Source organism: Mya arenaria, chromosome 13 (assembly GCF_026914265.1).
Source record: "Mya arenaria isolate MELC-2E11 chromosome 13, ASM2691426v1".
NCBI lineage: Eukaryota > Metazoa > Mollusca > Bivalvia > Myida > Myidae > Mya > Mya arenaria.
In genome coordinates this window covers 67,848,835-68,119,865 of record NC_069134.1, presented here as the reverse complement: position 1 = coordinate 68,119,865, position 271,031 = coordinate 67,848,835, and the positions used below count along the sequence as shown (strand labels likewise).

General features: G+C 36.0%; 8 protein-coding genes across 14 annotated transcripts in view; 6 read left to right on the top strand and 2 right to left on the bottom strand.

Annotated features, from left to right (window-relative positions):
* Positions 1 to 12,181: 12,181 nt before the first annotated feature.
* On the top strand, positions 12,182 to 13,545 carry LOC128215501 (uncharacterized). The gene is made up of 3 exons (XM_052922184.1): positions 12,182 to 12,604; positions 12,796 to 12,958; positions 13,277 to 13,545. The coding sequence occupies exons 1-3, from the start codon at positions 12,182 to 12,184 to the stop codon at positions 13,543 to 13,545; spliced, it is 855 nt and encodes a 284-aa protein (XP_052778144.1).
* A 1,447-nt stretch (positions 13,546 to 14,992) lies between these two features.
* Positions 14,993 to 38,369, top strand: LOC128214107 (protein FAM110B-like). 3 transcript variants are annotated; one of them, XM_052920372.1, is made up of 5 exons: positions 14,993 to 15,123; positions 19,459 to 19,748; positions 29,105 to 29,228; positions 34,587 to 35,050; positions 36,116 to 38,369. In XM_052920372.1, exons 2-5 carry the CDS (start codon positions 19,616 to 19,618, stop codon positions 36,901 to 36,903), a joined length of 1,509 nt encoding a protein of 502 aa, XP_052776332.1. In that variant the 5' UTR covers positions 14,993 to 15,123; positions 19,459 to 19,615; the 3' UTR covers positions 36,904 to 38,369. The 3 variants fall into 3 exon arrangements, with proteins under 3 accessions (XP_052776332.1, XP_052776331.1, XP_052776333.1); XM_052920371.1 differs by lacking the exon at positions 14,993 to 15,123 and adding an exon at positions 18,973 to 19,126; XM_052920373.1 differs by lacking the exon at positions 14,993 to 15,123 and adding an exon at positions 19,138 to 19,210.
* A 24,237-nt stretch (positions 38,370 to 62,606) lies between these two features.
* LOC128213528 (CYFIP-related Rac1 interactor B-like) lies at positions 62,607 to 90,719 on the top strand. 3 transcript variants are annotated; one of them, XM_052919311.1, is made up of 12 exons: positions 62,607 to 62,747; positions 70,842 to 70,963; positions 73,299 to 73,420; positions 73,861 to 73,966; positions 76,348 to 76,484; positions 77,666 to 77,740; positions 79,071 to 79,193; positions 80,563 to 80,642; positions 81,892 to 82,018; positions 82,456 to 82,532; positions 83,545 to 84,925; positions 85,014 to 90,719. In XM_052919311.1, the coding sequence occupies exons 2-11, from the start codon at positions 70,885 to 70,887 to the stop codon at positions 83,606 to 83,608; spliced, it is 990 nt and encodes a 329-aa protein (XP_052775271.1). In that variant the 5' UTR covers positions 62,607 to 62,747; positions 70,842 to 70,884; the 3' UTR covers positions 83,609 to 84,925; positions 85,014 to 90,719. The 3 variants fall into 3 exon arrangements, with proteins under 3 accessions (XP_052775271.1, XP_052775272.1, XP_052775270.1); XM_052919312.1 differs by lacking the exon at positions 62,607 to 62,747 and adding an exon at positions 67,632 to 67,742; XM_052919310.1 differs by lacking the exon at positions 62,607 to 62,747 and adding an exon at positions 67,867 to 68,281.
* A 3,280-nt stretch (positions 90,720 to 93,999) lies between these two features.
* Positions 94,000 to 155,935, bottom strand: LOC128212774 (sucrase-isomaltase, intestinal-like). 3 transcript variants are annotated; one of them, XM_052918079.1, is made up of 67 exons: positions 155,815 to 155,935; positions 154,519 to 155,261; positions 145,522 to 145,670; positions 144,344 to 144,518; positions 143,828 to 143,924; positions 143,391 to 143,503; positions 141,576 to 141,701; positions 141,115 to 141,246; positions 140,067 to 140,210; positions 138,508 to 138,624; positions 137,623 to 137,752; positions 136,309 to 136,462; positions 134,974 to 135,107; positions 134,590 to 134,624; positions 134,207 to 134,323; positions 133,568 to 133,716; positions 132,286 to 132,370; positions 131,867 to 132,051; positions 131,489 to 131,627; positions 130,893 to 131,039; positions 130,377 to 130,435; positions 129,778 to 130,096; positions 129,334 to 129,482; positions 128,471 to 128,645; positions 128,080 to 128,185; positions 127,754 to 127,866; positions 127,130 to 127,255; positions 126,719 to 126,850; positions 124,179 to 124,316; positions 123,466 to 123,585; positions 122,904 to 123,036; positions 121,663 to 121,813; positions 121,008 to 121,141; positions 120,821 to 120,855; positions 119,491 to 119,607; positions 119,122 to 119,273; positions 118,481 to 118,565; positions 118,050 to 118,106; positions 117,746 to 117,870; positions 117,337 to 117,443; positions 116,310 to 116,359; positions 115,918 to 116,073; positions 115,120 to 115,178; positions 114,136 to 114,291; positions 113,179 to 113,193; positions 111,895 to 112,042; positions 111,329 to 111,495; positions 110,257 to 110,431; positions 110,049 to 110,148; positions 109,389 to 109,501; positions 108,092 to 108,217; positions 106,371 to 106,502; positions 105,887 to 106,027; positions 105,465 to 105,581; positions 104,261 to 104,393; positions 103,082 to 103,214; positions 100,266 to 100,399; positions 99,896 to 99,930; positions 98,740 to 98,856; positions 98,058 to 98,206; positions 97,504 to 97,588; positions 97,346 to 97,402; positions 96,915 to 97,039; positions 96,502 to 96,590; positions 95,967 to 96,016; positions 95,006 to 95,158; positions 94,000 to 94,718 (listed from the first exon to the last, which is right to left on the bottom strand). In XM_052918079.1, exons 2-67 carry the CDS (start codon positions 155,134 to 155,136, stop codon positions 94,656 to 94,658), a joined length of 8,457 nt encoding a protein of 2,818 aa, XP_052774039.1. In that variant the 5' UTR covers positions 155,137 to 155,261; positions 155,815 to 155,935; the 3' UTR covers positions 94,000 to 94,655. The 3 variants fall into 3 exon arrangements, with proteins under 3 accessions (XP_052774039.1, XP_052774038.1, XP_052774040.1); XM_052918078.1 differs by lacking the exon at positions 155,815 to 155,935 and having other exon boundaries at positions 154,519 to 155,564; XM_052918080.1 differs by lacking the exons at positions 113,179 to 113,193; positions 155,815 to 155,935 and having other exon boundaries at positions 154,519 to 155,564.
* A 1,448-nt stretch (positions 155,936 to 157,383) lies between these two features.
* LOC128212775 (cell cycle checkpoint protein RAD17-like) lies at positions 157,384 to 188,783 on the bottom strand. Its single transcript, XM_052918082.1, has 17 exons — positions 188,705 to 188,783; positions 186,016 to 186,159; positions 185,048 to 185,308; positions 183,682 to 183,756; positions 182,771 to 182,930; positions 182,207 to 182,343; positions 178,287 to 178,339; positions 177,579 to 177,704; positions 176,711 to 176,892; positions 175,734 to 175,937; positions 175,334 to 175,416; positions 174,407 to 174,553; positions 173,002 to 173,154; positions 172,294 to 172,333; positions 170,701 to 170,781; positions 170,042 to 170,090; positions 157,384 to 158,332 (listed from the first exon to the last, which is right to left on the bottom strand). The coding sequence occupies exons 1-17, from the start codon at positions 188,705 to 188,707 to the stop codon at positions 158,134 to 158,136; spliced, it is 2,097 nt and encodes a 698-aa protein (XP_052774042.1). The 5' UTR covers positions 188,708 to 188,783; the 3' UTR covers positions 157,384 to 158,133.
* A 643-nt stretch (positions 188,784 to 189,426) lies between these two features.
* On the top strand, positions 189,427 to 237,278 carry LOC128214093 (general transcription factor 3C polypeptide 3-like). Its single transcript, XM_052920345.1, has 26 exons — positions 189,427 to 189,602; positions 191,709 to 192,027; positions 192,790 to 192,942; positions 193,385 to 193,413; positions 193,691 to 193,823; positions 194,521 to 194,597; positions 194,897 to 195,011; positions 196,618 to 196,787; positions 197,259 to 197,346; positions 197,622 to 197,680; positions 199,193 to 199,299; positions 211,527 to 211,614; positions 211,895 to 212,041; positions 217,462 to 217,642; positions 217,853 to 217,884; positions 218,956 to 219,076; positions 219,729 to 219,821; positions 220,474 to 220,550; positions 221,914 to 222,024; positions 222,863 to 222,949; positions 224,639 to 224,737; positions 225,231 to 225,306; positions 225,636 to 225,760; positions 228,725 to 228,812; positions 234,065 to 234,135; positions 234,294 to 237,278. Exons 1-26 carry the CDS (start codon positions 189,525 to 189,527, stop codon positions 234,402 to 234,404), a joined length of 2,835 nt encoding a protein of 944 aa, XP_052776305.1. The 5' UTR covers positions 189,427 to 189,524; the 3' UTR covers positions 234,405 to 237,278.
* Positions 237,279 to 245,769: 8,491 nt separating this feature from the next.
* Positions 245,770 to 247,981, top strand: LOC128215500 (lens fiber membrane intrinsic protein-like). The gene is made up of 3 exons (XM_052922183.1): positions 245,770 to 246,012; positions 247,250 to 247,396; positions 247,744 to 247,981. The coding sequence occupies exons 1-3, from the start codon at positions 245,841 to 245,843 to the stop codon at positions 247,905 to 247,907; spliced, it is 483 nt and encodes a 160-aa protein (XP_052778143.1). The 5' UTR covers positions 245,770 to 245,840; the 3' UTR covers positions 247,908 to 247,981.
* Positions 247,982 to 267,407: 19,426 nt separating this feature from the next.
* LOC128215499 (uncharacterized) overlaps positions 267,408 to 271,031 on the top strand; it is a 6,238-nt gene continuing 2,614 nt past the window's right edge. The window contains exon 1 of the mRNA XM_052922181.1: positions 267,408 to 267,437. Within this exon, the coding sequence (XP_052778141.1) occupies positions 267,408 to 267,437 (30 nt within the window). The remainder of the gene's footprint in view (positions 267,438 to 271,031) is intronic.

The window sequence follows — 271,031 nt, the reverse complement described above, 5'->3', positions numbered from 1 at the left end:
AGCTAACGTGATAAATTATTTGAGGAAAATGGTATAAAGATTCATAACTGTCATTAAATCGACACTGACCAGCTGAGACAGTCAACAGGTGAACAGCTTTTCTGTTTTCACCACTACTGTATCTACAGGATCTGTAGTTTTCAAAAAAATAGTTTTGCAAAGGTTTACTTGGATTTAAACTAAATCCATACTTTTTCTGAAAGTGAACTGGTTAAAGAAAGGAGACATGAAAATCGCACGAATAAACATTTAGCGATTTTCAACACTTCCAAAAAAAGGTGAAATATGTATTGCTTACAGTGGTTAATTCCTGTACTTCTCATTCCTAAGCCAGTGAACCCAGCATTACTCTACAACCATGCCATGTTCATCATGTTATACCTGGCAGGGTTCTTCTTGGAGAGGAAACCATGCTCAATCTGCAGCATATTATTCCTTACAGCAATGTGCCTTCTCTGCTACAACTGTCTGGGAAACTGTGTTCTGTGGTTCTGTGATGAGGAACAGTGTCAACAGTCAAATAGCTGAAGAAATGACATGAAGATCCATTGCCTGTTATCTAATATACACCGATCTTGGATAAATGTCATCATGATGATTTTCTGTAATTAATTGACTTTAATTGTGCCTGTTGATGAAGTTCTAAAAAGATATTGTGTAAATATACATTTACATGTAGATCTGCACTATGGTTCTTGAAAACATTACCTGTCTCTTATTTATTGACCTGTTGGGAGACACCTTCACACTGATATGTTTAATATTTGTTTGCTGACCGCTATCCTTTCATAGGTGAAACTCATAAAGATAGCTGCAATAGTTTTGCCTTAAATTTTAAATGACTTAAATAAGCATACTTTTTAGAATGAAACTAGTTATTTTAATTTGTATGAAGAGTTACAAAATCAATCATGTGCAATAATTTGATCATTTTTTGTTACGTTTTTTATTTGATGAAAAAAAAATATATATACACATGTAAGGTATGATATAGAGCTTATATGTATTACATCTTAATATTAAACACCAAATTAATGTTGCGTGTACATGGATTTGTGTAGTTTAAAAGTATGTTAAATAGATATTATACTGTCACCAGATTTAAAAAACAACAACTATGTTTCACATTATTTGACAGATACATGTACATTGTAATGAAAATGATTATCTTACTGCTCGATTATAGTTTGATAACAGACTCTCTTAAAGTTGAAGTAGATCATTCATTCAATGCTGTCACAGAAAGATGTGTACAATTCAGGACATGATTAAACCTTAATAATCTGAATAATGTCTAAAAATGTTTCCATTTTTTATAATTTAGAAAAGACAACAAAACACAAAAATATCAGGATCTGATTTTCAAATGAATTTGGGTGTTCCTTTGAGATTTGTGTGTCTTATTCTTAAAAAATGTACATGTATAATGGCATTAAATTTTGGTTTATAAATATGAAGTCGTCCTTTCTGAAGATGAGACATTTGGTATCTTTACCATTTCACTAGCTGGGCACTAAGAATTGATTTGAATGTGTGCACTAGTCTGATGAGTGGCTGACAACACCCATGACTTTTTTTTGCATTTTTAAACATCTCTTTTGAAATAAGTCATACTTTCTCTGGTTACTGTATTGTTAAATGAAAATGTATTATATTCTTATTATTTTCTTTGTTAATAAAACATGAAACATTCAGACACAGTTCAGTTTTGCTTGATGTAAGACAAGGATTGAAGTTCATCAAACGTTCTAACAGCCATTTTATACCTGCACAGGAGTACTGCCCTGTTTAAAATCCTTCCTAGGTTCAAAACTTCTAAGATTCTTGGTGAAAAGGCCCCCATGTTACAAGTTTAAATCTGATCAGTTCGGACAGATCCCTATACAAGCATACATGTACATGTACAGTCAGGTTTTAAAAAGGACAGTGCGCTGCTTAAAAAGGACAGTCTATTAGAGGTAAAAAGAGCATGTTGTATTGAGCTGTGGAAATTTTTAGTATAATGAATTTCGGATTGTGTTTAATTGAAGAAATTTGAGGTTTAAATTGCCTACCATGTAAAGTTTGTATGTACATGTATTTATATATTCAATTATAAGTTTTAATCAAATCAGAAGTATTATTTGACAGTCTCAAGCATTTAATTCTATTAAGGCAGGATGGTGATCATGCTGGTTTTCGGGACAGAAGAGTGCTATCTAAAAAGGACAGGGGATAGCACGGTGCTATATAAAAAGGACAGGGGGTAGCACCTTTCCATAACTCTTAAGCTATTCATGTGACCATATTGTAATTAATGCCCACAACATTTTTTAAACAGGGGAATTAAGATAGATTGGTTGCTAACATAAATGGTTAAAATGTTTATTACAAATTTTATTTAATGTCCCTCCTGGCAAGACGCCGAAGTGCGTTAAACCTTTACATAAGACATTGAAGTGTTATCTATGCTGCATCTTAGGAAGTAATGGTTTATGGGGAAATGGTTCAGTGCCAATTATGAAACGTTTAGAACACACTACTTGGCTTGTACGTGGACATCGGACGTACGAAACGGATGGACGCCGTGCCTTAGCCATTTAGGTGGGTAGTTTTTAAAAGGCTTGTTAGCCTTAAGCTTTTCAAAAAAAATCCTTATCAAACACGAGAACTCTTTAAAACCTATAATCATACACGTGCAGACGACAAACAAGTAGCGTTCTCCTGAAGTTCGACCAAAAAAAAAATCGAAGCCGTTTTCCCAGCATGGTTAAAACCATACCTTTAAATTGAATTACTTAAATAGCATACATTTCCTGAAACATTTTTTTATTGTATTCATCAATAAAACAGGGCCACGTTCCAATAACGAGCGTAAGGCTTGAGATCGTGACGTTCTACGCGTATCTCCGTTTTTGGCGTTAACTGGGTTTCAATAAAAGTATCGTAAGGATGTTTATCGCAGATTATGCCCGTAACTTTACCGGTAAACCTGAGCACTCTCAAGCAGCGTTAGTTTTACGAAAAAGATACCTTCTTGAAACGGGGTTCAGGTAGCATTGAATAACACTCATTCAAATGACGTCAAACATTTTCTATACAAATATATAAATAACAGAGTACGTTGGAAATACATGTTTTATTGTGCAATTACTTGTACTATATTACTTATGGGGAATTAACAGTGATGCAACAACAAGATAGTGATGATGGCTGTGCTGCTGCTGCTCACTCTAATGATGATGATGATGATGATGATGACGACGCGGATCGATACGAAAAACGCCGTCCCAGAATGCCGCGCTGTGACGTCATAGTTCATTAACGTAGCAACGCTCTTATGTAGCTGCACCACGTCAATACTCACGACTAAAGGTTTGTAAAAATGTTCACCAACAGCTTAAAAATATCACTTTTCTATGTCTAAAGACTACAAAAAATGACGAGTACATTAAATAATATCATTTGTGGACAGTTAATGTATCTAACGAAACTGTTTTACCCGTTATACAGGAAAGCTACAGGTCTTGGGTGTGGAGTTGGTAGAGTGGTTTCGCTCATACCTAACCGACAGAAAACAGTCTGTTCATGTTAACAATACCAAATCAGACTTTTTAATCAAGTTGTGTGTGGTGTACATCAAGGAAGTATATTAGGTCCTCTGCTGTTTTATGCTACATTAATGACATGAATACAAGCATCAGTTCTAATTGCAAACTTATACTTTATGCTGATGACAGCGCTATCTTATTTTCTCATAAAGACCCTGATATTATTAGACAAGTTCTTGGTCAAGAATTGCAAAACTGCAGCATGTGGTTAACTGATAACAAATAACCCTTCATTTAGGAAAGACCGAATGTATTATTTTTGGCTCCAAACGTAAACTTGGCAAAATAGGGGATTTCAGCATGCAATGTAATGGCCATGAAATCAAGTCTCAGGATTCAGTCAAATATCTTGGGTCAATTTTGGACTCTGATTTGTCAGGTACATCTACTGTGAACAATATTGTTAAGAAGGTTAACTCTAGAATCAAAATTTTTATATAGACAACGTGAATTTTTAAACAAATCTCTTAGGAAAACTCTTTGTAATGCATTAGTTCAATGTCATCTTGACTATGCTTCATCATCTTGGTACTGTGGCCTTACCATGAAGTCTAAAAATAGACTCCAGGTGGCACAAAATAAAATTGTTCGTTTTATTAATAATTTTCATTGTAGAACCTCGCTTTCAGTGGCAAGTTTTGCTGATCTTGGTTTTTTAAATGTCGAACAAAGATGTAGACAACTTAGGCTGAATCATGTACACAAACTATTTTATGACAAGTGTCCAAGTTATATGAAGGATAATTTTGCCAAATGTAACGAAGTTCACTCATATGGCAGTAGATCCAACTTAAAATTTTATGTCCCACATAATGGTGGTTTTACAGCAGCTTCTTTTTATTTTAATGGTATACGGGATTGGAACATGCTTCCAAATAACATCAAAGACATAGAATCAAAGTAAGTGTTTTTAAGAAATTAGTCAAAACTCACCTCTTAAATGAGATGGAGAAGTTTGAAAAGTCTGTCTTTTTGTATTCATAATTTTTATGTACTAGTATTAGATAAACATAAGTGCGCTTTCTAAGAATACGCACATTTTTATATAGTTGCTTTTGGTAATTTTTAAATATTCCTTAACTATTTGTATAATTGTGTGGTATATTATATAATTATGTGATACTGATAGTAGTTTATTTGTGATGAATGTCATATATTAATTTAATTCATCTGAGTATATGATATTATATTATATAATACTGTTCACTAAATCATTTAATGCCACTTTTAATACCTTAGACATGGACCCCGTTGGAAATAAGCTTTTGTGCTTGTGCAAATCTTTACGGGTTATCCTGTGCAATGTCATTTATTATGTTAAACTTTATTTGGTAATAAATTAGATAGCTTTATCATTAACACCAGAAGTAATACTTGTTTTAGTAGATCTTGTATTTTTTTGTATCTCATGTTAAACTTTCTGTGATATAACTTATTAGGACTCTAAATATCATGCAAATATAATATGTGATATATCTGATATTGATGTGAAATGTACTGTTATTGACATAATGCACGAATAAAACTACTACTACTACTACTACTACTACTACTACTACTACTACTACTACTACTACTACTACTGCTACTGCTGCTGCTGCTGCTGCTGCTGTTCCTGCTGCTGCTACTACTACCACTACCACTACCACTACCACTACTACTACTACTACTACTACTACTACTACCACTACCACTACCACTACCACTACTACTACTACTACTACTACTACTACTACTACTACTATATCGAACCGTTACCCCTTAGGTACGGGCCAGAGCTTAAAGTATTCTTAATTTAAAAGTATGTCATTACACAATAGTTCACCATATGTGCATTTTTCAGGATGTACAACAAGCCTTTGCCTCCAATCAAGCAATCTGCGCGTCAAAGTAACCGCGCCGCAATGGGTAGCCAGGTCACCGCACGGACAGACGGGCGGACAGGAGCCAAACTGTCCCCGCTTACCCGGAACCCACTGCCACCTCCACATGGTCCACTACCACCTATCAGTAAATCTCTTCTTTTTCTCAATCTTATTTCCCTTTCTCTGTTTCTTCTTGTTGCTTTTCTGATCGTGTTCATATACTGTTTTGTAAGAACTTCATGCAAGTCTATTTTATCGTAAGGAGTGCGCATGGAAGGGGAAATGGTGTGTTTAAGAAGTTAAGGGTACACGAGAGGGCGATTATGATGGTCTATAAAGCAGGGCGATTCTGAAAGACGATTCGGGAGGGCGATATTGAGAGGGTTTGTGGAGGGGGGGGGATACTGAAAGGCAGTACGGTAGGGCGAGAATGAAAGGCAATATAGGAGGGCGATACTGAAAGGTAATACGGGAGGGCGGGAATGAAAGGCAATACGGGAGGGCGATACAGGAAGGCATTACGGGAGGGGGATACTGTAAGGCAACACGTGAGGGCGATACAGAAAGGCAGTACGGGAGGGCGATACTGTAAGGCAATACGGGAGGGCGATAGTGAAAGGCAATAAGGGAGGGCGGGAATGAAAGGCAATACGGGAGGGCGATACTGAAAGGCAATACGGGAGGTTGTGAATGAAAGGCAATACGGGGGGGTGGGGCGATACTGAAAGGCATTACGGGAGGGGCTTACTGTAAGGCAACACGGGAGGGCGATACAGAAAGGTAGTACGGGAGGGCGATACTGTAAGGCAATACGGGAGGGCGATAGTGAAAGACAATATGGGAGGGCAATAGTGAAAGGCGATACGGGAGGGCGATACTGAATAGCAATACGGAAGGGCGATACTATAAGGCAATACGGGAGGGCGATAATGAATAGCAATACGGAAGGACGATACTGAAAGGCAACACGGGAGGGCGATAATGAAAGGCAATACGGGAGGGCAATACTGAAAGGCGATACGGGAGGCGATAATGAAAGGCAATACGGGAGGGCGATACAGAAAGGCAATACGGGAGGGCGATAGTGAAAGGCAAAACAGAAGGGCGATATTAAAAGGCAATACGGGAGGGCGATACTGAAAGGCGATACGAGAGGGCGATACTGAAATGCGATACGGGAGGGCGATAGTGAAAGGCGATACGGGAGGGCGATACTGAAATGTGATACGGGAAAGGGATACTGAAAGGCAATACGGGAGGGCGATACTGAAAGCCGATACGGGAGGGGGATAGTGAAAGGCAATACGGAAGGGGGGTACTGAAAGGCGATAGGGGAGGGCGATAGTGAAAGGCAATACGGGAGGGCGATACTGAAATGCGATAGGGGAGGGGGATACTGAAAGGCGATACGGGAGGGCGATAGTGAAAGGCAATACGGGAGGGCGATACTGAAAGGGGTTGGGTAAGGGCGGGAATGAAAGGCCAATACGGGAGGGCGATATTGTAAGGCAATACGGGAGGGCGATACTGAAAAGCAATACGGGAGGGCGATACTGAAAGGGGATACGGGAGGACGATACTGTAAGGCAATACGGGAGGGTGATACTGTAAGGCTATTCGGGAGGGCGATACTGTAAGGGGTTGGAGGTGGGCGGGAATGAAAGGCAATATGGAAGGGCGTTGGTGAAAGGGGTTGGAGAGGGCGGGAAGAAAGGCAATATGGAAGGGCGGTAGTGAAAGGTGTTGGGGCAGGGCGGGAATGAGAGGCAATACGGGAGGGCGACACTGAAAGGCAATACGGGAGGGCGATACTGAAAGGCAATACGGTAGGGCGATAATGAAAGGCAATATGGAATGGCGATACTGAAAGGGGTTGGGGGAGGGGGATACTGAAAGACAACACGGTAGGGCGAGAATGAAAGGGGTTGGGGGAAGGGCGAGAATGAAATGGGTTGGGGGAGAGCGATACTGAAAGGCAATAGGGGAGGGCGTTAGTGAAAGGGGGAGGGTGGGAATGAAAGGCAATACGGGAGGGCGATACTGAAAGGGGATGGGGGAGGGCGATACTGAAAGGGGTTGGGGGAGGGCGATACTGAAAGGGGTTTGGGGAGGGCGATGCTGAATGGCTATACGGGAAGCCGGGAATGAAAGGGGCTGGGGGAGGGCGATGCTCAAAGGTAATACTGAAGAGCGGGAATGAAAGGGGTTTGGGGAGGTGCCGCAATGGGTAGCCAGGTCACCGCACGGACAGACGGGCGGACAGGAGCCAAACTGTCCCCGCTTACCCGGAACCCACTGCCACCTCCACATGGTCCACTACCACCTATCAGTAAATCTCTTCTTTATCTCAATCTTATTTCCCTTTCTCTGTTTATTCTTGTTGCTTTTCTGATCGTGTTCATATACTGTTTTGTAAGAACTTCATGCAAGGCTATTTCATCGTAAGGAGCGCGCATGAAAGGGGAAATGGTGTGTTTAAGAAGTTAAGGGTACACGAGATATTGAGAGGGTTTGGGGAGGGGGGGGGCGATACTGAAAGGCAGTACGGTAGGGCGAGAATGAAAGGCAATGTAGGAGGGCGATACTGAAAGGCAATACGGGAGGGCGGGAATGAAAGGCAATACGGGAGGGCGATACAGGAAGGCATTACGGGAGGGGGATACTGTAAGGCAACACGTGAGGGCGATACAGAAAGGCAGTACGGGAGGGCGATACTGTAAGGCAATACCGGAGGGCGATAGTGAAAGGCAATACGGGAGGGCGGGAATGAAAGGCAATACGGGAGGGCGATACAGAAAGGCATTACGGGAGGGGCTTGCTGTAAGGAAACACGGGAGGGCGATACAGAAAGGTAGTACGGGAGGGCGATACTGTAAGGCAATACGGGAGGGCGATAGTGAAAGACAATACGGGAGGGCAATAGTGAAAGGCGATACGGGAGGGTGATACTGAATAGCAATACGGAAGGGCGATACTATAAGGCAATACGGGAGGGCGATAATGAATAGCAATACGGAAGGACGATACTGAAAGGTTAATACGGGAGGGCGATAATGAAAGGCAATACGGGAGGGCAATACTGAATGGCGATACGGGAGGCGATAATGAAAGGCAATACGGGAGGGCGATACAGAAAGGCAATACGGGAGGGCGATAGTGAAAGGCAATACGGGAGGGCGATATTGAAAGGCAATACGGGAGGGCGATACTGAGAGGCGATACGGGAGGGTGATAGTGAAAGGCGATACGGGAGGGCGATACTGAAAGGCGATACGGAAGGGCGATAGTGAAAGGCGATACGGGAGGGCGATACTGAAATGTGATAAGGGAGGGCGATACTGAAAGGCAATACGGGAGGGCGATACTGAAAGCCGATACGGGATGGGGATACTGAAAGGCAATACGGAAGGGCGATACTATAAGGCAATACGGGAGGGCGATAATGAATAGCAATACGGAAGGACGATACTGAAAGGCAATACGGGAGGGCGATAATGAAAGGCAATACGGGAGGGCAATACTGAAAGGCAATACGGGAGGCGATAATGAAAGGCAATACGGGAGGGCGATACAGAAAGGCAATACGGGAGGGCGATAGTGAAAGGCGATACGGGAGGGTGATATTGAAAGGCAATACGGGAGGGCGATAGGGAAAGGCGATACGGGAGGGTGATAGTGAAAGGCGATACGGGAGGGCGATAATGAAAGGCAATACGGGAGGGCAATACTGAAAGGCGATACGGGAGGCTATAATGAAAGGCAATACGGGAGGGCGATACAGAAAGGCAATACGGGAGGGCGATACTGAAAGCCGATACGGGATGGGGATACTGAAAGGCAATACGGAAGGGGGGTACTGAAGGGCGATAGTGAAAGGCAATACGGGAGGGCGATACTGAAAGGCGATAGGGGAGGGTATACTGAAAGGCGATACGGGAGGGCGATAGTGAAAGGCAATACGGGAGGGCGATACTGAAAGGGGTTGGGTAAGGGCGGGAATGAAAGGCAATACGGGAGGGCGACACTGAAAGGCAATACGGGAGGCGATAATGAAAGGCAATACGGGAGGGCGATACTGTAAGGCAATACGGGAGGGCGATACTGTAAGGCAATACGGGAGGGCGATACTGAAAGGCAATACGGGAGGGCGATACTGTAAGGCAATACGGGAGGGCGATACTGTAAGGCAATACGGGAGGGCGATACTGAAAGGCAATACGGGAGGGTGATACTGTAAGGCAATACGGGAGGGCGATACTGAAAGGCAATACGGGAGGGCGATACTGAAAGGGGATACGGGAGGGCGATACTGTAAGGCAATACGGGAGGGCGATACTGTAAGGCAATTCGGGAGGGCGATACTATAACGGGTTGGAGGTGGGCGGGAATGAAAGGCGATACGGGTGGGCGATAGTGAAAGGCGATACGGGAGGGCGATACTGAAATGTGATACGGGAGGGCGATACTGAAAGGCAATACGGGAGGGCGATACTGAAAGCCGATACGGGAGGGGGATACTGAAAGGCAATACGGAAGGGGGGTACTGAAAGGCGATACGGGAGGGCGATAGTGAAAGGCAATACGGGAGGGCGATACTGAAAGGCAATACGGAAGGGGGGTACTGAAAGGCGATACGGGAGGGCGATAGTGAAAGGCAATACGGGAGGGCGATACTGAAAGGCGATAGGGGAGGGGGATACTGAAAGGCGACACGGGAGGGCGATAGTGAAAGACAATACGGGAGGGCGATACTGAAATGCGATAGGGGAGGGGGATACTGAAAGGCGATACGGGAGGGCGATAGTGAAAGGCAATACGGGAGGGCGATACTGAAAAGGGTTGGGTAAGGGCGGGAATGAAAGGCGATACGGGAGGGCGATACTGAAAGGCAATACGGGAGGGCGATAATGAAAGGCAATATGGAATGGCGATACTGAAAACAAAGATAATAAAATAAAAATTTACCAAATTTTTTTTGCCAATTATCACAAATTACAGTTACCACATCATATTCTTACTGGAAAATGATAAAAAAAAATTGATAAAAAAAAAACAACAAAAAAACGGACAGGGCCGTGGTGTGTCAAAAAACGCAACCTGCCCCTGTGGATGAAAGGATTATTGTGAGGCAAGACAATAATGGAGTATGGAAAGTGATAAGGAAATGGGTGAGATCAAAACGGACAAGGGGGAGAGAGGTCTGGAGATAAGGGGAAGTTAACTATAAAGGGATACTAGAGGACGAAAAAAGAATATGTCTGGAATATTTTGATGGATTGAACCGATTTTAAGACATGTCGATGGTAAACACTTTGCATCGAAATTACCACCAACGCAAAACCTGCTACCGTTGTCTGTTGAAGCGTCCACTCCGAATAGGGAACAACTAACAATGACATCACACTCGCCTTCATCTTAAACGTTGTCAATCCATAACGTGAAAAGATTGACAATTTTAATTTTGTAAAAAAACAACATTTTTTTAGATATCTATTTACACGATGTACAAGCACAATAATGATAAAAACAATACGCGAGTTCTTTTTTCTAAAGCCCGTATGCTGCCCCCTTCCATTCGCTTTCATGCTCTATGTTGCCACTATTGAAAGGTTGCCACGCCCATTCGTTGTACATGTAGGTAAGTCTTCAAACTTACGACCGGTTGTCATACTGGTTAAAGGCGCTCCATGTAGTTTTACTGAAAATTCAAAAGTATTCAAACTATTTGCTTTTGCAAAAATACTTGTGCTGTGTGATCACTGTTTACTGTGAACTAAAGTATTTTAGGTGTGACTATGACGGACACTTATGGTGAGTCCTCTACTCCTCATTTTTTGCACACCGGACATGTGGTTCCGGTCCGGAGTTGAAAAATCCGACCGATTTGACATAATCTGAATCACTGCGCGCATATCTATGACAAACATGAATCATCACATATCCAGACGCAGTTATTTTCATTACGCACAAAAGAGTTGTAGCAAAAAATCATTTTTACTTTATTTTGTATAACTGAGGTGGTTCATCCCGACCCTCGCGCAGGGTGTTTTGTGGAAACTCGGTAAACCTCGTTTCCGCAAAACACCCTACGCTCGGGTCGGGAGGAACCTATTGTACACTCTTGCCCATGAAAGATACTTATAATCTCGAAGCTTGCCGGGATGACCGAGTTGTTACGATTGGAATTAGCAGTGCTAGAAAATTCAGTCTGGTACCACGGCCCCTATGCCAGCTGAGTTACTAGAGCCGATGTGTCACTTCTTATTTCTGTTACCGTATGGTTTATGGGTAAATACATTGCCATTTCAATATTGGGCAATTAAACATATCATAATATATTTCGATTGAAAAATAAAAGTAAAAACTCGCAAAATCGCGATTTTTAGAATAACTATATGACGTCAACATTGATAAACAAAAATGCGCGTCATGACGTCAGTAAACAACGTCGCATGCTCTTTTTATTGAAATGTACAAGTGCGCGTCCTATGTGTTCTTCGTGGAGAAGTTCAGGTGTACAAGCCTCTTTACTGGCTTATGCGCATGCCCTTCTGTTGGACCTGTCTATCCATTCGCCTACGATAACGATATTTCAGGGGAAGGAATTATGCAGTGACGAGCAACTCGTTCACTAGGAGTTGCGGTTCAAGTTTGCTTAACTTCACGAAGTAGACGTAATTTTCAGGGTTGGGACCTCCTCCTTTTCTGGCTTCACACCCCTCACGCATGCCGCCGCATGGGTCACAGCTGCCACCACACGACCCTCTCCTGCCTCCGGGCGGAGCACAGTTGCCACAACGTGAATTCCAGCAGCCGCCAACCGGCCCTCAGCTGCCCTCACACCGCGTATGCATGCCGCCAAGACATGTACCACATCCGCCGCGCGGTCCTAAGCCACCACAACGCTCTCAGGCCCTGCCGACGCGCGGTCCCAAGTTGCCGACACGTGGAATCCAGATCCCGCCACCAGGACCTCAGCTGCCATCGAACCGGGAATGCATGCTGCCGCACGTCCCTCGCCCGCCGTGCTACCCAAAGCCGCCACCACGCGGTCCATGCTTACCGCCGTTGGACCGTGAAGGCCGAACTCGCCTTCCTCCCATTGAGCGCCATGTTCTTGATAATGGAACCACGCGGGAGTTTGAACAGGTATTGCCATTATTTCCATAGATCAACGCAGTGAATTGCATGTAGTGTTAACTAGTCGGCACACTAATTATTGCAAATAGCTATGTGATAAAATACTTAACGGAAGCTTTGCTTTTATATTTCTGAATATTTAGCCAAATAACGGCACTGCAAAAATGTCGTTCACCCGTCGGAATTTGACTGTGCCCCAGATCTACGCCCAGATTCAGCAGGAGGCGTCCCCTAGGCGCATTGCCGCCTCCGCTAGCACCCCGGAGACGGGGAGGCACACGCCGGGGCCGGTTCCGCGCCTCGATCTCACCGCCATCACCGGGGAGCACCCCGGATATCCGCTATCATACAGACCCCTCTCTAGTAAGCATATATCAGGCATTTCATAATGATAGTGCTATACGCTTGGTATCATCGCTCTCAATGTAGGAGAAAATAATAAAGGTATATGTTTACAAATGCAAAAAATGACGTCACAGTTCTTACGTTATCAGTGTCTAATTAATCATCAGTCATATAAGCAAAGAAACCGCAAATTTCCAGATCTGCGTATTCCACGCAGAAAGTATTTTTGAAGTTATGTATTTTAAGTCTTAGGCGCTGTGGTCTCCATTGTTGACTTTCAACAGAAAAAAAACTTGGAAATACATGTCCACTTGTATATTGTAAGACACATTTTAGTGTGTTCTTCGGATTCCTCCGACATTGCCGACGCTAACGGCATCCACAGCGGATCCTCCTCATCGGACCTCACATTCACGGAGACAGATTCGCGGAACGCCACCTCGGACGACGAGACGACTGTCAGTACCCCCGACGAGTGGTTTACCATGGTGGAGGACGAGGAGGCGGCCCGCGACCCTGAAGTGGTCCAGCAGTCCACCCTCCAGGCACTTATGCCTCAGACTCCAGCCTTCATGCCTCGACCCCCGTCCACCAGATGCCCGTGAGTAGTACTAAACTATATTGCAAGACATCAATGCATTCAATTTTGAGTATTGTGGATACATTTAAGTTATTTTTGTTTTAGCAACATGCTGGCGTAATGCATATTACAAACTCGTAATGATAATTTTTAAATGAACAGTTATGTGTCAAGCTTCATTATCATTGAACGGCACGCAAAAAACATTAATACATTTAATAGTAATGAGTGTCGCATGTATTTATAAATTATATTCACACATATAGTCTGAAAAGATTATGTTTTTAAATATTTGCTTATTTATTTTGAGTTTTGATTTTTCAGAGACAGCCACTTTCAGCGACGGGTTTTCCGTCACCTTTAAATCTGTCTCACAGCTTTGGTCCGCGGTCACTTCAAATTAATTTCTTTCCCGAACATTTTTTGTCAACCATTTTCTTTTGGCCGCGGACCGACCCTTTCAACTTAGCCAGGAAAGACTCATTTTGCAACATAAAATTCACCTGTCTTTTTTAAAAATCTATAGTGAAAATATGGGTTTATAACTGAGAAATTAGCGTCAACTGCGCTATCTGCTAGACCGGTAAGTTACCGAGGATGCCGGGGGGGGGGGGGGGTTGATGGACGATATCCCGCAGGGAAACCCATCCCCGGACAAAACTCGAAAGAGTCACAGTCAGGGATAGTGGTATGTATCATAAATGTGCACGTGCGCAACGTTCCCATTTCCGGGTTCATTTCACATGGTGTTAATTTAATTATATTGTAACTTTAATAAATCGCACTACTAATTTAACTTTTTCTAAAGAAATTTCTTGAGGATTTTGCCTTTTTACTTTTTTTTTCGTTTCACAGTTTTAAAAGTAAACCCCGTTGTCATGGTTGACCAGGGAATTATTCTAAAACGGTGACGTGACCGAGAACTATTTTCATGACGTGAACCGGTAAGCATTGCTTGGTAAACATCCCCAAAAATCTTGTCTTTTACAATTTCAAGTAACAGGTAAAATGCTTATCATTGTCAGTAAACTGTTTATCTAGTTTAGGTTCTAAAATCTTGGAGCAGGATAATTGGTCCCAGCTAAAATGTATTATCTTTTTAGATCATTACTTGAAAAATAAAAATAAAACATATATGCGTTCAATCGGAACTCTTCGGCCATTTTCCATCGAAACCAACCTCGGATGAATGCCGGTATATCATTAGAAGTTGTTCGTTAAAATTTAAATGAGATAATTAGTTCTAGTGTTTTAACGTGTTTTCTGTATTATTTAGTTTAAATTGGTTGCCAGTGAAGTGTATTATTGCAGTAATAATTAAATTTCAAAAGAGTAAAGTCATTAAGTTTAACTGCTGAATTTAAATGACTACGCGATCTACTTGCAGCGTAGTTAAAAGATTTATGACATTGTAAACCGTCCTATTCAGTTTGTTTTCGCTGGAAATATCCGAGGAGTATCGAATGAGATGCGTTTAATAAGGGGCGCAACTCTTCAAAATGAATAGCCTTCTATTTCAGATGATAAGAGTGACTGCCCTTGACAATGGGGACACTTCCGTCAATGTGACAGTTTGTTTTGAAATTTACACAGGTATTTTCAGGTAGGATATTTTAATATGTTTAATTTCAGAAATATAATCGTATTTGTTTCTATAATTAACTTGTTGTTTTAAATTGGTTTTGTAGTATGTCTGTATGAAATTCGGTGTATCTAAAACTTATTTTTTAAACTTTTGTTGAGCTGTTTATTTTTTAATTTTAGCAATTTAGGCCTGTACAAGAAACCTAGCCTCAAAAATGCGCGTTAAGGGAGCCTTTTTAACCTTTAGACATTCATTATGTTCTTTTTACCATAGAGTAGCCATAACAAAGAGTCTGAAGTGGCTGTTTATTTTGACCAAAGAACCCCACTGTACTTTCAGGAGTCTTTTTAATATCTGATATTTGGAAATTTGCAGACTAGTGGAGTCCATATCCCTAGCTGACTTTACCTTAGTGGTGAATACATGGCAATGATTATAAGCATCAATTGTAGTCATGAATTATAGTAATATTTATAATGGTCACAATTTTTACAACGTAGAACAAGAATCTTTAATAAAGACTAATTTATTTAGCCATAATTTATATAATCAATTATAAGTTCTTAATTAAAGTTTGTTTTCGTTGTTAAAGTTTATAAAGGTCTGCCTGCAGCCATTGGCTAAATGGCCAGACGGTCATGAAGCCATCACAAATTTAAGTGTTTAGAATATTATATTATAAAGTGACGTAAAATTAATAAGAATGGAATACATCCAAGTCGCATCTAGGTATAGAGTTAAAGCAACAGCTACATGTATATAGAGTGAAATACAAGGAACTTCGGGTGCAATACCTTAAATCTTTTCCAAGAGAACTCTCTTTCTTTAACAAGGTCAATGTAAAGTACCAATACAGCTGAGTATAACACTTTAAACTTGAAAAGGAGGCATTTTGTCATATGGTCACACAGTATATTCTGGCTTGATGGGAAACTTATTTATTATGTATGTACAGAGGCCATATACCTTGAAGGTCATGGCAACACCCAGGTCAGTTTACTGTGAGATGTCAAAAGATAATGCATATTTTGTATCCATAACTCTAAAGCATGAAAGGATTTTGAAATAAGGACACGAATGCTATCCACAGGAAATGGTATGCACAGGAAATGGTATGCACAGGAAATGGTATGCACAGACATGGCTTCAGCATTTTCAACAAAGTTCAAGGTTACAGCCGCACTTACTTTAATAAGGTCAAAGACCATATTACCATTTTTACATGTATCCTAACTTTAATTCACTACTATTTAGGTTATAAGGTTTGCAGCCTATCAGCACCTGGAGTTGCATATCCTCTTTTTTGTTTACTTTTTAGTAACCAAAGGTACATTTATCTGACTCGAACTTAGTGGATTTTTTTATTAGAATGGACTTAGTGTTACTTGAGCTTTCATGATAAATTATAAGGAAGTAATTGTTCATGTATCAAAGAACTTAATTATTGCAGTCGTAATAACTTGTTAGTTTCAAGTGTAGTTTTCTTGTCTAGTATTGAACCCAATGTTTGCCAGACATGTACAGATATCAAGACCACTTAATTATCCTAGTCTGGTTATTCTGCGACTGGGTCTGTGTAGTATACAATAATACCATGGCTATTTACTTGGTTGGTAGGTAAAAAAAAAGTTCTGTTTTGTTCTGTTCTGATAACAATGCTTGCAGTAGATGAAAAACATGTTGATCTTTTGAATATCATGCAGATATATTGCTTTCTGAAGTTGTGTAAAAATTGACAATGTGGTAAAAGTTGTTCCAAACATTTTTTTTTAATGATATATGGCTTACCTTGAGTACATTTCTTGGACTTGTTATAACCCATCTTGTATGTATAACTTATATTATGTTTACATATTATATTTATATCAGATTGTACATTTTGTTTGAATTTTGAACAAAAATGATGTTTGCATGGTGTGATTTTAGTTTTAATATTCAGAATTATTAAAAAAATGGTTTATGTGAGAGGTAAAATGTGCCTATAGATAGATGAGTAAAACAGGCGTATGTTAAAGGAAAGTATATAAACTTCATTAATGTTAGTCATGTCCTCATTGTCAGACGTGATAAATATTGAATTATTGATATATATTGCTACGCTGAGTTGAGTTTTTCTGTTTTTTATTCAGTATGTTGTAAATGTTGGGATCGTAATTTGCTGTAATTTATGTTCACTGTTGTAAAAATGTAGTGATGACAAGATTATTCTTCAACATGTTAATATTTCTTTCAAGTCTTAAATTTACACTATACATTGAACACAAGAAAAATACAGGTTGTGTATGACCTTCCTTTAACAATATTTTCAATGTCGTTTTGTATTACTGTGGGAAAGATAACATCAAAAACACTGTCAAAACCTTGTAAATAATATTGTCAAAGTGTGGGCTAATCTTGATAGATCCTTTCATGTATTTTGTTTGTCACGTTCAAGACCTTTTTGATGGATTTCAATTAATTGTGGTTTAATTAACCGTTTTATGAAGGATTAACACACTTAAAAAAAGCTCGGGTTCAAATTTCAATTTTTTGTTGTTCATATATTTGACACTAGACATATTTAATATATATCATTAGGGTTTAAGCTGAACAGTTATGGAAAGGTGCTTAACCCTGTTCTTTTTTAGTAGCACCATTCTTCCCTCATGGAGACCAGCATGTGCACCTTTCTGCCTTCATAAAATTTAATGCCAAGATAATCAAATGTTTCTTTTGTTTTGATTATAACTTAAACATGACTATAAATAAATACAAACTTGACATATTTGGCAGTTGAAACATAATATTACAAACTTCATTTAAACACAATTCCTACCATTTTCTGTCAAATTCAAAATTTACTTATGACTCATGGAGTGATATAATGCTCTCTTTTCTCCCTTAGCACTATGTCAACTGTTTACAGCACCTTGTCCATTCTAAACTTGGCTAATTTTATGTCCAGTTACTGTTGGAAAAAGGAAACCTGCCACGTCCCATGTCCTGTACCTATATATAAGTGTTCAGAATCATGTCTCCACCAATCAGATCGCAGAACAGATTCACATTTAATCATTTAGAAGAGCTCTGAAAATCAAAAATCGATGACGCAGATTACAACTGCCGCGATTTCCATTTAGTAACAAAACCAACTACCTAATTTCCAAATGTTCAGTCATTAATTGCTTTCATTCAGTGAGTTCTTTTGAACATCATGCATGCACACTGGTAGTAAATTAGAGGCACTGGGGAAGCATTTGACCTTAAACAGTCTAAAAACGTTAATATTTGACCTTGAACAGTCTAAAAACGTTAGTATTTGACCTTGAACAGTCTAAAAACGTTAGCATTTGACCTTAAACAGTCTAAAAACGTTAGCATTTGACCTTGAACAGTCTAAAAACGTTAGCATTTGACCTTAAACAGTCTAAAAACGTTAGTATTTATTTTTTATCTTCTAAATGATTTGTCCAGCCGGCCTTAATCAAGCCTGCCGACTTAATTGAAAAGAAGACCCAAAATAAACACTAACTATTACTTAGTCTGGTCAATTGTTGGTTTTATCAATGGCATGAGATATAAACGGCAGTGAATTAACTATAGATCTAAATTAATAATTACAGTCATTAGATTGTGATTTAAGTTACCACAAATATTTGGGTTTAGGTTTCTATAATCTATACACACAAACATTGCAAAATAACTATTTATGGAATTTATGTTTTTATTGAAACATGACTATTAATTGAATCCATATTTCGTTTAAATTCTTCATTCATTCATTCATTCTGTATCAACTACAGAGAGATTTAGTAAATGGTATTACTCATTTTTTGAATGACTATTGGGGTAGATAGCAGCCTTTCTGTGACAGGACTATAATGTGACTATTGCCCGCCTACCTGATAAGCTGTTTAACTGTTTAATGGACGAGTTGATTATCGGGAAATGAGTCAGTCGCCACAAGATAATTAAGCTTTGAAGTGTGCCAACTTGGCTTACAATGTTGTGACCAGTTTGATACTTTAGGACATATCTTTAAGTTAGTTGATGTTTGTTTAAATGATTAACATGTTCGACTTTAGATTGATCAAAGGCACTTAACACATGTAAACTTAAGAACTTTGTAAGAACATGTTTTTTTAGTATAGTATTATTAATTATTTTATGGAAAAAAGGTTACTCAATACAAAGAGCTTTTCGTAAAAATGGACATTAGACATATCTTGTATCTTTAGTTTATTGAGTGTTATAGATTGAGGAAGTAAATCATTGGTATCAGCAAATCTGCGGATATTTTCCATTCCTTTCAGCTTGAATGCGCCATAAATTGACAAAAAAGGAAATCTTGTTATCTTTTTCTATTCTTTTCAGATGAGCGCTCAGGGAATAACATCCATCTCAAAATAGACTAACACATAATTGAGAAATGCGTGCCTAAAACTTCACGGAAATTAATACCTGAAATGAAGCGCTACACTATACTACATGTAGATCCATTTTGAATACCTGATGTCATACGCCTTCATCTATGAAACTCCACCCAGAAGAGTCTGTTGATGTTGCCATGGCAACAAAGTGTTCTAGCAGTGTCTCCATGGTAACAGAACACATGGCACACAAGCGGACACATAGGACCCACAAGGAGCATAGACATGATTATAGTAAGTGATTCTTTTAGTGTCTTAGAAATATAGTCTAGTAATTGCCATAGCCTTCGTGTAGTAGTGTTGTTATTGTTGTTGTTGTTGTTGACATTGTCACAAATTATTGTTTATGTTGGTCATAACTTTGAAACAGTTAAAGATATAAACATGAAACTTAGAACGAAGGTTCAGAAGACATTTGTTATTCTCCTTGGTCTGCTAAAAATGGATTAACATTGCAGGCATCCGCTTGTGGTACTCGTGTTTCAGCTCTTATAAAGAAAATTCACTCATTCATTTGCATCTTTGTGTTACGATTTGGCTTTCGAAAATATCAGATTTTTTATTCATGAAGTATTGCGATTTTGAGAACAAGAATAAAAGCAACCTGACTTTAGAATTCTGTTTAAGAAATATGATTTAATCAATAGCCTTCAACTTTGTTTGTTTGTATTTAAGATAAAACTGTATTGCATGTAAAGAATGAAACCAATACTCCAAAAGAAAACATATTTACTTCATATTTAGACAGGGTATTTGTGTTTTCATATAGCAAACTGAAGTCAATTGATGTAATTGTATTCATTATATAGATGATTTTATTGCCAGTAATATAATTGAAGTGCACAATAAAAGTCAGGATAATGGTTGAAAATTGGCACAATTTTGACAATGATTTAGATGAAATCCAAAGGGCAGACATAATACCAGATCATATTGAAGTCATTTAACATGGCTTTATGGCTGAATGGAGGCCATTTAAAATACAAAAGGCATGTTATTAGTTTGCAGGGGCCATATTTATAAAGTATCTTAAGTCATTTCGTAACTTAAGTTGATTTCTAATACTTTCATTGTCAAATGAAAATAAATGTATTTAAGTGTTCTTAACATAACAGTATGTTTGTTTCTTTTCAATAAGGTCAATGGAAATAATGAATTTTGTAAATTCTTAAGTTTCTATATCATATGACTAAAGAGATACTAAATAAAGTGACTTATGTTAATAAATGACTAGAAGTTTAATAAATACCGCCCCTGATCTATGAATAGCAACACTTTTACGTATTTAGTCTCTTCCATGCTTTGTGCATGTCTTTGTATTTAAAATATGGAGAGCATGATGGATATGCTTTTAGCTCAACTATTCGAAGAATAAGAAGAGCTATACTACTCACCCTAGTGTCGGTGTCGACGTCAAACCTTGGTTAAGGTTTTGCATGTAAGCACCTTTAAGTCATTATCTCAGTAAATACATCATGTATTGCATTGAAACTTTGGATATGTATCCCCAACTATCTAACCTACTAAATTAATCAAATTAGATAACAATTATTTGAATGTAATGCAAATAATTGTCCTTTATTATTCGACTTAGAAATTCTGGTTAAGGTTTTGCATGTAAGCACATTTAGGTTAATATCTCAGCAACTACTTGATGTATTGCATTGAGACTTTATACAAAGGTACTCAACCATCCAACCTACTTAATTAACCAAGTGAGATAACTCCAGATGCACTTAATGCAAAATAATTGCCTTTTATTTTTCGATTTAGAAATTCTGGTTAAGGTTTTGCGTGCAAGCACATTTAAGTCAATATCTCAGCAAATACATCATGTATTGCATTGAAACTTTAGATATGTATTCCCAACTATCTAACCTACTTAATTAATGAAGTTAGATAACACTTTTTTGAATATAATGCAAATTATGGGCCTTTATTATTTGACTTAGAAAATCTGGTTAAGGTTTTGCATGTAAGCACACATAGGTTAGTATCTCAGCAACTACTTGATGTATTGCATTGAGGCTTTTAATTATACAATGGTATTCAACCACCCAACCTACTTGAATAACCAAGTTATATCACTGTATTTTGCAAATAATTGCCCTTTATTATTGGACTTAGAATATTATTGTATACAACATATAATCATTTAATGTATTCCATGCTATTTCCATCAAGTCTGTATTTCATTAAAGGCTGAATGTTTTTTTTAATTTTACACAAATCTTCGCAGGCATCATATAATCTAACAGTGATCCATGCATGTTTGGCCAAAACTTTTCAATCCTTACACTGAAAAGTCGCGGAATAGTCGAGCGCGCTGTCTCTGTGACAGCTCTTGTTAAACATTAGATTTCTTTTAGCTTGATTTTGACAAAAGCTATTGTAATCACTCACAACGCAGTTTTCTGAGCAGAGTCCAGTGCTGGTGTTTATCTATAGAGGCCATGAAAAGGTACCCATTGTGGGGATCGAACCCATTTATAACCTCTAAGGTTGAGCGGTTGGCACCTTATACCACTAGGCCACTCTCAGCCTCTCAAACATGTTGTCATTGTATTATTTATATTCTGTTGTACACAATTCATGTATGTTTACCTCAGACTTGCAAGTATTGATATTTTATATGTTTTGTTGTGACTTGTGCATGCCACACTGTGAATATCATTTTGTTTGTTTTAAACATTTGGCAGAACACATGCATAAACATTTAGATAAGCTCTCATCTGTAATTCGTTGGTTAAGACAGTGTATCTTTAGATCTTTTTCCGTTCAAAACTAAAGGTCAGAATATACACTATGCCTGCAGCCAGCCTATCTGGTTGACATGTTTGGGTTGCTATTTAGAAACAAGATAATTACTGTATTAAACCATCTTCCACTAATGGATTTCATATTGTCAGTATCAACTAGTTCAGTTGCCAAGGGATTTCAAATTTTTTATTTCATTTTAAGCAATTTTTTATATTTCTACAGTCGAAACCCAATGGCTTGATATCACTTGGCTCAATCTTGATTTAAGGAACAATTTTTCTATGTAAGCTTTGCTGCTTAGCTTGGTATACACACGGTACTAAGTATTATTGCAGGTCCCTAAAATATCCAGCCAGCGGGTTTCGACTGTATATAATTTTCATAAGAGGAGCAGTAGTAGCACCTAAGATCGCCGCCCCCCCCCCCCCCCCCCCCCCGCGGGAAAATTATATCCTAGAATGTGTGTTAGATTGTTTTTTGGCATCATTCAAATATGAGTAAAAAGAGTGCAGTCCTAGTATCTGTTTACATCACCAGCATCAAATAACGAAACCTAAATATCTGAAGAAATTTAATATGTAAACTAATTACCAGCTGTATTGTAACCCATGTTATTGATTTGTATGATAATGAGCAAGTGGAACAACTTGGTCAACATATCAGGTTTCGGTAATCGTCTATGGGGGCCAGGAAAACATTAAAAAAAATAGCGTATACAATGTGAACATTTATTTTGATAAAATAATCTACATGTTCTGTATATATTAAAAACATATTGATTAGAATCTATCAAATGTTGATTATGAACAATGTAAGACCTTTAAGGAGTTAGTAAATTTACAATTTTTAAAAACATCTCAATTTTTTGCTTATTCTGTTAAACTGCAAAAAGATTCTTAAATATGATTTATAAATTTTGATCCAAGATTTAGATAACAAGAAAATCTGTTTCATTATTTAGTTGTTATTCTTTATCATAAAGTACTGCAAAGTAAGGGGAGTAATTGATATGCATTTTGCAAGAACCAGTCACAGTTGTCTCCCTTGAGTTTGCTGTGAACAAGGGAAAAATGTTTAATTTTTTTAAAAACAATCAAGAGGTGACTTATCTTGAAGTATATTTATGTCCTTATTTCAATGCTGTGAAAGTTCATATGCCTGTGATATTACTGAAGCTCCTTTTCATGTGTCAGTTGTGAAGTCTAAACACAACACAGTCGCCAATAAATACAATTTTTATTAATTGCACCTTTTGCAAAAAATGAGAATATTCCAGCTTATTGTTCTAGTAAAAATGAAGAGATTATCCAAAACTTTCCACCTGCAGCTTTCCATTATTTTTCAGACTGGTTCTGAAATCTCAGTTACAGCATTTTAATATCTTTTGGAATATTTTACCTTGGGAATGGTATGTGATGTATGTTTAAATCGTTCCGCTGAATTTGCTTACATTTGGTCTGGGGTTGATGTTTGTTCTAGTGCATGGGTTAGTTTAAAGACAGCTGCATCTTAGAAAGTCTGAATCAAAATAAACAACAGAAGTTGATTACAACCAGTTAATTTGAAAACATACCTCTTTTAGTGGATATTTAGCTGTAATGTGATTATATTGATATTTTAATGAATCTCTATGTTGGATGTATAGTGTTTGTTGTTGTTTCTAAGAGTACATTTAAAACTGTTGAAGCTATGAAACTCTTTTTTTTTATGAATTCTGTATTGTGAGGCAACTATAAATCAATTGCTAGATTTTCATCACACCAGTCTCCTTTTTTTTCTTCTGCCTCTTAAATTTTATTAACTTAAAATTTTGAGCTAGGGTTTGTTTTTGCGTATTGTTACAGTACTGTACGGGAACAGTGCTTATTCATACCTATGGTGTTGATTTTCACATGTTTAAAAGGAGAATAGTTACAATTATTTTTATGGTTCGTACACATGTATAAGGTCTCTAAAGCAATAAGAGAAAGCATAAATACATATCAAACAGTAAAACAGTCAACTAAGAAAAATAAAATGTCACCACCACCCCCCCCCCCCCCCCACCCACCCCATTTAAAAAATTTGGATGAAAATCTAGCAATTATTTTATATTGGCCTTAGCTTATAACTGTATTGGAAGTTCTTGTTGAGGTCACCAGAGGTTGGGGAACGATGTGTGCTTGCTGTCTGTTATAAGAATAATGATTGGTATCATCTTTTCAATAGATATTGAAATGAGCCATACTGCCAAGCAATATGAAAAGAAGTCTTTTTTAAGACATCTAGTTAATGAAAAGTTATACTCCTTTTTCAAATCAATACATACACATCAGGGCTTCTCAAAACCGGCAATTTGCCGGTCTGGACCGATTTTGACCAAGCCAGACTGATTTCAGTTTCAAAAAGTGTAAAAAAAATCGGTCCGATATTTTCTTCTTTTTTTTATAATTTCGGTCAAAAACGACTAGGCTAGTAAAAGTTGCAGAAATTGTAATACACAAATATGCATGGGTCATTAACACATTCAAAACTACCCCCAATAGGTCATAAAAGTGTCTTAGTTACCATGTGAATAATGCGACCAGCTGCTTTTTCCGCTACACTGATCACTCTATATAGTCTATCTGTTAATTAGCAGACGCTTGCAATTGGTCCAATCACGTGTATTGGTAGGTCGCCGAAGACACAATTAAACAAACTATGTGTTAATTATGTGTTTGCAGCTATCCTGATTGAGTGTTAAAATCGGTCCATATTTTCACATGGCAATATGAATATGCTATGTCGTCGTCGATCATTACATGATATATCCGTTTGTTGATTACCAAACTGTTAAATTTAAATTGTTCTTTTAAATTGCATTTGTCATTGTTAATCCGTACCTAGTCATATATAGGATATCAACAGCGACAAGCTTGATTAACAACATAGTCTGGAAGCTTACGTCATTTTAATTCCCAGTAATGAAAAAGTCGTTGTCGATATCAAACGTATAGCTTGAAGCCCCGATTATAAATCTAGATATATATTATTATTCAAGAGTATCAGTTGAATGTTAACCCACTGTAGATGCATTAAGCAAATAAATCATAACACTGTTTCACTCATTGTCGTCTTATATGAGTTGTCGCCGGGTCCGGACCGATTGAGGTTCCAAAATTTTAGAACCCCTGATACACATGTATAACATACATAAATTCTAAGTGATAAACATATAAACATTTAACTTCTTACTAAATAATGCATTTATGGAAAATATTAATTACTGTTATCAAGATTGTAATCATGTTTTTAATAGCTGAACACACAAATATTAAATGACTGGTGAGTGCTAAATGATTTACAGTGATCAACTCATAAGGTAGAAATACTGTGTTTTCTGCACCTTTCTTTCAAATTAAACAGGAGATCCTTCATAAGATTCAATGTTTGGATATTTATTTATCCTTTTCAATCAATTAAAACCATATCTTAGTTGTGGTACACCTTATTTGGGAGTAAGAGTGCATCTTTAATATATTATAATGTTTAAGTTAAACTCATTTTACCCTCAGATATAAACAATAATTAGTAATTGATTAGATGTGCACAGTATACAGATGAGAAGATACAAGTGTTAATTTGATGATTTTTTTAACTGGGGAATTTATAGCCACATATGTAATTATTGAAAACCTCATTTATAAAGGCTAATATGTCTGGTATATCATATGATCACTTTTCTTTGAATTATACAGGGAACAGTTCACTAGGCTGCTCAGATTTATAGATTTTCCTAATGTTCGGAGCACACGAGCTGTCGGTTTTAAAAAAGAAAGATAGGGGCAAAGTGATAAGAACCATCTTGTGATGGCCTCAGCTTTGTGAAATTATTTGAAAAAGAGTTCTGATAAAGGATATTCTGAACTGTTTTCAATTAAGGTAAGTGTTTTGTTCATCTGTGTGAGAATTAAGGTACTGCTAGCATGCAAAAGAGCCTCTTCAATTGTGGAAATTGTAAGAATCGATTAACTGCGAATTCTTTGTTTAATTTCAAAGGGTTCATTAATTCAAAGTATGAGTCATATACTTGTACTCCATTTGGATTTAGCCATAAACTGTTAATTAATTTTGCTTTAAGTTTATTTGTTGTACAATATATAAGGTTCCTATGTAAGAGCTAAGAGATTATATGAAGTAAAATGTCCAAGTTATCTGTTGTACAACTTGCAATATCGCCTTCTTATAAGTTTTCTTTAGAAATAACTTAGAAATAAATTGTTTTCTTTTCTCTCATTTAATTGCCTTCAGATTTTAAATAGATAAATTGTAAAACTCAAATCAATTAAATTGCGGTCTGAATTCAAACTTAACTGATATAAAGAAGAAAGATTTCGTTATGTATAACAGTTTTACAAACTTAAAAGAGACAGGCTGTTGTAAACATCGGTGATACATTGTTAAGTTTCTAAAGCTTGCCGTCATTAAAGTTAACCACTTTCTCGGTTTCAGTATTGCTAAGGTGTATGTAAGATTGAATGTTCGTTGTGATGCACGACAGTGAAATTTAAAAAAATAAAAAAAACAAATTTTGGATCATACGAGTATTTTCTAAATTCTTACAGTGTTGGATCACAGTAAGCTGACTTATTGCACTCTAAGATTTTATGTAAGGAGAGGAATATTATTCTGAAGAGGTAATAAATCTCTGTCTATAGAGTGGAATGAATATTTTTCTAAGTCTATCTGTTTCATGGTTTACATAAGTGATCTTTTTTTTTCGCTTCTCATGAACATACTTTTTGTATGGTTAATAAAAATTTCAAAATTGGATTTCATGAAATGATATCAATATAATAAATGCTGCACAATAATATACTTAGTTGCAGACACAGGGATAACTTGGGATCAAGGGCTGTTGTCTGGGTCATCCATGTAAGCTACACACTTTGGTTACAATCAATAACTTTTGAATGACTTCATTCATCACAAACCTTGCATTCTTTTTAGAATTCTCAAACTTATTTATGTAAGTGTCAAGCATGGTTCTCAATTAGAACCGACTGGCAGCCAAAATTGGCAGCTCAAATTGGTTTTGAGCCAGTTAGAATATACCATTTTTAAAGATATTGTCAAAACGTAAGTAAACTGGTCCATTACATTACTTTTCGGGGCATAATTTCGACCAAAATTTATTGAGAACCTTGGTGAAGGTAATAGTGACCTTTATTCAAAAATCTTTGTTCAAATTATATGTAAATGACTGTGGAGTTCATAAACTTCGCATGCATATTGGTCATAGCCTGTTTGATCATACAATTCTGTTGTAGAAGGATTATTCATCATGACCAGTAAATTACCTCTATGTATTTTGAGGTCACTAGGTCATATGTAAAGGTCATAGTGACCTCAACTCAAAAATAGTTTTTTGTCAATATATCCAGAGCTTTTGATCCCACAGTCCTGAATAATTAAAGGAGGATTGGTAATAACCAGTTAGATGAACCCTATTGATTTGAGTTCAGTCAAAGGTCAAGGACATAGTTAACTTCGATTGAAAACAAATGTTTTCCTCTCAATAATACCCGAAAGGCTTGATCTTACAGTCCTCAAAATTAGAAGGAGCAATAATTATCCATCATGAACAGGAAATGACTCAAAATGATGTATGTAGGTTGAAGGTCATAGTTACTTGGTTAACATGAACATTTGGTTTGACAATAGGTGCTGCCAAAATTTCAATTTGTTGAACTGTTGTTTACAAGGAAAGATACAGACCAACTTTTTGTAGTAAGGATGAATGCTTTCAGTCTACGTAAAAACCTCAGTTCCATTCTATATATGAAAATATAGAAAATAATACAGAAACTTATGATTTGAACAAGGAAGTTTGAAAACATAAATTTAAAATCATACCATTCATGTCATTTTATGGGCATGTTTCCAGTGCTAAAACAAGTCAACTTAAATTAGGGTTTTTAAAAAGTATACATATATTTTTAAATAATCTCATATGGTTTTATGGATGATACTTTAATCGATGTCTGTAAAACATCAGACAATAAGCATGGTAGGTCTTACTTACCGATCTGACAAAAGGTCATGACAAATTGTTTGGAAGTTCTTAAAGCAATCATCCAGCTATTAAAAGTATGTCAGTCTTTAGAAAGGCATGATCATAGTTATGGAATCATGTTTCTATGGCGATGTGCCCTTGTGCCCAATATTCACCATTCTCCCAGGGGAAATTTGTACAGATCGGGCAATGAATGATAGATAGCTGGTTATGAATTACCAAGAATTGTTTGTAGCCATGACTGCAATGTTACAACTAACAAATGTTCAGTTTTGTCTCTTTCCTATGGATGGCTTTCCAGTGGGAGTGGATATAGGAAATTAAAATTGTTGGCTTGCAGAGTTGTTGTCAGAATTGAGAGGATAAAATGAAAGTTCAAAGAATTGGAATTTCCAGTGATTTGTGAATTTCTGTAAGTTGATTCAACACCATTTGCTGATATGGAAATGGCCTGATTGAAAGACTAACTTTTAATTGTAAACATTACATTTAAATTTCAAAATATTTGTGATTTCATTTTAAGTGGTGTAAAATGTAATAGGAACTAAAAAACTTCATTTCAACAAAAAAGGTTTGTAAGTGCTTTGTTGTAAATGCATCATTACATCTGACCAATGTGCTGCTGGTTTTTTATCTGCACCTTCATTCAAGGAGGTCATGGTCAATTTTTCAGTGGCACTCTCTTGGGCATCAGTATCAGGTTAAACCTGAAATACGGAAGCTAGTTAAGACAAATTAGCTTTAACAGTATTAAAAAATGATGACAGCTGAGATATTTCTCTCTAATTTGCAGGCCACCATCGTAAAAGTGCGGTTGAGCTGTTGGAGGCATCGAAGGGAGAGTATGTAAAGAGTCGTCAGGTGCTGCGTAACAGACAGGAACTCAAACATCCGGAAAACCTCTCTGTTGGTACCAGGTAGGGTCACCATCATGGGATATATAAACAGACCCAATTCCTCAAACATTCTCAAGCCCCTTATAATAGGATCAAGCTCAGCATACTAATTTCGTTTCATTATAAATTAGTGTATTTGATTTTTTTTAATAATATTTAGAATAATGATGGTAAACTTCTTTGTTTTGTAAAATAAAGTTGAAGTAAAAACAAAATAAAGTTGAAGTAATTTTGCAAAATGATAGAAGTTGACTTGTTGAGCTTGAGAATTCCGTAGATATTCCGCCAGTTAATTGAGATTTTCAGATTAATTACCACATCCGTTTTTAGAAAAAAAGAAGAAAAGAGGTTAAAGTCATGACATAGTCTTGGTTCTGGAAGTCATGACATAGTCTTGGTTCTGGAAGTCATGACATAGTCTTGGTTCTGGAAGTCATGACATAGTCCTGGTTCTGGAAGTCATCACATAGTATTGGTTCTGGAAGTCATCACATAATCTTGGTTCTTTGGTTCTGGTAGTGTCAGTGGCAATGGGTTGCAAAGACTTTCATGTTAGTTTATGCCAAATTGTTTTAGCTTGATTATGAAAACATTGATTGTGAAAGTTGATTTTTTTCTGAAAGCTTATATGAATTACTCTGGAGTCTGTCTCTGCCAGTAGAACCAATATTGGTTTTATTTTTAAGAGGCCATGAGAAAGTACCCCTGGTGGGGATCGAACCAATAACCTCTTGGGTGAAAGATTGACACCTTTACCACTCTCACCCTATGATACCTTCATTTGTCCCTTAACTTTCTTAGATATCATAAAAAACCTGACTTTAAGGTGTAAATTATCTGTTTAAATCCACTGATAGTTTTGACATAATATTGTTTTTATTGTTTTTAAGGAATGATTATCACTTTCATTAATTTCATTTCCTGGATTTTTTTTGTAATTGAAATAATTGTTCTAAATGTAAATAAAATTAATTTTGTATAAAGGCTTAAAAACTTTTCAAATTGCCAACTCCCCAAATGTTTGTGGAAAAAAAGTTGTTACATACTTGAGTTATTTATACATATGAATGTGTTAGAGATGAAGAATTCATCATAGATCGTAGTTGTCAAGAATGTAAGATTTATGATCAATTGTTAAAAATCACATGCTCACAAACATAGTGCATGCAGCATGATAAAATATTTCTTGATTTGATAACAGATGCTTTGTTTCTCACTTTGTTCATTTAAGGATGAATCGATAGCATTATGTAAATATGTTTTGTATTTGTTCTGGGGAACATGTTATGGCCTTTTACTCTGGTCTGCCAGCCTGTCAGGTTATCAGGGGCTGTTCTACAGTTTAATCTCCTCATATTTGTTTTGGTCTACAACTGGAAAGATATTAATGAGTTTTCAATATGTCTGTATTCTGCAGGGGTGGAACTAGACAGACTCCAGTGTGCCCCAGGCGCACATTTCAATTTTAGTTCCCCTGAAATGGCTGGAGCTTGGACCTCAAAATCACAACTTTAAGGGTGTATATACATCTAACATTTTACTAAATGATGTTTGTTGTAATTTCCTCAAATGTTTGCATTCAGACTGCTGAAAATGACTTTCATTACTGTATTTTTTCATATTTTCCCCCAGAAGGGAGACAACTCTCTCACTCCCATGCCCCAAGAGTTGGCATTCAGACTGCTGAAAATAACTTTCATTACTGTATTCTTCAGTATTTCCCCCCAGAAGGGAGACAACTCTCTCACTCCCATGCCCCAAGTGTTGACATTCAGACTGCTGAAAATGTCTTTCATTACTGTATTCTTAAAATTATTTCCTCCAGAAGGAGACAACCCACTCACTCTTACACCATATAAAATACACCGTCCTAGAACTAATGAAACACCATCATATGACATAAAGTCAATTGCTCACTCAAGTATACGGGCATATCGATAATTAAAAATGCTCCAGGTACGCTCCTGATCTATGTTCAATGCCAAGGACTTGAGCATTGTTAGACGTGGGTCTAGGTTTGTTAGAGATATATAATATTACATTTTCAATTAATTCAGCAGGTGAAGGCAGATAATGAGAAAATAATGAATAGTTATGATACTGATTAAATAATGATGTGATAGTGAATGGTTTATTTGTTTCATATTGATGCACTTATTGTAAAACCTTAGTTAAGAATGCATTCTGATATTTATTGAAAAAATACCATTATCTTTTTAAAGATAAATTAACTGTAGATTGAAAAAGTCCCTGTACTTTTGAAGTTTTGTTAGGTGTTACGCTTGAGGAACGAAAAATACATACAAAAAGCTGGCTAGTGCAGTATTATTGAACATCTAGCATGCTGGAAATGCTACAGCTTTGACGTAATCCTGAGACAGTCAGTTTCAGAGCTCTTCCATTAACTTCTAATCCCAGTCAAGGTCATAAGAGTCAGTCCTTTCACGATCTTATCAAGTTATGAACATGATAGTCAGGCCATGATAGTCAGTATTTCCGAGACTGTGAATGTTACAGACATATGTCGAGGGGGTTTCAGTTGAATATTGATTCGGGTTTAATTGTTATTCATTGAAAATCAATGATAATGCTCAAGCATACCGCCTACATGACATCAGCGAAAAATACATCTAGGATGTAATGACCGCAGTTATCTTAGCTAGCATTACGTAATGGATGGTTCGCATGACAGTTTTAATTGCCATTGTGTTCAGGCTCATCATTAAAGTGATTATTTGTAGAAGGTTTTATTGGACTGTAATGTAATAGTGGTGGTAAGTAAACCTTTGGGAAAGTGAATCTTTATGTGAGCTGTATACATGTTGTAATGGAGACTGGAAAAAAGACATTCTGGAAAATTCATTCGTAAAACTGAAAACCATTTTTTGTTATGCAGTATCAGAGGGTGGTATGCATTATGCAGAGACACAAAATTTGACGTAATTTATGTAAGTACACAGACTCACAAAATGGTTGAATGTTATTATACACAGGTTGAGGCTACTCCCTGACTGAGTCATTGCATCATTGTAATTGCTTACTGTTATGTATTATAGGAAAACTTGTTCATTATGTCTCCCCACATAAATGATATTTTGTTTTTGCTCGAGTTGTCTGTCTGTCCGTCACAAATCGTGTCCAGTCCATAATTCTTGAATGGGTTGATGGAAATTAAATTAGCTCGCCACAATTAATCACCATATTGAGATGATGTGCAGAGCACATGTTTCAGCCAGCTTAATTCAAGGTCAAAGTCACACTTAGAGGTCAAAGGTCACATGACAAATATGAATTTATTTCGTGTCGGATCTCTTGAAGGATTTTAAAATGTCTGGCCACAAATATTCACCATATTGTGACAATGTGCAGAGCGCATGTTACAGCCAGCTCAGTTCAAGGTCAAAGCCACACTAAGAGGTCAAAGGTCATATGACTATAATATGACTATATTTCATGTCGGATCCTCACCATATTAAGACGTTGAGCAGAGAGCATGTTACAACCAGTTTAAGTTCAGGGTCAAGTTCACACTTAGAGATAAAAGGTCATATGATTATATTTTTTGTCTGCTCAATATCTCTTAAACCGCTTGAAGGATTTTAAAATAATCGCCACAAATGTTAACCCTATTGAGATGATGTGCAGAGCTCATGTTAGACCAAGCTTTGTTTATGGTCAAAGTAACACTTAGAGGTCAAAGGTCATATGACTACAAATTTGTTCACTCCATATGTCTTGAATGGCTTGAAGGATTTTGAAATAACTGGCCACAAATATTTACCGTATTGAGACAATGTGCAGAGAGCAAGGTTCAAGGTCAAGGTCACTCTTAGAGGTCAAAGGTCATATGAATACATTTTGTGTCTGCTACATATCTCCTGAACCTCTTGAAGGATTGGAAATAACTTACCACAAATGTTCACCATATTGAGATGTCGTCATGTGCAGAGAGCTAGCTAGGGGAGACAACATTTTTTTGTTACTAAAACAACCATCTAGTTTCGATCTGAATTTGAAATATTTAGTTCTGGCACATTGCTTTGCAATAACAACTACTTTGAGAGAAAAAAGGCATAATATTTTACTGTTATTCAGACATTATATTCTATATTTTTGATGTCAAAAACTGTCCTCTTGTTCATGATTTAGTTAAAGTGATTATGGTAATAATTTTGTTGGTAATAAGATTCAGTGTACGTATATACTAATAAATGTGAATTTTTTTATTTATATTATAAATAATAATGTAAAATATGAACTTTACTAAATACATAAAACATTTCTATTTATAACATGCACGATTTACAACGTTATTCATTTATGATGTGTTATCAATGGTAATAAAACTAAGTCTAGTTTTATCTTGAAGATATATAGTCATCATTATTTTGTGATGATGGTGTCATTTATGATATCAGAATCAATCGACCCAATAATCAGATTGTATGGTCTCACTGCCTACACTGAATCATTTGCCATGCTTCTGCTTGCCGATGATTGAGTCATACTTCTACATTGTAATTTCACCAGTGTAAAAAGAATTTTCTACAAACATTTTACCATTACTGCTCATCTGCCTTTTCATAGAAAAAGTTCAGGTATTGACATAACTAATATTCAATTCAGTGTCTGGACAATAACTCATGAAGGGGTTGATGGTAGATGTTTAACACAATAAAATACAAGTTTGACTTTGATTAAAAACTACCAATTTGTGATAGAGTTATTGCCCCGAGTTATTGCCCCTTTTCAACTTAAAATTTGCCCAAATATGGTGTCTGGACGAAAATTTATGACTGATACAATTGATTTAAATAATTTTAGGTACACATGTTAAAATTTAAAAAAATACATGTCAAGGTTGACATTGGTTGATATTCACCAAAGTTTGACAGAGTTTCTGCCCCTTTTCAAAGAATAAGTTTACAGTTCCTGTGTCCAGGTGGCATGTGTGGGGGTGGCATGTGTGGGTATTTGCCCCTCTTGTAACAGGTCTAATTAAATTGTCTTGCCAGAACTTTATTGTTGGCTGTTTTAATATACCAGCTTAATGCCTGTTTGGCTCCATTGTAGATGATCATGCAGGCTGCTTAGTGCACCAGTTACGTTATGAAAAAAATCATTGTTGCCAAAAAAATGACAAAATCGAAAAAATGTCTTCACTTTTGCAATTTTATCTCAAATTGTGGTTGCCAATGAAAACCCTGCATTAATAAAGTAAAAAAAACAACCTACCCATTCCTCAAAATATGAGTCTTTTAAAGCCGGACAAAGTATCTTTTTAATAGTGGCCTGATACTATTTTTCATTCCAAATATCTATACCAGTCATTATATAGACAAAAGTAATAATAGAGACCGTGTAATTATTTATTTCCAGAGAGTTGATAACAGTCCCTGCTGGAGCTACTCCACCAGACGAATCTGACGCCAGACAACCCACTGTGGACAGCCACATTAGCAATTCCCCTCCCTTGATCCGCCAGTCCCCGCCTACTGCTGACCAAGATTCTGGTACCAGTAGAAACTCTCCACCACTGTCAACGAAATCCCCATCATCAAGCCGAAAGTCTTCGGCTGCTAGTATCTCCGGATCACCTTCTCAATCCAGCATTGCAGTCGCTGGTTTATCTCAACATGAGGGTACTAATGCAATAGCGGGTAGCTTCATTAAACCAAAGAGTCCGCCTCAGAAACCACCTCGTCGTCACCTTGTGGACAAGGAAGACGAGAAGCCCGCTGTTCCTGCCAAGCCTGTTGTACCGCCCAAGCCTGGGGCTGCTGTGAGACAGACCACACCCCCGAAACCCGGCCCCAAACCTACTGTGACACAGTGTCAGTTTGGTAAGATCATTAATTGGGATATACTTTTCAAGCTCTGACAGCAACGTGATTCGTCCATTGTAATATATATTTTAGCGAATACAATTTATTGATTTTTTATTTGAATGTTCTAATAAATGTTAATTGAAAGCCTGTAATCATCTGTTAAAAGTTATTTTTGGCTTAATTAAGAAATGTTTGCGTGTCATCAAACAAATTAAAACTGTAAAAATACAAAGAAAACTTCCAAAAATTCATGCAAATAATATTATTTATGAGATAAAAAGCTTTACTAATCTGTATGCAAACTAATTGCTATTCAAAGAACAGTATTGAACCTTGATGCTTTCAATTCGGGAAAAGGTCTTGGAGAAACGGTTTGCATGTTGAACCATTAATTGGGTAGGGAGAAATGTAAAAAAATGGTCATTAAAAGGTTAAAGGTTGCCCCTCTAGTCTTGATTATGTCTAACAGTCCAGTAGCATGTGATATTTCCAAATATAGCAGAAGGCAGATGCTTTATATTGATTCTGGTTAAGGTAAAGTTTGCTTAGTTTCATTGATTACAGATATATATGCGTCTTGGAATGTAATGAGGGAGACCATAGAAATAGTGTTATGAAGTATGGTAACTAATGAGTTTCTTATAATGAATTATCTGGAACTTTTAATACTGATTGAACAAGATGAGAAAACAGTATTTGTCTGAAAATTTAAATGCCAGAGTTTAATTGCAACATTAAATGTGCTGAAATCGTGGGAAGTGTTGATTACTGAAGTGTCAAAGAGAAAACTTGTGGTAATGGGGTTTTGCTGAATACATTGAGTGCGATGTCTCGTAATTAGACGGCTCATAGAACTACAATTATCAAACTTCCTAATAGATCTTAAGTAAGGTTTAAAGGTTAAAATTTAAGATGAAAACATTTAAATTTAAGGTTGGAAGTTTAATAACTGGAAAGGAATACTGAAGTGTTAAATCAGAAAAAACGATTACTATATTTTCATATTCAACCAAAACTGCTGTAACAATCCTTTTACCAACTGTGTGTTTTTTTGTGTAATTAGTATCATTTTGTTTCCAGGTAAGCCGTGTCCACCTCCTAGAGCAGGTCGTCAGATAAGCAACTCTTCCTCTGTGCCTTCTGACAACTCGGACCACACAAGCAGCATGGCGTCCAGTCAAGCTCCTAGTGACACAGATCATCGGAGATTCTCATCCATGTCAGTTGGTGGTGCTACTGCTAATTCTGAAACCAGCGGAGGGAGCCATGTTCGCGAGTCTCGGCACAGTGTCAGTTCACACAATGACTTGTTTTTAAAGCCTTTTAGTGTAAATAACTTGAGCGCCTCAGTCGGGGTGCTGGTGGAGAGGCACAAATCTCCACTTCCAAAGCCGCGGAAACTGGATAAACAAATTAATGAAGTAGAGTTGCCACCGAGGCGACAACTTCACAGGTCCCAGTCGGACCTTAGTAGCTGTCGACATTCCCGGACAAGTTCTGACTTTTCCGATCTGAGCTCGCGTGTTTCACGGACTAGCACAGAGGTTGAAAGATTCTTTAACGAGATGGGAATAGATAGAACAGTGCTGGAACCTATGAGACGCCTTTCAGACACTAAACAGAAGGATTGTCTCGACAGTCTTAGTTCCCTGGACTCCCTCGATGGACACAGTATGTCTAGTCAAATGTCCACTGATCGTCTGCCAATGGAGAGCGAGCAGGACTTGAGTGAACGAGACGTGGGATCAACGTCCGTGGTCGAGAGGAACGCAAGGATTATAAAATGGTTGTGCAATGTTAAAAAGGCTAAAAATGTTCACACTAAACCTGTAAAAAAGGTTGAAAAGCCAATAGAACCTGCAAGTTGATTGGAATGCATTTTACCGTGTAATAAATTGTTATAAATAATGTGCTTCTAATTATGCTTTTTAATCTGCAACTGTACATTTAGTTTGTTAATCAGTACTTCTGTAAAGCCTTGTTATATTTCAAACTGCAAATTTATGTTATTGAAATATAGTTCTTGCAAATGTTTAAGCAAAAAAATCAAGTTAACAATAGCCCTGATTGTGATATTTATTTTATACTTTATTTTAGCTTGATTGTGATATAATCTGATAGCTTATTGAAACACTCTTGAGTCCGTTTTCTGGGCAGATACCAGTACTATGTCCTTTTTGAAAGGCAATGAGAAAGTACCCCTGTTAGGGATCTGATCGAACCCACAACCTCTTGGATGAGATATTTGAAGTATAAAATGTAGTTAAAAGAACTGTGATAATGTTGTTTATCTTTGTGAGGCTGATTTAATGAGCAATCCATTTTCCTAGGGAATGCAGTAATCAAATCAAACGATGAAATTACAAGTGCCTTCAAGTTACCAGTGACAATGCGATCATGTCTAGTAAGGGCCATAACTCTTGATAATATAATTATTGAATTATACCCCTTGATTGACTGAAGAAAACAACAGCCAAGCATTATCAACCACTTGTGGTGCTCTTGTTAGGCCTAAAGGGATTTACTCACAGGTTTTACGTTGGCAATGAGTTTTTAAAACTATTGAAATTGAGTTATTTTACCTACTTTGATGCACAAACACGAATCAGCAAATGGCAGTTATTCATTTGGACAAACTTTTGTAAATCCAAGCCTGAAAGGACTCGATTTTTATTAGAGTTACAAACTCTTTTTGGCAAAATAGAGCATACTCTGTCACATTTGTAATGGAGCTGTTATTTGAGCTGGCTTATGCTGATATTTTATCATTGCAAAAAGTTTTTTTTCATATTTGACCTGAAATTTGTTTTTAATTTCCAACCCTGTAAAACATGAACTAGTCCTATTAATATAAAGGTCTGTTATTGCATAGTTTGTAGAATTACATTTCTGGGCCATATACTTCCTGAAATTCCAACTTAAAAAGTATTATTACATGTACGGTAATTCGCTATTGATGTTTGTGTTGGATGTGATATGCTTTGCCTTTGAATTATACCGTTACATGTTACATCATATATAATTGTTTATAGTTTGCCTTAGGGGTGCAAGCTATTGAATGTTGACATTGAAAGTAAAAAAAATATATTGTATATCAACATTGCTTTCGATATTACATGTTTTTGAGGACATAGATTGTCGAATAATTCTTCATTTTGTTTTACAAATAAACAGACAATTTGCTAGCAATATAAGTGTAAAAATAGCTGTGTTATCTTTTGTATATGTACATAATGAGTTTATTGTTAATGAGTAAATTTTACTAATACTTATGCAATAATCAAAATATCAAATGGTTTCTTGCAATAAACTGGATTATGTAGAAAGTGTCAATTATATAACTGCTGGGTCCATATTAAATCATACTTCGTCACGAGTCTTTAGGACTCTGTTTCAATAAGATACGATATCTTTGTTGTAAACCGCACGCTGCGTAAGAGTGTTCAGGTACACTCATAATGTTACTAGCAGACGTAATAATAAATGTCCTTACCATGCGAGCCTCATCGCGCGAATTTGGGCCTTCGGACATAATTATGACCCCACAAACGAAGTTTGTGGGGGTATATAGGAGTGAGCTTGTCGGTCGGTCGGTCGGTCTGTCGGTTTTCATGGTTTCTGGACGATAACTCATGAAAGGCTAGACAGATTTGAAAATTTTTTGGTACACAGGTGTAACATCAGAAGATACAGGTCAAGTTCGATATTGGGGCTGGTTGGGCCAAGGTCAAGGTCACTGTTACTAAAAATACAAAAACGGTTTCCGGACGATAACTCATGAAAGGCTTGACAGATTTGAAATTTTTTTGGTACACAGGTGTTACATCAGAAGATACAGGTCAAGTTCGATATTGGGGCTGGTTGGGCCAAGGTCACTGTTACTAAAAATAGAAAAACGGTTTCCGGACGATAACTCATGAAAGGCTTGACAGATTTGAACAATTTTTGGTACACAGGTGTAACATCAGAAGATACAGGTCAAGTTCGATATTGGGGCTGGTGGGGCCAAGGTCAAGGTCACTGTTACTAAAAATAGAAAAACGGTTTCCGGATGATAACTCACGAAAGGCTTGACAGATATGGACAATTTTTGGTTCACAGGTGTAACATCAGAAGATACAGGTCAAGTTCAATATTGGGGCTGGTGGGGCCAAGGTCAAGGTCACTGTAACTAAAAATAGAAAAACAGTTTCCGGACGATAACTCATGAAAGGCTAGACAGATTTGAACACTTTTTGGTACACAGGTGTAACATCAGAAGATACAGTTTGGTACACAGGTGTAACATCAGAAGATATAGGTCAAGTTCGATATTGGGGCTGGTGGGGCCAAGGTCAAGGTTACTGTTACTAATAATAGAAAAACGGTTTACGGACGATAACTCATGAAAGGCTTGACAGATTTGAACAATTTTTGGTACACAGGTGTAACATCAGAAGATACAGGTCAAGTTCGATATGGGGCTGGTGGGGCCAAGGTCAAGGTCACTGTAACTAAAAATAGAAAAACAGTTTCCGGACGATAACTCATGAAAGGCTAGACAGATTTGAACACTTTTTGGTACACAGGTGTAACATCAGAAGATACAGTTTGGTACACAGGTGTAACATCAGAAGATATAGGTCAAGTTCGATATTGGGGCTGGTGGGGCCAAGGTCAAGGTTACTGTTACTAATAATAGAAAAACGGTTTACGGACGATAACTCATGAAAGGCTTGACAGATTTGAACAATTTTTGGTACACAGGTGTAACATCAGAAGATACAGGTCAAGTTCGATATGGGGCTGGTGGGGCCAAGGTCAAGGTCACTGTTACTAAAAATAGAAAAAACGGTTTACGGACGATAACTCATGAAAGGCTAGACAGATTTGAACAATTTTTGGTACACAGGTGTAACATCAGAAGATACAGGTCAAGTTCGATATTGGGGCTGGTGGGGCCAAGGTCAAGGTCACTGTTACTAAAAATAGAAAAACGGTTTCCGGACGATAACTCATGAAAGGCTAGTTTTTCTTGTCAGCAGTGTAACTTCTAAATTACCCAACAGATTTAAATAAAACAATACATGCATGATAAAAGAAGATGCAGTGTGCAGTAACCTTGGAGTTATGGCCTCTTTTCAAAGGAATGGTTTGCCATTCCTGTGTCCAGGCGGCATTTGGGGGTATTCGTCACTCCTGTGACAGCTCTAGTTATTACAAATGAGATCATCATTAATAAAAAATGCCCCAAATAATGATTTTTTTCTATGTTTATCAATTTCTTCCAAACCTTTTTCTTTTAAAGGTTTGTCATTGGTGCATCATTTTCTCGACGATTCATGACCATAGGTTTACTCATGTTTCCATAGCAAACCTGAATTTCAGCCCCGACTAATTTTGAGTGCATTTATAGTGTGCGTTTAAATCGGCACAATGTATTAACATACAAAAATGAATCATAATGTTTTACTTAATTTATGTTCCTTAAAGAGTCTGTGTTAAGAAAATGATTAAAATTATAAGCTAGTTGTAATATTGATACGTTAATTTTGCACGTCATTTGAATAATGTGCTTTCGTAAAGACTTCATGTGAATTACGTCAAATTTAGTATTCAAAATGCACAATACATGGTCTCACATGACAACATGTATCTTACACAATTTAAGTGATATCATTATGAATTTTTCAGAATAACTTCCTGAAATTTCATTTAATTCAAATACCTTAAAACATAATAACAGCAAATATATGTCAGAAGGCCCAAAACGCGCGATGCTGCTCATACTTTTAATGAAACACAATTTATGCCAACGAGGTAACACCTGCAAATTTACAATTATAAACCTTATGATCTTTATTGAAACACAGTCGAGACCCAGAAAGTGAATTCTTAAATGTTTTCAAAATACCTTTTTATAAATATTCTCGATTAAAAATGTATGCCTGGTTGTAGACATATACAGCAAGTATTACCACTTCTTCTCTTATAAGAGCAATTGTTCAACAAAATGAGATTTGCAGTTTTGAGCCTTGAGTCTCAGATTCAGGATGCCATCATATAAGGTACCAGGCAGTATTTGGTTATAAATCCACCCCAAATTAATTGTTTCTGATATTTACCACACTCATTTTAAGGGAATGTGAAAAAGTATGAACATAACTGCTGCTCCTATTGTTTAGGACATGTTTAATAAAACATCCGTTTTTATGCAAATCTGCTACAAATGATGGAAGATGTAATTAAATTTTACTCAGGTAAACAGATCTTGTCTTTGTAGTTCAACACCATTGTGGTGGGCTGTATTTAAAACATGTGAGGAATAACATTGGATATCTTTGACACATGTGAGCTCAGCCAGAAATAACCCTGAGACACTTTGACACATGATAGCTAGGCCAGGAATAACCTTGGCACACTTTGACACATGCTAGCTAGGCCAGGAATAACACTGGGACACTTTGACACATGTTAGCTAGGCCAGGAATAACCTTGGGACACTTTGACTAATGTTAGCTAGACCAGGAATCACCTTGGGACACTGACACATGTTAGCTAGGCTAAGAAACAGCTTGGGACACTTTAACACATGTGAGTTGGGTCAGGAATAACCCAGGGACACTATGACACATGTATACTAGGCCAGAAATAACATTGGGACACTTTGACACATGTTAGCTAGGCCAGGAATAACCTTGAAACACTTAAACACATGTGAGCTAGGTCAAGAATCCCCTTGGGACACTTTAACACATGTGAGCTAGACCAGGAATAACCTTGGAACACTAAGACACATGTGAGCTAGGCCAGGAATAACCTTGGGCCACTGATACATGTGAGCTAGGCCAGGAATAACCTTGGGACACTGATACATGTGAGATAGGCCAGGAATAACCTTGGGACACTTTGATACATGTGAGCTAGGCCAGGAATAACCTTGGGACACTAACACATATGCTAGGCCTGGAATAACCTTGGAGCACTTAGACACATATGCGCGAGGCCAGGGATAACCTTGGGACACTTTGATACATGTTAGCTAGGCCAGGAATAACCTTGGGACACTTTGACCAATGTTAGCTAGACCAGGAATCACCTTGGGACACTTTGACACATGTGAGCTCGACCAGGAATATCCTTGGGACACTTTGACACTTGTTAGCTAGGCCAGGAATAACCCTGGGACACTTTGACAAATGTGAGCTCGGCCAGGAATCACCATGGAACACTTAAACACATGTGAGCTAGGCCAGGAATCACCTTGGGACACTTTAACACATGTGAGCTAGGCCAGGAATAAACTTGGAACAATCAGACACATGTGAGCTAGGCCAGGAATAACCTTGGGACACTTTGACATATGTAAGCTAGGCCAGGAATAACCTTGGGACATTTTGACACATGTTAGCTAGGCCAGGAATCACCTTTGGACACTTTGACACATGTGAGCTCGGCCAGGAATAACCCTGGGACACTTTGACACATGTTAGCTAGGCCAGGAATAACCCTGGGACACTTTGACACATGTGACCTAGGCCAGGAATAACCTTGGGACCCTTTGACACATGTTAGCTAGGCCACGAATAACCCTGGGAATTTTTGACACGTGAGCTAGGCCAGGAATAACCTTGGGACACTTTGACCAATGTTAGCTAGGCCAGGAATCAGCTTGGGACACTTTGACACATGTTAGCTAGGCCAGGAATCAGCTTGGGACACTTTAACACATGTGAGTTGGGTCAGGAATAACCCTGGGACACTATGACACATGTGAACTAGGCCAGAAATAACATTGGGACACTTTGACACATGTTAGCTAGGCCAGGAATAACTTTGGGACACTTTGACACATGTGAGTTAGGTCAGGACTAACCTTGGAACACTTAAACACATGTGAGCTAGGTCAAGAATCCCCTTGGGACACTTTAACACATGTGAGCTAGGCCAGGAATAACCTTGGAACACTTAGACACATGTGAGCTAGGTCAGGAATAACCTTGGGCCACTGATACATGTGAGCTAGACCAGGAATAACCTTGGGACACATGTGAGCTAGGCCAGGAATAACCTTGGAACACATGTGAGCTAGGCCAGGAACTACCTTGGGACACTTTGATACATGTGAGCTAGGCCAGGAATAACCTTTGGACACTTTGACACACTTGAGCAAGGCCAAGAATAACCTTGGGACACTTTGACACATGTTAGCTAGGCCAGGAATAACCTTTTGACACTTTGACACATGTGAGCAAGGCCAGGAATAACCTTTGGTCACATTGATTGAAGAGTTTGTTAAGCTAGCCAAGAATAACCTTGGATGCTCCATACGTTGGATGCTTAGACTAAGAATAACCTGAGATGCTTTACGTGGCTTAGATCAAGAATAACCCCAGATGCTTTAAGTGGCTTGGACCAAGAATAACATGAGATGCTTTATGAGGCGGGTGCCTAGACCAAGAATAACCTGAGATGCTTATAGTGGCTTAGACGAAGAATAACCTGAGATGCTTTACAAGGCAGATGCCTAGACCAAGAATAACCTAAGATGCTTTATAAGGCGGGTGCTTAGACCAAGAATAACCCAAGATGCTTTATAAGGCAGGTGCCTTAGACCAAGAATAACCTGATATGCTTATAAGGTGGTTGCCTCGACCAAGAATTACCTGGGATGCTTTGAGAGGCGGATGCGTTTAGTCTGGAATAATCTGGATGCTTTTGGAGGTGGTGGGTCAGGCCAGGAATAACCAGAGAGGCGGGTGTGTCAGACCAGAAATAATCTGGGATGCTTTGAGGAGGATTTGTTAAGCCAGAAATAACTTTGGCCACTTTGTGAGGGGATTCTACTTTAAAAAGGGTGCGTAAAGCCTGGACTAACATGGGATGCTTTGTAAGGAGTGTGTGTTAGGCCAGGAATAACCTGGGACACTTTGTGAGGAGGGGTGAATTGGGGCAGAAAGTGCACTAGGCTAGGAATAACCTGGGAAGCTTTGTGAGGAACATGCATAAGTGGGGAATAACCTGGTAAGCTTTGTGAGGAACGTGCATAAGTGAGGAATAACCTGGAATGCTTTGTGGAAGAGGTGCATAAGGTGAGGAATTGCCTGGTACACTTTGTGAGGAAGGTGCATTAGGTGAGGAATTGCCTGGTACACTTTGTGAGGAAGGTGCATTAGGTGAGGAATAATCTGGTAGACTTTGTGAGAAAGGTGCATAAGGTGAGGAATAACCTGGTACACTTTGTTATGAAGGTGCATTAGGTGAGGAATAACCTGGGAAACTTTATAAGGAAGGTGCATTAGGTGAGGAATAACCTGGGAAACTTTATAAGGAAGGTGCATTAGGTGAGGAATAACCTGTGACACTTTGTAAAGAAAGTGCATTAGGTGAGAAATAACCTGGGATGTTTTATAAGGAAGGTGCATTAGGTGAGGAATAACCTGAAATGCTCTGTAAGAAAGGTACATTAGGTGAGGAATAACCTGGGATGCTGTGTGAGGAAGGTGCATCAGGTGAGGAAATTCCTAGGATGATTTTTGAGTAAGGTGCATCAGGTGAGGAAATTCCTAGGATGATTTTTGAGGAAGGTGAATGGGGTGAGGAATAACCTTGGATACTTTCTGAAGGAGGTGCATTAGGTGAGGAATAACCTGGCACTCTGTGTGAAGAAGGTGTATAAGGTGAGGAATTACCTGGGATGCTGTGTGAAGAAGGTGCATTAGGCGAGGAGTAACCTGGGACACTTTGTGAAGAAGGTGCATTAGGTGAGGAATAACCTGGGACACTTCATAAGGAAGGTGCATAAGGTGAGGAAATTCCTAGGATGCTTTATGAAGAAGGTGCATAAGGTGTGGAATAACCTTGGACACTTTGTAAGGAAGGTGCATCAGGTGAGGAAATTCCCCTAGGACGATTTGTGAGGATAGTGAATGGGGTGAGGAATAACCTGGGACACTCTGAAGGAGGTGTATTAGGTGAGGAATAACCTGGGACACTGTGTGAAGAAGGTACATTAGGTGAGGAATAACCTGGGACACTGTGTGAAGAAGGTGAGGAATAACATGGGATGCTTTGTGAGGAAGGTGCATTAGGTGAGGAATAACCTGGGATGCTTTGTGAGAAAGGTGCATTAGGTGAGGAATAACTTGGGACATTGTGTGAAAAAGGTGCATTGGGTGTGGAATAACCTGGGACACTTCATATGGTGAGGAAATTCCTAGGATGCTTTGTTAAGAAGGTGCATAAAGGTGAGGAATAAGCGGGGACTCTGTGTGAAGAGGGGTTTTAGGTGAGGAATAACTTGGGATGCTTTGTGAGTATGGTGCATTCGCCCAGGAACAGCCTGGGACGTTTTGTGAAGAAGGTGCTTTAGGTGAGGAATAACTTGGGACCCTCTTTTGAGTAAGGTGCATTAGATGAGGAAAAAGCCAAGATTCTATGTAAGGTACGTGCATTCGGTGAGTAATAACCTGGGATGCTTTGTGAGGTGGATGAGTTAGGCTAATCGTCAACATTCTAAACACTCTCCATATCTTTCAATTGAAAACAAATGAATAATTTTCGAAATTTTATTAACAAGGTAGAACATATAACAGCTGTATCACAGTCTCACTATCACATTATGCAAACACACTATTTCAGGAACAGGTAATTAGTACAACCATTGGAAAGAAATAGTCAACAAGTGCATAACTCTTACAAAGTTTAAAACACATCAATGTATTCAGCTTTCTGTTTGCAGAAACAAAATCAACAATCCAGTTTTATAACATAAATGGATAATGATTATTATTATTTGAAAATGAAATTAAATAAGGAAGTGCATGTAAGTGTATGATCTCCAGTTGATAAAACTTTCAGCTATCTGTTACAAGTACTTACAACACTTACTGTTTTATTTTATGTTGATAATTAATTGCTTCTTTACGTTTCAAGTTAATTTGAACGTTCCCACCAACAGTTTAAGATAATAATTAAGTCAGTACATAAACCGTTGTATGATTATTCCTTCAATACAGAATATCTTTTAAAACCCTAGCTTTCAAATAAACAAACGATTACCTACAAATAGGTCACAATGCAAGACTTCTTGTCTTTGGTTAAAAATATTTTTTATACCAATTTTGAATTTAAATACATATTTATGTTTTCAGTTTTTATTTCAAAAAATCATTCCTTAAAATGTCAAGCCAATATCATTACATTTAGAAATATTATGAGCAAAAAGGCATGATAGGCAGACTTAACAACTGAAAACATATTTTGATGTCATGAACTGGTCGCTGTACGTGTAGCTGCATTTATATTCCTTGAGATCAGCGTTTAATGCTGCTGTAGTGTGCCATAGCGTTTAATGCTGCTGTAGTGTGCCATAGCGTTTAATGCTGCTGTAGTGTGCCATAGCGTTTAATGCTGCTGTAGTGTGCCATAGCGTTTAATGCTGCTGTAGTGTGCCATGAAGATGATTATTTCAATGCCTTGAGATCATAGCGTTTAATGCTGCTGTAGTGTGCCATGAAGATGATTATTTCAATGCCTTGAAATCATATCATGTTTAATTTGTTTTCTCAAACTTGATCTTTAAGATGCGCCTTCATAAAACACACAAATGAGAAATTCGTCAATATGGTTTAGTTTTATATATGGAATACCAACAGCATGAGCAGTGATTCATGTTGCTGCCCATCCAAAGTCCAATACTTTTCCTGTGGATTCACTGTTTCCCATGATGCCTATTTTTAAAGTAATCTGTGCACAAAACTCAGCATAGGACCCATTAATTTGAAGTTAGTGAATCCAAGAGAGCCTTCAAGCAGATTTCAAAATGAATCACTACTTGTGTACGTATGTTTGTTTGTAAACTCAAAAAGAATAAATTAGTACCATTGAAGGCCTAGTTGCTAACGTAACACATTTAATCATTATGCATTAAATTATGTGAAGAATTGTATTTTATTCATAATTTGAGAATAATAGTTCTAATAACTGGTTGCTATGGGAACTCATTTATAATGATGCATTAAATTATGCAAAGAATTGTGTTTTATTCATAATACAAGTGGTTTAGCATCAAGATGCATGATTACAAAACATATCATTTTCTTTAAGTTTGATCATTTTTCAATTTAACTTTTTTAATTAAAAAGTAAAAACTTTGTCCAAAGACAGATTATAATGTCAAATTGTAATGTTCATTTGATGGAAGTCAATGAGGAATTGTATTCATAAGTAGGAAATAACTATTCTTCCATGACTTTACCCAATTATGATCTTATGAATTAGAACCACCTCCATAATCATAAATTCTGAAAATATTTTCACATATAAATTGGGAGGAAGTTTTCATTTAGAATGAAATTAGATGTTTCATTTCAAAGTAACAACAACCTCAGGCTTGCAGAAGAAAGTCTAATGTTCCTGTATTAATTGTTAATGTTTCAATAGTAACTGATATCACCAAACACAACAATTATCTTCTATGGGTAGACCCTCTTGATGTTAAGTTTATGTAGACTGTTGACAGGTTGTCGTCGTGAGAGCCCCACACGTAGAGGTTTGGCGCAGGTCTTAAAGGGCGGCACTTGCAGCATGTTGTCCTCGTTTGGGAGGGGAGGCACGGGCGCAGTGTCTGGGCTCATGTCACATGACAGTGTGTATTTCCAGTTGAAACAGCCTTCTTGTGTCTTTGGTGGTTTCACTGAGGAGTAAATACATTTGAAGCACCATGATTGAATTTATTTTCAGGTATTTTATGCTATATATTAAGTATTCACTAATAAGCATAAACTGGACATATCAATTCAATAGATTACACAAAATTATATTAATTCCTTCATTTCTATATCTTAGTATGGATGATTTAGAAGTATAAACTTTTCTTCATTTGTAATATTATAAGATAACAAGAACAGTATATACTATTGGTACAGATGTTGAATGTATATCATTAGACAAACAGCTGTTAATTTCTCCAGATTTCTTATTTTTTTAATTACCAGTCTGTTCTAGAGGAGAGCACAATGGCTGGTCAGCGTCATCGCAGATATCTGCATCACACGCATACACCTTCACTTTCTTCTCGACTAATCAAGTACAACATGATCATAGTGTTTGCAAGAATAACCAAATTCACAAATACTGACAGTTATTGTAAAATATATAACCTTAAGTTTGCAAGTTTCCTTTCATTTTCTTTCCAGACTGATCCCATTGACAATCTTTAATTTGTATTAAAATAACATTCAGAATGTTCAAGAACCAAGTAGTTATAAACAATTAAACTATATGGCAATGCAGAAAATAAACACAAAGGTATTTTGGATACATGACTGTTTAATCAAAATAAATTTAATTTTGTGTCTATACTGCTGTCTTCTTTAATCATCACCTACCACAAGAGCTGGAATAAATGGAGTGTTCTTCATCGATATCTGTACCAACAGCTTCAGGCGTCACATGGTCATCTGGAACCAGCTGGTCCACTGCCTGATCTATGTAATGGTCAAGTTGGCCTGAAATATGTTCAATACAATTTATTTCAACCAAGGACAACCAAAATATTTGTAAATAAAATTAAAAGATTTTCTTTTAATGCCACTGCAGGAAACAAACAGATATTATTGTTTTAAACTGTGCTTAATGTCAATTTTTGCAGGTTGCTGTCATGAAATCACCTACCAATATCATGGTCCTTTTCACCTTTCTCAGCACCATCACCAGGTTTAATAGTTTCTTCTCCTTCCTCTGCATCTTGTTTTCTGAATTCCCTCACTGGTGCTTCAATATAAACTCCTTCTACTGAAGACTCAATTAAACAGCCTTTAACAAGGCCATCCTCCTCTGAAGCTTTCTCTACTGCAACATACTCCAGTGATGATTGACTTGAATCATTCTGAGACAATCCTGAAGCATTCACAACAAATCCAGTACTTCCACTGTTCTCGCTGCTTTGAGACAATACTTGAGATGCAGATATGAAACCACATTCTAATAGCAGTATTGCTTCACCTTGGTTATCAGGGACTGGTACAATAACTTCATTAACATTGATTCTCTCCTCCTGGTTTTCACCTACTTGACTTATCACTTTGCACAAAATTGGCATTGTTTGTACTTCTGTAGCATTTTTAATACCAATAGGTTCACTTTCATCTGATGGATCAGTTTCAAATGTGCCTTTACTATTTCCATCTACTGAATAGGATTCTAAGCTTTGAGATATTCTAGTACTCTGCTTTGTACTTTGAACTTCAGTTTCAGCTGCTATTTCCATACTCACAATTGTAGTGGGAACAATCTGAGATAAATTTGACCTTTCTAACTTAACATCATCTAAGTCACAACTTTCAATAACTTCACATTGGCTATCTTCCTGTTGCAGGTTACTCTGTGTGATGTTTTCGTCTATTTCCAAACCAGACATATTTCCTGCTGTCTGTGTCAACTTTGCCATGCTGTACTTTTCAAAAAGTTCATACTCTGTATCATCTAAATTTGCAGATTCATCTTTCAAGACTATTTTGGTATCTGCTTCAGACCTGTCTTTTACACTCTTTCCAAGGCTCAAGTTCTCCACTGCTCCATCATTCAATTGTATACATGGAACATCATGACTCAATGAATCTGTGTTTTTGTAATTCTCAAACATAGGAACAGCTACTACTTCATTCAAGAGTTTACTGTCTTGTGCATTCCCTTCTTCAAGTTCCAAACATATTTCATGACAAGATTCAGTACATTGGTTTATTTCTTTCTTAACTTTTTCGGTATTTTCCTTGGTTGGTAAATATTCATCTGAAATGTTTTCATTGTCATCAGATAAATTCTCTTTACCTTGATATATGTCATCAGTACTTAAAGTATTATTGCCATTGGCTACCTTAATAGAATCAAATTTGTCACGAACATTATCACTTTTGTCCAAGGCAATATTTTCTTCTTTTGGTGTGTGTTTATCAATTGTGTCAGTGCCCCTTTCCGTGTTTTCATAAGTGTCAGGAACTTTCTGCCTTTTGTTAGTTCCTGAAGTAATGGCCAGATCATCCAACTGTTTTCTTTTCAAGGTAGAAAGCTCTTTTTCATTTGGTGAACTTGTTTCTTCACATTTTGATCTCTTACAAGTTTCCTTTTTCTGTGATGAAGCTGGACTTAAGCAATGCTTTTTGGAACTGTTAGAATCAGACAGTGCATTGTCAATATCATTCATGGCTAATCCTGTTTCATGGTGAACATTATCACTACCAACGCTATTGCAGTCATTGTAGCCTGTGTTATTGACAATATGTTTGGTGGTTAACATGGTTTTCTCAGAATTGTTGCCTTGTTCTTGTGTCTTTGTCTCATTTTTGATACATTTTGCTTCATGTTGCTCTACTGGGGGATTCATTTTTTCAATCTCAGTAACAACCACATCATAAGTGACTGCTTTTGATTCTTTATCAAACATACATCTATCTAGCAAACAATCATTTTTTTCATTTTGTTCACTTGGTTTATCATTTGGATACATATTTTCCTCTCTCAAAACTACTGACTCATTGTGTGTATGCTGCTCTACCATTCTGTTTACTTCTGCCTTTAATTCTCCAGTGCACAAATCTGGTGAAAAATGGTTTGTTTCATCTTGCCCAATTAAATGATCATTTTTATTCAGATTTTCAAGTTTTGTAAATTGAATGTCATTGGCATTAAGCTGCTTTTTGGCAATCTCTAGTTCCATCTTGGAATCTTTAACAAGCAATTCTTCTGAACAACAGTTTGTTTCATCTTGTTCACATGGATGTTTCATGTTAAGGTTTTCATGCTTTGTTATTTTCAAATCAATGGCAGTATGCTTCTTTTCCATAATCTTTAGATTTGTATCAGACACCTCTTCAAACAGATCTTCTGAACAATTATTTGTTTCATCTTGCTCACTTGGAGAATTCAAGACTACTGACTCATTGGGCGTATGCTGCTCTACCATACTGTTTAGTTCTGCCTTTGATTCTTCATCATACAAATCTGTTGACATATGGGTTGTTTCCTCTTTCCCACTTAAATTATTATTTTTAATCAAATTTTCGAGTTTTGTTATTTTCACATCAGTGGCAGTATGCTTCTTTTCCATAATCTTTAGTTTTGCATCAGATACTTCGTCAAACCGATCTTCTGAACAATTATTTGTGTCATCTTGTTCACAAGAAGAATTCAAGACAGGGTCTTTAAATCTTGTATGTACCATGTTACTGGTAGTATTCTCTTTTTCATTTCCATTTATAAGTTCTTTCTCGTACAGATCCTGTTGGTTTGTTTGCCCTTGTTCCCCTTGGTCATCCAAATGATCATGTTTTGTTATTGCTAAATCAAAAGCAGCAAGTTGTTTCTCAATTAACTTCAGGTCTACATCAGAGTCATTATCAAACAAATCTTGTGAATTTTTCACTTTTGCCAGGTTGCCAGAGACTTCACTATTTTCTGTTCTCAAATCTTCAACTTCATTCAACATACATGGCAAATCATTGATAGTTAAGCAAGGAATATTGAAGTGGCTGGAGCATTTCACATTGTTCTCTTTTGATGTTTCTTTTATAAACAAAACCATTCCAAGTGATTGATCTGCTGCACTCTTAATAGTGCTGTTTTCCTCTGTGACTTCACAGTTAGGTGTTTCTTCCCCTTCTCTTGTTATATGATCATTTGTCAATGGCTCGGTTGAAGTGAACTGGTCACTAAGATAAACGTCAACTGTTTGAAAGTCTTTTTGTGTCTCAAACAGATCCTGATCCGAAGCATTTTGTTTTTCATCACCTGTAGTCAAGCTATTTTCATCGTCACTGGTGTTGTCCAAGCTCTGAGTATCATCTTCTGTTAGTTGACTTGTAGCTGGATACTCATAAAGCACAGTTAATGGTGAATTAAACTGAACACTATATTTCTTTTCTTTCTGTTCCGGACTGCAAGGATAACAAGTTTTAACCATTTCAGTAAGATTTAGTGCATTTAACAGATCATTCTTTTGTCTTGTGTTAGTAATGTCATCTTGAATATTGCAGGAATTGTTCAAATTGCTTTCTTGATTTTTGGTATCTTCGCAACTTGTACTTTGATCTAAGCTTTTGATATTAATCTGTCTGATATTGATCATATCCCCTTTATGTCCTCTTATGTCCATTAGAAGGGCATCTAGTACAGCTGTCACCACAGATGAAGCATCATTGATTGATTCTTCCTCCATTACCTTACTTCTACCTGAAACAAGTCCAAGAAAACAGTCACTTAAAGCTGTGACAACCTTGTTTTTGTTTTGCTTATTCCTTTGTGTGTTCAATGTGCATATGTGATCTGATAAATACGAAACACAAGTGTGCTCTAACCCTTTATTATGAATTATGCTAAGCAATGTAAACCAACAGACTGACCAAGAATACACAATAGTGCAAGAAAATAAGGATATAAGGTATAGCCTGTTTCTAGAATCTGCAGCAAACTTAGTAGGTAGAGTAGGTATAGACCCTTACACAAATGTGTGCAGTTTTGAAAATGACTGGAGGCACCTTATGAGCAATGGAGATACCCTACTTTATTGTTTTCAGGTCTTATGTTGACTCGCTTGATGCTTTATTCACAATGCAAGTGTATTAGACAAAAAGTTCAAACAGGCTTAGAGAAATTTCCTAAAAAGATCACATCCAGCTAATGAACTGGCAGTTATTGTTTCAAGACAGGCATTTCAGGAAGCTATAGAAACGGAAAAAACTTCATACCTGGACCAACTGACACATGAGTTTGATCCTAAGAAACCAAAGAAGTTTTGAAAGATAATGAACAAACATAGAAGTGATGAATCTAAGTGTACAGTCCAGCTAATTGTTAAAGAAGACCAATCCTTAGCAGTATCTGATGTGGAGATATTTCAGGAAATGAAACAAAAATATGGCAAAGAGACACTTGAAGTGAAAGAGAAGTGCCTGGAGCATTACTTTCACATTGAAAACCAAATGGAAACCATGAACATGATGAAAGAACGTACCTGGTGCAAGATCCACTTACATTTGGAAAATTGAGACATAACACTGGATGAAGTAGAGCCTGTAGTAAAAGAATTCGACAAGAACAGTGCACCATATCCCAAAGAGAGAGTTTTGGGGGTAATGTTGAAAAACTGTGAAGAAATGCTTAGCAAGTGTCTGTTTTTCTTGTTCCAAAGATGATGCGAGAGAGGTGAACTGCCATACGGGTTCAAAACAGACCCAAAAATTATGCTGCCAAAGCCTGGAAAAGAAAACAGCAATACAGTGAAATCCTACAGACCTAAAACATTGGAAAGCATTGTTGGAAAATTATTTGAAAAAATATATCAAAAAGGGACTTACATGGAAACTTGAAACAGAACATGCAGTGTCAAAATATCAGAACAAATATTGGAAAAATAAGTCTTGCACGCAATCCCTAATACCCGGTACGTATTGTACAAAGCATGCAGGAAAGCAACAATAGGGTTGAAAAATCAGTGTTGGTTGTCATGGACTATGAATCTTGCTTTGGAAGAGTTTGGCGGGCTGGTCTTCTTCAAAAGACATTCAGCAGCAACATTCATGGAATACTTTGGATATACTTGAAGGAGTTCGTAACAAAGTATTACGTGAAGGTAAATGACAACAAATCTTAATCTTAATCTTATCAAAAGTAGGCATTCCACAGGGTCTGTCCTGAGCCCAACTCTCTGCAATCTCTACACAAGGGACAGCATGAAAGGACTGAATGGACATCATACAGAATTTGCAGATTATGCCAGTGTCTGGAATAGTGACAAGACAATTGAAAATGCCATTGAAAAGACTAATTCAGATCATGATAAAATTAATATACATGGTGTGATCATTGGAATATGAGCATAGCTCCCGAAAAAATTAAGGCAATCCTATTCAAAACTGACCTGAAACCTGATAAGAAGTTGGTCTACAATAATACGCCTAATGAGCTGGTTCAAAACAAAAAGTGGCTTGGGTAAACATAGACAACAACTTGTCCTTCACCACCCACATTCATGATAAGTCAATGGCTGGTTACAGGGCACAAAAGGTCTCAATTGTTTCACCAATAAATACAGTGGCTGCACACAGACAACATATATGAAGCTCCTAAAAGCCTTGATCTTGCCAATTTTGGACTTTGGTCTACCTGTACTGGTCACTCAAATTGCATACACGCGTTTGAACTGGTCCAACGCAGTGCTATGTTAAAAGCAAGTGGATGTTTACCAAGTACAAGCACAGAATCATTGGAAATATTAACAAATACTCTACCAATGAACATGCACATATTATTAAGGTTAAGACAAGCAGAGGAATTGGCTTGAATTGTAGCCGAAAGAGAAGAAGATCCACTGAAAGAAGACTTAAACATGTTGATGTCAAAAAAGTCAAATTTTGAGGGGGAAACTTACAACATTTGCCCTTCTCATGAGCTGCTACACAGAATTAAAAATAAAAATCAAGATAGAAAATAAAGAAAAGGAATTTGAGTATGACGTCAAGTACATTGGGCTTTCTAGGACACTTAAGAAGGTCAACACCAAAAAATTCAGTGTTGATAAAGAAAATCAGACCACAAACATAGCACACAAAATTGATGCTACATCTGGAGAAGACATCCTTGTGTTCACAGACGGCTCTTCACTGGGTAACCCAGGCCCTACCCGCGCAGGTGCTGCCATCTATCTTGAAGGCTACAAGACAAACCCAGTTTTGCTGAATAAGGGCATTTCAAAACAAAGCAATAACTTCTCTGGAGAAATGGCCGGTATAGAACTAGCACTAGACTTCCCAACAACTAGAAAACCACCAAGCAAATAAATTCACATATTCACGGACTGCCAGGGAGCAATATTAACAGCATTTTCCAGGGAGATTTTCAAGAATAAAATTGAAACCTTTATCAACACAAAAACATCTGTAACAACCCTAGAGGATAATGGCAATACAATTCATGTGCACTGGATACCTGGCCATAAAAAACATACTGAGAAATGAACTTGCCGACTAACAGGCCAAAGAAGGAGCTAAGAAGGCAGCAAAATTTGATGAAGAATGCCATGAGGAAAAAAAAGATGCCAGTAAAGTCCCAGAAATGATGAAAAGACATGAGCTGTCACAGTATGTGACGAATGCCCCTAAATGTGACATTGACCTATGAACGAGGTCAGTACATGAAAAGTTAATCTTGCCTTTATGTGTCAAATACATATGGCAAGTTATTTTAAATTGCCACTGAACATAAAAAATACCACCCATACTTGACAACCTATACTCTTATGTCCTTATATTCAGCATTCCATTGTGAATAAACACTAAGTGTATCTTTCACCTTAGAGGTAGAGACATGGGTCTTGCACGCTAAACGTCATCTTGGTATGTCAAACACATGTGGCAAAGTTATTTTAAAATCTGTACATACAAGAGAAAGTTACAGCCCGGACATGAGTTATTGAGCCGAACACACGGACTTACGGACAGAGCGATTTTAATATGCCCACCTTCGGGGGCATAAAAAGCTGTTGGTGCAGTCTGTACGAAAGTCATTATCACATTGTAGGACACGAGGTCCTGCAATACAGCCTACATTGCAGGACCGGACTAGTTTTTGCAGGACCAAACATTTTTTGTATATTTTATTGAAAGTCAGGGCTTTCAACATGGTCTAAAACCCAAGAGTAAATGACTCTTGAGATCTGATTTTCAAGAGTCAAAATCAGATCTTCAAGTGTCATTGTCCATGTTTTTCTAAATACTTGGTCTTTCTTCATAATTTATAGTTCTCATCTGTCATAAGATGGCATTGCAATGTACATGATTATCTATACTTTCAAAACTTAAATTAAAAAAAAAATCAATTCCAGTGTTTTATTAAGATCAGCTGTATTAATCCACTTTTTATTCAAGAAAAATTTCAAGAAAGATTTTTTTATCAATATAACTTAGTATATACCCATGCTCCAGTCAGTATTTGAAAAGGGTTGGGTGCTAGGCCATTAAAAGGCACTTTTGATGTGCATTGAATGACCCTTAATGGGGCATAATTGCAAGGGCCAATGATCAATTCTTATTGTGTATGTGTAGTAACTACTTTCAATTACAGTAATCATAAGTTTGCTATGAACACCTTAATTAGCTGTTATCTTTACTTTAATTAGTGTCAAAATTAGGTATATTGTTTATACTTTAATTTCTGAAATACTGCTATGTCAAACAAAAGGGCCCTGAAGGGTGTGGTAAAAAGGCAGCAGAAGGCTGGAAATTAAGGTCAACATGTAGCTGGAGCACAGGACTGTACCTTGTTGTCTTATTTCTTGCTCTTAGGTGGTTAAAAAAATCCTAGGGTCAAAACTTGGAAATTTATGTTTGGACTCTCATGATCGTATTATTTATTTACTGCATGTTCAGTGAAACAGGAATTATGCATGTACTATTCTTCATGTAACCCTATGCATCCTTGTCAGAATCCTACATGCAACAGCGATTGTTGAGTTGCACCGACATCTCTCATTTCTACTTTAAGTTTCACTTTCATGTTTTTCAATTTGTCCGGAAGTAAACAAAAACATTCAACGTTCCTATTGTCAATATTGCAACACCGTTTTTATTTTTTCATAAATGGCATAACAATAAAACTATTATATTATATAACTTGACTCTACACTGACAATGTTTTACGCAGTTCTCCTTTTACTTTCATTAAAATTGACAGAAGGTAAGCGCGCACCTGCTTCCCGCGCTTTTTACACCATGTGCTATTTTATTAAAATGTTTATTTTTATCTGTTACATATTAAAAACTAATACAAATATATTTTTAAATATAGACATGGTATAATAAACTAAAACAAAATATATTTAAGCATTGTTGTTTTTTAAACCATCGTACTATAAGCGAAAAAGTCGAAGGTATCCGTTAATTTTCATAATGGGCGGAGTTATCACGTCATTGAGTTCGAGTGCTGCTAATTAACATGGAAACCGTATAGATTCCAGATCGATAATCAGTTGTCACTTCGGGTGTTAATTGCTCTTGACTTTAATTGATTGAAAAGACATTTAGTGCATGCCTTGCGGCTCCTTTCAAATGATAATTATACAAATTTACAACAATATTACAAATTTATGATGCGTCATTTTCGAGTCATTTACGATTTCTGTGCGTGGATAAACGCTCTGATTAAGTTGGTTTGATTGAGTAAACATAGGTTAGTTAATAAAATTAACAAGTTACACGTTTGACACATATTTATTAAATCATTTTGCCCAAAAAATTATTGCCGGACACGCGGGACTACAATATAGCTGCGATTGTCGGATCTCGCCATTTATTATCGGCTGGAGCCGAGGTCCGGTGATCTTTCGTACAGACTGTTGGTGAAAAATGGTTAGCACAATACCATATTACTCTGAGAGATTTTCCGCCATACAAGACATCTTTGTGATACCCTGGGTCAGAAATTGCCTTGGTGAAAACAAAAGAAAAAGCTTCAGCCAAATCATCCAACTTCTTAGTGGTCACACCCGGCTAAAAGATCACTGGTCAAAACAGACACCAGACCAAACTGACAATTGCTGCAGTACCCGCCAAGTTCAGGAAACATTCGACTACTTCATATTCTACAGTAAGAAGCATGAAGAAGCTAGAAACAGACTGCAAGGAATAACACTACAGACAGGTACTTTACAGACAGTGCATATCTTATACAGCAATTTCGTTGGGGTTGCTAGCAGGCCAAAAAGAAGAAATAATGAAAATTGCAAAAGAAGAACTTATGGACTCAACGAGCATATATATCTGTCGGAAACACACAACTTTCCGAAATTCGTACGGCAGGTGTTGACACTAACGGGGTCCTGGGATACCAAGGATCAAAAATTCAAGGAGGGAGCCATATTTTATGCCAATTCAGTATTCCTGCGGGATCCTTGTTTTTGGGTCTAACTGTTACTTATAATTAATCAAAATACATGACGAAAAAAACAAAAAAACATTAAAAGTTTAAAAAACAAACGAAACATAATGTTCACTATTTTTGAACGCCAATAAACTGGTTACCCATCCGGGGAACAGGTATCCACTAATCGTATCGGCAAAATACACCGTGTGAATTCGACTGATGTGGAACTTTATAAGTGGTGTATCCAAGACTCCAGCCAAAAAGGCTGAAAGATTGAAAGGGAAGATTGTAAAGAGAGTTTATGAGAAGTCAATAAGAAAGAGTGTTCCAAGAATCGCAGGGCTCTCAATAATTTTTGAAGTAGGAGGGTGAGCATAGAAAGTAGAAGGGGGCCTCCCCCAGCGGGGTTTAAGGGGCAGAGCCCCTATCTAGCCGGGGGTACAGGGGGCCACAGGCCCCCGGCTGAGAATGATTTTAAGCATTATGAAATCTGTAAAGTTAGATCTCCTAAGAGCAAAATTACTGTTTTAAACAGCATTTAACATGTGTTTCGAGTGGAAATACTATTGATGCAAGTAAAAAACAAAATAATTTAGAAAACATACATATTCTTATTCAAAAAAGGAAATTTCAATCAAAATAGTCATCCTCCTGATCAGTCATCAGCACATGGCAGATCAAACGCCTTGCTGAAAAGATAAACTAGCTTACAGCAGTCATTGCAACAGAAAATTGGGTTTTTCAGAAGAATATCAACACAGTCGAAAATAATTGTATCCGAAATATGTGTAGTTCTTGCAATCACATTTTTCAATTACGCCTTTATTGAGTTGCCACTAATAAAACTGGAATAATATTCATATTACCTACCTAGAGACAAAGAATGATTCAAATTTTCTTTGTTTACCGTCGTCTTTTGGCAGTGTTCGAAATTCATGGTAGCCCGATAGCCCGAGGCTACCGAATTTCAGCTTGGGCTACAGATTATCTGCAGAAACTAGCCCGACCGGGCTACCGTTTTTTTCCTTATGCGATTTAAAAAAACACATGTAAACTCAATGACATCAATAACTCCGCCCATTATGTAAATTAATTTACGGATAGCTTCAGCAGTTTTCGCTTACTTACGACGGCTGTGAAAAACAACAATGCTAATATATTAATATCAAAATTGATATTTTATTTATTTTGTTTTAAATGTATTTGAATAAGCTAAATTTAAAAGATAGAAGTTTTTAGTGCATAAGATAAAATTAACATTTTACATCGTCTTAAATACGCGGGAAACAGGCATATTTAATCAAAGTTGAAGGAGAATTGTTGGATATAGTTAAATCATTGTCAGTTTACAGCACAGTAAATTAACAATGCTTTGCCATTCATTTTAAAGAACAATTATAGGAATATTGGCAAAAGAAAAATCGGGTATTTTTGTTTATACATCCGAAACTTGAAAGTGAAACTGAAAGAAGAGAGAGAAAAAAGGCATTGCACCATCGCAGTCGAACTTATTTAAAAATCAAATTGATCGTATTTTTTTGTTTCAATTCAAAACTTATTGAACGTATAGACATTGTATTATTTTTTGTATGATAAGGGACATTTTAAGAACAAAATCATGAAGTCTTACTAATTTAGAAGACAGCTGTTAACCTGAGAATAGCCGGTCATACAGCCATAATTGCCAGGGGATATCCCCGGCCCCCGGGTCTTATGGAGAGCCCTGAATCGTGGAAAAAAGAGTTTATGTGACTGGTATACCACGAATCTGATGAACGCATGACTTGCAGAATCTGTATCAAATATGAGCAAACAGAATCTTTTGTAACTAGGTGCTCCAATATGAAGGTTCAAGCCATAAAAAAACATGGTGAATCGGAGGGGCATAAAAAAATACCCTTCCTTTTAAGTGAGTTTAAGTCTGATACAATTCCACAAGAAAGTGAAGGGTCAAAATCAAGCATGATGTTAAACAAAGCTGTGATAAACAAACTGAAATTGCCCTTCAGTAATGCCCACTATGCTGCCAAATTTTGGGAAATCACGTAGACAACATTGGGAAAAATGTTCGTTACAGTACATCAAGACCATAGGCGACAACAACACCATAATATGATCATCAACAAGGACTTAAGAGCTGTAAAGTTGATCATTTATTGCTAATATTTGACATGAAGCTTGGTAGAAATTTGTCATAAACTGTTTTCGTAAGTGTATTGACATTTAGATCAATCAAATGGGATTAGTTTTCACGGTGAATTTGAGAAAAAAAGCGTTGTATTGACTAAAATTTGAATCAAATTTTAGCTAGAATTAGAAATTAACAATAATTAATTTAACAAATAGAAATAAAAGTTAAAATACAGTACGATAAACTTATAAAGATTGTTTCTTTAAGAAGACACAAAATGTTCCGTTCATTTTATCTTTATTGTTTATATATTATAAAATCAAAAAACAATTGTCACAAAAAAATCCTGTTTGAATGTCGCTGAAATCCACTTTAAAAATATCGATACAATTATTTTTAACTAAGTACATTAACATTAACGTATTGATGTTTAATTCAGTATAATCTTAATGAAACTTATTTGAATTTCAATGAAAGCGAACTTTTATTTAAATCTAAACACCCACAATCCGAATTTAGAGTCCGAATTTCTTTTCAGTATGTGCAGACGACATGTCGCAGGAGCAGTCAATTCGTAATGTACAGTTTTAGGGAAAACACAGCTCAGCAGTTACTTCCCTTGTATAAGAGGTGTGTTTCAATTACTATCCCGAATGAACATTCAATTTATTACTTTTAATGTTTTTGGCAAAAAATCACTGTGTCTCTATTCCACTTTTTGTATGTTATACTTTTGACGAACATTCTAGTAAATTCTTGAATGTAAGGAAATGATTAAATGCTTAAATAGTGAAATAAGAATTCATATAGTGTTACAGCATGCATGAGTGGGTATGCATGCACTGTCAGAGTTAATTTATACTGAATCAAAGTAACCTAAATGTTCATAGTCAAAATAATAAAATCCATTGAGAGGAAAGAATAAGCGTTTAAAAATTGGAAATGGATGTCTCATAATACCCGGTTTAGGTTTTTAACTGAACGGTAATATGGCCAGGATTGAGTTATGGACATTTGTTGTTTTCGTGTTTAAAGAGGCCTGTCCCTGCCTATTGGCTGCAGTATGGCTGGACCTTGGCTGCCGTGTGTGTTGATACGACTTAATATGTATTTGAATGCCAAAAGGGAAATATGAGTTATTAGTGATTGGAATTTCCAGTCACATTTAAAATACCCATAAATATATTTGGGCCTTTTAAATACTAATTTATCTTGTCATGATTAAAATATAATACAAATAAGCTTTTACTGCTAACTTTGTCCTTTTTGAAATCTCATTGCAGAATTACTTAGACCCTATCAGCCATGGGTGTGCGACGATGCTTATCCTAATTGGGCTGATTGAGTTAAAGACAAATCGTTGAACAAAAAGAGTGGCAAAGGGAAATGATAGATATGGCTAGTCGGTGCTCATAATGGAGTTTTTCATTTGCATCCTTTGAGAAAGGATAGAAGAAACTAGCATTATTTTTTTGAATGGCCATGTAAATATTATGTATGCATGTATGCACATAGCACTGCTATATATATATATATATAGCTGTTAAAGTAACAACACAGATTACAATAATATTATACTTATAATTACATACTACCATTATGACGAAAATGTTTGAGTAAGATAAACTATAATTATTAAATAAAATATATATCTTATTTGATCTTTGTCTGTATTTGTTTGTTTGTCTAATAGACTCTTGATGCGGCCCTGCAGTGTCCAATAGTTTTTTAACGAAATTTTAACATTCGAAAAATTAACATTTTTACAGACCATTTTTATAGTCCGTGACAATTAAATTAATTATAAACATTGTCAAACGTTGTGAAAGAATATCCTTCGGTATCAGAGTTAAATTGAAATCTTAAATAACTGAGAATTTCAGCGTTTTATCAGCGACCATCTTTTTAACATATGATTTTTGCATCAATCATACGGTGTCATTTGTCTGGTTGTATATGATAGTAGCGCTCTCTCAGAGATTTTACGTTTTGGGATTTTTTTATAATTTTTTTTTATCCTAGAACGAGCCAGTTTATGCAAAAATGCTTGGAAACCAGTGATATAAGTCTGCTGTTGTTCAAAAATTGATGTTTTATGCATTTTCTTGAACCGTTAGTAAGCCTTTAGTCATAAAACATTGATTTTCGAACGTAAATATGAAAATCTGCGATCTGATCTTTTGTCAGCAGTCTTATATCACTGGTTTGCTGATATTTACGCAAATATTGGCTCATTCCAAGACATAAAAAATAATAGAAAGTTGTCAAAACTGTAAATCTGAGAGTGCAGCTTTAAGCAATAATTAATTTAGCAAATTTTTCAGTACGCAGATATCCTCAAACAATAGTATCACTGTTATAACAATATATAAAAAATGTTACAAAATGGTCAAACTTAACGATGTGCTGTTGAGATGCTTTTAGATTTGCAAGGCGAGATAGCTCTGAATATAAGCTGAAAAATAAGTTGTTTGGTAATTTTAGTGTCTGGACGTTCATAAATATATTATTTCGTTGGGTCTTGTAGAGACTCATTCGGAAACGCTCGGTTGTTTTTGAAAAAAATGGCCGAGGAGCTCCGAATGGTAGAGACTAAATGAAAGTATTGACTGCTGCGCATTCATCAATTGACACTTGAAAGGCGAATATTTTGTAAAAATATTCAAATTTTCGATTATTTTTTTATTGGTGCGTATATTCATATTGTATCTTGCTTTATTTTCTGTCGGAATACTATTTAAGAAGCATACAACTTTGAAAGTTCTGCAGAAATTTAATGGCAATTGACCCGGAAGTGAGATGATATATCTCCGTTATCTGACATTACCAATATTCGAAGTTCAGTTATCTCATGTTGCTAAAGAACCTAAACGTCTTGAAACATAAGCAATCTAGAATGGCAACTATAAAGATCCATTTTCTTACATCAGCAATGTCAGCTGATCACTATCGGCTTTAATTCAAAAGTAATAAATTTCCTTATATGGGTCATACTTATCAAATTAGCTCATTTGAATCCATTTCATCTCAACAACAGTTTATATTGGTTCTGACCAAACCTGTTTGCTGTATGGAAAAGTCTAGATTAGTGTTGTTGCGCATTTTCCTTCCTTTTTCTTTGTAGCACTCCTCTTCCAGGTATACTCAATGTATCATCTATCGGTGTATACCGTCTATCGATGTAATCCGAAACATGCCGAATAACGATCACCTGAACGGGTACCTGCACTTCGGATTGTTTATATTCATTCGAGAGAACTGTCAGCTACAAACATTTTAAGACCATGTCGTTTCTACGCGTAAGAATTCCCCAGAAATTAAAACATATACGTAATTACATTTTTTTTCTTTATTCTAATTCAACTTTCTAAATGTAAGCCATTGCTATTGCTAGAATCTCGCAAAACCCAGATCAGATTTTCCCGATTTCATCTATTTATATAGCTGATGACGTCACTGACAGGTGCTTCTTAACAATCAGGGTTCGAATTTAGACTCGCATACTCGCAAAATGCGAGCGACATTTGGAAATTGCGAGTGACTTTTATTCAAGCTCGCAAAATTCTGCGAGTGGCTTTTTCTAGACCACAAAATGTTAAAAGGAAAGTAGAATAAACATGAACTTAATTCCGCTATGTAGTCGAGTGTAAACAGCCTATAAGTGGCATGTTTACACTACCGGTATAAAGAAGACAGTACGGAGTCACGCTCTAGTAGGTTTTCAAAAATAGAACAAATACGGAAAAGGCCGAGTCTATCTCGAATCTTTCCGGGATGCTCCGAGGCGTGCATAATACAAAGTAAATACGAATGACGTAATCACCTAGCTCAGTCATTGGCTAAATTTAGCGCTTTTGCGCACTATATGAAAACCCCATCATCCTTTGAATATATTTCCGCCCAACTGTCAAAGTAAACAATGTCAAATTATTGGACAGCTTTGTTATCAAAAAGCTGCCAGCATCAGACAGTCTTTCCATACCCCCCCCCCCCCCCCCCCAAATAGAATAAGCCATCAACAAGTTCTAGTAGTCGAGTCACTCAAGATTGATACTTTTTAATATTCATAATATGTCTTAGGTGCTAATTTCTACTTTAATTAGACAATATTATAAGGGAATAAAGCAAATAAAAAAATTGCAAGTTGATTTGTCATTTTGCGAGTTGCCTCAAAATGCACTCGCAAAATTTTGCGAGTGCTCCTCAAAGTTAAATTCGAACCCTGACAATGTGCATATTCGCGGTCACGTTACCTCCATGTTTGGTATTGTTATCTACTGAAAGTATCATATACACCGATTGATTGTACATACGTCACAAAACAAAATGGCCGACACCTATGTCAACAAATAGGTCAGGTGTCGGACATATACTATAGAAATACTCTTTATGGCCACATAATTTGAAAGATAATTAAATCCTCAACATATATGTATTAAAAATTATACATTTATATGAACTTCGATTTAACAGTAAGCAACGGAAGTCTTAGTACACCGATAGATGATACACACAGGCTAAAGCTATTAAATCACTATCTTCTCTGTATATTCATAGTTCCTTCAGTTCATATAGATATGAGTTCAGCCATTAAATGAGTGGTTTGTGTAGTTATTATTTTAAGGACCTTAACAAAAGTCAACAAAGCACATAGACCATTATCGATCAACATTAGGCAAAATTTTTAAGGTTCTTTACACAGTTCTTCAAATAATCTACATTTGTTTCAACAAGAGACAAAATTTACTGCAGCAAATCGACACATAGAAATGGCTGACATTCTAATAGCTGTTGACAGGTTCCCTGTATAAGTGTTATAGAAAACCCCCCATCAATATCAAGATTTAGATTTTATAAACATGGAAGCCAGAACAAGGTTACTTTTAAGATTTGCAGAGCAGTTTTACAATAGAACACCGGAACAGTCTGTGTTTTCTTGGCTGCACTGTATAACAATTTAGTTTTCAGCACTAACCTTTTGTGGCTAAGTACCGTTAAATCTCCACAGCTTTTCATTTAAATCTGCATTTTCAAGACCAGTATACCACAGGATAATGGAGAAGCAGCTTGTATGCTTTTGCTGCCTCATAGAGGTTTCAGACAATGGATTTGCAGATGCTGATTAAAAAAGATAGGAACATATCACTTTTTCATCAACAGGACTCATAATCGTCAAGGACCATCATAACTGTGGCATGCTTTGAGGGGCTCTTATAAAATATATTTGTAAATCAACTGGTTTGAAAGTCATTGGCAGTAAGCTATGTTGATTGTTTAACAAAAAGATATCTTGATAAATCAACTATCATATCATACTGTGTATGAGATGCATTTTTTGACCCCAGAATTCAGTTTAAAAATGCCTCTGTCCTTTCTATAGTATTAGGCTTCTGACATTTTTTTTCTGAGGCCTAAATACAAAATACATTTGGTTCGGGTTACCTGACCCTACCTACGAAATAGGCGCCGATCCTACCGTTTTTATTGTCAGTTGGTATAAAAAAATAATGGGACAACCAAACTTGGCAAGAATGTTCCTTGGATGGTCCTTTGAAAAACAACTTTGAAATATTATTCTCAGAAACCATTGGCCTGATTTCAAAACATTATCACAAAAATGTTCCTTAGGTGACCCTTTTATCAATTTTATTTTATTTTTATAATTATTTTGTTTTACAATCGTTGAAGATATCAACTTCAAACTTCATGAATTTCTTCACAGTAACATTATGCTCTTTTGTGACAAGGTATATAAATCCAACTTATATATTATAAGAATTATTGTTTTTATATGTTTTGGCGGTTGGCGTCTAATATGTTGTCTGATCAATAACGTTAGAACCCTTTGTCCAGTCAGGTGAGCAGTATAGGGCCAACTTGGTTCTCTTGTTTACTTAATTACCAATAATTGGCAAAAACTTTTATAGTAAAAAAGTTATTATCATTTTAAGATGTTATTCGAAGAAAAGAAAACGGTGACAGCCTGGTTCTTTTGCTTATCAAAGAAAAGAAATCAATGACAGCCTTGGTCTTGTAGATTTTCGAAGGAAAGAAATTGGTTGTTTTTCAATGAAATCGGTGACAGCCTTTGTCTTGTCTGGTTGCTGTTGGCATCACTGTAGTGCAAATCTGGGCCATATCTAAAAAACTGTCAAGAAAACTCAATGTGGTCCAAATATCCATAAGTCAAGTTAGATTTTGTAGCAATCACAAAACGTTTGAAGTTTCTTACGAGGCTAAAACATTGTAACAAGATAACAGGTATTTATCTCAGGGTTTGTTTAATGTTTAGGCTTTCTGTTTTAGGAAGAAAACTAGGTAATTTGATAAAAACCTTGTTGTCCTCCAGATCAATGCTTCTTTATCTTGAGGCCAAACTTTAGCCCTGGCTGTAGCTCCGTAGCTCAAAAACTGTTCTAGATAAAACACACATGTATAGCAAGACCAGTACCTCTGTCTTATTATTGCTTGAGTTATGCACATTTTCAGCGGAAAATTGGAGGGATCTTGTTGATTACTACAATACATATATACTATAATTTCATACATATAGGATCAGAAGTTTAGGGGGTCTTTTCCTGGATCCTAGGCCCTTAATAATGATATGAATTATCCATCTACAGTGTATCAGTCATTTAGTGGACTGTATTACCAATACCCTATTATGCTGTCTATAACATTTACTTATTTCTAACAATTACTGAAAAAATAATTAAAACATTACTTTGAATGAGTGTAATGTGGTAAGAACATTCTACATGTTTGCGCATGCTGACCAGATGAAAAAACAATGCCTTTAAAGGTCCACAAAATATACATGCTACTTCATGTATATTAGCACCGAAAGCACATTTTGAAATATAGTCGGGGAGCAAGATTTAGTGTTCTATGGAAAATAAACAGACACAAATTGGATAATACTCTGTTCTTATTGGTCCACAGATAAGTGGATTCACTAAATGAATATTGTATGTGAGTATCCTGGTTCCTTTGATGTAAGTAGACAATAAGATTCTGTTTTCTACATTTCATTGTCTATATTGTTCATTTTATTTGAAATTTCTATTACACACGGAGTGGTGGAATTTTTTGAGTATAGTTTATTGTTGCTTTTGGGAGTTTTATTCCTTTTCTATGAGGAAATACTGCTATTTCGCTTGTCATAAGGGATTATCTCCAACTTTGATGTTTTTTTTCTGGTATTTGAAGATAATTATGGTTTCTATTCTGCTAAGAAAAAATCAATTGCATTTGATGTGAATAGCTATAATCCTATAGCGTACATATGTATTTGTTTTTGCGCTGAGGATTTTAAAGAGTAATTGGATCTATATAGTTCTAAACGTACATGTATACATTTAGTTGCATTTCTGCGAAGATTTTGATAGTTTTTGCATGGTTCAGGTTATATTTTTGCAGTACTTTTCCTTGTTTAATTTTACTTCTTGTTTTTCAAGTGATGTTTACATTGACTACATATGATTGTAATATGTTTGTGAGTCATTATTCAAGCTTTTATCATCGGCTTGTTGTGTTTGGAAGTTTGAATTTTACTTCCTTCTAATGTTAGCCAAGTTAGTGGTACTCATTGACATGAATAGAAGTGTTCATTTTGAAATATCAGCAGAAAAAAAGGGTCTAATATTACAAATATTATTTTGAAAAACTCATATCAAGTTCAAGGTGGGCAGTTGGAAGTATTTTAATGCTTTATTTTCTTAATTCTTTGTAATAATATATCTATTTTTAATCATTTGTTAACTTCTTTTTTTGCTATTTAAAAGTTGCATTGATTTTCTTACATTAAATTCATGGACATGACTGTGTATATTAGTGAGAAATGACATTGAATATGTTGGTTTTCTTTGAAGATTATAATTAGATACTCTTCATGTACCATACACATAGAAGAAATTAGAAATAAACAAAAATATCTATACTTAGAATGAGGAAGAATTACATGACCATATAAGGAAATAAAGGAACATATTTTTCGTCAGTTAATCTGATAAAAGGTTTAGATGGGGAATTTAAAAACTTAAGAAAGAGCACACGGTTTGGTTAAATTTTAGTAAAGCAGCATGAATAATTTGAACATTTCAAGGACTGTTAGTTTCATAATATAATTAATGTTGTGAACTTGTGATGTTCTTTATTGCTCAACGCTGTGGATATATTTAAATGCATTGACTTTCATTGCTTTAAGGAATTGTTCTTATCAGGTAAAATTTCTTTCTCCATTGTTTCCTTTTTGTGATATTAAAGCTGCACTCTCCCAGATATACCATTTTTAGAATGTTTTTTTTATTTTTTTGTCTTGGAAAGAGCAAATGTTTGAGTAAATATCTGCAAACCAGTGATATAAGATTGCTGATAAAAAATCAGATCGTAGATTTTCATATTTCTGTTCGCAAATAAATGTTTTATGGCTTAAACCTTATTATCGGTTTTAGAAAAATGCATAAAACATCAATTTTTGAACTTAAATATTAAAATCAGCGATCTAATTTTTGTCAGCAGTTTTTTATTACTGGTTTCCATGGATTTTCGCAAAAATTGGCTCGTTCCAAGACAAAAAATATAAAAAGTTGTCAAAACGTTCAATCTGTGAGGTTGCAGCTTTGAATGGATTGTATGGTTTAATGAGGCAGGGTTTGACATGTAAACGGGAGTCAGACACTACCAAACTTTGCACCGGATTCCTGTGTTTTAGAGTTAGGGAGTCTTGCAAAAGGGGTCTGTAAAATTTCATGCTATTTTCAATATATGAATATTCTTGTGTGCTTCTGAAAGCTTTCAAACATGTATTGAAGCTAACTAGATGTATAGTCTTAAATACTTCTCTTTTATCTTTGACAAGGAAGTTTTCTGAATGAGCGGGTCTCATTGATTTTGACTCCGACTTGTAACATTTGTTAGTAGATAGGCCAATGGACTCCTGAACAAAACACTTAGTTTCTAACACTGTCAGTACTTATGATTAATGTTGTAAAGAGAAGAAACATTTCTGACCTATCATGATTCTTTTGTGATAATAAATTGTCCCATCAAAAGTATATATACTTTGTACATTGTGTGTACATTGTGAAGTACATTTTCAAGGACATACATTATATGAAAACAACCAGTAAGAATACCGATGTGTTGAAATCTCTTCTTGACATATACATGTAGACCTGTCAGTTTAAATTATGTTGTCATGTGATATTCGCATGGAGTATACATGTATTGCATGTCTGAATTTTGAATAAGTAAATAAAACACTGTTGAGTGTTTATAAAGAGATCTTTCTAAGCCTTCTAAAATGAGATTTGTTTTACCAAACAGCTTTTATTTGGCCTTACACTTCTCTTTTTTCCCACTGAACAAAGGAAAGTATGAATTCTTAGATTAAACACAGTTTCAGAATTACTTGAGACCCATAAGGAAACTTTGGGTGATAGGGTTTTAACCTGTGGTTTCGAGTTATTTAGAATACAACCTAAATGTTAAGCCAATGAAAATTTAGATAGGCAATCATTAAGGACTAGACTTAATATTAAGAATTTCACTTTTGCGGATGTTTAAATGTTCGCCAACTGCCACTCATCCGATACACAATCCCTGCGGCAGATTTTGGGTTGTCAATGTATAAGCCAAAAAGGTTGTACTCTAAGTCAGTAAGATGACCTGAAATAATTTCTTAATGATTAAAAAGGGCTGGCTTCCTACGCTCACTCCGCCCATTCTTATTTATTAAGAGTTTACTTCATGTCATCTATTAACTTTATAAAGGTTCCTTAAATTTTGCCTGTTTGATGAATTGCAGCCAAGGTGTATTTTTTGTGTAGTTGCAGACACATAATCATATGAAAACTTTTTCGTTGGCAATATCTTGAAAGACATTTAAGACACTCGCAGCAAGCTTGATGAACATGTAGATTTTGACAAAACCATTCACATGGTATTTATAAACATGTTGGTGACAAAACACATTATATACATGTAACCATGTATACAATATGTATATGGCAGCCTTTATACTGTCTTACTATAGAGCTACATGTAGCTTTTATAGGGACACAGTAGAGTGTCTGTCCACCTGTAGAGTGAGAGGTCATGGGTTCGAACCCAGACAGCTGCATAGAGGACTTTGTGCAGTCTGTTACATTTGGCGCCCAATGTGGGGCCTCATGTTGCATGATACATGTAAGCCTCAAGGTCACTTCAAATTAAGTCTCTGAAATTAGTGGATGAATTTCAAAATAGAGGGGGAATGTGTAACCAGGTATACAATATGAATATGGTGGCACTTAATTATACTGTCTCACTGTAGAGCTAGCTTTTATAGCTACGCGGAAGAGTGTCCACATGCAGAGCAAAAGGTTGTCAGTTCGAACCACAACAGGTACACAGAGCAATTTGTGCAATCTGTTGCATACACATTATTACACATATGTGTATAAACTCCAATCTCTTTGCTTGAAATTTTGAGTACCATTTGTGGTTAGGTTCCCTTAGACAACTGAGTAAACTAGAAGAGCCGTTGACATCCCCATGCCTTTGAGCTCTTGAAAGTCTTGAAGGTATGGAATCATTATGTCTTGATAAACGTGGCATTATGGGAGATTTTTGCAAGGTAGAATGCCTCAGTTTTAAATTCTTTTTTCAATTTTGTACTCAGAAAAAAATAATGTAAATATACAAAACAAATAAAATGTCAGTATAACTTTTTTGCAAAATCTCATGATGTTGCAAACTTGTAATTATGATATAATAATGAAGATCTCCCATGTTTTTCAGACTGTACGTGAGTTGTGAGGTAGACTAGGTCTGGGATCCCGGGATGGGAAATCTCCTTAAAATACTCTCCAGTAAGGATGCCAATAGAGATGACTTTTACAACGTCTTCGTGGACTTTGAAAGTACGGAATTTTCTTATATTTTATATACTAGATATTTGGAATTAAACGATGATCAATTATTGTCAAACATCAATCATTTGCCTCCAAAGTCAGCAAAAATCAATTACAATTTATGAAAATCGATTAATGCCTTATAAATAAATGACATTATTACTGTAAATGACTGGGTATAAGACGATAGGGGGTATTGGACCCAGACAAAAAAATCCGTGAAAGATCTGAGAACAAAACGTTTAATCTATGTTTTGGGTTAAAGGACGCATAGAAAATATGTCAAAACGTCTGTCCATTTCGGCCACCATGTTTGTTGACAGTGACGAAAAATATTTTTTTCGTGAAAATGGCGATGGTTATCTTTAAAACCATACAATGATTATGCAAAATGTGTTTCATTTTGATTTGTTTTATGTTTGGAAAGGCACTTAAAAGAATTGTTTGTGACCATTTGTTTCTGGATAGCACTGAAAGGTGCCTTTTATGAAAATATGTAAGATTTCTTTTTGACAGTATATCGTAAACGATGTCGAGAATGAAGTTAAGTTATGCATAAACCTTATATTGTACTGATTTGTTCTCAAAATGTCAACACCTTAAGAAAAGAATAAAGTTCGCGAAAATGTGTGAAAAAAACAAGACTATTATCGCATCAATTTGTAGCATTGTAATGTTAAACAGAACAAAAGGCAATGTGAGTTTTTCACACCTTGTCATTCAACTGACAAAAAATATTTTGACAGTGCGAAACTTTGCTTTTTATATGCATGTTTAAATATTGTTCAATTCAATTTATTGTTCAAAATAATATTGAATAACTTTAATCGAAAAATATTTTTGTTTAAATTATTAACGTCTTACGATATACCGTATCCCGATCGTCAACTGCCGTTTTAACCCGTATATATACTCAATCAAAATGACGGGAGTAACATTGCTTTCTACATAAAACTAAACAAACTCTCGGCTTGAAATCGACCTCAGAAACAAAGTTCAAAAAATTGTTACTGGGTATTATACGCAGGCATTTTTTTACATCAAATTCTGAGGGAAAAAAGTGTGTCTAATACCCAGTCATTTACGGTAACTTAAAATGGTACTTTTACAATTTACTAGACCTAAACATAGTCCTAATAAGCTTGATGTCATGTTCAATTAGGCTGGAAATGTAGAGTTAGTGATAGTTAATATATGCCCAATGATCTAGATGTTTTTAAAAAGCAATTACACTTTAGAACTATTCTGCAAGAGAAGGCAACTTTCTTTTTACTATTGAACAAGGATCAGTTTTTATGAAATCGATGATGGCAAATATGTACATAAATACGCAAATATCTACTTGGTGAATTAACTATCAAAGGCAAATCTGCTCCAATGTTGGGGGTGGGGTCATATTATTTCATGTCATATGAAATTGAAAGTGCTGAAATGTTTGAAATACCATGTTTATTTCCGATTTCAGTATTTTGTTTTCAAGTTTGGCTATTTAGTCTTTTTTTTGTGATTTATAATTATGCTATCTCAATAGTTTCCTAAACCTTTTAAATACATTTAAATCATCAGTCACACTCCCTATTTAAGTGGATACTTTGGAAGTTAATGTTTTTAAACAAATCCTTAATTTGTTTTTAGAGTGAAACACACATGAAAACATAAAGCTTAAATGTTTCCTGACAGTATCACATTTTTTTAACCCCCCCCCCCCCCATAGTTTTCCTGTTTAATTTCCCGAAATTACTGCAACATAATATCCTTAACTGAATCATAAAGAGTAGTATTAATTACCAATATGTTAATCATACACTTGGTATAGAAACTTCATCGTTATTTTTAATATACATTTTAGAACAAACAAAAAGCATTTTAACGCAGATATTCATTCCTCTCAATAATTGCCATATAAATACCTCCATAAAAAACAAAGGGCAAATTTTCCCATCAGGGTGATTTTGTGCTTGTGGGCAAATTTGCTCCATGGGCAAAAATCCGCATATAAACACAGCAACAGTATGAATGTTGCAGTATGATTTGTGGGTGATGTAAATTGTTATTTTGTGTAAGAGTAGAATTACACTCCAGCTAGTTCATCAAATTCGAGGATTTATCAAAGTCACAATGTATCAAACACTTGCTGTTCTATTATAAGATGAAGAACTTGCTCTTTGACTGAAGACTTAATCTTTTGTGATTGTTATTTGTTTATATCTTATATGGATGCCGAAACATTAAACCGATAATCACTAGGCAGCACACAATACTTTTTTTCTCAAGTGATTCTTTAAGTATCATTGAAAGATATCTTTGAAGACCTTCAACAAGATTACTGGTCGTTCTTCTGCAGATTGCCAGCCGACAGAGAGTGAATTAAGTGTATACGATAAGATACAGGTGGTGCTGGATGAAGCGCAGAAGATCTTAGACCGACTCAAGAAATACACAGGGGCTGCAGAGGTCATAAGAAATGTACGTATAGTTGTTTACACACCTGGAAGTGGTTGTGACTAGTCAAGGGTATTCAGGTTGTTGTGCATGGATCTCAGAAGGTCCTAGAACAGCTTAGGAAATAGACATGGGCAGTGGACATCACTCGCACAAGCTTGCATGCCCAGCAATTATTAAATGATTGTCAGGCTTGTTAAAAATAAAACAAAACACATTACTGGCTAACCTGGGATGTTGAAATTTGCTAGTAAACTATTGGCTTATGTGTATCACTGAGGGACTTCTCATTTTAGCTTCATGATAGACAATATTGGAATTGATAAGTTTTTGGGTCCCTAGGATACGAAAGAAGTATTTCAATGTTAATGTTTAGCTTTAATAATGAAAACAATGACTTTGACCTTGAAAAGAGATTATAAGAAGTAATGTGAACATAATCAACATGTGTTTATATTCTCCAGGCAATACAGAACCCCCGGGATGATGGCATGCAGGATAGGGCCTGGACAGACGTGCAGCCTCTAGTAGAGGAACTCAAGAAATACTATGAATTCTCACTCATGCTCGGTAAGGTTAGGTGCTAGTAGGTGTTGAAGTATTACCACCAGTAGTTTTAACTCATGTGTTATGTTTGTTTTTTTGAAGGGTGTTGAAGGGGTCTACTTTCTCATGTGGGCTCACATTTGTTTATTTTTTTATATATTCAGTTTGCATTGAAATTTTAGATATGTATTCCCAACTATCCAATCTACTTTATTATTGAAGGTAGATAACACCTTTGAATATAATGTAAATAATGGGCCTTTATTATTCAACTTAGAGTTTCTACCATGTTAGCACACCTTTGAATATAATGTAAATAATGGGCCTTTATTATTCAACTTAGAGTTTCTACCATGTTAGCACACCTTTGAATATAATGTAAATAATGGGCCTTTATTATTCAACTTAGAGTTTCTACCATGTTAGCACACCTTTGAATATAATGTAAATAATGGGCCTTTATTATTCAACTTAGAGTTTCTACCATGTTAGCACACCTTTGAATATAATGTAAATAATGGGCCTTTATTATTCAACTTAGAGTTTCTACCATGTTAGCACACCTTTGAATATAATGTAAATAATGGGCCTTTATTATTCAACTTAGAGTTTCTACCATGTTAGCATACCTTTGAATATAATGTAAATAATGGGCCTTTATTATTCAACTTAGAGTTTCTACCATGTTAGCACACCTTTGAATATAATGTAAATAATGGGCCTTTATTATTCAACTTAGAGTTTCTACCATGTTAGCACACCTTTGAATATAATGTAAATAATGGGCCTTTATTATTCAACTTAGAGTTTCTACCATGTTAGCACACATAGGTCAATATCTCAGCAATTTATTGATGTATTCATTTGAGATTTCATATGGTGGCACTCAACCATGTAACCTTCTTGAATGACCAATTAAGATAACTCTACCTAACATATAATGCTAATCATGGCCCTTTATTACTCAAGTTAGAAGTTTTTGGTAAGGTTTTGCATGTAACCACATTTAAGTCAATATCTCAGCAAGTACATCATGTATTGCATTGAAAAGACATGTGTTCCCAACTATCTAACCTACTAACATGACCAAGTTAGATAACTTTATAATGCACATAAATGCCCTTTATTAATCAACATAGAAATTCTGGTTAAGGTTTTTCACGTTGGCACATAAAGTCCATAACTCATTAACTACTTGATGTATTGCATTGAAACTTGAATCAATTAAGTATGATAACTCTATCGTGCATATAATGCAAATTTTGCCCCTTAATCATTTGACTGAGAAATTCTGTTGAAGGTTTTGCATTAAATCTAATTTGACAGTGATCTATGCATTTGTTACTAATACTTTGCAATCTTTAAACTTAAAAGCAATGTAATAGTTTGTTGCGCTATATCTGTGACACCTCTTGTTGATGAATTATAATTATAAGCGTGAAATAATGAGAAAAAATATTTTTATCAGTGTAAGATTACAATAGATTTCAACTTGTAAACACCAAAAGAAGAAACAGTTTTCAGTGCTCATTCTTTTGAATATACTGCTTTCTGATGCTGAAACAAACAATTATCCTCCATGTATATTGATGCTGATAACGCTGGCTGGTATATTTGTCAAATTGTGTCGCTTTATAAAAAAAAATTGACAGACGAGCGTTGTCACCCCCTGGCAGTTCTCTTGTTTTATGAAGATATAAGGAATGTTTTTTATCAATTTATTTACCCTCAAATTTGTTTCTTTCGCATTGTCAACATATATTCCTTGTCTGATGTAGCAGACATAGCTATAGTTAATCTTCACCTAGACAGTCCTAAATTGCCTCAAGGTTAGACGCTCTTTAAATTTCAAAATGTAGCGAAAACTATATTATACAGTTCTGAAATGGCGTTGACGATGAATGATTGAATGCCTAACAGCACTCCTCTCACCACTTAATTATCATTAAAACCATTTATAATATTAGAAAGAACAGTTGCTGTGCTCCAAGGACACTTATAATTACCATTATCTTTACCATATTACAGAGATCAATGTACCCCTACTGCTGGATGCACTGTGCTTCAAAGACATGACAACCAAACAGCTCCCCCCCCCCCACCCCCTCTACCGCCTCTTACAAATACCATTTACTCCACTTTACCATATTACAGAGATCAATGCTCCTCTTCTGCTGGATGCCCTGTGCTCCAAAGACATGACAGCCAAACAGCTCCCCCACCCTCTCTCCTAACTCTTATATATACCATTAAATCAACTTTACCATATTACAGATATCAATGTTCCCCTACTGCTAGATGCCCTGTGCTCCAAAGATATGACAACCAAACAGCTCCCCCACCCCCTCCCCACCCCCTCTACCGCCTCTTACAAATACCATTAAATCCACTTTACCATATTACAGAGATCAATGTTCCTCTTCTGCTGGATGCACTGTGCTCCAAAGATATGACAGCCAAAGAGCATCTTGAGGGACAGCAGGCCCTCTTCAAACAGTTTGCTGAGATTCTTGACTTCGTTCTCAAGTTTGATGATTTGAAGGTAGGCTGTGCTGTGATATCATGTACAAGTATAAGGAAGGGTTATATACAAACACCATTAATCTGAATACCGTTTATCTGAAGTTATCACTATTTCAAATATATTTTTTGGTCCTGATTTCATTTCTTCTTTGTTCAATTAAAAGTGCAGTATTCCAAATTATTGCTTATCAATTCTTATTTAGAACTCGGTCTTCTCATAGTTTTTACATCATACTGCAATAGCACGCAGGCATCAGTTCAAGGTGATAAAGCATAATAACAATTAGCGCTTATTAAAGAATGACATTGAGTACGCGTATGTAACATTGATGTCAGATAATGAGCATTTTTTGGGGGGTGATGAAGTTTGTATATTATGGCTGGTTTACACAATTTAAGTATCATTTGAAATGTCTATCTCAGCAAATTTGATTGCCACATTACTCACTCGACCGGCTACCAAACAATTGGGAGAAGGGCCCCGTAAACATGTTTTATATATACTGTGCTATGTTGCGAATGTATGCATGAGCTATTGTTTGTTTTACTTGCATACTGATTTGATAAAGAAGTATAATAACAAATCATTTGCTATCTATTAAGCAATAATTGAACATACATGTAAACGATCACTCAATAAAATGCAATATGTTGGTAACATATAGCCGTCAGTGCAATCTTAACGACATAATATTTTACGTCACCAATAATGCTTGAATGCGGATATTTCCTAAAAATTGTTAATCCAAATTTAGTTAATCCAAAATATTTATATGGGTCTCGACGACTACGGATTAACGGTGTTTAAATTTACTTTCATACTTAAACTATCCCGAAGCAATGAGCTTTATCTCTCTCAATGGTAGTGGAGGTAGATGCCAGAAGGTATTTCATGTCACTCTGTACCTTGTTGCATTAACCTGTAAATTTACCACAGTTACAAAAATGAAAATTCAAGACATGGGCTGAGGAAATACTAAGTAGGTTGCATAAGGTGAAAAGAGCTTTGATTCTCTTTCCTTTTTCCTTGGTTCAGCAACAGTAAGACTGGAAGACGGTTAAACTCTCTTCCTATTTTGAGCTCTTTATATCATATAACAAGAGATTTTTACGATTAAAAAAATAAAGAAATAAAACAAATTAAGCACAAATGATGATATTGCTGACCAAGTTCTGTAGAAGTTGTTGCATGTATTTCAGATGACAAACCCCGTGATACAGAATGACTTTAGCTACTACAGACGAACACAGAGCCGGCGTAGAATGGTGACATCGGTAAGGAGTAAAGGATATATAGTTAAATACATTGCTGATAGTTTGAAGATTTGGGTAGTGTTTATTTCTTTGTTGCTCTAAAACCTTTTTGTAGAAAATTGATTATTTGATGTTTTGCTGTTTGCTAAATAAATTAATTATTCCTTACTCCTTAAATTCTCTATATAGAAAATGGTAAACTAACCTTGGCATCAATTTGAACTTTTCCCCTGCACTGTTATCACAGTAATAAATGGTAGTTATCTTGTGTAATGGTTTTGTGTAATAATATAAATATTGATTTCCTTAAAGCCTAGTTCTGCAGTGTTTGCCTGGGTTGCACTGTTTCTACCAAGGAAGTTCATATTTATATAGTATATGTTTGCTGTGCATATTGTGTAGCTCTTGTTTTAGTTGAAACATGGCTACATGTATGTGGTCTCAGTGTCAAACTTTTAAATTATACAGGAGTTTTGCTACTTGATTTTTTCTTTATGCCAACATAGTGGTAGCTTGTTTTTATGTCCCGTTTAACATACAGTCGAAACTTGTTGGCTGGATATCTCTATATCCTTGTTGGCTCAAACTAGATTAAAGGACCAATTTTCTTTTACTCTTTGTACATATAAAATTCGATCGGATGGCTTGATATCTTGAGGGTTGATATTTCTCCACGCTCGATGTCATCTTCTATATATATATCTATCGATATATATCTAGATCGGCAACCCCAAAGGTTTCTGCCTAAAGGGACAAAGAGAACACTTATTGCTAAATATTATCTTGAGAAGTATGAGGCCATTATGGCTGTTGGGAGTGGACGAAAATCTAAAAAACAAATTGGAGAAGACTTCAGCATTCTGCAGAATACTCTTTCATCTTGGTTGAAAAAAAGACAAATTAAAGCCAGATTCCTCGCTGGTAACATAGAGCCCGAATGTAAGCTACCTCTTCGCTTGCGGAGATAGCGTAGCAATTAACAACCAAGGTAAACAAGACTCTTTGTAACGAAAAAAAAAATCCTATTCTGTAAGCAATCCCACTTGGCTCGATATTATCGAGGCCCAAAGTATTTTAGTCGGTCTCTAGAATATCGAGCCAACGAGTTTCGACTGTGTATCCTTGCTCTTAAAAATATCATTTCAACAAAAAAAATGGTACGGTATGGACATATAGTAACCCCTTTGTTGAAAATTGTTTAAGAAATATTGTAGGGCAAAGCACTGATCTGCAAATATTTGATATATGATAATGAAATATAGCAGTGGACTGGTCAAGTGTGGTAGAAAAAGCCTAAGGATGTAACTGTTCATACCTGAAACATGTGTATTTATACCAGCTGTGCTTGCAGGATAAAAAGGAGGTTGCGGAGGGTGTTCCACATGAGATAGCCAACAGAATGTCACTGTTTTACGCCCAGGCCACACCCATGCTGAAAATGCTCAGTGACACCACATCAACATTCGTCTCACTGGTAAGATGTGTACATGTACATACTTGTATTAATTCATTGTATTATGTTTATGGCTTACTGCACAAAAAAGTTTATATGTAAAAAATGTCTTCAATAAAAAAAAAAGATGCACTCAATAATAGGCCTGTAACGATTCATCGGTGCATCGTGAAATCGCGATTCGGTACGTGACGATATACTGTATCGTATCCTATTGTAAAAAATCGTGTGTATCGCGTATTGTTAGATTCGTTACCTCGAGTCAAGATTTGTATGCTTATGACACTTTCCAAACATCTTTGGACGATCTGGTCAATTTGTTAACTTTCATTTTTAACTGTCGAAACAGCGAAAGCCACTTCAGCCGCATTTTCGCAAACAGCAGGTAGAGCTAGCAAAATACGTTACAACTAGTTATCTTACTTATCTACACTGTGTTTATTTTTCAAACTTAAATGAAAAATGAAAATGAAATTGCAATTTAATTTTCTTTTTTAAATTTGATTTACAAAAGATATGAAAAAAAAACAAAACCGGGAGCTAGCTGTATGCGAAAATGCGGCTGAAGTGGCTTTCGCTGTTTTGACAGTTTTCAGTCGTCTGCAAAGTCAAGAATACTACCGGTAGTAAAGAGAAACCCTATAGAAATGCGCTGGCAAAATATAAGTCCAAAGCTTGGGAGAACTTTGGATTTTCAGTCAGACAATAAACTAGTTATTTGTAAATTGTGTCTGGCCAAATTAAAATATAATGGAAACACTACAAACAAGACCACGCATCTTCGCCGATGCAAAATAATATAAACATTAAAAATATTGTTTTGGTAAGGATATGCTCAACAATTTACAAAATAGGCAAACATTAAAGTCCTACATAAAATATATATATAAGTGTATCGTGATATATCGTGAATCGCGTACTCCGTATCGTGATACGTATCGTATCGTGAGTTGAGTGACGATACACAGCCCTCCTCAATAATGTTATTAGAAAAATTAGAAAAAATGTCTGTAGGTTTCTCAATAGGGATACCAAATTCTTTCCAAACCTAAACTTGAGCTAGGACCATGAAACTTCACTGTTAGGTTGCCCTTGACCAGTAAGTGATTCCTACACCTTTTGGGGTCAGTAGGACTAAGGTCAAAATGGTTTTACTTAGGACCATGAAACTTTATTGGCTAGTTCTACTTGACTAGTAGATGACCGTTATAATTTTGGAAGTTGAAAGTTTCAAGGTCATTGATAATAATTTCATTTTCAAACATCTATACTAGGTCTTGCAAAGTATGTTTCTGACAAAGCTGTGCTGAGAAGACAAAATGTTTTACAAACATCTCTTGGTTTTATTTGGAATGTTCTGTACTTAAATTTGTTTTTCTCTTGTTTTCAGCATAAAGATCTTCCTGTAGAAAATACAACAGACTGTTTGAGCACCATGGCCAACATCTGTAGAGTTATGATTGAAAACCCGTAAGTTGCAAAACATAGATTGGCAAAAAGGTTTATGATTTGTGATAGCCCCAGTGACATTGTTATGGCCACAGAAGGGAGATGATTTAGTCACACTTTTGTCAGTCCTTCCGTCCGTCCGTCCGAGCTACTGTCCGTCTTTCTATCACACCCTTGTTAAGAGAATAATCTAAAAAGTGCTGATGGGACTTGTAACATTCAGAGAGCATGATACAGAGCACTAGAACCATAATTGTACCTTAAGTCATCGCTGAATTATCTCCCCCTTTCACATTTACATCATCCATTAATGCTTGTCCCGACCATAACCAAAAAGTATTTGTAGTACTTAAAACTTGGAATATAAATAGATAGGAATGAGAGGAAGAGCAGTGCACATGAACTTTAATCCGTACTTCTATATTTACTGTGTTATCTCTCCTTAACCATATTTTTTTTAATTGTTGGTGCTTGGTTTACTTAATTTTTGTCCGAAGCAGAACTCCAAGTCCTTGAGGTATTGACTTTGAACTTCATATACAGATAGATCTTATTGAGAATAAGTGTATGCATTGAAGCACTGGAAACGTAACTCTATCTTTTGTACCTTAAGAGTTATATCCCTTTCAAAATATGTTGGCAAGTGTGCTCATTACATCAAAACACTTAATGTATGGCCATCATCAAATCATTTTCCTCATGTGTGTAGCTTAACAAAATCCTGAATAGTAATATTTTCTGGTTCGTATTTCTCTTCCAAATTGTTTGTGTCTGCCCTTTAGTTTGCAAATTATATGAATGATTTCAAAATTGCTTGACACAAATCCTCTCAAAATCAAACTGATGTGTTGATGATCATGTCCACAGCTGACGCCTTTGCCATATGAGTTGCTGTTGTATGTTTAAAACACACTTATTTTCCAATTTGTGCTTCCTTTTACGAATTTGTACCTACTCATTTAGAATGATGTCCTTGTCGTCCCTGTATTTATATAGGGAATACCATCATTCTAGTTAAGATAAATGTAGTGAAAAGTTATTATGTCTGCCCATCCATGAAGGGAGACATGCTGCTGCCTGGTTTGTCTGTATTCTTATTCTCATTATTCTTTAAGCAATGCCAAGTTGTGCCCTTTGCCAAGTTGTGCCCTTTTAAAGATTATAATATTTTAGTTATATAAGAATTATAATTGGCAAAACATATTTGCACATTAAGCTTTAGACCATGTATGATATTGGCTATACTAGTACCATGTTTTCCTATTTTCAGTGGGTTTTGTTCACGAATTACAAATGAGAACACCAAGCTGTTTTGTTTACGGGTGATGGTCGGGGTCATTATCCTTTACGACCACGTGCATCCGGTCGGGGCGTTTGCTAAGAGCTCAGGCATAGATGTAAGTGTGAAATGCATCGTTGTTAGCATATGTACTTGTTAATCTAATATGCATTCATAATGTAACATGCACATACCCTTGAAATAATCAGATATAAATAATGATGTCTAGTTTCTTGATGCCCATTTACATGTTTATATCTAGGAATGAGAGAATTGCTAATTCTGTGTTTGTCAAATTGTTAAATTCTTTATAGAATATATCAGCACATTATTTGGTGATCTGTAAACTTTAAAAAAATATTATGTATATAAAATAAACTATGTCACATACTTTAATTAGTACAGGTGAAAAGAAAAAGTGATAAACTGGTTTACCTTTCATGTACTAAAATCAATTAACTGGGTACAGATTTTGTATTTGTTGTTAACCTTTGTCTTGTATAAACATATCATTGTCTCATATATGGATTATAAAATAGCTTTTTGTATTTTCAGATGAAAAGCTCAATTAAATTATTAAAAGAACAAAAAGAAAATGGCCGCCAAGTTGAAGGTCTACTAAATGCTTTAAGGTAAGAAAATGCAAACTTTTTGAAATGGTTAAATTTTACTTTCTTAGGTTCAAAACTGTACAGTTTGCTCAAATATTTTGCTTCCTTTATGTGAGGAAGTACAGAATGAATATTTCTGGTTCCATATGTCATATGTATAAAAACAATATAGACATATTACTTGTGAACTAAAATAGCCTTGACCTTCATATCTGTTCGACTGTTTTGCTGTAATCAGTTCAAGACTCGTGTAAATTCCATAGGAACAGAAAATAGGGCAAAACCATGCATGTATATCAGAACTAATTGTAGTGGGCATTTTGATTAATTATTGAGTTCATGATGGAAACCAATTCATGCTAAATGAGGAAGATTTTAATATTTATCTTACTGATTTCAAAAAAAGACATCATAGATCATTCTGCACACAAGGACTTCAATCCTGGCCTAATCTGAATATAGATTAAATCCTTCGACAGAAAGCTTTATATTTATAATATGGTAACTGATATATAAAATTTCCATTTAAAATGTCATTCTATGTGATTCAAATATCGTGCATGCTTATGGGTAGTAATCATAGTGGGCATTTTGATTAATTATTGAGTTCATAATGGAAACCAATGCTCAAGGGTGGGGGGGGGGGTAGTTTGATATTTATCTTCAGGCTTCAGTAGCTTATTTTAAAAACCAAAAATACATACCATACTTAAGTTTGATTTGATAAATGAAAAATGGTTTATTGTGATTATCATAAGGCTAAGTCCTATTTGAAGTCTAACAATTCCAAATGAAGTAAATATAATAAGTTTAGCTTTAATCCTGTTAAAAGAGACTTAAGAAATTTCGAGAAATTAAGGCCTATAAAATTTCCATTTAAAATGTTATTCTATCTGACTCTCATGAAAGATACTGTATTTTTATCGTTACCAACATGTGATTTTTTGAAAATCGTGATGGTTTGTTTCAGACTTCAGAGTCTAACAATCAATTTTCAACAAAACTTGATAATCGTTTTTAATGCATATTTCAGGTATACAACGAAGCACCTCCAGGAAGAAACTACACCAAAGTCTGTAAAGCAAATGCTTGGCTAGTTTGGCCTACAATCTTCACCATTCATACATGTATAGGGATTTCATTTAACCATGGTCGTCAGGACATAAGATGATCAGTTTTAGCAAATATATGGCAGTTTTTTCTTGTGTATTCTTTAGGAAATTGGAAAGAAGAAAACGATGAATGCCAAATCATCTTACTTCATTAGGCGATTCAATGCACGTGATATGAGCCACATCACATGATTTTGGGCCTAAAGACATACATTTTCTTTTATTGTTTTATTTTGTTTTTCAATGAAAGAACATTTATGGAAGCTGTGCTAAAAATTTGAAAACTTTATCTCCAAATTGTCTAACAAACATGTTAAAAAGTAAGAATATGTATTGCTCATTTTTTATACACACGCATTATAAGCTTATTAAATTCCAATTAGCTTATAATTTGAGTTTTTATCCCTTTTAGTAATTGAAGGAAATTAAAGGACAGATGATTTGTTTAGAATTTTCAAACAATTGGGGCCCTTTAAAACTGATACAATGAGGGCGGTCAAAATAAGTGGGACAAAAGCTTTGGTTGCTATGGTAATATTAGATAAGTAACTGTTATAAACCGTTAAGAAAATGAAGCACCAGCGACAATCCTTTTAAAAAAGAAGGAATTAAAACACATTGAAAAAAAATTAGTATTGTAGGCATTATATTGCTTGTTATAAGTATGTCTGAAGGTCCAAATTGTGCGATGCGGCTCTAATATAGTATATCATAAGATGGTATCAAAGACTTGTTGCTGAAATATGTGCCAATTTTTTGTTATGTGACCAACTTTAGTAAAGAATTGTATGTCAGTTTTAGATAGTCTAGATAATGAAAGATATAGTTGAAGTCTTCTCAGAGCCTTCATATCAGAGCTTTGTATTGTTGTTAGGTATAACATCATCATGCAAAAACTAAACCCTAAACCATTTCTCAAAAACCATTCATTGAAAGACCAGAAACAATACACACATGTTCAAAAAGGTCTATATCACTGGCTTTATATTTACTCAGTTACATCCCTTTTTCGACTGCTCTTGTTGTTCCATGTTATCAGCCATGTTCATTCATTTCACTTAGCTAAATATGAGACTGCTACTATAGCCAGCTCTGTAATAAATATAGTTATATTATAAAATGTGTGTTGACATGAGTTTGAGACAATAGGGAGGTTGAGAAGCAGGACGTGCATGTGTTCTTGCGTGTGTGGCTACAGTGCAGGACGTGCATGTGTTCTTGCGTGGCAGGACGTGCATGTGTTCTTGCGTGGCAGGACGTGCATGTGTTCTTGCGTGGCAGGACGTGCATGTGTTCTTGCGTGTGTGGCTACAGTGCAGGACGTGCATGTGTTCTTGCGTGTGTGGCTACAGTGCAGGACGTGCATGTGTTCTTGCGTGTGTGGCTACAGTGCAGGACGTGCATGTGTTCTTGCGTGTGTGGCTACAGTTGATGTTAAAGTCGAAATATTACTTTAAACTTGAAGTCTTTGGCGCGCTGATACTCTCAAAAATCATGTTCCTCATGCTATTGTACTGTAAATGTTATTATGAACTTGTACAAAGTACACATACCTGGTTGATGTAGTGAACAACCAGTAGCCTACACATACATGACCCATACAAGAAGTGGTTCACAACCAGTAGCCTACACATAAATGACCCATATATACAAGAAGTGGTTCACAACCAGTAGCCTACACATTCATGACCCATACAAGAAGTGGTTCACAACCAGTAGCCTACACATACATGACCCATACAGGAAGTGGTTCACAACCAGTAGCCTACACATACATGTCCCATACAAGAAGTGGTTCACAACCAGTAGCGTACACATGCATGACCCATACAGGAAGCAGTTCACAACCAGTAGCCTACACATACATGTCCCATACAAGAAGCGGTTCACAACCAGTAGCCTACACATACATGACCCATACAAGAAGTGGTTCTCAACCAGTAGCCTACACATACATGACCCATACAAGAAGTGGTTCTCAACCAGTAGCCTACACATACATGACCCATACAAGAAGTGGTTAACAACCAGTAGCCTACACATACATGACCCATACAAGAAGTGGTACACAACCAGTAGCCTACACATACATGACCCATACTAGAAGTGGTTCACAACCAGTAGCCTACACATACATGACCCATACAAGAAGTGGTTCACAACCAGTAGCCTACACATACATGACCCATACAAGAAGTGGTTCACAACCAGTAGCCTACACATACATGACCCATACAAGAAGTGGTTCACAACCTCTCTTATACTGTATATATACATGTATTATATTTATATACATGTGTAGAGTTGACTCGTTCAAAGTGCTTGTTTTGAAGTTGAATATATCCTCTGTATTAGGTTTGAGTGTTCTGTTTTATGGTTATTATATGTGTAATAAATATGAATCATGAAAAAGAACAAAAATTGTATTTATACTGAATTTAAATTGAGAGTTCACATAAGTTTATTTCATTTTGAGGTTTTTGTTACATGTTTGGCTGGCTGGTGCTTTAGTCAATACAGTTTGAAAAGAAAACAAAAGGCAGATATTACCGCTGTGATAATTGGCATGATCTTATTGGTCAAATTTCGGACAATTATTAAAGGCCAACCAGTCTACAAGAAAATATTGTAAGATCAGGAACTTCAGTTAAAATTTCAGAAACAGTGCAAATTGGAATAAATATATTATAAACCTTTTCAGTCAAGCTATCTGTTTAAAATATATCTCATCACAACCAAGATTAAAAGATAAAAAAATATGATATAAAGAAATGATAGTTAATAAGATGGTCTGATTTTTTTTGGTCAAATGTCTTATATGGGATAGAAAATTTCAATGAAGTTTTCAAGAATAATTGTATTAATTTTGTTAGGCTTTGGAATAAATCAAGATTTTCTAAGATGACATGTATAACCATTTTGTGCTTGTAAGAATTGTTTTCATGATGTGTACCCATGCTATGTGCTTAGCAATACATGATTGTATAAGAAGCTGTATTATTTCTGGTGTTTATATTACAATGTTAATCTTACATGTATAGTTTATAGGTTACAAACGGTGGATATAATGTTCATATTTATTTATTTTTAGCTCAAAGTGCATGCATTCCTATTAGTAAAACAATCTGGAGCTATCAAAATGGACCATAAACACTGGACAATTCTTTATTTTTCTAGACTGACTCCCATTTCTAACTTTGATGGGTGACTACCAAATTTTATTTCTTAAAATGTTAAAATCATTTTTTTTTATAATTTGTTCACTTGTGTTGGCCGCTTCTTACTATTACTAAGTATTATGGCAAGAGTCCCCTTCATAATGTAGATTTTGTTTTCACATTTTTTATACTTTACTGTTTCCTTATTTCTGGCAGGCTAATAGATATGTTAATTAATTCACTGTACATATTTTCTCTTGTAACGGAAAACATTTGAAAAAGGTGGCTTATCACTGTCCATTCATACAACATACTTTAATGGCAAAATAGTCTCATACGCAGGAGTAGATTTTAACTTAGTGTTTACACCCATGTTTCTCAGCCATTCGGGCCGCTGTGCGGATTCTGATTAAATCATTTAGAACACTTTAGACGAATAATACCGCCTAATTTACATTTAGTCATTTATTGGTTTCATGAAGTTGGGAATTAAATGGTTCGCGCATGCTCACAGACTATTATAGAGACATCAACGCCAACACCAATGCAGTTATTTGTTTTTGCTTCACTAAACAATTGAATCTGCTGGTCTTTTGCCAACTGAATGATTTAGTCAGCCTGGCCAATGGAATTATTTAGTAAAGTAGAGATAAACACTGACTGTTACTTACGAGGAAAAATAGAACAAAGTCAAGGTGCATGGCTTTTAATTGTTAGATACATGATATGTATAATAATGTATGTATTATGAATATACGTGTTGTTTTCATATATTTAGACACTGCAGTTTCACACAGCCATTGTTTGTTACTGATAGCTAAAGTTTGTTTTCAATGAATTATGCAATTTGTATTTGTTATAAACATTATGCTCATTTCTAAGGAGACTGTGCCATACTTAAGAAACATCATATGCATGTATGCTCTTTGAACTGTCTTACTTAGGCCAAGAAAAAATTATCTTTAATTTCTGTGAAATATGCATTTTCTATATGTTATATACATTATGCTCATTTCTAACGAGGCTGTGCCATACTTAAAAATATCGTATGCATGTATGTACTCGGAAATTCTCTTACTAAGCCCAGAAAAATCCCTATTGTTTCTCAGGTACTGAGAAAGTGCAGGATTAAAAAAAAAAAAAAAAAAACTGAAACAATTTATGCATTTAAAATAATTAAAAATAACATATACATGTACATGTATTGAACAAAGTTACACATATTTTTAACATTATTCAATAGGAGTTTATGTGATTGATCTCAAATGATTTAAAAAAAAAACAACCCATCTCTTCTCAAAATCAACCAATTTAGCCTAAAAATATAGGAATTAGAATGCTTTTTGTGAAATGAAAAATATGAAGCGGGGTAACGCAATTAATGCTGCTTTTCCTGAGAAACCAAATATTAATATTTTTGGTCTTTATGATGTATGTTTATGTAAGTTTTGGTGCAAGTTCTCCACCATTTGCAGTGGTAACAAAATGCTGACAATTTTGAATTTTTTTTTTCTTTTTGAAGAAGTATTATTGACTATTGCTATATACTCAAGGCAGTTTTTGGATGCCCATATTTAACCATTATACTTTATCCTAATTTTGGCAAGAAGTATGCATTGAATATCAGAGATTATTATATTTTTTATCTGTTTGGTCACTGTTGCCAAACTTTGTTGTTCTTTTTGTTGAGGTGTTGCTTCTTGAAATTAAAAACAAACATACAAGTAGACAATGTTGCGAACATGGTCTGGTAAAAACCTGGTTTTGTTGTGTTTTTTGATCTGGTCAGGAATCTCCAATCTGGGCCTGTATCATAGTGAACATTTTCAACTTGGTGGAAGTTTGCCCTTTTCATACTAAAATTTAAAGAGAAACTAACAATGTTTGAAGACCAAAAATATGAAAATAAACAAGAAAATGGTTAAAATAACAAGTACATCTGAATTTTTTATGATGAAAAGCAGATGGAATAGTCTTTGTCAAATATTGGGATATTTTCTCTAAGTTGATAATTTTCACCAAGATGCTTTATAAATATAGCGCCTGATATTTATTTCATTTTCCATTCTTAAGTGACCTTTTTTTCTCACCCTAACTGCTTCTAAACTAAGATTCACCAGATCTGGCCCCAAAATCTCAAACAGTTTTACCACTGGGTCCCTTATAACAGGATTAAGCAAAGCAAATCAAGCTTGTCTTAGTACAACTGATGTAATATTTTCATTTTGAGCGTCAGGAAATTATCTTTATGATTAACTTGATCAAGTACTTAAATTTTGTTGAACTGAGCTTAAGTAAGAAATACTGCTAATTGAAATAAGCTGCCTAAGGGTTTCAGGGTTAATTGTTACACTTGAAGATTTAAGCTACTTAAGTTTGTTACACTTTAAAGATTTTTCCAGAAATGGTACTTCAGTTGAAGCAAGTAAAATAAAGCAAATAATGATTTATGATTTCACAGAATTGCCTCTTCATTTAGTTGAGTTGTATCTGGTTTTTTAATTGAACATTTGGACAAGTATTAAATTATGAAATCATTAATGACAATAAGTCTTGGACAAATATGTTATTTTTTTTTTTTTTGCCAGGTTTCATGACTTGCAGGCAATTATATCTACTTTTACATATTTTTCGAGAAGATTCATTACCAGTAATTCAATAGTATACACTGTTATAAGTCTGTCTAGTAATACAATCTCGTTGGTAAAATTAGATTTTTGTTGTTCATGATAATCAACAGGACTCTTATTCGTAGACAACATCACATATAATAGAACAAATAAAATTTGACACTGGAGTTCTAACATGTATTTTAATACACATGTATATATAATTGTTTTGTTTTACGCTGTTATTTGTTTCTTTTTTATAAATGGCATGTTGTATGATCTTTGTTAAGTTTTTGTCCGTTAGTTCAAACTCAAATCATTTTGGAAAAATTTACCAGTTATGGCATTATCTCTCAAGATATCGAAGTAAAATATTTAGGAGTGTTTCTATTTTTAATGCCACATTTTTGCCCACTGCTTTTACTATGAAATAATTTATACTCATTTTGAACAAAATGTTGGTAACACTTCGTCACATGACTTTATTACATCTTGACAATATTGCTTGATAATTCAGGTACGTGTAACTGCTGTTAAGTGGCATGATAATTCACCAAAAAATGAACAATTACCTCTAGTATATATACCAAATCTTAGCAATATTTACCGTAAATATCTATAAGAGCGTAACATGTACTTGCCTCAGTTTCTCTAACCATGTTTTGTTTTATTTATCTGGTGTAATGTTTTCATTCTAAAGAGTTTTGAGTAAAAGGATTTCTTTTATGACAACATGATAAAGTATTTATTTATTGTGTGTAATCAAGTTTTAAAAAGTTATTGGCTTAATAAAATAAGATACTTACGTAATAAGTTATGTTTGTTATGCTAATTTGTTTTCAATAGAATTGGGGCCTGGTATTTAAATGGAACCCATCACTTTTTTCACTCATAATTCTATAGTATTATCATACTATTAATATGTATTTCTGTGTTCATTTTACAATCAATTTTGGTGTCTCTGTCAAAAGTCAAAATGATTGTCAGATTACATGGTTACTGTGTTAGAAGTTGAGAGGACTCGATCAGAAGTCGCAGCGACTCTGTCAAGAGTCACAATGACTATTTCCGAGGTCATGGCACCTAGGTCAGTGGTCATGGGGAATATATGTCAAAAGTCTCCATGACTATCAGTATCCTGTATATCAGAAATCAATGACTTTGTCACCAACAACTTGTCTAGCCTGCTTTCTTCTACAAAACTCATTTGTTATGTTATTTGTTGCAGGGTGATTTTGCTTTGTTTGTTCATGGATTTGAAATATTTGTAAAAGAATGTCACATATATAGAGAAAATAGTATATGTATGGAAATAAAATTCAAAGTTTATTAGTTGTGTATGAACTATATTAGCTTATCTGTTTCTATATGAAAAAAGGTCAAGATATTTTGATAGTATCAGTGTCATTGACTGCTTCGCTGTCGTGCAAAAACTTAACCTTCAGCATAACTCAACAAGAGCACCGCGAAACGGAGCATTATACGCCCGAAGAAGATTCGGCTTGAGGTCTTTAATAAACATTTAGGTTATGCTAGTATACTGCTTACTAAGTTTAAAAGTAGCAGGACTTGGAAAGTGCTCACAACACATCCTTTTAATGTAGCCATAATTTGTATAAAGTTATCTAAAAATTGCTTTATTGGTTACAAAGTTGTGGCTAGGACAGGTTTTCTAAAAATTCCTTTATTAGTAGTAACACAAAGTTGTGGCCTGGACACGGAATTGCTAACACCCCCCAGTGAAATTAGCCTTTGAGGTATGGACCTGGAAAGCATGCTTGACAAATCCTTTTAATGTAGAGATGATTTGTATAAAGTTATTTGAAAATTGCTTTAGTAGTAACCCAGTTATGGCCTGGACATGGAATTGCTAACGTCCCCTCCCCCCCCCATGGTGATTCTAGTGTTCGAGGTATAGACCTGGAAATTACGCGCGACACATCCTTTTAATGTAATGATGCTTTGTATAAAGTTATTTGAAAATGACTTTATTAGTGACCAAGTTGTGGCCCGGACACGGATTTGCTAATGCACCCCCATGGTGATTCTAGTCTTTGAGGTATGGACTTGGAAATTGCGCGTGACACGTCCTTTTAATGTAGTGATGATTTGTATAAAGTTATTTGAAAATCGCTTTATTAGTTACCAAGTTATGGCCCGGACACAAAATTGCTAACGCCCCCCAGTGAAATTAGCCTTTGAGGTACGGACCTGGAAAGCATGCTTGACAAATCCTTTTAATGTAGAGATGATTTGTATAAAGTTATTTGAAAATTGTTTTAGTAGTAACCCAGTTATGGCCTGGACATGGAATTGCTAACGTCCCCCCCCCCATGGTGATTCTAGTGTTTGAGGTATGGACCTGGAAATTGCTCACGACACATCCTTTTAATGTAGAGATGATTTGTATAAAGTTATTTGAAAATTGCTTTAGTAGTAACCCAGTTATGGCCTGAACATGGAATTGCTAATGTCCCCCCCCCCATGGTGATTCTAGTGTTTGAGGTATGGACCTGGAAATTGCTCACGACACATCCTTTTAATGTAATGATGCTTTGTATAAAGTTATTTAAAAATGACTTTATTAGTGACCAAGTTGTGGCCCAGACACGGATTTGCTAACGCACCCCCATGGTGATTCTAGTCTTTGAGGTATGGACCTGGAAATTGCGCTACACATCCTTTTAATGTAGTGATGATTTGTATAAAGTTATTTGAAAATCGCTTTATTAGTTACCAAGTTATGGCCCGGACACGGAATTGCTAATGGACGGACAGACGGACAGACGATGGAGGCCATAACATAATAAGACCCTTCGGGCGTATAAAAACTGTTCAAGATATTTTAATCAAACTTGGTATACATGTTGCTACAGGCAATATGCACTTGCTAAGCAATACCCACAACTGTAGCTTTAATAATTGTTGAGCTATGCTCGTGTTAGACTGGAAAAGTACAGAAGAACATGGGTGTTTGCACCTCAGCCCTCTTGTTTCTTACGCTAACACTGAAAACAGGAAGTGAGACTTTCAGCAGTACACTGAGACAGGAAATGAGACTGTCAGCGGTACACTGGAGACAGGAAGTGGGATTATCAGCGGTACACTGGAGACAGAAGTGGGACTGTCAGCAGTTCACTGGAGACAGGAAGTGAGACTGTCAGCAGTACACTGGAGACAGGAAGTGGTATTGTCAGCGGTAAACTGGAGACAGGAAGTGGGACTGTCAGTGGTTCACTGGAGACAGGAAGTGAGACTCAGCGGTATACTGGAGACAGGAAGTGGGACTGTCAGTGGTACACTGGAGAGAGGAAGTGGGACTGTCAACAGTACACTGGAGACAGGAAGTGAGACTGTCAGGGGAACACTGGAGACAGAAAGTGAGACTGTCAGCGGTACACTGGAGACAGAAAGTGAGACTGTCAGCAGTACACTGATGACAGAAAGTGAGACTGTCAGCGGTACACTGGAGACAGAAAGTGAGACTGTCAGCCGTACACTGAGGCTGTCAGCGGTACACTGGAGAAAGAATGTGAGACTGTCAGCGGTACACTGGAGACAGGAAATGAGACTGTCAGCGGTACACTAAAGACAGGTCAGTAGTCTGTTCTCTGTCTGGAGTTGGTGTTATATTTGGAGACGACAACAATATTCTTGTTAGTGTTCCTGTAGACTGGGCATTTGAAAACTCAGAACAGAATGTAGCGCCCAAAATCACTTAAGTTTCAAAAATTAATTTTGTGCAAACAACCTCAGACATTGTAGAACTGTGACATTTTCTGTAATACGACTATACGCCCAGCAGAGCTATTGAGAGTGTCTTGTTACGGTTGTAAGCGGACAGTGCAAGATAATTTCGAGAAATCCCACTAGCCGATGCACTAAATTAAGAAAGGCCATGATAATAATATAATGTTGATCTTTCGGAAAAATATTTCTATTAATCTATTAATAAATATGTATTTAGTTATTTATAAATGCATTTATTTGCTCACTAAAATATGCAATACACTTATCATCATATAAGTCAGGTACAGTTATCAATTACAAAGATTTTCGAAAGTGTTCAAAAAAATAATTCAAAACAGCAATCCAGTCCATTGAGTATGCACTATGGACAGTTAGTAAGGAATGAACTCATGAAGGGGAGTCCATTCCCTTCCAACAGCTGAAGTGTGGACTTGTGGACCTGTATAGAGATTGTTTTTGGCTACTTTCGGAAACTTAAACAAATTTCCTCAACTAGCGGCATGGTCAAGTGAGAATTCTTGTTGCCATTGTAAGATTGGAGTTTTATACGTTTGAAGGCTGCTCGATTTTGTTGCATCTGTTTGTTTAATTTTTTTTTTGGCTTGTGTTTTGTACCCATCAATTTTTCCCAATGTTGGAGTTTGAACTTTAGGCCTTTTGTGATCTTCTGACATTGCAAAACTGCAGTAATTTGTTATTTTTTATTGTTTGTAGGAGACTTTTAATATATCAGAAGAAAAAATAAATACTTTCAGGTTAAATGTCACTAAATACTTTACAAGTCATATGACACCAAAGCTGGAGTTCATTCCCATTTGGTCTGCTAAGGCATTCACTTGGAAACTTTACAACAAAAACCTTACTTTCATGTATTTATTTCTATAAAATCTGTAAAAACATTCAATAAAATCTATTAAAGCTTTAAAAAGAATATTTACAGCTGACCAATATATATATCAATGTTGATGACAGGCACGTTATGAAGATATCATGTAGAATGTTTATATTGATGAACAAATAATATTATTATGTTAAATATCCGAATGTTTATGTGGACACAATAATTGGTTGGATGATATTGTGCCTTAGAATATGAAGCCAAATAAAAATCTTTCATTACCGGTAATTGGATAAAAATTGTAATGCTGACATCATAGTTATACCATATACAGAAGTGACTTTATCGCGTTCAAAGATATCTTAGATATCACAATATCTTTAAGCCACTCTCCATAAAGAAAGTATGTCTGATTACAAGAATAGAATTTATCTGTAACAACACTCGTAAAAATCTGTATTGGCAAAAATCCTAACAAAATTATGACTTCATAATATTACACTACCAAAATAATTAAAATTGGAAGATGATACTGTATTAAATGCAATGAATTTTGGTCTCCTTCTAGAAATGGTATAAAATGTTAAATTGTTACATAAAACTCGGAACATCAGAGACAGCAAATGTTGGAACAAAACTATGAAGTACGACACAATATGAAATGGAATTAATTTTGATCACATCCAAGATATGGTGAAGTCAGCATGAAGAGGTAAGTTTATATTGGAGATATGCAGAACCTGAAAGAAGAAAGATAAAGAATAACTTACAAAGCTCATATAAGTTTTATAAAATTAATGTATAATCATAAAATATAACAGCTATCATGTTTCTTTATACTTTGCTAGTGAAATCTTTTATATCTGAAAAGCATGAGAAGCTGAGTGCAACATTTATTCCCCCCCCCCCCCATTGCTTTCAACTTTAGGGCCAAATTCCTGTGGTGCAAACAAAACAAAGCATAATTGTAAGAAATTCAACAATCAAGTATAAAAAATTGTATATCATAAACCATATGTCCTCTGACCTTGGTATCCGTATAATAGATGAATTCGAGGTGTTGTCCAGTTGGCGTGGTAACAGTAGAGGGTGGACTAGACACACCATACACCTGACAGTCACCAAACATGAGGTTGTTGGCCGATGTATGGTTCCGGGATACAGACATCTGCACTTGATTCTGATGATACAATAAGAAGTTGGCGTTATATCTCTATAGGAATATTATGATTGAACATGAATAGTTGGGGTTACAACTTTTAATGTAATCCGTTTTTACATCATCTTACTGGACACATTTCATATCAAAATTGTTCAACAATAATTGTTTAATGTGAAAGTTGTATACTTTGATGATTGTTTTTAATATTCTCTATTCAAATAGGATGTTATTATATTTTCTAAGCAGTGGTTGTAATTAGTGGTAGCGTACATGGCAGAGTCGCCACCCTACAAGAATTTATTCATGATAAAGGTAACAAATAAAAATAAGGTTTAAAGGGGAGACAAGTTAGTGGTGAAAACAGATGATATTTCTGAAGTTTTTAAAATCACTGATTTTACAAACAATGCTTTAGACGTATTTTAAACAATATTAAAATGGAAGTATATATATTCATATTTGTTTAAATTCTTTTTTTATTCTATCTCTAAATATCATATTGGTTTTTTAGATGCAAAGGGACATTCTTTTAGTACATTTTTAATGATTTAAAAAATAAAATCATTTGAATGGCAGAACACTCTTTAATTTCAAATACACAGATCCTGGTTCATTGCATGTTGATAAAAAAAATGCTTAAGGATCAGATGCTTAAAAAGTATGTACTTCATTGTTACAAACATGAACGTAAATAGCCTTTTTCTCAAGCAACTCATTTCAAATTTACATTCCATGTAATTACATGCGCATATCTATGGACATGTGGAAGAGTTTATATTTGATAAACTTTGCTAAGTTTGTCAGTAAATGTATAATGAATACTTACATTTGAATAACTAAAGTTGGCCAAGTAGTATTCCCCATTTTCTATTGTATCTGAAAGAAATACGAGACATGTTGTATAAATAAAATAAACAAGGAAAAAGACCACTACTAGAGGAACCTACATTTCAATGAAGTAAATGCTTGAAATTAATGGTAAAACTGTTTGCTTGCAAAATATAATAATGTCAATGATTCGACCAAGACTATCTCCCCTACCAGGCCAATAGTATTTTCACAACCCCACCTCACAGACAAAGAGTATCTCTCCCAAACAAGTTCTCCCCTACCAGACTCAAATTTATCTCCCATACCAAACTAATATTATCTCCCCTACCAGACCATGATTATCTCCCCTACCAGACCAATAGTATTTTCACAACCCCACCTCACAAAGAGTATCTCTCCCAAACAAGTTAACTAAGATCATCTCCCCTACCAGACCATGATTATCTCCCCTACCAGATCGATATCATCTTCACTACCCCACCTCACAGACAATGATTATCTCTCCCCAACAATTTTACTAAGACCCCTACCTTGACTCTCCCCATCATCCCAGAAGAGGTTGCCCTCAGCCTTGTCCATCTCATCTGGTATCACTGTCAGCCCTAGCTTGTTTTTCCGGCTGTAAAACATATAAACCTTTATCATACTTTGCAACCAATTGCCTAAGTAGATTCTGCAGTATAGGTGGTATAGGTGTCTGCTGCTTTCCCAAACATACCAGGTTCAGTCCCAACTTTAATATGGCACCAACTTATGACTTAAAAAAGATTAGATAGTAGAACAGGTTTCTAATCGGGGAAACTCAAGCAAGATTAATTTCAGCAGCAGTGAGGTTATTTCTCTTAAGATAAAAAAAACAATAAATACAAATAAATAATTAAGTGACAATCAAGTAAACATAGTGCTATTCACTATAGAAGGCACGGAGAAGGCTAACATTTACCTGTATACAGTATTGTTTGCAGGTTCCTGTGTTGGTATAATGTAACCGCCCTGCCAGAACAATGGGATCACATCTCTAGGGGCATCCACTGTAACTGTAGTAGCTGTCTTCTCCATCTCCATTCCCTAGCAACACAAGCTCAAGTTTAATGATTCAGTATCATTTTGTGTTATGTTTAAAAGCTGACCATAAACCATTATTTTCTTGTTCTGTAAGTACCCAGTAGCTTTAAATTAAATAAGCATTAAAATTCATTAGAAGCAAATGTTTTGAGTTCACCAAATATTTTTGAATCTTATTTCAAAAGCAAGTGTCAAACTATGTGTTACAGAAAAGAATAGAACACTTCTGGCCAGAGCAAGGATACAATACATTTCAATTTGAAAGTGAAGACATATAATTTTGACAACTATAAAATCCAGACAACTTACAGTATAGTAGTCAAACCATCTGGACTTTGGAAGGTAAGCATCCTTATGCATATGGCCCTGTAAAAGAAAACCAAGACAATGTCGTAAGACAATATGTAAGATCTTTGAATGCAATGAAATTATAAAACATCAACATTCATCTGAAGAAGAATTCATACCTGCTCTAGAACTGGTGCGACCAGCAGAGCGTTTGCCCACATAAACTGTGTATCCAATGACCATGTTCTTTTGTCCTTAGGGAACCTGATAAAGAAGATGATAGCAAGGTTCAGAGGAATAAAAAGAGCACTATAAATTTGCTTACTAAGACAATGTATTGAATGTAACAAAAAGGAAGCTTCTAAAAATGTAATCTATCTGAATTATGACATAAAAAAACTAGAGCTCTGCTGAGCAAATGCCAATACTCACCTGTTTTTGTTTTTCAGTCAAACAAGGGACATAACTTATAAATTATTAAAGCCAGAGTTATTTGCCTTGCTTCACATGTGCCTACTGGTAACATGTGTACCAAGTTACATATAGATATCTTTATAACAGCTTTTGAGTTGTGGCCAAGGTTATTTTTTGGTTGAGGACGACACCAGATTCTATGACATAACCTTGACTTTTTCTATGAAAAAACAGACATGCTAATATTTTAAGGTTAATATTATATCTCCTTATTGGGCATTCCATAATGTTGTGTTTTGTCATGATCTGATATACGTACACATGCCACATGGCTCGTATGATGGTACCTCCCTGTGTGTTCACCCGGTAGAACTGAGTGTAGAGGAAAGGCAGAAGGCTGTACTTGATCTCAAGGGCACTTTTAGACACATGTGACACGTGAGGGCCAAAAATGCCTGGATCCTGGTCCTGTATAAGGCAAGCAGAATAATTAGATTATAGACATTTGCCAACAATAATTGATATGCATGTCAGTCGAACACTGTTGGTTCAAACTCCCAGGGAGCGTCAAAAATACCTCGAGCCTAGGAAAATTCGAGCTTAGCCGGAATGCTTATGTTCAGTACTAAGAAATTTACATTCAGTTTGAGCCAATAAATAATTCGAGCCAAGCGAGTTTGACCCAACGGGATTCGACTGTAGTTGAATTAAACTTATCTATGTTAGTATGCTTTACCATGAAAATGCTTAATCAAGTCGTTGCTTTATTATGCCATTACTTTATCATGCCAATTGCTTTATCATGCCATTACTTTATCATGTCAATTGCTTTATCATGCCATTACTTTATCAACCAATTGCTTTATCATGCCATAACTTTATGGCTTTAACATGCCATTTCTTCTTACGTCCATATTTTAGAATAAAACCAAGGAAAATGCTCCTTTTAATAGCTTAAAAATTATATTTGACTTGAACCTAAGATCCAACATTAATCCTACCTTCATGTTAAGACCATTATGGTTCCTACTAAGAGTGTAGAAAGATCCGAGTTGCATCCAGCGTTGACACAGCTCCTCTGTGGCCTCCGCAAAGAAACCACACATATCAGCACCAACCTGAGAATGGGGAAGGGTAAATATCATTCAGACATGGACATTATTTTTATTAATAATTCAAAGCAATGATTTTCGGGAAATTATAAGACACAAGAGTGCCAACTGTCAAAAGAACATACATCCTAAATTTAGGACACCAAGTTGAGTGATAGGTGGTAAGTTAAGTCAAATTTAGGGAGCAGACACTGTAAAGACAGTTTTTGCAAATTCAAGGGTCATAGCTTCAAGTGACTGAGGCGAAGTGGCTGGTTATCAAAGCTGATAAAGATATTCTGCCCATATACATTCTGACCAAATTTGGTGATGATTCGGAAAAGGCTTCTAAAGTAATTGATTGGATAACACCAAACATAGGTAATTTATTTAATTAAAGGGTAACTTATCTTGAGTGACTCAAGTGATTTAACTGTTGAACAAACTTGTCCAAGATATTCTGCCCCTACACATTCTGATCAAATTTGGTGATGATTGGAAAAGGCTCCTAAAGTTATTGATCAGACAAGACCAATTTTTAGATAATTTCTCCTATCAATGGGCGATAACTCTCAAATGATTCAAGCCATACAGCTGGTTATCAAGCTTTTTGAGATATTATGCCACTTGACATTCTGACCAAATTTGGTGATGATTGGACAAAGGCTTGATATGAGGTTATTTCTATGATTAAAGGGCGATAACTCTCGAGTGACTACAGCCATATGGTTGGTTATCAAACTTGTCCAATATATTATACTAATACACATTCGTACCAAAATTTGTGATAGTTGGACCATAGCTTCTCAAGTTAATAATCAAACAACAAACTGGGCACTGCCCGCTCTTAGACCACAGGTAAAACTCTTGTTGCTTTTAAAACAGGCGAATAAAAAAGTAAAGTGTCTAAATAAAGAATAAAATTTTCCAACAGATATAAATCTTTCATTTATATTCAGGAAAGTTGTCAATCATAAAATTACATTTTTAGAAAAATGAATTTTATATACATGTACAATGTATGTTCTAATTTATAGGCAATTCATGTGCTTGTACACAAACTTACAAAAGGCATGCCAAACCAGTTGAACTCGATGATTCCTGAAAAGATATTATAGTTATTTCTCTAAGTCACAAATGTGCAGTTGATACAAGGTTTTATATACACTTTAAAACAATGGAATAGTTATGTAATTCAAAACTGTGGAATACCTAGAGACAAAGATAGCTCTAGATGTTGAGGATATTTTTCTTTCTTTAATGCCCTAATTGCTTTATGAAGCTCTGATGTATCAAAAACTAAAACCGCACATTTTCTTTAAATGCCTACAGAGCATTCCCTGAGCTGATATTTCTTTTTCTTACGGTTAGTTTTTGTATTTGTTAAATAAGATAGTATGAACCATCTTATTGCTTGATTCATTGTTATACTGTACCGATGATGGAGTCGTGTAGGTTTCTCCAGAAGCTGTCGTTATCCCCGAGCCAGTGTGTTGTGTAACGGCCCGCCGATGGGTAGGTGGAACGTGACATGACAAACCCTCGCTTTCCTGTAGCATTGCGGACAGCTCTGCAAGCATTAGGTAAAGAGAAAATAATAGTTATTCATTTGGATTTAAATAACTTGATGTTGCAAGAAACCAGTCTAAATGGTTTCCAACTAAGATTATCACTTGGGTTAAAAGAACTCAAGGATGCAAGGGATCTGTCTAAATGGTTTCCAACTAAGGTATTCATTTGGGTTAAAAGAACTTGATGATACAAGAGACCAGTCTAACTGGTGTCCATCTAAGGTAATTATTTGGGTTAAAACTAGAGCTGTAACAGGAGTAACGAATACCCCCAAATGCCGCCTGGACACAGGAATGGCAAACCATTCCTTTGAAAAGAAGCCATAACTCCAAGGTTACTGCACACTGCATCTTCTTTTATCATGCATGTATTGTTTTACTTAAATCTGTTGAGTAATTTAGAAGTTACACTGCTGACAAGAAAAACTAGCCTTTCATGAGTTATCATCTGGAAACCGTTTTTCTATTTTTAGTAACAGTGACCTTGGCCCCACCAGCCCCAATATCGAACTTGACCTGTATCTTCTGATGTTACACCTGTGTACCAAAAATTGTTCAAATCTGTCTAGCCTTTCATGAGTTATCGTCCGGAAACCGTTTTTCTATTTTTAGTAACAGTGACCTTGACCTTGGCTCCACCAGCCCCAATATCGAACTTGACCTGTATCTTCTGATGTTACACCTGTGTACCAAAAATAGTTTAAGCCTGGAATTATAGTTATTCGGGTTTTCCCAGCCTAATCCTCCGGTACAAACAAAATTAAACCGTGGTTATATACACACGTTACTTCGGAGACAATAGAGTCATTGGACTGTTACATGAATTTCAATAGCTCGATATTCACCTTTTATTTGTACCGGCATGGGAAAACCCAATTAAGTTAATTCCGGGCTATGTATATTGTTCAAATCTGTCTAGCCTTTCATGAGTTATCATCCGGAAACCGTTTTTCTATTTTTAATAACAGTGACCTTGACCTTGGCCCCACCAGCCCCAATATCGAACTTGACCTGTATCTTCTGATGTTACATCTGTGTACCAAAAATTGTTCAAATCTGTCAAGCCTTTCATGATTTATCGTCCGGAAACCGTTTTTCTATTTTTAGTAACAGTGACCTTGGCCCCACCAGCCCCAATATCGAACTTGACCTGTATCTTCTGATGTACACCTGTGTACCAAAAATTGTTCAAATCTGTCAAGCCTTTCATGAGTTATCATCCGGAAACCGTTTTTCTATTTTTAGTAACAGTGACCTTGACCTTGGCCCAACCAGCCCCAATATCGAACTTGACCTATATCTTCTGATGTTACACCTGTGTACCAAACTGTATCTTCTGATGTTACCCCTGTGTACCAAAAATTGTTCAAATCTGTCTAGCCTTTCATGAGTTATCGTCCGGAAACCGTTTTTCTATTTTTAGTAACAGTGACCATGACCTTGGCCCCACCAACCCCAATATCAAACTTGACCTGTATCTTTTGATGTTACACCTGTGTACCAAAAATTGTTCAAATCTGTCTAGCCTTTCATGAGTTATCGTCCGGAAACCGTTTTTCTATTTTTAGTAACAATGACCTTGACCTTGGCTCCACCAGCCCCAATATCGAACTTGACCTGTATCTTCTGATGTTACATCTGTGTACCAAAAATTGTTCAAATCTGTCAAGCCTTTCATGATTTATCGTCCGGAAACCGTTTTTCTATTTTTAGTAACAGTGACCATGACCTTGGCCCCACCAACCCCAATATCGAACTTGACCTGTATCTTTTGATGTTACACCTGTGTACCAAAAATTGTTCAAATCTGTCTAGCCTTTCATGAGTTATCGTCCGGAAACCGTTTTTCTATTTTTAGTAACAATGACCTTGACCTTGGCTCCACCAGCCCCAATATCGAACTTGACCTGTATCTTCTGATGTTACACCTGTGTACCAAAAATTGTTCAAATCTGTCTAGCCTTTCATGAGTTATCGTCCGGAAACCGTTCTTCTATTTTAAGTAACAGTGACCTTGACCTTGGCCCCACCAGCCCCAATATCGAACTTGACCTGTATCTTCTGATGTTACACCTGTGTACCAAAAATTGTTCAAATCTGTCAAGCCTTTCATGAGTTATTGTCCGGAAACCGGTTTTTCTATTTTTAGTATCAGTGACCTTGGCCCCACCAACCCCAATATCGTACTTGACCTGTATCTTCTGATGTTACACCTGTGATGGTGCAAGATACCAGTCAAACTGGTGTTCAACTAACTTAAAGGTATTTATTTGAGTAAAAGAACTTGATGATACAAGAGATTAGGTTTCCAACTAACGTATACATTTGGGTTAAAAGAATATTGTGATGAAAGAGACCAGGCTTACTGGTTTCCAAAAAAATACTACAATTAATACTATACAACTATGAAACCATTCAAAACCTTAGACAGAAATATTTATTTGGTGAATAAACAATTTAAATTAAACATATTATACCAAGTATAACAACCGGTCAGCGCACTCACTTCTCACCAGGGCACATCAGGTTCGATTCCCGTCTTGGGTGCACTTGAGTTCCATTAGTGGTCACCAAGATAAACAAGTGGGTTTTCGCTGGGTTACCATAAGTTATCATAACTTTCTCCACAATCATTGCAAAATAAATTATGTTTAATCTTAGTATTATGAAAGGTTACATACAGTTGAGTTGGAGGTGCCTGACTCCATCCATACAGACTGTGGACATCGTAGTGCTGGTAGGTGCGCACACCGTCCGTCTGTACACCCTGCATGCACAATGTCTTCTCCGAGAGAACCGAACCCAGGACAGAGTCTGTATCATGACAAATACATGGAAGTCTTAGGGTATACAGTAACAGTGTTCTCAATAAGAACCGGCTGCCGGCCAAAATGGACGGTTTAAATGGCAATAGGGCCGGTTCAAATTTGGAAAACTAAATTAATTTTAAGAAGAATAAGTAGAAGCTGGTCGGTTACTTTACTATTTGAGACGGGGTTCAACTGAAACTTATTGAGAACCCTGCAGTAATGAAATATGCATGTGTGTAATTAATTACCAAACTAAAAAATCTCCATGTATGAAATGTATAATTATCTGTTTCAAGTATAACTAAATATTATATAGAGTTTCTGCAAAATAAATCTTACTTGCAGGGTAAGAAGCATGTACATGGTTTATACTGAGGGTTGTCCCACATGTTACTGTCTAGCTAGTTTACATTCATGGTTTATACTGAGGGTTGTCCCACATGTTACTGTCTAGCTAGTTTACATTCATGGTTTATACTGAGGGTTGTCCCACATGTTACTGTCTTGCTAGTTTACATACATGGTTTGTATGGAGGGTTGTCCCACGTGTTACTGTCTTGCTAGTGTACATACATGGTTTGTATGGAGGGTTGTCCCACGTGTTACTGTCTTGCTAGTGTACATACATGGTTTGTATGGAGGGTTGTCCCACGTGTTACTGTCTTGCTAGTGTACATACATGGTTTGTATGGAGGGTTGTCCCACGTGCTACTGTCTTGCTAGTGTACATACATGGTTTGTATGGAGGGTTGTCCCACGTGCTACTGTCTTGCTAGTGTACATACATGGTTTGTATGGGGGGATGTCCCACATATTACTGTCTAGCTTGTGTACATACATTGTTTATATGGATGGTTGTCCCACATGATACTGTCTAGCTAGTGTACATACATGGTTTATATGGAGGGTAGTCCCACGTGTTACTGTCTAGCTAGTGTACATACATGGTTTGTATGGAGGGTTGTCCCATGTGTTACTGTCTAGCTAGTGTACATACATGGTTTGTATAGAGGGTTGTCCCATGTGTTACTGTCTAGCTAGTGTACATACATGGTTTGTATGGAGGGTTGTCCCATGTGTTATTATCCAGCTGACACTTGAGGGTCCAGTACGGTGTGTCCTTCTCTGGCCAGTTCCACGGACGCTCTCCATTTGTGTCAAAGTTGGCTGGCTCATTCATATCCTGAAGTAAACATATCCAATATTCCATAACATTCATATATTCCTTATATAAGTTAGCTGTGAAGCATGTCCACCTGATTTTGCTATGCATTTAAACAAGAAACATAATTCTTGTTCTAAATAACAATCAAGTTTATACTTAAGTCACAATATCAAAATCATGTCCTTCATTGTTTTCATTTTATTGTAATGGTCTGCAAGTAATAAATAAGAACCACATGATTCAAACCAAACAAAACTTCATTTATGTAACATTGGAGACTTCATAATAGTCTAAGAACTACTACTTCAAAATGCCATCAAAGAAAAGTGTCATGTGCAAATTTACAACAATGTCCACCCACTATGTAGCCACCTGCCTCCTATCCAACAGTAACAATGTCCATTCTACTCTCAATCACTGCTTATCTAATCGGCAACCCCTCCTATCCCCAACTTACAACCCTCCATCAAAGTATAACACTTGCAAGCCATATGCCATCCCCCTCCCATCTCCAACTTACAATCCCCCTTCCATCTTTAACTTTGAAAACAGAGGCCATTCACACTATTTCCCAACTTATTTCCCCCCTCCCCCCATCCAAAACTCAAAACCCCTTACCATCTACCCCTTACAATCCTTAGGCCATCTTCTTACGATACCCCACTTATAACCCCACACCATCCCCAAATAATAATCCTGCCTGCCATCTACAACTTACAACCCAGAGGCCAAATCCCTTCCACCCCAACTAACAACCCCCTACTATCTACCAATTACAATCCAAATGCCCAACTTAAAATAATTCAAATAACATACATGTACTACTTACAATCCATAGGCCACCCCCCTACCATCCCCACTTACAATTCCCCAACCATATACCACTCAAAATCCAAAGAGAACTTGCTACCAACCCCACTTCTCCACTTACAATTCCCCAACCATATACCACTTACAATTCAAAAGGAACCCCCCCCCCACCCACCATCACCACTTACAATCCCCCCCAACCATTTTCCACTTATAATTCATAGCCCCCCCCCCCCCCCCCACCCCAACTTAAAACACCCCTAACCATATACAACTTACAATCCATAGACCGTCAAACTTGAGTGTGTCATGCCATTTTGAAATGACTTCCACCCACCAGTCTTTCGTCTCATTCTTCAAGAAATCTGGGAATGCCGTTTTCCCCTTTGGCCACACCTGCATCAGTACAGAAAAACTTTTTATTCAAATTTGGCTGTTTTGTTTTTCTTCTTACAGTATATATCTTATGGTCTAAAATGAAATAACTCTTTTACTACACTGCTTTTGGTAATTTCAATCTGTGCTATTAAAATTAAGAACCATCTTTCAACTGGAGGCTTAATTCTATTATATTTTTACTATTATGATGGTATAAATCATGAATTTTTACCCTCAAGATATGCATCCAAAATCTGGGATGAATAGGTAAGAAAAAACATAGATAATATACCAGTAGATTAGCCCTACAAAATCTAACTTACATATCCCAGCATGATGTTGGAGTTTTCTGGCCTGGCATCAGCGGGCCCGGTTTGGTTATTTGGCCACAAGATGTATACATCTTTCTCCACCCCAGTGGTGTAGGGCCAGTAGTCACTGTAGTTGGACACTATACCGGGGTCCTACAATGATATAACAAGGGTGTTAAATAAATCTTTTTTTTTGTGAAATACAACACTGTTTAGCTCTCCACTGGCTAGTACCCGTGTCCTTCAAGGTACAGCAGGAGAATTTGTTAGTGGAACAACAACATCAAATATAGCACACCACTTGCTTACACAAACACAAGACATGAAAATTAAAAGTAATGTCAGAAAGTTGTATGGTGCGTAAATTATTTTAAATATGACTGCAAAACTCTTGTATAATCCTTGGATGGGAACTCACTTTTTGTTTCTGAACTTGTGAAAGTTCTCAAAATTATCTAAAATCTAACAGAAATATAACATTATCCAAGTTGCCTACCACAATGATGACAAAGTGCATGCCCCCATCATGCAGCTCCTGTATGTAGTCTGGCAGCCCTGCCCACAAGACAGTGTCATATGTGAAATCCTTCCTTTCATCCATATGGTCTATATCTGCATACTGGACATCCTGTAATTAGGGAGAGAGACAGGTTTATATGTTTTACTGTATTATGATAGATATGGGGAAATATGGGAACTTATGCACAGTTAATACATGGTTGGTAACAAGATGAAGCTAGTTTATGCGGTACAAGAAAGAAATTCTATCTTTAGGTAGTAAGTGTTTGAAAGCTCAAAAATGACGTGTCAAATACATATGGCAAGTTATTTTAAATGGCCTCTGACCATAAAAAATACCACCCATACTTGACAATCTTAACTGTTATGTCCTTATATTCAGCATTCCATTGTGAATAAACACTAAGTGTATCTTTCACCTTAGAGGTAGGGACACGGGTCTTGTACGCGACACATCGCCTTGGTATGTCGAACACATGTGACAAGTTATTTTAAAATCTGTCCATACAAGAGAAAGTTACAGCCCGGACACGACAAACTATGCTATGTGTCCTTATATGCAGCATTCCATTGTGAATAAACACTAAGTGTGACCTTGACCTTAGAGGTAGGGACACGGGTCTTGCACGCGACACGTCGTATTGGTATGTCAAATACATGTGGCAAGTTATTTTAAAATCTATCCATACAAGAGAAAGTTACAGCCCGGACACGACAACCTATACTCTATGTCCTTATATGCAGCACTCCATTGTGAATAAACACCTAAGTGTGACCTTGACCTTAGAGGTAGGGACACATGTATTGCACGCGACACGTCATCTTGGTATGTGGAACATATATGGCAAGTTATTTTAAAATCTGTCCATACAAGGGAAAGTTACAGCCAGGACACGACAACCTATACTCTATGTCCTTATATGCAGCACTCCATTGTGAATAAACACTAAGTGTGACCTTGACCTTAGAGGTAGGGACACGGGTCTTGCACGCGACACGTCATCTTGGTATGTGGAACATATATGGCAAGTTATTTTAAAATCTGTCCATACAAGGGAAAGTTACAGCCCGGACACGACAACCTATACTCTATGTCCTTATATGCAGCACTCCATTGTGAATAAACACTAAGTGTGACCTTGACCTTAGAGGTAGGGACACGGGACTTGCACGCGACACGTCGTCTTGGTATGTGGAACACATGTGGCAAGTTATTTTAAAATCTGTCCATACAAGGGAAAGAGTGACAGCCCGGACACAACAACCTATACTCTATGTCCTTATATGCAGAACTCCATTGTGAATAAACACTAAGTGTGACCTTGACCTTAGAGGTAGGGACACGGGTCTTGCACGCGACACGTCATCTTGGTATGTGGAACACATGTGGCAAGTTATTATAAAATCTGTCCATACAAGGGAAAGTTACAGCCGGGACACGACAACCTATACTCTATGTCCTTATATGCAGCACTCCATTGTGAATAAACACTAAAGTGTGACCTTGACCTTAGAGGTAGGGACACGGGTCTTGCATGCGACATGTGATCTTGGTATGTTGAACACATGTGGCAAGTTATTTTAAAAAAGTTACAGCCTGGACACGAGTTATTGAGCCGGACACACGGACGGACGGTGCGATTTTAATATGCCCACCATCGGGGGCATAAAAATGGGAGGAAGAATCATTTCTCTTACATGAGGGATTTCTGCAATTCGTGTTCTCTCAACAGCAGCCTTGAGGTTGTCCAGGGAGTTGTAACCCCAGCGACACAGCTGGAATCCTAGTGACCAGTAGGGAACCATCACTGGGGCACCAATCAACTGTGGAGAAATAAATCACATGTACACAAGTGCCTTGAGGTTGTCCAGGAAGTTGTATCCCCAGCGACACAGCTGAAACCCTAGTGACCAGTAGGGAACCATCACTGGGGCACCAATCAACTGTGGAGAAATAAATCACATGTATACAAGTGCCTTGAGGTTGTCCAGTAAGTTGTATCCTCAGCGACACAGCTGAAACCCTAGTGACCAGTAGGGAACCATCACTGGGGCACCAATCAACTGTGGAGAAATAAATCACATGTACACAAGTGCCTTGAGGTTGTCCAGGAAGTTGTATCCCCAGCGACACAGCTGAAACCCTAGTGACCAGTAGGGAACCATCACTGGGGCACCAATCAACTGTGGAGAAATAAATCACATGTACACAAGTGCCTTGAGGTTGTCCAGGAAGTTGTAACCTCAGCGACACAGCTGAAACCCTAGTGACCAGTAGGGAACCATCACTGGGGCACCAATCAACTGTGGAGAAATAAATCACAAGTATACAAGTGCCTAGGTTGTTCAGGGAGTTGCTTCCCCCAGCAACAGAGCTGGGAACTATCAGCAAGGCACCAATCAACTCTTTGAAAAGTTTGGTTATGATCATGTGTAAAAAAGATGCAAAGTGCAGGAATTCTACTTCCATATACATACAAACATAAACTCTTGTTAAAGTAATTTGTCTCCTCTACATCACTGTCAGAATTCACCAATTTTAAATGAAAGTACTTCGAGGAGATTTTGTTAAACCAAGCTGTGCTCTCTGCAATGCAGCTGGAAGCAAAAGGAATGGAAACTAAATGTAGGCTACCTATCAACTGTAATAGAAATTGTGGAAAAAAAAAACAGCATCACATTACTCAGTAAATTTACAGATGACTAGTTTAGGGAATAGTAGCTATGCATCATTATTGAAATCCCTGAGACCAATACTATGTATATAAAAGTCCACAGCTGGGTTACCTACCCCTCTACCTGATTGAGTTCTGAATGCTTTCACTTTCTACTATAATTTTGCGTCACCATCAATCTGTTAGGTCCCGAGTACTCAATAAAAAGTTCCTAAATAACATGTACTTTTTTAAAAGAAATGGCGTGGGCGAGATAATCAGCCTCTTACTTGTCCCCAATTATTGTTGTTCATGAAATATTGAAAATCCTCGCACATTACCTGATGATACTGCTGTATAACGGATTCCGGGTCAGGTCCAAGGAAGAAATAGAAGTCAAGCACACCACCGATTGTCCGGTACGTCAGTCGAGGGTTCGGGTCCAGCAATACCTCTACATGCGATATCATGGGAAACATTCATCACACAGAATAAAAAGCTAAACCATGCATTAATTATATGTGAATGATTTCAATATTTCGACATTCAAAAATTGCTTTCAACAGGTATGTTCTCATTGAAACCAAATATGTAATATCTTCGGGTTTGCATTCAAAATTCAATTTCACCCTCAGAAGAATTTTATAGAAAAAAACCCACACCCAAACTGTTTCTCTAAAAACAGGCATATTCTCTAGAAATAAGATAAGAGCTAATCTCACAAAAAAACATACATGTCATAATTCAACACCAGAGCACCTTGGAGAAAATACCAATGCTTGTCTGTTGATTTTCAGGCATAACTCAACATTTATTCTGACCAGATTTATGGGCCTTGCAAAAAAATGTGCATTGTCTGTTAAACTGTCTACTAGGCTTCATTTGAATATCTCTAACCGATTGTGAGTTAAGGCCCAGGTCAAAGTTTTAGCATGCCGCCACTGACGTATATGACAAAAATATTATTTAAAATTGTCACATAGTAGTTTCAATCAACTCACCCATTGCGTTACTATTAAGGAAGAATACAGCGTGGGCATTTCCCTTCTCATCCTCCAGGTTCATGTAGAATGGATGGGCCCCATATAGGTTAGTATGGTCCTGAAATAGAGGGTATGGGTTAGTGGTTAATGTGTAACTCTTAAGGTTCCTTCACTAAAAACATACAGCCCTAAGTATTAGCATACAAGCATAGTTTTATGAGATTACCGGTGAGTTGACAGCTGCATCCCTGGTGAAGATTGGCCAAGTCTTGTAGTCTATGTCGTGTTTCAGCCTCATGTGGCGGTGTTCCCCGAGCCCGTAGAAGTTGTCTGAGGCCAGGTATGTGCTTAACTGGAGGTACTGGTCCGAGAATATTAGAGGGCCTGCTGAGGTGTCCCAGCTTCGTAAAGGAAAAGAGTGTCTCAAGTGATTCAATGTTTAAGTCAACTTAGTTCAAAGGTGTACATAAAATGTTATCAGTAAGTCTAAAAAAATTGATAATTTAAAGACTTTTTCCACGTACTTTGATATGAATTTATTTTCGATAAAATTTTAAACAGAATGCTGATAAGTAATACTGGGTATTGCTTATCGTCTCTATGACAAATTGTACTCAGTCTGTATTACCATGGTGTCATTTAAACTATTTTTGACATACAACCAGTAATGTTAATAATTTAGATATTTCTCTTTAAGTGTTGTCTTATCTTTAAAATATTTCATTTTTTTAGAGTGGCATTGATTTCAATCCATAATTTAATCATAACGTATACTAAACTAACATGTACATCCTGACCTAACATGTACATCCTGAACTAACATATACTAAACTAACATGTACATCCTGAACTAACATGTACATCCTGAACTATTGTACATCCTGAACTAACATGTACATCCTGAACTAACATGTACATCCTGAACTATTGTACATCCTGAACTAACATGTACATCCTGAACTAACATGTACATCCTGACCTAACATGTACATCCTGAACTAACATATACTAAACTAACATGTACATCCTGACCTAACATGTACATCCTGAACTAACATATACTAAACTAACATGTACATCCTGAACTAACATGTACATCCTGAACTAACATGTACATCCTGAACTAACATATACTGAACTAACATGTACATCCTGAACTAACATATACTGAACTAACATGTACATCCTAAACTAACATATACTGAACTAACATGTACATCCTAAACTAACATATACTGAACTAACATGTACATCCTAAACTAACATATACTGAACTAACATGTACATCCTGAACTCACATTGTGGTGTTTGTACTTTTCCTGATCACCTGTATGGAGAATGGGTGCTGCTTGTCTTCCGTGTATCTGACATCATACAGCCCCGTGGCGTCAGTGAAACCATTGGTTGGGATGTTTTGAAGCGGGACTGGAACCTCGTAGCGATCCAGGTTGTCTTCATCCACTATCTGGAGAAATTGATTAATAGTTCTTTGCATGACTTAAAGCTATAGATGCTTATCAGATGGGTTGGAATGGTTTGAATGGGATATCTGATATCACTCCCTTAGGTTTATAATGTTGTTGTTTTGTTTTTTTAATGTTTCTTCTTTAATAGGTTGTGCAATCAACACTACTAGATATGCTAATTAGATAAGATTGCATTTTTTTCATTTATTATAATTTGGTTGTTATGATATAAAATCGCCATAATCAACATTATAGCAAATAAAGGTCATCGTGAGCTTTAAAACAAAATCAGAGATCTTGACTTTGATGGTACATCAAAATACATCTTTCATAAAACAGACAAGTAAAAGAACTGTATGAGTATTGTATGTCATAATTTAACTCTTATGAGCATTTACCTTTATGTGTAAAATGTTGTCTGTGTTCTTTTCGATGATGACCTTCAAATTTTTGCTGTTTTTTCCAAACATTGTGTTGTCTTCTTGGTTGTTGATGTTTATCCGTAGGCCGTCTCCTTGGAACACCCTGGAGTAACTATGAAGATTTCTAAAATAAGCAAAAAAAGAAGGAGATTAGAATGTTGTGAAAACCATATTGAATGTAGGTGATATAAGCTAACTTTAAGACAATGTCAATGAAGTTTAGTTACATACATTTCAAAAATTAAATAAGACAAGGGCTGTTCCGAAGTTCATGGAAACATAAAAAGAACTAATTTTGTTGGAAAAGTATGTCAATAAGTAAATGGTAGAAGATGGTGTTATTCATACTATAGAATTTATACACATATTTGAAAATTTTGATCTGAATCAAGTACACATGTATGATGTCATTGATACCAGAAATCTAAATGTAGTGTAAGATGAAATACATAATATTTCTATCATCAATGTGGATTGCATTGAACTTCATTTGTACTGATTATGACAATTTTCAACAAAATTTTATCTTTTTATGTAAAAACCAAATTCCACGAACTTCCTGAACAGCCCTCTTAGTTATTGTATTAAATTCAGGGTATGACATCAAATTAAAGAAGTGACAAGAGGCATGAAGATAAAATTTTCACTGATTATTTCGATTTGTTACAACCAAACAACAAGCAATCACAATCAAGCAATGTTACATGCCAAAAATCCTTTTCTATGTCAGATTCACTTCAAAATTACTTGAAAAACAGGAGCTGTCATAGGAATGAGACAAATGCCCCTGATTTGACCTTGTCAGAGTGAAAGCCAGTTGACCTCTATGTAAAAACCTTGACCTTAGTGTTGAGAGCAGAAAAGCAATGCGTGACAAACATTTCCATGCTGCTGTACATTTCTGTAAAGTTTGATTGAAATTTCAAAGTGTTCATCTGAGATATTATAGAAACCGACAAATGGATGAATGAACAGACATTGCAACACCCATAGGGCTCCCTCCAAGAGCATAAGAATACATTCAAATATGATACAAATAGGCTTTCAGTAAAACATAAATCACATGCAAATGTTATGTAAAATAAAAAAATCAAGAGTGCAAAAGTGCCATATTGGTTAGTAGAGTGACATGTTGTACACAGAATCAGTGGATTAATGATAAATATAAGCTATATTCCAAAACATCAGTGTTCAAGTGTAAATAATGATTTCGTTATATATATTAAGTGCACTAGGGATATTTTCCACATAACCACATACTCATATTCCTGTGTCCTGCAATAAATAAACAGAACCATCAACACTGTTCTTGTTTCAGGTATCTGATGAACAAATACACTTTTAACCCACATAAAAAATAAATGGAAGTGATTTTCATGGTGATGGCTTATGACCCCATGAAATGTAGGTATCATTTACATAGGTATTATTTACTGTTTACTAATATGTAAAATGAATAACAAAAATACAATACAGATACTGCTATGGCTGCTTTTGTATTAAGATCTTTATTTCAGAAGTGAAATAACCAATTTTCAATCTTTCAATGTCAAAAAGACATGTTTGCAGTATTGTTATTGGTATAATATTTACATATTCTTCCACTACACACTAAACCCTTTCAAATATCACCAAAATAATATGGGGTCACCAGACATCATCATAGAATACCTTAATGGATAACATTTAATACTTTACTCAACCTCTTTTTTTTGCAATCCTTTTATAACAATTATTTTAAACTAGAATTCCTCAAATCTGATGTGTTGACTGTCAATAGTGCAAGGTCACTATGGCCTTGACCTTTGACCAACTGACCTAAAAATTAATAGGCATCATTCAATGACCATGAACAACGTGCAAGTTTGAAGACTCTACAACAACTCATTTACAAGTAATCGGAAACAAAATCGTGACACCAATGCCAGTCACAGTAATCCCTATGCGTCAGAATAACTTCCCCAGCGACACAAGATCTGTTGTTGTTTATCACTTATCAGTATGTTGTTCAGAAGAAGCCACTATAAGACAGCCCTGTTTGGCATCAAATCCATGACCTCTGAATTCAGTGGTGATCTTTCTTTTTATTCAACTCACTTAGTTATATATATCTAACACCAACAGGCTATAAGCCAAATTACTATGTTTCATTCATTAACATTTTTACTCATAGTATACACAACTAGTTAATAATTGACATAAAAAAGTGTTAAATACCTGTTAAAATAGCAGTTTGGTATAAACGGGAGGTTACTGGTTGTGTTGTATATACAGCCCCTAGCCTCACACTGGGCACGTGTAACATTCTCATTGATCAGTTCAGGGTAACAGTCCAGGCGAGCCATCTCTCCTGCAGTTGGTTTCCTGTGCTCTCTGGAAAATGCAGGAGAAATCCTTAGACATAGAAATACATAAAAGGTACAGTGAAATTTAATCTTCTTGGTCAATGAGAAGTTGCTATGATGCTTTAACAAATCACAAGTGTCATCAATAATTAGATACCTTTATTATAAAAGACTTTTTTTGGATCCAAGTCCACGTGTATTTGTTTGTCCAAGGTTATTATGTGATTCATAAATCTCTCCACTGTTGTCTTCATGGTGAATATTATTATCAGGGTCTTCAGGTGTCATGTCAAATGTATTAGAATATTTTTTGTTGACATGTCATGTCATATGACTTAAATGACTTTAACAGAAGTTTGCCCTTTTATAAAACATGAAATAAGTTTAGTCAGTTTAATGCGTAACAAAGTTGACTGTTTTTTTTTTTAGTCAAAATACCATTCAGATCTCACATCCAATTAGTATTCAATAAACAACTTAGATTGAAGATAAAATTAAGATTAGCAACTAAGTGTTTTGATTGGCCTGTATATTAAGCTGACCAATAGGCTGAATGGAATCACCGAGGCATGTCTAAGGATAAAAATAAGATCAATCTTGAATACTGGGCCAGATGCATTGTTCATAATTTTTCAAGTTAAGGTCACCAGATTTTCATCTATGCACCATGACTAAAAGGCATACCAAGTTTAAAGTTTGAACAAAGTGTGACAATGATGACACAATGTAAAACACAGATGCAAACATTGACAATGCCTGACAAAATTATCCCTACATGTGTCCCACACAATGATTGAAATAGAATGCCAAATTTGTTGATAAAAACCAAGTTTGAATGGTGATGATTCAACTTTACCTCCATTCGATGATGAAGTCTGAGGTCATGGGCAGATTCAAACTATTAATCTCCAGCACCTAAAATAAAACATTTGCCAAAATAAAACAGAAGATTGTGAAAACTGCTATAAAAATGAATTTTCATAAATAAACAAGTTTAAATTTCATGGGATGTAATATATAAAAAATTAACTTAAAACTTCTGGATTCATTATGCCTGGTGTGTTACGGACACAACTTCTGGATTCATTATGCCTGGTGTGTTACGGACACATCATGCCTGGTGTGTTACGGACACATCATGCCCTGTGCGTTACGGACACATCATGCCTGGTGCGTTACGGACACATCATGCCTGGTGCGTTACGGACACAACTTGCCTGGTGCGTTACGGACACATGATGCCTGGTGCGTTACGGACACATCATGCCTGGTGCGTTACGGACACATCATGCCTGGTGCGTTACGGACACATCATGCCTGGTGCGTTACGGACACATCATGCCTGGTGCGTTACGGACACATCATGCCTGGTGCGTTACGGACACATCATGCCTGGTGCGTTACGGACACATGATGCCTGGTGCGTTACGGACACATGATGCCTGGTGCGTTACGGACACATGATGCCTGGTGCGTTACGGACACATGATGCCTGGTGCGTTACGGACACATCATGCCTGGTGCGTTACGGACACATTATGCCTGGTGTGTTACGGACACATTTTGCACATTATGTTAGTTACTCTGAATTGAGTCATTGTTTCAGAATGTAATGTAATAACATAACGCAACTAACTAAAGTTAAATGTGTTACCATGGTATCTGGGTCATATGAGATGCTTGAATGGGCGACACCATTGACATACACAGCCGTGACCTTGGTCCTGACCCCCAATACCTTGACCGTGTCTGTGACCTTGCCGGTCATACTGCCACCCGTGTTGTGCTCTACTGTCATATGTAATTTGTTCTAAAAGAAATAACAACTAGGGTTTTGTTAAGTTTATATGAAATATGGAAATGCTAAGATAAGCAAATTGGCATGGTCTTGAACATGGTTCTTTTGAATTCTTAATAAAGAATTAATCAACTGGTTAACTTCCATTTATAGACCATTAAAATGAACAAAAGTGCTTTTTTAACGTCGTTTTGGAAAAAGAGGTTAAGAAAAATCATTTAAAAAAAAAATCAAATATTGCAACTTACACTTCCTGTCCAGAATCTTGCATAGTAATACATATCTTTCTCATATGTATCTGAAACAGGAAACAATGATTGTATTGAAAACCAATTCAAATTTGATATTGTTTTATTGATTTCTTACTTTTTTCCAACTTATGGTTTTCATGTTACTCTTCAAAGCACTGGAAAAGTCTTTGTAGAGAACAACAGATAATGTAGACTATAAGAGCAATAAAGCAAAATATCAACAAAGGTTGAGGTGATCCAGTGGTAGAAAACAAAACTCTGACACTGGAACATGACACAAAGTTAATATTTTCACACACTACTGTATAAAGTTACCCTACATTTTCTACCTATTGCATCACCATCCTCCCTGGTCTTTCAATGCCACAACCAACATGATCAGCTGAAGACATTAAAGCAATTATATATCCCTAACCTTAAAAGTCGTCATCATCCAAGAAGAGATCCCGCTGGCCTTGTAAACCAGCATCCTCTGTGTTGCTTAGATCAACAAGCTATGTGGGCTGTTAAGGGGCTTTGTGACAATTAACTCCTTTACCAATAGAGTTGACATCATCCCAGAAGAGATCCCTACCCGCCTTGTTAACCAGCATTCACTGTGTTGCTTAGATCAACAAGCTTTGGGAACAATTACGAGGCATTGTGACAATTATCTCCCTTACCTATAGAGTTGCCATCATCCCAGAACCCCACCCGCCTTGGTAACTAGCATTCTCTATGTCACTTAGATCAACAAGCTATGGGAACCATTACAAGGCATTGTGACAATTATCTCCCTTACCTATAGAGTTGCCATCATCCCAGAACCCCACCCGCCTTGGTAACCAGCATTCTCTGTGTCACTTAGATCAACAAGCTATGGGAACCATTACAAGGCATTGTGACAATTATCTCCCTTACCTATAGAGTCGCCATCATCCCAGAAGAGATCCCCACCCACCTTGTAAACCAGCATTCTCTGTGTTGCTTAGATCAACAAGCTATGTGAACCATTACGAGGCATTGTGACAATTATCTCCCTTACCTATGGAGTCGCCATCATCCCAGAAGAGGTCACCATTAGCCTCATAACCTCGCCCTGCGTTTTCTGTGTCCTTCAAGGCAACCAGCAATGTAAACGGCTTCTGTCGACTGAAAATGAAGACCATTGCTTGCAATTTGCTTCAAGAGAGGACAAGATACATAGGCATGAGCATAAAATTACACATGTCTTTAAAGAAGGCTTCTTTGTTTCTTATGATGTACATTTTAATATTCCTAACTCACCAAGGCAAGACTGAAGAGGCATATTTTTTTGTCATGGAAGTATACTTTTTCCGCAATTTGTCATTTCAATATACAATCAAAGCTTCCTAATTTGTGGAAGGCAATGCCTACAGGTATGTAAGCCTGTGAAAATAATCTGAATCACTGTTATACACCTCCATACATACCTGAAGTGGGTATTGTTGGCATGCTCCTGGAGAGGTAGGATGTGTCCTGCCCGCACATGTACAGGGATCTGGGTCTCTGGGCCCACAGGCACTGTCACATACCCCTGGCTGCTCACCTCAACACCCTACGTAGAATAAAACAGATGTTAATGAAACAAGACTACTGGCCATGTATATCTTTAGCCCTGTCTGTGTAAAAATACATCCTCTTATAAATATGATAATGGAATTTATAAATGTAAAACTTTATTTTACTTCAGAATGTGTGCATATACTATAGAATACTAAGGTAAGCAGTACTCACAGAGTAGAAATCATACCAGGGTCCTCTTGGTACATACATATTGAGCGCTGTTTGGCCCTGAAAGAAACAGATCATGATGCTTATATATGACGGGAATACAAGTTTGTAAAACTTATATTAATGCAAGCCAAACAATGGCAACTCAAGCAGATGTCATCACTTTATGGAACATTAAAGAACCAAAACTTGACAGATAATTTAGCTGGAGTGACAAGACATTTTGGCATTAAAAACATGTGCAGAGCTGTACCAAGTTTATTATTACACCTTTGCAGTTATGGCAAATAGTGACGTTTTGTCAGCCAAATTTTAATCAAGGCCATTGAGAATGACACAGAAGCTAAATGCATGACAAAACCTACATTTCTTTTCTTGAAAAAAGAAAATAACTAATTACCTTGGTAGAACATTTCATTTTTCACATGTCATACCTCATATAGGATGGGTGAGATCATGAGCGCTGGTCCCCACAGGAACTGCTTGTCAATGTCATGGGTGGCAGCCTCATCTGAAAACCTAGGGAAAGCGAGGAAATATAATAAACCAGCACATGCCATACGCATACAGCCTCATCAGAAAACCTAGTATAGACAGAGAAATCAATCCACTTTGAAACTATCATCTAAAATTCACAAAGACTTTAGAAGCTTCAAAATTCTTATCCAAGCATGAAGATCCTAGTTATAATGTTTGCTTTCTCCATAATTACCTAAGCATTTGTCAGGAGGAACCACTTTTCAAAAAAGGTGTATTGTTTTGAATTGCAAACAATACAATGGTAGATAATATATAACAAGTTGTATATCCATATCTATGGCTGAGAGGTCTGAGTTTCCACACACATAAGGGTAGTGGACCCATACCACTGTGTTCAGAATGAGCAACAAATAATGGGAATAACACAATTCTTTCAGTACAAGTTACTATAACCGCCATATGATGAAGTTGCCTGCTGACATTAGCACAGTGGAAGAGAATGTACAAAATGAGCAGCTAATTGTTTGAAATAAACTAGTATATTTATTTGCTTTGAATGAAACGTCATTTTATATCAGGAGAAAGGTTGACCTACTCATGGTGTAGTGGTCTGATGACAGTGTTCCCGCGCACGTGAGCATGATGGAAGAGGGTATACAGATAGGGCAGGAGCCAGTAACGTGTCTCCATGGCCAGACGAGATGCCTCGCCTACGTCTGTACCCTCAAAACTGCCTGGGTCTTGACGCTGCAGGTAAATATCGGAGGTTGAATTCATCATCAAAATGAAACAATATACTTAAAATATACTTAATTGAGACAAGTCAAACAATCTAAGAATCTATTCACAATTTCATAGACATGTAGAATATAAAAGATAAATTTCTTTCATGCAATTTTGAGACATGTATTTCAAACCTAAAGCCCCCGAGATAAATGAGAAAACTCTCCAAAACATTTCTGACCATGTAATTGATGCCGTTATGGTTCCTGCTGAATGTGTAGAAGGCTCCCAGCTGCATCCAGCGTTTACACAGCTCCGACGTCGTGTTCTCCATAAACCCACAGATGTCAGCACCAATCTGGAAAAAAACAGTACTTGCTTATTTCAGAGCATTACAACATTTATGATTATTAATTATGATTATTGGCCATATTATCAACCAGTGTACGACAAAATATCGGAAGAATATTAATTGTCATAAATTGAATTGAAAGTTTTAATTTCAAAATGAAATAAACTTTGCCTAAAGTTAATTAAGTTTCAGAATGAATACTTTAATTTCTCAGAAATTAGATTTAAAAAAAAATAATTGAACATACATGTCGTACATGATACATATACATGCATTGCTAAGATGACCACATCATCTTTTTTTAATTGTTAGTCAAACCATTTCAGTTTCACTTTTGTATTTAAACACATCATTTATAAATTGTGTAAGAATTTCAAATGAAATGTGATGTGGTTCCAATTAAACAAAAAATTGTATGGATAATTTTAGAGTTGAACCTAAATCACATATATCTCTTTTAATCATCTTATATATATAAAATTGGTACATACATTAATAAAATTACAAAAGCCTGACATATTGGGCTTGCTTTAGATGTGCATATCATTTCTGATGGTGCAAACATTATTACAAACCCGTAACTTTTAATGTTCAAAATATATAAACTAGAAATGGTATTGATCACAATTTATTAATTAATCTTATGAAGAAGTTTAGAGTTGAAACCTAAATCAAGAACGGGCCGATTGTTCAGAACTTCATTAATAATCAAGAACGGGCCGATTGTTCAGAACTTCATTAATAATCAAGAACGGGCCGATTGTTCAGAACTTCATTAATAATCAAGAACCGGGCCGATTGTTCAGAACTTCATTAATAATCAAGAACGGGCCGATTGTTCAGAACTTCATTAATAATCAAGAACAGGCCGATTGTTCAGAACTTCATTAATAATCAAGAACGGGCCGATTGTTCAGAACTTCATTAATAATCAAGAACGGGCCGATTGTTCAGAACTTCCTTAAAGTTAACCACGTTGTTAAAAGCAGCATTGTTAACCTTCATAAGGATCTTTTCTTCACTGAAAGTTTCAAGAATAGTCTTCGGTATTTTAAATAAATTATTAAGATTTAAAACAAGTGGTTCAGCTGTACATGCATTTATAAAAGTTATGAACCCATCAAAACACAATTACACATTTAAAAGTTAACAACGACGAACAACAAAGTTCTGAACCATCAGCCATACATCTCTTTAAATATTTCAAACTGCTACTTACATAAGGTATTCCAAAGAAGTTAAACTCCAGTGAGCCTGAAAATGATACAAAATACAATGAATATAATAATGCAGCACAAATATATGACTTTTAAACTCAAAGTATTAATGGTAGGATAACTCATAATTGAACCTTTCCATCGAGCAACTAAATCTTAAGATGTTCTTGATAAACCTTAGTCCCTCACCAATAATTGATCTACGAAGGTCCTTCCATGCACTATTGTTATCCCCGAGCCAGTGCCCTGCATATTTCCCTGTACCCGGGAAGGTGGACCGAGATATAACAATGCTTCTCTCCCCTGTAGCTGCACGTACAGCGCTGAAATGAGATGGTATCATGATAACTCTGGCTGATTTCATTAAAAATACTTCGGAAAATTCTTTAAAGCAGCATTTGTTTGCATCACACATTTTTTTACAATGTTGAACAAAAGAAAACTAAAGGTTTACTCTTACTCCCAAATAAGATGTACCACAATTAATACAATTGTAACTTACTGAAAGGATAATTAAATATGGAAAACAATGGATCTGATGAAGGATAACATGTTTAATTTAAAAGACAGAAGCAGAAAACGTGGTATTTTAAACTTATGAGACGACAGTTGATCACTGTAAATCTTTAAGGACTCACCAGTCATTTAATATTTGTGCATTTTCAAATATTAAATACACGGCTACAAGTTTATGTTTGTTACACATATTAAAATACAAATCTCACTTCAGGAAGAGGAAGAAACAATGATAATAACTGTTAAATTTACCCCCACCCCCATTATATTATGATTTATATATTAAATTCAGTTGCCCTCCAACTCACTTTCCCCCCCTACAACTCACTTGAGTGTGGGTGGTGACTGGCTCCAGCCATACAGGGAGTGAACATCGTAGTGTTTATATTCCCCATTTTCCCCCTGCAGGGCTCGCATACAAATTGTCTTTTCGGAAATCATCTTCAGGTCATTAGGGTTGTCATGGGCAAACGCTGCCACTGGAAAAATAAACAGTAAATGTAAGTCATGATAATTATGTATGGCTAACAAAAGGGCTGAGCGAGCACAAAAATATGTATGTTGTTTTTATTTAGAAAAAGGGACATAACTGAACACTTATCAAAGCCAGAGTTCTGGGCCACACTTTAAAATATTAGAGCATATTGGAACCCGCAATTTGTGTACCCAGTTTCATTTCATTATGGCGAATGGTTTTCAAGTTATGGTCAAGGTTAAAAAATTTGCACACTGACAAAAAGGCAGATGATGACAATGATACCAATACATGTGTATCTTGTCTTGTTGTAACACATGTATCTTGTATTTTGTCATACTTATGTATATTGTGTTGTTTTTCTCTTACCTGTGTATCTTGTCCTTTTCGGCATATTTGTGTATCTTTTTATTTTGTTAAACTTGTATTCTTTGTATTTTTGTCAAACTAAGTCTTAATATGTATTTTGTTTCTATGTCATACATGTGTATCTTGAAGTCTTTGTCATACATGTAATCTGATCTTTTTTGTAAAATATATGTATCTTGTCTTTTTCTGATACTTGTGTATTTAATCTTTACTGTAACACTTGTGTTTGTGGTCCTTTTGTTATACTTGCGTGTTTTGTCCTCATGTCATAATTGTGTAACCTTTTTTTTGTCATAATTGTGTATCTTTTATTTTTTATACATGTGTATCTGGTTCTTGTGATACTTGTATATCTTGTATTTTCGTAATACTTGTGTATCTTGTAATTCTTTTAAAAAATGTGTATCTTATATTTTTGTCCTTCTTATGCATCTTGTATTTTTTTCAATATTTATGTATCTTGCTTTATGTCATACACCAGTATCTTGGATTTTTTGCTGTATTTATGTATCTTTTTTGTCATCCTGTCTTTTATCTCAAACTTGTGTATCTTGTCTCATTTTATGTATCTTGTTCTTTTCTCATAAATGTATAGCTTAATTTTTTCATAATGTTCTCATATATGACATTTTTAGCTTAACATTTGTTGCAAAATTCTAACAATTTTGTAAAAAATAGAATAACCTGTTAGCCAAACCAGTACTTTTTAAGAATGGTAAACCTACTTGTCCTATAGGGTGGGTGTTCATACAGGTTTCCGGCCAGCGTACAGTTGAGGCTCCAGTATGGCTTAGCCTCCGGAGGCCAATTCCAAGGACGTTCCTCATTTGTTCCGAAATTTGCTGGCTCATTCATGTCCTGGGTTGAAAAATAACAATCATTTATGCAAAAAGTTACCAAAAGGCCCCTTTGTTTTTATCAATATAGGTAAAATGATCATACTGACTACAAACTACAACAAGAGCACTGTAGATCACAGACCAATGCCCACCTTTTGTTTTTCAGTTAAAGAAGGGGCATAATTTAATACTTATGAAAACCAGATTTTGAACAGCTAAGGTTAATGCTTTTGCAGACTGTTTTTTTCTATGAAAAAGAAAGCTAATAATGTTGATTGTTTTCAAGTTGTAGACAAAGTCATGGTATCTCAAAATATAACATAACTGTTGAAAATGAGATGATACGGTCAATATTCAGAAATTCATGGGTGCCTTTAAAGAAAATAAAACATATCATTTAAAGGCAACTAACAGATTTACATGTACAAGACAAACTAGCAGTACTTACAATCCAGAGTCCATCAAAGGTGAGTTTGGTGTTGTGGTGTTTCACAATCAGCTCTTCCCACATCTGATGGGTGCTGTTCTTGAAGAAATCGGGGAATACCACCTTCCCATTAGGCCAAACCTGTAACAGGAGAGAAATATGGAATTAACAGGTGGTCAATATCTCAATAATATGGCAAGGCCACAGTTGCCGGGGGTGCTGTTCTTGAAGAAATCTAGGAATACCACCTATCCGTTAGGCCATACCTGTAACAGGAGAGAAATATGGAATTAACAGGTGGTCAATATCTCATAACAGGCAAGGCCACAGTCGCAGAGGTGTTCTTTTCTTAAAGTAATCCTGGAATTCCACTTTCCCGTTAGGCCACACCTGTTACAGGAGAGAAATATGGAATTAATAGTCAAGATTTATCAAGGCTGTATCTTGACGATACCACACCAAATACAGGTGGTAAAATCAGTACAGCTAGAAAAATAAGTAATGAAATTAATTAAACTTCTGACACAGTTTCAAGATAAATCTATTTAGAAATGTGCTGAACAGTATATATTAGTTTAATATTAAACAAACCAAAAATCTTATACTTAAAAAATCTTCTCATCCTATGCAAATGGAGATTTATTCGAACAGAGTCAGTAGCCAGAAAAATGCTTTTTCTTGTTGCCCTTGCATCTTACAAATAACGGTCAACCCTTTATCACGAGCATACTTACATATCCGAGCAAATCACTTTTGTTGTTTTTACTGTCCAGAGGAACGTACTCATTCGTATCCCAGCGAATATTGCTGTTTGTGGATGTCATCCTATCATATGGTTCATAGTTGGTCATATTGGAGATCAGGGTCGGGTCCTGAAGAATGAGAGGTAGATTAAAACACCAGCTTGGCTTTCTATGCATATAGCTTTGTTATGTGGTCATGTAAAACTGAAAAAATGCCGAACACTACTTCTTTAACACCTCACTATTTATAGTCAAAAGGCAGAGACTTTTTCGTAACACTAGACAATTTCATCCTCTGAGCACTAACAAACTACATTCGGATCTTCTAACCTCTCTAATGAGGATAATGTTGTAATATTTACAGAAGTTCACCACTATATAAAAGTACAGTAATCACTTCTTAGACATTCCACAGAAGCACAAGGATCACTCCACTTCTCCCTCCCATCTTTCTCTTTTTCTCTCTTGATATATCTCTCTCTTCAATCTTATTTCTCACTCTCTTTTAATTCCTATGTATATGAACATTACATTACTGCATGAAATATTACATTTGGGTTCATAGTTTATGTGACAACATAATCTTTTTTGCGTTTCATGTGACATTTTGGGAAAGGGCTGTAACTGATGTTGGAAGAACACGTGGCCCAATTCCTTTGCATGTCCTTTTTATATAAATGCAAGCTTTGTTACATTGCACTGTTTCTGTTTCTTTGTTGTTATCATCATCATATAATGTGTCATGCAATAAAATATGTTCTGTCTATGCATATAGCTGATTTTTATATAATGAAATAAAGCAGTAAGACCATTATCAGGGTATATCACTATTGTAGAAAATTCTAAAGATAAAATAGCCTAATTTGAACATGTTAACTTAACAAGAGCTGTCACAGAGACAGCGCGCTCGACTATTTCGCCGCTTTCTGATGTATGGATTGAAAAGTTTTGGCGAAACATGCATGGATCACTGTTGGATTAGATTTCAATGCAATACATGATGTGCTAAGATATTTACATAAATTGAATTGGAAAATATTCCAGATGGTACGCAAACCTTAACGTAAATTAAAAGTCGAAAAAGAGGCATTATTTTGTCAAAATGCTCGAGTTACCTCCTCATGTGTATGGGTTGGGGGTATGATTGTGAACAAGTGTGCAAAGTTTCAAAGCCATATGTCTATGGAATTTGAAAATATTAGAGGTGGTACGCAAACTTTAACTTAAATTCTAAGTACAAAAAGGGGCATAATTTTGTCAAAATGCTTGATAGAGTTACCTCCTCCTGTGTACAGGTTGGGGGCATGATGGTGAACAAGTGTGCAAAGTTTCAAAGCCAGATGTCAATTGAATTTGAAAATATTTGAGGTGGTACGCAAACTTTAACGTAAATTCTAAGTAGAAAAAGGGGCATAATTTTGTCAAAATCCTTGATAAAGTTACCTCCTTCTTTGTACGGGTTGGGGGCATGATGGTGAACAAGTGTGCATAGTTTCAAAGCCATATGTCAATGGACTTCAAAAATATTTGAGGTGGTACGCAAACTTTAACGTAAATTCTAAGTAGAATAAGGAGCATAATTTTGTCAAAATGCTTGATAGAGTTACCTCCTCCTGTGTACAGGTTGGGGGCATGATGGTGAACAAGTGTGCAAAGTTTCAAAGCCATATGTCAATGGACTTTGAAAATATTTGAGGTAGTATGCAAACTTTAACGTAAATTCTAAGTAGAAAAAGAGGCATAATTTTGTCAAAATGCTTGATAGAGTTACCTCCTCCTGTGTACAGGTTGGGGGCATGATGGTAAACAAGTGTGCTAAGTTTTAATGCCATATGTCAATGGACTTTGAAAATATTTGAGGTGGTACAAAAACTCTTACAAAAACTTTAACATAAGTGGTTACGCCGACGCCGACGCTCGGGTGACTAGGATAGCTCTCCTTATTCTTCGAAAAGTCGAGCTAAATAATGATTTTTTTTAAGAAACTACCAAAAACAATACAGCAATAAAAAGTGTAGGATTGGGAGGAGAATATGGTCGGTCAGTTTAGTGAAAACACAAACTTTTTTCTTACGCCTAACTGACTCATAGTAAGTGTTTTCAATAAAAACAAAAGTAAAAGTAAAGAGTTAGTTATTTACTTTCACCAAAAAATTGATAAAAAAAGTAAAATAACATTTATGAACAGAGGTTTCCATTGTGGCAAGATCAGGCCCTGAGGTAATGGGAGCTAACATATTGAAAACATTAGCTTGCCTGTTTACGCAACTAGCAAATTATCTTATCTTGAAATAAGGCAAAATATGAAAATAAAACAAATACCTGATGCATTTACTTTAACCAATAAAAGTCAACAAAAGTAAAGAGAAGAATCTTTTCTGAAGATATTGCAAGTATAATATTTCCATTCTATATATATCACTATTCACACGCAGAACAATGTTAAACAGAGTGGTGCAACCAGCACTACAGAGAATTGAGTTAGTATATTCTTCATTGTTCACATGTTAGCCCACAACAGCTGTTCTTACCAGTATAATGATAATGTGCATTCCACCAGCCTGGAGCTCCTTAAAGTAGGTGTCCAGCCCTGGGAACTTTGAGTCATCTATGGTGAAGTCCATCTGGCTGGCCATGTGATCAATGTCTGCATATTGGACATCCTGCACAGGAATAATACAAATGTCACGTGTGCAAACCATGAGCAATTTTTTGTGTTTTTTTTTTTAATTGTTGGTTTTTGAATTTACATTCACAAAATCAATTTTAGTTTTTATGTTTTCATTTACTGTTATAATCTATGACCTCAGTATATTTTGCTTACACATTGGCTCCAAATTTGTTAATGCCACCAAAAGTGAATTTGATATCAAGAAGGGAGATAATTCTATCCTGAATTTAATACAAATCATTTCTATTGTTTTCATGTCCGCTATCCTTACATGTGGAATTCTCGCTGCTTTTGTTTTCTCCACGGCATCTTTAAGGTTCTCAATGCTGTTGTAACCATAGCGACACAGCTGGAATCCCAGCGACCAATATGGCGGCATGTAGGGGCGACCAATCATCTGAGAGGATAAAATCCAAAGTGGAACACATTAGATAATCGGAAGATTTCCACACAAGGGTTAATTCCTTTTGTATACAGTAATCACTGCTATCACCCATGTCATGTGATAATGATCCAAATCACATCAATTGAAAATCAAATTCCTTTTATTTCGATATACCGGTCTTTTTAAAAAAATTACTCCTTATTAAATGGAATTTTACCATATTGCATGTAAAATATATACAATCCAAAAAAAATTCACAAAAAATTCTATAGTTGAAATTTATTTTTGTACATAGTGGCAGAGATCTCATCTGCTCATCATGGGAGATGACTGCAAAGGAGTTCGTTAGTTTTCATGTGGAAACAGCCCTCATCTTAAAATATCATTGTCAGGGCAAGTAAAGAAGCTTCTCTTCTAAGTTTTATGTCAGTTACATAAGAAATCAATAAAAAAAAAAGAAGGCAAATGGATCCTTGTATGTCTGCAATGCTATGTGGGATGATCACTCACCCCAGTGTATTGTTGGACCACATTCTCCGGCTCAGGTCCGAGGAACATGTAAAAGTCCAGCACACCACCGATGGTTCGGTATGTCAGCATGGGCAGTGGCGTGAATGAGTAGTCTGGAAATTGCATGTACACAAACCATATAATAAAGTAGTGAAAATAAAAACAAAAAACTTCTTATTTTTTTGTTGTTTTTTTGGCTTATAGACAAACTGCTTGTCCAAATCCAAAAGCCACATCTTTTATCTGGAGGTACATCTGAATTGAATATCTTGAAAGAACAATACTTTGAGTAAGTATATGAAGGAAAACTGTAAGAGTTATCTCACCTTGAGCATTGCTGTTGAGAAGAAGTACACCGTGAGAGTAATGTCCCTTGTCCTGGCTCTCTGTACACATGTAGAAAGGGTGGACACCATAGTGGTTCAGGTAATCCTAGTAAAAAGGATAACATCATAGGGTAACTTGAATTTCATAAAATATAAAAAATACATCTGACATCTGGCATCTTTGTTAGGAGGTTATGTCCCTTGTTTGACTCCTTGACATAGAGCATGTGTTAACAACAAAGTAATTTAGAATGAAACTGGTTTAATAACAAGGAATAATACATTTATAATGATCTGACCTTTGGTATATCTTTACAGATCATTTGGTGGACAAAGGGTGAACTTTTATTTCAAATATTTTGATAATATTTGATAATTCAAGACAACTTACCCCCCAGCTGGTAGGCTGGTCACGTGAGAACAGTGGCCATCCTTTGTAGTTGAGGTCATGTCGGAGTGTGTGGTGGATGTTTTCCCCAAACCCATACACATTACGGGTGGGCAGGCGTGTCGCGATGTGCAGAAAGTGGTTCGAAAATGTTAGTCCACCAACACCTGTGTCCCAGCTGAAAGGAAAATTTGGTGGAATTTGGTAAGTTTTTCCCCCCTTTTTTTGACATACCAGACAAAGATCTTGTCAAAATAGTTTGACACAAATAAGAATGCAAATCAATGTCCTTAAACACAAGTTTGAATAAAAAACAACAACACCTAATCACAAATGTAGCCAATGTACACTATAATGTAGCAAACGAACACTAACAAAAGAACTACACAAGATTGGAGACTAAGAGATAAGTTAGTTAAGCGTTTAGACAAATAATATGTTCCTTTCATTGGAATGCCAGCAAAGACTCAGTCATAATAGTGAGATGCACATGGGGATGCAAATCAATGTCCTTAAAGCTGCACTCTCACACATTGACTGCTTCGACAACTTTTATACTTTTTGTCTTGTAGTGAGCCAATTTTGGGGTAAATGTCTGGAAACTAGTGATACAAGTTTGCTGACAAAAGATCAGGTTGTAGTTTTTTCCTTTTTTTTTTTATTTACGTTGAAAATTGATAGTTTATGGAGAAAAGCATTACTTACACTTTAAGAAAAATGAATATTTTGGCAGTGTTCAAAACAACTGAGATATGTTCTAATGTCAGTTATGTTATAAGACTAATTGAAGGCATTGATACCATTTTCATTAATTAAACATTAACATCAGAACTATACACCAGAACTATACAAGACTAGAGACTCACAGTACTTCCTTGGTTGCCTTTCTGATCACCTGGAAGGCGAAGGGGTCATTGCTGGTGACCTTGACCTCATATCTGGTGTCCGTGACCTTGTTGGAGCCAAGGTTGAGCGTGGCAGGAACCTCATACCTTCCACCACGGGCGTCATCAAACTAGAAATAATTAAAGCAATGCATGTGGTGATTTATAAAGAATACATTCACACATTGTCCATGGATTTGCTGTAAACTGTTCTAACATTCATCACATGAAAGGTTCTCAGTACCAAACAATTAGCTCACAGGTACAAGCTTTACATTTGTTACATCCAAATATTCAATGGACTTATAAGAAAAAATTGAATTTTATACATTATGCTCTATATTTTTTTTTAATGATCAATACAATATTGGAATGTATGGATTCAAGGTTATGCAATCAGTTCTAATTTCCATGACCCAGCATTACCTTAAACCTGAGAACATCCCTGCTTCTCATTTCCACCGTAAAGTTGAGCTTCTGTATATCAGGATTTAGAGCACTGTTGAAGAGCCCATGCTTAGATTTCCGTTCAAGCTGATAAGTAAAGCCAAACTGTGTGTCTATCCTGTCCCCCATAACCTTGTAACCATAATTGTTGAGGTCCATGTAGCATGTGGGCCCCTGACTGGCCCCAATTTTGTATTTACATCCTCGCGCTTCACACAGTGTTTGTGTGACCTCGACCCCACGACCCTGGGCTTCAGGTATACAGTCATGGCGCTGTCGTTCATCTTCACTTTCTAGACTTTATAGGAATTGGGAAATAATTGTTTACAATTTTTATTTTGCAAAACATGTTTTAACCATATCACTGCCTAACATAATCCCACCCGTAAGGTATAGTGGGTGTGATCTTAATATGAGTAACAAAATTGGAGTTACCCTAAGAGTCACCAACTTGTCCAGCCCGGTGACCACCAATCAGACTTACAATGAAACATTTATATAACATCAAAGGATAATTAGCACTCTTAAACATGAGTGATGAAAAAACTATAAAATGGCTAAATCACTCCAATACTTACGACCAATATATTTTGAACTCTCTGGACATAGGCAAACCAAGATCACTAAGCACTAGAACCTGCAAAAAAACAGAAAATACTAATTTGGCTTCCATCAAACTGAGTTGAAAGATTTTTACAAAATATTATTTTACATTTTTATTTTTAACACAGTTTTTGACGTTGACATAATATATTGATAAATTTTGAAACACAAGAATTTGAGCAAAACCTATTTGGTTTCATTTATATTGGTATTTATGAAACTTTTACTTCCAAGTTGACATCCCAAGGCTTTTCTTTCCTATCTTTTCAATTTCTAAGACTGTTAAAAATTTTAATCCCAATAACTTTTCAAAGATAGAGATTGATAACTTCACAAACAAGGGAGATAAATGCAATCAAACATGCAGCAGACAACATAAGTAGCACACAACAATTAATACTCTGGGAAACTATTTGATCAGTCCATGATTTATGACTGTTTTCATACACCTGTGCACCTCTGGCTAAACTATCAAACCCCTAAACACTCACAGAGTTGTTGTATGCAAAGCTAACATCCCTTCCATCACAGTAAACCCTGGTGACCCCTACAGGTGCTCCCATGACCCTGACCTCATCCACAACCATGGAGGGAAGGCCAGCTGTGTTCTCATGGGCGATAGACATGGCAACCGAGTTCTGAAAATCAAAGAAAAAACATTATGCTAAACATAAACATGTGATTTTTTCCCAAAAAAACAGTAATGATTATCAGGTGATTCTTGAGTCTGTTTGTGGAGTAGAAAGCAGGCTCCATTTCCTTAAAAAATCTTAGTCCCTTAAACCAGGATAAAGTCATTATATTTGTTTGGGTATAATTTGTAATGTGTTTATATTTTTAAAAGTTTTCAGATCTTAAAAGGAAATTATTGTGATGAAAATCATGATAAACTAACTTTTACTTACAAACATTAAGATTACGTAAGAAATTTGGTTTACTGCTTAAATAAAATACTTTACTTAAAGTTGTTGAGCTTAAGAACTTTCGAAAAATTCGGGAGTACCTGGGGGTTTTTTTTTAGAAAACTTCTTCTACAAGTACAAGACACAACATAAGCTCTCTTGATCTTAGAAAATGCCAGTGTTACCTGTTTAGCCATGAAGTAAGACAGGAAGTAGTTCCCTGTCTCGTACGTATCCACAGAGTTGCCGTCATCCCAGAACAGCTCTCCTGCAGCTATGTGCTCGTCGTTTAGGGCAACCAGCAGGACAAACCCGTTCTTCCGGCTGAAATCAGAGAACAATGATAACACTTCAGATATATAGAGAAGCACATCTTAATGTAACACCGCAAAATAAGTTTCAAGCAGAGTACACTTTGTATGAATAGCATTTTAACTTAACAGCATCACCACTGCATTGAGTGGTAGAGGAGAGGCTAGCTCGGGTCTTTGTCTTGTAAATAACCTGTTTTGTGATGAAGCTAGTTAACAGTTGTAAAAGTCAGTCTATCTCCGCTATATTACCTGTAGAAGGTGTTGGTTGCTGGGTACTGCATGGGAATGATGGAACCTGCCCTAACATGGAGCCCAATGTTTGAGCTGTGATCCACCACCCTCTTCATGTCACCCTTGTAACCTGTCACACTCTCCCCCGTGTAGAAATCATACCACTTCCCGTCTGGTATGGTGTATGTCACCTCTGTGGCACCCTGGAGAATACTGATTCATTATTTAGCTTCAATTTAAAAATTACATATTGTAAATGTGGTAAATTTCTTAAAAAATTGAGGCAACAGCTCCAGATGCCACTAGCTGACACCTGAGTGTGTACTTCAATGCTTATATTACAGAATAAACAATCTACTGGATTGTAACATAATTGATAATTGAACACTTAATGATTATATCATGAGATAAACAATTTGATAGTAACATAGTTCTACCTCTTCAAGAATGGGAGTTATTAGAAGGGATGGTCCCCACAGGAACTGTTTGTCCACCCCGTACAGGGCCTCATTGTTTGGGAATCTGCACAAACAAAGGGGGTAGATATTTAGTATATATTTATTTTACCGATGAAAGCTGATATAAATCACTCTTGAGTCTGTTCCAGAATCATGTACAGTTGAACACCGCTATTCCGAACACCATTTATCCGAAACTATTGCTATTTGGAAATTATTTTTCGGTCCCGATTTTATTCCTTCTTTGTTTAACCAAGTTTTTCATCTATAATCCGAAATCGCTTTTCTGAAAAAAATGGCTATCTCAAGTTAAAATTATGGTACCGATTTGGTATTTCACACCTATTTATCACTCCTTCTTTCGAACTCGATCATCTCATAGTTTTCCACACCATACTGTGAATGCACTCAGGCATCGGCTTGAGGTGACAATGGAGCACAATTAGCGCTTGTTAAAGAATGACATTGAGAATGCGTATGTTACAATCATCAATGTCAGAAAATGAGCGATTTATTTGTGTGGTGTAGTGTGTATATAGTTGCTGGTTATCACAACCTGAATATCATTCGAAAATGTCTCATCAGATTCGATCTCCGCATTGCTCACCCAACCTGCTACCGAACAATCCGGAAAAAGGCCCGGTAACCAACCCGGGAGGATACAATGTGCATGCATGTGCTGTCATTTCTTTTAAAATGTTTAATGTTGTTTTAATAAAGAAGTAAAATAACGAATTATTTGTCATTTATTAAACAATAATTCAACAAACATGTATACGAAAGATCACTCAAACCAAATGTATCAAATTGGTAACGTGTAACTGACACTGCAATCTTCAAGACTTAAAATTTTTAATCACACATGATTCGCGAACGCTGTCATTTTCTTAAAATTGTTAATCTGACATATCGCTATTTTGAAATAAATTGTTGGGTCTCTACAGTTTCGGATTAACAGTGTTCAACTGTATTAGTATCCCTGGTGGGGATAGAACCCACAACCTATTTAAAAAGAAGTGGCCACCAATATACACAATTCTCAAGTCATTTAACCAGCCAAAATGGAGTCAAGCGAGAGAGAGAAGATTCAATAGGCTCAATGATTGTGGTGCTTCTATGACAATTATTTACAGAATAACTATTCATAGTTTTGCAAGTAAGATACTAGAATGCCTTTATTGTGATATGTCAAGATTCATTTGACTGATTATAAGAATTATTTACTGATTTAAGTTAGTCATGGATATGGAGGATAACTTACTCATGGAAGAGTGGCCTGACAACAGTTTTCCCTTCAGTGTGAGCGTTGTGGAAGAGTGTATACAGGTAGGGCAGCAGCCAGTAACGTGTCTCCATGGCAACGCGGGAAGCCTCCCCGACCTCTGGCCCAAACACACCAGGGTCCTGGTCCTAAAACATGGGACCATGTAATGAGTATTATTATGGTGAAATTTAGTTTTCATTTTGTCTCTTTCACTTCAGAGTGATCTTATATAAAATGGTATGGTCAAATAAGTATACCTAAATGATAAATGTTATTTAATAACGCTCCTTTCAGTTCCTTGTAAAAAAATATATTAGCTTTGGCATCTAATTGTGATGCTCTTAAATATATAGCAATAACTTTAATATCATTTTTTTTTCACCCAATCCAGGACTGCTCGCACAAATAGACTTGAGCTGAAACCCCCATTTCTGTCGGTGGATTTCAAGACTTTTTGAAAAATACAGAGAAACTCAACAGAGAAACAGAACAGAAATCATTAAATTTTATTAAATAATTTAAATGAAAATGATGGAGAATCAGAACTGAAGGGGGAGGCTGAGATGTCACCCTCATTAAGTACAGAGACATTGCAGATTTACTTACGTCCACTCGTCTTATTAGACAATTCCTCACCTTGGCATCATGCTGGTTATGGTTGCGGCTAAAAGGGTAGAAGGCTCCAAGCTGCATCCAGCGTTTACACAACTCTGGGGTTACATCGTTCCAGTATCCACAAATGTCTGCACCAATCTAAGGGTTACATATGACCATTACAAATGACAGGATTTGAAACAAAACTTTCATTATACAGTAAAACTGTAATCATTCGAACCAGTAAAAACTAGAGAATAGCTGATTGGTCGAAGTCATGTCTGACCTTTATCCTTCTATTTTCATATTAAATAAATTGATGATAACTCAAAACCTAAATAAGTCGAGCACTTAAAAACCATTGCCAGTCAAAAAAAACTACTAAAAAGCTTATGTATAAGTTCTGAAAAAACAACAACACTTACATAAGGTATTCCAAATAGATTGAATTCCAGCATTCCTGTAATACAATGGCAAATATATATAATACTAATATATCTCTTTTCAAAATCATTATACTAGCTACTTTGCATGACTTTTTATTTGACATTAATTTGTGTTTGTTACCTAACTTATGTCTTTGATTTGTGCAAATGATAATTTGTGTCTTTAATTTTGTTCATTAAATGCTGAAATGATCAAAATAATGCCATCCCATAGTTATATTACCAAACAGTAATTGCTGCATACCTATGACAGAGATGCGAAGGGGTCGCTGCAAGATGCACCACTATTCCCCTACCCCAACCCCTTCTTCCCATTGCCTGTCCAGTGACCATGTATTTACAGATATAGGGGTTACTGCATACCTATGATAGAGGCACTAAGGTCACTCCAGGCGGCATCGTTATCCCCTGTCCAGTGGCCAGCATACTTTCCACTACCCGGGTACGTTGATCGGGACAACACAAAACTTCGCTCACCCGTGGCCTCTCTAACACCTCTGCATTCATATAGTAAACATAATTATAACATCAAAAAAGAAATTTTCATCCTCAGGTTTATTTATGATAGGGAATAACAAGACGACAGCAAGAAGATGACAATGCTTGGTCTGTCATTGTTTTTATAAACAAAAAGGGGAATTACTTTGCAATTAATAAAGCCAGATTTATGGGCCTTGCTTCCCAAGTGCATATTGTCACAGGTAACATGCGTACACAGTTTAAGTTACCCAGCTTCATGCGAATATCTTGTAGGTTTTTTTAAGTTTTGGCTTAGGTTTAAAGTTTTTGCACACTGATAACAATTAGGCTATGGATATAACTCAGAAAGCACAAGCCAGACTTTTTTGCAGTTGTATTGATATTAACTTATGACCTATTTACAGTCTAATGATAAATAAAACATATTTCATTTTAATGGGAGCACAACTCAACCAATAAACTCATTGAAAGAACATACAAATCATGTTCCTAAATAGTTCACTCTATCCATGCAGACAGTGCACATCTAAGTAACCAATCTTCCAATGTTAGCTACAGACTTCGGTAGACTATGTTGTCATCCAGAATGCCCAAAATTTCACTATCTTATGACTTAACTTAAAGATTGTCTTGTCAGTCAGAGCCCCAGTGCCCCAAACTTCACTACTATAAATATAAATTACAGTCCAATTCAGTCTAAAACCCTACATAAAAGTGGGCAGAGACTCTCTCAATAGGTAGAGACTGTGTACATCATAGTGACCATATACCCCTTCTCTCCCTGTCAACTCACTATACAGATTGTCTTGTCAGTAAGAAACCCACAAATTTCACTACAACAAATAATCATTTCAGTCTAATACCAGTCTAAACCTCTACCTGAAAGTGGGAGGAGTTTCACTCCATCCATACAGATTGTGCACGTAAAAGTGTGCATATTCCAAGTTCTCTTCCTGTCAGCTCATAATACAAAATTTCTTGTCACTCAGAAAGCCCCAAACTTCCCTCCATAATATTATCCAATACAGTTAAAAACCAGTCTAAACACCTACCTGAAAGTGGATGGAGTTTCACTCCAGCCATACAGACTGTGCACATCGTAGTGAGTTTACTTCCCGATCTCTCTCTGTCAGCTCACAATATAATAGTCTTGTCATTGAGAGTGCCCCAAACTTCGCTACCATATTATAACAGTCCAATGCCAGTGAAAACACCTACCTGAAAGTGGGAGGAGTTTCGCTCCAGCCATACAGACTGTGCACATCGTAGTGAAAGTACTCCCCGTTCTCGCCCTGTCTGCTAACCATACAGATCGTCTTGTCGCTCAGTCTTCCATCCCTCCCTTCTTCACTGTCAAACAAGAAGGCTGCCTCTGGAAAAATGAAATGATACCAAAACTGCATCAAGGAATGTTATTTACTTGTCATCTTAGTAAAATTCAGCAGACTTACTTGTGATGATAGCCATTTGAAAGGGCGGGGGAGACTGGTGATATGTTATTAAGAACACACTTGACATATCAGTTTACAGCCATACATGCCAGATCCCCAAGTGAGGGGAAAAATCCCCAGAATGCAGACCCATCCCCAGGAATTCAGACCAAAATCCCCTGGGAAACCTCTCAGAAATATGGCATGTAACAGTTCAAACCAGCTTATGCAACATTTGATCGCATGAACATGTTCATTCAAACAATGCAGAGTTGGTATCTTTTGTCTTGCGGTTTATGTAACTAGAATTAAGAGCTTTCCACTGACTGAGTGAACTTGTATTTGGACAAAAGATTCCATCAAAGATGTGAGTGTGTCTCATTCCTATTAATAATTAAAAAAAAGAGTTATGAAATCATTTGATGGATAATCCTTTGGTCTAGTTAGAATTTATTTATATGAATATGAAGTTGTTTTGTGCATAAAAAAACCCCACAATAACCTTGGCAGATGAAATGTTGCATTAAAAGAGGCTTTCACATGGTGATTTAGAAATTTTATATTTAAAAGGAAATTAATTCACTTTCTTAGCTGTTAGGGTAATACAGAATGTAAACAGAAACTTTGTTAGTTTTTAATTCTGAAGAACAGTTACAATCTAATTAAACTTCCAAAGAAATTGATATTTCCTTTCAGTTTCAGTTTATTGTTTGGCCATAAAGAAAATGCTTTGAAATGCGATATATATGTCACATCATCACATGATTTAGCTTTTTTGGTAACACCCTTCAGCCTTTATTGAGAACAGCATATTCAAACCCATGTATTACCAAATTTTTGATTTAAAAAAAAAACATCACATGCAAATAGTCTGTGAGGAGTCTGAGGACCTACTTGATTTTGCAACATTTATAGGAGTCACAATTTGACAAACATTAGCAAAAAATAAAACTCACACAAAAAAGCTATGGTGGTATTACAAAATGAAATTGATCCCATGTTGCCCTTCAAAAATATAAAATTCTTTCTAGCACAATGCTTTTTCAAGAAATCACAATGACCATTAATCTTGTTTTAATGTTCCTGAGTATATTTCTCCTACTTGTTCTGTAGGGCGGGTCCTCAAGCTTGTTGTTGGTAGGGCAGTGTAAACTCCAATACGGCTTAGCCTCTTCCGGCCAGTTCCAGGGACGCTCCTCATTTGTACCAAAGTTGGCCGGCTCATTCATGTCCTGGATAAACAAAACAAGTTTCCAGTAATTTGTAATGCTTTGTTATTTGTAATACGCATTGTGTCTGCTGTTAATTTTGTTCTTGACATGTCAAACATTTTTACCCATCTAAATATTAACCCTTATTATTCTTTTGAAAAATCTACATACTTCTTATTTTTCTAATTTCTTTATTGTTTTCGCTACACCAAGGTGCTATTTGTATCCAAGACGTTGAATTTTACACATTCCTTTCAGCGCTTATGTTTAGAAGGGAGGAATATGCAAAACCTGCATTACCGTTTGCGGCATGACACTAACTAAACTTGATTGCAAACATGAACTCAGTGTTTCAAAAGTCTATGGCCTGTCAATAGACTTCATCCATTAAAGGACACTGACTTCTGGCATCAGTAATTCGGTTGTATACTTTTACATATATAAGACCCAAAAAGGCGGATAATTACCCACAAAGCATCCATACATGTCCATACATGTCCAGTTTCCATTGGTTTCACTTATGCAGATCAATTTATTCGTAGCTTTAAATTACATTAAGTATTATTACTTTATTAAACTGAACACACTGAGGATATTACAAAATTTATATCTAACAAAGAGTTCTATCATTCAGTGTTTGCCAAATGACACTAACATTTAAATGAATAAAGGATTATGAACATTTAGGTCAGCAATACTCGTTAACATTTAGACATAATGACGGTCAACAACTCTCTTAGATCAATTCTTTATGTTTTAAAGGAGACTTCACTTACAATCCAGAGAGCATCGAAGGGGAGCGTGTCGTGATGTTTGACAATGAGTCTAGACCACAGATCCTGGGTGGACTTCTTGAAGAAGTCGGGGAAAACAGACTTCCCGGTCGGCCATACCTGCATGGAATGTCATTGTAAATGTCATTAAACTCTCTTTCATAGGAACCAACATGCAGTTATTTCAAAGTGACACAGTCAGAACACTGAGTTTATTATAAGTGGTCCATCATTTTATTCTTTGACCTTTGACCTACTCAACCAGAAAACAATAGCAGTCATCTACTGACAATGACAAAATGTGCTTACCAAATATAAAGACCCTACACCAAGTCGCTTAAAAAATGATTGATCTGAAACGCCCATAATTTATATAGATAAGGTCAATATGACCTCAAACTTTGGCCCTTAAATAAAAAGGGGTTATCTTATGAGTATTACCAATATGCATACCAAACTTGAAGACTCCAAGTCATTCAAAACATACCAAAATGCAAATAAAAGTAGTACCGGTAACATGCTTTGCAGGTGAAAAAAGCTGCTTAGCTGCAAATGATATTGAGACTTTGTTAATTGGGATGAAAAAATTAAGAGATTTTTTTTTTAAATTTAAATAATCAAACTATGCTGTACTGTATACTATTATTATAAGAAATAAAATGTGATAAAGGCACTGAAAGTAGTTTAAATAATATACTAAGAAAATATAAAAAAAGTGGTAAGTTTGGGGTATTTACAGGAATGCATTGACAAGATTTTAGATGCGAAATGTCTGAAACATTTTCTTTAAGGCAAAAATCCCTGGGATTCTTCTAATCTAATGAAAACACACACTGTATACATGTACTTTTCACTTACTGCCATGAACAAAATTCCAGGACACTTTGTTAGACACTTAGTGAATATATCTGTAGATTTACATATTTGAAGGTCACTGGCATAAAGCTGTGACTATTGTTATACGGCTATACCCTCAGCAGAGCTATTGAAAGTGTCTTCGGATGGTTGTAAGCGGACCGTGCATGTGAATTTCGAGTAATCCTACTAGCCGATATATAATCCGATGATAATAATCGAATGTTTATCTTTCAGAAGATTATTTCTTTTAATCTATTTATAAATCTGTATTTATTTATTTATTAATGCATTTAATTTCTCACTAACATATGCAATACACTTATCGTTGTATAAGTCAAAAGTTTGCCTCAGACATAATTGTTGTTCGTCCTAACGAAACGGCTTCCTTCGTCTGTAAGAGGACACTTTTGAAGAAAAAACTCGTACTGTATCTATTACTTAAATATAAAGATATCTGGATAAAAAAGGGCCTCAAATACATGCTTCAGTGATGGGGGAAAGCTGCTAATCCATGAGACTGTTCTAATACCTTGTAACCACAGAGGTCCTGCCCTTTAAAGAATGTTTGCTATTAACAACAATATTCCCTTCATTCTATCTATCTACCCGGAAGTAATTTCTTTACTTACAATGATGCTGCAGAAGCTGCAAGTGTTCTGTCTTGGATACATGAGAACAACGTAGTTATAGCTTACATGACTTACATAACCTAGGAGGGCCCCTGTACTATCTGTGTCGGCATCAGCCACTTTGAGGTCGTCTGGCCACATGACTGACCCTCGCAGTGCCGTTAGGTTGTCATAAGGTTCGTAGGTTCCCATGGTCATGTTGCTGATGATAGCCGGGTCCTGGGAATATTTTAATGCATAAAATATTTCAGAATTATGGATTGAAAGTAACAAAATTATATACATTGAAAAGTGATTTTACATTTTCAGATTCAAAACACATTTTGTTATAAAACTAAACCCTGCACTTCTTTTTTGGAATAAATATATCAGCATTTAATAATGTTCATTTTAAAAAGAAACAATTATTAGAAGATACACAAAATTATGAAAAAAACATTAAAACCCATTTTTACACCTTTAAGCAGAATGAAAGTCAATGACAAAAGTAAGACATAGTATAAACTTTAGAAAGTCATTCTCTAGTCTGTCCTGATTATTTTATTGTATGCATATTGCACTTTTTTGATTATGTGAACGTTTGTACATCAGCATCCATCTGTATAAAATGTATGAAATGTTATATTCATGCTTGTTTGAACATTAAAGCAATCTAATTGGACAACAGTAGTTATTGGATAAATATTGACCAATCAATAAATATTTGGGCTAACTTTAACCAAACCAAGGAATAAGCCAATTTTAATACTTGGCTGCTGCAGCAATATGTATATAACTGGTTAAATCTTCTCTTTGTTCGAAGTTAGCTGATTGGTCAATATTAATCCAATAATAATTATTGGCCAATCAAATCATTACAATATGCTATCTAGCCAAAAGATAACAAGTGGACAACATATTCAGACCTTAATACAATTTGCAGCTGACTTTGCTTCATAAAAAAATGGAAACTACAGGGACAAGCCCAATAGCCTAAACTTAAATAAAGAAATAAATCAACTCTTCATCTATTGAATGAACATTAACATTTCAATCTTTATCATACTGCAGTTACTGTTGAGATTTAAATTGACATCAATGAACCAGTTTCACACATTATGTGGATATCATATAATGCATTTACCAGTATAATGACAGTTCTCATCCCTTGAGCCTGCAGTTTTTGGAAGTATTGTGGCAGGGTGCCAAACTTGTCTTGGTCAATGGTGAAATCCTTGTTGGCGTCAAAGTGGTCTATGTCGGCATACTGAATGTCCTGAGGAGATGCAAGAAATAAAACATTTATGAGATGGGTTTTGGTAATGAATGCAGGCAGTCTCCGGACAATATACCAGGCCCCTAAATATCATTAAATACTAAGATTATTTGAATCTTACTTAGTGATGTATCATTTTTTAAATGCTAACAACTCATGTATCTTCGCAGTTTTCGTAATCTCTAGCTACATATCAAAAATGTATTGACAATGACTTGTTTTGAGGAAATACTGTATTTGCCGATTTTGGGACCATCTGGTTTCAAAGCTTTGTCCCCCAACAAAATAAGAGTAGCTTAACTTATTATCACAAATATGACACCACCTACCACAGGGATGTTATACTGGAGGGTTCTGTTGAGTGCTACCTCCATGTCATTAACATCCTTGTAACCATAGCGACACAGCTGGAACCCCAGGGAGAAGTATGGGGGCATGAATGGACGACCAACCACCTGAAAATAAAAATGTGTACAGTCATTTGTAGCAAGCTGCATAACTATGGTTAAAGTATATTTTGAGTTACACCCCTTGTTCAATTTAAAACATGAATAATGCAGTCAGCCCTCTATTTGTTTAATTTCATGCAAGTCGTAACAGTGACTTTCTGTTGATAACGTTTTCAGTCTGTGTCTTCAAAATTGAGAGAATTTTCTGATTTGGGTTAAAAAAAAAATCGTGCAAAATAAATTATATAGCATACTGTATAGCAAAGATGCATTTGTGATTTTTTAAGGCATACACTTTACTGTATTAGTGCTTCTTATTCAGTTACAGACACTGTGTTTACCTAATTGGGAAAATAGTATGACTTTTTGTTAAAAATAGATATTTTTTTCACAAGGGGAAACAAGTGTTATTTGCACCATGTATATAGACACATTTATAAGTAACCCCAACCCCCATCCTTTAAACCATCTTTGGACAAATGCTCATTATTCATGTTATTATTAATTATGGTTACATAGGAATGAGTCGCAAAATGGACCGGGAATATATGAGTTATCAGTTACTCTGTATAAACTCGGGCCAAAGAAACCATTGATAAGATTTTTTTTTTTTAACTAAAAGGAATGTCACAAAATACCATCTAAAAGGAATAAAACATTATTTCAGGTGATGTGAATATTTTATCATCAATAGATTGGTAAACAAACTTGTTTACATTTTTGCTAACATAGGAATTCAATGACTTTGTTTGAGCTGACAGACCCTTACAGATGGCGAGTAGCGATAAGCAGTAAGTACAGGAAACATGATGTAATACAGAGTCCTCAAGAAAACTCAATATCTATTCTAACCTTAACAATCGAGACGACAAAATATCAAACAAGATTTACAGTTCCGATCAACAAATCTTATCTTTTAAATTTATTGAGCTTCTTAACACTCAAATAAGTTCAATTTTGAAATTCTAATGGGAAAAGAAGCATTTTTATTGTATTAGTTGTGGTATTTCAAAACACAATGTATTGAGAAATTAAAGTTGATTTGTAGACATAGCTATAAATAGGTTTCTATGCCAAGGTGACAACCACAAATGTACATGGAGGTAAAACAAATATCAAGTGATAAAATATCACAAATATGTTCATTGTTAAAAAAAGATATGCAGCTTTAGAATTTGTCAAAATATGAATACATAAGTTCCCGAAAAGTTTTCAATGACCTTGACCTTTAACCTATATATCTTGTCCTAAGTTTAAGGACTAGCTACACCATAATGTTTGAAGGTCAAACTTCTTATTTATATTGCTATTGCAGTTTTTTGTAAAAATGATTGTATTATCCTAAACAAACTTTGACCAAAACAATCAATAGGGAGCATCTAGCCTTGACCTTGAGATAAGCCCAGGGGCCATATTATATAAGCAACTTGGATTGAACTTAAAATTAGGAATAGTAACCAAGTGGTTTGATAGGCCGGTATATTTAGCTGGCCAATAGGCTGAATGAAGTCACTGAGGCATATCTAAGTAAAAGTATAAGATCAATATTGAATACTGGCCCTGGACTGAACAAGGGTATTCTACATGTAAGGGCAAATTACCTACCCACCAACCAATATGAACATGAACATGTCCCTTCTTCATCACATGAATATACAACTTTGAATGCGGATGAGAAAAGATAGTCATACTTACCCCAGTGTATTGTTGGACCACATTCTCCGGCTCAGGTCCCAGAAACATGTAGAAGTCCAGAACTCCACCGATGGTTCGGTATGTCAACATGGGTAGTGGCGTGAATGAGTAGTCTGGAAAATAAACATGTTCTTTTTATGGAATGCTGAAAACAGAAGAAATGATATTTTGTGTGATAGTTTTAACTACGTTATCTTTATAAAAGTCATAAAAAATGTCTTTCTTATAGTTTATCCCATATTTTAATTACAAAGAATTCAATAATTGGGAATACCAATTTTATACATTTTATGGAAAAAAAAACTATTTTGTATTTATACTAGTATTGATATCATCTAACATACATTTGTCTAAGTGTCATCTTTCTTTTCTCAAAACCAAAAGCATGACGGCTAAAACGGATATCAAAAACAATTCTTCACATGTATTCCACATACCCATGGCATTACTGTTGAGCAGAAATACTCCGTGTGAATGGCCACCTCCCTCCATACAGGTGTAGAATGGGTGGACGCCATATAAGTTGGAATACGCCTAAAATAAACGATGTATTACAATGAATTGCGATGTTGATTTTTCCTCTTTGATTGCAAGTTTTATTTTTTTATAATGAAAGTTGAATCCTATTATGTAAAACTTTATGGATAAGATTATAAAGGGTAAAGAGACTCTTACAGTAGGTGGAGTGCCTAAATATATTTTTATTTACTATATTTTCTTATTAGCAAGCGGCAGTTGTGGTGGGAGTCAATAAGTGCAGATCTAAAGATTTCATAAGTTGTACATTTCAAAGAATTAAACAATTTTGCATTTTTGCTTCCTAAAACTTCATGCTTAAGCTAAAGCAAGTGGTATCAACTATCCAGACTAATTTCAGATTTGACAGAAAATAATTTTGATATTCAAATATTTAATGTTCACAATAGCCAAAATGTTTGTTTAAAGTTTCTCACCTGGTGGCTTGGAGCCTGATCGCGGGAAAACATTGGCCAGGTAGTGTGGTTGAGGTCGTGTTGGAATGTGCGGTGCAGGTTCTCCCCGAAACCATACACGTGCACGCTCGGGAGGCTCGTGCTCACCTGGAGGAACTGGTCTGACAACACCAGGCCGCCCACACCCGTGTCCCATCTGTACAGGAGAGTTGTACATTCAAAGTAAAAAAAATTAAACCTCCATGCAAACATTGGTGAAATAAGGACAGAGATATCATACTAACCCTGGCATGTTGTCCAGTGGTTTACGCACTCACTTCTCACCTAGGCAACCTGGGTTTGATTCCCTGTCTGGACGCATGTGAGTTTGGTTTGTGGTCACCAAGCCGGACAAGTGTGTTTCCTCCGGATACTCCAGTTATCCCCACAACACAAGACAACACTCTCGCGTAAAATTGTGCCAACGAGAGTTATAAACATAATGTTGCAAATACTTGTTTTACAATCATTGTAAATTAAAAAGGTTTAAACACATAACCTTGGTCATTGGAATATCAATTTTTCCCCCTACCTTAGGATTTATTTACATTTTTATAACATTTAAGATACTATGATAATAATACACAAAAGATCTCCAACAGAATTAAGATATAAGTACAAGCATTACTACTTGAATACAATTTTATTTCAGTGGATAAAGGGGCATAAATAAACAATCATTACAGCAAAATTTATGGATTTTGCTACACATGTTCATATTGTCTGAGGCAACATGTAAATAAAATTTCATTTAAATATCTTAAACATTGTGAACTATGGCCAAGGTTCAAGAATTTGCACACAAACAAGCTGAAGTCACCGAAAACAAATGGCACCAGGGTCATTAACGTCTTGAGTCTGTGTTTCAGTCCAAGTCTTAGAAAACTGAATTCTTGAATGTTGCTAATTTTGACGAAAGATGTGTGCCTGATTGTAGAATAAGTTATTTGTAACCGATCAAGCAATATTTACCATCTTTGCACGTATAAAAGCATTTTTACAACAAAAATATATTTTCCCTTTCCCGAGCCTTAGTCTCAATCTCAGTCTCAAGACGCTGAATATGGGCCCAGGGCTAAGAAAAGCCTATATAATTCAACAACTTATAGTGTAAAAGTAACATTTTTTAAAACAAATCTGAAAAACAATTAAATACTTACAATACTTTGCCTGTTGATTGGCGTTTAATTTGGAATGCGAAGGTGTCATTGTTAGTGATAGAGAACTCATATTTTGGATTATCTCCCTTCTCCTTTGGCAGGTCAAGGTCAAGGGGTACTTTGTAGCGCTTGAAGACAGGGTCATCAAACTGGAAATATTGTACCAAGGTCATTGTTACTCAGTGCGAGATGAAAAAGGAACATTGACCTTGTGTTGCAGAAAAACAAGGTCAAGGAGACTTATCATGTCTTTTATTTCACTGCTGTTAGGTCTGACCCACTTAGGAGATATGTTATTGCAGGAGAGATAAAGATCAGATTATTCCCATGTTTAATTTATATTCATTAACCATAAATGTTTAAGATCAGATTATTTTTTAGGAAATACCGGCTAACAATGCTATTATATATGATACATTACAGGGAGCTGATCAAACAAAAATGTCACTATCAGTAAATAGAAATTAAATTGATTTGTTTTAGATTATACTATGCCTTCATCATAAAACAAATTCTCCTTGAATGGTTTAGAAATAAAACAAAAACTTTTTCGTAAACATTTTGAAATATTTAAAAGAGGCTTGAGTGTAGATTGTATTTTTTAAATATGTGAGTCAGATTTTAAACAGAACATCGGTGTGTTTTGTTTATGCATTATGGGTTGTGCATTCTTAAATGTTTAAATAAGAGACAATATTGAATTTATTTTAGGTATAATTTAAAAGTAAGATATCATATTAATAATATCAGTTTTTTCGGCTTTGTCCTTCACTTAATTGTGAACAATAATCTGCTATGATTTTGCAAATAATCTGGAATTTGATTTCTGTTAACGGGAGAAATTAATAAAGTCAGTCCCGAATCTGTAATATAAGTGTTTAATTTCATAAAGCATGCAATTTCACCCCTAAATTCTGTGAAGGAAGCAATCCTCTATTGAGATGATTGTGATTAAGAATTTAAATTGTGGGTAATTTGCAGACTTCTGTCAAATATTTGAGAAAGTTATGAAAATTTATAACAAATATCAGGTAATCTATCCTAATTTCCATAAGCTACAATGATTCTGGCTTGTCTATGTCAACAGTATGGTGGAATTTTAAAGTTTTACCTGTTTGGATAGTTAACAGTGGCCACGATAACAAGAAACTATTAGATTGATACAATACATCAGGGGATCACCCTTCAGAGCAATACCTGTACTTTAATATCACCATTGATGTATAGGAATCACAACCTAATTCATTTCTAGTCAGTAGAAACCTGTTGAATTTTGCTTGCAGAACCTACAACATCTTTGGCCAGATGGCAGACATGTTAATCACAAGACCATGCAGTTCTCTGTGACCTCAATATGTGATTTTAAACTTTTATAAGTAGAAGTATCGGTAATCCTAGAACAGCAGTAAGGCCAATATGAAATAATTAGTGGATTATCATCCAATCTTTTTTAAATGGGGGTGGGGGGTGACATTTATTTTATTTTTCTTAGATGACTGTTTCACTGTGCAATATGTGTTCATGCTCTTTTTAAAGGGACTGTGTCACAGATTGGCAGCAAAAAAAGTTTTTTTCTGTAACGAATCTCAGGACAATTATCTAATAGAATGTGTTACGCTTTGATGCCATAATTGTAAAAAAAGTACCAAAATGTAAAAAAAAATTGTGTTGGAGACCGGGTTCGAACCCGCGTCGCCAAAATTGTAGTCTTAGCGTCTTACTCACTGCGCTACAAAGGCTTGTTCTAATCGGGTGACATAATAAAGTTATACACCTACCTCGGTAATATCACTTGATAACACCGACTAGCCAATCACGCATAAGGAATGAATTCTACCAGGTAGAAATCTTTTTTAATGGAAAAATACGAAATGACTGCTAAACTTAAATAAATTGTAAACTATGTGGTACTTCAGTAAGTAAGTTTCAATGCATTGTACACATCGATGCCAAGTTTATGTCAGTTTTCGAAAAAATTTCCTTTTTTTTCGCTATTTTATCATATGTGAGACAGCCCCTTTAAATGCAAAAGGGACCATATACATGTCTTTCTAGATGAACCATGAACACAATGGTAATAATTCTCCTTTTTTACATGTGAATGTTATACATCGACACTGTAGGTATGAATCAACCCTGTTTCTGGACAGTACCTGAACGATACGCAAATACAGGCCCTTAAGTTTAACATAACTTGGATGGCAGAAAAGGAGGGGGCGAGTGGGGCTGAAAATCTAGAAATTAATTTATAGTCGCCTGAGATGTAAAGGTACAGATCAACATCATGTTCAATTATAAAATATGTCAATTGCCATTTGCGATAATGTTTAAAAAGTGATGTGTGGTGACCCCATATACATTTGGTATCATTTGAAAGGATAGTGCAAACTGGTAAATAATATGTAAAATCAATGTCTGAATAAAAACATTAAAAATAAAGTTATGGCACATTTTTTTTCTTGATTTTATGCAATCATTCAAGGCCAATTTAGTGCATGTTTGCAGCATTGGTTTGGAATAATTTTTGCATATTCTTTATCCACATTTCGAACAATTTTAGATAATACTAAAATAGTATGGGCTATCCAGGGGCCATGAACACTCACAAGTCCTAGAAATGCACTTTCATTGAATTGCAATGTATCATCTTTATTCCACTAGAATGTATGTGAATAATTGTACTAATTTTCAAAAAGAAATAGAATATTTTATCATCAAAACTGAACTAGAAGCAGTAAGTTTTTGTCTCATTTTTTCATCAGCAGAATTTCATTTCAAAAGCAAGAATAAATTACTGTGAAATCATTAATGTTCGTGGGCATGAAATTTTGTGATTTGCCGAAAAAAACACAATTTCTTGGGTACTTGAATTCGTGGATTTTCATTATTGAAAAAAAAAATCGAAGATGCGATCGTCTGCATAATATCCACACGCTGGCCCGTGATTTCCGTCTTCTACGTCACTCGGTTTATGACACTCGCTAATGTGGTACGACATGCCAATTAGTGCATATACCCATGTCACTTATCGATTTAATTGGGAATAAAGGTAATAAAAGAAGATGTACCCTGATCATAAATACAGATAGGGGAAGCCATTGAATGCCAATTAAGAATTTTGCAAACTGTGAAAACACCGAAAAGGTGTGTATATTGTCACGTTCGGTGCTTAGTAACTTTCAATGTACTAGTAATCGATTAATTATTTCATTAAATAAAAAAATCGAGTATGGACACTCATCACGGACATCTTGTAAACTTGGAGATTTTCCTGAACAGCACACGTTTAACCACGTGCTTATAACTGTCATTTGCTGCATAAAACACATTTAATTGATTTGGTTCATTATTTGTTAAAGGCAGTTATAATATATTAACAGAATAATGATCGTAAGTTATACAGTGAGACAGGTTTTAACAGTGTATACTGCGACCTCTGTAAAGAATATACTAGAGTATGTACGTAACAAGGCAATTGAAAAAGTGAATAAAGGGTTTATATTTTGTGGGATCTTGAATTCGTGGATCACCCAACCCACATAAACCACGAACATTAATGCCCCACGAACATTAATGATTTCACAGTAGACACATTTGCACATATCATTTTGAAATAACCAGTTAAGATTTATCAGCGTTAAGACAGGTTTACTGAACTGAACCCTGCTTGATCTGGTCAGATTATAGTGTCATCCACATGCTGAATTCCCCATTTCAGAATGGTTGTTCATGATTAACAAGAGATGTTTGTCAAACATTATGCACCCCCTGAGCGCCATGTTGTCAGGATTATATGGACAATTAAATGAAATATCCATGGACCGAAATGACAGCTGATTTGTCACTGACATTGGATGCCGTTGAGGCAGTTTTAAGATTATGACCATTTAAAGTGTAATGATAGAGTGTGTTATGACCATGACCTTTGACTCTATGACCTCAAAATCCATAGGAGTCATCAGCTGGTCACCAAAAACCCAAAAGTTTGAGGGCAATGGGTGCAGGCATTGTCAAGTTATCACACAGACAAGTTTTTTTCGTTCAAGGTCACTGTGACCTTGACCTTTGACCCAATGCCCCTAAACCATAATGGGTCATCTACAGGTCAGACGCAAACCCAAGTCAAGTTTGAGGGCCATGGGTGCAGGCATTGTCGAGTTATCACACGAACAAATTTTCGCATTCAAGGTCACTTCGACCTTGACCTTTGACCCCTAAAATCAATAGGGGTCATCTACTGGTCAGGCCCAACCTCCAAGTCAGGTTTGAGGGCCATGGGTGCAGGCATTGCTGAGTTATCACTCGGACAACCTTTTATCATTCAAGGTCACCTTGACCTTTGACCCCTAAAATCAATAGGGGTCATCTACTGGTCAGACCCAACCTCCAAGTCATGTTTGAGGGCCATGGGTGCAGGCAATGTTGAGTTATCACTCGGACAACCTTTTATCATTCAAGGTCACTGTGACCTTGACCTTTGGCCCAATCACCCCTAAAATCAAAAGGGGTCATCTACTGGTCAGGCTCAACCTCCAAGTCAAGTTTGAGGGCCATTGGTGCAAGCATTGTCGAGTTATCACCCCGACAACATTTAACCAATCAAGGTCACTGTGACCTTGACCTTTGGCCTGATGACCCCCAAAAACAATAGAGGTCATCTACTGGTCAGGCCCAACTTCCATATCAAGTTTGATGACCATAGGTCTAATCATTGTTGAATTATCACTCGGACAAGCTTTAACATTATTTTATCATTAAAGGTCACTATGACCTTGACCTTTGGCCCAATGACCCCCAAGAACAATAGGGGTCATTTACTGGTCAGGCCCAACCTGAAAGTCAAGTTTGAGGGCCATGGGTGCAGGCATTGTCGAATTATCACATGGACAACCTTTTACCATTCAAGGTCACTGTGACCTTGACCTTTGGCCCGATGACCCCCAAAAACAATAGGGGTCATCTACTGGTCAGGCCCAACCTCCAAGTCAATTATGAGGAGCATGGGTGCAGACATTGTTGAGTTATCACTCGGACAACCTTTTACCATTCAAGGTCACTGTGACCTTGATCTTTGACCCGATGAGCCCCAAAAACAATAGGGGTCAGCTACTGGTCAGGCCCAACCTCCAAGTCAAGAATGAGGGCCATGGGTGCAGGCATTGTCGAGTTATCACTCGGACAACCTTTTACCAATCAAGGTCATTGTGACCTTGACCTTTGGCCCGATGACCCCCCAAAACAATAGGGGTCATCTACTGGTCAGGCCCAACCTTCATGTCAAGTTTGATGACCATACGTCCAGGAATTGTTGAGTTATCACTCGGACAAACTTTGGTCTACCGACGAACCGACCGACAGACCGACCGTCATACCGACATGCCTGTGCAAAGCAATATACCCCTCTTCTTCGAAGAGGGGCATAATTACCAATCCTACTGATATGTCTTAAACATTTAAAGATACTGGTAAACAGCTTTGAGAACCCTCACCCTAATCCATACCAATTCAGCTAATTATGTAAAATGATTTCATAAAATATGCATGAAACAAGAGATGTTTGTCAAACATTATGCCCCCCCCTGAGCGCCATGTTGTCAGGATTATATGGACAATTGAATGAAATATGCATGGACCGAAATGACAGCTGATTTGTTGCTGTTTTAAGATTATGACCATTAAAGTGTGAGGATAAAGTGTGTTATGACCGTCATGACCTTTGACTCTATGAACTCAAAATCCAGAGTCATCAGCTGGTCACCAGAAACCTAAATGTAAAGTTTGAGGGCCATGGGTGCAGGCATTGTCAAGTTATCACAAGTCAAGTTTTTTTTCGTTCAAGGTCACTGTGACCTTGACCTTTGACCCGATGACCCCTTAAATCATAAGGGGTCATCTACAAGTCAGATGCAACTCCAAGTCAAGTTTGAAGGCCATGGGTTCAGGCATTGTTGAGTTATCACTCGGACAACCTTTTACCATTCAAGATCACTGTGACCTTGACCTTTGACTCTATGAATCCTAAATCAATAAGGGTGATCTACTGGTCAGGCTTAACATCCATGTCAAGTTTAACGATCATAGGTTCAGGCATTGTTGAGATATCAGTGGGGGAAGATTTGTTAACTTTTTTGCGTTAAAGGTTACTGTGACATTGACCTTGGCCTGATGACCCCCAAAGTCGATAGGGGTCATCTACTGGGCAGGCCAAACCTTCATGTCAAGTTTGATGACCATAGGTCCAAAAAATTTCGAGTTTGTTTTCAAGGTCACTGTGACCTTGACCTTTGACCCCTAAAATCAATAGGGGTCATCTACTGGTCAGGCCCAACCTCCATGTCAAGTTTGAGGGCCATGGGTGCAGGCATTGTTGAGTTATCACTTGGACAACCTTTTATCATTCAAGGTCACTGTGACCTTGACCTTTGGCCCAATGACCCCTTAAATCAATAGGGACCATCTTCTGGCCAGGTCCAACCTCCAAGTCAAGTTTGAGGGCCATGGGTGCAGGCATTGTCGATTTATCAATCGGACAACCTTTTACCATTCAAGGTCACTGTGACCTTGACCTTTGGCCCAATGACCCCCCAAAACCATAGGGGTCATCTACTGGTCAGGCCCAACCTCCAAGTCAAGTTTGAGGGCCATGGGTGCAGGCATTGTTGAGTTATCACTCGAACAACCTTTTACCATTTAAGGTCACTGTGACCTTGACCTTTGACCCATTGAGCCCAAAAAACAATAGGGGTCAGCTACTGGTCAGGCCCAACTTCCAAGTCAAGTTTGAGGGCCATGGGTGCAGGCATTGTCACGTTATCACTCGGACCTTTTACCATTCAAGGTCACTGTGACCTTGACCTTTGGCCTGATGACCCCCAAAAACAATAGGGGTCAGCTACTGGTCAGGCCCAACCTCCAAGTCAAGTTTGAGGGCCATGGGTGCAGGCATTGTCACGTTATCACTCGGACAACCATTTACCATTCAAGGTCACTGTGACCTTGACCTTTGGCCTGATGACCCCCAAAAACAATAAGGGTCATCTACTGGTCAGGCCCAACCTTCATGTCAAGTTTGAGGGCCATGGGTGCAGGCATTGTTGAGTTATCACTCGGACAAGCTTTAAAATTATTTTACCATTAAAGGTCACTGTGACCTTGACCTTTGACCAGATGACCCCCAAAATCAATAGGGGTCATCTACTGGTCAGGCCCAACCTTCATGTGAAGTTTGATGACCATACGTCCAGGAATTGTTGAGTTATCACTCGGACAAACTTTGGTCTACCGACGGACCGACCGACCGACCGACATACCGACATGCCTGTGCAAAGCAATATACCCCTCTTCTTCGAAGGGGGGCATAATTACCAATCCTACTGATATGTCTTAAACATTTAAAGATACTGGTAAACAGCTTTGAGAACCCTCCCCCTAATCCATACCAATTCAGCTAATTATGTAAAATGATTTCATAAAATATGTATGAAAAAAGATGATGGGGTAGTTAAATAGTAACAAACTATTAATTTATAGGCCTTTTTAATCACTTAGCAAAAATAACTATGAGCAATAGCTAAGCACTTCAGATATAAATCATGAATATATTTATTATACAGTTAACCTTCACCTTGTAACAGGTAAACATTCTTTTGACAGCAGTTTTATTATATTATCATGATGAGCAAGATTATTTTTTTTAGATTTCAAGCCTCGTCAGGTTGGACTGAATACAAGTAATGAACGATTATCATTTATATCTTTAAAGAAAACATAAAACAACATACTTCAAATATAGCCCCTGTGAAGAAATCTTACAGGAGATCTTTATTTATCTCTCAGACTGCTTTTGTAGATTTTTTAAAGCTATGCAGTGTTAAATCTGCACTCTCACAAATTTACTGTTTTGACAAGTTTTTGTCTTGGAGTGAGCCAATTTCTGCCTAAAGAGCAGAAAACCAGTGATATAAGAATGCTGACAAAAAATCAGATAACCATTTTTCATATTTATGTCCGAAAATTAATAATTTAAGGCTAAAAGTGTTACTTACTCTTTATTGAAAATACATTAAACATCTTTTTTGTCATAAATATGAAAACCCGCTATCTGATTTTTTGTCAGCAGTCTTAAATCACTGGTTTCCATACAATTTTACAAAAATTGGCTCGTTCAATGACAAAAAATATAAAAGTTGCCTGTACGATCAATTTGTGAGAGGGCGGCTTTAAGTTTTCCTAGTTTTTTGAGTAAAAATAACAAAAAAAAATATTGACACTCTTCTTTTTTCAAGGACAGCGTGAATAAAAAACCATGAGAGTTTTTTTTCTCTGTAATTTATTGGTATAAGTAATTTGGTTAAATAATGTAAACAGTCTTTCAAGGTGAAATAAATATTGTTATAAACCCTAACCCAGTCATTGTGGCTGTTATCTTTATATTCTTTAATGCAATTGTTCAAGGTCATGTTTCAGGTGAGATGCCCTTCATATAGCAGACCCATTTTCCACTCATGAGAGGACTATTTTCCATTGAAACAGAATGAAGTGGGCTTAAAGCTGCACTCTCACAGATTGACCGTTTTGACAACTTTTTATTTTATCTTCTGTCTTGGAATGAGCCCATTTTTCACCGGTCTTATATCACTGCTTTCCAGGCATGCACAAAAAATTTGCTCATTCCAAGACAGAAGATAAAAAAAAGTTGTCAAAATGGTCAATCTGTGAGAGTGCAGCTTTAACAGTTATTATAACAGATTTTCAAAAATGTTAAAAACAAACACATGGTCATTGAATAAAGATTTTAAATACAAAAAAGTTTTCTAAAATAAATGAAAAAGAGACATGGTATATCATAAATACTAATGAAATCAGAACTGAATAGTGGGCATATTTTCAACACCATTTATTTATGATAACACGTCTAATGTAATTACACTAGTTATATATCAAATTTATAATATGCCAATATAATTTATGATATAAAATTAAAATCAATTGTCTTACCATGAATCTGATAATGTCATTCCCAAGCATCTCGACCATGAATACAGCCTCCACCCAGTCATCTCCGAATGGTCCCTCTCCCCTATTCTCCAGATTGACACGGTACCCAAGTGGAGTCTCCGTCACCCCTGTCACTTTATACCCTTTTTTCTGTGAGAAATAGCAGACTGGAATTCCTAGTTCATCTGTCTCGTCGTAAATACAGCCTCGATTGTTGCATAATTCCTCAGTGGGCTTAACTTGTCTCCCCTGATATTCGGGAATGCAGTCGACTCTACGTTGAAGTTCTTCCAAACTTGGCTTGGGTTTCATCACACTTGTTGTTGTAGCAGTTGCTTGTGTTGACGTTTGTGTATTTGAACCAGTGGGGGGCTGGGCAGTCGTGGTTTTCTTGCCAACCTGGGAGTCTGTAACACTTCCTGCCGCGGGATCATCACTTTTCTTCACGTAATTCTTAGTAAAATACACCGACACACCAATCACAGCTGCTATGAGCAATATTGCCAGGATTACCCAGAAGCATCGTTCTCTATTCATTCCCTTAGATCTGGAGTTTTCACCTATAACGTCCGATTGTTCAAATCGATGCATTTTAATGTCTGATTTGTCTAAATCCATTTTTACAAATTCTTTCTCACTTTTTCAAAACATAATTTAAATATCGAATTGAAGAAACTCCATATAATTGTATAATTGTCAGCAATCAAAGTTTTTTACTCTCCAAAAAAAATGCTCAAGAATTTCTACAGAGTAAACACGTACAAATTATTATATTTTAAGCTTGTCAAAGAATTACAACAATTGAACCCTAAGAAAAAAGCATTACAAACTAAGCCCAGTTTCAACATCTAAGCCCTTATTCTCCTGGGCCAGGCACCTGTTTATACCTCTATGAAACTATCCAATGTCCCAATTATCTCCTACAACCGGCTGTATTATGAATGATGCCCCTTGTCTGATAAATGGATTATGAAGGATGTGCAAATAACTACCTATGTATATACAGTTCTTCAGCTAGAAACAAAAGAATTCAGACATTCAAGATCAAATTAAATATACCGGTAATGCTGTTGGAATTGACTGATGCTATCCTATTTCCATGATATTTTTTGTTGCACAGTATCTAAATGATTTAATTCACAGTTTACAGAAGTTGTTAAATTTTGCTTAACATGTAAATGACATATTCATTACCACCATTAATTCAATTCATTACCGCTGTAAAAAGCTGCAGTTTAAATATTTGCATCAAACAAATTCATGCAAATCTCGAGGGAAAAGTTTTTTTTAACTTACTCTAAATCACAGCCACCAAACATACTTCCCATATCATTAAAAAAACTCAATAAAATCCTTTTTTAAAGAGAAAAAGCTTCCATACACAATAAAGTAGATGTATTTTAAACTAGTTTTATGATGGAATGTGAATTTTCTCCATCCTCTCTGTGTACTGTTCAAGAATTAATACGTTTTTCTAAAAAAACATGCATTATTCATGCTGACAGGTATTTAATTAAACAGTTGGAAATAAACAAGAGCTGTCACAGGAACGTGACAAATGCCCTGAATTGGGAAATGTCATGCCAATAGTCATTTAAAAGTTAGGACACAAGGTAGTGTTAATTATATACTGATGGATGAAACACAAATTATTGCTAAGAAATCGCTATGAAGCTTCAATGACCTCCACTCTAATGCAGGACACGCCTTCCCTCTACATAGTGTGACTACACTCCCAAGAACAGACTGATCAGGTTCCTATTATATGCTAACAGGTCATAAGGAAGGCAGTAACTATTGCTACAAATTCAGTATTAATTTAGGCATCATAATTGACCTTGACCTTTAAGATGAGAGCATAAAGTGTATGCACATAATTATGGTACCCTACAATTCTGTGAAGTTTGATTGAAATCCAAAGAGTTGTAAGTATTGTTATGACTGAGACACAAGGTATTTCTATGAAATTCACATTGTTTAATATTGACCTCAACAAGTGACCTTGACATTTGAGATAGAACGCATGTGGTACAATTCTGTGAAATTCATTTGTACTCTTTAAATAATTTATTTGTAAACACATTCAGGATAAAGCTAACATTTCAGATAAGAAATGTGCTTTAATGGTAAAATGTTTTGTTTTTTTTCAAATACACTTAATCTTGTACAATCTACAGTGCATGGCTATGGTACTTTCGAGTTGAACAAAATCTCATATATTAATACACTTAGTCATTATGTTAAATTGTGACCATTTAGTAGATACAATTTAATTTGTCACCTGTGCCTCAAATGATAAATACAAAACTTGTGATGTTTTTTATCACTCATGTACTTCAAATACATTTGCAAACTCTAATGCACACTGCACTAAACAAGCATGACTATCTTCATGTGCGCGCTAAACAAACATGACTATCTTCATGTGCGCGCTGAACAAACATGACCATCTTTTGTGCATGCTAAACAAACATGACTATAATCATGTGCGCGCTAAACAAGCATGACTATCTTCATGTGCGCGCTAAACAAACATGACTATCTTCATGTGCACGCTAAACAAACATGACTATCTTCAAGGTCGTTTTCATTTCACAATAATGCAACACAAACTGCTGTGTACAATATTTCAAAACGATCCTTCCCAAATCTTAGAAAACGAACCACATCTAAAATGCATCCTAGCATGTAAACTATCCTATATCTGGAACACTGAATGCACTTATTAATTTATTAACACATAAATAACTCCCCACCAACCTTCAGCCGGATATCAAATTATTGTAAAATTAATACCCATGGCAGCCATCATATCCTGTTAAGGTTTTAAGTTTATTTGGGCTAAAAACTTTAAAATTCACCACAGACAAGAAATAAATTTTATTTCAACAAAATATTATCCAACAAATTGCAAGAGATTCATTTTCATGTTATGTTTGCGACAAAATAATAAGACCAAGAATTAATACTTAAAGAAAATAAGCACGGTATATGTATCACAGTCTTAAGGCATTTTTGCAAAAACTGATTCATGAATCTTGATTTATATCTGAAATCTTTCAATTATAATGGAGCATTAAGTTTTAAATTAATTTCAATCTATTTTGATGTTGTAAGCTAAAGCTGCATCTCTTGCTTGGTTAAACATAACATTAGGTCTAAATTACTCAAAAACTCTTATGCTGAACATGTCATTAGTTAAGTATCTTGTTTCATTTAGCCAAATTTTAAGCTAAATTTAAAAAAAAAATCTAGAAATAAGATATATTTTTTAATGATTATCCAAATCACTTTTTTTTTTAAAACTTAAAAGGAGATATTTTCAGAATTTATACAGAAACCAAACTACATCTCTCAGCTTAGTACTGTTATAAGGGACTTGATATGATTCCAGATATTGACGCTAGAATCTTCCATTATGAATACCATAGCAAAAGATACAGTATCTTAGCAACAACACTAGGAACATTGCACATTACAGCTTATCAACATTCATCTTTGGATGATCATAACTTTCACAGTATTAAGCATATGTTGAGCACATATCAATATGAAAACACCAAATAGTGAAGCACAGAAAGTAACAAAGTCAAGTCTTTCTGTTCAACTTATCAATCAGTCATCATAGTCTTCTATCACAAAATCATCATCTTCATTTTCCTGCGATGTCTTTACATTTGATTGGCTGTTGCTTATGACATCATCAGTTTCCAATGGCAACTCCTGCTGTCCTGTATTCTTATTGGCTGGGACAGGTGTGACATCATTCTCCTCATCACTAATGTCAACCTCTTTTTCATCTAGTTTTTCATACCTGCAACAAATGATTTCTTTATGGAGATCTTAAAACAGATTTAAGAGGTTTTTTTGACAAGTTCATACAATTAATATGTACTTGAATAACTATAGTAAGAAAAAGAGCACCAAATGTCACAAAATATGGCCGTCCTGTTTAATCAACACAAAGTTTGAAGATAAGTGGTTGTATGTTAAGCCAAATTTAAAGAGCCGACACTGTAAAAACAGTTTTTGCCAATTAAAGGGTATATCTGGAGTTTGTTATCAATCCTGACCGAGATAATCTGCTTATACACCTTCAGACCAAATTTGGTGATGATTGAGCAAAGGGTTCTAAATTTCTTAAATGTCTATACACATTCTGACCAAAATGTTCTGGAGTGACTAAAGTGATATGACTGTTTGAGAAAATAAGCCTATACACATTCTGACCAAATAACATGATAATTGAAGAAATGCTTCCAAAATGATTGATCTGAAAATATAATGGACGTTGCCTTTGGGTCATCATTTCAGCTGGAAATGAGGGTTACATTGTTAGTCCTACAATTCAGAAACTGTAATATTGTCTTACTGAACAAGCTAGTATTTGATTACATAAAAAATAGTCAAAATACTTGTTGGCCTATTTTGATTCAAACCATTTCTTTCTTTCAGCGCTTTTATTGCATCCTCTCTCGGATAAACAAGTACCAGTACTTCAGTTTAAAAGAATTGATATCATCCAAAGGTTATCGGTATCTTCTCATTAAATTGAACTACCGTAATAGACCTAATAAGGCGTATAATAACAACATAATTGTGGCCTACTCTACTGTAAATACTGTAGCATTTATTACATGTAAAGAGATATTTGAAACATGGTCTTTGAGGCATCATAGGTAGGATCTATTGTTCAAGGAGCCATGCACACTTATAATGACAAATCATTTATAACTAGGATGAATGAGTATGCATTTTGATATGCACATGGGATTTATGAGAAGAGTACCATGGAGAGAATGCCAGCTCTCGCCTTGTTTTTCAGTTAAATAACAGGTTCTGACACACTTTAAAAAGAGTACCATGGAGAGAATGCCAGCTCTCGCCTTGTTTTTCAGTTAAATAACAGGTTCTGATACTTTTAAAATAATAGTTGTGGTAGAGAATTGTGTTACAGAGATAAACCTGATATTGACAACCTCTACAAGCCACTTGAAAGCCTTAAAGGATGTCATTCACTGATAACATAACACTGTTTGTAATATTCAGGGATGATAACAGAGCCAAGTTGCCAATCCTGAAAATGTCTGCGTGGGGTTCAGGGCGCCGCTAAAGGCCCCCGATGGGTCCAGGGCAAAGCCCTGGTGGGGGGACAAGGGGGGGCAAAGCCCCCCGAAGCTTTCAGTATTTCAGGGTTTCTCATACCCTTTTTTGCCTTAGAATAGTGTTCAAGGAGTACACCTTTCAGTTTGGTAGATATAATTATGTTCAACAGGAGACATCCGCAATCAGAACAATTATCAGGAATCTTAGCAGTGAAGTTAAACACCTTTGTCTTCAAACAAAGTTAAATTTACTTTTTTACCTGAAGTCACAGGCATAAGACATGTACCTGACATTTTGGTTCAGTTGTCCACTTCCCATAAAACTCAACTGGCTATGATCAAATGCCTGTGTATGAACAGTCTACACTGTGGGATGTTTGAATTATAATAATGAACAACATATCAATTATCTTGAGCTTGCAAATGTTTATTGTAAAAGTGTTATTTATTCAATTTTTGTATATCATAAAGAGTATTTATTCCATTATCTGCACATTTGATGAGAATATAATATTATTAATTATTATTCCAAATAATATCCAAACGGGACGGCAAATGCTTTGGCAGTGAGCCGTTGTGGTCATTGTCGCCATCAATGTCTATGAGGTGAGGAACAAGTTGACGTATTCTGGTCTCAAAGCCAAAAAAAATTCCCCTCATGGTGTTACATGAGTCCAGTAGCACACAAATTAGATTGTCCAGATTGTCCCACGTCAGTTCAAGTCTCTCAAACAGGCTTTCAAATTCCTTAAAAAATGATTCAGAATCAGCCCTTGTGATTTTTAAGGAGGCCAAATGTCTCAACACTATTTCTTTCTCTATAGCAGAAAAATAGCTGCAACAGTTTTCTCATTGTTTGTGTTTGTTGACCCGTCTAAGTTCAAACAAAACCGAGTTTCACTTAACTCCTCCACAAGTTCATCATTGAAATGGCTTGCCTCTCCCTAAGTCATCTTATATGATGCTGTACACCTTTGAAGTTTTAATTCGCTGAGAGCTTTTGTATCTTTGGCAAGTGTCTTAAGTAAGACTCACTACATGTGGTGCCAGGGAGTATGGAAGGTCATGTTCAGCCATAAATCCAAGTATCATGGCCTCTGCATTGAATTGTCAGTCATTGACAGGAACAACTGGATGCACTGGCGAGGTGTCTGTTCATCATCCCTGACTTTTGGAACCATCAACATACCTGGAAATTCAAATTACAACTATAGAAATTAAATCTCACTCAAACTGGGTCCTCAAGAAGTTTTGTTGAACTGTCTCAAATAGAAAATAAACTGACTGCTCCTACTTAATATATATTACTACTACAAAATATGTATTCATTTTTTTTTAAATTTTCATTTGAACCTTCCATTATAGTCAACAGCCACTTCTTATTGAGAACAATGCTTCAAACATTATGGGAACAATAAAGAAATGGTTTAACAGCATAAACTTCAATCGGCCAAATAAAATTTGTAAAATAAAAATCGATTATTATGACACAATCCGAATCGAAATATTGCTACATGCGCAAAAGCCATTCTCAGTTTGATCACATTCTATTAACTTAAAAAGAAACGTTTCGGGAATTTCTCTTAAAAATAAAAAGCAAATATACCTTTAAATCGACGAATTGATGTTTTGAGAAGTTGGTGGTGGTCGTTTTTTCCAATACTCGTTTATTCGTCTACGTCGTCTGTCATATCCGGATACTGCAGTGCGTTCAGTCAGCAGTGCGTTCAGTCAGGCGAGCGTTTACAAAACGCTCGCAAACGTTTTGTTTTGTATCCCTGTTGCAACGCAGCGCATACACGTTAAGCGGGAAACCAAATAGCGAACGTTCGCCGCAAACATCTTTACTGAACGCGCTGCAGGCGAGCGTTTACAAAACGCTCGCAAACGTTTTGTTTTGTATCCCTGTTGCAACGCAGCGCATACACGTTAAGCGGGAAACCAAATAGCGAACGTTCGCCGCAAACATCTTTACTGAACGCGCTGCTGTCTTCTAGTCCCATCGGTAATTTCCGTAATCACTCGATGCTAGCTTAACAAATCATATAGCTCGACTGCCAAGACGTAAATAGGTTCGATAATTTCCGGCTTTACACTTCCGGAAAACTCACCTTTCGTACCCATATTGTTCGATCTGAGCTAGAATCGCTCCCTGTACCCCTCCCCCCCCTAGAAAAAACTCAACGGATTTACATTAATCTCAAAATCGATCCGTGAGGCCTTAAATCCGGAATTCCGGAATTTTACCATCCCTGAATATTTCTTATCAATCAATCAGATTACGCAGTATCGCAGGAGGGTACATTGTCCTGTCATCAAGTCCATCAACCTTTCCATCAAGAGTTTCCACGAAAAGAACATATATAATTGTCTGTTGTTGTTGTACATTCGAAAAACGGAAATAAGTATAACTGAACAATTATTAAATCCAGAGTTATGGGCCATGCTGTTCATGTGCAAATTGATGGCAACATGTGTACCAAGATTCAAAACCCCGTTTTTTTTATTTTAAATGTCAATGACACCACAGCCGACAACAACAAGGCTTTCACAATACCTTGACTTTTTCGTTTGAAAAAACAACTTTAAACTAATAAATAATAATAAAATTAACAATACCATTTTTTAAATTAGTTATTTTGATTGACTCCAGCTTCTTTTAAATGAAAAATATTTTGCAAGCAGAGCTATCCATTAAGCGGGTCTCAGCCAAATTTACCTTGTAACAGGCTCCAGCCCTATCTCCCTTTAGACTGGCTAATTTAACTCCCGAGCTCTTTTTTCCACTTTAGAGAAGCCCACGCTTGAAACTCCCCTTTAAACAACCCCAGGTCCACTCGCCTTCAGACAAGCCCCAGCTCCATTCTCCTTTAGACAAACCCCAGACCCATTCCCCTTTAGACAAGCCCCAGCCCCACTCCCCTTTGAGCAAGCCCAAGCCCCACTTGCCTTTAGACATGCCCCAGCTCCACTTCCCATTGGACAAGCCCCAGCTCCACTCCCCTTTAGACAAGCCCCAGCTCCAGTCCCCTTTAGACAACCCACAGCTCCAATCCCCTTTAGACAAGTCCAGCTCCATTCCCCTTTAGACAAGTCCACGCTCCATTCCCCTTTAGACAAGCCCCAGCTCTATTCCCCTTTAGACAAGCCCCAGCTCCATTCCCCTTTAGACAAGCCCCAGCTCCACTCCCCTTTAGACAAGCCCCAGCTCCATTCCCCTTTCTTGGATTTCTAGGAATGCTCAAACAGACTGACAACCCTAAATGTATGTCTCTGTCCTAATTAAAATCTATGTACACAATTAAATATGACACCAACTGCATTCCTCTTAAGACAGGCATCAACCCCATTTCCCTTTAGAAGGACATCAACTCTATTCCCAATTAGACGGGCACCAGCCCCATTCCCTATACAGATAGCCTTGGATTTTCAGAAATGCTCAAACAAACTGACAACCCTAATTGTACTTCCTTAATAAAATCTAGGTAGACCATCAGCATGATAAGAAGAGACAACGTGTGACACATTTTCATATGATGTTTTGTAATGTACTTCACTAGTCCACCCGACTCAGCAGGTATTCTATATACAAATATGGCAAAACACCTGTCAATTGCCATTTGAGGAAGGAATTTCAACGTCATGGTTACCCAGCATTTTTAGCTCACCAGAGCACTAAGTGCTCAAGGTGAGCTATTGTGATCAGTCTTTGTCTGTCGTCTGTCTGTCAACAACTGCTTAAAAACATCTGCTCTGAAACTACCTGGCCAAATTCAATGAAACATCACAGGAAGCTTCCTTGCGTGTCCCTCTACAAAAATACAACAAGGGGTCAGGATTGAATAACAACAACAACCACAACAAAATGGCGGACTCCATGTTTTGCTTTAAAAAGCATCTCCTTTGAAACTACCCAGTCCAAATTCAATGAAACTTTACTGGAAGCTTCCTTGGGTGACCCTCTACAAAAATACAACAAGGTGTCATGATTGATATACAAAAACAACAACAACAGCAACAACAACAATCTGGCCAACCTGAAACTACCAGGCCAAATAAACTGAAACTTTACAGGAAGCTTCATTGCATTACCCTCTACAAAAATTCAACACAGCATTGAGATTGATCAACAACAACAACAACAACAACAACAACAACAACAAAATGACCGACTTACTGTTTTGCTTTAAAAAAAATCTCTGAAACTACCAAGCCAAATTCAATGAAACTTTACAGGTAGCTTCATTGCATGACCCTTAACAAGTATAAAACAAGGCATCGTCATCAGTTAAGATATGTTTAAATTGCAACATTTTTATTAATGCTTTATCACAGAATTGTGGCCCTTTGCTTAGGTGAGCTTTTAGAGCCATCAAGGCCCTCTTGTATATGTTTAGAGCTCTTTGGCCAGCACAACTGCACTTCAGACAGGCCCCAACCTGATTCCACTTTAAACGAGCTCAATCCGAAAATTCAAATACATGTTTTAACGTTAGTCATTACTATAAGTAGATGTAATGGTTTCTAAATCAATTAATGTACAGTTGTATAGGTTTAATGAAGATATTAAATAAATACAGTGACAATACATGCAAAATTTGCATTCAATGAGTATCTATGATACAAATGCATTGAATTTGTAAAGATCTACCCAGAAAACACAGGGTCCCAATTTCTATTCAATGAGATAATCAACATAACACTAAATGGGATAACATGATTGCCGGTTTAACAAAAAAATTTACATTGAGTCCACGTGCGTTTGTTTGTCCATAGTTATCATGTGACTAGTGAATCTCTCAGCTGGTTTAACACATATGAATATTTATAACAAGGTGGTTTCTGTGATGTGCCAACTAGCGATTCAGATTATCAATATATTTTAAAAAAAACATACTTAAAGAGTTTCACATTTTATTGAATTTCTTAGAAACAAATTCATTCAGTTTTCAATGTTAATCTCTGCAGAAATAACAAATTCAATGGAAAGCTGTCCTAACAGAGCTTGATAAATTTGATCTCCCTGTAATCCAGGGCTTTTAAATAATGATTAGGGGACATGCCCTTCACCGTGTGGTCTGCAGATCAAAGCAATGATAGAGACATCTAGAGAGTGAATAATAGATAGCCCGCAAAAACATACTCCTTATCTGCTAAAAAAATACAACCATTCTGATATATCAGCACTAAGGAAGTATGTCATTCCTACAATGCCAGGGTATATTCTACAATTAGATAAGAATGTTTCAATGACCGTGAAACATGACCTGACATCTATTACAACACTTTGATGGTCAAAAAAGCTAGGATACTTTGATATGAGGCCCTCCAGCATGGCACATATAGATTTAACCCTATTTTTGGAGAGAATCCGAGTGCTTTGATTCAAACGTAAAACTAATTGGCTAATAGAAGGAATGGAATCACTGATGCATGTCTAAGGATAAGAACTATATTGAATACGGGACCATTGTATCATATAATCCTAGGTCATTTTTATGATAATGGATGCCATAATCCAGCTGCTATGATTTCACCAGCCCATCTCCTCTTAACCCTCCTATTTTATAATGATTTTGCATTTTTCAACACGTTTCTATCCCTTATCTTACTGATCATGCATTTATGTACAGACCTGTCACTATCAAAGCCTTTTCCAATTGCTACATTATATCATTAAATAAACATATATGTCATTCTATATGGCAAATATCCAAAGCCTTAGATGATAAATAAAGGATACTATGTCAGCCTAGTGACTCTAATAGCTCAATAACCGCATGTAGAAATAGAAGCAGATATTGAGTTATTGTATTAAGGTGACAACATTTTGTTGAATTTCGGTGTAAGATCAAAACCTATTTCACTGAGTACATTCAAACCGGTTGGCTCGATATTGCTTGGCTCAATTTCCTCATTGGCTCGAACTTGATGTAAATGACCAATTTCTTTACTCTATGTAAGCATTCCTGCTTGGCTAGATATTCACGAAGCCAACAGTTTTGACTGTATTTACAAAAAGAAATATATTTATAGAACTTTCTGTGTTGACAGTGAAATAAATTTTGATTTCACATGTTTCTTTTTTGCTTATTTTCTAACAAAAATGGCAATTTAATTGGCTCTCATCTTACATCACATGAAAAAGGCCTTAAGGAAAGATATTCGTCCCGGCATAGTAAAAACTAGGGAATGTGGGAACTAAATCATAAACAAGAGGGCCCTGAAGGCCCTGTATCGCTCACCTGATCCATTCAAGTGTGAAATAAGTGTTTTCAGGGCGAGGGCAACTGTGACAAGGGGTTAGATCCTTCCTAGTGACCAAGTTTTTTTTTTAATATCACGGATGTCCCAGTTGCAAACCGTACCTTGCTGTAATAAGTACATTCTGACCAGGTTTCATATAGATAAAGTAGAAAATATAGCCTCATCAGTGTTTTAACAATGTTTTCTATGATTTGACTTAGTGACCTAGTTTTTGAACTCAGGTTACCAAGTTTCAAACTTGACATAGACTTCATAAACACAAACATTCTGACATTGTTTCATGGTGATCAAAGAGAGAACATAACCTCTACAGTGTTTACACAGGTTTTCTATGATTTGACTTAGTGGCCTGGTTTTTTACCTCTGATTACCTGGTTTCAAACTCTACCTAAAGATCATCAAGAATAACATTCTGATCAAGTTCCATGAACATATGGTCATAAATGTGGCCTCTAGAGTGTTAACATGCTTTTCGTATTATTTAACCTGGTGACCTAGTTTTTGACCGCACATGACCCAGATTAAAACTTGGCCTAGAGCTAATCAATATAAACATTCTGACTAAGTTTCATGAACATACAGTCATAAATGTGACCCCTAGAGTGCTAACAAGCTTTTCCTATGATTTTACCTAATGACCTAGTTTTTGACCACACATGACCTTGATTCAAACTTGATTTAGGGATTATTAATATAAACATTCTGACCAACTTTCATGAAGAAACATTTATAAATGTGACCTCAGTTTTTCCTTAAATTTGACCTGGTGACCTAGTTTTTGACCGCACATGACCAAGATTCGAACTTGGCCTAGAGCTAATCAATATATACATTCTGACTTAGTTTCATGAACATACAGTCATATATGTGACCTCTAGAGTGCTAACAAGTTTTCCTATGATTTGACCTGGTGACCTAGTATTTGACTGCACATGACCCAGATTTAAACTTTACTTAAAAACTATCAATATAAACATTCTGGCCAACTTTCATGAAGATACAGTCATAAATGCGACCTCTAAAGTGTTAACAAGCTTTTCCTTCAATTTGACCTGGTGACCTAGTTTTTGACCGCACATGACCCAGATTCGAACTTGGCCTAGAGATTATTAATATTAACATTCTGACCAAGTTTCCTGAAGATACAGTCATAAATGTGACCTCTAGTGTTAACAAGCTTTTCCTTTAATTTGACCTGGTGACCTAGTTTTTAACCCCAGATGACCCAATAATGAACTTGTCCAAGATTTTATTGAGGGTAACATTTTGACCAAGTTTCATTAAGATTGTGCCCATATTGTGACTTCTAGAGTGTTAACAGTCAAATTGTTGACGTCGGACGACAATGACGACCACGATGGACGACTATGACAGACACAGGGCGATCACAATAGCTCACCTTGAGCAATTTGTGCTCAGACAATAACAACATTGATAATATCATGATTTTTGCACTTAATATTGTAAAAGAAAAAGAAACTAGACCTATAACACAAATGATGAATACCCAAGCCATTGGCTGGACACTGGAAGGTTAAATGTCACATTTTGGAATTAACAACATGAGGATGTTCATTATAAAACTGACCAACATTCTGCCATTATTGTGACAACCTGACAAACAAAATGTTGGACCATTTTTTTAATAAGTCAAGGACCATTATTTTTAGACCAAGTTAGAAGTCCCACAAATTGTAGGTGCACAATTTCCTATGCTGACCAACAGAACTGTGCAGTTTCAGGTGTATGGGTGCAATTCTTCAGGAGCAAAGTTTGACACAGTTTTTCAGACCATTATTTACTATGTCAAGGGGCATAACTCTTAGTATAAGGAGTGAAATGTCAGTGCACAGTATCCCATGCTGACCAACATTCCTATGAAGTTTCATGTGTGTAAGTGCACATGGTTTGGAGCAAGATGCGATACATGGTCTGTTAGACCCTTTGTTACTTTTTCAAACACCATATAGCTTTTTAGTCCAAAGAGATAAGTCACAAAATTTTCAATTGCACAATTTTGTATGCTGACCGAGAATTGTGTTGCACAAGTGTAGGTGAAATACTTTTTGGAGATACATTCAGAACAATCTTTTGTGACATGGCTTAATGTGACACAGCAGAATGTGACAAAACAACTTGTATATATCCCTAAGATACATCCATCTGCGTGAATAATAATGCTAAAAATTTACTCAGAACATGCTTATTAAGAATGGAACATGACTAACAAAAGCAATTTCATGCTGGAATGGATGGAAACTTTTCAAATAATATGCCTGATTAGGCAGTGTACTGAATCACATAGATGTAATGAAAGGTATACTAGAGATTGCTTTTTTGAAAAAGCGCTTGTCTCACCTATTGTGTAGTCGAAGCTGAATAAAAATAAATGATGGACATGAAATTTGTAATTTTGGACTGGACACGAACAAACAGTGAAGTTTGGTTTATTCACCCGCATTAAATTGTGAAGAGAAAAAAGTGTTGTTGATAAATCTTGGAAAATGTAAACAAAGTTTGCATTGTATGAAGTTCCTGGGCGCAAGCATTCTTAATTTATTGAGCGGAAACAAAGTGTGACCAACAGACTGACGGACTTACTGACTGACTAACGGACTGATCACAAAATCAATAGGGGTCATCTACTGGTCATTACCAACTTGCATACTAAGTATGAAATTCCTGGGTGCAAGCGTTGTTTAGTTACTGAGCGGAAACCGTTTCTTCACCTCAAGGTCACGGAGAACTTGACCTTAGACCTACTGATTTCAAAATCAATAGGAGTCGTCTACTAGTCATGACCAACTAGCATACTAAGTATTAAGTTCCTTGGTGCAAGCGTTCTTTTGTTACTGAGCAGAAACCATTTTTAAGCTTAAGGTCACCTCCAACATATCTTTTTTTATCTGAAGGTAACCTTGACCTTTGATCTTTGATCTTAAAATCAATAGGGGTCATCTTCTAGTTATTAACAACTAGCGTACCAAGTATGAAGTTCCTAGACCAAAAGGATCTTTAGTTATTAGGCAGAGACCATTTCTTCACCTTAAGGTGACCTTGACCTTTACCCTAGTGATCTCAAAATAAATAGGGGTCACCAACTACTCATGACCAACTAGCATACCAAGTATGAAGTTCCTTAAGGTCACCGCCAACATCGTTTTTTACCAAAAGGTCACAACAACCTTGACCTTTGACCTAGATATCTCAAAATCAATAGGGGTCATCATCAAGTCATGAACAACTAGCATACCAAATAAGAAGTTCCTAAACCCAAAGGATCTTGAGTTACTGAGCGTAAACCGTTTCTTCACCTCAAGGTCACAGCAACCTTGACCTTTGACCTAGTTATCACAAATCAATAGGGGTCATCTGCTAGTCATGACCAACTAGCATACAAAGTATGAAGTTTCTGGACCTAAAGGATCTTTAGTTATTGAGTGGAAATCATTTCTTCACCTCAAGGTCACAGTGACCTTGACCTTTGACCTAGTGACCCCAAAATCAATAGGGTTCATCTACTAGTCATGACCAACTAGCATACAAAGTATGAAGTTTCTGGGTGCGAGCGTTCTTAAGTTACTGAGCGTAAACCGTTTCTTCACCTCAAGGTCACAGTGACCTTGACCTTTGACCTAGTGACCCCAAAATCAATAGGGTTCATCTACTAGTCATGACCAACTAGCATACAAAGTATGAAGTTTCTGGGTGCGAGCGTTCTTTAGTTACTGAGCGGAAACCGTTTCTTCACCTCAATGTCACAGTGACCTTTGACCTAGTGACCCCAAAATCAATAGGGGTCATCTACTAGTCATGACCAACTAGCATACCAAGTATGAAGTTCCTGGGTCTTAGCGTTCAATAGTGATTGAGCAGAAACGAAGTGTGACGTAGTGACTTACTGACAGACTGATGGACTGACGCACTAACTGACGGACAGGGCAAAAACAATGTCTATATATATATATATATATATATATATATATATATATATATATATATATAAATTGGTACCAAAGAGAGGATACATAATGTACATGTCATGCCTTGATGTGCCACTTATCATATAAGCAATATAACAAGCAGATGACTTAGTGAGCCGACATTATAGGTGAACTAGATTAGAATAATACTCTATAACTTGAACTTACCTTCTTTGACTAGAAAATCTGCATATTTCTTGCATGAAAGATATTTGACCTGAAAAGAGATGAGAATACTTTCAATCTCTGGAACATAAAACTTACAACATTGACACTAGGTTGACCAGACCAGCTCCTCAATGGAGAAATACAGTAGCATCTGATAAATTTCGAATATACTTATTGTACCATATTTGGGAGTGTTTCCTTGGTTTTCATCTATACAGTAACTCCCACACTGTAACATGTAGGCGGAGCTTAACCGTTCAGTAACTAGCATGCAGATCAACTACAACAATTTTCTCTTATATTGTACACTAGGTATTGAACATTTTTCTTGACAACATGGTACGGATCTACTGTCATAATTGAAATTATACAATTCATGCTTGTGTATAACTTCAATAACTCTGGTTGTGAGTGCCATAACTATTACCGTAGTTAATTTATGCTCAACTTTAATTTCAGCTTCAAAAGGACCCTTGTATAAATACATGTGAGAGTTCTTGGGTCAGAAAGTAAGCTTAAACTTACCTATCCAATATCAGATGCTACAAGCTGTTGCACGGAATTTTACAAGGTTCTCTGTTGGAGGCAGACAGCTTCATATAAAGACAACCATTTTTGTTGAATTTTTAAGAAACAGGAATATTCACTATAACGCTTACCTGTGTCATGCAGTGTTGTGTTTATCAGGGAGATGTAGGGAATGAGTTCTGTCTGTAAGGCAACGGGCGAGGAATGATAGGCTGAAATGTACATTAATACATCAGCCTACAGGCATATTTTTTACTAAGTCAAGGGCTATAGTTAGAACACATAAAATGTCATACAAATCACAGGTTCACAACTGCCCATACTGACAAATATTTTTAATAAAGTTTCACAAGTTTAAGGGCCATACATTTGTACACCCAATTTTTCAGCAGGAAAGCAAGAAGACATTATGAAACAGATGCAATTCCTATATTTAACAAATACATGAAAATCTGGACTTCAAAAGTTGTTGAACATATGAATGAACCTAAAGAAAGATTTATCCTAATCACAGGAAAACATACCATGTATATTCAACACAATTATACTTTCAATAATACATGCACACTTAATAACAATAAAGTGTGGTTTAATGGTATAGGTATCCGCTTCTCACCAAAAGAGGTTGTGTGTTTGAGTCACATCAGAATAACTTTTGTATGGCCTTTCAAATAGAAACCAGTACTCATTTCTACCAAAGAAACTCTAGCATAATTCTATAAGCTATCAAGTATTGTTGAAATCAAGCGTTACCCATTTTCAAATCAACAAAAGATTTTATCAAGGCAAACATTCTGATTAAATTTCATGAAGATTAGACCAGAAATATTGCAAAAATATAACCTCTAGTCTTCCCAAGTTTTTCTAAAATTTGACCTAGTGACCTATTTTTGACCTCAAGTGACCTTTTTCAAACTAAGCTGAGATTTCATTTAGGCAAATATTGCCCCCATTTGCTCCAAAGATTTCTCTAAGATCTGACCTAATAACCTAGTTTTTGACCCATGAGACCCACTTTTTAAGTCTAACAAGATAACATCAGGGGGGGGGGGGGCATCTTAACCACAGTTTGAATAAAGTCTGACCAATCAATACTAATATTTGGTTAGGGATATGATTTTCAAAGATTTGACCTAAATTCTGATTTAGTTTCATTTAATTCCCAATTTGTTATCTAAGTTTTGACCTAGTGACCTAGTTTTTGACTTGCTGAAACCATATTTTTAAAAAGCAGTGGTATTTCATAAAGGGTAGCATTCGGTCCAAGTTTCAACATAATCTGACTAATGATTACCATGATATGGTTGCAGATATTTTTTTTATAATATTTGAACAAGTTGAACCTATTTTTTCGTAAAATGTGTCAAAGATTTAAATTTGTTCAAGAGTTCATCAAGGAGAAACATTCTAATTAAATTTGATGAATAATGGACAAAATATAATTTTTCTTGTGTGTTCCAAAGATATTTCTAACATTTGATTAAATGACTTAGATTTTGACCACATGTGACCCACTTTTACAAGCGGTCGAGGTTTCAAAAAGGGAACATTCTAACTAAGTTTGAACATTATCTAACCAATCTCTACTAAGATATGGTTTTGGAAAGAAAAAAAGGACGGACAGACTAACAGAAGGGAAAGATGAAAAAAAAAACAATATCCCCCTCCTAAAAGCTTCCGTATTAACCAAACAAGAATTATTTCCAAGACTTTGCGATACTTACATTTAAACAGGTACCTGGCAGTTTCACAGTTTTGTCTAGCCTGAAAATGAAGTCATCAAAATCAGCATTCAAAGGATTAAAGTTCTTTTCTAGTTCAAAATGTATATGAATAAATCAAACAAGAACAAAGGTATTTATACTTTATAGAAATAACTATTGTGTGCTTCACTGTTTATAGCAAATTCTTTAATACAGGTATTAAAGGGATTTTTTTAAACTGAGATATATAATTCAAGTGCAAAATATCCCAACTAAGATATTATTAGCACATTTAAAGGGGTTTATCTCTTCAGACTTTGAAACATTGTTGTTGTTTTTTCACATTATACCCCAAAATTACCAAATGAAGGGAGATCAGCCTTTAATACATAAAGCCATTATTGATAACATTGAAATCAAAACAATATTTCAATTTCCAAAAAACATGGTTCAACAGTATGTGGGCACAATTAATAAGTTTATAACACACTAAATAAGTCTTACACTGTTCAGAAGTTGTAATTTGGAAGAAGAGAAGTTGTAATTTTAAAGAGACTTTGAAATAATTTCTCCCAAAGATTCACAAAAGTTAATCAATGGGAGTTAAAAATATAGAGCAGACAAGGATGGCTAAATTCATTCACCTTTTATTGTGACCTTGACCAGGTTTTTTCAACCAATGACATTTTTGTAATTTTCTCTTCCCACTTGATGCCAGAATATACTAACCTGTTTACTGGCAGTGTACCATTGTGGTTTATGGAGGGGTTTCCACCCTAGCCCCCCACCCCCACTGTCGGTGTGTCGGGCCCGGGTAGAGTTACTAAACATGATGCCACGGGTGGCTACAGAAGCTGCATACTGCTGGAGGGCTGAACGCGACTGAAATACAGCAAGGGATTTATAAAAAATAATTTGCCCCCTGAAAGCCTCTTTGTCATAAATAATAGTTATACTATATCAATGTGGTTTCAAAAGATATGCCTTATAAAAGATGGTGAACTTGACCTTTGACTTACTGACCCAAAATTTGATATGGTCAAGAATAAATTACCAATTAAGTTTCATGGTCCTAAGTCAAACTGTTTTTATGCTATTACACAAACAAAGTTTTCAAAACAACATTGTCTGTCACTTTGGCCTTTGACCTTCTGACTACAAGAACAATAGAGGACGTCTTCAAGTTTAGGGCAACATACCACTGTAGTATCATGGTCATAGGTCAGGCAATTCTCAATCATTGTGCACATAAGACTCAGCCTACAGACTGATCAACCTACCAACATTTGCAACCCCCTATGGCCCTTTTTTAAAGGCAGATTTTTTTGTACAACGCTTTTTTTCGAGAAAAATAATCATTAACTGTTTATAACTGTCATTGTTTGATATGAAACTCCAATGTTTTGTTGCTTATATAATAAATAATAACAAGAGATATTAGTCAAAGGCCCCCCCCCCCCCCCCCCGAGCGCCATGTTGTCATGAATATTTGGAATATTGAATGAAATTTGAATGGACTGAAATGAACCAGGATTTGTCATTGACATTGGATGGCTTTGAGGCAGTTTTCAGTTTATGACCATTCAAAGTGTGAGGATAGTAGGTACAGTTCTTAATCATGTTTACATGATGACTGATATTTGCAGATTAACATGTATCCTCTAAGCAGCAGGGAATAAGTCAATATGACGTAAATTTTAATGACCTATATGAGTTGTGACCTTGACCTTTGAACTCAAAATCAATAGGGGTCATCTACTGGTCACCCCCTACCTAAATGTCAAGTCTGAGGGCCATGGGTGCAGGCATTGTCGAGTTTGTGTTAAAGGTCACTGTGACCTTTGACCTGATGACCCCTTAAATAAATAGGGTTCATCTACTGGTCAGGCCCAACCTTCATGTCAAGTTTGATGACCATAGGTTCGAGATTGTTAAGTTATCACTCGGACAAGCTTTGGTCTAACAACGGATCGACCAACCGGCCGACCTACCGACATGTGCAAAAAAATTTACCCCCTCTTCTTCAAAGGGGGGCATAAAATGTTAAGTTCATGAATTGAATAACATGTGACAGAACCAATGTCCATTACTACTGTTAAGCTGGTTATTTAAATTTAAAATAATCAAAACTTACAGCCCAGTCAATAGTGAGGTAGTCTGCGTCACTGAGGTACTCGCTGGCTGTGACAGCATCCTCAATGGTGGAGAAAAACTCCATGTAATTCTGGTGTAAGTAAGCCCCGAAATAGTCACCTGATAGGTGTGACCTCTCTACGACCTCCTGTAGGTACGAACAGCATCAATTAATGAAAACAAGTATATGAAAACAAGTATTAATAGTTTAAGGTCTCCATTCCAAAATACAATATGACATATTATCTAATTTATGGTGAATTGCAACATTTATAATACAAAGTAAACAAAGTTAGACAGAAACAATCTCTTAATTTGAAAGATTCAAATACATATTAGGCATTGTTGTATATATATGTGAATGTCTTTATAACAACCGATGCAACTAATTTCCTGGATTAAACAAAATTACAATTTTCAACTTGTGGAGTCACTTAACAATTGCAAACTTTCCACTAGGGGGTAATTTACCCTCATTCATATAGAAACAAGAGATACCAAACATTATGCCCTTGAAGTGTAGCCTTGTCAGAAGCATGATTAAACAAAGATGTTTAAACAAAAAAGGTGTTATAGTTTAATGGTTGCACAAAGTTTTTATGAAAGTAAAGGAAACAATTCTTAAAACTGTTGACAATGACCCTTGACCAACTGACCTAAATAATAGGGGTCATCTCCTGGACAATGGCAACCTATACCAGTGAAGACTCATGGTCTTAGGTAAAACTGGTGTCAAGTTATTGTTTGGAGAAGACCTGGTCAACTGACAGACATGTGCAAACCTATACATGATGGCATAAAAACACACCTTTAACTGTAAAGAATGAACATTATTCATTTAGACAGGCAAGGATAACACATACTTTTTATATTGATAAATACATATCACATGACAAAGAATATAGCCAATGTTTGAAACACTCCCTACCTCTGGTACAATCTGGAGGGGGTCCCTGTAGCAATGGGCCAGGTGTGGGGGCAGGGATGGGGAGTCTGCCGGGGGCTCCTCTCCTTGGAAATACATGGAGCAGTTAATATGTGCATAGTCACAGCCATGCAATGGAGGGAGTGCATGAATCAAAACATAAATCAAAATCAACAAATATTTTATTATGTCGTTGCTCTCTTAACACATTCTAATCTGTTTCGCTTTTTCTGCCTTTTCTACCCTTAATGAAGGATTGTTAATGAAGCTGCAGAAAAGGTCATAAAATTGAATACTTAAACTTATCTACTTGTCAAGCATTCGTTAAACAAGATTCTAAAGTTTATGATAGTTCAAATTTACTTGTTAGTGCAGAGTCCTGCAGCCCAACAAAATCTCTTACGTTTACAGTAGAGAATCTTCCCTAGAGCTCGGAACAGGAAGAGAGATGTGTCCTTGCCCCCTATAGACAGGAAGTCCTCCTCGCGTTGGAAACTTGACTTCTTGCTCAGCGATTTTTTCATCCCTCCTCCTCGCTGGCTGCCAGACTTTTTACCTCCCCGGGGCTTTGATTTGCTGCCTATCGCACTCGCCAAATCACAAGTATCTATGAATAAAAACAAACAAATATTAACATTTAAATGCTCCTGTTTTCTTGAGTAGCTCATGATCATTCTGAATTCTTTACAGAAATATTCTCTTACCATCATGATGAACAAGAGTAATGCAGAGTGAATACCAATGTTTATCAGTTTTGTTTTTTATTCAAACAAGGAGCATAACTCAGTAATTATTACAGCTAGAGTTATGCCCCTTGCTATACATATGCGTATTGTCTCTGGCAACATGTTTACCAAGTTTCAATTGAGTAATTTATTGTTTGAATGTTAATGGCCAAGGTTTAAGTTCTTGCTCTACAATAAAGAAATTGGAGTGTCAATACTAAGAAAAAATAAAATAACTAGCAAAAGCTACATTTTATTGGTTTTGGTCCCATTAGCCATAAGATCCGCAGAAATCTGCCAACAAACAAGCTAAAAGTGCTTTTATTTCTTTAAATCACAAAATATGAAAAATGTATGATCCAACAAAGCAAAACAACTGTATTTGATGAAAAACTTGTTAGTTTTTTTGCTGTTCAGTGGACAAGGAGCAATAACTCAACAACAGTTTAGTCAGAGAGATGGAATTGCTACACATGACTTCTGCCATGGTTTCACTTTAAAGTTGAGTATTTAAGAATATCTGAGTCATTGCCAAACTGTTGGCATATTTCCTGCTTCAACCATGACATCATAAGGCCATGCCGATACTTGAAAAACTTTTCTTTGAAAATATGATGACTTAAGAATAAGCAAAAAAAGTCATGACAAGTATCACCTTTGAGGCAGGCAAACTGTAGAGCATTTATGGCTCCCCGGATATCACCCGTACTCGCCATGGCTATCGACTCGATAACAGCCTTAGAAGGGATGGTAAATCGGTGACTGCCTTTTTGTGACTCCTCCGTCACTATCTTGGTCAGAAACTTTGTCATGCTCGTCATCGCCACTGGGTTAAAACTGGCATGAAAAAGGCATTTATTTAGTGAGGTATATCATGGTAACATTTTATATTGTTTTGTTGAATCTAACTTTCATTTTCCTTGTTTAAAGTACCTTATTTTAGCTTGAAACTAAATAAAGTTGATAGCTGATATGAATCACTCTTGGGTCCTTTTCCTGGGTAAAAACCAAGACAGTGTCATTATTTTTAAGAAAACCTTTCCCAGCAGCCATATTCAGTATAGTTTTTATGCTTAGAAATGCCTCAGAGATTCCATTCAGAAGGCTAGCCAATTCACTTTACAGTCCAATCCAAACACTCTACATTCTACTCCTGAATTCAATTTATATTCAAGGTGGGTATCAAAAGATCATGGGGAGAGAGACCAACACCTATACCACTAGAATACTCAGGCCTAAAAACCCCAAAACGTTTAGGGGGTTAAGTGTTTGTTTTAAAAGTTGTTTTAAACCTTTAAAGATTTATACAGAAGATTACATTAACACAATTCTCCAATATATTAAACAAATCCTACCTACCCTACCTGTTTTTGCCTCACCCCAATTTTCTTACAGTAACTACTTTAGGTATTGACACATGTTCATTTATTTATCTACAGACATAACAATTTTTTCTGTAAGACATTTTTGCTTTTAGATATTCTTGTTGATATATTTAGGTTCATACTACACTTTGACTTTACCTGATATTAGTTATGTTAAGCTGATCCTGTATGTTCCGTGGGAAGAGGAGTCTCTCTGTGGACTCTCCACTCGTACTGTCACTGACAATAAACACCAGAGGGCTGCCTCCAACCTGGACATACCGCCTGCAAGGGCAGAAAATAGGACATGCTCTTGTCCAGTCTATAGAAACTGATTTACATGATCAGTGAGTTGACAGACAGTACCACATACTGGGCAACATCAATATTTTAAATTGTGAGCTGGTACTCACAACACACTTTTAGTCATATCCTAACTTAAGTCAATTTGTTGAATTGTATAATATCAAAGTGTGGAATATTTTTTAACAAAAACGTAAATATTTATGCCAACAAACTACAGCCCAAATTTGGTGATGATTGGACAAAGGCTTTTAGAGTTAATGATCAGACAAGACTGTTTTCTGCACCTTTCTGTCAAAATAAACACTGTATCCTTCATAAGAATCATTGTTTTTATATTTATTCATCCTATTCGGTAAATTAAAACAATTGTATTAATTGTGGTACTGCTTATTTGGGAGTAAGAGTGCATCTTTTAGTTAGGAAATCAAGATGTTTCATGCATACCCTGGACTTAATTTGAGATTCTACGAAGAAAAGTTTTTAACAACACTCAAAGTAAATTTTCTGAACTGCCAACAGATTAACAACAACATAAACATGTTTTTCATTATATAACCTTACTGTAGTATGTTGTGAAAAGCAGTCGCATCTCTGTAGAACATGTTTGGAAAGTCCTGAAATACAATGGATGTAAAGACAAAATGTACCACCGTGAAAGAATGATAATGCAGTTCATGTAGTTAGTGTGATAGCCAGGAATTAAAAAGGGCAGGGTGGGCCTAAAAAAGGGCAGGGTGGGCCAAAAAAAGGGCAGGGTGGGCCAAAAAAAGGGCACGGTGCTTTCTTAAAATGAAAAACAATGCACACAATATTAGCTTTGTGTTGTTGTAAAACGACCATGTACCTTATCAAAGTACATGCATGTTCATGCACACATTGTAGTAATATCTTCTACAGAATACTCTTAATTCTTCTTTCTTGTTCATTTTCACTTCAGACACTTTCTTTACCATCTCGGGTTGTTGTCACCAGGGCTCTCACAAGGCTGATTTTTTGGGGAGAAGTCACTTCTCCCACCAGTCAAATTAGGGAGAAGTGGGGAGACTTTAAGGAGAATTTACTTTGATTGCTTTTACTAGATGGAATGTTAAAAAAAAGTGTTCTTGTTTGGCCTATCAAAAGTGTACTTGTCTAGAGTCTCCTTTTTGCACTGTAAAGTTTACCTCCAAAAAGCGTCTAAAATAAAAACAAAGACATTTAAAAAAAATACCATTTGAAACAATCAGAATGGCCTTATATATGAGCTGTTAAAAATATTTAAGTGCAGGGGGCGAATCTTGTTTTGGTACGATCAAGATGGGGTACGAATGTCACATTCAGCTTTGCTGTTGTTTACTTGTCTTTGGTTAAATAAATTCCAATATGCTGACATTTTAAAACAAAATGAAATTTAAAATCTCTATCCTTCATGAAAAACTCACTAATACTTAATAATAGAACTAGAAAATCGAGAAATAAACTCCGAAAAATGTTATGACAAAATGGCGGTGACTCGCCGAATCTTCTCCTTTTAAACATCGTACAAATGAGGAAAATACTGTAAGTAAACGCTATATAAAGCAAATAAAAAAGTTTTGAGATTACAAAACAAATTTTCATTATGAACATTCAACACAAAAACTATCAAATATTGGTCATGAAGTCAAGTATTTGATTTTCTTAGCGCCACCGTCTGTTTTTCAATGACCGTCTGCTTCGAATGAAACACTGTTCAGTGTGCCTTGTTTTTACACTGCAAGTATCAATTGTTTGCTAATGCTTGACAACATTTTTTATCAATTGTTCGTTTTTCTATCGCAATTTAACAAACTTTTAATCATTTGACTAGTGTCTTCTCTGATTGGTTAAAATGGGACGTTTCGATAATTGGATTATAGACGACCCATTTAGTTGATTAGGAGATTACCGATTATAAATGGCTAAATTAATAAAATTTGTAACAACATCGGCATCAAAGATCGATATTTAGAGGTACAACTTCGATGTCTCAGACAAGGAATAATGTGTCATAATGAACAGCAATTAGCATCCTGATTATAAGCGTGAATTACCGTTAATCTGGTCCGCGGTGATGACGGTCGTGTGCCTTAGGACGCACTAATCTGTGACAGATAAGGAAACGGCGACATTGACCAATGAAATACTTTAAGGGCGTAACTTTGTGACAAACAACGATCTGAATGGCCAGAAGGGCGCAAGAGAGCGGGAAAAATATGACAGGGCGTGTAACAAGGGGCAACGGGGTGGGGTCAAAAAAGGGCAGGGCGGGCCGCCCTTCCATTCCGCTTTAGCTTAAACACTATGTAGTAAACAGCTTTTCTTCGGAAATGCTAACGAGCTATAAGTATGGTTAACTCAAATAATGAATAAAACAATTAGGCCACTCCTTTTTTATTTTTTGGTTTACAAAATTTTTTGGGAAAAATGTCTACCGGGCGGTCGAAAAAAAAGAAAAAAAAAAAAGGAAAAAAGTCCCAAAACATACTCTTGAAAGGTAAAAATCAGAGAACAACATAAAAACATTGAAAATTTATATCATTTACATGACATTTTAAATTTTTTAACTGCTATTAATGCATGTTTTAATACACTCAAAGTTTCAAAGTTCTAATTAAACACACAGTTTAAATCTTACATACTGTGCATATAAAACATCAATGAAATTGACTATAAAACATGTTTACATGTATTAACTACACTTTTTATCAAAGATACATTGAATATCACTCAGCAAGACATTTGTTAAGCTTCAAGGGTATGTTAAAGCAAAAGTGAATGCAGAACACTAAACTGAACAATATTAAATTGAAAGAAAAGAGAAGGCAATTTTACGCATTAAAATACAAAAAATTGCACTGTATTAAAACAATACATACCATTTTCTAAACATTGTTTCAGTTATTTTAATATTGGAAAATGCCAATAAAGTGAAATAATTACAAATTTTGTAAATAAGGAAGTAACATTTTATGAAGACATTTGAGCTTTAACTTTGTGAAAGCAATTCCTGAAAAACTAAAAACCAAACTAGACCTAGATTTGAGTTTTAATAACCTTTACCATGGTGGGTCCTAGTTGTGTAACTCGATCCATGCTTAGTTCGGATATTTTCGGACCGGGATATTTACCATGGGATGTTCACCAAATCCATTTCAAATTCAAATCTTGCAGCAAATTACCACATCAATACATAAAAATCACATAACAAAATAATAAATCTAGCATGTGACTTAACTTTATGTACCAATGATAGTAACAGAGGAATCCATAATTATGTATCGGATATTTTCATCTTCTTCCAACTCCGCCATTTTGTGTATACACGAGTTCACAGAGCATCTATACTTCATGCTTGTTTATTTTTCATTTTAAAGAGTATTCCTTGGTTACAACAACAAATCTCATTTATAGAGAAATATCAAGTTCATTACAAATTGAAATGGACTTATTCAAAATAGTTTTCCGTGTTATTTTATCTAAATGTTTTGCACACAACTCATGGCATTAGTATTAAAATGTCATTGAGACATGTGTTGAACTCTTTCATTGTTTTTACTCTACTATTAACCCAAACATGAATAAACATCTAATCTAGAATAAACACAAGCTTAACATTGACTCAATAACAAGTATTTCCAAACCATTTTGTGATTTCAAATCCATAAACACCATCGACCGAACTTGTGAAACTAGGTCACTGGTGTCAACTTAGAAATTTTACTTTCGATTTCACCACTCACACTTAGTGCACAGTTATTTGATATTTAACCATAAAATGCTATAAAATGTTTTTCTCACACATAATTTACAGATATTTGTGTCTACTAATTCGATGGCAGCCGCTGACAATTTTATTTTTTATCTATAAACAACAATATTTTCATGACCTAAATTGGCGGGGAATAACAACAATCACGTGACAGTTATTGTTTGTGTCGGCTGTTAAATTTGCCAATGTTTATTGCTATTGTTATTTTAACATTGTTATTATATACGACAGCAGTCATTCTTTGTATGAAATAATTAATTAAAATATGCAATTTTAATTAATTATTTCATACAAAGAATGACTGCTGTCGTCAATTCCGCCATTGCCATCAGCGCTGCCATAACAGTTGACTGGCTCACATGCTATCACTATAAATTGGCAAATACGGCCACGGAACAACAAACCAGTCGAGATCTACTGCATTCGTACTCGTATCTGTGCGTTTTTCTTTCGTTTTGCACCAAAATCAATACGGTCGGGAAAATAATTTTGAAAAAATAGTGAAATTCATTTTTTTTTTTTTTTTGTACTTTTCGGAAAATTAGACCCGCCGGTTTTGTAAACCAATTTATATAAAAGTAGTGGCCTTAGTCACCTGGAACATGAACATACTATTAAGCAATTTAATTTTGAGTGGTATTGATGTTTGTCCAAAAGATATGATCATTGTTTGTTTTGTTAATTAAACCTTGATCAGACAACTCTGTCCTACCTCGACCAGTATAAGCCTCGTGGTGGATATGCCCCCTCCCCCAAATATGTCGAGTGTGTTGTATTTGTTGGCCCGTAGCAGAAACTCCTTAAACTGGGCAGACTGAGAGCCCGATATACCGGCCTCCACCCGTGACCCTGAGAAATGCATGCAACACATAAAAAATATATAAGTTGTTTGTAACATTGGTTGTAAATATAGGTTAATTTTTAGAACATATCAATAAATATATCAAATTATTCTGGGAGAAGAGCTTTTGAAGCATAAAATATCCAAAGTCTGAAAACAGCAGTATGGTTAAAGAGAAACTGTTAACTGTCATTTAAGATAAGTGGAACACTGTAAATGCCCCCCATGTACCAACTTAAGTGTTATTTTATATTCAAGAATCAACAAGGCACATTCTTTGGTCCTAAAGGACCAGAAAATAAATATTACACTGTAATTGAAAAATGTTTTGTTAAAAATTGCCATGCAAGAATAAAAAACATGTACATATCAATTACTATTTCATTATTCTATTTAAAATTAATTATCCCTAATATCCACACAAAAGATACATACTTGACCTCCAGTCATCATTGCTGGCGCTGCTATCATACGAGTCGCCTGGCAGTGGATTGGACCACTCATGGATCTCACAGCCTAACTGTCTGGCCAGAACACGAATAGTGGCAGTCTTTCCTGTTCCCGCTGGCCCGGTCAATAGTAGGATTGGGGGCACCTTAATATAGGCAAGCATCAAGAAGTTAAAGAATAAACAACATTGAACCTAATGTAGATCGAAGCCTAACTGTCTGGCTAGAACAGGAATAGTGGCCGTCTTCCCTGTCCCGGCTAGCCCGTCAGCAGAATTATCTGCGGGGCATCTTGATAAAGGCAAAGGAGATTAAACATTTAAATAAACATTAGACACTTTAAAAAGCACACTCTGACTTGCCAGGGGTTGGTTTCAATAGCCAACTTAAATCTCACTTAAATTTATGAGTAGAATCTGAGTGTTTTGATTGGACTGTAAAATTAATTGCCCAATGGACTGAATGAAATCACTGAGGCATATCTTAAAAGATATCAATCAGAATTAGATTAAATACAGCCCCAGTACTTATACTATTGCCGTCCTTCCTGTACCTGTTGGTCGTATTTCAACAGAATGATTGGGAACAGCTAAATAAGGAGTCAGGACAATCAACTGGCATTAAAGAATGAACAATGCGATGCTTGGAATAATTAAACATCGGACACTAATGACGTCTGAGAAGCCTATTGTGTATTTAAGATGAAAACTTTTTATTTTCAAGGAATATTACTATTGTTTCAAAATTTGACAGCATAAAACATTATCAAGTTGAATGTACAACGCTTTATTCAATGAAACAAATAAACAAGCGTGCCTGAATATTACAAAATATGTTGAAAAGAAAACAAGTGAAAAATTTATTTATTTAATGTTTGCCAAATAATGTTTAGCTTACATTCTTTTTATTCAGATGTCCGCTGATCCAGTCTTCAACTTCTGATATCTTCTTCTTATGAACAGCTAAGTCCGCCTGAGAAGCGAAAATGCAATTACCATATAGCTCAGAAAACAATTCTAGGTTGTTTTTTTATATTGATTCCTCACTGTTTTGTCAAGCATTGTTTTACTGTTATTGTTCAACAGAGCAATTTCACTAAATATCTGCTACGTTTTCAAACTGATTCGGCATTCAAGTTAGTCCAAGACTCATTAAATATTCACTCAGACTACCAGATTTTGTGTCTAGATGCCCCACTAATCATTATAAAAATATTAATTTTCAGAAAAACAGTATGCAAAAGCTTTGCCATTTTGCACAGACTGGCTTTCCATTTCCTTATTGAATGCTCATTAATCCTTCCAAGCAAATCAGTAATTGATTAAACCAATCAAGTGGTGTTGTTATAAAAAAGGTATTCTACAAAAACTCAATGCAGCAGTTACTTTAATTTGCACTTTGAATCAAAATTAATTGACATTGATAAACAACCCATTGATTGGCCTGCGCTTTACTGTTGATATCCCTATGCTCTTTAACTGCTGTGACATGCTTAATGAGAGAGAGAGAGAGAGAGATTCTTTATTTCCTCCGATATGAAGAGACATGACACATTATAAACAGAACATAATACAAAGAAACATATTGAACAAAAATTTACATAAACTATATACAACAAACAAATATATCAGATAGGAAGGATAACTATAAATAATACATCTAGTAATACTGTATGATAACTATGTACTTATACAGTGAATGAGACATAGTTTTGTAATTTCATTTACATTTCCCCATTCTACGACGTCTTATTGTTAATAATTTGTTTACATATATTATAATTTCTTGTTTATATTTTGAATTTCTACCGTGCTAGCCCAAAATAACCTAAACGACGAAAAGCGAAAGTCTAGGTCATAATCACTGGAGTTATTATTTGTTGTATCCGTATTTATACAGGATCCTAATGTACTTAAGTGCCGCTTTGAAAGCCTTGACTCTAACTGTGTCCTCTATAGATAGCTGCGGAAAACCAGTTAAAAGTTCGATTAATTGCTCATCGGGTTTAAGATGACTGAACTCAAGGAAAACTTTGGCACTAAGACATTTACATAACGCTACCCATAAATCGTCTCTAGAAGCGCTCGAGATTTTACTTGACTGTCAGAATGCAGGTTTTATGACATTTTGTGTGCCCGGGAATAAGCATGCCACAGCATTTAAACCATATTGGAGTCACAGCTCAGCGTTAATAAAGGGATGTTGCACTGAAGCTCCAAATGGGCCTTGAGGGGATGCTGACTTAAATCCAGACAGAGCTTGCCTGTGTTTCTGGTGCATATTTCTCTGACCAGAGAGCAGTATCAGGTTTTACATTGAGTCTTCTGGACACTGTCTTCCTACTGTTTCCATCGAAATCCCCAGTACTTATGGCCTCATGCGGCCTCTTGCCTGGGGCTAATCTAGTCTGGAGGCTGGAGGTTCCTGGCTGTTTACTGGAAACTGTTTTATAAGTTGACTTTGGCGCACTACTTGAAAAGTCTCCAAATCCATCAAATGCTGATGAAACCCATTGGGTTGGTTTCTGAAATTTGACATTAAAATAAATGTAACATCTATTGGTGTCATAAGTAGTTCTATAATGTCAGTCGTTTGATAAAATTACTTTAAAGCCATAATGAATTGTATAATTTTCTAGCTTTTTTAGACAAATAACTGGATGGTAACTTGTTAAAACTTAAATTGAGGGGGAGGTTTGTCTAGTAGTAAAGTTGTCCCCCACTCACTCTAGATACAGGTTTAAGTCTCTTTGTTTAAATACATTCAACTGAGCAAATTTTGAATCTATGTATTATTTAGTCAAAAAAGGTTTGAAGGATCTTTAAATTTAAGTGAGCCTGAACATTTAAGCAGAGTGAATGGCTTTTAACTAGAGATGCAAACAAATGGGAAAACTGATATATTTGAATATTCGGTAATTCAGTTTTCTTATGGACGAATTTTTTGTGTAGTGTACTGTCATCCTATTATGCCTCTGGCATTATGTGCCAATTTTTGTAAAAACAAGACAAACAAACTTTAAACAGAACAACACAGTTACAGACAAAAGTGTTTTTTTTTATTATTATTTGATTTATTCAACAGAAAAAAAGAATATTCAAATACTGATTACGACAGACATGTGAATATCAAATGTTCGATCAGACGAATATTGAATATTGGACGTTTGCATCCTTAGTTTGAACACAAGTTGTCTGAAATTAACAAGTTTGACTTTATTAAATGACCAACCTTTGTGCTGTTGACTTTTACAACAGAAACATTAGCAGCTTTCTTTCCTCCTGTGCAGGAAGCAGGTATGGGGTCCAAGATGATACAGTCATCATCGTCATCACTCTCAACCCACAGGCTGGTCAGCTTTGCTTGCCTCTTGCTCTAAACAGAAGTTTATAATGGTTTTCTGTACCAACTGCATTGTGAGACTTTACCCAATATATTTTCCACAATGTGTCAAGACTTTGATAAATAATAAATTTGCAAGCATTTCAGAATTAATCAGAGATGATGACCATCCCAAATTTTGATAAAAAGCCCTGGTATTTCCCGTCAGTCTTCCATTATCATCATTCAGTCAGTGCAAGGGTTCTCACTTGAATATGAAAAGTGTGCATTCTAAAGACCAATTTTAGACAATTATGAATTAGACCACCCTTTAGAGTTTAACTTCAGTATTTTTGAGCCCCGTGGAGGACTGCCAAATAGTCATGAATGTGAGTAAGTGAGAACACTGCTGTGCTATATCATCAGCCAATCTGGGCCAGGTATGGCATCAATTCAGCCCAGTTACCAATTTGGCATATTATTATCTTTTATATATCTTCTCAATTAAATAAAATTACACATGATAAATTCTTATATGAATAAAAAACACTACCAGTAGTCTACAGTATTCGGCTGTTGTCTTTTTACTCAACATACACTTAATCTATTTTGTTCAAAGAAATCCTTCTTATTATATGTTATCTGCCTTTCACCATGGCATTCTATGTTTATGTTATCTGCATTTTTTAAAACCCTTCTCTTTTTATATTATCTTCGCAACATTTTCTGCGTTTAATCCTGCGCCTTTTTTTGGTGAATTAAACAGGGTTTCCGCCAGGAATTTCATAAGGCATGTCGGAAGGTGAGGGTTTGGGAGGGGTGTCCCCTTCCGACGTCGATTTTTTTTATATTTTCGTATCCAAAATGGTGCAATTTCCTGCATTTTAAACAAGTTTACAGTTGTGTTCCCATGATTTAGAATTACCAACTAAAGTCTGATTAACATTAAAATTATTTGTGAAAAGGTTTAATGGTTTCTCTTCCTTGATTATTGGTATTTCTCAAGTTTTCTGACAATAAAATATCGACGATATTGATCGACTCATGTTTCGTTTAGTGCGGGTATTATTTATATTGACACCGTTGACGTCACAGCAAAACGTGTAAAGCACGCTGCATGCTGGAACACAAAAGAGCCCGGAGCAAAGCGACTGCTCGTGTATTCGTATCTAAAGCTGCAACAGCTAATATTTTTAAAGCCAGGTTGGCTAAATAATAACTTAAAGGGAATGTAATGTGTATTTTCAGATTTATTTTTCTTTTTTCTAAATAAATTAAAAGAACGATAAAATAATCAAAGGTTAATAATAAGCAACACAAAATATAACTTTACACTTTTCAAGACGGGAACGCGACTCAATTAATTACGACGACATAGCATAACCCTTGTTATTAACACAGATATCTTAACACGGTTCTCAATTATAATTTAATAATTGGTTAACAAACAGACTCGGGATTAAGAAACAAAATAAAACGACACATGATTTATGTTACCGAAATCAATTAACACTTATTGTTTACTTTGCGTTCATAGATGATTATAGGGATGAAGGTCGCAAATACGACAGTGGTGTTTTTCACACATTCCCATTCTGATAAAGAATAGGAGGAGTTTGGTTAATTGGCACTGTTGAACCTCACCGACACGCCTTCATGCTGTCGTCGATCCTGAATGGCTGATACAAATGCTGTAATAGTCCCGACATGCCTTCTGGCTGTCAGTCAACCGTTGCAATCGCAACAAAATCGTGTATTGTCAAAACTGATGATTGTTTTGATAAGGATTGTCGCTACGCGGATTAAAGCATGTCGGCATAATTAACGCGTGTCGGTAATTGGCCTTGCCAGCGGAAGGCACATCGAGCCCGACAAGCCATAAAGGGCTGGCGGAAACCCTGTTAAATAAACAATAATCTTAATATATACAGAATCTCTCAATTTACATGTCATGTAATGTGTAATTATGCGCTTTCTATGCATTATTTTAAAGATTATAAAAGGTTGCCAAAATAGGCCAGACAACACTTGCCACTGGTTTGAAAAGACCTGCAGTGCGTTCAGTCAGGCGAGTGTTTACAAAACGCTGGCAAACGTTTTGTTTTGTATCCCTGTTGCAACGCAGCGCATACACGTTAAGCAGGAAACCAAACAGCAAACGTTCGCCGCAAACATCTCTACTGAACGCGCTGCAGGCTGTTAACTCAGCGCTGAATTATTTTACTTTTTCTATGGGCTGCAAATGGGCTGAAATTAGGCCTCATATCGAGTATGACAATACCTTAACCATTTTCTTGTCATATTTTATGAATGAAATAATGATTCTAGATAAGAAATACTTAATTATCAGATGAAAAATGTAATAAAATGTCAGTTTGTAGAAAATAAAATCAGACTAGACTAGAGACTAAACAGCTGATAAACTGATTGACAGTTTGTAGAAAATAAAATCAGACTAGACTAGAGACTAAACAGCTGATAAACTGATTGACAGGATTGCTTAATTAAAACATGAAACAAAATAAACATCACACAAAATTCAGGAACAAACCTTACATGCTTCAAAAATAAACTGAACAGTTAACAATCTTACTCATACCATAGCTTTTCTCTGTTTTGAAGCAAAGTTGACAAAATTTTATTTTGTAGGCGCCGCCATGATGGATGGGCTACCAGACAAATCGGCCCCTTACGAAATCGGCACCGAGCTCAAACGGTTACCTTTTCGGCCCCTTACCAAATCGTCCCCATCCCGTAGACTCAAATCTTCTTTAATCAACTGTAAATAACATTAAAAAATTAAAGACAATTATTCATTCACACGTCTTTGAATGTCTTTTTCACACCCACAACACTTAACGTTTGCCTTGTAAAGAACGCATGGTTCAAAGACACATTTTCTTTGAAGTCTTTAATGATCAATTAATAATTAACAGTTATAACAAATAAACTTTCTTAGATTTTCTAACATTTTATATTAAAAATCAGGATTAATAGTTATTTAGATTTTAATTATATTTTTTATATCAGTCATATCAATGTTTTTCATGCATATTTGTCTATTTGTAAATTTAAAGATGTTATTTACAACTTATTTACAGATCTCATTTACATTTATAATACGACCTGCAATGTTGTTTTTTTATACTCAAGATAAAAATAATATAAAATTAAGGGGCCGAAATGTCTCTGTTGAAAATCACTAAGGGGCCGAAACGTCTCGAGTCATTTTAATTAAGGGGACGAAGTGGCAGGGCCGAAACGTCTTAGGGGCCGATTTGGTAAGGGGCCGATTTGTCTGGCTCCCGATGGATGCTACTCTTCAATCGGAGATTTGTTCGGCTTGATGCTAAAAAACAATAATCTGCATTTATTACTTATATGCTAAAGGTTTATCGTTTATTTCATGTTAACTAGCCATGGCTAATCCATTTTCAAACGTCGGTAAAGATCTTACCGACGAACAACTGAAAACTTGGGAGGAAATGAATGAAAGAGTAAGGTCGCGAATTAGTGTTACGAATTTTGCACTGTTAAAATTTCGGATGAGGATACATTTCGGATATTTGATTGTAGATAGATATAGACAGATTTATTTCAGTAAGGAATGCACATGCATGGATTTATTTCAGTAAGGAATGCACATGCATGGATATTTAAAATAAACAACATGTATAGTAAATAACATTATACATACATGATATTTTCAATAGCCATGACAGGCACACCGAACCAAGGATGACACAAATGACAAAAAAAAGAGAAAACTCTTATTTCTATTGTGGTCCTTTGTTTTGATGGCTTGGCATAGGGAGGCATTGCATTTTTAAGTAATAATATAGGGGTAATCGAAATTGCACAAATATATTAAAAGTAAGTCTTTATGCATTAAAATAAATATTGCCGTAGTTGTATCACAGTCACTTTACATAATTTAGTTACCTAAAGTTATAAGTTGAGAAAGTTAAATATAATTATCACAATATAGTATGAATATGACAGTATGTATGAATATGACAGTATGTAGTACTTATAAAATGCAAGGTTAAGTTTAAAATAGTTCCTATACTGAAAATCTTTGAATAAATAAATGAAAAAAAACAAAAACAAAAACTTTAAAGCATAACTAATTATGCCAAATTATCTAAAAAAAGATTCTTTACTAGCAATTTAAAAACAGGTATTTTCTTCGTCTGTGCGATACAAGATGACAAATTGTTCCATAAGGAAATACCAGAAAAGAAAAAGGACTTTAACCCAAAACCTTTGACCTCTGGACAGCATAAGCCTCTTTCTGACAAAACCTTGTCCTATGTGTGTGCACAGTATCTTGGGAGATAAAATTGTCTCCCATGTAGTCCGGGGCTATGCTGTTTTTTATTCTAAAGACATGACCATGTTATCACATAGAACAGGCATAATCAAAATGGCATTGGATTAAGGCCATGACAAGGAGTTTCTTGGTGTGTAAGGTAACCTTTCTTTCGATATAGATATTTCAATCTTGCATTAGCCTTTTTTAATATAGAACGAGCCATAGAATCAAAAGATAGAGTCTGATCAATAGTTGCGCCAAGATATTTAACAGCAGAAGTTGGTTCAATAGTGGTACCATTACATGTAATATCAAGTGTTGAGTTTGACCTTATTTTATGTTTAGACCCAAATAAAATTGACTCAGATTGTGTTTTTTACGATTTTTGATATGGCAAATCCTTCACGTACAAATTGTTTTGTACCAAAAGTGGGTAGTTGTTTCGATCGGGATTCCGGGTTAAAGCATATTGCGTCCATAAAATATCATAAAAACAAGAAATATTACTAGATAATGTTATTTTATATTAGTTCCGTACACAAAAAATAAATATCCAATGAATAATTATGAGTTTGATGGGGTTTTCTTTATTTCATTCTCTCAAAACATAACGCAAGGCTGCAGTTCACAGTTTTACAACTATCAGAGCTCTTCGGTCATGGCCGAGTTGTAACGATTGTATTTATGAGGTCTATCACGAAGCCTGTCGGAGGTGGCCGAGTTATTACGATTGGGTCGAGTTGTTCCACTTGGCATAATTGTTGTCTGTGTCAGTCAAGTTTCGTTGTATTGGAAAGGTAGATCAATTGTTTAATGCTTGTTTTCTGTAAAATAGCTTTGTACTTACATGGAAAAATATGAAAATAAACCTTTATTATCCATTTCAAACATAAAATACTTCACTTAATACAATTTCAATATTTTTCAAACCCACCCAGTTTTTGCACAAACCCGTTTAGACGTTAGGGATTGGAAGAATCCTGTATAACATGTCTATTATTTTAGACTAAGCGCTAAAGTAACTAACTCCTTGCGTGTTATACAATATGAATCTATACAAATGATGAGGCCAATGTAAATTTTCCTGAATCTATACAAATGATGAGGCCAATGTAAATTTTCCTGAATCTATACAAATGATGAGGCCAATGTAAATTTTCCTCAATGCTACATGTTTGGTCCAGTTTAAGTAATTTTTTCTGTATTTAAGGTTCTATGGGACAAAGCATAAATGATAATGACGAGTTGACAAGTAGTTTTGACATGTGTTTCTTAATTTCATTTTCAGCTTAGAGGTTTGGTTCACATGTCTGATGATGATGATGATGATGATGATGACGATGATGATGATGACGATGATGATGGAGATAATGATAATGGTTTTGAAGATGACGGCGATGATGACAATGATATACCTGAAGGAATAGTTGATGAATCTCTGATGGTGACTGATGTTACAGCGGAGAGTTTTGGAGTGACAAGAGATGCAAAGACAAAAAAGAAGGAGCCAAATGATAATGCTGTGAAGCCATCAACATCTATGGAGTCTACTTCAAAAGTTTTAGGACTTCCAGTTGATACAGAGTTAACCTTACAGTACCTTGCAGGTTTATTTTTTATTTTATAAATACATGAGGGCTTTGCCTTTGGCTATATTGCCAAGATGACCATGGTCTGTGAATTTGGACATAAACGGTCAATTTGGGCTGAAAAAATTAGATGATTAGTACATAATTCTTTTTATAAGGTATTTCATATGATTGAAATATACATATCAAGATAAAAGTCTATTACTTTGTGTCAATCTTTTGCAAAATTTGACCAATCTCTATGCATTTAAAATTGGAAAAATATATTCTATTTGGCATTGGGAAGCGCTTAAACAGCTAAAGAATTTAAAGGCCAAAAATAATCATTGAAACAGTTAACGGCTGTCCTGTGAATTTGTTCATCTCTAGTCCTGAATGTTAGAAGATATATTATATAGCTTAGTAATTGTTGACTGTTTGTAAAATTACAGTAAATAGATATCTACTTAACTTGAAGATTAATGCAACAACCTAAGAGTGAATCAGTTACTTTTTGGTGGTTTGAATTCATGAATGTTCAACACTTGCCATTCTGCAGAACAGTCGATTAATATCTTACATTTCCTATACATTTATAACTTACATAGTTTAACATGTTTTTCATTGCCATTCATTTCATTTATCAGAAAACATTTTGATGTCTTTTACTCTTCATGGGTAAGCACCCTACTTTTTAAGTTTATTTTCCCAGATGTTTTATATATTTATATCAATATCAAAGCAAATTTATGCTATTTGACAAATTGTCAGTATTCTACATTGTTCTGCATATGATTTCAGGGAAGATCTCGTTTGTGGAGTTCAGTGAGGCCATGGAGCAAGCCAGCGACGAGGTTGAGAGGGAAATCCATGTTGAAGTGGTCTGTGAGGAGCCGGAGGAGTCACCAGATGTGATGGAGGAGGCGGCAGCTAAAGTCCCCACTCCCAGGAAAAGTAAGTGATTTTGTTAAAAAAAAAGAGATTTCAAGGTTTGATGGTATGGTTTGTAGCTGGATTGATACTCCATCATGTTGATAAAATTATCTTAATAGTGGTTTGTTAAGTTTTCATTATGATCTTATCAACTGGTTGACTTTTAACCAATAAAGTTTGCATACTTTTCTCCATAATGTAATGCTACAATTATATGTTGATTTATTTTAAATTTCACTACTATGCTTGTCTGTTCAATATTTATGACAATGTATTTTATGTATTTGCCAATAAGATATTGGATGGATATTATTAGGTTTTTCAGGATGAGTGTAATTTTGTTTTTAGGTTTAGGGAACAAACTTTAGTAAATTTAAGTGCAAGTGAATGATTATAATCTTATTGTGTAAAGTTTAACAGTTATATCATGGCGAATATAATGTTCATTTCACTTTTTCTTCAGAGATTGGAGAAGAACCGCCAAGGAAAAAGGTTGGTAATTTACTGTAACTGTCTTTATGACGTGACATTTAAAGTTATTATCATATGTTGATTTTGATTTATGCTTTTTTGAAACATAAAATATCCATGCTATTAGGTTTTTTTTTTAAATTCAAACACTGTAAAATAAAAAGAAACAGTGTGACTCCCCAAGGAGCTTGTGGTGTATTTTTTCTGTAATATTATTTTCTTTAGAAAATATTTTGAAAGTTTATTGGTGTAATATTTCTTAATAAAGAATATTTTAGAATGATTTTGTCTAAATCAGGTACGTAAGCGTCCCAGGCGTCAGTGTGATCTCCCAAAAGATCTGGAGGCGGACATGGGTGAAGTGAATATGCTGTTTGCCCGCGGGAAACATGATGAGGCCATCAAGCAGTGCCTCGAGATTGTAAGGAAAGGTGAGGAATAAGTAGATTCATACTGTTCACCCTTGCAAATTGAGACAGCTACCAGACAGTAAAATGTTTAATAGCTCTTGTGAATGCAGTTCACTTCCTTGGTAGAAACCAGTACTGGTGTCTGTTCATGTAGCTAAGGGGAAGTGAATGTTGGGGCCTCAACACAGGGTCCTTCTTAATAGAGAGAAGCAGATAATAACTTGAACATATTGCAAAAGTAATTCAAATTTTGTTTTCTGATGGGATTTAGTGGGATTTAGTCCTTTATTACCTGTGAATTAAGAAGAACTGTTAAAAATCATTTATTATCATGGTGCCAAACTATGTTACACTTTTGAACAACAGCAGCCAACTGTAAGAAAATTGTCCACAGGCTAACATGTATACAGGTTTGTATACACATTTAAAGCCTTTGATTGGTTAAAACGATTAATTGGATACGTATTGACCAATCAATAAACATTTAGACAAAACTTGAAATAACCACTTTCAGACAAAATGTGTGTTCAAGCAAAAAATGTTTTGACGTGTTTAATAGTTATTAACATTGACAGAAGTTGAAAAATATCATGTTTTAATATCTTTTAAGAAATTTATGTGACCAAATATTTTTAACTTTCTTTCTAAAACAAAAAAAATGGTTTATTTATTATTCATATTCATATCTAAAACAAAGTCATTTATGTTTTGTTTACAGCCCCCAATGCTAACAAGCCGTTCCAGACTCTGGGTATGATATATGATGACCTGGGTGACACACAGAAATCACTCCAGGTAAAAAAAATGATGGTTCAAAGCATGTTGTAAAGTTTATACCTCACCGATCCATGTTTGTCTCTCTTATACAGTGTGCAGATTAGATCTCAAAATAGTCACTGAACATTATTGTGCAATTTTTTAATTTTGTAAAAAGAAAATAAATCCAAACCAGCATTGCATTTTCCCCGGTCATGAGTAACTTAAGCTGTTATGTATTTGATATAAAAAAAATTAAAAAAATTGTTAGACTAAAATATGATGAATTGACCAAAGTGACCCAAGTCAGTGCCATGTACCATTATTATCACTTTCAGTTTTACCTGATGGCGGCCTACATTGACCCAGGGCACAGTGAAGAGTGGGTCAGGCTGGTGGACATCTGCTTGGAACTGGAGGACATACAGCAGGCCATCAAGTGTTACTCTATGGGTTAGAATTCTTCAGCAAAATAACCTTCCATAATAGTACTTCGGATTGTGTAAATTGCCCAATTTTATGCCCTTTTATGCCGTTTCATCCTTTTATCATTGATATTTATGTACATACTCTTTAACAGTTCGAATGATTTGGGTGTGTTTATCGTTAACCAATTGAAATTAAAGAACAGATTTTTGAAAGTTTATAAATTTTTAAATAATATTTTTGTTAGGACCAAAAGGAATATACCGTAAATGACTGGGTATAAGACGATAGGGGGTATTAGACGCAGGGAAAAAAATCTGTGAAAAATCCGAGAAAAAAAACTTTTAATCTATGTTTTTGGTTAAAAGACGCATAGGAAAAATGTCAAAATCGTCCGGCATTTTCAGCCACCATGTTTGTTGACAGTGACAAAAAATTTTTTTTTCGTGAAAATGGCGATGGTTATCTTTAAAACCATACTGTCGAGAATGAAAAGTTATGTTAAGCAAAAAATATTTTGACAGTGCCCAACTTTGCTTTTTTATATGTAAGTTTGATAATTGTTTAATTCAATTTATTATTCAAAATAATATTGAATACCATAATTCACAAGAGTTCGGACACCATAAATTAATTATTTTTTTCGCTCTCCGAATACATAGAAAATTATCATTTTTACATTTTATTTACATGTTTGTTTAACCTGCCTTTTTTCTTCATGTTTGCTTTTTACCACTTATTAATTTATCCGTAGTAATCAATGGTCATAAACTTATTTATTACGCCTATAAGTGTAAATCCTTCATGAAGTTAATTAAAACACCATTTTATACATGCACTGAACTGAATAAACACATTCTATCGGCTTCAGATCAAAGAGTCACTCTGTGTGACGTCACATAACTTACAGTTATGCCCACGAGGATCTCGTGGAGAGCATGGACATTGCTATGCAGGATTAATGTATAACTGTACGATTATTGCTTCATACAGTCTATAAGTGTGGTACAAGTTTGAAAGCTTATTGGCTGATCGTTTTACAAACATGCCATGTCGATGTTTTCTTAATCCCTTGATTGCCCTTGTTGTTTGTTTAATCCTCAAATAAATATATCACACTTCTTTTTCAACAGGCAATAAATGGTTTAGGATGGGTAGTAACTAATTAAATTGTCACAGTGGTGTATACGGTTAGGTAATCTAGCCAGGCAGTGTAAAGATAAAAATCAATATTCTTCGTCTGTGAAACTTGGTAACTATGAAAGTTATGATTGATGTCCTTTGGGTGTCCGAAAATTAGGTACGCAAAATAAATTATTTTGGGAAATAATTATGGGTGTCCAAATATAAAATATTTTTGTTGAAATTATAAACGTCTTACGATATACCGTATCCCGATCTTCAACTGCCGTTTTAACCCGTATATACTCGATCAATATGACGCGAGTAACATCCCTTTCTACATAAATCTAAACAAACTCTCGGCTTGAAATTGACATCAGAAAAAAAGTTCAAAAAATTGTTACTGGGTATTATACGCAGGCATTTTTTTTGTATCAAAAACTGAGGGAAAAAAGTGCGTCTAATACCCAGTCATTTACGGTATTTTTAAATCATTTTGTATATATTTCAGCTATAAAGGCAAATGGGAAAAACAAGAGGGAGTGTATTTATGAGCGAGGTAAGCTGTATGAGCAGACAGGGGACAGGAAGAAGGCTCTGGAGGGGTACCAGTCACTGCTGCCCCTTCTGAAACCAGATGAGGGGGAGAAGTACTTCAGATTTGCCTGGGCCATCTCCAAGGTAGGAACCCAGCAGTATCTGGGGATTGTAAGGCAAGTTTTTTTCTTTCAAATGCCAAATTGACTTACACAGACAGGTTGACTCACTGTTAGATGTCAGTGCAAACTGTTAACATTTTGCTAAACGTACAAATCTAACAAATACGATCATACTAAATGCAATGTACAGGTGAAACAAACTTACATTTTTTGGCATCTCTAATATATGAGTTTGTTATCAGAACAAAATTGAGTTAGATGCAGGGAGTCTACTAAACAGTTCACACTTAGTTGCCCTTTTGTGCTCTGATATTTGGTTTTAGTAATAATGATGTATTAGGCAAGGAAAGAGGTTTGTTAATGAATTATAATTATAGGGTATTTAAGCTCGAAACTTATCTATAAAGGGGGGTTTTCCATTCAAGGTCAAGGTAGGATCCCTCTGATGACATTATGTGCAAAGCAATATGTTTGATATATGTCAATGTTTCAGAACTTCCATGAGACAGGAGAGAATAGCAAGGCAATTGAGGTGATGAGCACAGCTTTCTCCACCCACCCTCAGCGAATCACATCAGAAGGTGGGTCTGGGGAACTTGCATTGTAATTACTCATGGAGATGGATAGGCAATAGATGCAAACTGTCATGTTCACTGCCTTAAATAATGTTTTCTGCCTTTCATTAAACAATGCTTCATCTAATATTTTCCTATCAGTGTCATACTGTATCATATGTCCTTATTAGCATAGTATGTTTGTTATACATGTATATATCTTCATCTGCTTACATGTTATTTTTTGCCATTCAAGCACAGTCGTATACTTTTTATGCAATGTATATGTATTTGTATTACAGATGTGAATTATTTGGTGGAGATACAGTTACAAGAGAAAATGTATGTGGAAAGCCTGGCTGTAAGTATTGTCCTCAAATACACACCCATTGGCATACTACACACCCACTAGCATACATGTCAAGCCCATATTTGTGTTGGGAAGGTATTGAAGATTGGGTTGACAGAAGGTGTGGGTCCTGGAAGGTGGCTCCTCCGGCTGAGAATATTTTCCACTGTTTGTGATTTCATGACTTTGCAGCTACAGAAAACAGGACTGGAAAATGTCTGAAAATTTGATTTGTTGAAAAAAGGTGTTTTACCATATTTCCTCGACTATAAGATGGGGAAATTGGGTCCCGATTTTGAACCTCAAAAGTTCATAGGCGAGTCTATTAGAAATTAGGAAAGAATAGACTCAGAATCAGTAATATTCAACATACGGTATTCGACTGACTGATTTATTGTCTGCTGGTGACACCCCAATAAAAGTGACAAGATCACACCCATCGGATTAAGACGACCGTCTGCTTTGTTTCGCTACGATTAACACTCAATATCTTCTAACTGGCAAACGCTTGTTATCGGTCCAAACACATTGTTTATCACAGGAGACACATTTTACTGCCTTTATAATTAATATATTTTGAAAAAATATCATTGTGTTATGTTTCCATGTCGGAAATAAAACTTACTTTTTCCTTACGAGTAGGCTATGTTTATATCATGCAAACTTACTGGCATGCTTCAATACACATTTCATTGATTGTTTAGTATACATTAATTTATCTGCAATCATCAATGGTTATTTATTTCTCCTAATTTAAGTCCCATCAACTGCAATTCAAACAAACACCTGCAAAAATTTAACTTATTAACACATGTAATGGAATGTGTCGTGTTTGTCGGCTGCAGATCTAACGTTACAATTTGTGACATCACAGCACGAGCTGTGTAAACATCAAAGGTGCATGGCAGTGGTTTGTATTTAATTAGGTCGGCCTTTACTGTATAACCCCATTTACTCCCAAGATTGCGGCTAGGCTGGTTAGAACATACCATACGATCGGAAAAATAATAATCAACAATCCTCGTCTGAGAACCTTCAAATCATGGCCAATATATTTGAGTTTACTACAAATATGAGTGAAACTTTGGCTGTACGAAAAAAATATCCTTAACCACATGACGTTATTCTATTACCGTATTAACCTACCTCCACATTAGAGTTCACAGTTGACATTAAATCGGCGATTTTCTTCCTAGCAAATTAACAAATTTAGTTGATAATTGACTGTTTATCTTGGACATTATCACAGACTTGGGGAAATTCAAGTGCTGGATTTGCTTTAAAAATCTACCCCATCTTATAAATGAGTCTAGACAAAAACACCAGATTTCATGGGCAAAGTTAGGGGGTCATCTTATAAGCGGATCGCCTTATAGTCGGGGAAATATGGTATATTGTCAATGTGCGGTGAAAATATAATGTAGAATTATCAAAATTCTAAAATTCAAAATGAGATATTTACATTGCTTCTACTTGTTTTTTACCCAACATGGTTAGACATTGTGGTATTACGTTTGTCCACAGGTTCTGGTGAAGCACTGTGGGGTCGTATTCCAGTACGCAGGAACCTTAGTCTGGTCTGCTAGCCAAGATAGGGATCTATCACATGTTGAGGAGATGGTCCCACAAAGGTCAGTAGGGGTCAAGGTTAAGTTTGGCCAATGCTTAGGGTCAGCAAAAGGGTTAACAGATGGTTAGGGGTCAAGACTAAGATTAACATATGCTTAGTATGCCGTGTCTAGAATAACGTGGGCTTAGGGTTCAAAGTTAGGATTAACTTAATATACTTTTATGGTCAATGTCAGGGTTTACTTATATCTTTAGGTCAAGGGTTAATGAGTGCTTAAAGTCAAGGTCTGGATTAAACAATGCTAAGAGGTTATCAGTTAAAATTAACCAAGGTCCACCTGTTAGGGTCACATATTTAGGGTTCAAGCTTTGGTTGGTAAATGGTTATTATTCTCCCCAAAAGGAAGAGCATGTAGTTGCCGCTTTTTCCTTCTGTTTATTTGTTCTTCCGTCTGTGAAAGGATTGAAAAAAACTAGGTGTAAAGATAAATGGCAATGAGAGGAAGTGCAGTGCACAAGAATTATAATCCTATCATGCATATTTATTAGGTTATCTCCCCTTAACCATTTTTTCATAATTGGTGCTTGCTCATCCTTGTCCGGAGAATAACTTCAAAACTACTGATGGCATTGAAATAAAACAATCATCTCCTCTTATTTTTTTTAAAATGATTTGTGCTTGTCCAGGCCACGTCTTGGAAAATACTAAAGAATATATATGACAAGGGCAATGCACACAAACCATAATCCGCCCTGCTGATTTTTTTAGTTATCTCCCATTTACCTGATATTGTTTAAAATTGATACTTTTCCAGGCCATATCTTGGACAATGATATATGGATTGAAATTAAACTGGAAAGGTAGGAATATGATGTAGTAATAATAGGAAGTACATTACCTAGGAACCATTATTCCCCCCGCCATTTTTTAACTTATCTCCCTATAAACTCATCTTATCCGATAGTTTCTGAAAATCAGAGGTTGTCCAGGATATTTCTTGGATATTTGTGATTTTACTGCTTTTTTCATTTCTTAAAATTTACCTTCTACCAGCACTTTGAATTGCAATTTCTGCCTTTTCATAGAAAATGTGCGTATGGGGAGCATCCATCACTTCCAGCGATATTCTTGTTTTCTGTGCTTCCCAAAAGACAGCTAAAACTCATTAAAAATATTCTGGTATGATACCCCTTGTATGAAGGTTGTTGTCTGATAAAGAACTACTGAGTTCAGATTGGACTTTATTTACTTTATTTTATATATTTTACCTTAAAAGATTTACATGTTTTTATTTCAACACCAGTATTACAACGATGGGGCATTGTGAAATTTTTATCAGTTATCGTCATGTGATATTTGATAACTAACCACCAGTTCAAATTGCATTTTATTTAATATTTATCGTTACATATATAGTTATATACATTGATAAAGTCACATATTGCTGTACCAATAATACCTTATTATTTCACATACATATATAACAGAGTAAAAAACACAGATTATGTAAAAAATAATTTCAAGGGTTAATTTTAATCTATGTCTTAAACTTTTTAAACGTCAGCAAATCTCTTCAGAGTTCATTGTAGCCAGATATAATAATGATTTTATTATCTTGGCATGGCTGACGCATTTTATAAAAAGAATAATCAATTAAGTTTTAATAAATATGACCGGATTCATATAGCAACTTATTACTGATGTTTTTCCCAATATAACAGCAGTTTTATTGACCATATTTTTGGGGGTTCTCCACGAATAATGAAGAAATCCACTGTTGTGTAGTTTGAATTGGGTTCTACAGAGAATGAATACTTTCCTTTGATGAGACAAGTGTTCTTATACTCCCACAAATGAAGTTTGAGGGGGTATATAGGAGTCAGCTTGTCAGTCGGTCGGTCGGGCGGTCGGTCGGTCTGTCTGTCGGTCTGTCGGTTTTCATGGTTTCCGGACGATAACTCATGAAAGGCTAGGTCAAGGTCAAGGTCACTGTTACTAAAAATAGAAAAAACGGTTTCCAGACGATAACTCATGAAAGGCTTGACAGATTTGAACAATTTTTGCTACACAGGTGTAACATCAGAAGATACAGGTCAAGTTCGATATTGGGGCTGGTGGGGCCAAGGTCAAGGTCACTGTTACTAAAAATAGAAAAACAGTTTCCGGACGATAACTCATGAAAGGCTAGACAGATTTGAACACTTTTTGGTACACAGGTGTAACATCAGAAGATACAGTTTGGTACACAGGTGTAACATCAGAAGATATAGGTCAAGTTTGATATTGGGGCTGGTGGGGCCAAGGTCAAGGTCACTGTTACTAATAATAGAAAAACGGTTTCCGGACGATAAATCATGAAAGGCTTGACAGATTTGAACAATTTTTGGTACACAGGTGTAACATCAGAAGATACAGGTCAAGTTTGATATTGGGGCTGGTTGGGCCAAGGTCAAGGTCACTGTTACTAAAAATAGAAAAACGGTTTCCGGACGATAACTCATGAAAGGCTAGACAGATTTGAACAATTTTTGGTACACAGGTGTAACATCAGAAGATACAGGTCAAGTTCGATATTGGGGCTGGTGGGGCCAAAGTCAAGGTCACTGTTACTAAAAATAGAAAAACGGTTTCCAGACGATAAATCATGAAAGGCTTGACAGATTTGAACAATTTTTGGTACACAGGTGTAACATCAGAAGATACAGGTCAAGTTCGATATGGGGCTGGTGGGGCCAAGGTCAAGGTCACTGTTACTAAAAATAGAAAAACGGTTTACGGATGATAACTCATGAAAGGCTAGACAGATTTGAACAATTTTTGGTACACAGGTGTAATATCAGAAGATACAGGTCAACTTCGATATTGGGGCTGGTGGGGCCAAGGTCAAGGTCACTGTTACTAAAAATAGAAAAACGGTTTCCGGACGATAACTCATGAAAGGCTAGTTTTTCTTGTCAGCAGTGTAACTTCTAAATTACCCAACAGATTTAAATAAAACAATACATGCATGATAAAAGAAGATGCAGTGTGCAGTAACCTTGGAGTTATGGCCTCTTTTCAAAGGAATGGTTTGCCATTCCTGTTTCCAGGCGGCATTTGGGGGTATTCGTCACTCCTGTGACAGCTCTAGTTTTACCAGATGCATATGCTTTAATGTTTCATTTTAGGCATAGGTGCCTGATTTTTTCACAATTATTATCTGTTTATCGAGCACATTCAGGCTGGAACCTGTGTCCACCAGCACAACTGCATCAATTCCATTAACTTTGACTTTGATTTTAGGTAATTTCCTGGAGCTTATAATTATATTGTTATTTTCTTACTTACTCTGAATCAAACTCTCAGACTTTCTGCATACCATTAAACAAAATTAATGTTGTTTTTTGGTGGCAATTGTTGCATGGTGCTGGACATGCGTTTTCATGTAGGTATATGCCTCCACAGTTTCTACATGTTTGCTTTTTTCTAGGAATGCAAACTAATGGCAAAATTGATATTCAAATATTTGGTCATTCTTTTGACCTAATATTCACTTACCAAAATGAATGTTTTAGAAGTTGTAGTAATCTATTATTATTCGCTATGGTAATAGCAAGGGCATTTTTACCCTTCTTTGTCACACCCAAAATCCAAACAAAAAGGCAGAACAGTTGAACAAGCTTGACACAAAATAGAATAATTTCAGTTTCAATGCATTCATATTTGTAAACAATGTGAAATTAGATTGGCAAAGATCGTAAATTCCCGTTTTAATGACAATTATGCGCCAACGGAGGGCGTTCCATAAGTCTCCATTTGCAGTTGACCTTTATTTAATAATTTTGGAAAAACCATACCAACTCAAGAACAAGTAAAATAATAAAACTAAACAAACATGGATTTTGACTCATAATTTGTACATCAAGTCAGGAAATATGTATCCTAAAATGCTATAACATACAGTTACATTTCAAAACATTAATATTATATCGAACACGGAAAATTATACTTAACAGTCTGTTCTTGTAGCTACCACATGTCATTCATATCATCACAGCGATTTGAAATATATTGCACAGCAGATTTCGAGTGAAGACCGATTCCTTAAATCCTTAATTGGCATGGTCATTTAAATTTACTAAAAAAATAATTTAATTTTGTTTGATGTCACTTGTCTAAAATCGAGTTATTATAAAATTACAGGGAATGTTAATAGTACCCGTGACGATATGCCCCTAATTGACATATGATGCATGTATTATAAGTTATGGGGTGAGTAGGTGACCCCATATGGGATTATGCGGATATATGGGTTGATGGAAACCATATATATGGTTTCCTGGGCCGCGTATGCAATTCGCTGACTTCTAGCCGTTAGGCAGAGCTAATAAGATCCTGCAGTGCATATTAGAGACCACTACACTGTCCGTCACACACGTGTGCGGAGATTAACTATTGATGGGGTTGAAAACTTGGTATATAGATAGATGGCAATGAGAGGAAGTGCAGTGCGCAAGAACCTAACTCCTATCATGCATATTTATGAAGTTATCTTCTCTTAACCACTTTTTCATAATTGGTGTTTCTCCTGGCCATAACTTCTTAACAACTGATAGGATTGATATAAAGATAGATGACAATGAGAGGAAGCGCAGTACCCATGAATCTCCCCTTAACTCTTTTTTTCATAAATTGTGCTTGCACACCATTGTCTGGAAAATAACTTCAAAACTTACCGATGGGATTGAAATAAAACCATTTTTTTAAGGATTGGTGCTTGTCCCGGCTATATCTTGAAACATATTAAAGGGATTGACATGAAACTTCAAGTATAGACAGATGGCAATAAGAGAGCATGCTGTGCACAAGAACCATAAACCTGCCCAGAAGGATTTTTAGTCATTTTCCCTTTACCTAATATTTTAAAAAAACGGGTACTAATTGTGCGGCCCATATCTTGCAAAATGCTAATTTGATTGAAATGAAACTTGAATAGTAGATAGTTGGCAGTTTGAGGAAGTGCATTACCCAAGATTCATAATTCTGCCCTGCATTTTTTAGATTTGTTCCCTGAAACTCCACATATCTGATAGTTTCTGAAAATCAGAGTATCTTGGATATTTGTGAATTTCAAATGCTACTTTTTTTATTTCATTTCTTAAAATTTACTAAAAATTTAATTCTCAAACCTGCCCATATCTTTCAATTTTATGATTTTTTTCCATCTTGTGTATAATAATGCTATAACAAATTATTTTCTACCAACAAACACAGTGTAATACGATTTCTGCCTTTTCATAATAAATGGATGTATGGGGAGAATCCATCGCTTCCAGCAATATTCTGATTTTCTGTGGTTCCCAAAGTCATCTTAAACTTCAGTAATTTATTAGAAAAATTCTGGTATGATACCCATTGTATCTTTAATGTTACAAGTATTGTCCGATGAAGAACTACTGGATTGTGAATGGGTTTTATCTACTTTATTTTGTATATTTTACCTTAGAAAATGTATGTGTGTTTATTTCAACACCAATATTACAACGATGGTGCATTGTGACATTTTTATCTGTTATTTTCATGTGATATTTTATAACTAACCACCAGAGTTCAGATTGCATTTTATTTAATCTTTATCATCATATACATACATTGATAAAGTCATATATTGATGTAGTAATAATACCTTATTATGTCACATGCAAATCAAACAGAGGAAAACATAATCTTAAACAAAACACAGATTATGTAAAAAATAATTTCAAGGGTTAATTTTAAAGTATGTCTTAAACTTTTTAAACATCAGAAAATCTAATCAGTTCATTGTAGCCAGATATAATAATGATTTTATTATCCTGGCATGGCTGACGCATTTTATAAATAAAATAATCAATTCTGTTTTAAGAAATATGACTGGATTCATAAAGCAACTTAGGTCAATATTATTTTAATTGTTTGTTTGGGATTAGCAACCCAAATATTTAGGCCTTTTCACATTCAAACCACAGATCACATTTTGTTAAAAAAAAAACACCTGACAAATCCTTAAATTACCTCTAATATCCTGCAATCTTCTGCAAGTGAAATTCAATGTTGGACTCCATAAAAGGATTCTTGGTTTCAGCAAAACAGATTTAACAAAATACGGTAATAAAAGATAAATTCTTTTGACTCCTTGACAGGTCAAAAAATAATTTGGAGGCACAGTGAATTTCATAAGCCATTCGGCAAGCATAAAAAAACCCCAATGTCTTAAGTTTTATTATCATTTTAGTAACAAAAAAACACAGTATAAAAGAAAAAAATTCAAATACTTTCAAAACAATCAAAAACTAAATATCAGATAAGAAAAATTCAGCCAAAACAGTTGGAATACATGCAACATACTTCCTATCAAACTGTATATTATCAATTGATATTGAAGACTTGGACTGTATCTGTACCAGACATCACGAACAGCCTGGACTTCTGTGTGTGAAAACATAGTCCCTGTGGTGACTTGATCCCATGTTTCTCATTAAGGATCGCTTTTAGTGTCTCATTGTCTGCCTCCAGTTGGAACACTGTGTTGGACCTGTTTCCACACACAAAAACTTGACCTTGAGAGGTCACATGTACTCCCCGAGGTCGCCGGAGGTCAGGGTGGGTTGCCACAGAAACAAGAGTTCCATCTCTCTCTAGGCAGACGAGACCTCTTTTGTCATCACATATATAGATATACTCTAGTTCTGGGTGAACTGCAATGTCAGTGGGGCTAGTGAAGAACGGTTTCATGCTGTCTTTTTCAACCTTTATGATAGTGTTCTTTTTTTCATTCATTTCAAATATGTGAAGGTCAGGGACATCAAATAGTTTCCCTTTTGCGGTCAGGTATATCTCCTCCTTGAAGCATGCCATTCCAATGTACTCGCAACTGATGTCGATTGTTCGTGAAATCTGCAATTCATTTTGGAATTGATAAATTTCTATCTTCTTTGCAGTTTCAAAGCCCAGAGCTAGTTCCTGATCATTGACCTTAGCTAACCCAGCTGGTGTGTCAGGAAGACTGATGTTCTCCAATTCCTGCAGATATTTGTTCAGTTTAGCAAGTGTTTTCCTTGAACCTTTAGTAGCTACGAAAAAGTACGCGGCGCATTCAACTTTTGCAACAACTATGCCTGCTGCAACAAGCGAGCCATGAAAGGTATTGTTGTTAACAAAGACGCCTAGGTTGCTTGCACCGTGGAGAAATTCAATGAGTTCTTCATTGGGTTCAAATTTCAGGTTTTCTTTTCCAAGATCAGCTGTTATATCTCGGATGAAAGCTTTACATGTTTTAGCCTTCTTTTCAGCCATTTTTGTGTTAATGAATGCTTCAGCATCAGAAAAAGTTCTGTTCTCAAGTTCATTTATTTTAACCTGTACAACATACATCATTTTTTCTATGCGACCCATATCAGTTTGAAACCGTTTGTGTAGTTTGCTACTGCGTTCTTCTAATTCCTTATGAACATCCATTTCCAGATCATCAAGGTGTTTGTTAAAGTTGTCACGCAGGCCGCGAAGTTGTTCTTCAATACCTTCACATGAAACTTCAATGGCCTTTGAATTTTGACCTCTTGCAGTTTTTATCTGTTCCAGCTGATCTTTCAAGAAGTGGAAATCTTCTTTGACCATGATGTGTAACGGACTGTTCCTTACATCTCTAGATATGTTTGGAATGAACTCAATCCCCGAGCAGTCCCTGGGGAAAGAGACAATATACTAGTGCTCAGATGGTCATAAACAAATGAAAAATATCAATGTAAATATTTTATTCCTGCATTAATGTCTCATTGCTGTGATATTATTGAATACACACAGGTCAGTTTTCCATTAACTCATGGTCTCTACCTGTGTACTCATGGCTACTCTACCTGTGTACTCATGGCTACTCTACCTGTGTACTCATGGCTACTCTACCTGTGTACTCATGGCTACTCTACCTGTGTACTCATGGTTACTCTACCTGTGTACTCATGGCAACTCTACCTGTGTACTCATGGCTACTCTACCTGTGTACTCATGGCTACTCTACCTGTGTACTCATGGCTACTCTACCTGTGTACTCATGGCTACTCTACCACATATTCATGGCTACTTTACCTGTGTACTCATGGCTACTTTACCTGTGAACTCATGGCTACTCTGTCTGTGTACTCATGGCTACTCTACCTGTGTACTCATGGCTACTCTACCTGTGTACTCATGGCTACTCTACCTGTGTACTCATGGCTACTCTACCTGTGTACTCATGGCTACTCTACCTGTGTACTCATGGCTACTCTACCTGTGTACTCATGGCTACTCTACCTGTGTACTCATGGCTACTCTACCTGTGTTCTCATGGTTACTCTACCTGTGTACTCATAGCAACTCTACCTGTGCTCATATTGGTAGTTTTCCTGTTGACTCACCTGTGTTTAGTGGCCACGCACACACTGCATGTGACAAAGTCACATTCCTGACAGTACATATTGAGGGGTTTCTCCTCATGCTGTGGACACCGGAACATCTCCCCCTCTTGGCTCCCTGTCTCCATGGTAACAGTAAGGGAACGATGCTCTTGCTGGGAGACAAGGCGGTGGTTCCTCATCCCAGCAAACTTGTTGTGCTGCTGGAGACATGCCACACAGAGGCTCTGTTGACAGTCCTGGCAGTGCAGTTCTGCAGAAACCTAGCTGGGAAACAGTCATGCTCATGATGATTTCAAACATATTGCAAAAATAAAACTCATGCATTTTCAGCCTTGGATACATTAGAATAAAAAGGTTTGAAGCCATGAACAGATCATGAATATATCATGCAACACAATGCACAATGAACATGCCAATTATCAGCAACTGCAGTGGTGTTGGCCCAGTGGTTAGCATATCAGACCCTTGATCAGAGGCTCCTTTATTTAATTCACACCCAGGGCTTCGTCATTTATTAGTTCTGGTTAACATGATATTTTCAGAGCTTAATATTATGCTATTTGCTCATCATTTAAGAATTAAACCTTACTATAAAACAACACCTTACTAAATAATTTGAAGCAAGACTAGAATGGTGTTACATTTTATACTGACATTGCTTTATAGAAAATATTATCACATCAACATTTCTGGTGCTGACCTCTCAAATAATGTTTACCAATTCCCCAAATTATTTTTATAAAAGCTGCAATCTTACTAATTGACAGTTTTGAATTTATTTATTTTGGTCTCAGAATCAGTTGATTTTGGCATCAATGCCTTCAAATCAGTCACATAAGGTAACTCGCTAAAAATTCTCAATGGATAGGAAAACTGATGAAAAACTCATTTTCTTAAAACGTTAGTAATGCTTCTAGCCATAAAACATCTCTTTAAAACTAAAATATGAAAATCAGCGATCTGATCTTTTGTCAGCAGTCTTATATCACTGGTTTCCAGACATTTACACAAAAACTGGCTTATTCCCAGACAAGAAATTAAAAAAAGTTGACAGAAAGGTAAATCTGTGAGTGTACAGCTTTAAACTAAAAATCAAAATCAGCTCACCTTATTCAGGTCTGTTTCTGCACAAAGTGTACATACAAACTCCTCCTTGTCACTTCCTGAGAGAGAGACAGAGTTCTCAGCCATTTTTAAATGGTGTTGTTGAGACTGTGCCTCGAAACAGGAAGAAATGAAGTTATTAATTTGAAGCTATCTAATTTATAGATAAAAGATAAAGTCACAATTGATGGGGTTATTACCTTGATCATATTTTATCAATATAGATGTCATCATGCAGTGTATCTAACAAGTAAATGTTATATGTATAATTAAATATAAGATATATTGTTTGATATCTTCAGTACTTCAACTTTAATCAGGTCTATGAAAAGGGTTATGTTTGACCTAATCTGTGGATGCGAGGAATGTTTATCGACATGTTTATAGCCATTAAGAAACTTTAAACTATGAAATATTGTAACACATGAAACATACACTGTATTGTTATGGCTACACCCTACTTTATTATACCCCGACAAATGAAGTTTGAAGGGGGTATATTGGAGTCACCCTGTGGTCGGTCGGTCCGTTGCAATTTACCTTGTCCAGAGTATAACTTAAAAACTACTGGATGGAATTGGATTAAACTCCATACAATGGTAGAGCATAATGAGAGGAAGTGCAGTGTACAATAACCATAACTCTATTTTTGCCTATTACTGAGTTATTGCTATTTGTTACTTTTTTTGTCTGGAGTATAATATATACTTGAAAAGTACTGGATGGTATTGATTGGAACTTAATACAATGGTAAAGCACAATGAGAGAAAGTGCAGTGTTCAAGAACCATAACTCTACTTTAGCTAATTACTGAGTTATTGCCATTTATTTGTTGTTTTTTTGCTGTCATTTTTATTTCCAGACATTAACTTGCAAACAACTAGATGGAATTTATTAAAACTTAATTCAATGGTTAAGCACAATGAGAGGAAGTGCAGTGCACAAGAACCATAACTCTATTTCAGCTCATTACAGAGTGACTGCCCTTGATTACTTTTTCTTGTCCGGAGCATAACTTGAAAACTATTGGATGGAATTTAATAAAACTTCATACAGTGATAGATCATAATGAGAGGGAGTGCAATGTACAGGAACCGCAATTCTATTTCAGCTCATTACAGAGTTACTCCCCTTTGTTACTTTTTCTTGTCCGGAGCATAACTTGAAAACTATTGGGTGGAATTTAATAAAACTTCATACAGTGAAAGATCATAATGAGAGGAAGTGCAGTGTTCAGGAACTGCAATTCTTTTTCAGCTAATTACAGAGTTACTGCCCTTTGTTACTTTTTCTTGTCCGGAGCATAACTTGAAAACTACCGGATGGAATTTAATAAAACTTCATACAGTGATAGATCATAATGAGAGGAAGTGCAGTGTTCAGGAACTGCAATTCTTTTTCAGCCAATTACAGAGTGACTGCCCTGGATTACTTTTTCTTGTCCGGAGCATAACTTGAAAATTATTGGATGGAATCTAATAAAACTTCATACAGTGATAGATCATAATGAGAGGAAGTGCAGTGTACAGGAACCGCAATTCTATTTCAGCTCATTACAGAGTTATTGCCCTTTGTTACTTTTTCTTGTCCGGAGCATAACTTGAAAACTATTGGATGGAATTTAATAAAACTTCATACAGTGATAGATCATAATGAGAGGAAGTGCAGTGTACAGGAACTGCAATTCTATTTCAGCCAATTACAGAGTTACTGCCCTTCGTTACTTTTTTCTTGTCCGGAGCATAACTTGAAAACTATTGGATGGAATTTAATAATACTTCAAACAGTGAAAGATCATAATGAGAGGAAGTGCAGTGTACGGGAACTGCAATTATATTTTAGCCAATTACAGAGTTATTGCCCTTTGTTACTTATTTCTTGTCTGGAGTATAACTTGAAAACTACCTGATGGAATGTAATAAAACTTTATACAATGGTACAGCACAATGAGAAAGAGTTCAGTGTACATGAATCATTACACTATTTTAGCAAATTACAGAGTTATTGCCTTTTTCTGTGTTTTTTTTTGGTCAAACTTTTGTCCGCACAGTAACTTGAAAACTACTAGATGGAATTTCATAAAACTTCATACAATGATAAATCATAATGAGAGGCGGCATTCGGGGGTATTAATCACCTTCAGTGATGGCTCTAGTTTCTACTGGCACAGAATTAACATGGAATATATCTTAATTATTTAATAACAGCTTATACAAAAGATGTAGTTAACTATTTTAGCATCATTTTATTGATTTCCCTCATGGTTTAGATTCTATTTAATAAAGCAAGAAAGCAGATCAACTTAAAAAGTTTGGAAACATTCTTTACAGTCAATTGCCTTTAGTAATACTAAAAAAACACTCCCAAAACTTATTGGAAACAAAGACATGCCAAGTCCAAAAATCTTATTTTTTAGTGATCTTTATAACAATGAAATAACAAAAGATTGATATACATGTTCTCCAAAATTGACGTCTTGATGCTATTGTATTTATATAACTATGCTTACCAGGGGTGTGCTCCAGGATTCAATATAAGGTGGCAACTTCAGGGGGATGTGCATGTGCTCCCTCCTTAGGATTTTTTTTGTGGGGCTGGTGGGCTGGGCGGCGATTTTGAGTAAATGGTGCATTCTGGTGTAATTAATGATTTTTTTAATCATATTGACATGAACTGTTCACTTGAAAAAGAGGGGCCCAGGCCACCACCAACTCTGGATCCCCTGGTTCTAAGTGTCATTGTTGAGAGACTGTGTTATATTACATTCCAGTATAGAGGTTCCGGAGATGTTACCCATTGACCTGCGGGCAAAACTGGCCATCTGTCTCATCCACTTAAAGCACGAGAAACTTGTTAAGGTATAAAACCACAACTTATAATCAATGCACACATCACAAAGTCATGGTGCTTCTTGCTTAAATCTCTGTGCAATATCCTAGTTGAATTCATCAATGTATAAGCTTAATGCAAATTTAGAGTTTTTTGAGAACATTTTTACAAGGCTTATGGCCGAATTCACAATCAGATTCTGTTATATTAGCTTGTCTTGTTTTTTGAAGAAGTCCAAATGTTTAAGCCTTGGTAGTGTAAAAACTTTCATCAGTGTGCCACATCTCAAAAAAAGTCTTCTTTTTTCAGGCCATAATACAGCCCCTGTTGGAGGAGGATGTGGAGTCAAATGGTGACCTTTACCTTGACCTTGCCGAGGCCTTCATAGACAACAGCTTCCACAAGCAGGCCGTGCCCCTTCTCAAGAAACTTACACACTCAAAAAACTACAACCTGGTACATTGATGCATATTGAGTCTTATTACAAAAATGAAAAAAGTTACAGCAATCAATTGTGGAAGTTACAAAATACTGTTCATTTCTCAATGCTTTTAATATTGCAACACTAAGTAAGCTGCAATTGAACATGAAGGCTTGCAATGATTTCTTATGCTCAGCTTAATCCTTGTTTCTTTGAAATTCAGGGGGCAGTTAAAATGTTGAAAGTTGTAAAACTGGCTTGTCTTGTAAGTAAATAATATATAAAATGTGGTAGTCCACACAACTGTTTGGCTGAGGTTTGGGGAATGTCTCAAGATCTTTTATTACAACAAGGGGGCAGTTCAACCTTACAAGACAGTTAAACTAACACCCGTTCACAAAAACATTAACAATTGTGCTGTTTCCATAGGCTGCAGTGTAACTGAGGTACGGGGAATGTCTCAAGATCTTTTATTACAACAAGGGGGCAGTTCAACCTTACAAGACAGTTCAGGGATGATAAAATTCCGGATTAATCCGGAATTCCGGATTTAAGGCCTCACGGATCGATTTTGAGATTAATGTAAATCCGTTGAGTTTTTTCTAGGGGGGAGGGGTACAGGGAGCGAATCGAGCTCAGTTCGAACAATATGGGTACGAAAGGTGAGTTTTCCGGAAGCGTAAAGTCGGAAATTAACGAACCTATTTACGTCTTGGCAATCGAGCTATATGATTGGTTAAGATAGCATCCGGTGATTACGGAAATTACCGATGGGACTAGAAGACAGTATCCGGATGGTGGAGGTTATATGGGAGACGTTTTCTCATTATTCAATGATAGAGGGGATTCAAAAATGGATAATGTCGTAAAATGACTTATTTGCTACATAATGGTTTAAAGCTGTCTATGGGTATAAGATAACTATATGGGAAGCAGTTTTGATAGTTTTGATATATCTTGGCCGTGATTACTAATATGATTACTATATTGAAACAAAGTGTTGACTATATGGGAGTCAGTTTTGGTAAAAAAGAAAATCCTTACTATATGGGAACCAGTTTTGGTAACTCAACGAATATATAATCATATAACATAAGACAGTTGATAAAAAGGATTCAGTGTTTGTTAAATGCAATTTATGGGTATACAATTACTATAAGGGAGTCAGTTTTGGTGAACTGCAATTTATGGGTATACAATTACTATATGGGAGTCAGTTTTGGTGAACTGCAATTTATGGGTATACAATTACTATAAGGGAGTCAGTTTTGGTGAACTGCAATTTATGGGTATACAATTACTATAAGGGAGTCAGTTTTGGTTAAATGCAATTTATGGGTATACAATTACTATATGGGAGTCAGTTTTGGTTAAATGCAATTTATGGGTATACAATTACTATATGGGAGTCAGTTTTGGTTAAATGCAATTTATGGGTATACAATTACTATATGGGAGTCAGTTTTGGTTAAATGCAATTTATGGGTATACAATTACTATAAGGGAGTCAGTTTTGGTTAACTGTAATTTATATGTATACGATTACTATAAGGGAGTCAGTTTTGGTGAACTGCAATTTATGGGTATACAATTACTATAAGGGAGTCAGTTTTGGTTAACTGTAATTTATATGTATACGATTACTATATGGAAGTCAGTTTTGGTTAACTGCAATTTATGGGTATACAATTACTATATGGGAGTCAGTTTTGGTTAAATGCAATTTATGGGTATACAATTACTATAAGGGAGTCAGTTTTGGTTAAATGCAATTTATGGGTATACAATTACTATATGGGAGTCAGTTTTGGTTAAATGTAATTTACAGGTATACAATTACTATAGGGAGTCAGTTTTGGTTAAATGTAAAAAAATTATGGGTATACAATTACTATAAGGGAGTCAGTTTTGGTTAACTGTAATTTATATGTATACGATTACTATATGGAAGTCAGTTTTGGTTAACTGCAATTTATGGGTATACAATTACTATATGGGAGTCAGTTTTGGTTAAATGCAATTTATGGGTATACAATTACTATAAGGGAGTCAGTTCTGGTTAACTGCAATTTATGGGTATACAATTACTATAAGGGAGTCAGTTTTGGTTAAATGCAATTTATGGGTATACAATTACTATATGGGATTCAGTTTTGGTTAACTGCAATTTATGGGTATACAATTACTATATTTGATCCAGTTTCTGCATCTCTACTGTAGGCTAGGCATTGAACGCACGTTACAATGAACAGCTATAATGATATATCTACAAAATTTAATGAACCGAAACTGAATCCCCTTTAGTCAGTCGGAAGTCAACTGTTCATTTCAATATGCATTCAATGCCTAGAGGTATCAAAACTGGATCCCATATAGCATTGATGCTTTACTCATGAAATGCAATTGCATTTAACCAAAACATGATCCTTTTAAGTCTACTGTCCAATTTAAAATGAATATGCGTTTGTTCTGTTATCAAAACTGGATCCCATATACAGAGGAAAATGTGTTTTTACCAAAACGGGATCCCTTACCGTCAACTGTTCGTTTCATTATAATGCTCACGGTTTAGAGATATCAAAACTGGATCCCATATAAAGTAATGCTACACACATACAATGCAATTAACCAAAACTGAATCCCTTTTAGTCAGTTAAGTCAACTGTGTATTTCAATATGTTTTCACTGCCTAAGGATATCAAGCCTGGATCCATCTAGTAGATTAATACCCATACATTTATGTTGCAAAAATGCAATTAACCAAAACTAAATCCCTTACAGTCAGTTGCGTCAACTGTTCATTTCAATGTGCGTTCATTGCCTAGCCTACAGTAGAGATGCCCAAACTGGATCCCATATAGTAATTGTATACCTATAAATTGCATTTAACCATAACTGAATCCTTAATCAACTGTCTAGTGTAATATAACTTTATAATTTTTGTTGAGTTATCAAAACTGAATCCCATATAGTTTTTTTTACTATACGGGGGTCAGTTGAAAGTCATTTTCATTTTTTGTTTATTATTTTTTTATAAAAACTTTAGCCTTATTGAAGTGTGCAATTGACTAAAATGGATCCAGTTTCGGTTTATCGCCTTATCTGCCAAAATATATAATTGGATACAATTTGGATAACTATAACCTTTGTTATAAAATGAAGGCATTTAGTTTAAAGTAAGAGCATATTTAATAATTATAACTCCACAACAGCCATCGTACTATTATAATATTAACTATAGCAGTCCTATCGGAAAGTGATTGCAAATACCGGGTACCGGTAACCGTGCTTTTGCACCGCCCTTCAGAACGATTTACGTTAACCAAGATCGAATCCCCAAAATATTCGATTTCGTTTCCCATATAACACTTACCTATCCGGATGGTCGTATCCGGATATGACAGACGACGAAGACGAATAAACGGGTATTGGAAAATTGGAAAAAAAACGACCACCACCAACTTCTAAAAACATCGATTCGTCGATTTAAAGGGTATATTTGCCATTTTTTTTAAGAGAAATTCCCGAAACGTTTCTATTTAAGTTAATAGAAAGTGATCAAACTGATTATGAATTTTGCGCATGTAGCATTATTTCGGACATCCCGATTCGGATTGTGTCATAATAATCGATTTTTATTTTACAAATTTTATTTGGCCGATTGAAGTTTACGCTGTAAACCGTTTCTTTATTATTCTCATAATGTTTGAACCATTGTTCTCAATAAGAAGTGGCTGTTGACCATAATGGGAGGTTCAAATGAAAATTGGTTTGGTTCAAATTTAAACAAAAAAAATGAATAAATATTTTGTAGTAGTAATACATATTACGTAGAGGCAGTCATTTTATTTTCTATTTGAGACAGTTCAACAAAACTTCTTGAGGACCCAGTTTGAGTGAGATTTAAATTCTATAGTTGTAATTTGTATTTCCAGTTATGTTGATGGTTACAAAAGTCAGGGATGAACAGACACCTCAGCCAGTGCATCCAGTTATTCCTGTCAATGACTGACAATTTAATCCAGAGACCATGATACTTGGATTTATGGCTGAACATGCTCCCTGGCACCACAGTAGTGTGTCTTACTTAAGACACTTGCCAAAGATACAAAAGCTCTCAGCGAATTAAAACTTCAAAGGTGTACAGCATCATACTAGATGACTTACGGAGTGGCTAGCCATTTCAATGATGGACATGTGGAGGAGTTAATGGATCTCGGTTTTGTTTCAACTAAGACAAGTCAACAAACACAATGAGAAAACTGTTGCAGCTATTTTTCTGCTATAGAGAAAAAAATAGTGTTGAGACATTTGGCCTCCTTAAAAATCACTAGGGCTGATTCTGAATCAATTTTCATAGAATTTGAAAGTCTGTTTGAGAGACTTGAACTGCCGTGGGATAATCTAGTTTGTATTCTACTGGACTCATGTAACACCATGAGGGGAAATAATCTGGCTTAGGGACCAGAATACGTCAAAGTCCACCATGTCCACAACGGCTACGCTGCCAAAGCATTTAAGTCCCGTTTGGATATTACTTGGAATAATATATATAATAATTAATAACACTATATTCTCATCAAATGTGCAGAAAATGGAATAAATACTCTTTTTATGATACATAAAAATTGAATAATTAACACTTTTACAATAAACATTTGCAAGCATCATAATCGATATGTTGTTCATTATTATAAATCAAACATCCCACAGTGTAGACTGTTCATACACAAGCATTTGATCATAGCCAGTTGAGTTTTATGGGAAGTGGACAACTGAACCAAAATGTCAGGTACATGTCTAATGCCTGTGACTTCAGGTAAAATAAAGTAAATTTAACTTTGTTTAAAGACAAAGGTGTTAAACTTCACTGCTAAGATTCCTGATAATTGTTTTGATTGTGGATGTCTCATGTTGTACATAATTATATCTACCAAACCGAAAGGTGTACTCCTTGAACACTATTCTAAGGCAAAAAAGGGTATTAGAATCCCTAAAATACGGAAAGCTTCGGGGGGCTTCGCCCCCCCTTGTCCCCCCACCAGGGCTTTGCCCTGGACCCATCGGGGGCCTTCGGCGGCCCCCTGAACCCCACGCAGACATTTTCAGGATTGGCAACTTGGCTCTGTTATCATCCCTGTCAGTTAAACTAACACCCGTTCACAAAAACATTAACAATTGTGCTGTTTCCATAGGCTGCAGTGTAGCTGAGGTACGGGGAATGTCTCAAGATCTTTTATTACAACAAGGGGGCAGTTCAACCTTACAAGACAGTTAAACTAGCACCATTTCACAAAAACATTAACAATTGTGCTGTTTCCATAGGCTGCAGTGTAGCTGAGGTACGGGGAATGTCTCAAGATCTTTTATTACAACAAGGGGGCAGTTCAACCTTACAAGACAGTTAAACTAGCACCATTTCACAAAAACATTAACAATTGTGTTGTTTGCACAGGCTGCAGTGTGGCTGAGGTACGGGGAATGTCTCAAGGTTCTCAATGACATCCAAGGGGCAGTTCAAGCTTACAAAATGGTAGTGAAACTGGCCCCTTCCCATATTGGAGCCAGAATGTCCCTATCAGCGCTACAACAACAGCTTGGCAAACATGAGGAAGCTTTGGAGACATTAGAACATGGTAAAGAATATTTTTGTTTGGAAATAACATATAAAAACAAGTATATCGAAACATGTGCAGAACACTTAATTCACACTTTCTGTTCTGAAAAACAAATAAATGGAGAGATTCTTTCATTAACCTAGTAAGTAATTGGATTCTTTTCTGTTTCCATGACTTGCTTACCTATTAATTTCTTACTCTGGTCATATATTATATTTTCTGTTACAGAGGAAGTTGAAGAGAGGAAATTAACCAAACAGGTAGAGTTTATAGTTGTTCATTATTCATTGCCCGAGTTTTCTAATATCTTCTTAAAACATCTCTTTCACCCACATTGTAATGTAATGAATAAAAGCCTTGTGGAAATCGTTTTTTTAATATTCTTTTGTGAAAAAAAAGTTTGTTGCAAAAGATCAGAAACGTGTTCTGCTATACCTTAGCCAACAAACAGAAAACCTTTAATCATCACTAAAAGTATTGTATATATGGGTTCAGTAAAAAATTGCATTTGATCCTCTCTGTCTGCTGAAGGAGGAACATTTAAAATAAAGAGCTGTTTGAGAGGCATTCTCAAGATACAAGATACAAGAATCTTTATTTGAAGTCATTTATATGATAACCGGGAACATTAGCTTAATGAGCTATTTTCCGACATGAATAACAAACATAAATAACTTATCAATACATAACAAGCATATAGTTTTAAACAGGAACAGTATTGGAACAAGTATTAACAAAAATCTGTTTGTTATTATATTTATGCATACAAGTCACAAAAAAGTCAGATGGATTAGAGCACTGAAAACAATAACATCAACTAGTTTTACCGGCTTCACATGCACCTGGTTCCACTAGTTGACATACCACTGACATTCTCTGCTAGTCTCTTAATACTGCGTAGTTGTATTAATGTGCCTGTCTTCAGTTCCCTGTTGGCAACATCCGCTTCTTCTGGGCAACGGCTACTATGCCAAAATTTCAGCGTTTCATCATTCTACAAAATTCTTTCAAGTTGAAATTTTGACCAGGGATTGCATTATTTAAATACAAGCAAATCTTAAATATTTTTCAAGTGTAGAAGCAGATAATGGCATATTCTTTTATAGGCAAGGAAATCATATCTTTTCTGTCCAATTTTTTTTTTAGTTATTTAGAACTTAATGTCACTAACTTGCTTGTTTACATCGGTTGTGACACGACTGGTGACCCATCTTGAGAACCCCTTTGAAGTCACGTGATTCCTCACCATGAGTTTTCATCATAAAATGGTATCAAAATGGTACAACTCAAGGTTGACTGAAATACTGTATTTGCCCCCTCTCTCACTCCAGGAGCAGCAGATGTTACTCCAGAAGTGTTCTCTGCTCCACTCCCAGGACAGACTTGATGAGCTTGTGATGACGGCCAAACAGCTTCTCTTCCAGGAGTGGAGGATGCTCGAGGCTGAAGACAGTAGGTGACCGGCATTGCTCATGCATGTTATCAAACATGAGTTGTAACAATGATCGAGTTTAGGTTGCCGATAATCAATTGCCATATCTTTGAATCCATTACTGCCATTTGACTTGATTCACTATAAATATGAAAATATGGTTGAGAGAACAGTATAAATCCTTTAGTATTCTGCTAAAAAGCTAAATCATATCATTTCATTTAATTTTTTAGTACATTAATTAAAGTAGACAGTTTTAATTTGATTGCATAATCAAAAATTGATTGAAATAGCTTAAACCCATTATTTCCGACTATTGGTTGTCATTTTAGACAAATTTCAATATTGGTACAGGGGTATTAATTATATGTTTGTAAATTTTTTGACATTCAGAACAATAACAGAAAATCTTCATCTATTTGCTATGCTTTTGTTTTGGTGCAGATATAACATACAATTGAGATAAAGCTTGAATTGGAATACGACTGCCCTCGATGATTACCTTCTTAATTTAACATAAGAATATATTGCATCCTAAGTCCACATCCAATAATTGTTTGTCCATGGTTATCATTTGACCATTAAATCTCTTCATTAGTTACACTGTTATGAATATTTATATCTGGGTTGTTGGGCGTGGTGGAAATTATGGAATGTTTTCACTGTTTTCAGTGACTAACATGCAGGCGATCAGGACGTACAAGCACAGGAAGGACAGCATCATATCACACTTCACCTCCAAGGGAAAGGAGTCGGCCAAGTTTTGTAAGCTACCCATCATTATCATTGTATTCAGTGGATTAATATGCTGTCCAAAGTTTCTTCTTTTGTTTAAGCAAGAAATGTAACTATCAGTGTAATTCTTTTATTCAAGTGAAGTGTTAAAAATAATTGTTAATTATTCAAACAAGGTGGACCAGCACTCCATTGATGAATGTATTCTATAGTTGTAAATCATGACTTAGTAATAAATTTGAAACATGAAAATGCTAAATGTCTCTGATATAAGTCAAACCATTTAGACAAATATGCATCATACATGTACATAAATAGGTAAATATCTAGGTCACATTTTTATCTTGTCTGTGTTTGAAAGAAAAAAGTCCAGGTAATGTCAAAGCTTTAGTTTTATTTTGCGTTCTTGTCAGGCAAAACTATAACTGTGGCCATAACTCCAAAAACTTTCAAGATATTCCAATAAAACTTGGCACACATGTGACCAGTGGAAAAACACACATGTACACAAAGGCCGATTACTCTACCTTTATTAATCATTGAGTTATGACTATAAATCAACTGAAGAAATACAGACCTACATGTAAACATAGGCATTTGCTCTGCATCACTGTTGTAATACAAGCTCATTCTTTATAATAAATTGTCGTTTAATTAAAATGAAGTTTGATTGCCATTTCAGACAGCTACATGTTCAGGTTACAGAACACTAACAAAGTGTTTGTGCCATTTCTTGACCTGTTCAAGATGTTTGTCAAGGTATGTAAAATCTTTCATTTAAATCATATATTCAGGAGACCGTTAAGTTTAAACTATTTAATTTTACAATGATTGTGAAACAAGCTACCGGTACAGTAAAACTGCGATCGCTCGAGGTCGCCAGGGACCGAGCCAAAACCTCGAGGGAACCGATGTTTCGAACGACCCGATTTTCAATTTTCCAGTTTGATATGAAATATCTTTCAGTGTATTTGAAGTTTGAAGTCGTCAAACAGACTGTTTACCAAGACACCGATTATGTGTTGCGTTGTGGAAATCGCTAATATGTTCAAAGTTTGTCTTAAAAACAATAAATGAATAAATAGAAATGCTTATTTTAACAAAAAAGCACATTTTCGTAACAAGCAACATTTGTATCACAGTACATATTGTGGCATTAGTCAGATTTAAGTTTCGCAAAATCAAGGATTGTTGATTGGCGCATCTTGTGACAAGATGTCGGTTTCGCGAAACTGCTCAATCCGATGTTGAATTGATATGGTAGTGTTTTATTCATATTTTTATTACTCATTTAAATTTCTCACAATTGACTTCTTATCAGTAACTTCTCATAATTATCATCTCAAATGCCCATATCAACTAATATCGGTCATGCGTTAACAATGAAGAACGGTTTTTCACACCTTATCAAATTGCCTTTCAACTGTCATTGCAATTTTTACAACTTTCAAAAATTTTAACACCTAGCAAATGTTTGTTTATTTTGGAACACGCGTTCGGGAAAAAGTGTGAAATTATGTCCTCGAGGGAGCCATAAGGTTTTGTGCACGATTTGTGTACTTGGGACCGAGGATATTGCTCGACTGCTCGACATAATTAGGTTTCGAGGCAGCGTGGGTATATTTTATATGAAAATAGAAGGAAAAAAGTTCGGGACCAAGCTCCGACCTCGAGGGAACGCCGGTTCTCGAGCGACCGCTTGTTCGAGGGAACGCAGTTTCACTGTATTACAACTTATATTAATCACTCTCGTTGGCACAATGTTGCGCGAGAGTGTGGTCTTGTGTTGTGGGGGAAACCGGAGAAAAAACACTTGTCCGGCTTGGTGACCACTAACCAAACTCACATGCGCCCAGGCCGGGAATCGAACCCGGGTCACCTTGGTGGGAAGTGAGTGTGCTAACCACTGCGCTAACCAGACACCCGGAGACCAATTTGTTTAATTCTCAAACTTAAATTTATGGATGGCACTGGAATTAAATTGCTCAAAATTGTTAAACTGATTTGACAATATTTTTTTTAAAGAGAATAATTGCTAAGCATTTTGATTGTTGATGCATTTTATTGAAAAAATCAGGATTGCTTTTAAAACAAAGTATACAATAAATGTTTACCCCTGTAGCTGAGTGATGCACTGATCAAGGCAGGGCGGGTGGAAGATTTTGAGGAAATCTCGTTGCTTGGGATGCTTTGTCCGACGTTCTTCTATTCCAGTGACTACAAGATACATCCGGTATGAAGTGGTTTAAAGATTTGTGGCTCACTTGCGTAGAAAATGCAAAAAAAACACTTTAAGCTTGGCTATATACGGTGTAACAACAGTCTTAAGATGTGAACATGATGTAAGCAATATGTGTGCATTACTGATTATTTATTTTTAGTTCTTTCAAGTGAACAGTTTCATTGTAAAGCGTTTGGAATAAAACTAAAATGTAAGATATGTTTTGGTATGTGATGTAAGAGGAAGACAAAATTTTAAGGAAATGTGGGAGATGTGCTAATAAACTTTTGCATTTCGCATAAAAAATTGCATTTCACTAGAGAAATTCCTGCATCAAGATTCATTATTTGGTTTAAATAAATGATACAATTTATTTTTTTAATCATTATTATCCACATTTCCCTAAAAATCTTCCATCCTGTAACATCGTGCACTCTTGTGCAGCCTGAGCACTCATGATGAGTTTGAAAGGGGTTGCATTGTCCACCACTGAGTAGATATACTTGAATATTGACAGTTCTGTCTAAACACAACAATATTTAGAGAACAAACACATTATTTTTATACAAGTATTATGCGATGAATAAAAACAAATAGATGCCAAATTGTGAACAAGTCCTATTAATGTACTTTCTAACATGAAAAATAGTAGTAAACATGATGTCTTCAATTTTCTGAAAGATGAACCTCAATTCTACTTTAACCCTAAACGAGTGTGGATAATAAATTGTTTTCTGTATTTAATTAGACAAGAATAAAAATGTTTTGCTTTCATTCCATTTCCTTGCAGTATATCATCTTACTGATAATATCACACACCCCTTATAATTATATTTATATTCTGTTTCAGGATTTTGAATGGCTTATTCTGACTTCATCAGTAATGATAAAAAATACTATGAAGGCATACACCTTTGGTCGACACATTGTGCTGGAGGTTGGTTCATACTGTTGTTGACCTATAATTTGTGACTTCCATCATGGGCTGAAATATAATAACCTTGAATGTAAGGTTCAGGGACCAAAGAAACATGACGATGCAAATGTTGTAATACTTGTCCTTGATTTCAGTCATTGTGATTGATATTTAGTATGAACAATTATTATGTCTCCCCCATTCATGGGGAGACATATTGTTTTTGCCCTGTCCGTCTGTCAGTCAGTCCGTCAGTCAGTCCAGCACTACGTCACACTTTGTTTCCGCTCAATAACTATAGAACACTTAGACCCATGAACTTCATACTTGGAATGCTAGTTGGTCATGACTAGTAGATGATCTCCATTGATTTTGGGGTCACTAGGTCATATGTCAAGGTCACCTTGACCTTGAGATGAAGAAACAGTTTCTGCTCAATAACTAAAGATCCTTTGGGTCCAGGAACTTTATACTTGGTATGCTAGTTGTTCATGATTAGAAGATGACCCCTAATGATTTTGAGATCAAAAGGTCAAAGGTCATGGTTATTTTCAGGTAAAAAAAACATATGTTGGCAGTGACCTTAAGCTTAAAAATAGTTTCTGCTCAATAACTAAAGAAAGCTTGTACCCAGGAACTTCATACTTGTTATGCTAGTTAGTCATGACTAGTAGATGACTCAAATTGATTTTGAGATCAGTAGGTCAAAGGTCAAGGTCACTGTGACCTTGAGGTGAAGAAACAGTTTCCCCTCACTAACTAAAGAAGGCTTGCACCCAGGAACTTCATACTTGTTATGCTAGTTGGTCATGACTAGTAGATGACTCAAATTGATTTTGAGATCAGTAGGTCAAAGGTCAAGGTCACTGTGACCATGAGGTGAAGAAACAGTTTCCCCTCACTAACTTAAGAAGGCTTACACCCAGGAACTTCATACTTGTTATGCTAGTTGGTCATGACTAGAAGATGACCCCTATTGATTTTGAGATCACTCAGTCAAAGGTCAAGGTTGCCATGACATTGAGGTGAAGAAACAGTTTCCTATCAATAACTAAAGATCCTTAGGGTCCAGGAACTTCATACTTGGTATACTAGTTGTTCATGACTAGTAGATGACCCCTATTGATTTTGAGATCAAAAGGTCAAGGTTACCATCACGTAAAAAAACAATATGTTGGCAGTGACCTTAAGCTTAAAAATGGTTTCTGATCAATAACTAAAGAATGCTTGTACCCAGGAACTTAATACTTAGTGTGCTAGTTGGTCATGACTAGTAGATGACTCCTATTGATGAAATTAATTCAGCATTTTGATATATGCTTAACTTATAAAAATATGATTTTATACAATTACTGGAGTTTGCTTCAGCTGGTTGGGCCGCAATGCTGTATAGCAAACTCTTGTGAAACGATATATAAGCCCTTTGTAATTTCCCTCCTTCATTGGGAGCACTTGTTCACAGCATTTCATAGAAGGTTATGATCTTAAATGAACTTTTAAAACCAACTGGACCTATTTGGGGAAATGGCTTAACCTTCACCTTATTATTCAGTTTTAACAAAATGTTCTTTTGAAAAGGATGGGCTTTGATAGGCAATGCTTTTTTGCAGGCCTACTTAAAAGTGTATTACTTTCTTTAATGATATCCACAGTTAAGTCGTTATTTAGCATCTTTTTTCCTTAATGTGTAGTATTTGCCCCCTTTTCCAGAATCTTGAGTGTCCCCAGGCGTGGAACATGTTTATGCAGGTGATTATGGTGTGTAATGATTCCCGCCACAACCGGTTTCTGCTTCGCAAAATCATACATGTACGTACCGAACTACATTGATTTCATGTTACTGATCTAGTCTTATTGATTCTTTTGGCTTGAAATAAAAACTGACGCAAGCATTTGGTTGTCACAGAGTTAAACATTAGTGTATTGTTAATGATACATATATAGATGCTTAACTTGTATAGATAGTGAAGAAAAGATGGTGAAAGTGGTCTTGTGAAATATGAGTTTGCTCCATTCAAGTGGTTTTGGTTTCAACCTCATGAGGGGAACCTTCTCCTGGTCTCTCAAATAGGTTGTCCAGTTAGTGCAGTGGTAACCGCACTCACTTCTCAAAAAGGCGACCTGGGTTCGTTTCAACTAAGTAGGACAACAATACTGGTTTCTTCCCAACTTTTTGTTGTTATTTTATTTGGATGCAATTTAAGGGCTCAGCGACAGACATTATTCCATAATAAATAGGAAAGAGATGGGTTGGGTTTTCCTTGTGTCGTAATTTCATATTGTTTAAATGTTTACCTGACAGGAGCCCAACAATATTTACCTGGGAATTATGAACGGGCACACCTCCATGGCAACTGGCTCATATAAACACTCTCTGGGTATGTAGGCATTCTTCAATAACAAACATTTGTCATAGAATTATTAGATATGATGCAAAATGTCCTTGATATTAGTTTTCAATCCTTTGCCTTTACTGTTAATAAGACAACTTTACTTGTATATAATATCATGTGCATGCATCTTACATGTACATTTGTTGTTACAAAGGATTATAGTAAGGCAAACTGATATTCTTTTAAAAAGTTCTTTATAAAGTTGTTGTAACATCCCTATGTATGAGGTATACTGTTATTATTTGCTTTTTAATATGAAAAAAACTATAGCCTATATATTAAAGTGTAAATTTCCATCAGTTCTTTCTATTCAGGAGAGTATGCGAATGTGTTCAAGCGTGTGCCGACAGATCCGATGTTGAGTCTGTGTATCGCCCTAGACTTCATCCACTGTGCTTCACAACGCTTCTCCGCTAAACGACAGTTCCTCATTGCACAGGTGACCATCACCCTATGACATCCATAATAAAACTCATTACACTGGTGACCTTCACCCTCTGACATCCATAATAAAACTCATTACACTGGTGACCTTCACCCTCTGACATCCATAATAAAACTCATTACACTGGTGACCTTCACCCTCTGACATCCATAATAAAACTCATTACACTGGTGACCTTCACCCTCTGACATCCATAATAAAACTCATTACATTGGTGACCTTCACCTTCTGACATCCATAATAAAACTCATTACACTGGTGACCTTCACCCTCTGACATCCATAATAAAACTCATTACACTGGTGACCTTCACCTTCTGACATCCATAATAAAACTCATTACATTGGTGACCTTCACCTTCTGACATCCATAATAAAACTCATTACACTGGTGACCTTCACCCTCTGACATCCATAATAAAACTCATTACACTGGTGACCTTCACCCTCTGACATCCATAATAAAATGCATAACCTTCATATTAGATTAATCAGCTGTTTTATTCTAGCTCCTATTAAGTGGTCTTTGAAATATAATGTAGTTTATAACTTCAATTCAATTACTTTCACTTTCACTTGGAATTTTAGCTTTACTATTTGAAGAATAAGGAGGGCTATACTACTCGCCCCGGTGTCTGCATTTGCATCAGCGTCGGTGTTCAGTTCAAGTTTAAAGGCAAATTGGCATTTTCAACTCCAATATTGCTCATTCAATTCACTTCATGCTTTACACAATTGTTCAGGAATATCACAAAATTAGGTTCCATAACTCCATATCATCCTTAATACCAATGATGACCCCTGATTGTCTTTGGAATATAGATTAAAGTTTTGAGGCACATTGTTTCAGGTTAAAGTTAAAGGGCAAGTTGGGATTTACACTAGTAACACCTATACCCTTCATTCAATTCAATTCATACCTCACACATGACGTCAGCTATCATAAAATTAGTTTACATAACTCCATATTTTCCTAAATACAAATTATGGCCCCTGTCAAAACCGGAGCCGAAAAATTTAGGTTCGTTAAGTATTTATAACATATATAAAGGTAAAAACAATAAAAAAAATGTATATAAGGCATATTTCGATAACTGTCTTGTATATTTCGATAATTATCGTCGTATATCGGTAATTTAGCGTATTTCAGTAAGTCCAGTATCCGCCATATTTGTTTTGACGATTTATTTTTTGGGATCGTGGAAATGGCAAAGGTCATTATAAACCATGCGATAATAATTTTATAGCAAACTGATATGTACTTCGTTGTTTATTTCAAGTAAATTTATACATTAGATATGCAAGAAAAGTAACAGTAGCACAGATAATAATACAGTTTTATTCCGTCAACCTGATGACGCTTTTCTTCAATTCGCCTTCATCGTCTTCTGACGGTGTATCGTAAAGAACAATGAAATAAGTCTTATAGTATGCTGAATGTTCTCAAAATGTCAACACCCTCAGATTAGTATTAAAACACGTGGTAAAGTGTGAACAAACAACCATATGGTATTACCATCGCAATAGATCGTTCTATTGATGTTTTTCTAATGACAGACAGCGTGAGTTTTTCACACCTTGGCACATTTGAAAAGATTTGATAGTGACAATAAAGCTACTTTGCGGTATGCACATTCCTTTATTATTATTTTAAAACAGTAACATACAACAAAATGTTTTGTAAAATATCGAAACGTTAAAATCGTGAACAATGTTTAATTGATATTTACCTCATATCTCGATTTTCCGTTGCCGTTATAACTTAATCCAGTTAAAGCGCTGACTCACATCGAGTTTTTGTGAGTAGCGTCCCTTTTGTAAAAAAGTAAACACTCATGTTTTGTTTTCAATTTATTTCTCAATAAATCATTTTAATGTAAACATTCAATATATTTCTGCGTGTGTTAACTTGCGTGATTGTACCTACTTCAGTTGTTCTCTTCGGTGGACACTGAGTATCAGTACTTACCATTACCCCGTTCGTCTCCGGTCCGACATTTTCGGCCTGAAATGGACTTGTGAAAAACAGATAAAATCCTAATAGCATAGAAAGGTCACAGGCAATGTTTAAGATGATAATCCGGGGTAAAAAGTGCGTCCTATGCATAATATAATATGGTAGGAATTTTAACGGCAAGTTGAGATTTTCACAACTTTATACACTCTTCATTCTATTGGCTTTATTCTTCACGCAGTTGTTAACAGCCATCACACAATAAAAACACTTATTTCCATGTTATCCTTTATACAATATATGGCCACATACTGTTGCCAAATTTGTTTTACAGGAAGTGTTTATGGAGACCTTACATGGACCTGCATTTATTGCCCCTAGGGTCAAGGTCAAGGTCACTGTCACCAAAATAAGAAAAATGGTTGATACTGAATAACTTTTATTAGGGTCAACATATTGTGACCAAACTTGGTTTGTAGGAAGAGCTTAATGAGGATTTCTTTGGAATTGCATTTAGAACTTCCAGTGTTAAGGTCAGGGTCAGTGTTACTAAAAATACAACAAAATGTTGAAACAGAATCTCACAACAAAGATTGAAGTTCATTGAAAATCCTGTTTTATTGCAATGCGGGTTTTCTTTTGTCTATTTAATTTGACTTTTCTCTTTATTGTTTTGGCAGGCACAAATTACATCATTATTGTATTCATATTTGAAACAAAGCAGCATATAGTTGAGCGTGCTCTCCTACGACAGCTCATGTTTTTTTTACTTTTTTTTCTTAATTTTTTTGACAGGCACATATTACTTCATTAATGCATTCATTTCTAAGACAAAGCAGCTTTTAGTCGAGATCTCTGTCCTATGGTAGCTCTTGTTTTATATGCATGACCAAAGGTTAATTAGATAGATAATTAAACAGAATTCATTTTCAATAAATTATATTTCTAATTTATTTACTGTCACAATTGAATGCTTGTCAATCCCATATTGTTATCTCGCTCCAGGGCATGGCATTCCTACACAACTACCTGGAACTGAGGGGCAAGTGTCAGGAGACATACTACAACCTCGGCCGCGCCCTACAGCAGATCAGTAAGTGTATAGGGTAGTGAATGGGAGGATCTTATAGTAGACTAAAGTGAAGTGAAGGATACTGTAGTAAAAGGTAGGGTAGCGAAGTGTACAGTGTAGTGAGGTGAAGTGTAGTGGGGTGAAGTGTAGTGTACAGTGTAGTGAGGTGAAGTGTAGTGAACAGTGAAGTGAAGTGTAGTGTACAGTGTAGTGAGGAGAAGTGTAGTGTACAGTGTAGTGAGGTGAGGTGTAGTGTACAGTGTAGTGGGGTGAAGTGGAGTGAGGTGAAGTGAAGTGTACAGTGTAGTGAGGTGAAGTGTAGTGTACAGTGTAGTGAGGTGAAGTGTAGTGTACAGTGTAGTGAGGTGAAGTGTAGTGTACAGTGTAGTGGGGTGAAGTGTAGTGAGGTGATGTGTAGTGTACAGTGTAGTGAGGTGAAGTGTAGTGTAGTGAGGTGAAGTGTAGTGAGGTGAAGTGTACAGTGTAGTGAGGTGAAGTGTAATGTACAGTGTTGTGAGGTGAAGTGTAGTGAACAGTGTAGTGAGGTGAAGTATAGTGTAGTGTAGTGAGGTGAAGTGTAGTGTACAGCGTAATGATGTGAAGTGTAGTGTACAGTGTAGTGAGGAGAAGTGTAGTGTACAGTGTAGTGAGGAGAAGTGTAGTGTACAGTGTAGTGAGGTGAAGTGTAATGAACAGTGTAGTGAGGTGAAGTGTAGTGAGGTGAAGTGTAGTGTACAGCGTAATGATGTGAAGTGTAGTGTACAGTGTAGTGAGGTGAAGTGTAGTGTACAGTGTTGTGAGGTGAAGTGTAGTGAACAGTGTAGTGAGGTGAAGTATAGTGTAGTGAGGTGAAGTGTAGTGTACAGCGTAATGATGTGAAGTGTAGTGTACAGTGTAGTGAGGAGAAGTGTAGTGTACATTGTAGTGAGGAGAAGTGTAGTGTACAGTGTAGTGAGGTGAAGTGTAGTGAGGTGAAGTGTAGTGTACAGCGTAATGATGTGAAGTGTAGTGTACAGCGTAATGATGTGAAGTGTAGTGCACAGTGTAGTGAGGTGAAGTGTAGTGTACAGTGTAGTGATGTGAAGTGTACAGTGTAATGATGTGAAGTGTAGTGTACAGTGTAGTGAGGTGACGTGTAGTGTACGGCGTAATGATGTGAAGTGTAGTGTACAGTGTAGTGATGTGAAGTGTAGTGTACTGTGTAGTGAGGTGAAGTGTAGTGTACAGTGTAGTGAGGCGAAGTGTAGTGTACTGTGAAGTGAAGTGTAGTGAGGTGAAGTGTAGTGTACAGTGTAGTGAGGTGAAGTGTAGTGAGGTGAAGTGTAGTGTACAGCGTAGTGAGGTGAGGTGTAGTGAGGTGAAGTGTAGTGTACAGTGTAGTGAGGTGAAGTGTAGTGTACAGTGAAGTGAGGTGTAGTGTAGTGTACAGTGTAGTGAAGTGTAGTGTACTGTGTAGTGATGTGATGTGTAGTGTAGTGTACAGTGTAGTGATGTGAAGTGTAGTAAGTGTAGTGATGTGAAGTGTAGTGTACAGTGTAGTGATGTGATGTGTATTGTACAGTGTAGTGAGGTGAAGTGTAGTGTACAGTGTAGTGATGTGAAGTGTAGTGTACAGTGTAGTGATGTGAAGTGTAATGTACAGTGTAGTGATGTGAAGTGTAGTGTACAGCGTAGTGAGATGAAGTGTAGTGTACAGTGTAGTGAGGTGAAGTGTAGTGTACAGTGTAGTGAGGTGAAGTGTAGTGATGTGAAGTGTAGTGTACAGTGTAGTGAGGTGAAGTGTAGTGTACAGTTTAGTGAGGTGAAGTGTAGTGAGGTGAAGTGTAGTGAGGTGAAGTGTAGTGTACAGCGTAGTGAGGTGAGGTGAAGTGTAGTGTACAGTGTAGTGAGGTGAAGTGTAGTGTACAGTGAAGTGAGGTGTAGTGTAGTGTAGTGAAGTGTAGTGTACTGTTTAGTGATGTGTAGTGTAGTGTACAGTGTAGTGATGTGAAGTGTAGTGATGTGAAGTGTAGTGTACAGTGTAGTGATGTGAAGTGTAGTAAGTGTAGTGATGTGAAGTGTAGTGATGTGAAGTGTAGTGTATAGTGTAGTGATGTGAAGTGTAGTAAGTGTAGTGATGTGAAGTGTAGTGTACAGTGTAGTGATATGAAGTGTAGTGTACAGTGTAGTGATGTGAAGTGTAGTAAGTGAAGTGATGTGAAGTGTAGTGTACAGTGTAGTGATGTGAAGTGTAGTGATGTGAAGTGTAGTGTACAGTGTAGTGGTGTGAAGTGTAGTGTACAGTGTAGTGATGTGAAGTGTAGTGTACAGTGTAGTGAGGTGAAGTGTACAGTGTAGTGATGTGAAGTGTAGTGATGTGAAGTGTAGTGTACATTGTAGTGTAGTAAGTTTAGTGATGTGAAGTGTAGTGTACAGTGTAGTGATGTAAAGTGTAGTGTACAGTGTAGTGATGTGAAGTGTAGTGTACAGTGTAGTGATGTGAAGTGTAGTAAGTGTAGTGATGTGAAGTGTAGTGTACTGTGTAGTGATGTGAAGTGTAGTGTACAGTGTAGTGATGTGAAGTGTAGTAAGTGTAGTGATGTGAAGTGTAGTGTACGTTGTAGTGATGTGATGTGAAGTGTAATGTACAGTGTAGTGATGTGAAGTGTAGTAAGTGTAGTGATATGAAGTGTAGTGTACAGTGTAGTGAGCTGATGTGTTGGATACTGTAGTTAAGGGTAGTATAGTGTAGTATATCTCACCTCTTACATGAATGAGAGTATCCGATTGGCCTAGAGCAGTCACGTGCTTGACATGTATAATCCATACACCCCCTGTAATTTCCTGTATGTTTCATACAGCCCCTGTAACTTTCATACTCAGCAGAAGAAGTAACAAAATGGCGGCCGAATAATTTGTAACTTGGAGAGCTATCTCATGCACGTTATTGAATATCCATTTTATTCAAGCAATCAGTTGAGTGTAACCAAACATTTACATGAGTCATTAGTGGGAAGATGGCGACTAAAAAACGGTTTGCAAGCACAACAAGTGATATATACTGTAGGACTGTGATATATACTGTAGGGCTATGATATATACTGTAAGGCTGTGATATATACTGTAGGGCTGTGATATATACTGAAGAGCTGTGATATATACTGTAGGGCGGTGATAAATACTGTAGGGCTGTGATATGTACTGTAGGCTGTGATATATACTGTAGGGCCCTGATATATACTGTATGGCTGTGATATCTACTGTAGGGCCATGATATATAATGTAGGGCGGCAATAATTACTGTAGGGCTGTGATATATACTGTAGGCCTTTTATATATACTCAAGGGGCTGTGATTTAAACTGTAGGGCCATGATTTAAACTCTTATGTCTGTGATAAACCCTGAAGGACTGTGATAAATACTGTAAGGTCGTGATATAAACTGTAGGGCCATGATATCTACTGTAGGGCTGTGATACATACTGTAGGGCCATGATATATACTGTAGGGCCCTGATATATACTGTAGGGCTGTGATATATACTGTAGGGCCCTGATATATACTGTAGGACTGTGATAAATACTGTCTGGCCATGATATATACTGTAGGACCCTGATATATACTGTAGGGCCATGATATATACTGTAGGACTGTGATATATACTGTAGGGCCATGATATATACTGTAGGGCCATGATATATACTGTAGGACTGTGATATATACTGTAGGGCCCTGATATATACTGTAGGACTGTGATAAATACTGTCTGGCCATGATATATACTGAAGGGCCATGATATATACTGTAGGGCCATGATATATACTGTAGGGCTGTGATATATACTGTAGGGCCATGATATATACTGTAGGGCCATGATATATACTGTAGGACTGTGATATATACTGTAGGGCCATGATATATACTGTAGAGCCATGATATATACTGTAGGACCCTGATATATACTGTAGGGCTGTGATATATACTGTAGGACCCTGATATATACTGTAGGGCTGTGATATATACTGTAGGGCCATGATATATACTGTAGGGCCATGATATATACTGTAGGACCCTGATATATACTGTATGGCAGTGATATATACTGTAGGGCCATGATATATACTGTAGGACTGTGATATATACTGTAGGGCCGTGATATATACTGTATGGCAGTGATATATACTGTAGGACCCTGATATATACTGTAGGGCTGTGATATATACTGTAGGGCTGTGATATATACTGTAGGGCTGTGATATATATACTGTAGGACCCTGATATATATTGTATGGCTGTGATATATATTGTAGGGCGGTGATATATACTGTAGGGCTGTGATATATACTGTAGGGCCCTGATATATACTGTAGGACTGTGATATATACTGTAGGACCCTGATATATACTGTAGGGCTGTGATATATACTGTAGGGCCGTGATATATACTGTAGGGCCATGATATATACTGTAGGGCTGTGATATATACTGTAGGGCCCTTATATATATACTGTAAGGCTGTGATATATACTGTAGGGCCGTGATATATACTGTAGGGCCATGATATATACTGTAGGGCTGTGATTTATACTGTAGGGCCCTTATATATACTGTAAGGCTGTGATATCTACGGTAGGGCCGTGATATATACTGTAGGACCCTGATATATACTGTAGGGCTGTGATATATACTGTAGGGCCGTGATATATACTGTAGGGCCCTGATATATACTGTAGGACTGTGATATATACTGTAGGACCCTGATATATACTGTAGGGCTGTGATATATACTGTAGGGCCGTGATATATACTGTAGGGCCATGATATATACTGTAGGACTGTGATATATACTGTAGGGCCCTGATATATACTGTAAGGCTGTGATATCTACGGTAGGGCCGTGATATATACTGTAGGGCCATGATATATACTGTAGGACTGTGATATATACTGTAGGGCCCTGATATATACTGTAGGGCTGTGATATATACTGTAGGGCCGTGATATATACTGTAGGGCCATGATATATACTGTAGGAATATGATATATACTTTAGGGCCGTGATATCCACTATAGGGCTGAGATATATACTGTAGGTCTGTGGTTGCAATTTAATGTTGATTACAGATTATAATCGTTTTTATTTAATGAGTAATTCTTTTTTGCTGACAAAAAAAGTGTAGAATAAAGATTTCTTTTTCACTTTTATAAAGCTTACGTGTTGCTTGTATGTGTTGTTAAACTACTTGCAGATATACTATGTATGGATAGCAATTATTACTATGTATATTTGTTCAGACGTGGTCTATGCTGCTATTCATTACTACCAGAAAGCCCTGGAACTCCCACCAAGCACTGGGGAGAGAGGGGTAAGTAAAGAAATATTCTCCAATCATTATATTACATGGTATTATGCATAGCATTGACATTTAATGTTTGCAAGTTAAAGGTCTGTACTTGTTAGATATTTGTGATTTGTAACATTAGTCCTCATATAACATGATACAAAATATATTTGTATTTACAGGGTATGTTTGACCTGACGAAGGAGGTCGCGTACAATCTTGCTCTCATTTACCAGAACAGTGGCTCCCCAGACTACGCCCGCATGCTGCTGTACAAGCACTGTGTCATCTGAGAGTGGGAGAAAGAATTCTCTAACGAGAGAGCAGAAGCTTTGGAATGTGTTACAGATGTTGTCAAATGACAAATGGTTTCTTGTTATGCAAGGAAGATCTGTGAACTAGTAATGACAATGGTCTGATTTCATCCAGTACAACTCCAGTGTTCTTCATCTCCATTGAGTCAGTACAGATTGCCTGCACTTTCTATAAGAATTCCAAAAAATACTTTTGACAAGTTTTAGGAACAAAATTTTATCAGGGTAGCCACCATGCAGATTGACACATCTAACAGATTGACACATATAGCTGTCTGACACATCTAACAGATTGACACATATAACTGTCTGACACATACCTGTCTGACACATCTAATTGTCTGACACATCTAACAGACTGACACATATAACTGTCTAACACATATGACTGTCTGACACCATGCAGATTGACGCATCTAACAGATTGACACATATAGCTGTCTGACACATCTAACAGATTGACACATATAACTGTCTGACACATACCTGTCTGACACATCTAATTGTCTGACACATCTAACAGACTGACACATATAACTGTCTAACACATATGACTGTCTGACATGAAAACTGTCTGACACATCTTTCTGTCTGACACATATAACTGTCTGACACATCTATCAGTCTGAGACATCTAAGAGTTTGACACATAACTGTCTGACACATATAATAGTCTGACACATATGACTGTCTGATAATGTAACTGTCTGACACATATGACTGTCTGACACATATAACAGTCAGACACATATAACAGTCTGACACATCTTACAGACTGACACATATAGCAGTTTGACACATCTAGCAGTCTGACACATCAAGCAGTCTGACACATCTAGCAGTCTGACACATCTAGCAGTCTGACACATCTAACCATCTGACTCATATAACTGGCTGGCACTTATAACTGTCTGACACATCTAACAGTATCACACATATAACAGATTGACACATCTTATGATATGGCACATCTAATTATCTAACTCAACTACCTGACTGACACATCTTACAGTCAGACACATACCTTTCTAACACATCTAACAGACAGACTAATCTGATAGATCTAATCATCTGACACAGCAGGCTGAAATTGATACATCTAATAGACTGACACAACTCACAGACTGACACATCTAACACACTGACACATCTTTACAGACTGACACATCTTACAGACTGACACATCTTTACAGACTGACACATCCAACAGACTGACACATCTTACAGACTGACACTTCTAACAGATTGACACTTCTTTACAGACTGACACATCTTACAGACTGACACATCTTACAGACTGACACATCTAACAGACTGACACTTCTAACAGATTGACACTTCTTTACAGACTGACACATCTTACAGACTGACACATCTTACAGACTGACACATCTTACAGACTGACACATCTAACAGACTGACACATCTTTACAGACTGACACATCTTACAGACTGACACATCTTACAGACTCACACATCTTTACAGACTGACACATCTTTACAGACTCACACATCCAACAGACTGACACATCTAATAGACCTGACACATCTTTACAGACTGACACATCTTACAGACTGACACATTTTTTCAGACTGACACATCTTTACAGACTGACACATCCAACAGACTGACACATCTTACAGACTGACACATCCTTACAGACTGACACATTTTTTCAGACTGACACATCTTTACAGACTGACACATCCAACAGACTGACACATCTTACAGACTGACTGACACATCTTTACAGACTGACACATCTAACAGACTGACACATCTAACAGACTGACACATTTTTTCAGACTGACACATCTTTACTGACTGACACATCCAACAGACTGACACATCTTACACACTGACACATCTTACAGACTGACACATTTTTTCAGACTGACACATCTTTACAGACTGACACATCCAACAGATTGACACATCTTACAGACTGACTGACACATCTTTACAGACTGACACATTTTTTCAGACTGACACATCTTACAGACTGACACATCCAACAGACTGACACATCTTACAGACTGACACATCTTACAGACTGACACATTTTTACAGACTGACACATCTTTACAGACCATCTTACAGACTGACACATCTTACAGACTGACACATTTTTACAGACTGACACATCTTACAGACTGACACATCTTTACAGACTTACACATCTTACAGACTGACACATTTTTTCAGACTGACACATCTAATAGACTGACACATCTAATAGACCTGACACAACTTACAATTAACCTGGCTATGCATCTGTAAAAATGGTGGGGGAAAATGTTTGGAGACATCAATCGCAATTTAATCACATCCAGGAATTTTAAGTAGGATATTGTATTATTTATACGATACATCCAATGTTTATTTGAAGATAAAATATCTAATGAGAGGATATTATGCTGTCTAGATATTAAACTTATCTGAAATGATTTTGCAATGTTGATTATTTAAAGGACTTTAAGGACTGTAACCGAAAAAGTTATTAGCTTAAAATGGAGAGCAATGAGGGAAGGGTCCTTGACCCAGAAACTACAAGTGATTTGCTTTAACCAAAAACATGAAATTTAGGAGTGTCATTCTTTTCCATGAATGAACATGTCTATTGACTGGCTAACTTCACACACACTGTCATTTGAAGGACATCTTATTACTTATTGACTATGAAGGCACTGCAGCTTTGAGGACAGGAGAATATATAACAGCCATCTACAGCTTGGATTGTGGAGACATTCTCTCTGCTGGTTTAGAGAGTACTGTCAAACGTGGCATGAAGACTTCAGTGTTATCTACTTTGATCTTATGTATAGTGAATTTACCTGTTATCATTTAGCAAATATTGGGTTGTCATTTAATTTTAGTACCAATACTGAACATAATCTTATTTTGTCACCGTCAATATTTATGCGAAAAGCTACAGAAACAAGCTCAGTAGCAAAATTTTTTTTAAAATAAATCCGGTTTAATGGCACTGGGTAAACGCTGAAGACATGGAACATAAAATCACAAACAAGAAACATGGAAGAACAGCACAAAACTCCACAAGCAGCACAGTGCATACATACCATATATAAAAAAATTAGGTATGTTTATCAAGGATTGTCAGGTACCGCCTTGGAACCGTCGGTAAAATGTAAATTAACCCTCAAAGCTGTGTCACATATTTCAGTTTCTCACCCCAACAACTTTTGAATGACAAAGTGATAATTATGTCCTCAAATAATGTATGCACATTTGTCATAGTCAGTAGATGACTCGTGCTTTCACTTACTTTAGTTTCAGATTTTTTATAATATTTGTTGGAAACCCCCACAATCCCTACATTATCTTCAGAAGAAGTAGTTCCTTGGATTATTTGTAAGATAAGTTTGATGCAGTAGTTTCCCAGTATTGCAAGGACTCCATGGTATAAAGAAGTACTTGTAACCAGGGACAGATCCAGTACTTGATGTTTAAGGGGTGTATCTTAGGGGCATAACCTATGAAGTTGCGTCCTCCGTCCTCCCTCAGAACTGAAATTTATTTGGCTTAAAGTGCTTGGGATGGAGGGTGTTTAGGGGAACTCCCCCATGAAAATTTTAACAAATTCTAGTTCAAAATGGTATTTTTATGCGTATCCCCCCCCCCCCCCGCTAGTGGTATTGCTACTCTTTTGAGGCTTATACTGTTTGTAAAATTGCAGTTTAAAGGGACTGTACACCAGATTGGCACCAAAAAAAGTTTTTCTGTAACAAATCTCAGGACAAATATTTAATAAAATGTTTTACTCTTTGATATCATAATTGTAAAAAGAAATACCAAAATGTATAAAAATTGAGTCGGAGACTGGGTTCGAACGGGTGTCGCCAAAATTGCAGCCCAGTGTCGTATCCACTGTGCTATGAATGCTTACCCATTATCTGTTGGAATATTTAAGTTATATACCTAACTTGGTATATCACGTGATAACATCGACTAGCCAATCAGGCATAAGGAATAAATTCTACCACAGGCAGCAGTTACGTTGACAGGACTCACCCCATGGCCACCCCCCTCTAAAAAAAAATATTAAAAAAATAATTTTCAAGACCAAAAATGATTGGAACATGATCAATTATCATAAAAACTTAAATATCAACCAAAAATTCCACTAAATTTTTTTTCCAATATTTACTATTATTATATAGTAAAGGTTGATATGTGAAGGCCCTCGTACATAGGATGGTGTTTTGAAAAGCACGTAACTAACTTATTTTCAACCAATTGTCTCAAAATAACTTGTCTCTGTCACAGAACATAATAAGTTTAGCTTCAAGAAGTAGGTAAATGACCCTACTATACTTACTTCTTGTCTTTAATTGATCAAGTCCCTACCTTTTAAGCATGACGAGCCATGCGTATTATCATTTGCTGGAACTCTTTTTGTGCGGTAGTGAAAACAATGCGTATGGATATGTGATAATTCGTGGTTGTCATGGATATGCGCGCAGTAATTCAGATTATGTTAATAGTCAAATCGGTCTTTAAATAGTTCTGAGGAGAATGCAGCATTATTTCCTGAAAGAAGCATGGAAACTTATTTATGGTAACATTTGAAGCGAGAAATAATTAATTAGCTTTCTAAATATTGCCACAAGACAAGGTCTCTATGATGCTACAGACGACAGTCTTCAACAAGGGAGGTAAGTACAATGTGATGACCATTAAAATGAGTTCCATAGGGGTACTTGTTTTATCTTTGCCCGTGAGCAAGATTAGATTTTCTAGCATGGTCAAATTTTTGTATGTACTTATCTGAGGTGTGAGAAATAGATATATTATGGTATTGCCCGTCCGTACGATGAGACATATGCATTATGGTACTGCCCGTCTGTACGCCGAGACATGCATGTACTATGGTACTGCCCGTCCGTACGCGGAGACGCAGAGGTGTTATGGTACTGCCCGTCCATACGCCGAGACATACATGTATTAAGGTACTGCCCGTTCGTACGCCGAGACATGCCTGTATTGTTTAGGGACGAGACATACATGTTTTATAGTACTGCCCGTCCGGTGGTATGGTATTGATCTAAAGTCTGTCCCGCCATCCGTCCTTGCAGTCGAGGACAACATATGATATACACATGATATGATATTTATTAATTACTACTTACCCTTCATTTAATTGACTCAATACTTTACACAGTCGTTTAGGACCATCACATAATGAGGTTACATTACTCCATATTATCCTTAATACAAATTATGGCTCCTGATTGGCATAGGAACTTAGATTAAAGTTTTAGGGCAAGTTGGAATTTTCACTTATTACTTCAATACCCTTCATTCAATTCATTTAATACTCCACACAGTTGTTCAGGGCCATAACATAATGTTAGATAACTCCATATTATTCTTTATACAATTTATGGCCCCTGATTGACTATGGAATTAATTTTTTAGGGCAGGTTGGGATATTTATAAAAAAAACTTCTATACCCATCATCCAATACACTTAATACTTTACACAATTTTTCAGGACCATCACACAATGAGGTTACATACTCCATATTATCCTTAATACAAGTAATGGCTCTTGATTGACCTAGGTCAAAGTTATAGGGCAGGTTAAAGTTTTAGGGCAAGCTGGGATTATTATAAATAAAAACAACTTATATGCCCTTCATTCAATGCACTTAATACTTCGCACAACTAATGACGACCATCTTACAATAAGGTCACATAACTCCATTTTAACCCTAAATACAAATGACCCTTGATTGTTGGGTTTTTTTTAATTTCTTTTGACGGGCACATTTTTAGCTCACCAGAGCATGTAGTGCTTAAGGTGAGCTGTTGAGATCGGTCTTTGTTCGTCGTCCCCCCGTCAGTCAGTCCGTCCGTCCATCTGTCCGTCAACAATTGCTTAAAAAACATCTCATCTGAAACTACGTGGCCAAATTCAATGAAACTTCACAGGAATCTTCCTTGGGTGCCCCTCTACAAAAATACAACAAGGGGTTACGATTGATTAACAACAACAAAATGGCCGACTTCCTGTTTCACTTTAAAAAGCATCTCCTCTAAAACTACCTGTCCAAAATCAATGAAACTTTACAGGAAACTTCCTTGGGTGACCCTCACATTTGATCAACAACAACAAAATGGCTGACTTCCTGATTTGCTTTAAAAAACATCTCTGAAACTAACACTCTAAATTCAATGAAACTTTACAGGAAGCTTCCTTGGGTGACCCTCTACAAAAATACAAGAAGGGGTCACAATTGATCAACAACAACAACAACAAAATGGCAAACTTCCTGTTTTGCTTAAAAAAACATCTCCTCTGAAACTACCACTCCAAATTTAATTAAAATTTACAGGAAGATTGTTTGGGTTACCGTCTACAAAAATACAACAAGGGGTCACGATTGATAAACAATAACAACAACAATATTGCCAACTTCCTGTTTTGCTTAAAAAAACATCTCATCTGAAACTACCAGTCCAAATTCACTGAAACGTTACAGGAAGCTTTCTTGGGTGACCCTCAACAAAAATATAACAAGGGGTCACAATTGATCAACAACAACAGCAACAACAACAAAATGGCTGACTTCCTGTTTTGCTTTAAAAAAACATATTCTCTGGAACTTTCACTCCAAATTTAATGAAACTTTACAGGAAGCTTCCTTGGGTGAACCTCTACAAAAATACAACAAGGGATCACGACTGATCAACAACAACAACAACATCAACAAAATGGCCAACTTCCTGTTTTGCTTTAAAACAACATCTCCTCTGAAACTACCACTCCAAATGCAATTAAACTTTACAGGAAGCCTTCTTGGGTGACCCTTTACGAAAATACAACAAGGGGTCACGATTGATCAACAACATCAACAAAATGGCAAACTTCCTGTTTTGCATAAAAAAACAAACACATCTCCTCTAAAACTACCGGTCCAAATTCAATGAAACTTTACAGGAAGCTTCCTTGGGTAACCTTCTACAAAGATACAACAAGGGGTCGCGATTGATCAATAACAACAACAATCCGGCCAACTTTCTGTTTTGCTTAAAAAAAAACCCATCTCCTCTGAAACTACCACTCCAAATCAATTAAACTTGACAGGAAGCTTCATTGCATGACCCTCTACAATAATACAACAAGGCATTGAGATTGATCAACAACAACAATAAAAAAATGGTCAACTTACTGTTTTGCTTAAAGAAAAATCTCTGAAACTACCAGGCCAAATTCAATGAAACAGGTAGCTTCGTTGCACGACCCTTTACAAATATAAAACAAGGCATCGTCATCAATTAAAATATGTTTATTTTGCAACATTTTTATTAATGCTTTATCACAGAGTGATGGCCCTTTGCTATGTTGAGCGTTTTAGGCCATCATGGCCCTCTTGTTATATTTTTAACCACATTTTCATAAAGGGAAAACAAGTTATTTGAATGACTTGCGTCATGGGTCGGGCGGGCTGGTGTCGGGGGGGGGGGGGGGGGGGGGCGTCAAAGTCACCTTATGTATCGCATAATTCTAGGTTTGACATAAAGAGTTTATGGAGACCTTTTATGAGAATGCGTTTAAGGCTCCTAGGATCAAGGTCAAAGTTTCTATTAATGGAAAAGGGGTTGGTATTGAATAACCTAAGTAAGGGTCTACATATTCTGACCAAACTTGGTATATAGGAAGAGTTTATAGAGACCATTCCCGAAATTGTGTTTTGAGCCCCGGGAGTTATGGTCTGGGTCAAGGTCATTGTTGTTAAAATAGAAATAAGGTTTGTACTGAATAACTCAAGTAAGGGTTGACATAGTTTGACCAAACTTGGTAAATGGGACAAGTTTATGCAGAGCTTTCATTGGATTGTCCTTTGCCCCCCTAGGATCAAAATCACTGTTACTAAAAATAGATTACTGTTTGTTACTGAATAACTTTAGTTATGGTTAACATAATGTGACCAAACTTGATGTTGGAAGAGTCCATGGGGTTTGGGGCCCTTAGGGTCAAGGTCACTGTTACTAAAAATAGAAGAAAGCATTTGAAACTGAATCTCGTCCGCCAATCATTTAAAACCCGTTTTTGTCACATCGCGGTTCTTGTTCACATTTTAATTTGATATTTATTGCTTTTGACAGGCACATATGACATCGTTATTATATTCACTTCTGAGTCAAAGCGGCGTAGTCGAGCGCGCTGTCTTACGACAGCTCTTGTTTTTATTGTGTTATTACCATATAGTAATTATGGCACGTACACTTCAAATCTTTATCAGTTTTAACAAGCTGGGTAACTGAAATTATGAGTAGTGGACGCCCGTTATCACAAGCACAGCCGTACGAATTCCTTTATTGCAAGTTTAGACCTTTAAGGATAGAAAGTTGAAGATTACTGTGAAGCCCTAAGCTAGTAACATATAAGTGAACCAGTGACAACAGTATTATGATAGGTTTTAAAGGATGGAAACAATCCATTTTTCATTCCATTGGCATGCGTTTTTCAAATATAGAAATGTGAAAGATTTATAGCCACTTATATCAATATCTTTTTATAGTTGAGTGGGTCTATTTTTTATGAAATATTTAAGAAAGAAAACAAACGTTGCGCATGTGAAATAGTAGAGATGTTGTGTAAGATGACATGTACTTGAATATTTAGATACATGTATATGCTAAAGTTGCAGTTGAGTTTTAAAATTGTTTATGAAATTTAATTGTCCTCAGCTAAATATTAAAGATTAAGGAGAATAAAAACAACGCCAAATGTATAGTTTTTTTTCTTAATTTGAATTATTTGGAGTCTACTGATTGTCACGACACACAAAGATCGAATAAAATAACATCGTGATAATTTTCCCTAATTTCATTAACGCGACAAAATAGCCAATCAAAATCTCAACCAATGAAAATCTATAATTGTGTAGTGTTTTAGCTTGTATTTGTTGATCTAAGTTTAAAATGATTGTCAGTGAAGTGAATTATTGCAAACATAATTAAGATTCACAAGAATTAAATCATTCAGTTTAACTGCTAAATTAAATTACTACTCGATCTACTTGCAGCGGACTTAAATTGTAACGATTTCTGAGATTGCAAACCGTCCATATACATCCGAGGTTGATTGTGATAAAAACCTTTTCGCCACCTCTCTTATTGTTTTGCGATTCCCTTACCTGTGCATGTGGTATCAGGCTTTCATTATATTAATTGACAAGAGGTTCAATAAAGTAATCGACCAAAACTAGCTTTAATTGTCAGAAGTCACTGTTTTCACCGCATTCATTGGCTCAGGCGTGTATGAAGGAAGTTGACATTGGAGCCACTGATTTGGTAACAATTGAATGTAGGACCAAAGACCCCTTCCTTGAGGTCATGCTACAAGTCCAAGTTGTCTGTGGAGAGGCGATGTTCCATATTAATAACATACCAGTTGGCCACTGTTTCTAAGTCCAAGTTGTTGGTGGACAGGCGATGCTCAATATTTATAACATACTAATTTACCATTGTCAAAGTTGTCGGTGGAGGGGCTATGTTCCATATCAATAACATACTAGTTTGTCACTGTCTCAAATCCAAGTTGTCGATGGAGAGGCGATGTTCCATATCAATACTGTCTCAAATCCAAGTTGTCGATGGAGAGGCGATGTTCCATATTAATAATATACTAGTTTGTCAATGTCTCTTAGTCCAAGTTGTCGGTGGAGAGACGATGTTCCATATTAATAACATACTTGTTTGTCACTGTCTCAAATCCAAGTTGTCGATGGAGAGGCGATGCTCCATATTAATAACATATTAGTTTGCCACTGTCTGCACGTCCAAGCTGTCGGTGGATAGGCGATGCTCCATATTAATAACATATTAGTTTGCCACTGTCTGCACGTCCAAGTTGTCGGTGGAGAGGCGATGTTCCATATTAATCACGGCATATATTCTGATATGCCTATTCTAGGACCCAGCTAATACGCGCCTGTCAGACTGTATTATGCCAGTTTAAAAATTCGTTGCTTGGCGATTTTCGTCATACATTATCGTCTTTCCCTTAAATCCAATTCTTATGCATTTTTGTTTTTAAATTTTATCTCATTTCCAAAATAAATACAACTTTGATAGGTTGTCTATATGTTTTATATTGCTAGTTGACTCATAAAAACGATTTGATTGGTTAGCTATTAGTACTGGGCAAATATAGACTATAATACACATTTTTAAAACATCTATGACCATACCGGTTTTATACAATTGGCAAAGATACCTTCATGCAATTGTATAAACTTGTATAAATTGTCCACCATGCGGAACTCCTCGGCCATTTTTATCGAAAACAACCTCGGATGTAAATGGACGGTGTGCAATGTCAGAAATCGGTACACTTTAACACGCTGCAAGAAGATCGCATAAAAATTTCAATCTAACAGTTAAACGTAGGGAATTAACACTTGGGAATCTTAATTTCGTTTGCAATAATACACTTCACTGGCAATCAATGTAAACTTAGATATACAGATAAAAGCTTAATTACTACATTTACTCAATGATAACATTCAAAATTTTACGAACTGCTTCTACTGATGTACCAGTATACATCCAATGTCGTTTTCGATAAAAAAAAAAAGGCAGGGAATGAGTTGTCCACAAGTTATCATTAGTCTAGTTTACAAAATAAAACGATTTTGTTGATTAATATTATTTATTATACATATTAACCATTCAATATTTTTTTTTGGCTAACGTTAATCAAACCAAAGGCTTAACCAGTTCTATAAAATTGGATGCCGTATGATTTTCGATCTAATGGAGTGGAATTCGTTGATTTTCTTCTGTCGTCTATGATTTCATAGCCAACGACAGCCTCCCTATCACCCACCGTTAAAACTATAAGATGAGAATAGTTAACTTTAGGATATATAACAATATCAACTCTGCCAAATAAATTCACAGTGAGCAAGTTTCAATAGTTTAACCAGACATGATAAAATCAGGTGTGCCCTGCCCATCATGGTCGAAATCTCCTATTTGCTCTTTCTGTATCTATTAAAACGCCATATGACCCTTTAGTTGAAATAAATTTGATTGCCTTTGACAGTATTTTAGAAACACCCATCCTTAAGTTGATTTCAGAGTATACGACGTTGACCTTGTGTCGTTCTACGAAATCTACAGGAGTTTTTCTACTTCTAGTGATTTACCTTCCGCCTACAGTTGACGAAAGCTTGTGAAATGTTGTGTATTAACTTGTTCTGAAATCAAGTATGAGCTTGAGTCTATGCTCCTTGTACTGGGTTTTGCCCATGTTTTATCTAAACGACTCATTTTGATTTGCGGAACGACTAAAAGCGGCGTTAGGGACCGACTTTTATCACACTTGCAGCAGAGCTTCTTGAGCAAGACCAACACTTGCATGAATTTATAAATTTAAAATGGATATTTTGACACTTGTTAGTCTTGCTCTAGCCGGTGCGTCAGCTCTGTTGGACATCGTCGGCCTTGCTATACCTTACTGGTTGAATACTTCCATTGGCGGGATATCGGCTCATTCTGGCCTTTGGACATCTTGTGCGCAGTCAACATGTTATGCGGCTACCGAAGTTTGTAAGAAGTTTTTTTTTTACATATTTTTGATTATGCAAAAGCTTTACGTAAGTGAGTTATAATTATATAACAATCACAAAAGTGCGAAGGCATTATTTAGAATATATCAAATAAATATCAAATAAATATACACGTACCGACATTTACGTTTTGTTAATTTCATCATGGTAATATTATATATAAATTGATTATATTAGTCGTGTATTCGAAAGACAAATAAGTAGATAAGGGTTAGTTATATCTATAAGTGGCTAGGAAGCGCTAAAAGTGAAATACTTACTTCTAGTGTGCGCGAGGTAAAATATAATGCTATCATACACGAAAAAACCCATTATTTTTATTGAAATGCTAACTTATTATCAAAAAAAATAATCATGTATATGTATGTAAAATAGCTATATGTGTGTGTAAACATTTTTCACAGAGAAGTGGGATAAAAGATAACTGTTAATAGTTATAAACTGAAAAAGACAGATCTTGGTATAATTAATCAGTTATAATAAATAAACTTCAATTGTTGTAGAAAACGTGCAGATTATTCTTGGTAACGAATTTGGTGATTTTTAAGTTGCTTTGTGATATGTTCCGATAGACGAAACCGATTTGAAATTGTTTCCCTCGCGTTCATCAATGACATTTAAGAATTTAAAGTTCTGTTTTATTGTTACTATTTTAACATTACAATATGTCAGGCATCTTAAACAAAACAAAACTTCTCCCAACAGACTCAATATTGTTTTCATATCAATTTTAAAGTTATTTCATGTTTGGTTAATAATCGATCAAGTTAACCGTATGCTTGATCTAGCCGTATACATACATATACATAAAAATGATTAACAGGGATATTGAATCTGAACATATATACAAGAACATTGGTAAATGAAATGTGAATAGACAATAGAGATGAAAATCAAACGTCTATAAGTAAAGACGTACAAGTATATTCAGGCCTTTATGCCATAACACTTCAATATAAATTAAAAGAAAAGGATTGCGCAAATGAAATCGTGTTGATAATGGAGTGAGATTATTATTTACTATCTTTTTAAACTTGGCAGTCTCGAGACGGAGATTCATAACAAATAACAAAATAAAAAGGATTCCTGCAAAGTCATAATTGTGGATAAAATAATAACAAATTGCTCGATCAGTATCTGCTGTTTCAGTTCTTTTATCAAATGCATATAATTTAAAAGCTTTAACTGAATTATATGTGACATACGCTCTTCCGCAGCTGGACGGATGCAGGCAATTCGAGCCATGGTGATTCTTGGACTGCTGTTGATGGTTGGGGCTTCAGTCTCCTATCTCTTACAGAGGTTTATGATGAAGAGCAACCAAATGCTCACAAAAGTCGCCGCTGGACTCGCGATTTCAGGAGGTTTAAACATTTGATTTATTTTGTGCCCACTCACTCTACGGCTGGTGTTATCATTTATCCCATGTCCATATATATTATGGGCATTTCTCTGCAAATATAATATACGTAATCAATCAATTGCTCAACCAATATTTTATGTTTCGGTTACGCTCTTTTACCAAATAAAACGAATTGCTCGTTTGCGGACTCGTGGCATTCAAAATTAGCTTTTTTGAGTTCAACAGTAACTTTTAACATTCGCGTTTTAGCTACATGTATTTGAAAAAATCATAAATCTCATTCATCATAAATATGGTCTTCTTTCGTTTAATTAGATGACGTTATATGTTTCCTTTCTTTTGTTTCAGGTATTTTCATGCTGATCGGTCCAATCATATACGCCACCACACCTGCAATCAAACTTCTCGTGCAGTTAGGCTACAGTCTGCACGCCGGGTTCGCACTCTGTATATTGGCGGCAGTAGCGGGAATAGCTGCGGGAATTGCAATGCTCCTTACGAAACCTGAATAATTCATTCCATATTTGGATGAATAGACTATGAACAATTCGTATTTGGTCCAAAATCAGCTCATTTTCATACGTTGTAATATAATTTGAACATGAAATAGAAATAAACTGTTGTTTTCTTTTATGTATAAATGACGATTTCATTATTTTTGCGTTTAAAATCCTATTTCCTTGAACGTACCTCCTGAAATTCGCCGTTGTTTGCAAACAACATAAGGTCTGGTCGGGCCCGCTTTTTCCGGTTAGCTATACAATGAGATACATGATGTGAAACAGAGGTGCACAAACACTGACGTCATATTACATAACATTATGCATTACTATGCAAAAAATAACAGGTGTTGAGTAAAACACATGCACATAATAAAACGATCATAGTTCATGCTATATAGCATCACCCATTAATTAAGTACTATCACTAGACAGGAAGCAACTGAAATCATAGTTTAACGACTTTCGGTTTAACGCAATCGGGGTCTTGAGAAAACAGTTTTGCTCATTCCCAACCTGATTGGTCAGTTATTTTGCTGCCGAATCGGATTATTGGATTTAAGGTGGAAACATATGTTCTTGCATACCGGACGCGTGTTTCCGGTCATGTGACCAGTGCTGGAAAACCCGTCTTACACCCCCATGTAAAATGTGTTACGCGCAACAACGCGCCACTTCTTATTGACGTCGCGTGGAGTCAGTTTAAGATAGGTCTCAATGTTGTACCATGGAGGATCACGTGATCAAAACGGACCAGCCAAATAATTATTGTGCAATAAAACTATAAACATCAAGAACCCCCTCAAAAACGTATGTTTTAAATCGTTTTTACAAGCCTCTGGGCACAATTGATGGGTATTTAATTCGATGGCTACGTTTTTGTACAGCTTCGTTTATGAACCTTAAGACCTGATTCATCAAAACTCATAAAAAAGTTTCTGAGGATGTTTGCTTACTTAAAATAATCTGATTTTAGATAAAATGGTCAACTTCAAGTCAAGGACAATTCAATACATATAACAGAATCAATGATAAAATGTAGGAACTGTACGTAACGCAACAAGTGCATTGATGTAGCCTCACACGATAACCCGTCAGCCAATCAAATCGCATGAAATTCAGTTAAGATACTTCCGGGGTAGTGCTTAAACCCGGTACATTGTATTGATATTGAGAAAAGCAGGTATGGCAGTTTATGGTACCGGATTATGTTGATACCGGGGTTTTCGCCACAGTAGGTACCGGGTAATATAATCCCGGTATCGATATGCCCCGTAACAATGTCTACAATAATCTACTATGACTTTGACATAATTAACATGTGTCAAGGTAAACAGTTCGGTTAAAAAAAATATATATAGGTTTTTTTATGACGCTTAGATAATCTTATTGTTATACAAACACTGCAAATAGATATCTTTATCCGATAATCATACCTTCAATAAATAGCCATCCTCGACATCCCAGTGTATTATAACCTTTTATATACTGGGTTGTCGAGGATGTAAATAGCGGGCCATTGGATACACCCGGTATCACGGAAAGTGATGGTATGCTACTAAACTGCGTCTGCTACTTTTAGTCATGTTTTAACACCATTCGCGACGTCTTTGATGTTTTGCATCAAAATGAGTCTTGTTTCTTATATTGTATGGTTTATCAACTAAGCGCAATGAAATATATATAGTATGTACAACAAGTGCGTTTTCTACGGCAATTTTTCCACTATTTGATAATTGTAGATATGCGAAAAAGATATCAATCATATTTTTCCGGCTTTGATCGGAAACCCGAACCTCGGGCACACTGCGTGGCCAGTAACATGGCAAGCCTCGTTACTGGCTTACTTCCGTGCCCCCGGGACGGATTTTTCTATCCGTACCTGAAACAAATGATTTATACTTATAATCTCGTCTAAGGTTTTCGTGAAACTTGACTCTAGTCTTAATTAAACTAAATTTGCAGAAGAAAATTATTAACAAAATGTGTTCTTTCTTTTCTATTGCAAGTTTTCTGCTATTTATCGTCGACTATACGTCTTACCAAGTTTTAATAGAACAAGAGCTTTACGTGGACAACGCGCTCGACTATACACCGCTTTGTCCTAAAAATAGAAAGTATTAATGATATGGTATGTGTCTGTCAAAAACAATCAAAACAAAAAGTCATATAAAATAAGGTCAGAAAAAAGTCAATCACTGACCATAATTTGTATGTTTGTTAATTATGTAGCTGTGTAACCTAATTGTGTGATAGGCGTAAACAAATGTGTAAAGTAGGAAGTGCATTAACGGTATTTAAGATCTGTGTTAAACCCCCAATTAGTCCTCAAACTAAAACCAAATTATCTAAGTCGATTGAGGGCCATAATTTGTAGTAAGGCGCATATGCTGTTTTATTGATTGTACCACTCACTTGAAGCTGTAATCTTGAAAAAGCGTGTCAAAAGTACATGTAAAAACACACATTTTAAAGGCTTTAACGAATGTGTGTAAAAAAATACACAAATCGAAAGACGCCCAATGCAAAGGGCGAATCCAACTCAAATCGACCGTGTGTGTAGTATGTCCCACGTGAAGGGGCTGGATATGTGTGCGATTGGTTTTATTAAATATAAAAAATTGAAAATGTAAATTAAGATATTTCATAAAAAATGAATTGAATATTGAACATGCTATGCTTACAAACTTTCAACTGGATGGGTGTGTGAGCTTATTTATACTCGCCAGGCGCGTAGCTAGGGCAAATGTTGGATTGTGCAGATCGATGCCTTGGAGTATATTAACCCCTACCCATTCGGTTATATAATAAGTTCGAGTTTTTTTTGGTTCGACAAAAACTTCGACCGGTCAAAATTTCATTACGCATCTGAGTATTTGCGTACAGTCAGCTACGCGCCTGCTCGCACTTGGGCAAGGCCCATTCGGTGAGTGCTCCGATAAGATTGTTAGTCATTTTAAGTTTATAGAGCATAGTGCACAGACAGAATGTAACCCTGATACGAGCTACCCGGTTTCTTTTTACCGTACCTTCCGAAAGACGAGTAGTTTTTGTTTCAGTGGTGCGGCGGGGAATCGAACCTGAGACCCCTGGATTTTCATTCAAGTGTGTAACCTCAATACCACGGATCCGCTACAACTGAAAGAAAGTCATAATTTATGTTGAATAGGTTCTCAAATCAATAAATTTCAAAAGTGTTTATAAATATAATGAAATATTTGATTGTTTTAAAAGATATGTCCCATCTAGTACAAAATTGTGTCTGGGTTTTCTTGAGGGAGGTATTACGCATTGATATGACCGTAAAGTAAAACATATTTTGTACAGCAATATTAACGTCTTTTTGGTAATATATTTTGTAGAGTCGAAAATCGTTGGCTCGATATCGCATTGCTCGATATTTTCGTTGGCTCAAACCGGATTAAAAATACCAATTTTTATTAACTATATGTTCATATAAAATTCGATCGGATGGCTCAATATTTTGAGGGTCGATATTTCTCCACAGTCGATGTCAATTTCGCGGCAATGTATATAGCAATGTCTTTCTGGTAATGTAGTTTGTAAAGCAATGTCTTTCTGGTAATGTAGTTTGTAAAGCAATGTCTTTCTGGTAATGTAGTTTGTATAGCAATGTCTTTCTGGTAATGTAGTTTGTATAGCAATGTCTTTCTGGTAATGTAGTTTGTAAAGCAATGTCTTTCTGGTAATGTAGTTTGTATAGCAATGTCTTTCTGGTAATGTAGTTTGTATAGCAATGTCTTTCTGATAATGTAGTTTGTATAGCAATGTCTTTCTGGTAATGAAGTTTGTATAGCAATGTATTTCTGGTAATGTAGTTTGTATAGCAATGTCTTTCTGGTAATGAACGAAATAGCGTTCCTTTTCAATAACAATTCATAGTTCACTTCTTTCATAACATAAACCACTTCAAGCATTTTTTGTTTTGTTTTTTATACAAAAAAACTGAAGAATTTGCAGTAATATAGATACATTATAACAATATACTTCATCAACTGATCACAAGTGCATATATTATATTATTATAGTTTGGCATTTGCTCATAATCTATGAATACACTGTCTATATTTGAACGGAACACATTTTTCGTAGACACAATAAAACGCAATATTGACCTGTCTTTTTATCACATGATGTCATAATAACGCTGGAAAAATCACTTCAAAAACGCCATATTGACCTGTCTGTTTAAAGACCGGAAACATTTTAGCATATGACGTCATAATATATAATGCAGTACCATCAAGATTTTGTGTCAATATGACAACATATTTCATAATCAATAAGTAAATTATTGTATATTAGTCCTACACGGCCCTTTGTGTATTGTGATGAGAAACAGATACACCAATATGTGAACTATTTGATTATGAATAATTTCTTTAAATGGTGAAGGGGAATACGTCCAGTAATATTTGTATCATCTCTTGTAATTTCTTAGATGGGTTTATAGAAAGTTTTACTTGGGAGTAGGAATAACTTGATAACGAATCTTATATTATTACATCTTCCTTGTTAATTATTGGAGAACGCGCACCCAATATAAAGTTCTTCCTGTATGATAACAAACATTAATCAGGAAATGCGCCGTCCATATGGAGTGCTTCCTGCTTATGTCGATTGCCTCGTAATCTCGTTGTTTTACTACAACAATGATGCTTGGATGCGTCGTTTATTATAGCGACTTTATACATTTATGAGCATGCATATTATATTATATTTGCAGCTATTGGCATATACCCGAACAACTGCATCCTTGGCAAAAAATAAAGTTAGTGTGTATTCTGTGCTTTACATAAATTTTCTTCATTCTTGTCTCCTGTATTATAACACCAAGTTGTGAGCATGGCAATGGCAATAAGTACTACAGCAAAAATGCCAATAATTTGTCACAGGCGAAGTTGGAAACTGTAGTTGGTTGGTAAAAACCAGTCGCCCGGTTAGCTCAGTAGGTAAGAGCGCCGTGCAAATGTTCTGGCGGTCGTGGGTTCCAGCCAAAGACCGTTCGCACTTTCTCCCCCAGGTTTACTTACATGGTGACAGTGGAAAACCGCAGGAGTGCCTACGACGGCCGTAATCGGTTAATGGATGAAGGCGTGTAGTGTGTGTTGGTAATAACCGGCCGCCCGCTTAGCTCAGTTGGTAAGAGCGCCGTGCTATTGTTCAAGCAGTCGCGGGTTCGAGCCGAAAGCTTTCGAGTCACACTTCTGTCTCAGATTTAGTTCATTTCCCATCACCTAGGGATTGACAGTCATCAAATTGTTTGTTAAAACTACCAGACAAGACTTTTGATATTATTAACATCAACTGATACAATTAACAAAGCTAGAAGGCTGCACGACCTGACAAAAAAAATCTGACGGCAAATACATCTCACTAGAATATCGTATCGCGTAGGATGGACAAAACGACAAAGCAAGGCCTAGTCTGGCCGGGAAACCTGAGCCCACTAAGGTATGAACAACACATGAATGCAGGTAATTACTGGAGTATTGTAATTACCACTCCCCCCTTGACGAAGAAGGGGTATACTGCTTTTCACATGTCGGTGGGTCGTTGGGTCGGCAGACCAAACCTTGTCCGATTGATAACCCGACAATGCCTGGACCTATTGTCATCCAACTTGACTTGGATGTTAGGCATGGCTATTGGATGTCCCCTATATTTTTTAGGGCATCGGCTCCATGGTCAAGGTCATTTTGAAACTGAATACTAAAAGCTTGTAAGTGATCTTGAACGCGAAAAGCTTGTCCGAGTGATTAGTCGCCAATGCCTTAAGTATCGTCCACAAAGTTGTCACGGAGAATCGGCCTGACCAGTAGATGACCCCTATTATTTTATAAGTCAACGGTCATTTTCATACTGACATTAAACACGAAAATCACCTGCGCCCGTCGCCCTCAAACTTCACATACAAGTTTGGCATGATAAGAAGTGAACCCCTATTGATTTTGAGGTCGTCGGGTCAGAGGCCAAGGTCATAGTGGCCTTGGACACGAAATACTTGTCCGAGTGGTAAACTCACATGCCTGCACCGACGATCCTTACACTTCACGTGGATGTTTTATGTGTCCATTAGATGACCCCTATTGATTTTGGGATCATTAAGCCCAAAGGCCAAGCTCATAATGACCAACATGAAATTTTTGTTCAGCTGGCATTTCTGTTCATGCATATCTAATTCGATTGTCCAAGTAGTCATGAAAACATGGCTCTCATGTTTGATAAATATCTCTTGTTGTCCTTTTGGTCCAAAAATATGAGCGAGTTCTTTAAAATCAAATATCTTCTGAAACTCATTTAAATCAATCTTCATAGCAACATTTTCGACATAGGTCTGCTTGCTGCAAATATTTGAAATTTATTCACAGAATAATTTTTGGAAGGCAGATTCATCCTTTGAAAGTGCAAATTAAAAGCTATATTGTCATTTTGTCGCTTAAATATTACATAGCTTGTATTGTATTTGCTATTCCAAAAACATCGCCTTAAAAAGAATATACATTATTTTTTATTAAACTGACTTAAAGGGGTTCAAACTAAGGAACCATGAATTAAAAATCTTATAGGCCATTGGATACTTGATTAAGCAGGGATGATATAATTGTGCCTGGTATAATCACAATTATTCTATTTTACGTACATTTAAGCAAGATAGTTCATTAAATGAATGTAATCGATCAAGCGCTTTCTATTTGAACGTTCTTAGAGTTTGCTTCAGGAATCTCACCGACAGTCTTTCAACGCTTTCAACGCTTTGATTTATCAAGCTGCTACAGCGATGGCCATAAAAGGAGGTTGTAAATGTACACTCATTTTAAGGTATTTTCGAGAAAGACACAGTTTAAGTGGCGAATTGTTTAAAACAAAGTTTAAAAGGCGATATGTCTTATTTAACATTTCAACGACACAATAAACAATTCATGGAGTTTTAGCTATTAGCTATTAAGATTATAAATACGATAATTAAAAGAAGCACCAATTGTAAACAAACACTTTTATTGAGAACCTATTTTTTGGTCTGTCTGAACAAGCGTTCCTTTCTATATTGATCGCTATTTGTGAACAGATATGTGTCAAATCTTGTTTTTATCAGTTTTGGGTAGAACATATCTTTTAAACATTATTTCTTACCAAACAAAAAAACATTCCTGTGGAGTTGAGACTTCCCCATCACCAGTTATGAGTAACACTGAAATCTGATAAACACCTTAAGCTTTGACAAACAGCACTTTGTATTTTTATCAGTTTGACAAGTATTTCGCCGTGAAAGAATAGGCACTTCCTTAAAAAGTATATTATCTAAAGTAATGGTTAGTGAAAAAACAACACTTCAGTTTGAAAAGTTAAACACATGTTTCCCACAAGCAATGCTTAACCGGTCTCAAATCCACGTTTTGTTTAACGTTCTTTTACGAAAAAACACTACATGTATAACATTTTGTAATGATTTCAAGAACGATTGATAACTAATTATAATTAAGATGGTACAGCACCGGCTAGTTAAACTGACTGCATAAGTTGGCTGGCTGGCCTTATCAAATACTTTGAACTATGAAGAGCGGGTGTAATCAACGAAGTTTTAATGCATTGCAGTATTATGTTACAAACAAAACAAACCATCAATACAATGATCATTACATATGTAATTTGATATCAAATATATATATATATTGGTTTTACGGCCCTTCCTGACCGGGTCACGTTCACAGAGAGATTGATAGCGGGAGAGGAAATATGGCTAATTAGAGGGGTTTTAGAATCTTTTATGGCAGACTGGAAAGGTGTTTAGCATGATGGCATTTCCTGTATTTCTGGCTCTGCTAATTGACAGTGGCAGGGCACATTGACCTTAAACAGATTCCGTCCGTTCGGACCCATCTGGACACTAAACAGTATATGGCCTTCATTCAGTTTGTCAACTACAGTGGCTATATTCCAAGTTTTATTGGATTGTTGAATCACTGACTTTATCCAAACGTCAAGAGCTCTAATGATCTTATTTATCTGTCATTATATTTCTTCCCCTTCTGTTTGCTATCTTGAATACACTGCCTGACCAAATAAGGAGATATCACCTTGGACATAATATTTCCTTAGATGTCGAGCGTATAGAGCGCAATTGCATCTCCACGTTTATCTGCGCATGGGAATAACCTGACTCAAGAGGAGTGGCCCGGTATTTTAAAATACCAATTAAAGGATCACGCCCAGTGAACTTATTTTATCAGCTTGCCCGTTTGACTGATCGACTGTGATAGGGACTAATTGTCTTGTGATTGAAATCCCATTCTGTTGCAAAATCAGCGATTCCCTGAGAAATATAACAGGGACCACCATCTGATATAATTTTCTCACTAATTCCCCATCCGGCCATTATGCCTTTTATTCATTTAATGACCGTGGTGCTTCTCATATTTGATATTGCCCTGACTTCAAAGTTACTGCTGTAGATATCCAGTGTTTTCCCAGGTAAATAGATCAGTGCCTATAATTTGCAATGGATAAACAGGACTCTATTGGAATGAATGGCTCTTTTGAGTTTGAGTTTCTGTGCTTTATACAGGTGTTACATTTTTACACGAGACTGGTAATATCAGCCGATATTCCTGGCCAAAACATAACATCCCGGGCCCTTCTGGGACAGTTCTTAACTCCCATGTGACCTGCGTGAATAAGTTCAAGAGTTTAAGACTGCATTGATATGGGGATGATTACTTATTTTCCCTTCATAACTTAACCATCGGTGGTAGTTAACTCATCACGGTAGTCCCAAAGTGTTTACTAGAGGTTGGCCAACCTTGAAGTTTGGTCTGTTTCAAAAATACTAGTCTCATCTTGCCTTGCTGTGTCCTTCATTTCTTTCAGTTTAAGTGCTGTCGTCTTCTCTGCTCCAGCTTGCCTGAGGAATTGTGAAAAGGCTGTCCTGAGGTGTTATGACCAGTGAAAATTCTCGAACGAACAATATAATCGGATTCTCCTTGCGATGGTGCCTGCACTTTCCACAGTTGCGCTTCAGCATAATATTTCAAAACGTCGACATATTTGAATAGCCTTGCTCAAAGTCACATTTTCTCCCTAGTTGATGAGCTTTTTATCGGATATATCTAGTGATAAGATTCCAACCACAATACTATCCCTGATTATATACTCAGTGGCCTTGAAATTTTAATCTTTCACTATTGATCTCAAATTGGCTAATATTCATTCGAAAGACAATTCTCCCTGTGAGATATTGTTGAACCGATACCGTGCAAAAACGGGTTTGATCGTCGGCTGTAGGTGTTTTGAATTGCTTCATAAATTGCTGACCAATGTCCCCTGTCGGATGCTGACAGGGCTAGTGTTTTGTACAGGTGCCAGCCATTTTACCCCATCTAAAGTTGCAAATAAGTGACGTGTTCATCCCCATCCTTCCCTTTAAGTGGACCTTTAAAATGAACTCTCTGTGTGACGGGAAGTCACTGCGTAGGGAAATTATAATCGGTAATATTGCAGCTTTCACCAATAGAGATGGATACCCTTAAAAGCTGATTCGTAGTGAAAATATAGGTGTGGTCGCACAAAAACATACTTTTTTGTCAAAATCGCGTATGATACATCCATGGATAAACCTTTATTTGTTTATTGTTGCACGTAATTTATGGCTAAAATGATAGTTGGACAATAGGTTAAACTGGGTCGTTACTAATTTATCCCAGGTGCTAACAGTTATAAACTTTAATGTTTGATGTTTTAAGTTATGAGGTATGTGTGACACAATCTTTGAATGATTAAGGGAAATTTTATACTCTTCCAGTTTATTTAAGTGATATGCTAATAAGAACAGGAGCATTTATAAGAAAAGAAATCACAGTAATCATAACAAGTTTAATGGTATTTATTATCAAATCATTAAGGATATTAAAAATAAAATTTATGATTGTATACTCAACAATTAGCAATAATACAATGGACTGAAAAACAAACTGTACTGTAGTGGGAGGAATATTAGAAGTACGACAGGGTCCATATTACAGAAGCATCTTAAGTAAATTAAAATATTTTTAATTAGTTATAAAAATAAAAAGAATTCATTTCCAAAATCATATGAAGATGGTTTAACTGCTTTAGCATAGAAATATAGTATACGTTTAAAGTCCCGGTCCCAGTATTCAGTAGGAATGAAAACTTTTCAAAATGTATGTATATCCAAATGACTTCTCTCAACCTTTAAAACAGTTTTTAACACCAAGTTTGATAAAAAAATGTATGTATTCATCGCAATTACAAACATGCCATCAACCGAAAGTATAGTATAAATTTAGCGTGCACAACGTAACTACGAAATTTGCATATAACGTGACTTTCTTAATGCTAAAAATACAATATTGCTTTATATACTTTTAATTTTCATATTTAAAGTATTAGAAATAATGTAAATAATATAACTATACTTACATTGTCGTTTTCATATTATTTCAAATGGAAGCTAATTTATATTAATTTGAAGAAAAGTGTGGGGGGCATAATATGACAATGATACGGCCATGCTTATTGCATAGTTGGATTACGTACAGTTCCTTCATTATATCAATTATTTGCATTCAAAGGGAAAACAATCAGTGAACCATGTTTCACAAAAACCAAGATTATACAAGGGAAAGAACTTATACAAAAATACACAACTCCCTTTGCGAAGTTGTCTTCCTTGGGAAAATCTTTTGCCATTTAATGCCATAATCCAGTCATGCATGTAGGATCTGGCTGGTTTGCGAAGGGAGTTCTCATGGATATCTCACTACTGCATAAGATTGTTTAAGATACAATCAAAACTGAAGACTGCATCGCGTTACAAGCAATTGTTTACAGACAACGGACACTTCATGCATAAGCTCTTCTGGCCTTTTGCCAGTAGAGCTAAAACTGATCTTTATTTAAAGACTGCGCTTTTTAATGTCAGCATTTAATCTACTGGCGCCAATTCTCGAAACTTCTTAAGCTTAACAGGTTTGAATAGCTTATTTCAATTAGCCGAAATACATGTACATACATGTACATACATAAATTTGATTTCAATGAAAATGTTTATCATGATTATCATAATGAATATTCCTATTAAAAGTATAAAAAGTAAATATAAACAAAACAAGGGAAAAGAAAAATAATGAGCTCAGCTCAGTCCCTTTATAAGGGATTTAAGAATTTCGATGATTTTGGGCCTGTGGTCTTAACTGTATATTGAGTGATTTTAGCCTGGTTCTTTTTCCTTGGTTCAAACTATAATTAAAAGCTGTTTTGCTGTTCAAGTGTTCAGGTTCAGAACAATACTTCGACGAATTTACATATCTTGCTGCTTGACTTTTCCCTTACAAATGTTTACACTGAAGATGACTCTTATATATATAGAACCTTGTTGTGCAGTATTTACATCAGTATTTACATCAATTAACACAGCAGTGGAATGTCAAATGTCTTTAGTTGACATCATATTGACACTATTATTGTTATTGTCTCTCTCACTATCACATTTGTCCAGTTTGTATTTTAACTCATATAGCGAAGGTGAAGGCAAAATGGTTATACATTGTTGTATCTCCTTATTTATTTAATATCGCTTAGATACGTGGTACTTTCGGTGTTCACCCCTCGATGTGAATATGCTGCAACATATGCAAAATTATTTTTTGAAGCACCTTTGAGGTCAGAGGGCTCACCTGACTTTAAAGTTAAAGCAAACCTGAGAAGAAATACAAGAATATAAATGAACAACCAGAAGCAACCATTCAACCTTTTTGGTCCTTTTAGCAATTAGAGCTGTGGAACCCGTGAATCCGCGGACACATCACATCCTTGGAAAGAAAGATACATCCCAGAGGTCTCTCAATGGAAACAAATTCTTATACTGGCATCAGATAAATCACATAAATTAGATGTTATCCTTTGTTCTAACCCAGGATTGTCTGATTGTCTAAAATTTTCGGACGCAATTCCAAACATAGAAAAGATTCATTAAATAAAAAACAAAAACTTCATGAGTCTTAAAAAATACACGAAATATATGAGCTTGTAGTTCAAAAATTGGCAATACATGTATTTAAAAAAGAAATCAAATAGTTTAAAACAAAATAACAGTAAAGAAACTACAACAAGTAATGAGACTCTTGTTAATTATCAATTTTATATATTTACTAATCCAATAAGTAAATGCATGCAATGTAACAACATGTACAAATGTCCATGTTACATAATTTTGTAATATGCTCATGCATGCATCTAATTATGAATATTAACGTATTTTACAAGAATGATCAGCAAATGAAAACGCATGTAAAGGAAAAATAATGACAGTTACCTTGGCCTCACTGCGGACATGTTGTGCACGGATGACGGCGGATTTGTTTTCTATTGCTTTGTCGGCAGCTGCCTTCGCAAGTTTCTACTGGAACAGGTGATAGTTCAACCTTGTCTGGGGTAGTTGCAGGAAAATAAAGAATCTAAACCAACAACAAACACAAAGAACAAAAGCTGTTTTTATTTCGTGCTAAAGAACAAGGAGGAAAAGTGGACCAAGTTTGTCACAACCACCAGAACACTAGCACAGCGCTTTAACCAGCAGAGCTTACCGGGCGGCTGGTTACTACCCGCACACACTGCACTCATCCACACACATTTAGCCTTCAGGCTGATCCAGGAACTCTTGCCTTTTACTTCTGACAGCAGTTAAGTAATTCTGGCAGAAAAGTGCGCCCGCTCTGGATTCGGAAATTGATTCGGTCTTTCCTAAATGCAGTGACAACTTATTATCAACTAGCCATTGACTCACATTTTTTGAATTATCAGTTAAAACCTTATTAATATCAGACGTATTCTTACAAGATACAAGTATGCCAGAATCATGCATCTGCCGGCTTCCCCTACTCACTTACCCCCACTCACACGGCATATTCCCCTAACACACCTTTTTGTATGAGCTCCAGCCTTAACCCTCTTGCACAAAAAAAATGTTTGTGTTAGGAAAAATTAATGTGTTTCCCTGAAATAAAAGTAGCATTTGAGACGTTTTATAGCCCCTTCCATCCAATCCAGCTTCCCAATACCCTCCCTCACCCTTAAACACACGGCATACTCTCCTACACACAACATAGTATCAACCCATCCTCCCCAACATTCCTCGCACACAATAATAAATATGATAGGGAAAATTGAAATGCGTTTCGGTAATTAAAGAAACGTTTGAGCCCCTTTTATATCACACCCTCTCCGGCTTCGCCATCCTCTCCCTCTACCACTTACACACGGCATTGCCGCCTCATACACAATAAAGTATGAGACCAAGCCTTCCCCAAAGCCATCGCACACAATAAGGTATATGACAAGAAAAATTAAATTGCTTTTACGGTAATTAATGTAGTATTCGAGACATTTTTAGTTTTTAGTTTAATCGTATGTTATTGCTTCATAATTGTACACATTTTGACAATGCATGCAAAAGAAAACAGACAAAACATAAATCTAAGTAACATGAAAGGCATGACATATTTTACTTAGTCAAAAGCAAAAGGGTTGGGCCACAAGTTTTTACAACATTAGAAAACGGCCCTCCCCTAAATCCGAACAAATTATCAGGATGGTTACGAAATCTAAATATGCATATATAAATTACCTTGCAACAAAATGCAATATACAGGGGAAAAGTGGGAAAATATTTCAATTCGTCAAAAGTAAGAGCAGAACACCCTCCAATTTTATTTTTTTTGAACGAATTGAATGATGTTTATGCCTTTAACATCGTACCGCCTCTTGACCTGTTTGGCTATATTCTTAGACTAGTATAAGGCAGTATTACTTCGAGAGATTTGTTCGAAACGCTTCGTTGCTTTAATAAACGACTGGACTTGTTGGGATAGTATGCTGTTGTCGTTCTCATTTAAATTGTTGATACCAAAAAGTAATTTTTCCGCGCTTAATGGGTGGAAAGTGCGTGTATTTAAAAATAGTTGGCGTCTTTCATTAACATATTTTGGACATCTAAAAAAGTAATGATCGGCGTCTTCTAGTGTATTGCCACAAGAACATGATGGAGTTTCACGCAAATGATTATAAAATAAATCCGCATTCAAATTACTGCACTTATTTCTGATTCGAGTATGTTGGACCTGATGAAATCGATCTCCTGGGAGAAAAAATGATGGTACTTCGGTCGCTTTGAACTTATTTCATTTTTAGTCTATCCCCCCTCTGGCTTCCTCAGCCCCTCATACACAATATAGTATAAGCCCCAGTCTTCCCATCTCCATCGCACGCAAAGTTGTATTATTGGGTATTTTAAAGTGTTTTCCGGAAAATTATTGTAGAGACCACCCTTTAATAGCCTTTTCCCGCCCATACGGCTTCGACCCCCCCCCATACCCACCCCTCATCCTCGATCACCGCCTCAGACACAATATAGTATGAGTCCGAGCCTCCCCACGCGCACAATAATGGAAACGATAGGGTGAAATAATGTGGTTTCTGGTAATTAAAGTTTTGTGTTTAAGACCCTTTTTTGCACCCCCCTTCGGCTTCCCACCCCCTCACATACAGCATACCCTCTTCATACACAGTACTCTATGAGCCCAAGCCCCTTTTACCCCATTGCACAAATTAATGTACAGTAGGGAAAATTAAAGTGTTTTCCGCTTATTAAAGTAGTATTTTACACCTTCTATAGCCCCTGTCCCTCTCCGACTTCCCTTACCCCCTCCCCAAACCCTCACACTCGATATTCCCCGCTCACACACAGCATAGTATGAATAATGAATCCCAGTATCCCCCATCCCCTTCGTATACACTATTGTATATACTTGTGCAAATTGATGTACATTCCGGTAATTCGGGTATCCATTTTTTCCGGAAACCACCGACAAAAAACACATCACGGTGGGGCATGCCTTTGTAACAAGCATGCTGACCACTTTTCAACTTTGGGCACTTCAAACAAAAATATGAGAACATGGTGGTTCATGTTGACAAGTCAAGTTCCCACTGCAGCTTAATGTCTCTAGAATCTCTGGTTTGTTATCAAATATACACTACATGTACATCGAAATTGATAAAAAGAGCAGAAGTCATTTGTTTGCTTCAAAAAAGAAGGCATAGATCCGTACTATTACCTTTTGTCATTAAACTCTCGCGTTTTTTCCTTCGCCATTAAAAGGAATCTTACTTGTTTGTTTTGGTTAGTAGATTAAAGGTCAAGGTTGGTTGATCTTGACTGTTAAAACGGTTTCTGCTAAATAATAATAATAAAAATAATCCTATAGCCTAAGTAAAAATGGCAAGGTTATTGGCCATGGTTGGTTAACGATCCATTGTTGTAACTTTTATGTTACTGGGTCAACGTTTAAGGTCGTAGGGACCTTAACTCGAAATAAACAATTTATTCTCAATATGTCAAGAACTTTTAATCTTACAGTCATCGCCCACTTTAATTTGGAGGTCATTTGATGACAAGTATTAAAAAAGCCCCGCTTTTGCTTAATTATCCAAAACGCTTAATCATTAAGTAGGTCAGTGAGGTTATAAATCATAAACAATCGATGACCCCTGGTAATGTTGAGGGCATTAAATCTATGGTCATACCTGTAGTGACCATTTTTCATCAAGTATGGTATTAAATTGTGTTCGGCACCTCCAATTCGCAGCATGATATTACTGTAAAACGTTTTCAGCTGCTCTATCGAGCAATAGATTCCAAGCATTTTGATGCTTTTGTGCTGATATATACATGTATTATGTTATTGTCCGTCCGTACGACGAGACATGCATGTATTATGGTATTGACCGTCCGTACGCCGAGACATACAAGTGTAATGGTATTACCCGTCCGTACTCCGAGACATACATGTGTAATGGTATTGCCCGTCCGTACGTCGAAACATACATGTATTATGGTATTGTCCGTCCTTACTACGAGACATGCATGTTTTATGGTATTTTCCGTCCGTATGCCGAACATACATGTATTATGGTATTGTCCGTCCGTACTCCGATACATACATGCATTATGGTATTGCCCATCCTTACGACGAGACATGCATGTATTGTGGAACTACCCATCCGTACGACGAGACATTCATGTACTATGGTACTGTAATATGGTTATGCCCGTCCGTACGCCGAGACATATATGCATTTCGGTACTGTCGTCCGTACGACGATACATGCATGTAATATGGTACTGCCAGTCCGTGGACAGACATACATGTATTATTGTACTGCATATCCGTACGACGAGACATATATGTATTATGGTATTGCCCTTCAGTAATAGTCTGTCCCTCCATCTATCTGCATGTTTGCAATTTCTTACATTGTCTATTGCAGCCAATGACTACATACCCGTACTGTGTCGGACAGACTTTGTAACTGTTCTACCAAATTGCATATTTACAGATATTGACTAATCCAACTTTAAAAAACCTCAATGAAACTGTCCCTCTTCGGGTGACGAGTGACAATGATATGCACTTGGGTTTCACGACATAACAATATTTGTACAAAGAAACATGTCCAATCAAGAGACTCACGTCAACTTCACATTTTTGTAGGTGGTTATAATTCTGATATGTTGAACATTTTTTAATAGAATTATTTAGATACGGTAATAAGTCCACGTGACTGACACGTTCACTTCAAACCATAGTAAGAGTTAACATGTTTGGTGAAATTATGTCAATAGCAAACATGGTATCACAAGCGCGAAAGGTATAATTTCTATTTTGCATTTACAACTTTTGAAGATATTTTAAGTTATATATTACTGTGAATACCAAAGCTAGTGATATAAATCAACATGTCAAAAAAGTAAGAGGGCAGTTTGAAAAGGAATAAAACATATAAGACACTTTTCATTCCAGTCATGCGTTGTTTCAAAATGTTTCTGTCATTAAATCATAAAATTTAATAACGATACAAGTACAGTGTAAATAAAGAATGCGAAAGCATTATAGCCACTTATATTGCTATATTTATAATTCTAAAGTGAGTGGGTTTTGTTTTTTTAAAACTCAAGATTTTGGTTGAAATGGTACTTAAACAAGTATCGCACATGATATAATAGAAATTTTGTAAAACACTACATATACTTGTACACACAGGCAGCAGTTACGTTAACAGGACCCACCGTCTTTGACGCCCCCCCCCCCCTCACCCACAAAAAATAAAAAAAATAAAAAAGAGATCAAATATATAAATATGTAGATATGTATATATATATTCAAGACCAAAAATGACTGGAACATAATCATTTATCACAAAAATTCAACGAAAATAAATCTCAATATAATTTATTATTACTTATTAAAGTTTGACATGTTAAGACCTTCTAACGGACGGTGGTGTTCTTGTTAACCTTGTAACTAACTTATTTTTTAATCAATTGTCTCCAAATAACTTGGCTTCGTCTCAGAAGATAATAAAGTTTCAGAAAATATACACCGATTCGCGACTTTTAATGCTCATTTGATACTTTATAATTAAATAATGTATGTTGAGATTTATGTAAAATTCCTTAGTAAATTAGAAATAAAGAAGCTAATAAAGAAAAGTTATTTACGTCTGAATGCTCCTCTATGAATGTCAGAAAACATTATAAGGATAAGCAAAAAAAGCAGTTTTTAAACTGAAGAAGTATTTTCAGAGCTTGACTAAAATATCCACTTAACATGTTTTAGATTTATTTGATTAAGTAGTTTAGGCCTACTTTATTTTATGGATGTGAAGTTGGTGGTGGGGGGGGGGGGGGTATCTAGTGCAAACTATGTAGAAAGAATACATACTAAGTTTTGTAATAATTTACTTGGGTTTGAAACTTCTTCAAAAAAAACACCATTTTTAACTCGACTATTCGAAGAATAGGTGGGCTATATTACTCGCCCCAGCATCGGCGTCGGCGTCGGCGTCCGGTTAACGTTTTAGGGCAAGTTGGGATTTTCACTTATAAGTCCAATACCCTACATTCAATTGACTTAATACTTCACGCAGTTGTTCAGGGCCATCACATGATGAGGGTAGATAACTCCATATTATTCTTTACACAGATTATGGCCCCTGATTGACTATGGAACTTAGGTTAAAGTTTTAGGGCAAGTTGGAATATTTATTAATAACTTCTATATCCTTTGTTCAATTGACTTAATACTTCACACAGTTGTTCAGGACCATCACACAATGAGGTTCCATAACTCCATATTATCCGAAATACAAGTTATGGCCCCTGATTGACTTATGTTAAAGTTTTAGGGCAGGTTAAAGTTTTAGGGCAAGTTGGGATTTTCACTTAAAACTCCAATACCATTCATTCAATTGACTTAATAATTCACACAGATGTTCAGAGCCATCACATAATGAGGTTAGATAACTCCATATTATCTTTTATACAAATAATGGCCCCTGATTGACTATGGAACTTAGGTTAAAGTTTTAGGGCAGGTTGGGATATTGTTTAATAACTTCTATACCCTTCATTCAATTGACTTAATACTTCACACAAGTGTTCAGGACCATCACCCAATGATGTTACATTACTCCATACTTAATACAAGTTATGGCCCCTGATTGACTTAGGTTAAAGTTTTAGGCAAGTAAAAGTTGGGATTTTAATAAAAAAACTTCTATACCGTTCATTAAATGCACTTAATAAAATTCAAAATTATTTACAACCATCTTACAACAAGAAACAAAACTCCGTTTTAAGACTAAATAAAAATTATGGCCCTTGATTTTTTTTTTAATTTCCTTTGAAAAGCATATTTGTATATTCTTAACCACATTTTCATAATGGGAAATCAAGTTATTTGAATGACTTGCGTCATTGTTTGGGCGGGCTGGTGGGAGGGCAGCATCAAAGTCACCTTATGTATCGAATAATTTAGTTAGGTTTGACATAAAGAGACCAAACTTGGTATTATTACATCGTTATTGTATTCTTAGTGAAAGCGGCGTAGTCGAGCGCGCTGTCTTACGACGGCTCTTGTTTTGTAAGGAGAAGTAGTTCAAATTGATTTTTTTTTTAAATCATGACATATAATATATATATATTTAAAAAAAAATGTTATCTAAAATGGAAAATAACCCTAGTAAACACAAATGGGCGGTTATGGTAAAAATAATGTTTTGCAATTTTGGTTTTCAAAAATCTTGATAGCCTAGGGTGTTGGTAACAAACATATATTTATTAGCGAATTTAAGAGTCAGGTAAGAATAGCATTATTCAAAATTGGTAAAGCAGCCTAGAGCATCATTTAATAAAGTATTTGTAATTTTTAATATGCATATCTTATGCCTAGTAATATTCACTTATTCAGAGCTAAAAAACATAGAACCGACAAAATATTTTGGCTTTAAACCGGCTCAGTATTGAGATCGGACGATGGAGAAATGTACCAAGAGAACGACGGTTAGGCGCAACATGTAATAAGTAAGAGGACGAATATCTAAGTTTATTGTTTACTGATAGACGGTGTGAGTATGTCAAAAGGTACTAAAGAGGAAGACCAAGTAAGTTCAAATATGTCCATTTGTTAAAATCTAAGTATCTCGAGGGGAACAGCTGTATGTATGCTTTTGAAATAAGAGAATATTCCCATATCGAGGCCAATTAAAGTGGATACCTAAAAAGCTGTCATATTGGTCGACATAATAATATATAACCAGTATCATACACAAGTGTATTCACTATAAAGTGAATAGTGTTATAAGTGTGTGTACGTGAGTGCGAGAATATACATATAGTTCTCATTAACATACTATTACAAGATTGGTATACTGAAATAAGATGATGTTGTTTTCTTATGATGTGTGTATTTGTTTAATCGTTGACTTGTTCGCCGAAGATAATCATGTGGTCATATGAAATATGATGCTTGTTTTCATAGCATTTGTAACAAAGCTTACTTTCTCTTCATAGTAAATGCCGTTTTAGGAAACTTAACTTTCTCGATATGAAGTGCAAATGTATCTATGATTAAATAACACAATGGTACTATTTTATTGCAAATGACCGTCGTAATTCGTAATCTGAATTTCCATACATTTCAAGGTGATTCAATATGTTGTCATTATTTTGTTTTATTTTTTTAAGTATTGTTGACCTTTGTGCAAAAAGTAAGAAAACTGTTAATATGTTTTGTTGACATCCCAACTCCTTAGTTTTAACATTAACATATCACGATTCCGGAAATACGATCTGATATTTTTTTCAGAACATTTACATTGAACATAACACACGATCAATCCTATGTGGAACTGCATTCCCATTTTTTTTATTTTATTGGTATAAAATTCTGAAAATAAAAACACAACGGATCATACTTACCGATTTCTTCCACTTCCAACCAATTGGCACCACAACAGAGTTCATGGAAACAGAGTGCATTTGTATGCTAGCACATTACTGCCGTAATATAACATGTTAGAGTTCGCGAATTGTTTCATTTGAACCACTTAATTTTTGCGATAAGTATCTAGTTAACCAGTTAGTAAGTTACTTACTAAATGAAATTTGCAAATTATAACTAGATAACCAGTTACTGATAAAAGCCAATAATGCATTTATAGATAAGTAGTAACACGAATTTTATCTAGTTAACCAGTTATTATGTTACGTGGAATGTCTGTGACCATTTACTGCAACTGAATGTTCCGCGTTTCTGCAAAACTCACCTTTCCGAACATGGAGAGGCGATGTGCGATATCGCTAATAAACTAATTTCCACAGTCTCTTAGTCCATGCAATTGGGGCACCTCGGCCATTTTTCATCGAAAACAAGACTCGGCTGTATGAGGTACAAGAAGTTCCTAAAATTAATAATAATAATAATAATGATAATAATAATAATGATAATAATAATAATAATAATAATAATAATGATAATAATAATGATAATAATAATAATAATAATAATAATAATAATAATAATAATGATAATAATAATGATAATAATAATTATAATAATAATAATAATAATAATAATAATAATAATAATGATAATGATAATAATAATAATAATAATAATAATAATAATAATGATAATAATAATGATAATAATAATGATAATAATAATGATAATAATAATAATAATAATAATGATAATAATAATGATAATAATAATAATAATAATAATAGTAATAATAATAATAATAATAATAATAATAATAATAATAATGATAATAATAATAATAATAATAATAATAATAATAATAATAATAATAATAATAATAATTAATATCAATTAATTGTAGTGTTTTAACGTGTAAATTGTACTACTTAGTGTAAATTGTACTACTTAGTGTAAATTGGGCATACTTGCTTCATATATATTACAACGCGATCTTCTTACAGTGCAGTTAAATGTAAACAATTCAGACATTTTAAAAAATCCGTATACATCCGAGGTTGTTTAAGATGGAAACTTGCCGAGGTGCTCCGATTGTAAGTCCATATTGCCGGTGAAAAGGCAAGGTTCAATATCACTAACATATTAATTTTCTCCGAGTTGTAGGTGGAGAGGCGAAATTCCTTATCACCAACAATCTAGTTTGCCACAGCCTTAGTTAATAATGTCGGTGGAGAGGCGATGTTCAATATCATTAGCAAACTAGTTTGCCACAGTCTCTAAGTTTATGTTGTCGGTGGAGAGGCGATGTTCAATATCACTAGCAGACTAATTTGCCAGACTCTAAGTTAAGAGGCGATATTCCATATCACTGTCAGACTAGTTAGCCCAAGTTCCACAAGACCATGTTGTCGGTTGAGGGTCGATGTTCCATATACTTAACAGACTAATTTGCGACAGTCTCAAAGTTCATGTTATCGGCAATATTCCATATTACTAACAGACTGGTTTGCCACAGTCTCTAAGTTAATGTTTTCGGTGGAGGGGCTATATTCCATATCACTTACAGACTGTTTGCCACAGTCTGTTAGTTAATGTTTTCAGTGGAAAGGCGATGTTCCACATAACTAACGGACTAACTTGACAGTCTCAAAGTGTAGAGGTTACATTCCATATCACTTACAGACTGTTTGCAATAATCTCTAGGTTAATGTTTTTAGTGGAAAGGCGATGTTCCACATAACTAACAGACTAAGTTGCCGGTCTCAAACTGTAGAGGCGACATTTCATATCACTTACAGACTCATTTGCCACAGTATCTAAGTCCATGTTGTCGGTGGAGGGGCGAGGTTTATATCACTAACACACTGATTTGCCAAATTCTTTAAGTTCGCCATACAAGAAGCATACTTTGATGTTATTCTCTTTCAAATTCAAGTTTCTTCATTGTTGGTGTGAACTGAATGCGTCGATCTGTTTCTGTTAGTATGTGATGAACGCCAACGACTACATGCTTTCATCCACCGTAAAAACTAAGATGAGAATAGTTATTCTTTATTATATAATATGATATAAATACTTAAGTGAAAAACTAAAAGCTGATTTTAAAATGTCTGGGGAAACATAGAAATTTGTTCAAATTCGTTCAAAATGACTTTATTTGGCATAGTTATGTTATTTATATGCATATTTTTTATATGGTTAAAATCATTGCATTTTAAAGGCCCGAACGTTTCGCTTTCATACCATAAATTTCTTTACCTTTCTGAAATGTTTTTGATTGCCTTTGGCAGTTCCTAAGATATATATCACACGCATTTGACCTTTTGTACGTCGTTCTTCGAAATCATCTAGATTTCCCTACTTTTAATGATCAACCTTCCGCCTTGTGTTGAAGAAGGCTCACCAAAGGGTATGAAATATTACCTCATACGTGATTGGTCTCTTGTATAACCTCAATAAACGTTATCAGACAAACTTTCACTTTTCGAAACGACTTAAAGGGATGTTTGGCCCCGACTTGTTCTAATTCGTAACAGAACTACTTAGTCAGGACGAACACTTGCATGAATTAAGAAATTTAAACTGGATATTTTGACACTTGTAAGTCTTGCTCTAGCCGGTGCGTCAGCTCTGTTGGACATCGTCGGCCTTGCTATACCTTACTGGTTTAATGCTTCAAGTGTGTCGTATCATTCTGGCCTTTGGAAAGACTGTACGCAGTCAACATGTGTAGATTTTACCGAAGTTTGTAAGT

Bases quoted from the DNA above. Each gene is read 5' to 3' on its own strand.
- LOC128213528 (XM_052919311.1), top strand. From the start codon at position 70,885: ATGGGAAATCTCCTTAAAATACTCTCCAGTAAGGATGCCAATAGAGAT. The intron at 70,964-73,298 runs GTACGGAATTTT...GTTCTTCTGCAG, and splicing joins CGTCTTCGTGGACTTTGAAA to ATTGCCAGCCGACAGAGAGT. The intron at 79,194-80,562 runs GTAAGATGTGTA...TCTTGTTTTCAG, and splicing joins CATCAACATTCGTCTCACTG to CATAAAGATCTTCCTGTAGA.
- LOC128214093 (XM_052920345.1), top strand. From the start codon at position 189,525: ATGGCTAATCCATTTTCAAACGTCGGTAAAGATCTTACCGACGAACAA. The intron at 219,077-219,728 runs GTAGGTGACCGG...CACTGTTTTCAG, and splicing joins GATGCTCGAGGCTGAAGACA to TGACTAACATGCAGGCGATC. The intron at 225,307-225,635 runs GTATGTAGGCAT...CTTTCTATTCAG, and splicing joins CTCATATAAACACTCTCTGG to GAGAGTATGCGAATGTGTTC.
- LOC128212775 (XM_052918082.1), bottom strand. The intron at 178,340-182,206 runs GTAGGACAGAGT...ATTGTATTTCAG, and splicing joins CGAGGCTTATACTGGTCGAG to GACTTTCCAAACATGTTCTA. The intron at 173,155-174,406 runs GTAAGTTTTGAT...GCTGTATTTCAG, and splicing joins ACCTCACTATTGACTGGGCT to TCGCGTTCAGCCCTCCAGCA.
- LOC128215501 (XM_052922184.1), top strand. From the start codon at position 12,182: ATGCCGCCGCATGGGTCACAGCTGCCACCACACGACCCTCTCCTGCCT. The intron at 12,605-12,795 runs GTATTGCCATTA...ACTGTGCCCCAG, and splicing joins CCACGCGGGAGTTTGAACAG to ATCTACGCCCAGATTCAGCA. The intron at 12,959-13,276 runs GTAAGCATATAT...GACACATTTTAG, and splicing joins ATCATACAGACCCCTCTCTA to TGTGTTCTTCGGATTCCTCC.
- LOC128214107 (XM_052920372.1), top strand. From the start codon at position 19,616: ATGAAACTCCACCCAGAAGAGTCTGTTGATGTTGCCATGGCAACAAAG. The intron at 19,749-29,104 runs GTAAGTGATTCT...TCTAATTTGCAG, and splicing joins GGAGCATAGACATGATTATA to GCCACCATCGTAAAAGTGCG. The intron at 29,229-34,586 runs GTAGGGTCACCA...ATTTATTTCCAG, and splicing joins AACCTCTCTGTTGGTACCAG to AGAGTTGATAACAGTCCCTG.
- LOC128215500 (XM_052922183.1), top strand. From the start codon at position 245,841: ATGGATATTTTGACACTTGTTAGTCTTGCTCTAGCCGGTGCGTCAGCT. The intron at 246,013-247,249 runs GTAAGAAGTTTT...GCTCTTCCGCAG, and splicing joins TTATGCGGCTACCGAAGTTT to CTGGACGGATGCAGGCAATT. The intron at 247,397-247,743 runs GTTTAAACATTT...CTTTTGTTTCAG, and splicing joins TGGACTCGCGATTTCAGGAG to GTATTTTCATGCTGATCGGT.
- LOC128212774 (XM_052918079.1), bottom strand. From the start codon at position 155,136: ATGGATTTAGACAAATCAGACATTAAAATGCATCGATTTGAACAATCG. The intron at 133,717-134,206 runs GTGAGGAATTGT...CCCATGTTTTAG, and splicing joins ATAACCAGCATGATGCCAAG to GACCAGGACCCTGGTGTGTT. The intron at 123,037-123,465 runs GTAAGTACTGCT...TTTTCAACCCAG, and splicing joins CCTTTGATGGACTCTGGATT to GACATGAATGAGCCAGCAAA.